At 35.5% G+C, this 288,358-nt stretch overlaps 3 protein-coding genes across 5 annotated transcripts; 1 reads left to right on the top strand and 2 right to left on the bottom strand.

Annotated features, from left to right (window-relative positions):
- Positions 1-24,994: 24,994 nt before the first annotated feature.
- On the bottom strand, positions 24,995-71,816 carry LOC149952500 (homeobox protein aristaless-like). Of its 3 annotated transcripts, none has more exons than XM_090170179.1 (3): positions 71,599-71,816; positions 54,021-54,066; positions 24,995-26,283 (listed from the first exon to the last, which is right to left on the bottom strand). In XM_090170179.1, exons 1-3 carry the CDS (start codon positions 71,757-71,759, stop codon positions 25,225-25,227), a joined length of 1,266 nt encoding a protein of 421 aa, XP_090026305.1. In that variant the 5' UTR covers positions 71,760-71,816; the 3' UTR covers positions 24,995-25,224. The 3 variants fall into 3 exon arrangements, with proteins under 3 accessions (XP_090026305.1, XP_090026306.1, XP_090026307.1); XM_090170180.1 differs by lacking the exon at positions 71,599-71,816 and adding an exon at positions 59,592-59,673; XM_090170181.1 differs by lacking the exon at positions 71,599-71,816 and adding an exon at positions 59,285-59,414.
- Positions 71,817-120,136: 48,320 nt separating this feature from the next.
- LOC149952499 (solute carrier family 22 member 1-like) lies at positions 120,137-124,967 on the top strand. The gene is made up of 13 exons (XM_090169722.1): positions 120,137-120,224; positions 120,309-120,429; positions 121,125-121,383; positions 121,460-121,639; positions 122,119-122,222; positions 122,306-122,460; positions 122,561-122,729; positions 122,792-122,921; positions 122,998-123,110; positions 123,198-123,412; positions 123,872-124,053; positions 124,516-124,697; positions 124,767-124,967. Exons 1-13 carry the CDS (start codon positions 120,137-120,139, stop codon positions 124,861-124,863), a joined length of 1,995 nt encoding a protein of 664 aa, XP_090025848.1. The 3' UTR covers positions 124,864-124,967.
- A 28,988-nt stretch (positions 124,968-153,955) lies between these two features.
- Positions 153,956-288,021, bottom strand: LOC149952498 (uncharacterized). The gene is made up of 8 exons (XM_090169721.1): positions 287,955-288,021; positions 222,632-222,837; positions 188,046-188,181; positions 182,919-183,052; positions 182,528-182,738; positions 180,804-180,931; positions 177,965-178,202; positions 153,956-154,491 (listed from the first exon to the last, which is right to left on the bottom strand). The coding sequence occupies exons 1-8, from the start codon at positions 288,019-288,021 to the stop codon at positions 154,370-154,372; spliced, it is 1,242 nt and encodes a 413-aa protein (XP_090025847.1). The 3' UTR covers positions 153,956-154,369.
- Positions 288,022-288,358: the final 337 nt, after the last annotated feature.

Genomic DNA, 288,358 nt, shown 5'->3' with positions numbered 1-288,358 from the left:
GTGATGTGTTTTTAAAAGAGTGGCGTACTTTTGCAGCCAATGAATTGGTTTGGAAATACAAATGTAGAAATTGTTAGTTACTTTATCGCCGGATAGATGTCTCTGCGAGATCAATGACGCCATTTTTGAAAATGGCTGACGTGTTATTATTGATTAGACGGTGCATTTTATTTCATTTAATTTCAGTTGATAGAAAAGGGGTTAAATGAAGACTACTTTATGTGTCAATTCATCGTTTTCAAAATGTTTATGAAAAATATAGTTTTTTTATCGTGAGATAGATGTCGCTGCGATAACATTGACACCATGTTGGCAAATGGTTGACGTTTCGTTGCTAGTCTTATAATTTGTTAGATGGCGCATTTTAACTAACTAAATTTCAGTTAATAGAACAATTTTTAATGAAGACCATTTTATGTGTATATTCATCGTCTTCAAAATGTTTAGGAACCAGATGCAAATATGAAAGGAATTATTGCTCATATTTTCGGATATGGCAGATAACTTTGGGTACAATAGTCCTTTAAATAAAAGCTAATTCCTAGCCGATTATAGAGTTTGTGCTGCTGCTACTGGACATATAACAGGTTTGTCTATGGTTTATCTTTATACTGCCAAAAATGAGAATTTTCTATTCTTGGTCTGGCAGCATTTTTTCAACAGGGGGGCAAGACAGTTAGAGAGGGGTTTATTTAAGCGCCTATTGCTCAAGAATATAACGGAAATATAGAAAATATGAATTATTTTATCACTGGATAGATTTTGAATATGACTTATGTGCTAGTTGCTTGTCTTTTTGTTTGTACAAGGGTTTAATTTTTAATTTCATTTGATAGAAAACTGTTAAATGAAATTTATCTGTAAATTCATCGACTTCAAAATGTTTATGAACAAGATGAAAATATGACCGGGAATAGTGTTTAATTTGGCGGACATGGCAGATAAGAATTGGACAAAATTATCCAGTACTAGAATTAATTCGCGTTTGAATTTCTTGGTCCGAAGCAATGTGAACGGGTCTCGAGGCTATCAAATGAATTTGCAGCCGGCGGGGTGTTCTGGCTAAAATAATTTGATCTTTCAGGTTTTCCATAATTCTTTACGTGTTTAGCAGGCTCCATTTGATTTAACGACGCTGCGCTAGTCTTTTAGGGGGGGGGGGGTAGACGGAGCACTTTCTGTTCTGACGGGGAAATGGATAATTAGGGGTTTGGGGAGAAAATTATATTAATTTGAGACAACCAAATATAGGCAGGTCGACGCGCATGTTACGATAGAACAAGAGGGATTACTACGCTCCCATCACACAGAGGGCGCTCGCTGCCTGCCCGTATCATTCCCTTCGCCGCTGTTGCAGTCTGGTGATTAGATAATTGCTCTCGCCGCTGCGTGGCGCTTCGGTTGAAAATCAGCGCACGCGCGAGATCATTTGGCTTCTAAATAAACCCAATCAGAACTGCTGGGAGCAATTCACGCCCGGGTCAGCGTGCTACGACGAAAGTGTATGGCTACTTAAAAGAAACTATCGAAACAAACGTGTACGCCTACGTCAAAACAAACGTGACGTTGCATTTGCTAAAGTTATAAAAGGGACAGATATTGAAGGGCTTTAAAAAAATGTATTCCTTGATTTTACTTTCATTGAAAGTGCTTCGAAAATCATTCTCTGATTTAATTTTTGTTTCCAATATTCATTTCATCGCGAAAGTAAAATTTCCGACAAATTTTTATTAATATTGTAGTTCTTGATGATCAAATTCTAAGGAATTTAAAATTTTAATTTACGATGACCAAATTCTTAATAATTTTAAAATGTAATTCACGATGATCAAATTCTTAATAATTTTAAAATGTAATTCACGATGATCAAATTCTTAATAATTTTAAAATGTAATTCACGATGATCAAATTCTTAATAATTTTAAAATGTAATTCACGATGATCAAATTCTTAATAATTTTAAAATGTAATTCACGATGATCAAATTCTTAATAATTTTAAAATGTAATTCACGATGATCAAATTCTTAATAATTTTAAAATGTAATTCACGATGATCAAATTCTTAATAATTTTAAAATGTAATTCACGATGATAAAATTCTTAATAATTTTAAAATGTAATTCACGATGATCAAATTCTGAATAATTTTAAAATGTAATTCACGATGATCAAATTCTTAATAATTTTAAAATGTAATTCACGATGATCAAATTCTTAATAATTTTAAAATGTAATTCACGATGATCAAATTCTTAATAATTTTAAAATGTAATTCACGATGATCAAATTCTGAATAATTTTAAAATGTAATTCACGATGATCAAATTCTGAATAATTTTAAAATGTAATTCACGATGATCAAATTCTTAATAATTTTAAAATGTAATTCACGATGATCAAATTCTTAATAATTTTAAAATGTAATTCACGATGATCAAATTCTTAATAATTTTAAAATGTAATTCACGATGATCAAATTCTGAATAATTTTAAAATGTAATTCACGATGATCAAATTCTGAATAATTTTAAAATGTAATTCACGATGATCAAATTCTTAATAATTTTAAAATGTAATTCACGATGATCAAATTCTGAATAATTTTAAAATGTAATTCACGATGATCAAATTCTTAATAATTTTAAAATGTAATTCACGATGACAAATTCTTAATAATTTTAAAATGTAATTCACGATGATCAAATTCTTAATAATTTTAAAATGTAATTCACGATGATCAAATTCTGAATAATTTTAAAATGTAATTCACGATGATCAAATTCTGAATAATTTTAAAATGTAATTCACGATGATCAAATTCTTAATAATTTTAAAATGTAATTCACGATGATCAAATTCTTATTAATTTTAAAATGTAATTCACGATAATCAAATTCTGAATAATTTTAAAATGTAATTCACGATGATCAAATTCTGAATAATTTTAAAATGTAATTCACGATGATCAAATTCTTAATAATTTTAAAATGTAATTCACGATGATCAAATTCTTAATAATTTTAAAATGTAATTCACGATGATCAAATTCTTAATAATTTTAAAATGTAATTCACGATGATCAAATTCTTAATAATTTTAAAATGTAATTCACGATGATCAAATTCTTAATAATTTTAAAATGTAATTCACGATGATCAAATTCTTAATAATTTTAAAATGTAATTCACGATGATCAAATTCTTAATAATTTTAAAATGTAATTCACGATGATCAAATTCTTAATAATTTTAAAATGTAATTCACGATGATCAAATTCTGAATAATTTTAAAATGTAATTCACGATGATCAAATTCTTAATAATTTTAAAATGTAATTCACGATGATCAAATTCTTAATAATTTTAAAATGTAATTCACGATGATCAAATTTTGACAAAATTAGCATTGCATTCATGATGATCAAATTTTGACAAAATTAGCATTGCATTCATGACGATCAAATTCCAATGAAAATAGCATCGTAATTCACGATAATCAAATTCTGACAAATTTAATATTGTAATTCATGTAATTCGGTAAAATTTAGCATTGTAAATCTTGATTATCAAATTGTGAAAAAATATTATCGTGATTAATGACGATAATTTATATTATGACAAATATAGAATTGTAACTCGATGATGATCAAATTCCTAAAAAAATATTATAACATCGTAATTCTTAATGATCAAATTCTGACTAATATAGAATGGTGAGTCGATGATGATCAAATTCTTTAAAATTTATTATAACATCGTAATTCTTAATGATCAAATTCTGACTAATTTAGAATCGTAATACTTGATGATAAAATTCTGACCAAATTAGCATCACAATTCATGACGGTCAAATTCTTAAAAATATAGCATCGCATCATTTCAGATGATCATTTCTGAAAAATTTAGTATGACAAATTATGTTGATCAAATTCTGACCAATTAAGCATTAAAATTCACGATGACGAAATGCTGACCAATTTAACATCGTAATACTTGATCAATGATAAAATTCTGACAAAATTAGCATCGCAGTTCATGACGGTCAAATTCTTAAAAAATATAGCATCGCATCATTTCAGATGATCATTTCTGAAAAATTTAGTATGACAAGTTATGTTGATCAAATTCTGACCAATTTAGTACTGGGATTCACGATGACGAAATAGGCGCTTAAATAAAACATCTTCCCAGAAATTGCCAAGAAGTAATATAACCGACAGCCAGGACTCATAAGTTATTATTTATATAGTGCTTGTTGAAATATTAGAAAGCTGGAAACTTTCTCGAACGTAACATCGGTTTTTTGCTAAGCCTTAACCTGCCAAAAAAGTAACCTGGTTAAAAGGAAACACTTGTTGCATACTGTCCTGCAAAAGTAATATGTTTAGTTCTAAAGGAATGAGTTTTCATCTTTTTCCAAAATATAATTTTATACGAAATGAATTAACTTTGCCTCCATGAGAAGCTTTAAAATTGCCCGGTATTATAAAAATATTACATTTAATTTTAATTATTTATACCATAAGAGGATGATAATAATAATAATATTATCTTCTTATACTTAGTTTTAGTAACATTATATAATTTACATTAAAATATATTATCAAAAATTAACATTAGTACGTTCCTTATACATGTGAGCCGACGCGTTTCTTATCTGACGCAAAATTTTCATGAGGGCAAAAACGCGTCTCCAATTGGCTTAAATATGACTTTTTGGTTAGCCATTCTAACCGTTTAACCGACCGACCGGAAATAGCTCCTTCCCAGATGAATTTGGAGAGGGGAGTAGAAACCGAGTATCTTTTATTGAAGCGTCCATTCTGACCAATTTAACATCGTAATACTTGATCAATGATAAAATTCTGACAAAATTAGCATCGCAATTCATGACGGTCAAATTCTTAAAAAATATAGCATCGCATCATTTCAGATGATCATTTCTGAAAAATTTAGTATGACAATTTATGTTGATAAATTTCTGACAAATTTAGTATTGGAATTCACGATGACGCAATTCTGACAATATTAGCGTCGTATTTCATGATGAGCAAAACCTAGTAATCCCAAATGTAACGTTCAATTGTATTGGAATTTATTTTCAGTCACATTTATTTCGGTAGCGGTTTTGACTTTATGAGCCCGCAAACGATTTAAAAGAGGATAATGAGTGTTTTAGTTATTTTACGGGCGTTTCGCCCGCGCCAGAGCATTTCGTAAAACGAGAATCATTCGATTACAACGGGAGCAATTATTATTATTATTTTTAATTATTTTTCTTCTTAATGATATGGAAATTCGAATCGGCTCTTTTTAAATTATCTCTTCTTTGTACTCGCACTGAATGCTTAAATACTTGTCTTCGTCCCAAAATCCATTAAAATTTGGCGAAATAGTGATTATCTCCTCCCCTTTCTGGCTTTCTTGGTCGTCGTTGCTGGCGTGTCTCGAAACGCGAAACGTTTTCCTGCGACGAATTATCCCTTTAATTAAAGTCATGCTCTTAATTACGCAGATCATTAATTATATTGCCGATACCCTAATCACCGTAAAATTGAAGGAAAACTCTGTTAATTATCTCACAGGCTGCGCGTTTTTAATCGCGTTTCTTTTATGAAACACTGATATTGAGATTTGGCTTTTATATCCTCATCGAGTACCACTTTACTCATTTCCAAAGCGCTAGAGGTTAATTGAAGGTCAATCGCCTTTTTTTCCCACAAATGTCTTTTAAGTTGTGAAATGAGTTTCGTACCTTTGTTGATGATCAAGCCTAGGTCATTATTATTATTATTATTAGAATCCATCTAGACAATTAAAATGCTCAAATTGTACTTTTTTTTTGAATTTACGATGTAAAATATAATAATTACACCGCATAGGAATATGAACTTATTTATAAAATATATTTTATCGATGATATTGTTTTGGAAACTCGCAAGGCTTGTCTAGGATAATATCAAAAGTACACTTACTATAACCGTTTACCTGTACGGGTTTTTATGGGAACGGGAAAACAGAAGAACTCGGGGGAAAATTATTTAACCAGTGGGGAGATAACTTACAAACTCAACGCGGAAGGAGTTGTTCCGAGTTTTCACCCAGTGCTAGAAGCTGGGATCAAATCAGGCTCCTTTTGCTGCGACGAGAAAGGGCTAAATGAATACTTTTTCGTAAGACCTATATTATATATACTTCTGATGGAACATAATAGTTAAATTTGCAGCATCCAGATATAATTTCCATGACTGTCTTATATCAATGAAAAGTACTAGTTTTTTCCTACTCAATGTCGAAAAATATATTTTTAAAACTTTTTTGATTTAATTCAAAAATTAAATTTCTAACTTAACTTTGAAAATATCATGAAAATGTCAAAACTATTTTTAATAAGCAAAAATACAGTGTGAACAACTTGGATATTTTTAAGCTATATGGTAGAATTGACTTTTTATTTCATTTTGTTATTATTTTTAATAAAAACGAAATTAAATGGTAAGAAAAAATGTATCGATAATATGCAATTTTTCATGTAAGGTGAGTTTAATAAACTTAATCTGGTGTCGGCTTCCCTTTTGATATTTTTTTCCTGATTTAAAGAGGAACACGCCTTTTAACCGTAGAAGGAATATAGCGATATAATTAATGAGAAAATTGGATATTAAAAGTGGGGTACATGCATTGTGGGCTTCGAGGTTTTTAATTTTATTAATGGAACCCTCCTGGCCCCCTTTCGATAGACCCCGAAATGATACGCGACCTGACAATTAACATTTTTTTAACCTTTTTTTATTTTAATATTATTATTATTCGATATTATCATTTTTTATTCACTTCTTATAATTAACGTAAGATAAGGAGTTTTTTCTGGGCTTAATGATGAATCACCAGGAAATTTAATTAAAAATTTTAGGTGGCTTAAAAAAAAACAACGACGGTTTCTGAAAGTCGAAGTTTGCAATATTTTACTGGTTGAAATTAATTGCGGAGTTCTAGATTTTATAGCTTCAATAGAAGTATTTTTGCTATAGGTGTTTGAAGTTTTTCTATTATTACAATTGAATTTAAAGGACCACCAACGGCGTTTTTTTTTCACGTACGGGCCTAATTTAGGATGTTATTGCACTCGACTTTGAAATACTACCGTATAATTATTTAGCCCAATTGTCAGAACGAAAATATCCTAACTGTTTTTTTCTCTCTAGTGACGTATAGAAAATACGTGGTAACGATTTTTAACTCTTAGGCGCTTACGACCTTTTCGATCTGTCACAATTGGATTTATTCCTTCGATAATTTATCGGAAATCAGAGTATCCTATACGCCGTATAATAGAATTTGGCTCTCGCTCTATTTAATTTATAATCTTCGTTTTTTGACGTGAGGGGAATGAAAAACATTGTTGTTTTACTTCGTGTCACTAAAGGATATAAATCTGAAACAAAAGATAAACCAATGAAAATCCTATTAGCCTATCGATGCTTTTAAAAAAGCCAAGTAACTTTCGAATCTAGCACCCCGTTATCTGTAGATTGGTTGACGGAATTGCGCTGTGTATGGTTGAGGGGGGGGGCAATTGCGTGTATCTCATTAACACCACGGACCGTGCGAAGCGATATTTATCTTTATCGATGTCTACAAGCGCTCTTTTGTTCCAACAGACACGAATTTTAAAGTTGCCAGCTCTTGCGAAAAAAAGAGCCAAAAAACCGGGCTTCTAATCTTTTCTCGACTTTACACGAATCGTTCTTTATTTTCAGTGTATCCGCCCTATCACGAAGTCAATCGGAAACTATTGGAATTGGGGAGTTCGGTGTCGTCCTTTGTTACGCCGTCGTGTCTTATCAATTCGGTTTTAGTGGCTTCGTAGGCGTCATTTATTGATGTTCGTTTGAAGGTTAACAGCAGCGTTTCAGTTTAAGTCGCACATCGAAAATTGGGATGTGGTATTTTCGTCAGAACCGAGCTGGTAATATGGTGACATTTTATTGGTCAAGTTCGATAGACATATCTCCACAATCGTAACAAATGGAGGAGTGAGTTAATGTTACCAATTTTGAGGTGCAATAATTGACGAAATTTGTTATCTTTATATTTAAAAAAATTAATCCTAAAATTTAAAAAACATTTACAAAATTTAATTTTAAGGTTTAAAAATTTAATCTTAAAAATTTAAATTTTCATCTTAAAATTTATAAACTATAAAAAAATTTTATAAACTGCATCTTAAAATCTCGTAAAATTTATGAACTATCAACAATTTTATAAACTGCTTTTAAAATTTATAAAATGATTTGAAATGAAAAAAATTATAACGTGATTTTTTGTTATCATATAATTTAAAAAAAATAATTTAATAATTTAAAAATCATTAATTTAATAATTTAAAAATCATTAATTTAATAATTTAAAAATCATTAATTTAATAATTTAAGAAAATTATTCTTATTATTTTCGAAACTTTTTAATTTTAATAATTTAAAAAAATAGCCTTACAATTTTAAAAATAATACAATGGCACGCTTAAAAGAAATTGACATTACTACATAACCGAATCGCTCATTTTTGTTTAAACTTTTAACTTTAAAAAAATTAAATACTTAACGTAAGTAAAACATGACAAACAAATATGTGATACTTTTGTGCTATTTTTGTAACAATATAAAAAAATATATAACCAACTTAACCTCTGTATAAACTTTAAAAGTGTAACCAACATCTGTTTATACCGAATAAACAAAGTGTGAATTGAATTATTATTATATCTCCCAGGCCGTTGGGGTGTATCTAAATATGTTCATTGTAAAAATGCGTCTCAAAATATGTGCATCAATGGTACTTCCTCGCTGCGCTTGTTTATCGAGATATTTCTTCGTGTTCTTCCTTTGTAATTCGTATCTCGTATCTCAGATGACAGTCGGGTAAAAGGTAGAAGGCGAGGGTACAATTTGCGCGGCTCAATGGGGGGGAAGAAGATGTTTATTGGGCCAGTTGGGATAATGCTGCAGCCGCCCGCCTGATTAGAAAATAACTCCAGGCCGTTACCGGGTGTCAGAAACGGTTGACGTTCGCCTGATGAGAGCTCGAGTTTGCTTCGAATTTTCTCTACCGTCCCCAGCAGTTATTGGGATGCGAAACCGACGTTTCACGACGAGTATACTTTCAACTTACTTTTAACAGGCAAATAATTAGAGGGTTACTTTTAGAAGTTGCCACTCCATTTTTTCTTGGTCCGAACAGGGATCTGTCTAGTCGCAACTTTTATATGTTTTAAGTTCGAACGATGTCGTGGATGTAGCTACGACATCGAAGCTCAGAGAATGCTATACAGTGTGTTTCAAAAGATTATGCAAATATTTTAAGAAGTTGTAGGGGGTGAGTTGAGAAGTATGCCTGTTTTTCCTCCATTTTACTACGATGAGTGAAAAGAGCGACAGAGAGCTTCAAAGTGTGCCCTACTAGCCCCTGGAAATAGGTTGCAACAAGCGGGAAACCAAGCAGCAGGGACTTTAAATACTGTTTAAGTTTACTTGTTTACGCTGGTTACCTCGATTTGTTTACAAAATCCTTTTTGACATATCACGCGAACCCAAACCTAAATGTTCGCGTTTCCCTGCTGCTTGGTTTTGCACTTATTGCAGCCTACTTCCAGGGGCTAGTAGGCCACACTTTGAAGCTCTCTGGCGCTCTTTTAATTCATCGTAGATAAATGGGGGAAAAAACAGGCATACTTCTCAACTCATCCCCTACAACTCCTTCAAACTTTTGCATAACCTTTTGAAACACCCTGTATAATCTTAATGGATGCTACCTGAGACCAAAGATAATATAAAAATAATAACAATCATTTAGGCTAATAGCCAAGGCACTACCCCTAGGCCCAAGTCATCTAGAGACTTTTAATGCCTTTATAATTCAAAATAACCCCTCGCGTGTAGTCAATAGCGATTACCCACTTCCTGCTGGAACTCAGAAAAAATTAGCTACAAAGTCACCATGGTAACCAACTATTAATAACGCCATACAGCAACCGATGGAGGCAGATTTTTCGGAGATCACGTGCCGAAAGTGGACAAAACCGTCAATCGGGAAGCTCTCTGAATTCGAATCTAGAGTACGGAGTTCTATATTATCTTGGCTGAGACTTATAAAGTAATTGGAATTTAACGTTAATAAATATCCATGTAATTTCATTTACTGCTCAGTAGATGGGGTGGTTTTAGATCCACTATTTTTAAATAAGAGAGCACCCACGAGGCTGCAACGATCTCACAATTTATGGACTTTGCCCTGGAGCTCGCGAAAAGAAATTACCGTTGTGATTTACTGTGAAAAATGAAGAGTTTTCGGTCCAATCGTTAGTCTACGGTGAATAATTGTATAAACACAGGTTTTATTTTTTTAAGTTATAGCGGATGTTATTAGGAATGACGATGGTTGAAAATAGTTTCATAACCGGGTTGCTTTAAATTTGAATTTTAGATACTAAAATTTTTATTATATTAATATTTTTTTAAATCCTTTTTAAATTTCAGGTCCGTTTTTGGTGTTTGACAACATATTTAGCCTAACTCTAATTTAATATTTCTTCAGGGCGATAATTATATATTAAGGACTATTATTTCGTTAACAGTAATTTCGACTACAGTTGGAGAAGTTGAAATCGTTTGACCTTCACCGAGATATGTTTTACTTTAAGGTCAATTTCAAAAGACACTCCTGTTACGACTTGAATGTAATGAAATGGCAGTGATGTATCGGCTAAGGAACACACAAATTGGTATCAAATTGAAATCGTGCACAATTACAAAATAATATTTTAGAACTTGCGAAGAAAAGATGAAATGCTTCTGATAAATATAATATCGACCTTCAAGTTTGGTTGGCAACAATATAAAAATACCCGGTTTTATGCAAATACAATAGATTGAAACAAAATTTTGAATCCGCGGAAAAAAAGGTACAATACGAAGACGTATAATTTTATCCCACGCGTTTCAAATTTTGCAAAATTGCTCTTCGTCGTACAACAATGAAACCGTTTTCATTCTGGCTTGATTGAAACACGGCTTTAACGTTGTTTAAACTAGATAAATATGACTACCTGGATGTAAATAAGGTAGATCCAAAATCGGAATTTCTTATACGCCATCCCTATAATTTCAACAAGCAAGTGGGCAAAGATGTATGCCAAATAATAGTTTCACACTATTTTATTCGAAGTGCATAGGTACATTTGGTAATTATTTATATCCCCAAAGAAGGATAGAATTAAAATTGTGAAATTTTCAAATTTTGCGCTGTTTTATTGATTTATTTTTTTGAGAAAAAATTACAATAATCCACATTCATAGAACTTGGTATTTTCCTGTCTACTGCGTGGGTGGTTTGCACTTCAATATTTCTCTACTACCACTTGGCCACCAACGTCTATTCCACCCCTGCAACCAATCTCTCTGACGGTAGGGGGTTTCCTACCATTACGCGACGTTATTGGGATTTTATATACTGTCCCTGTGAACGGCGACTGTAGCGGCGGCGACGACGGCGGCGGCTACGACAATAGCGACTACAGTAGTTTTACACGATCTATACGCTAGGCTGGTGTCAAACTAAAAACAAGCAATTTCAGTGTTTGCCTTCCGATTTCGATCTCGGGGGCTCGAGCGCTGATATTATTTATTTTGGCTTTTTTTTTCAATCGGGGCACAAAGAAAACTATTGTATTATTCTGAATATTTTCCCAAATTCCCTTCCCCAGTCAGACAATTTATAAATACCACAAAACAACGGTACTTTTAGCTCCATCTTTATTTTTATTATTATTATTATTAGGTTTTTTCCGTGAATTTGAGAATTTGGGAAAAACAATATTTAAGATTTTATTTTGCGCGTTCAATGAATAAAGGAATTTAACTTTTGCAGAATCGTGATAAATCTTTAAACTGGCTCTATACACTAACGAGTTAAATTTGCCGCCCCCCTTTGCACCCCTACGTCGCCATCTTGACAGCAAATCTTCGTGTTGAGACCCTCTATTATCTCATTTTCTAGACCCTTTCAAAAATTCCCCTCCGCAACAAAAAAAAAACAACTTTGCTTGGTACCAGTACTGATTTTTATATCTGATTTTATGAAGGTAACTTCGTAGAAGAACTTTATTGGTTATATCAACTCTAGGGTCCCATGATATTAAAATACTTCATAGTTTACAGAAAAGTGTGTTACTGAATATTTAATTTATTATACAATTAATTTTTTTATATATAATATTATGAGGAATAAAAACGACTTCGTTATATTTGCATATTTAATAAAACAATTGATGATATTTACAATGGGTCCTACTAGTTTCGTTTCGCTTAGCAAAACATCCTCATTTGTATAAAATGACGGTTAACTCGCCAGGACGGTTTTAAATGTTTTTAAATGTTTTTTAAAATAAAAAGTCTTACTTACGCAATAATATTCGTGTCTCTCTCTTTTCTTGTTTATATTATAATAGCGTAAGGTTAGAACGGTCTACCATTAATAATAGTACAAATGTACCTACAAGGGTGTACACGCAAGAGGGTGAAAAATTTCTAAAACATTAGTTATATACATACATACAAGTCGATAGGTCGACACAATGTACTAAGTTATTGTAACCGCAGTATATCCAAGCGTTTACAGTTAAAAATGTCTAATTATTCAGTATATTGGTTGCAGGTTTGTTGCATTCTTTGCATCGGGCTTAAAATCTTTGTTAAACTAAATGTAAGAGGTTTGCGACTGTTATTGCCTGGTACATGGAAATTGATAAAAGGAGTTAATTCAATTAGATGTGAAAGTCTTATCAACCGCCACACAACGATAAATTCGCGTTTTATGGTGTAAAATTTTATTGTTTCCATGCCTAAGCAGCCTAGTAAGTGCATGTAGTCGTAAGGTTGTTGGGGGAGGAATAACGTGTGCAAATATTCCACGAATTTTCTTTTGCACTCCCTCAACTCTCTGAATTAGGTAATTTATAGTATGATATAATATTATATTATAATTTATTAAATAATATTATATTATTATATATTAAATAATATTATATTACTATTTATTAAATAATATTATATTATTATTTATTAAATAATATTATATTATTATTTATTAAATAATATTATATTATTATTTATTAAATAATATTATATTATTATTTATTAAATAATATTATATTATTATTTATTAAATAATATTATATTATTATTTATTAAATAATATTATATTATTGTTTATTAAATAATAATATGTAACAAATACAGTAGTCAAATTGACATTTTTTCATGTAATTATACCTCTATTTTAAAAATTGTTTAACATTATCCCTAACTAAATGATACTGACATCTCATTTTCCACTGCAAATAACACTCGGCTGTGTATTACCATGTTGGTACAACTTGTACTGTTGTAAAGCACAATAAACACATTTTCCATTTCATTTAATTTCATATAATATTATATTATTATTTATTAAATAACATTATATTATCAAGAATGTATTTATTTATATTTAGGAAGAATGATTATGTTGCGACAATCGCCGGGCACGTTGAACGCCTTTACCCCGTCTCGCGCGGGGGGAAAGACAAAACGTCACCTTCCTCTAAAAAAACGCCAACCATCGTGGTATCTGATTGGTTCCCTAAAAGTGACGTCATCCTACGCGATTGAAACAGACGCCTGTGACGTTATACTAGCCCCTCTCTCGAACCGAAGGGTATTTCTATCTAGATGTCCGTGGAGTGATTCAACGTAATAATTATCCAAAAGAATAAATAAAAACATTGTTTTAAGGCATTTACACAATTTATTCAAACCTAGAAAGAATTTAGTCGAAATTATTCAAAGAAGATGGCGATAAAAACGTATGGAATTTGAAGAAAAAATGGCGGTTCTTATTTCCCTGACGCGAATGGTGATACGAATCGCGGGTCGCTTAAAAGATTGCGGAGGATGTTTGTCCATAATGACACACACGCTGGACCAACTCCAAATGAGCGGAGATATTCAATTCCGATTGTTTGTCGATCCGTGTAAGAACAGAGCCGTTGCGCCGTTTTGTTCTCATTTGAATAGTTGGGACCACCCACATCATCAAGGCAGCAAAATGACCTTTTAAATTTCCTATTGTTTCGCTGGCCATACAACGAGGGGGGAACTCCACAGTGCCGTTCTTATCTTTAATCTTTTTTTCTTTCTGAGAATGAAACTACCCGCGCGCATAAATTAAGCAAATTGCCCCGTTATACAACTCAATTACACGAACTCTCCAGTTTCCTCGCATCTGGCCTCTGGGGCTACAGTTTACCTGGAGATGCTCATTTACATCTATTTGTAGCTTTTAAACAAGGACGTGTACCCGGTTATTTTGAATGTTTTACCGCATTGTTGTCTTTATTGATTCGTTAGGATTATTTGGCTTTTGGTCGTAGAATATATAAAAGAGGAATGTTAGCTTTTTTTCCTACTATAGAAAATATGTAAGAGGAATGGCAACTCGTCTAAGAGAGTTTAAGTATGATTAACTTCCGGTAATGGTATGACTTAAGCCTTGTCTATATGAACCGGAAGTACTTCAAGCCAAACCCTATTTTTAGAACCTCAAAATACATTTTTGTTACAGCTATATTTATATTTTCTATTTTTTTTAAACGTCAACAAAATTGGAAGTAATATAGTAATTTAACAAATTTTCCAGTCTCAAGACGATAATATTTTTAATGATAGCTTGTTTCGCTAATGACCATATAAATCCGTACGTGGCGAAGGACTGAAAACTCTCCACCAGCTGTTACTAGTCTTTGGAAGTTACGGGTAACGTTGTCTTCAACCGTAAAAATAACCTTTACTTTAGCAAAATAATTATTGAAAATGACTATTTTAAAAAACTCAATTCTTTTCTAAAATAAGATATTGTCGAATTTAAGAGCTAAACACGTTTTAGGATGTATTTATCGCCATCACACTTCCTCTTCCGGAACTTCCGATGACGCAATCACTCCGAGACAAACTATCAGTAAACGAAATCGTTCAGTGTCATACTTACCTCTGATATGTTGCTCGCGTTATGAAGGATATTTATCGTGAAGTCATTAAATTATATTTGGAGAAAGTCTATTGCCTAATAACACTGTAAACCAGCTTTTGAATGAAAAATAAAGAATAGCTAATTTCCTAAGCCCGTTCAAATTCGACTATCTCCCAGTTCAAAGCTCAGTTTGAACTGTCAACTATTCCATTTGGCATTTAATACGAACGGCATAATGCCAGTGATTAAATAGTGATCAGGGAAACTATATTTGCCAATTAAACAACTCGACACGCAATTCGAATCATTCCCATTAATGAAAGTCGCGATGATACTTTTCGGTTCGTTTATTAATTAAACTAAATAATACGAAAATACGTATCTAAAAAGACCACACAAGGATAAAAAAATCCTTCTAATTGGCCAATTAGAGCTTGTTTTAGTTAATATCCAGTACTCTATTACACGCTGGCAAATGCTAAAGACCCTCGATATCAACCTGTCCAAAAAAGCAACCCAACATTTTTACGTTGAGTTTGATAGCTCCACACGACCAGAGCCAAATATAAGAAAATTTTCAAAGTTTTTTCATGCCCCGAAAGTTGAAGGATAACTTTTTTTCGAGCCAGAAAATTGTCCAGCTTAACTGATAGTTAAGGACAACCGGAACAGCGAAGACTTAGCCTTACGGAGGAAGTCTAAAGGTAGTGTCGGGTGAGATGGGAATCGAGGATGATGAGAGGGGTTGTTTGAGAAGATCGCGATGAAGTGAGGGTATCCTTTATGTTAGTGAGCTGTTAATCGAGTTAATGGGGAGCTCCAGAAACACGTTGCTGCTTGTACAGTTCGTCGAAAATTGACTTCGAAAAAGACGAGCGTGTTCAAAAACGTTTCGCGGTTCCGATAGAGCGAAAAAGCCGCTCTGCTTGCTCATTTTTTCGGGGGTCAAAATAGTTGGTCGAGGCATTTCGTGATTGGAGCTATAGCGCCCCTATAATAAGCGCCTTCCCAGAAAGCCCATTTTTGATGGAATTCTGTTGAAAGACGATTTGACGTTTAGCAAAAGATCGTGTTTATAACATACACGCGGTTTTATATCTATTTAAATTTTTCCTCCTCGTGATTCGGCCCAAATGTTAATTCGAAAATGCTTCTACTACACGCTGCGTGTGGACTTGTGAACTTGACTTGGATTTGGGCTAATCCTGGAGATGTTGAATTTCTTCGTTGGCCCGTAATTGTGTAGTAATGTTATTTTCTTCCGAAACATTCATGTAGTGATGTAGCAATGGTGGACCCTGCGTAGAAGATAGATGTTCTTTTGCCGGATTGTCAAAATAGGGTTCGGGTGTTGTTCTGCTTGTTAAGAATGGATTCAGGATTGTTCAAAATGTATTTAGAATTGTTCAATATGAGCTGAGGGTTGTCATCAATGGGTCAGTAGTGTTCAAAATGGGCTCAGGATTGTTCAAAATGAGCTGAAGCTTGTCAACAATAAGCTCGGGATTGTTCAAAATGGGTTTAGAGTTGTCAACAATAGGCTCAGGATTGTTTTAAAATGGATTTAGAGTTGTCAACCATAGGATTAGGATTGTTTTAAATGAGCTCATGGATGTCAACAATGGATTCAGGATAGTTCAAAATGAGCTTAGGCTTGTTAACAATGGATTCAAGATTGTTGAAAATGGGCCTAGGATTGTTCCCAACGAGCTCAGGCTTGATAACAATGGGTTCAAAATTGTTGAAAATGGACCGAGGAGTGTTCAAAATGAGTTGACGGTTGTCAAAAATGGTTCAAGATTGTTCAAAATGGATCTAGGATTGTTCAATCTACGAATAACGTTGTCGACAATGGGCTCAGGATTGTTGAAAATGAGTTGAGGTTGTCAGCGATAGGTTCAGGATTGTTGAAAAAGGTTTCAGAGTGGTCAACAGTAGGTTTCAAGATTGTTCAAAATGAGTTGAGGTTTTTAAAATATGGCTTCAGGATTTACAGAAATGGACTCCAGATGCGATTAGAATTCTAGAGAAAATTGTTCACGGCTGTCGAGAATGGTTTCAGGATTATTAAGAAATTGTTTCAGTGTATTGTTTTATCTCTAATCATTGCACCGCTATTTTCTTCTTAAGCGATTTTTGGCGACTTTCAGATAAATTCAAGGTAGATCCATGCCAATAAATTTAATTTTAGGAGAAGTAATTGTACAATACAATTTTAAAATTGGTGTCCAAGGTGAAGTTAATTTGCAAAGCACCCATATAGAAGCGTTCCTCAAACAGTCCACCTATTTAACTTTACATAATTAGCTTAATATTATGAAAATAATGACAAACAATCGGTCATTCTATACGTAATGTTAAAATAAACAGCGGTTAATGAACACTGGCAAAGTGAAAACAGATCCGTTAACTTTGCGGTATCAGATAAGAAACGTCTCTTACGAAAGTTACGCCTTATCTTACGAATTTTTCCGTTCAAGACTACCAATAATTTCAACGATAGAAAATGACTTTGGACATTTTCCGAATATTTGTTCGGAATGGTCTTCGTCTCGACTTACCCGTTGCGGCCGTTTCGGGATTCCACGACTCGCTTTCCAGCATATGGTTTGTTATCTTGTCCTTCCATATTTCCATATTGATACTCTTTAATGAGCGGTCTCGTCGCCAGGGGGAGCGGCGCGCTTTTACTCTCAAGAGATGCAATCACTTAGCGTCGCTGGCTCTCTCCCTGGTGGCCGCCACGTCGGCTCATTTTCCAGCGCCACCTATCCGTCATCTTGACGCCCCTCCTCCCGATCCATCAGAACCCCCCCCCCCCGAATTCATCTGAAAATAATTTTATTTAGGATACTTGACATTCTTCTGTGCAAAGCTACCGTCATACTAGACTGTAGCGTTCGGATAGCATTCATTTCTGTTAAATAAATATCCGAAAATAATCCGAATAAAATCTTGTTTTTTATTTATTAAACCGCATAATAGTTGTGAATAATATCGAAAGAATAAACTGCAAAGCTACTGTCACACTAGACCATACCTCGGCCTTCGGATAGGAAATTTTCCGTTCATTTCTTTTATGCGAAAATTGTCCGAATAAATACTTATTTGTTGCATATTAAATCGTATTATAATCGTGAATAATATTCATAAATAAACAGTTAATCGATTTATTTATGATTAATTGAGATTTAGGCGGTTCATTTATCCGTTTCCCGTAGCTCTACATTAGACCTTTAAGACCCAGTTTAAGTTGGTTTGAAAGACAGTTTTCATTATTATAATTTATGCCGTTGTCACGCTATCCCTAGTTACTAGTTTTAAGGTCTAGTTTATCTATTTTATTGATCAAAATTAGCATTCAAACCGACTTAAACTGCGTTTGGAGGTTTAGATTGGCCGTGGCTTAAACTATCGCTGGAAACCAGTTTTCGTGGCTAGATTCTTGAACTAGAACTCCAAACTGGCATTCAACGCGACTTAAACTGGGCGTAAACGTTTAGTATAACCGTAGTTTGAGAAAACTCGCAAAAAAACCTTTTCAAACGGTATTGTGACCGTAGAGTTAATTTTATTGGTGAAAACTGCCATAAAACTGACTTGAACTGCAGGGTTTAAGGTCTAGTTTGAGATAAATTTATATATCAAACGATATTGTGACGGTAGTTTTGATTTTATTGACCAAAACAGGCATTCAAACTGAGTAAAACTGGGAATAATAAAATCGGGTTCGAGAAATTAATATTACCTTCATTTAAAATTACGTAATATCTGATTACGATATTGAAAAACAAAGATGTGCAACTTAATGTATATTTAATTGCTTCAACTTCTGCCAAAGTTTCAATCGTATTTTATTGATAAATATTTAAAAAAAAAAGTATTTGTAGAATGCTGGAACAACGAACAACTGGGTATCTAAAATCGAAGTGAGTTTAGATTTATGTGTTACTTTGTTGTCAAAACCACTTATTAGATAAAGCAACTTAAGTGACAAATATTTATCAGGTGTTAATCAAGTCTCTAACAATTAATTTAACCGTTGAATTGTTTGATATCGCATCCATAATTAAAAAACATATAATTTTCATTAACTTAATTTCATCGCTAGAGGGCGAAGGGACAAAAAAGAATTCTTTCCAATTTTTAACTCTATAATTATCGTAAAGAACTGATTAAACTTATAATTAAATACGATCGATCATACGCTGATTAATCCAATCAATTCAGTTTTAAAGAACCTCGCATTAAATACCAATTACGAGATAATATTAATTAAATTTACACATAGCCCGGCCATATTATTAATAGGAAAATATCAATATTTACTAATTTAAGATCGCAGTCACTCGTATACTGCCGTTGGAAAGGAATTTGTTCACACTGCAAACCTTTCAAAGTGGAATATCACAAAGTAGTGTTGTGAGTCGGAAAAATTTTCCGCGGAAAATGACCAAGGCCTTTTTTCCGGAAAATTTTCAGTATTTTTCCGAAAAAAATAAAAAAAGTTTTCATTCCGTCATTAGTCTAATATTGTTTGCAAATTTAAATAAAGCGGCATTTTCGCCTCATTTTTCGAATCTAAAAGTAAAACTAAACCTCTAGACTAGCTTTAAACTGATTAACAATGTAACGCTATTAATGTTTTGTAGTATGTTTACGGTTATTAGACATTTTATATCAATAAAAAGTTAAAAAATTAAAAACCCTTAAAATGTAATTTATGTTTCGATTTTTAATTTTTCCGATTTGCGGAAAATTTTCCGGACATTTTTCCGCGTTTTATTTTTCCGGAAAATTAACAACACTATCACGAAGTATCCAAATAATATAAGAATGAAGAAGTACGAATGGAACCTTTAGCCATTGTGAAAAGGACACCAGTATTAAGAAATTTACCTTGGGGAGGGTTGAAGGCGGGGTAGAAATAGGGTTTGGTAATGGATATTCCTTTCCATGTTTTTAATTAGGAGCGCGAGAGGGCGGTACATACGTTGCGTAGTATGTTTTTTTGATGAATTGGATAATTGCATATTGGAGGCTGCTCGCTTAGGTTGGTGCGAATTAAACGCCTATTTAGCCCCGATAGGCAGCGAAACGCGAGGCGAGCTACCGGGTATAGTCTGTATACGGTATGGCGTACTCGCCTTGTCTTCACGCTGTAATATTCCTAGCTATCTCTTTCGATATTTCCTTTTATTAAATGGCATACGACTATAATTTGATATTAATGAAATTTAAAGCGAGGATAAAAATGACGAAAAAGAAGACCACCTTGGTCGAGATTTTGAGAAGATGCGAAATTAATATCAATTAAAATTGCTCGGTTTTTTTTTCGGCGTAAACGACCCCTGGATAATTATTAGGATGCTGACGTGTCATTCGCATGAGGAAACTTTGTACACTTAAATGGATTTAGACAATCGCTTTACGCGGCGTAGGAAATGACCCCCTTTGAGAATGATGTGGATATGCAAATTAAAGGGTCTTACATTGATGACGGGTGTCATTTTAACGCGTTTTCGTATTTTTTGTTATATTTTTTCGAGCCGAATTACAACCTATGATAATGTTTTTATTATGTTTTTTAGTCACAATCTAATCGCCACCATTTTGAACAACTTATGATCGCCTAAACACTGCTATTATAGAGTTTTGTAACGACGCATTACTCTGTTTGCGCCTTCATAAACAAAAAGCTTTAATCTAAAACGACAGTCAGAAATTATTTGTTTTGTATATAGCTAAGGTAACCTACGATAATAGAGTTTGTTTTAGAATATAAAAATATTATAAATGGGGTATTATGACAAATATTGATATATCGATATTTATCTGAATACAATGGTTTGTTTAAAAAAATAAACCCGTAAATGAGTAGATTTTTTAAAACTGACCAAGTCGTCACCCCATCATTTTACTAAATTACCGCCTACAATCACTGCTAATTGAGGCAGTTATTGTTCGCACTAAGAATTAAATATATAATGCAGACTTTATTGCTTCAGATATGTGTAGGAAAGTAATATTACAAGTTAGTTTTAAAAGACTTAATTTTGGGTCTAAATTTTATCCCATCAACTCTAGCTTCTACAACGCTTTGAAATCCCATAAAATAATCTGTTGAACTCTTAAATAAGCGTGCTTTACCGAGAAGCTGATTTAAGGGACCCAACAGACTGAATTTTCTTTACATTTATCGAACTAAATTATATATAACAATCGTCACGATGTCAATCAAAAAATAAACATTCCACAACTTAGTTTTCTTAATATTCTAACCTAAGGACCCTTTACCTAGAAAACGGTACAATATTTAATTATATTTCCCTGTAAATTCCAATGAAATTACCCGTCCATTTTTTGTCGAAAACATTTCCCCAAAAACGTTGTAAACAAGGTAGCGGGTAAAAAAAAACTGATGAAAAGTTGACGTAAACGAGATAGGCCTAACAATGTTGGAAACTGATATAGTTCTGCTTGAATAAATGCGAAAAACACACCAAGACGATGTTCAAAACCATTTTCTCATTGCGATTTAGAAAAAGGAGGATAAAAGGGGGGTCGGCAAATAAAAAATAGTGCCCCCACCCTCCGTAATACGCGTAAGTCGCCGCCAATGTCGCCTCGGTGGTGGTCCTGAACCTAGAAATGCTCGTTGGGCCGCGACGGAAGCGCCGTGTGCGGCAAAAAAATTAACTACTTCGCGCGCCATATTTTTTTTGGCTAGAGCAGCTACTTAAGGAAAGGTAATAAACCTCCCTCGGGTTATTCCGAAGACGGGGAAAGATATAAAAAAATTGTAATTGCAACGATCTTAGAAAAGCTACAAATTATAGTCATTTGCGAAAAAGGACTTTTTGGAAATACGTTTCGATTGAAAAATCTGGTTACGCCAATCAAGTGGCTTTTCCCAATGCTTCTAATGGGATTCGGGGTATACTTGGTGGCGTGGTTAATACCTCTTAACGGGGGTGCAGTGTGCGCGCTTCCAAACTAGGACGTATGGCTCGTTAAGTTTGACTCGAAATCCCACTTAATATGGAGAGAGAAATACTAATAATTGGTTAGGACACTCGCTCTACTCCGAGAGACTCGATTTTCTCCGTCTGTGTCCCGCTCTTTAAGACGTTAGGTGCTGATGATACTAATTTGGACGGATAATTTGTATTGGCGGGGATGAGAAAGCGAACCAGTGCGGAACTACTAGACCCTCTCCCGAATGATTAGCGAAAAATACGACGTACGCTCGCTATATTATCTAATTTGGCTAATTGGGCGTCAAAATGAAATTACAGCCGTTAATATTCTTTGATTGATACGAAGTATACGATCGCTTTATGACCTTTATGATGTATTTATCATTAGCGGCCGTTAATTGCGATAATTACGGACATTTTATACGGTAATTAGCGCCATTTAGTGTATGTACTAATGAATTTCTCTTTGCTTTAGGTACAATGTTTTGCCCTTTTTTATTTTTGGAAGTAAGTATGGTTTAGTAATTGCTATTAAATTGATGTTTGAATGAAGAGTGTATTTGTTGTTTTTGGTTCTAGTTTCAGTATCAGTACCACACTTTAATTTCGGTATTTACACTACTGTTGTTTTATGCTGATAGTAGATTTTACAATTTAAATAGACCGTTGTATAAAATCGGCTAAGAGTGTGAGTGGTGTGAAATTTGGCCGGATAGTTAAAATTATTTATCTGGCAAACCTGTGCTTGGTTTCGGATTAAAAGTGTCGAGAAATTCCTTTAAAAATTATAATATGTCCGGCCCACACAAAGACCGAAAAAAAGCTAAAGTTAGGTCGGATTTTATAGAATAGGCCATTTTAATAGAATCTAGATTCGTGTAAAACTATTATAGTCATTGCAATTTATCATTAGCTAATCACTACCAGAAGTTAATTTCCTGCCAAGATTTTCCGAGTCAAAACTTAACTGCGTAGGGTTATTTGATTATTGATAAACCATATTTTTCCTATGAAATAGTATTATAAAATCAATATGTGAAGGGCTTCAGCTCGCACTATTTTTCTTTCCAAACGTGTTTTGAAAAATGAACCGGATCATAATTCATGTTTCAAGCGAATATCATTAGCATAATAGGTAAAAGAACACTTCTCTTGTAAGGGTTATGTTATATACTTCTGACCATACTAAAAATTTCTGACACAGTTTTAAGGACTATTTTTGATTTCTATTTATAATAAATATTTATGTTTAAAAGTGACTATGTTGATAAACATTCGGCTTGAGTAAAAATTAATTTTTAATTTAAATTAATGCGTTCAACGCTTTGGCGTTTCGCTACCTTATTTGGTTTTAAGTCTTGCGAAGGGATTGAATTACTCTGTGGTTTATTTTCGCTTGTTCCAGGATTTCGGAGTAGGGTAAGAAGAGTAAGGCTATGACGTCATTTTATTCCGATTCTGTGCTGGCGAATAGGAGTTGGAGTAAAAACGTTTTTCCAAAATGGATGCCTGTGGCCTTTTCAGCATATAAATTCTGGCTAGCAGACGAAAAAATCCGATTTACTCTCTTGACACCTCGTTTTCCGAAGGAGTAAAAAGAGTAGCCTAATACTCCGGAACAAGCGAATAGTTTATGGGCCGGAGTAGTAATTATCATCCCCGGAACAGGCGAATAAAACGTTTTAAGTTAAAAAAAGAGTACACTTTTAGTCCGAGAACAGGCGAAAAGAAACCAAATATTACACGGGTAGCTCTCCCGCATTTTTAATAGTTCTAAAAATGAGAACTACCCAAACATTTTCCATCTGGAAGTATTTTTGAGTAATGATAAAATTATTTTTGACATCTAAATTTTGGCAGAATTACCCCCTTAATTATAAATGTTGTTAAATTAGCACTGCAACATATGGTCATTGATATAGTGATATAAGTATAAATAATTATGTATTTATTTCAAACTGAACTCCTTAAGTTCAAAGAAATACTTAAATGTATGCTTGGAAAATGGAAACTGCAAAAGTAGGCCAATATTACTTGAAAACAAAGGATTACATTTTTCAAAGGTTTATTCGTTAAACCTATATTACAAAATAAATATGAACACAAATACGCGAGGAACAAATTATATTTGAATGATGAATATTAGAGAACTAGGCCGAGGTCCACTCGAGCCGGCGCGTATAAATTTCCTCAACAAAATAATTTGGACGGATTTTAAGCGATTAACACCAAAAAAGATTTTATTTTGATTTTGATTCCGAGGCTTTAAGGCGTAGCGTTTAGAATTCTATTTACATCACACGTGGACGGCTAGATATTATTTGGGTAAAATATCATATTTTTTGTAATAAATGCCTAGTTTATGACGTAATATTTCTTTAATACAAATAAAGTTAGTATAAAGAGGCTTACTATTGCACCGAAATAAGTGCCCATAATTTTCCAACGTCCTTTTTTTTTAAAGTACAATTTTTTTAATTTATATCGTAAAATAGTTAAACAGTATATTATTTACAATTTTAAGTTCTGATCGTGCGTCAATTTGTGAGTGATAAATTTTCGTGTATTGATTTTCTCCCAACTAGTTGTATAGTTAGATTATGCAAATTTATCCGTAATAACCTTTAAAGCCAATATTTTAAACAGTATTAATTACTCGTAAATACAAACCTTGGTTTAAAAATTAATAAGGGTTTATTAAACATTTCAATTCCATAGAGGTGATTTGGACTATTAATTATCCATTTAAATTTGATTAAGATACCAAAGGGGAAACATGATCAATTTGTAAAATATGACCAATTTATGTCAAATAAAATTGATTTGTTATTCTTATCAAATGTTTGAACTTAAGCCGCAAATACATGATTTTGGCTTATCGCCAATAGATTCCATATTTCAACACTAGATGGAGCTTTATGTTGCATACGACGGTGTTTAATGTTTTCAAGGACGAATTTCCAATTTTATAAGAACGTAAACAATTTTACGCCTTTGCACGTACCGGTATAAAAATTTGCATAATATTCTTTATCGAAATTAATCGTTTCGTATATATAATTCAAATAGTAGTTCACTTTAATTAAGAATTAATAACATTTTGTAAATGGACGGAATGTCGATTGGGGTTTTGATTTTTTTGTCGTTTCTAACGTAAATTGTTTTTAAGAATGTTTTGATTTAACTGGACACTTCGCCGTTCGTTTTTCGAATAATTTCGATTCTCATCTCGTGTTCTCTGGCTTTCAATCTCAAGGCCGCGATGCTGGAACTTCGCCGGTCAACGTCCACACTGCCCGGAGGTAACAGGCCCGCCGAGTGTCCGCTGGCTGAAGACCCGTTCGTTGAACCGGGACTGACGCTCTTGCGGTCAGCCACCGAAATGGGAGGCGACTCTGAGGAGCACGACCTGCTCCTGGATGGTGACCCGTGGAGCACCACAACGCCAGGGGCGGCGGCGGTGGAGGTGGTGACGGGTGGTGGTGAGGTACTCGTTTGTTTACCACTTAACGCGGTTGAACTGGGTGGACTGGCTGGTTTGGTGTTGTTGTCCATTCGGGGTGGTATCGAGGGGTACCCCGGTATTAGAGCCGGTGGTGCTGGTGAGATAGAGCCTCGCGGTACTGGTGGCGGTGTCGTGTTGGGCGGCACGCGTTGTACTTCTCCTAGTTTGGGTCTGTTATGCGCCGACAAGTTGACCAGAAGGTTTTGAAACGACGTGGGAGGATAGGGCGTTTGAAAAGGTGGCGGTAGGAAGCCACCCGCCCCCGCTGGAGGATAGCCTCCCGCTCCCAAGTCTCGAAGCGCCGCGGCGTAAGGTCCAGCCGCGGCCGCCAGATGATGATGGTAACTCGAAGGAAAGAGACCGGGTGGGAGGTAATGAGAGGCGCTTCCGGGCAGTCCTCGGGCCACGGCGGCCATCGAGGACATGATGAAGGGGTCGTACTGCTTGCGCATGAACGCGGCGTGTAGAGGACTGAACGGATGATGCTGAGGGTGACTGGGCCCCAATGGTGAGCCCGCGGCGTGGGCGGCTGCCGCGGCGGCCATTGCTGCTGCGGCGGCTGCCCCCGAGATGGCGCCAGGAGGGGCGGACGGCATGACCACGGTTTGACCCGTGGCGGACATGGACACTCCGGGAGGCACGCCCGTCGAGTAGGGGTTGTATCCCTGGTGGGCCTGCGAACCAGCGGCTTTTTCTTGCTTGCGCCATTTTGCCCTTCGGTTTTGAAACCATACCTGCAAAGACAAAAAATACAAATATTTAGTTCATCTTTTGGCAGTATTTTACTTAATCAAAATATTATCCTGGTTTAAATTTAATTATAAATAATAATAATCAGCTAGGTTAATACCCTTGGCACCACGTTAGGCCTAAGTCATCAAGCGACTTGTAAAGCCATAATTCCAGTTTGACGGGTTATACTGCGTAGTAGGGTGGTGGCAAGTCTTTCATGCCACGCGAGCCAACAGCTCCCTACACTAACTATTACCGTTAACCTCTACAAGTTTTTATGGCAAGGGGAAACCTAAGAACCTAGGGCAAAAACCCCTTTAACGAGTGGGAAGAGAACTTGCAAAGTCAACGCGGAAGGAGTTGTTCCGAGTTTACACCCAGTGCCACAAGCTGGGATCGAACCCGGCTTCTCTCGCTGCAAGGCGAAAGTGCTAACCACTCCACCACCCCACCTTGAAGTCTTTTTTTCCCAAACGTAAACGCGATTGAGGTTTCGTTAATTTACATTTTGTCAAGGTATAGGGTTTTATTTCCAAAATGTAACCATTAGATCAAGAAATCCATTAGTGTTGAAATACCCCTATCGGACATTGGAACAATTAAGGTTCGAAGTACGATGTCCCTATTATTATGGAAAACATATTTTTCTATTATGATAAAAGTGAGATAAGCCTTTGAATCCACTATATGGAGAAGAAATGGAGATTAATCACCGGGTACTCGGGCCTCGGTCTCTAAATTACACAACAGCCATTGTATCGTCCACCTTCCGAAGCTGCCTATCACTCTCCTCCTTGGTAAGTGAAAATTCCGGATAAAGGCCACTTTATAAAACCGGGATAGGTCAACAATCAAGCGTCTAAGTAGGTCCTTTTCGAAGATTATTCCGCAGCGTCTGACAGCCAGTCAGAGCGCTCTTCGCTTGTCAGCGTGTGGGGGGCGCCGTGGTCCCTATCATTCACCCCGGAACCATGGTCGGGAGACGTTGACCGCTCGCGCTTCGCAACCAATTACCCGGCGTATTAAATAGAACAGCGTGTGGTATAGTTATTACCCGAAAAATGCGATGCCTCATGGCCGTTCTCGAGATCTATATTTCTAGCCCCTATTGTACTGGTAATGAGGTTTTCATTGTTGAAATATTTTTTTTCGTATCTGTATACGAGTTATTTTTTATTTCAATAAAGCCGAAATAGTTCGACTAAGAAGTGGCTGTTATAAATTTGAACCGCTTCTGCGCGTGCGCGAGGCGGCAACACCCCACCCTCGGCACGCGGATTTCTCGATTGGAAGTTTCCAACTGTCAACGCTTGAGTGAGGAATTAGAAGAGCAATTTATCATACAGTGAATTGAACGTTTTTATTTCGATATAAAAGTGTAATGGATTTTTATAACGGCGTTGCGTTTAGGCTTTTGTTGGCCAGCTTTTGTTATCTTGGTGGCCTAATATTTAAGAATCAGGTTTACCCGTGACTCATGCAAATGCAATACCAAAGAAACGATATTTTCATGAGTTGAACAACGAAGACATTAATCCTTCATTAAAATTATCATTATCACATTTTCGTCTGAAACTTCCTCTTGGTTGTAAATTTAAATAATTTGTAAAAACAATTATTTGAAAAAATAGTCGTTTCACCATTCTCAATTAAATCTCGCGATAATAAAATAAATATCATTTTTTTTTAAATAGAGCTAATACCCAAGGCACCACCTTATTCGATTAAAAATAACACAGAAGCCAAAGGAATATCAAAAAGGTATTTTATCTACTGCATTAATAGAGCTTGGTTTGCCAAAAAATATATTTAATTAGGATTATCGTTTGGTAAAATGTTGAAGAACACTGTTGTAGAACCATAAGCAAATCTTTGAAATTCTAAATTTGGCAAATTAGTCATGTATATTTATCAAGTATTCGAAATATGTTTCTGTTATTATCAATTGAAAAAAGTTCTTGGTAGATACAGTTGCGTTAACTAGATTAATGATACTAAAAATGGTGAAATTCCGACAAAACCAAGGAAATATAAGTTTCGTTGTGATCGTGATGAAAGTAATTGAACTAATATATTCAGACGTGGACAATTACTCTAACCAAACGTTTCATTAAAGGGAGTAGAACCCTACTTTTCTGGTAGGGTGCGCCATAGCTTCTCTCTTTTCCCGCTCATCGCGCTACTCTAGAACGATAATAGAAACACCCAATTCTTCTATTAGAGGAAGCGTGCCCGCCCTGAAGAGGTTTTCTCACTTGAAACCTTTATTGTTAGATAGTTAGTGTTTATTTTTAAAATGCACCCTTAATTAACATATAAACAACAATATCCGAGCTATAAATTGATTATTTTCATTATAGTTTGGATATTTATTCAAATACAATTTCCTAATAATGAGGTAGGTGGTTTTAGATTCACGAAACGAGCTCTAGAAGATATGATATTTTACAGCACTACCAAAGTGGAAATACACTCAATGGGATAATTTCTCAATAACTACTGTATTTCACTATACTCCCTTTAGAGGCCTAGTTTTTCTTCTGCGTGTCACCCTTCAAATTAACTTTCCTTCCGAACAAATACCCTGGTGGTAGGCCAACAGCAGAACACGTTGGCCAACCACAAGGGTATTTATTTAGTATATTGTAAATTTAATGGCTGACAGGCAGAAGATATTGAAATATTCTTTTGTATTATATATCCGGTTTCGAAGATCAACTGCAATACGATCAATATCTCTACGAAATTTTAACTATAAAATCCATTTTATTAATTGGTCCTAGACTACATATATAAAAATTTTTAATGATAAACAATTTAAAACTCTTTTCGAAATAATAATCCCTTTAAATCACCGTCAACATCCGGTCACGGCTATTTACAAGATACCTTGAAATACTTAGTCAAAATAAAAAATATATATATTAAACAATGAAGCCCACTTTGAATGGGGAAACCGCGCCCTGATTAGCTATTTTGATCACTTAATAAGATAGAGATATCCTATTTTTTGTAATTAGGTTATCATTTCAGAAGAAATATTCAATTATTTATAAAAAGAGCGCAATCGACTTGGTACATAACGTGTACTTACGAGGGACAATTTAAAATAAACAGGAAGTTCTTGCTATTTTTATTGTCCAACTTCGGATTAATTATCCTAATTGGTATCAATAATTGGAGTTCGAAATAACAAGTTCGTCGTGTACGGTGAATAGCGTTTCACTTTGCCCTTGACGAAAGGAAGAACAAACAAATGGAGGGGTGGAGGAGTGGTTAGCAATTTCGCCTCGCAGCTAGAGGAGCCGGGTTCGATCCCAGCTTGTGGCACTGGGTGAATACTCGGAACAACTCCTTCTGCCTTGAGTTTGCAAGTTCTCTCCCCACTGGTTTAAGGGGTTTTCCCCCGAGTTCTTCGGTTTCCCCTTCCATAAAAACTTGTCTAGGTTAACGGTAATAGTTAGTGTAGGGAGCTGTTGGCTCGATCGCGTGGCATGCAGGGCTTGCCACCACCCTCCTACGCATTGTAACCCGGCCACCTGATTTAAAAAAAGGCTTCAAAAGTCGCTTGACGACTTAGGCCTAAGGTGGTGCCTTGGGTATTAGCCTAGCCTAGCTGATAATTATGGTCTTTCGCGGGTTTTAATAGATAAAGCAAAATTAGTACTGGTAGATGGGGTATAATCGTATGAGATAAGTATTAAATTGAAACATGTACCTTCGCAAGCTCGAAATGGGTTCCAATAGGCGCGAATTTCACACAACAGTGTTCTCGACTGATTTAAATGTAAAAAATTACTTTTAAGCCTTATTTATTTCCAGAGGTCGGGGATGGTTAACTTTTATTCAATAGATAAAGCTCTCAAAATTATTCGTAAAATGTTTTGATCAAGTAATTTATATTTCTGTATTATCCGATTAAATTTTTCGATAAATTTGTAAAATTAATCGGCAAAACGACGTTTTTTTCGATAAAAAGCTCAAATTTTACGAATAATACATGTTTTTTAATCATTTTCCGAAATATTAATTGGTCAATTTCTTTGTTTACATTTTTTCCCAAAAAAAATCAATTTAAACATGGATAATGATTAACCGTCCCCAACGTCTATTTATTTCGATGTAAATAATGATATATGGTGAAGTTGCTTTTACTTCCGAAATTGTTTTTTAAAAGCTTGCCAAGGTTCATGTTTCGAGAAATAACTCTCGCTAGTATCTCCACAGAAAATTAAACACAAGGTATCAAAATCATACAAATCGCCAACTACTACTACAACAACAAAAACACTATTTCATAACCTGCCTCTAAATATAAAATAAGGCGCTATCCAAATATTCAATAACTGATTGGAGAAAAGATCATTAATATTGAATTTGTCGTCATGTCTTTAAGATTGGAGCGTCGCAGCCGGCGGGGAGCGGGTCTAGAAAGGACACGAAATTGATAATGGCACGTATCTAAGATATTGTCCTAATTATATTAAAAAATTAAAATCGATCCGAGAGAATTTCGCCAAAAAGCCCAACGGGGCTAATTACAGCTTGTAATTCGCCCAACGCAAAGACAGAGATGCTAGATCGAAAGAACCGCTTCTCGTCTGTGTGCGCGGGGCGATAATTTACAATATTTTTCCAACGCATTTTCTACAAGATTAATTTTATTAATCGTTAGACTACTCAAGGCTATATAGAAAAAATATCCCTTCATACTGGTTACGTCACTTAATATTTTAACGATATTCTAATGTTAATTTACTAATAAATATTTAATGAATTGGGGATTATGTAAAGAACGAATTTTTATATTAATAAAAAATGTACCATATTTAAAATAAATAAATATAACTATAATAAATAATTTATCAATAAACTATAAATATAGCTATATAATAGTTAATTTTAAACTAATAAAAATGTAGGTTTTGATTATAAGTTTCTGGAATTTAAACTAGCTTTTGAAGTGTTGTTTTTTTATAATTTATAAATTTATTCTGCCTTGTTATCGAATGCAATTATAATCTAAGGCGGCATTTTGGTACGAAATATTTAATGACATTTAATTACAATTAATCGTTATAGTTGGAAAGGTCACCTCGTTTTACAAATTAACACGTTGAAATATAATGTGAATTGTCGATTAAAGCCCGTTCTTTGTCGCAATAAGATTTATTTTTAATTATGTCGCAATTAACCCTATATAAATTGCCATTAAATTTTTTAAAGTTGCGAGGTAGGTTTCTTGTAAATGATAATTCGCGATAATATAGGTTTTACATTGATAAAATGTTGCAAATTGCCTCAACCCAATGAAAACCTCCTTTAATTATACCATAAGTAATATAGTTAAACGTAAGTGTGATAAAAACGATTATTGATTACTATATCAGATTTTGACAGCGACGCTGCAAAATATGATTAGCAAATAAAAATATTGAGGAATATTTAACCATTATCCTTAGAGGTCGGTAACGGTTAATCATTATCCATGTTCAAATTGATTTTTTTCGGGGAAAAAATGTCAACAAAGAAATTTACCGGTTAATATTTCGGAAAATGATTAAAAAACAGGTATTATTCGTAAAATTTGAGTTTTTATCGAAAAAAACGTCGTTCTTCCGATTAATTTTACAAATTTATCAAAAAATTAATCGGATAATACAGAAATATAAATTACTTGATCAAAACGTTTTACGAATAATTTTGAGAGTTTTATCTATTGAATAAAAGTTAACCATCCCCGACCTCTAATTATCCTGATTTGTCATTATAGAGAGGTTAAGCAAAGCACTCTAGAAGTTTTAACAACAAGGTCGGGAGCAGGGTTGGACATAAGGATATTTTTGTAAGTAGTCAGCCTGACTAGTGAGCCTCCTATCTTAATTTATTTTAGTAGTCACTGACTAGTGGGGGTGAAAATGGGGGTATAAAAACAATAAGGACAGCCAGCATTTTGCTTTACGCGTCAGAATTAAAATAGGAATTTATTATCACTTGAGTTACGTGACTTTGGCCGATCACTTTTTTTAAATAAAATGGGATTGATGAATTACTAATTTATTGTTCGCCATATTCGGCTTTATTTATGAATATTTAGGTAGTCAGAGTATTTATTTTAGTAGTCAAATGCCGTGACTAGTGCCTTATGTCCAATATTCTTTAAAATCGGTTATGTGCGCTTTCAGTTCGCCGGCTTACACAATCAAATACTTTTAAAAACGAATTTAAACAAATTGCACAGCTTTCGCTAACCCAGGGTTAGAGATCGGCGTTTGAATAAGAAATTATCCAATTATTTATTTTTATTCATAACCGACAATTATCCAAAAAATATAAAAAAACCGATTAGTTTTGCATGTTAAATCGTTGTTTAACGGACGCGAAACGGCGACGAAGCCCGTAATGCAGTTTGTCTTGTGAATAGCTCTCAGTAAAACTTTTGCATGTGAAGAATAGGAAGTGTCATATTTATATAACTATACACTTATGTGATTATCTATTGCTTGCTGGAAATGTTTTACACCTGTATGTTTAAGTCGTTTTTGCGATCTATTTAATGTTAATTCATTTACTTTATCTTAATCTAAATATTTTTGCGCATACAAAAGGTATTCAATCTATTTCTTGTTTTTTCCTACGCATTGTAACCCGGCCACCTGAATTAATGGCTTCAAAAGTCGCTTGATGACTAAGGCCTAAGGTGGTGCCTTGGGAATTAGCCTAGCTGATGAATATTATTTTTTGGCCTTAGAAAATATCTATATTTTACACAATTTAAATAATATTCTTTAATCTATTTAATTAATTACCTACAGTAAAATACTCAATCCCTTACTTACTTTTTTTGTTTGTAATATTACTAAAAAATGTCTCACACTATTTAAGTAATAATCGTTATAGAATGCTAAAACATTTTTTTTAGTCATAGAACTCTATAGATAGATTTCTATAGATACACATAAAGAAAATGAATAGTGAAATTGCCCAATCCTCTATTAAATATTTTACACAATTTAAATAATATACTTTATTTATTATCACAATTATTTAACAATATTATAGACTTATGTTCATACTAATAATTAGTTAATTTTCTTAGGCTCATACTTCAAAATAGTTCTAAATAGTTGCCAAATATTGAAACAAAAGACTACAATGTTCTACGTAAAACAATCTTCTTAAAAAAAACCCCAAAATGTTCTTCTAAAGACTTAAATAATCCAAGCTCTAACTTGCAAGTTGGATGCATAAAGATGGAGAGTAATGCGCGGCGCTCGACGGAGGCTCTCCGGGTGTCGAACGCGCCCGCTCACAAAGAAGACCGCCCACCAAAAAGCATTTGTTTTACTCTCTCTGATATTTCGTTTGAAGTTCCCCGCTGACGTTTCTCATCGTCGTATTACCGCGTTTGGCCCGTTGTATCACTCCGCGCCTGAGAGAAAAAATACTCGTAATTAAGTTAGGCTCTAATTTATGGAGACGGTCTTCGGGCGACCTCCCTCTCGTCAGCGATACTTGGCAGTTTGGTTAGTACTTTCCTAGATATTCAGCGGGGAATTCCCGAATTTGGTCAACTCTTCTTGACTAGCCCTTGATAAGTTATAGAGGAGGGATATTTTAGCTATCGACTACGGAAAAGCCGATTACGTATATAGTGTTCTTGCGTTGAATGAATTTTTAGGAAAAGTTGATTTATTTTTATTACCTTTTATTTTTATACAGGGTGTTTCAAAAGGTTGTGCAAATATTTTAAGGAGTTGTAAGGGGTGAGTTTAGAAGTATGCCTGTTTTTCCCCATTTTCCTACGATGAGCGAAAAGAGCACCAGAGAGCTTCGAAGTGGGACCTACCAGCCCCTGGAAGTAGGCTGCAATAAGTGCAAAACCAAGCAGCAGGGAAACGCGAACATTAAGGTTTGGGTTCGTGTGATAGGTCAAAAAGGACTTTGTAAACAAATCGAGGTAACCAGCGTAAAACAGTAAACTTAAACAGTATTTAAAGTCCCTGCTGATTGGTTTTGCGCTTGTTGCAGCCTACTTTCCGGGGCTAGTAGGCCACACTTTGAAGCTCTCTGGCGCTCTTTTCACTCATCGTAGGAAAATGAAAAAAAAAAACAGGCATACTTCTCAACTCACCCCCTTACAACTACTTAAAATTTTTGCATCACCGTTTGAAATACCCTGTATTTTTGGTAACTCTACGATGTAGCTATCACGGTATTGCAGTACTGTAATTTCCAAATTAAATATTATTAATTTGGAAATTACAGTTCTAAATTGGCAGATTTTCAATTCCTGGAATGTATTTTATAAGTAATATTAAATAATAATAACTGGAATTTCATAATTATATAAATACTTATTTATTTTTTTAAATCTTTTGCTTTGTTTTTCTCGAATCGCCTTGAAATAAATATTCATTATGCAAGTTTTATTTACCTCAGCATCTACAAAAAAAAACGTTTTAAATTTCTCATTAAATACGGAAAAGTTCGCCAAAAAATATACGTTTATTCAAAAACGCTTATTAAAATAAAGTCGCCTTAAAATTGAATGAAAATGGAACGAATTATTTTTTCTTGGAAAATTCGACTCACGCCACTCCTACGTGCTGTTTAATTTAAAGACATTTAATGATATTAATATAATAATACCCTTGTATTAAATTCCCACTGAATTTCCAATATAAATATTAAAGCTTTTACTAAGGCTCCCAGTAACGAATAATTAGCTTGAATATTTCTTAACACGTCTTTTTTCTATTTTTAAGAGTATTCGTTTGGAATATCAATTTTGAATTTCAAATAAATTGGCCGAGAGTAATATGAAATTACACTTAATGATATTAAATAATTATCTAATCGTGTATTTTTATTTGATAGAAAAATTATGATAACGTGTATATTTATCGCAAATATATATATAGATATAATTAAAAACTAATTATTTTCGATATTTGGTAACGTATTAGAATTTAAATACTTGGAATTTTTTGGAGTTCGTTTTATCTTGAATTTATAAATTATAGCAATTTTCTCAATCCGGGGGCGTTTCGAATTAAAATAAAAATCAAGCCTCAATTCCGAGAAACAAATATTTGTTTTATGAGGGAAACTTTGTATCGGTATAAAACTTAATTTTGATTAAATTACCGACGGTCGCAACTACGCCGTAAGTTGTCTTATTTTGTGCAATACGTCTTTAAAAATCGCCCTCGCCTTCGGCCATTTCCTTTTACGTGACAATGACTTCATTATTTGGGGAAATATAGAAACTAAATATCATATTATCTTTCTTAGGATGAAGTAAAATTATAATAGGTATTGAACAAGTGCGTCGTGTGCTGGAAATATTTTGTCACCCAACACCATTGGTGTTTTTAATTTATTACCCATTACCTAGCTTTGTCATATAGTTATCAATTACCTTTCCTTATAGCTACCCATTATCTTTTCATAGATGTCTCCATTACATTTTCATAAAGTTATCCATTACCTTTTCATATAGTTATCAATTACCATTTCATATGGTTATCCATTAATAGTTAACCATTAATCTGTCATAAAGTTATCCATTACCATTTCATATAGTTATCCATTACCTTTTCATATGGATATCCATTACCTTTTCATATGGATATCCATTACCATTTCATATAGTTATCCATTACCATTTCATATAGATATCCATTACCATTTCATATAGATATCCATTACCATTTCATATAGTTACCCATTACCATTTCATATAGTTACCCATTACCATTTCATATAGATATCCATTAAATTTTCAGAGTTATCCATTCAATTTTCATAGTTATCCATTCAATTTTCAGAGAGTTATCCATTCAATTTTCAGAGAGTTATCCATTCAATTTTCATATAGTTATCCATTAAATTAAACCTTTTCATATGGATATCCATTACCATTTCATATAGTTATCCATTACCATTTCATATAGATATCCATTACCATTTCATATAGTTACCCATTACCATTTCATATAGATATCCATTACCATTTCATAGTTACCCATTACCATTTCATATAGATATCCATTAAATTTTCAGTTATCCATTCAATTTTCATAGTTATCCATTCAATTTTCAGAGAGTTATCCATTCAATCTCCATATAGTTATCCATTAAAGCTTCATATAGTTATCCATTAAATCTTCATATAGTTATCCATTAAATCTTCATATAGTTATCCATTAAATCTTCATATAGTTATCCATTAAATCTTCATATAGTTATCCATTAAATCTTCATATAGTTATCCATTAAATCTTCATATAGTTATCCATTAAAGCTTCATATAGTTATCCATTAAAGCTTCATATAGTTATCCATTAAATCTTCATATAGTTATCCATTAAATCTTCATATAGTTATCCATTAAATCTTCATATAGTTATCCATTAAATCTTCATATAGTTATCCATTAAATCTTCATATAGTTATCCATTAAATTTTCATATAGTTATCCATTAAATTTTCATATATTTGCCCATAAGACTTAGGGTATTCACATAATTAGCTATTACCCTTATCGTGTCGATATAGATACCAATATTTTATTTTTTTATATAGTTATTATTATCCTAGACGTTTTCATACAGTTACCACTATATTTCGAGTTTTTATATAATTAGTTTTACCTATACGTTTTCAAATAGTTACCATTATACGTCGCATTTTTATTTATTTCGCTTTTCGTATAGCTAACATTAAATTTAGCTATTTAATTTCGTGTATTATATAGTTATCATTATATTTTTCGTTTTTATATAGCTACAATATTCCATCTGGTTTTTAAGTTAAGTTACCAATCTACTATAGTCAATGTATTTTCGCAGTAATCAGTGTAGTGTTACCGAAAGGTAAATCAGCAATATCTAAAACGTATTTAGTCCAACAATTAATATTAATTTTTACCTGAAGATTCCATGATTTTATTACTATTTTATTCGAAAATAAAACCGTAAAAGTTTTTACACCGTCACTTTAAATCATCACTATATTCCAACCATATAAGTCACCTTTTAAATTATTCATAGAGAATATAATGGCACTCTTTTGCCTCCAGCGAACTCTCAAGTAACCTAGCTAGAGGGAAAAGGTGGTTATTAATGGGCGTGAATTACTTTAACCGAGCCGTAATTAATTATATCTAGATCACATTTAATTGATGAGAGAACTAAACTAATTGTTGAATATTTTTCCTCCCACGTTTTATTTTCATCAAAATTTTCTTTACGAAATTCGGCGCGTTCTAAATTTTTATTACCTTTTCAAAATTATGTTATCCCCCTTTTGAATTTTTGTTTCTTGGTATTCAACCCGTAGGGTTTGTTTTATAGTTTAATAGCGTTTCCAAATGATATAATTCATAGGGGTTGTAATTTCGCTCGACCGCTTGATTTTATCCATGTTAAAGCGGTTTTAATATTTATTTTTGTATTAAAGTTTTTTTAAATTGATATCTAAGTCGAATGTAATATTTTTTAAGAAGAACTGGGTTAGTATTTAATAACGAGTTTTCTTAATGACGCTCTTGGACTGATTTTTAATTTAAAGTTGATTCTTTTTATGATTTAGTAGGTCCGTATTTAGACCATTATTTTATTTTAAAATTGATATAATATTTGAAAATTAATATTTTAAGAGATACGAATTTTTTCATATCCGAAATTTAAAATCCGGCTCGATTGACAAAAATTCCAGGCAAAAATTGTCGTTTCAACATAGTTATACTAAATAATAATAAATAATAGTAATAATAATAATAATAATAATATAACTTATTATATATTACGGAATACTCATGAGTGTATTTAAGATTTAATAAAATCAATGAAAATAATACATCATTTACAACTTAATACATTACAACAAAGTTGGACACAACGTTTCCAGTCTAACTAGACTCTTTGTCAAGTCAAATAATAATTATAAATAAATACTTTTTTGATAAAACAACAATACTTAAAACATATCCGCGTATTTATCTAAACCAATCACGTAGCTTAATATTAAATTTCAATGAAATGCAAGGCCCATATCCAAAGAAATTCCAAAACACACTTTTTAAAAGCTAACATATTTTCTATAACTTCCCCCGGGTTCGAAAATAGTATTTTTCAAAATGGCAACAAGCTTAAAACATCGCTTAATTTATTGACTGCTATTAACTTTCGCATTAAAGACCATATATCATTTTGGAGGGGAGAAATCGGGAGTGATTTGCAACCCCTCTAATACCTCCATAGCCCACGCTTGCTAAAAAATAGCTTTCAATAGTGATATTCGTCGCCCTCTAGCGCTTATTTTTGGCAAGAATTTAATTGACCCTACCCGGCGCGGCCCGCTGTAGGGTGTGACTGCCTAAAAATGTTCCGAATTTCATTTTAAAAATCCTAATCTTATTTCCGATCGGGGAACTTTCATTATAAGAACTTATAAAAAAATGCCTAACGACGGACCCTCCCTGATGCGGGCGTTTTTGCAACTAAATAGCGCTAGCTACGAAGATGCTATTTCTTAAAGTACCTTAATTTCAATGACAATTATTTAAACCCCTCTACCGGGAAAACAATATTTATCTTTAAACGTATTATTTACTCTCGAATTTTGGTGTGAATCGCTTAGGACGTGGCGGTGGGGATAAGGGTATGTAGTCAAACCATAAGTAACATAATAAAAATAAGTATGACCATTAATGAGATTTACAACCATACTGATTTTCATAGTTCTTGCTTAATCAAGATGTTTTCTCAGCACAGTGCCCTCTAGTGTCTAAAATACGCGAGACTTCCGCTAAGCCGAAATATCTGGTTTCCGATAGATAGGCGGAATATTAGGCTTAAATGATATAAATTAAAAAAGTTTTTCTCGGCGCCGCGAGCTCATGTTTTTTATCACGCGGGATTCGCACGCGGGCTTCGAAGCAAAGCCAAAGCCCCTCGCTTAAATTTTTATCATCCAAAACGGTAAGTCGCGAGTCCAAGTCACAGCTTGAAGAGAGTATCAGTGCCGAAAAAAGGTTCGGTTAGAAAATTAGCGTTAAAGCAATAGGAAGTGTTACACTTATAGTTATTATGTTACTTATGGTTAAACTTATATTAAGTCTTCTTTTTATTTAAAAGGGGGCGAGTTCCGCTTTTATAATGGTAGAAACTGGGCTTCGAATTTGGTAAATTGCTTGTCAACTATCGCGTTTATTAATGACGCTCGTATCCGACAGGTGTCTGCGTCGAACGTGAACTACTTTTGGTCTTTTCGGCGCCACAAATTTCCCCTTTGAAGTCCGTTCTCGGATCGCGTATACGTTGAAAAAGGGACAGTCGCCGTTTTAAATTGAATTTCGGTGTGTTTTCTATTGACCCGGCTGGCACGCCCACTTTAACTGGCGAACGCGGCTCGAATGTCGTCATTTTGACGGGTTACTCGAGACCTTGTTGAACGTTGGTAGACTCCCTTTTTTGGTGGAAATTTGTACGCTTTGGAAAAATGCTTTTCTTACTATTCGTTGGTTGATGGTTTTATTACCATTCGACCGAAATCAGATTCGACCAAAATCCCATTCGGCTGAAATCCCATTATATTGTAAATACATTTTTAAATAGTTTTTCTGTTTAGAGACAATATTTAGGTTAGGTTAGGTTAGGTTGGGTTAATATTGGGTTGGACAATACTCGGTATGATATGGCTAGGTAGGTACTGTCCTCTAGGTCGCTTGTATTACTCCGCTTAACGATATAAAGTGCAATCTATTTTCTTATATACGTATATTTTTGCTCTTCAATAGTTTTAAAATAGTTACTTATTCGACGTATTATTAAAAATAAGAAAAACGTAAAAATTAATATGAATTTAAACCGCACAATTGGGCTATTTTCGATCGAATGGGACTCAATGTTAATCGCTTTCGATCGAATGGGACCAAACCTTCATATTGCTTTGATTTTGACTAATTAAGGATGGTCGTTGTGTTTATATCTGGTGTAGTTTATGGAATTGACACAATCCGTGGCGCATTGTACGTGACTCCAGAAGCTACGGCGAGAGTTGACGCAAAAAAAATTGTGTTTGGCTTTAAGGAGATTTAGCCTTCACGGGGTTTTTTCTCTAGTGAAAACCACTTAGCCAGCTTTAACGGTTAATTCGTTTTCTCAGCGTACGATGGCGCCACGCTATCATTAATTTAGGTACGCAACGTGTGCATGCGTAGTAAGATGCTTAGCTAAACTACACGTTGATGTAATACTGTATTCTTCTAGCTATAAAAATTCGGAATTGTGAAATATTGCAGATCCTACCTATCCTACCAGGAGAGTATATATCTTTGCACTAGGAATGTCTAAAGCTCCATTGGCACCGTGCTGTGAATGAGCCTTGAAAAACGGGCGAATTTAAAATAATAATTGCGCTTTCAAAATCTGGTCTGTAAACCACGTCAGCTTTTATGATAATCTTTGAAACACAATATTTTTCCTTGGGTATCACAAATTTATATTTATATCATTTCCTGGTACTATGTATTTGAAAGAGGTACAGGAAATGATATAAATAACAAATTTGGGCTCCGATGAGGCTTTTTAGTGGGCATTCATTGTTCGAATTTAACGTTTTTTTCCGATAGGAGCGCTGTAGATTATATAATAATAATAATAGTAATCAGCTATTCTAATACCCAAGGCACCATCTTAGGCCTAAGTCTTCGAGCGACTTTTAAAGCCTTTAATTCAGGTGGCCGGGTTACAATTATATTCTAAGGTGAAGAGCCTTTAGGAACTTTTATTCCTACTACCTAATGCAAAATTTGGACGCGAAGATTCTGATAAGCGATATACTTGGAAAAACATCAATTCGTATAGGTTTCTCGTGGATATCACCTATTTTCGTTGCCATGGTAACGACTTATGTCAGCCACGACATTAAGAGACGTTTAAAAACGGTTTCGAAAAATCAAATTAAACATTTTCGATGTCAACTGCGTTAATAGGCATACGATAATCTCATTCGACACCAAAATTTTACAATTCCATCTTTCAAACCCGTTTTAAAACGTTTTCAAAGTGTCTAGTGTGAACGCGGTTTACTCAAGTATCTGCGTAGCTTAATCAAAGTCCAAGCGAAAGTGAAACCGTTCTTGACCCAACCCCTAACCAACTTATTATCTAAACACACACAACTTTTAAAACCCAGTTATTAGTTGGCGGGTAAGATACGAACGTCAATCACGTTGAATTGTAATTAATAGTTTTAATCTAATCAGGTGATCGTGTAAAAACCGCATCAAAGGTAACCTCTAAATATTACCCCACTTTTGGGAATATTAAAGGGAATATAACCCCAGGTATTTGGTGTGGAACACCAACGTTTGCAGCTCCGGCCGCTCTTGCCTTTGGCTTTAAAAATGTTTGGCGCCACTGTAAGGGGTAATTTGAAAAATTGAAGGGGTCTTCCATAAAGATTGCGTTGCAGGTTATATTCCCTTTAAAGGGAATATAACCTGCAACGCAATCTTTATGGAAGACGTTGGTGTTCCACACCAAATACCTGGGGTTATATTCCCTTTAAATTTTAAAAACCAACCCTAAAAGACGTCCTTCTTGAGCTCAGCGGGCTCGCAGATCAACACTTTCGGCTAAGCAGGGGTATCAAGTCAATTGGCGTCATGTAAAACGGGAGTGTGTCGAATTTACGTCGGCATATTTCGTGTGGGCTCTTCTATATTACTCGCCTTAAAGGTTTCCCGCGATACGTAGTTAAGGCGTTGTCCACCAGGATTTTTGGTTTCTTTTGAAAAAACATTTTTTGTCTATCTCTCGCCGTTGGGGGCGCTTCGACCGCGTGGTATATAAATTGACGCTCTTTTAATTAATGTTCGAACTGCAGCGCCACCTACATGACAGCGGACGCGGCCACTTAAAGATAGGCGCAGCTACTTAAAAGTTCACGGGCTTTAAATTGGAACCCAGGGGCTCGCATTTCCAATTACCCGACTCAACTGCAGTCGCTTTTAAACGAGACTTTATCGTCTTATAAATTATTAATGAGCCCATATTATAGAAAGGAGAGGGGGACCTCAACCAGATCCCCCCCCCCCGGGTTAGCTATCGATGTACGCGAGTACTAATTTCTATCCTCCAATTACTTACAATTTAATATGTAGATGACCTTTTCCATAGTTTAAAGTTGGTTCTAATTGTAGAGTAAATTAGTTATCGTTATAATTTTGCGGATTATATTTTTATTACTGTAGATTAATAATTAAGTTTTTTTAGGACGATTGAGTAAATTATGTTTTTGGCAAAGACCTCCCAGTGATATTTTATTTTTAGTAAATTTCATTTTGGAATGAAATTTTATTAAAACCATAGAAATAACTAAATTTATTTTTAAATTTAAATTAAAGTTCAAGAACATATCTATGGATTTTGTTTCATAATATAATAATGGTCAACAAGGTCAAAATCATTTAGATATTTCCTCATAATGTTTTCATGTACAATATCATATGTAACATAACTACTCATAAGTATGCTTCTGTATAATATTTCCATAGAAGAAAGTTTAATGAGACCTTGTTTCATACTAGTAATCTTGAGTCAGATGATTTCAAAAGCTGCTTCCCTAACTTCGCATCTATTAAAGTGTTTATACAATTGCTTCAAACAAATTTTAAATAAAATTATCTTTAATTGAAAACTACCAATTTCGTCATGAATATTTAAAACTTAAGACGCGCGTAATTAGTCACGCGCTCAGTAAATTTCTAATTAAGGCGGTATATCTTTATCTGTCCCTCAAATATATCGTTTTAAATGTTAAAGTGTCACGGAATTAAGATAGAGAACGACCAAACGAAAAAAATAAAAATAAATTCATATCACGGGTAAAATTTCTTCTTAAGCGTTGCCTTGGCTTGGAAATTTGGGAAAAGAGCTCATTTATCACGAAATGAAAAATGATAGCATCGTGTTCGTTCAATTATAAGTTCGAAAACATTTCAATAAAGCTATTTAATTGAATTTCGTAATTAGCCTTTAAAAGCGTATATTCCCCTACAAAACAGAGTACGGCCGTAGAGACTTATAAGACTAATTACGGAAAGTTTATTTTTTTTTAAAAAAGGTTCTATACCAGAGAGAACCGGCTAGGTAATTTTTCTTTTGAAAACGGCTCAATCTACTTTACCGGTTTTTGGGAACTGCTCATGAATTTTAAGCCCTTTTTTCTCGGCAATTTTTAAAATTTATCCTAAAGTTGTCATTGGTTTTTTCTCATACAAGTAATAAATTACCGGTGTCGGGGTTTTTAAGGGTATTTTCTAGCCCCCGCCGCTAGAGGGGGGTACGCCGAGAGAAAAACCTCTATGGCCTATGGTACGCTTTGTTTTATTATAGTGTATATATTCGCGGTCTTTAAGGTTCTTTTAAAGTTAGAATTTTTTGGCAGCCCTCCCCGCTAGTTGATTAGTTATTCAATAGATGTCGCTTCTTCGGGTTTTCAGGGGCGGTCGTATATAAGGTTTCTTACAAGAAACGAGTAGCGTTTAAAACATAATAGGACTAATTAAAAGATATTTTTCAAGTCGGCTCCGGTAATTCAAGAAAGCAATTAGACCCCGAGCGGGGGGGGGGGGGAAGTAGATTTTTTTCTTTTCACCAGCTCGAAGATTTTTCATACAAGTTTATTTTCCAACTACTTAACCGAGAACTGTGTCCAACTGGCCGTGACTACCGTAATGTCATCTTAAGTAACGTAATTAACCATAAGTATAAAAGCTTCCTTTTTCTTAATAATATCTATTCTCACTATTCACAAAACAATATACTAGCAATATTTCTTATTTTTGTACTAACGTTATTAACTTGAAATATATTTACAATGTATTGCCTTTTTTTTCTTCAATATTTTAGGAAGAAATAATTGTGACTTTTTTAAAAACGAATATTTGGATTATAAATAAGTAAAAGCGTAATTTTAAATTTTTAGAGTCGTAAGGCGTTGTATTCTCTCGTGGTTTGGTGAGTACAGATCGCCGGAACAAATAAATTAACCGGAAAAATTTCGATTAATCATAATAATTTTGGTTAACTGTTTATTTATTAACATTTTATACGAAGAAACAACGATTTAACATGCAAAAATAATGGTTTTTTCTGATATTTTTTGGATAATTGTCGGTTATGAATAAAAATAAATAATTGGATAATTTCTTATTCAAACGCCGATTTCTATTGGTGAAGAAATCGCTCCGATTATCTGCAAGGTTGTTCATAATGATTTTTTTTTCAAAATGTAAAATGCAAAATACTTTATCCCATAACTCAAAATGCAAAATACTTTCTCAATAACTCATAATGCAAAATACAAAGTAAAACATGAAAATTGTTTTTTTCTAAATGCCAAATGTAAAATATTTTTGCTAGCGTGGGAAATAAAGCGGTGGCACTGTACGAATGTTCGTCTGCTTCTGAGTAAGTGAGCAACTGAGTTATGATTACTTGGGTATAAATAGCAGACGAACTTTCTCTACAAGATCTGCGATGATGCTACCAGAACAATTGCAAATGTCTTCCAAACATATCAAACCCTCAAAACGCCAAATGGAAAATGGAAAATACTTTTTCTAAATGCATTTTGAACAACCCTGCTTATCTGTATACTTCAAATGTTATTTATTTACTTCTGGTATTATTAAATCCATAATTTGGAAGATAATTACTCTTTGGTTTTCCATTTCTTGCAAAAAGCGCCAAATATTAATTTCAACGATAAATTACTTGAATACAGTACGTATAAGTCAAAGTGTGTAATATATTTATTACCAGAAAAGTGTGTATCGAGGGAGGTTTCAATGGGCGTGCCTTTATTGCCAAACCGCTCAATATGTAGCGCGTGTCTTTAAACTTTAACCTACTAGGCTAACTACTGAGTATTTAAGCCATTGTAGTCTAAATATCGCCGTCAATTAAATAAAAATTATCATACAAGACGAAATAAAACTAAAATCATCATACATACAAGATGAAGCATTACATCTAAAATCATCATACATACAAGATGAAGCATTATATCTAAAATCATCATACATACAATATGAAGCATTACATCTAAAATCCTCATACAAGACCGAACATTATATCTAAAGTCATCATATAAGAAGGAACATTATACCCAAAATCATCATATAAGACGGAACATTATATATAAAGTCATCATACGTACAAGATGAAGCATTATATCTAAAATCATCATACAAGACGGAACATAATATCTAAAGTCATCATACAAGTCGGAACATTACATCTAAAGTCATCATATAAGAAGGAACATTATACCCAAAATCATCATATAAGACGGAACATTATATATAAAGTCATCATACGTACAAGATGAAGCATTATATCTAAAATCATCATACAAGACGGAACATTATATCTAAAGTCATCATACAAGTCGGAACATTATATCTAAAGTCATCATATAAGAAGGAACATTATACCCAAAATCATCATATAAGACGGAACATTATATCTAAAGTCATCATACGTACAAAATGAAGCATTATATCTAAAATCATCATACAAGACGGAACATTATATCTAAAGTCATCATATAAGAAGGAACATTATATCTAAAGTCATCATATAAGAAGGAACATTATACCCAAAATCATCATATAAGACGGAACATTATATATAAAGTCATCATACGTACAAGATGAAGCATTATATCTAAAATCATCATACAAGACGGAACATTATATCTAAAATCATACAAGACGGAACATTATATCTAAAGTCATCATACAAGACGGAACATTATATCTAAAGTCATCATATAAGAAGGAACATTATACTCAAAATCACCATATAAGACGGATTATTATATCTAAAATCAACTTACTAGACAAAACATATCTAAAATCACCATACAAGACGAAACATTATATCTAAAATCTTCTTACAAGACGAAAAATTAAACCTAACATATCTAAAATCAGAATACAATCAACACATCTGCAAACCGGCACTGAGATATTCCTCCGGAAACACTAACCCTATTATTATTTAATCATCTATGAAACCCATTCATAAAATGTTACGCTAACCGGTACAAAAATGGTTACATCTGTACGAAATATTTGAAAAACTGCATCTGCCCGCCAAAGACAAAGATTTCACAATGACTTTAATCACGATCGAGAAAGAGAGCTATTTCAGGTTACCAGTAAGCGGCCAACATGACTCGAAGAGCCCCACCCTCGTCATTAAGAGTTGGAAGCAATTAGCAGTCCTATTTGTTTTAATAATTAACCTATTAATTCTTGTATCAAATAGAAGACAGAGGCCCTTTCACGTAATTTGTTCTTTAGATTATTATAAAATGATTTAATGATTTTGGAAGTATTTCTGCCTCCTTAACTGCGTCTAATCTTACACATCATTAAATTTCTTTGTCCGGTTTGCGAGTAACAGAGTAGCTATTGAAAAATTCGGGTCTCCGCGTACCCCCCAAGAGTCAAGACGTGACGACTTATGTAAAATCCTGTTTCAATTCCTTTTGTCGCTACACTCTTAAGTTGACGTTTTTGGTAGGGTTAATACGACTGTTTCAAGTTACATTTGTTCAACAGTGTCTTCAGTGAATTTGGATTTCTTTAATTGTCCTTTAATAGACGTACCCGTTTGGCGATACTTAGTACGTCGCCCATTTTCGAAGCTAAGTCAAGAAAGTATTTATTTATATTTAGAGTTTCTTCCGAATCCCTTCATTTCCTCATTGGTCCTAAGTATAAATAATCCTTGGTAAAGCCCCGAAATAGTTGAAAGCAAACGTTCAAGAAGTAGCGCTGAAACCTAGACCACCCGTTTAAAAAGTGGCATGCTTAACCTCTCTATTAATTCCGTTGATGATTTTTATACACGGGCTTTTATATATGGAATACAATGTTCAAAAATTTTTACGTGCGTTTAGCTAATAATATCAAAGGTATAATTATACGTTGGAGTTCATGGGGACGACAGTGTATATTTTCCATCGAAAGTTTTGCTTTTGCTTGGTAAAGCTGGAATTATTCAATGAAATTTAGTTGCTACTCAAGCATCTATGTAAGCTAGGTAGATATATTACATAAGCTTCATTTGTTTTTTAATTTCTGAAATAATTAAAACGATTTTTGATTTAAAAATATAGTTTGAACTATAGGTATCTTTTAGTTAGAATTACCAGTCTCCAGATATTTATTAGAGAAGGATCCATCTAATAATATTTCTTAGAGAAGGATCCATCTAATAATATTTCTTAGAGAAGAATCAATCTACTGATATCTCTTAGAGAAGAATAAATCTACTGATATATCTTAGAGAAGAATCAATCTACTGATATCTCTTAGAGAAGAATCATCAATCTACTGATATCTCTTAGAGAAGAATCAATCTACTGATATATCTTAAAGATTTCATTTACTGATATATCTTAAAGATTTCATTTACTGATATATCTTAAAGATTTCATTTACTGATAGTTATTAGAGAAGGTTTCCGCTACTTATATTTATTAGAGAAGAATCAATCTACTGATATCTCTTAGAGAAGAATCAATCTACTGATATATCTTAGAGAAGAATCAATCTACTGATATCTCTTAGAGAAGAATCATCAATCTACTGATATCTCTTAGAGAAGAATCAATCTACTGATATCTCTTAGAGAAGAATCAATTTACTGATATATCTTAAAGATTTCATTTACTGATAGTTATTAGAGAAGGTTTCCGCTACTAATATTTATTAGAGAAGAATCAATCTACTGATATCTCTTAGGGAAGATTGAATTTACTGATATTTCTTAGAAAAGGTTTCAGCTACTGATATTTCTTAGAGAAGGTTTCAGCTAATGGTTCCATTTACTGATATTTAAAAGAGAAGGTTCCATCTACTGATATTCCTAATTAGAGAAGGATCCATCTACTGATATTTCTTAGAGATAAAACTAAATTTACTGATATCTCTTAGAGATTAATCTAAATCTACTGATATCCCTTAGAGATAAAAATCCATCTACCAATATTTCAGGTAAATAACTTGAAACATGACTTTTCAAATGTATAAAATAGTACTATTGCATTTTGAAATATATCAAGTACGAACTATTTTAAAACTATTGAAGAACAAAAATATAGGTAGTAAGATATAGATTGCACTAAGCGGAGTAATACAATCTCTAAATTTGGCGTGATGAGGTTGGGCGGTAAATTCTCTGTAATTATAATCAACGAAGATACGTGTTTCACATTTATGACCTAGATGGATAAGAGAAATAGTACTTCTGTTTATTGCGATAAAGTTATCCATTAAATGCAAACCTCAATACGTCATATTTAAAATAAAAATTTACATTTTCCTCCTAGTCCTTTCAAATTCATCTTATCCATATAATTTTCATAAACTTGGAAGCTTTCAAAATCGGGGAATAAAAATAAATTCGAAAGGTGTCCAAAATTAATATCCTCATTGAAAGCGACGAGAGAGTCGGCAGTTACTGAGTAAAACGTTCTTTTCCACGAAGCGGACGGTTCTTCCACGCTTTTTAGATTGATAATTGGAGAGAGAGAGAGCTCCCCTATAATGATGGTCAGAAGTCATCTGCCCGTGAATGATTTATGCTAGTCGTCACTGCGCGCTGCCTTTTTATGGACGAATTAGACCTGTTGCCGGGACTGTGCATAAAGATTGAGATACACCGAAGATAATACAGAAGTCCGTATCCTAGATTCGAATTAGTTTTGTAACGAAGCGACTACCCACTTCCGGCACGAGTACTCTGAAAAATCAACCTCCATAAGTTCGTTACCATGGTAACTATGGTTATGAAAAATATTTAATTAAATATGCAATTTAACGAAGTTTTAAGTTTTTATAATCATCAATCGCATATGGACTTATAGAAAAAAATTAACCTAAGCCATGGTAACTATGGAGTTAATGTTTTCGGAGTTTCGGCAGGAAGTGGGTAAACGTTATTTACTGAGCGCGAGGCATTTATTTCGAATTTAGGGTAAGAGGTTTATATTATCTTTGGATACACCCACTCCCAGATTTTCATATTACCAGAAGTATATAATAAAATATAATAAAAATAAAAGTGTAATAATTAATCAGCTAAGTTAATACAAAAGGCACCTCCTTAGGCCCAAGTCATCTAGCGGCTTTTATTGCCTATAATTCAGGTGGCCGGGTTACAATTCGAAGGAAGGTTGTAGCAAGCCCTTCATGCCAACAGCTCCCAACGCTAACTATAACCGTTAAGCGATACAGGTTTTTAAGGTAAGGGGAAAACAGAAGAACTCGGGGGAAACCCTTAGCCAGTAAAGACTCAAGGCATATTTCTATTCACGAATTTCTGCCAAACGTTTGGTGTATACAACATACCAAGTTGCCATATTACTTCGCCTAACTATATAAAAATGTCAAAAATATACTTTCTAAGGATATTTACGTATTTGTAAACCATATTTTATATTCTACTAGTTTTATAAATTTAGATTATGAAGTATTTCACCTCACACTATGTTTATTTAAAAAAATTAATTTTGAAAAATTAGTTTGGGTCTGCATGCATAAGTGAATAACATTATCGATATTTATACTTATCTCGTAAGAGTAATATTATTTACTTATGATATTACAAAGCATAAAACCCTTTCTAGATCCGTTTATATAGAAGAAAAAATAATAAAATTAATCAAGGTATGTTTATCGATGGTAGACTAGTTGGCACTTCTACGATTTAAAACTGTTGCATGGCTTTATTTAATTTTATTTCAAAAGAATTATGGAGCCAGCCAAAACAACCTGTCTTCCATAAGAAAGTGTTTTTTTTTCACTAATCTTAAGTACTTGTAAATTATTAAGTTCTCCGTAAATTTTAAAGAGGTTAGATAAGAGTTTGAGAAGTTGATTTCATTTTTCTTATAAATAGTTTGACAGACCGTGTACTTTTCAATCTAGATAATCGTTTTGTTATTGGGTGTTTTATTATAATGTAATTATCTTATTATATATAATTTTTAATTATTACTTTAAATATCACACATGGACAATAAAAAATATTCTAAGCAAATTAGTGCTTCAATGCGGCAACTCTTTGGGTTATTAAATCAGTTTTATTACCGCTTCTAATTTCAAATAACATCTACAGAAACCGGATGTAAGTTTTTAAAATGGCGGATCTTCCGGTTAGCAAAGTAAACGAGAGTCATAAGAAGACTAGCTTATACACTGCATCATCTAAGTTAAAAATATGAGCAAACCAGTTCTTTTATTAAATTAGTTTTATTGCCGCTTCTATTCTCAAATAACATCTAGAGAAACCGGATGTTAGTTTTTAAAATGGCGGATCTTCCGTTTAGCAAATTAAACGATAAGTATAAAAATACTCCGCATCATCAATGTTGAAAGAAATGAGCAATCCGGTTTTAATACGATTCAATTACTGGAAATATTTTATGGAATGTCCTTTCTGAAATATATTTGATCACGCGCGTCGGAACATCTCTTTCACAAATATTAAACAATTTTCATAATATCTGAAATTACAAAATTGGCCCCCTTCGGGCGCGCTTATTAAGATGGAGTAGCAGCGACTTGGAATATCATGTCTGTTATATTCGTTTGGCCCATTATACAAATCCGGAGCCGCAGCTTCTAGCAGTTCCATAAGGGCAATTATTTGGTTTAATGGGCTTGAACGTTCATTTCGTGTGTCTGTAACGTATAAGTATACTTTGTAATAATTCCCCCTTTCCTTTATAATAATCGTTGCGAAATTTACATTTTGCTATAGTAAAGTTCTTAAGCAGCCTTGTTCGGTTCCGGAGTTGGGAGTCCGTCAACTTTCGATTTTCCAGGTAATTACTTTCTGTCGCGCGCGCGCGCACGATTGAACTTTGCAACGTTTTTTTCTATGTGCAAAATTAAAATGATTTAAATCAGGTGTTGGAAATTTTCGCAGTTTCGATGTCCGGTTCGTAATACGGCTAATTGGGTTAGAGGTAATTTTTTTGTAGCATCACGGATATTCCCGATACAAAATAATGACAAGTGGTTTTCCTTTGAAAGGTAAAAATGAACGTAACACGTTTGAGAAAGCTTGAGCCACTAGAAAAAAACATATTGCATGTTTGGAGATATTAAAATAAAACTTATATTTGCAAGTATTTAAAATAGGTGTAAATTATTTTGGATTCTTACGGATGTCACCGATGCAAAATTATTAGTATAAATTATGACATATAAAAATGATAGATATATATCAAGTTGAATAAAGTTTAAATATTAGCAGTTCAATGCCCGTGTTTTGGATACATTAAAAGAAAATTGTTATATTTGATGGTATTTAATTTATACTTAAATGTTTAAATTTTCCGATTTAATGTCTTAAGGTTGGCTGTTGGCCTTCTAAAAATTTGCTTCAAATTTCGTCAAAATATTTCCTCCATTTTTTGGACCGAATACGCGTGTCAATAAAATTTTCCCACCGTAAACTTGGGCCTCTTTTATGTCGTCTGCTAAATAGTGGTTCAGCAATGAAGCTACAGTTGGCGGTACAAGGTCTTAAAAATTTACTGTAGGCAAACTATTAAATTCAAACGCTGTCAAAGGCCCCCTAATCATTCGTAAATAAGTCTCGAATATTCCTTAATTTACCTCGAAAAATAGTACGTTCCACAATGCACAGAAAGTCTTTGGGATCTAGAAGCACCCCACACAAGGAGAACGCAACCCGTCAAAAGTCGTGCATTTTCTCGCGTACATTTTTCATTGGTTAGACCTTTAGCACCTGCTGCCCTTGGAAGGGAAAAATTGGGAAATTGTCTTCCCCCTTTCCGTAAAACGTTCAGCGTAAAGGTTCGTCCAATGAAATTTGTACGCAACCGTGCGTTAGTGTCTTTAAAATCAAGCTGCATGATTCTCGATCCTAACTGGGATGACGGTATTACCAAAAACCCAATTTTGGCTCGCTTTAAAAAAAGCCGCCCAAGAAGTCAAGTGCCCAGGCCTCCGAGCAAGTACAACAGACATTCTCTCTGTGTTCCAGGTAGCGCTTCAGGTCTTTCATTACTTTTATCAGTGATATATCGGGTGATTTGACATCGACGTAATGACTACACTATCGCCCTGTTCAAGCGTCGCCTCCACCGCCAAATCTTAATTTACGTTCATTGCTTCGGACGTGTGGGGCTCCCGCTTCGTCACCAGACACCCGAACCAGCACCCAGAAGCGCGTCAACTGCACCCGTCCCATCGGTATAATACTCAACACCCTCTAACCTAGTCCGAACTAGTTGGAATCCCAACTTGATATAAAGAAATGGAAGACTGGTTGTTTAAATTCACTAAATCTACTTTTTCCAAAGCTGACTTCTCCAAAATGGTTTAGAAACTGTATACTAACTCCCCCTGGAGCTCTTTTCTCCCTCGTAATGGCTTAACCTTCGACCCTCGGAATGGCAACTATAGTTTAAAACTACGAAGCTATAAAGGATATCAGAAGTAAATAATATAACTCTGACGGGATAAGTATCCGTCATATTTATATTCGCAGGTTCACGATATTTTTTTCGTAGTAAAATTATACAGCGAATTTCTACAGTAGAAAGTTAGGTCTATAATTTAAAAAATATCCCTACGTATTACATCATCAGACGAAGTAATTTCGCCGTGATGTAGTATATGTTTTCGAGGTTTAACGTAAATTTCGACCTGGCTTCAGGCTTACAATAAACACACGTTTGATTTCTATAGTGTTATTTTTCCGGAAAAATAAAATTTACAGAAAATTTCCTGCAAATCGGAAAAATAAAAAATTGAAACATAAATTACTTTTTAAAGGTTTTTAATGTTTTTAACTTTTTATCGATATAAAATGTCTAATAACAGTAAACATACTAAAAAACCTGAAGAGTGTAACATTTTTAATCAGTTTAAACTAGTTTAGAGGTTTAGTTTTACTTTTAGATTAAAAAAAAATGAAGCGAAAATGGCGCTTTATTTAAATTTGCCAACAATATTAGACTAATCATGGAATGAAAACTTTTTATGTTTTTTCGGAAAAATACGGAAAATTTTCCGACTCACAACACTAGATTTTTATATGCAAAAAGGGGGTGATAACGGGGCAAGTGGCCCCTTTGGAAGAACTACGAATGTTCCCAATTCCTATAGAAACTTATCCGCGCGATCACCCATGCTTGTCTAAATGGCTACTTTTCTCGTTATCAACTTCTTATACACTTCTGACGACATTTAATGGCAGATTGGTTCCCCATTTTATTAAATCTTGAATTATGTTCTCCGAATAGCAGTCTTCGATAGCCAAGTCAGGCCGTAATTTTCGGTTAGCTTTATCTCTCGCCTCGGAAGAATTTGGTACAAAAACATCTAGACTAGGTTTCCTTTTAAAATAAACAGTAATATTTACGTCAAATCGATTTGACCTCTCGCATTCGCGAGATTGGGTTCAAACGAAAAACTTAATCGGATTTTGAAAAAAAAATCAGTCATATCACTATCAGTTAATTTGAATATAAATTAACGATATTCCGGCGGTGTCAATTCGTATATACTAATGAGATTGGGAAAAGGTGACTTGTTTTTCCGCCTGTCAATTATTTTGACAGTTTGGGGTTATTTTTACTAGGACGAAAGGAAACGAAAACTTACTTGGACGCGCGCTTCTGTCAGATCCACTCTCATAGCCAGTTCTTCCCTGCAAAGATAAAACAGAGAAAATTAAATTTAGGAAACCAATTTTTAACTAGTTTCTTGTATGATTTGCCAAAGTAGATTTTGGCGTGAATAGAATGACGTTAATGCGAAAGCTAAACAGACAATTAGTTTGAAATAACACTTAGATGGAGTGTATTAGCCTTTCAGGGTGATGTATTAGCCTTTTGCTGATTGTCTTTTTTGACGTCTCAATTTATACAAGTAGCGAATTTAGTCCCTTCACGTCAAGTTTGTTTGAATAGGCAAATCGGTTACAACTATAGCTTCTTTGGAATGTATTACCTTAGTTTATTTCCATTTATTATGTAGATATACGCGTGTTTAAATAATCTATCACTTTCTATACGCTTGAAAAGGAAAAATTGCCCATGTTTCGTTACTTTTTTTTGTCACTAGATGAGCAAAGGACTTCCTCAGCAACGTGCTGTATTGTTGGAGTAACGCTAAATTGTCTTTTAAACTTTGTCATTTACTTAATTCGTATCCGCTAAATAAACAAATTTAAAAATAACAGTTTTTTATTAGAAGTTTTAAAACTGTAATAATTAAAGATTATAGGTAACAATAAGTGTAGGGAGCTGTTGGTTCGAGTAGAGGTCGGCGTTCGATTAACTTTTATCCATGGATAAAATAAGTTCGGCGATATTCAAATAATATTTATTTAAATAACCAATATTTGAATAATAATTTTAAAATGTTTAAATAATCGAAAGTGGATAAGCCTATTATTTAAACAAAACAAACAATTATTTAAATAAATACCATTTTAATTCAAATAAATGCTTGGTTGCGTAAAAAACATAATTAAATAAGTTAAAAGTATATTCTTTTTACCAACGTTTGTTAAATAAATCGGAATTTTTGAGCACTAGGTTCGAGTGTCATAAAGGGCTTGCCACCACCCTCCTACGCAGTATAAACATGTCACCTTAATTAATGGCATTAAACGTCGCTAGATGAATTAGACCTTAGTTATTAGCTTAGCTGATTCTTATTATTTAATCATTTAAAATCTATAAGGCGCTATAAATCTTTAGAGCCATGGTTAAAGCCTATTTTAAATCATTTTAATTAAATAATTAAGGGTGTAAATTGGAAATTTCCTCGGAGCTGATTTTAAATTATTACCTATTGCACCAAATAAAACAAACTCATCTGTTTATCTTACGTCATTCTTACAAAAAGTATTAAAAAATTGACAAAATGTTGGGTTTTGAGTTGGTTCGGATGATAAAATTAGCGAATAAGTAGATTAGTCCATTATGAAAAGAGATAATAAAGCTAAACCCTAAACAAATTTGAAGAAATTTAAAAACTTACTAATAGCTCGTACCGATAGGTCTTCGAGCGAACAAAAAGACGAGAAACTCGGACCAAATAGATCTTCGAGTGAAAAATTAAATAAAATAGCCAGAAATTCCAACGGTAGACCGGTTCCGTCCTTTTTGGGACTCGTCAGCACCGTGCGGGAAATCTGGCTTGCGACTATAACACCGAATAGAGAAACTAAGCCTAAATATTAAAAATTTCGAAACGAGTTGCAAAGCAACGGAAAGCCGAAAAGGGGGGAGAGTGGTGGAGATTAGTATATACGCAATGTTAAGTTAAAAGGAACTACCATGCAGTCCATAGTTGGTTCCTTTTAAAAATTTGATAATACTTTTTATTGTTTTATCTCTTAGAAAATAATTATTTAAATTAAATCGATTTCATAGATGTCACTAGTTGCCTCCATATGACGTCATAGTACCAAGTACTTTCCTTCGTCAAACTGCGCGTGCACCACACAATGTGAAACTCGCTAAATATAGACTTAAAGGGAATATAACCTCCAATAATTTTTTGGAATTACCTCCGCAATAACCCACTAAACAGCGCCAAAAAATTAAACTTGCGGCCACTATTGGAACCCTTTACGGTAACTACAGCAATACACGAGGTTATATTCCCTTTAATTTAGATAAATAAAAGGTTTTTACACGCCATAGTGATATCTCTCGCAACCTTTAACATTAGAAAATAATCATAATTTCGTTTAATAAAATTTCGCTGAATGTCTGCATCAGATAACATGACAACCAAACCCGGGTAATTTTAAACATTTGTTCCTTTTTTAAAAGACGCTCATGATCTGTTTCTCTTTAATCGCGGATACAATATTTTTCTCAAAAGGGAATTACACTGTCTCTGTCTTAAAATGGAAAACGCTCCGAATCGTTTAAGTCTATATTCTTAATTATACCGGTAATAAAAATAATCTCGGCTAATTTGAGGAGTCCATCCATCATGGCTCCTAATCTGATCATCTGCCCTTCTCCGTCTGACAAATAGCCCTCTCTAATAGATCCCAAAGGCTCTAGACGCGAATTTGCAAAACATTCTTGTACCATCTCCGAGCGTCACCTGGCCCGCTCTTCAAGCGTCTACGTGCGCAGACTTGACCCTTCGTCTTTCGGTTTAACTCCCAGTGGTGGGTGGTACGCGTACAAAAACGAATATGGTGGTTTTAAATATCCCCCTTTCTCTTTCGCCACTCGAAAGGTCACTTAAGGTCATCTGCCTGTGAAATCCACCTTTTTTTTGGGCCCAGGTATAACTAGATTTTTAATGCACCATACACTAAATTTACTCCGAAAAAGGGGTTGCATCGTTGCGTCAGTTTAAAAGCCCGCATGTTTTGTGGAATGCGACTAATATGGTATAAAATTAAATTATAAGGATACTTTTGGAAAATTAGTTTTTTTAAATTTATAACTGATTAGTTACCGGCTATAACTTTGCTTACGGTAATTGATCGAGTCAAAATTAGCGTGACAGTTGATCAGTAGTAACATATGTAACATAATTACTCATAAGTATGCCTCTGTATAACATTTCCATTCAAAAAATTCAATGAGACCTTGTTTCACACGGAACATACATTAAGCGGACCCAAATATGCAAACACTCTTATAATCCTTGCGCTATATTGAAAAGGTTACCATGGAAATGAAATCATGTGATCGCGATGCACGAGCTAAACTTGACAAGGGCCAAGCCAGAAACGCGCGAGGAATTCTCACTAATATCCGTTTCCCATCAGTAAAGTTGATGACGCGTATTTCGTCACGGAGTTGTAAGTGACGTAATTTACGTCATATGCCGTGAACAAGGTTTCATTAACGAAAATGCTTTTATGGCATACTTATGAGTTATTATGTTACATATGGTAGTACCTTAATTTCCTTAAAATTACGCGCCTTTTTGGTGGTTTTGCAAACGTACTTTTTACATTCGGTTCGTCATTTTCACGCACGTCGATATAACTTCGAATCGATAAATATCTTTCTATCAAAATTTAATAATCGTAAAATTGTTTTAAATCATGTTACTCCCCTCGAGTAAATGAAAGGCTGAGCGAGGGAAGATTTTGTAAGTAGGCTTCGGTTCGTGGTCCCATCTCAAGCGGAACTATCTTCCGTCAATCGCAAAACCAGCGACCAGCGAACACGTTTGTCACCAACTACACGATCGTTTTACAAATTTTATCGTATCATGACACAACCTGACTGGTAATTGGGCTGAAACCCGCGAGACGGTACAAGCTTAAAGCGAAGCTTCTTCGGTAAACTTTCCAGTTACGGTTTTGGTGAATTACAAACCGATATGCACGAAATGATAATTCGAGATGTTTATCGTTGAATTTTGCCTAAATTTGTATAATGACGCTGTAGATGCAATATTTTTTGCGGTTGCTTTTAATTGGTATAGACATAAAATAGAGAAATTAGAAGGGGAAACTTAGTTTTAATGGCGTTACACTTCTACACGTTTTTTTAGCTACAATGTGTAAACGTATAACAATTCGTTATAAGGAACCTTATCTATGCGCCATTAATTATTTAGATTGTTATAAAGTAAACTCTATAGAATCGTATAGTAGTATCGTATAGCGCTTTAAACGGGTAATAATAATAATAATCAGCTAGGCTAATACCCAAGGCACCACCTTAGGCCCAAGTCATCTTGCGACTTTTAATGCGTTTAAACAGATGGCCGGGTTACAATGCGTAGGAGGTGCGTTGAAGGTGGTGCTGTATAGATGTTTCTGAAGACGAATTTTAAATTATAATGTGTAGAATGTTTTAGAATTCTAAAGGGTATTCTATCTCTATAGAGGCTATCTTATAGAATATCATATATTAACATAGAGGATTGGGCAATTTCTCTATTCATTTTCTATATGTGTATCTTAGGCCTAAGGTGGTGCCTTGGGCATTAGCCTAGGTTATAAAAAATATCTATTGAAATAACTGCCTTATTATCTATGGAGTCCATGACTAATTTTTATAATTGGAAGTTTTAGCATTCTATAACGATTATTACTTAAATTGTGTAAGATATTTTCGTAATATTACAAACAAAAAAATAAGTAAGGGATTGAGTATTTTTTCTATCTAGGTAATTAATTACTTAGATTGAGGTAAAGTGAAGTATTAGCATTAAATAGATAAATAAATAATATAAATTAAATTGTGTAAGATTTTTCTGAGGCAAAATAATAATATTTAAAAAACTAGAACTGGATTGAATACCTTTGGTATGTGCAAAAATTTTTAGATTTAGATAAAGTAAAAGATTTAACATTAAATCGACCACAAAAACTATTTAAATTGTTTATCAAATTTTCTAACTATATCAAAGAAATAATATTATAATTATTAATAAATAATAACATAAGTGTATAATATTGTTACATAAGGGTGACACTTCCAATTCTTCACATGCTAAAGTTTTACTGAGAGCTATTCACAAGACCGCTTAGTAAAAATATTCCCCAAAGTGACCAACGTTTGGAACAATATTATAGAGTTATGATAATAATAATAAGCTATATGTAGAATAATACCCAAGACACAACCTTAGACCCGAGTCAACTATATATATATATATATATATATAGCGATTTTTAACGTCTTTAATGTTAGGATAAACCCAAGACATCTGTTACAACTTTATTTAATCGAGCAGACTAAGTCTATTAACTCGATCAATCAAACAACGATCTAAGTAATTGCGAGCATTGAGACAATTCCCTTTGTTAGAGCCGCGGTAGTTAATTAGGGCGGGGGCATCGTAATGACTTTATCCGGTCTTTCCGTGATAGCGGTCAATGTGGTGGTCAACGATGACATCAAATGGTATCGAATATTATTTACTTTGGGAAGATTGTAAACACGGCGAGGCAATTGAAGTTGGTTTATTGCAGTGGCCGCTTCAGAGACTCGTCGCGGGATAATTATTGGCCAGGCGTTTCGTGGTAAACGAGTGGGACAGGCGATCGTGAAGAGTCGGCCCTTTCGCCAAAATCGTGCTGGGATATGCCTCCGCGTTTGAGCGCAGCTGTCCGATTGATACGAGACGGGCTTATATATCAGTTACAGACCACAATCGTAATAACACGGTTTTTGTTTGTTGCAAAACATACACACGGGGTAATGGTTAATATTTATCATTGATTTATACCTTATAGCATCCGACGTTTCGCTACTTGCTTGCCAGATTACACGGTACACTTAACTTTCGCGTCGACAGATTTTCGGATTTAAACCAAAACATTTTGATTTGTGGATTTCTGGGCCTATTTTAGCGGGTAACTCTGGTGTATTTTGGTAGGTTAAAATTGTGTACTACCCAAAAAATTCAGTCATTTTCGGTAGTAGTAACATTGGTAGAGTTGTTAATTTTCAGAAAAATAAAATGCGGGAAGTTTTCCGCAAATCGGAAAAATTAAAAATTGAAACATAAGTTACTTTTTAAGGGTTTTTAATAATTTATCGATATAAAATGTCTAATAACAATAAACATACTACAAAACAGTAATAGTGTTACGTTGTTAATCAGTTTAAAGCTAGTCTAGAGGTTTAGTTTTACTTTTAGATTCCAAAAAATGAGGCGAAAATGCAGCTTTATTTAAATTTGCAAACAATATTAGACTAATCATGGAATGAAAACTTTTATTAATTTTTTCGGAAAAAGACGGAAAATCTTAAGGAAAAAGGGCCTCGGTCATTATCCGGAAAATTTTCCGACTTACAACACTAAAATTTGGCTACGTGATTTCGGATTTTTAACAAAATCCGGAATTTTATTTTCTACGGGATTTTGACCAATGTCCGATCTCTCGTTAAATTATCAATTTTATCCTATTTTTTATTAATTTTGGGTACTGGCGGGTTTATTGTAAAAACATTTATAAGTTTATTTCCAATATTATTCTAATTGTAACGCGTGAAAGGGTCGGTAAACATCTGAAGGGTGTTGTTTAAAGGAAACTCATATTCGTGCCAAAACCTTGAATAAATGTTAATCAACTTTGATTTAATATAGATATATTTAATTGAGGTCAATAATTCTACGGGGATATATTTTCGAATAGTTAAAATGTAAAATTTACGGTTAATTATCATTTAATTGCTATCATGGAATGTTGGTCGTACCTTTTACTATCGAATATCTTGCCAAGATCTACCCGTTTTAATTATAGTTTTCGTAATTTGGTATTTTAAAAACTAACCGTTGATATATTTCAGTTCACGCAATTTCAGGGGTAAAACAACGCCAATTTTATTGAAATATAAGTATGAAGAAAATAATTGCTTTTAAAAACTAATCTACCGGGTTCATATTAAATGTAATCTACCAGTTAAAATCACGATTTCACGTCGATTATTTTTACAATTTATTTACTACGGTTAAAAGAGCGTTATATTAAAACGAGGGACGAAATCACCAAGGCTTAAAGAAATTGAAATGTCGCGTGAATTCACACGAAGCAATTTTCGTAGGCGGATTTGACGTTATAAATATTGCAATTTCAATTTTGGGGTCATTTCATTTGGCAAAAAACCTCTCTTTAATACTTTCAAATGATCAATTATTGATAGCGAAAAGGTGAATATATTGAAAAGTAATTTATTCAGCCGATTTTCTTGGTTCTTTTCTTATGATCGACCCCGATTCAATATATATTTTTCCTCCTTTACCCGAGAAAGCACGTTGTAAGGTGGGATTAGCTCTTTATAATGTTTTAAGATTCGATTTACAATCTAAGGCGTTTTTTCAATATAGGTTTTCTTTACACGCGCGTATAGATTACGATCAACGCCGCTTTTCGTAATATCTTTGTTAGAAGGTCAATTTTCAATAGATTTTTACATTTTTTTTCCTGCTCAAAATTGGTTTTTGATGGCGCGTACCATTTTGACTGAAAAGCACCGATATGAAACACACAATGATATGAAATTTATCTTTATCGACGTGATTTGCGGGGGACGCTGTTTGACGGATAATTTTGGTGTGTGGGTATTTTTATTTCTGTTATTTTTGCACGAATGATTTGCGAGTCTTTGTTTTTTTTCTAAATCAAGCGTAATTTTAATTTTGCGGAGGGTTTTTAAAAAAACGCCTTCTGTTTGACCTTAAAGAATCGCCAAAGGATGATGAGCCTACGATATCGCTTGACCGACCTGATTTTTTTAAATAATTATCTCTAGAAATAATTGGAAAGTACTGTAAATTTTCGGAGATTGTTTAATTGAAAAATTTCAAATCGGAGAATTTTAGTAAAATTGTAAAAATTTGTGAAAAATTTATGATTCTATTATTTTCTCTAAAATAATTCTATAACTTTCTCTAAATAATGCTATAATTTTCTCTAAAATAATTCCATAATTTTCTCTAAAATAATTCTATAATTTTTTCTAAAATAATTCTATAATTTTTTCTAAAATAATTCTATAATTTTCTCTAAATAATTCTATAATTTTCTCTAAAATAATTCTATAATTTTTTCTAAAATAATTCTATAATTTTCTCTAAATTTTTCTATCGAATAAATTTCACAATTATTTTAATTGAATAATTTTCGCAATTATTTTAATTGAATAATTTTTGCAAATATTTTAATTGAATAATTTTTGCAAATATTTTAATTGAATAATTTTATCTAATTTCTTCTATCTAATAATTTTATCTAATTTCTTCTATCTAATAATTTTCACCATTATTATAATCCCTTACCAAAATATTCCATGGAAATTCTATAGAATTACATTCGGAATAGTTTATATAATTTCTATAGACATTTGGGTCATTTTTCTATAGAGCTAGAATAATTACTATCCTGAAAAAACTGGTGATTTTTATAGAAAGTGAGCGGAAATACTGAGTTTTTTTACAGAAAGTACAGGGATGGTTTTATAGAAAACCTAGGATATTTTTTTTGAAAAACTAGAATTTTTTATATAGAAAACCTAGGACATTTTTATAGAAAACCTAGGATATTTTTATAGAAAACCTAGGATATTTTTATAGAAAACCTAGGATATTTTTATAGAAAACCTAGGATATTTTTATAGAAAACCTAGGATATTTTTATAGAAAACCTAGGATATATGTATAGAAAACCTAGGATATTTTTAAAGAAAACCTAGGATATTTTTATAGAAAACCTAGGATATTTTTATAGAAAACCTAGGATATTTTTCACATTTAAATATCTGTAGTACATCAAATTTTTGAGAGTTTTCACTCCCTGGTGCCAATTTATACTTCTATTTGGCAAATCGTAACCCTTCGGGTGAATTCAAACCCATATTGGGGTGTTTTTCACACTGAAATAACTATAGTACACCAAAGTGAACCACTTTTATTATTCCCCATTTAGAGTTTCCACTAACTCGTTGAAAGGACATCGCACTTCTTCTATGGGATTTGGCTTTCGACAGATTTTTTTCAAAATGAAATATGTTGCTAAGCTTGCTCAAAGGAGCAAAATTGTCTCGTGCTATTTTTCCTTAGCTCTTATAGTTTGTCTAGTATCAGCGGTCAAAAGTGGACAAAACTTAGTATAGTCTATTTGTTAAAAGGTGTCACGGCCCATCGGTTAGCGCTCTACGCTCGCGCGTCGCTGGTCCGGGCTCACTATCAATAGAGTTTTCTTGCCAATATTTTTACACCTCTACTTCATTATTTCTTTTCTCGCAACTTATTATTCGATGAATTTTCGTACGTGAAATTATTTATTAATCAATATTTTATGAGCAAAAATAAAATAAAATAAAATAAATACTACAGAAATCAGAATATATATGATTAACCGTTTCGTTGAATGCCACATTCAACACTCGCTCATAGGTAAGAAACAGTCACTCAATAACAGATCAAACACCTATTTATCGATACAGCACATACTCGGTTAAAGTCACGGTCACACGACAGTTAAGACTCAATACTTAACTATTTATCTACTGAGTTCGTTCATCGTGCGATCAGAACGTCGTACGAACAGAACGAAACCAAGTACGACGCTCGGTTTTGAGAAGCACCTGGAATTTCAGCAAGAAACCTCTATTGATAGTGAGCCCGGACTAGCGACGCGCAAACATAGAGCGCTAAGCGAAGGGCCAAGACTTCTTTTAACAAATAGACTACACTAAGCTTCGTCCACTTTTGACCGCTGCTACTGGCCAAACTATAGGAGCTAGGAAAAAATGGCAATGGACAATTTTGCTCCTTTGATCAAGCCCAACAACATGTTTAATTTGAAAAAAAATCGGTCGAAAGCCAAATCCCATAGAAGAAATGCGATGTCCTTTATAAATCAATTTTGCAAATATAAACCCTTTGGGCGAACTCAAACAACATATTTGGGGTGTTTTTCAAATTAACCATAATAATTTTGAGCTTTCACTTTGGTGCCAATTTATACTTCCATTTGGCAAATTAATCTGGAGAATTCAAATAACCAACAATTTCTATAGAAATAACTGGTATATTTTGATATAACTATTGTAGAAAACACCATAGAAATCAATCCATATAATTTCTATAGAAATAACTGGTATAATTTGATATAATAAATGTAGAAAACACCATAGAAATCAATCCATATAATTTCTATAGAAATAACTGGTATATTTTGGTATAATAATTGTAGAAAACACCATAGAAATCCATCCATATAATTTCTATAGAAATAGCTGGTATATTTTGATATAATTATTGTAGAAACAACATAGAAATCAATCCATATAATTTCTATAGAAAAAATTAGTGTATTTTCTATAGAGATATTTATAGAGCACTCTATAGGATATAGAAATCTATAGGCCCTCTATACGTTTCTATAAGATTTCATAGAAAACCTATAGAAATATTTTGTAAGGGATTGAATAATTTTAGCCATTATTTTAATTGAATAACTTTAGCCGTTATTTTAATTGACTAATTTTCATCATTATTTTAATTGAATAATTTTCGCAAATATTTTAATTGAATAATTTTCTCTAAATTTTTCAATCAAATAATTTTCGCCATAACTTTAATTGAATAATTTTCGCCATAATTTTAGTTGAATAATTTTCTCTACATTTTTCTATCGAATAAATTTCACAATTATTTTAATTGAATAATTGTTCCCATATTTTAATTGAATAATTGTTCCCAATATTTTAATTGAATAATTTTCTCAAAATATTTTAATAGTAATTTTCTCAAAATATTTTAATAGTGAAATTTTCTCAAAATATTTTAATAGTGTAATTTTCTCAAAATATTTTAATAGCGTAATTTTCTCAAAATATTTTAATAGTGTAATTTTCTCAAAATATTTTAATAGTGTAATTTTCTCAAAATATTTTAATAGTGTAATTTTCTCAAAATGTTGTAATTCGAATATTTTTTAAATCTGATACTTTGAACAATTTTTAATTGAATAATTTTCATCACTTTTGAATGTGACAAAGGCTCATCCAAATTCTTAATTTTAGATTTTGATAATTTTAACAATTTTCGAACCTGACAATTTTTCCAATTTCCTAATTGAATAATTTTCATAATTTATTGTGACAATTCGCACAATTTTTTAATCTGACGATTTAAAAAAAATTGAATCTGAAATCTTTACAAATTTTCGGATATGACCATTTCTGACGACATAGGTACCTTAGGGAAAATCAAATCTTATATTAAGGGAAAATTACTCTTAAATTTTATATAATTAATAATTCCCAGGACCTGGCAAATTGTAGACAGCATCGTGTACAATGCGAACGTGACCAAGTTACGAAACCTAATACCTTTAAAACCATTTTATTTTCGTATTTTTTAATCATTCGAGCATAATTCATATGTTTCTCTAAGTAAATGCGTTGGACTTTCCGTCCATAATAGCTCTCTAAAATTACGGTAAACACTGTTCTCTTGATTTCCCTAAACACTCGTTAGGCCACGAAATTCGTACTGATTACAAAAAAGGCATATGGATCGACAGATACGTATCTAGCCTTCGTCATTACCAAATACCGCGCCTTTGTACTTAATAGCAATGAATTCTTGTTTGAGAGTACAATTAGGTTAGCGTAGATACGAAACTCCGTCATGACTAGTAGCGTGGCCATGCCTAGATGGACAGTGGTCACGCGTGGTGCCCCGGCCCCCAAGGACAGCGTACGCGGACATCAACTAGTATCTATCATCCCACAGTTCGAATGTGACTTACACTCTTACCAAGCGTCGTTTGAAAACGAAAGTCCCCCGAGACTCGAGCCCAACTTACGCATTATATTACCTAGTTTTATGATTTTGATTAAAACTTCGCTAATGGCGATATTGCTCGTATCTTTAATCAAGTCACGAAGATATTCCCCACCATTCTGGATAGTTGTTGTTTTACGCGAAAATGGCTTTTGGGAACTGGGTATGCGGGGAAGGTGTCTCTCCCAGGGGTGATTCTTTAAATTTGAATTTTAAATGGTTGCAATTCTAATCACTTGTTTAAAGCCTAATGGGATAATTCGGAAATATCTCACAACAAACACAAGGAGAACGCGGCTAGCCTTTAAACACGCTAACGCAGTGTTGTGTACAGATTTCATTGGACGAACCTTATCGCTGCACGTTTTACGGAAAGGGGGAAGACATTTTCCGAATTTTCCCCTTCCGACGGCAGCAGGCGCTAAAATGTCTAACCAATGAAAACTGTACGCGAGAAAATGCATGACTTTTGACGGGTTGCATTCTCCTTGTGTGGGGTGCTGTGTTTGTGGCTCCTAGCTATTTCCAACGATGTTATCGACCCGTCATTTCTTTTTTTAAAGGCAATGACTATATAGAAAGTACTTCGCGAGAACGGACTGTAAAATACGGGCCTTTGTTGGCTTTCGAAATGGTTTCCTTATCAATACGATCAATGTTTCCGAAATCTATATTAAACGTTATTTAGGCCACTGAGTTCCATCGTCTGCTAGTTTGAATTATTATCGGAATCCAAAAATATTTATATTTTTACCACCATAGATAAATGTTGGCGGCGACATCCTATATCCGTTTTTGTAAACTTATAAGATAGGCCTATCTATAAAATTTAATTATTCGTTATAATTCGTAAAATATTAATACATATTCTAATTAAAGCATATTCCAAACCCGGCCACATTAATTAATGGCTTTAAAATTCGCATCAGAAGTCGCATCACTCGTTTCTCTGATGATAATTTCTCTATGGCAACGTATAATAACACTACAATTCCGTTTGGATATAGATTGTCTGAGTCTGAAGTCACAATTTTGTTAACTATATAAACTACTATAACTGGCCTAATCTAGACATTGTTTTCAAATTAAACGTATCATGTCAAATATTTTAGCCACTCATATTTTTAAGGATTCTGGAATTTTATTTTGTATAAACAATTACATCAAAGTTTTGAAGTCTCTAGTCAAATTTAGAGTCATGGTTATTCTCTAATTAACTGAAAAATCTATATTTTTATTCTCTAATTAATTGAAAAATCTTTATTTTTATTCTCTAATTAATTGAAAAATCTTTATTTTTATTCTCTAATTAATTGAAAAATCTTTATTTTTATTCTCTAATTAATTGAAAAATCTTTATTTTTATTCTCTAATTAATTGAAAAATCTTTATTTTTATTCTCTAATTAATTGAAAAATCTTTATTTTTATTCTCTAATTATTTGAAAAATCTATATTTTTGTTCTTTAATTAATTGAAAAATCTATATTTTGTTCTTTGATTAATAGAAAATTCAATATTTTTATTCTTTAATTAATTGAAAAATGAATATGGTTATTCACTAATAATTATTAAAAATTGTTATTGTCTAATTTATAATGAAAAACCCTATAAAGCTATTATCTTTTAATAGTGAAAAATTTGAATTGCTTATTATCTAATTATTCTTGAAAAATTTATATTGTTTATTCTCTAATTAATATTTAAAAATTTATATTGTTTATTCTCTAAATAATATTGGAAAATCTATATTTTTTATTCTCTAATTTTTAGCGGAAATCTATACGGTTAATCATTAATTAATAGTTGAAAATATATATTGTCTATTCATTAATTAATATGGAACAATTTCTGTTTATAGAATGAAATAGAGTGTAATATGGCAACGGGCTAGAAAAAGTTAAAACAGAGTTATTAAAACCATGCCTTTGAAATTTAGCTTAAGACACTTGGTATGTCAATATATATGTAATGTAATATTATATATTTATATATATATATATATATAAATCATACATAATATTATATATTTTATATATCATACATAATATTATATATTTTATATATCATACATAATATTATATATTTTATATATCATACATAATATTATATATTTTATATATCATACATAATATTATATATTTTATATATCATACATAATATTATATATTTTATATATCATACATAATATTATATATTTTATATATCATACATAATATTATATATTTTATATATCATACTTAAATATTAAATAATTATTTATCCATGCAATGTTGGCTTTCATTGTTATCTCCTATTATTTAACTTTGTCATTTATTTTATTTTTATACGTATTAGCATGCGTGTTGTATCAAAAATGGTGGTTTGCTAAATTGAATTACTTTACCCCATTAAGCTTAATTTAATATTCTATCTGGTAAACAATAGCGCTAATGTCGGGTGCTTTGCACCGAAACGAATGTGAAAACCTTACGACGAATTTCCAAGAGGCAAACTAATATTTTCCATTATTTAACTAGATATTTATCGCGTAATTTAATTATTTTATTCTCTGGGTAATTATCTCGTGGCCGCTTTGTTTACTTGTATAATAAAATATGAATTTAAATAATTAATAATTTAGTTTGACGTGTTTAATTAAGAATATTATTTATATTATTAATTAAATATATAGAGTGTTTCCAAACGTTATGCAAAACATTTAAGGAGTTGTAGGGGGTGAGTTGAGAAGTAACTAATGTAATTAGCCTACAACCTTTGGGTCAGTTTAATATTTGACGAATTAAATAAATTAAATGCATTATGAAGTAAGAATTAACCCAGTCGAGAAAAATTAACTTTTCCAGTAATTTGTAAAAATGTTAATTATTTCTTTTGTAGGGGGTGAGTTGAGAAGTATGCATGTTTTCCCCCATTTTTCTACGATGAATGAAAAGAGTGCCAGAGAGCTTCAAAGTGTGACCTACTAGCCCCGGGAAGTAGGCTGCAACAAGCGCAAAACCAAGCAACAGGGAAACGCGAACATTAAGGTTTGTGTTCGTATGATAGTAAAAAATTACTTTGTAAACAAATCGAGGTAACCAGCGTAAAAAAGTAAACTTAAACAGTATTTAAAGTCCCTGCTGCTTAGTTTTGCGCTTGTTGCAGCCTACTTCCCGGGGCTAGTAGGTCACACTTTGAAGCTCTCTGGCGCTATTTTCACTCATCATAGGAAAATGGGGGAAAAACAGGCATACTCCTCAACTCACCCCCTACAACTCCTTAAAATTTTTCTATAACCTTTTGAAACACTTTGTATATATTATTTCATAAATTATATGCCGTTTCGTAATATCTTTATGAAAAAAACACAAAATATTTCGTCCTTGAAAATTTACTGTGATATTTCGTATAAATTTTTACTCGGTAGATTGTAAAAACGCTGGTTTGTTTTTATATTTTTTAAAGCTGGTATAGTAACTTTCCTTACGAAAAAATTGTCGAAATTTGAAAACGTTTTAATGACATTTTAATATTAGCGATACCAATTGATAATTCTCAGGTTTTATCAACTCAGGAATCGACGTTTGAGGAATTTGTATTCGAGTATCGACGCAACAAATATCACATATTGTTAATGCACACGCAATTAGGTAATTAAACAATTATATAATTAAAGAATTATCTCAATTACGAATTGTAATTAAGCACGTGACAAGTCACGATTTGTATCTCGCCAAATGCGTCTCTACTCGATAATATCGATACAGGGAATATTATTCGATAATAATTCGTAAGTCATTATTTTATATTTTATTAAATTCGCCAGTCTGAATGTCTGACGACGCATAAAGTCAACTCAACTTGGTAATAAAATGCCGCTGTGGGCTAAGACAGTCGCCTACCTTCCTAATGCTATTCATTAAAGCTGTTACTGAATGCCCGGAAGCCGAGGGTAGTCTCCTCTGAACTCGGGAGAGTCAATCTCTTAGTCAGCGCGCATCTCGAACTACATCGTAACGAAGCAGACCGCGCCTTCACCCTGCCTTCGTTTATAGTATCTATTAAGGCTCGTTACATCTAGCACGATAATAGCTCAGTTTAGTATACGCGCCTCCTAGGTAATAGCGACATAATTTCTCTCAATTGATGAGCCTCAGGGTTTGAACCCGGGTCCCTTTCCGAGTCCCCGTTCTTTTATAAAGATATATAAATTGCCTTTTTCCTCACTAGCGCCACCTTTTGGGGCGATTATATTGTTTTTTAATATTATTATTATTGTGTTATTATATTTCTCGTTGAATGACCCTCAGTTCTTTATTTATTGCATTTAAACGCCGCAAAAGCTCGCTTCATTTTGGTTGTAATTTTCAATGCCTCGAAGCTCCGCCGCGTTACCCGTCATGAAAATAAATTAAGGAAATTAACGAAATTAATACGAGGAAAAGTTTAGGCCGCCGCGATCATGGAAAAATAAAAGAAATATTTAATTGTGTATACGAAAGGATTTTCTTTTTGATTGATTTAATAATATTTTCAACATAACCGGTTGAGGCATGACTCGGGTGTTCGGCTGTTTTTCAAACTTAATTACGGTATTTTGCCGAGCCTAATATTTCTCTAGTTGTTAATTTATCTCTAAACCTTAACGGATAACATTTTACATTTCTATAAAGAATATTTATTCGCAAAAGCACGATGAAATAAATATGCAAAGTTGGCAAAATTGAGACATTCTTGAATTTATACATAGTTCCGGGTGTAAAATGAATTTACTGGTAAATTCGTGGCGTATATTCGGTGGTATATTATCGTAGATAACTTTGAACAGCTTTCGTAAAGGAACCAGAGTCGGAAATGATAACTTAAATTTCCTTTTCCTATTTAATTTCCAAGCTTTATCGAAAACAAAATAAATAAAGGCAGGGGGGATAGCAATTATTCCTTCCTTCCAGAAAAACGCCAATTTCTATTCGAAATAAATGTTTAATTATGAAATGAGAATTCGCGAATATCTGTAATTTGAAATGAAGTGAATTCGGATTAGAAATACATTGATTTTGGCAAAATCCATTTACACCGCGAGAGTAGTTTTCCGTTTCAAAGTTAGATTACATTACGGGAGCGCTCTAAGAGCGGTAAAAGCAATTGAGCATTACATTACAAAGCGTTACAAACAGACATAAATTCTATAGCGTAAGTAGTGCTCGGAATTGTTTATTCATTATCCAAAAAATTTCCGATTTATTTAACAAAAGTTGGTAAAAAGAATATAATTGTAACTTATTTCATTATGTTTTTTACGCAACCAAGCATTTATTTGAATTAAAATGGTATTTATTTAAATAATTGTTTGTTTTGTTTAAATAATAGGCTTATCCACTTTCAATTATTTAAACATTTTACAATTATTATTCAAATATTGCTTATTTAAATAAATATTATTTAAATATCGCCGAACTTATTTTATCCATGGATAAAAGTTAATCGAACGCCGACCTCTAAGCGTAAGTGATTACCAGGATGAAGTGTGAATTTTCAGCTAGTAAAACTATCTTTAATTTCCAAGAAATAGAACATAAGTTCTTAACGAGCAAAGTATTTTGACTCAAAATCATCCAATTTTTAAGATTGTAATATAGCTTTTTACTGACCAAACATATTGTATTCATCAAAACCATAATAATAAAGAATTTTAGCGACTTACACAAATATACTTATTTTAAAAAAAGAGGAGACACCAACGAAATTTAGAAAGTGCGCGAGAGTTTTTATAGAATTTTTTTTTAACCCGACTAGTTTCGGACACGTTATCAGACCGTCATCAGGGTTGGTGTTTCCCCTTTCTTAAAATAAGCATCAAACCCTTTGAATTGTAGGTATTATGACGCGTTGCAAAGATCAAAACCATTTGAATAGTAGCACGCGTTGAAAAGAGTATATAGAGAACAAATTACCTGGTAAATACATCCGGATAATGAGTCCTGCTGAAGGCTTTTTCCAACTCTTCCAATTGGTAACTGGTGAAGGTGGTGCGATACCGGCGTTGCTTTCTTTTGGGAAAGTCTTCGTTTTCGGGTCCCGTCGGTCCGTGCTCCATTCCCGGTCCTCCGGGCATCGTCGACTGCGGCGGGCTGCCGTGGCCATCGACGCCGCCAACCGCTCCTCCATCCTGCCTCTTGCAATCCGACGACGGCGAGACGCTGCGCCGTTGATGGCTCATTATCATCCCGTCCTCGCGAACACCGTCGTCGACGCTGAAATCGTCCTCCGAACAACTATCTTCCGAGTTCATTCGCTCGCGATTCGAATGACGGTGACATTCCTCTTTGACCCCGTCGGAGCTCATCGCGGGTGGGTTCAGTTTGGAACTGTCCGCGGAGGAGAGTGTCAAACGGGGGTCCGGACTGCCCGTGGTGGCGGGACGGGGCGAAGGCCCACCCGCCTGCCTCATAAACTGTTGATGGTGCAAGGATTGCAATTGGTGATGGAAAAGCTCCAGGTGCGGATGGTGAAACGCGAGCTGGTGGTGATGGTACGCGTTGGAGAGGAGCAGTTCGCTGGCCGCGGTCAAACCCAGCGTCCGGCTGACGTCGCAATTGGGCTCCGAGATGCCCATGGCCGCTGGTAACGACTGGGTGGTCGCGGGTGGGCCGCGCGGGTCTATGGTGGCTCCGTTCCTCGCGTGGATATCCGTGGCCGGCGCGAACGGTGGCTCGTCGAACCCGCGTCGCTGCGGAACGGGAGCCGTAGTCAAGTCGAGGGCGGCGCGGGGAAACGAGACGAAGGCTGGGACGGCGCTGCTGGGGTAAGCGGAGGAACCGGCGCCGTACGACCGCTCCGAGGTGCTGGCTTCGAATGGCTGCCTTTCCCCTCTCGGCCAGTTTCGAGCGCCACTGCTTCCTATGATATCCAGCAACAGGTGAGGGGTCGTTTTCGTTGGCTGATTTGCTCGCTGGTTTTGGCTCTGCACTCCTCTCGGGCAATCTGTTTCAACGAAAGAGACTCAACTGAGAATTTGCCGTCATTGGACGCGTTCTCGCGTTTTGATCCCCTTCGAACCTACCAAATATTATTATGGGATATTATGGAAAAAAGTTCATTATCAATATTTCGTGTTTTAATTTTTAATTTTGATTTTATGGCACTTTAAGGAAATTTAAGTTTAAATTTTAAATTTTGATTTTATGGCACTTTATGGAAATTTAAGTTTTAATTTTTAATTTTGTTTTTATGGCTCTTTATGGAAATTTAAGTTTAAATTTTTTAATTTTATTTTTTGGCAATTTATGGATATTAAAGTTTTAATTTTTAAATTTTATTTTTTGGCAATTTATGGATATTAAAGTTTTAATTTTTAAATTTGATTTTATGTCACTTTATGGAAATTTAGGTTTTCAACTTTTAAGTTTTATTTTATGCCAATTTATGTAAGCTTAAGTTTGAAGTTTCATTCATGGCACTTTATGGAAATTTAAGTGGAAATTTTTAAGTTTAATTTTTTAACACTTCATTTATTTTAATAAGTTATATTTTATAGAATTTTTAAAAATTGGTATATTTTAAAATTAGGCATATATTAAGTTTTATTTTATGGTAATTTATGGAAATTTAAATTAGATTTTATGGCACTTTATGGAAATTTAAGTTTTTTTTTAAATTTGATTTTATGGCACTTTATGGAAATTTAGGTTTTCAAATTTCAATTTTTATTTCAAGGCACTTAATGGAAATTTAGGTTTTCATATTTCAAGTTTTATTTTAGGTCACTTTATGGAAATTTAAGTTGAGATTTTTAAATTTAATTTTAAAACACTTCATATATTTTATTAAGTTTTATTTTATGGAATATTTAAATTAGTATATTTTAAAATTAGGCACATATTATTTATTATTGGGATATTATATAAATCTTGATATTATCAGATTTCATATTATTCAACTACGATTGAAAGTATATTTGATGGAAATTTAAGATTTCGTTTATAAGTTTCATTTTATAGAATTTTGAAATTAGTGTATTTTATAATTCGGGCATGTAATATTTATTATAGCCAGTTTTTCAAATTTTTCAAATATGATTAAATGTACATTTTATAGAGATTTCAATAATAATAATAATAATAATTATTATTATTATTATTATTATTGGAATATTATATATATTTGAAATTATAATTTTTTAATATTTTCCAATTACGATTTAATTTATATTTTATGGAAATTTTAAGTTCTACTCTATAGAAATTTTAAATTAATTCATTTTACAATTCAGGTATAGAAGATTTAATATTCAAAACCTGAAAATATTATGATAATTAACGAAATCTTTGCCAAAATGACATTTAAATTTTACAATCCAATATAATTAACATGCAGATTTAATGATCTTAATTATCTTTTTATAACGTTCTCTCACCAGTACCATAACGACGCTTGACCCCCGCGCAGGCCATTTGACCTCATAAAATGTTCGCACGACGATTTATAAATAACTAATGTCTGCAAAAATTAATAATAATTCTAAATTCCTTCTAAAACTCCTTATAGTCGTAAATTAAAGCGATAAAAGACGGCAAATGATCCCAAAAATAAAAAGAGACTCCACTATATTAAACGTTTCTAATGAAATTGAAGTGAATAAAAAGTGAGATGTCATAGGCCGTAGGCGCTTCATGGAGAGATCAGCCGTAGGGGAACATGGTTAATTGTTTCTAATTTTCCGCGGCGTTATTAAAAGTGATTATTAAGCTATGGGGAAAATTCGAGTCTTTTGAACAGGAACCCGAGGCACGCGGTCTTCTCACGGATCTCGCGATTCTTAGCCACCTCATTTCTCTACCCTTTCGCCCAAACTAAAGAAAGGGAAAAACATTTTAGCTTGACGTCACCCTAACACATCACTTCATCCCCCTCGCGAGATACTTGAATGAAACGAGAGAATTATTGCGGTAAAAATGGCCAAGGAGACATATTATAATTATAATGTCAGAGTCGCCTTTTGTATAACTCGGGGGATCATGGGAATTTGCGCGATTGACCGAGATTCTAATCCTCTAATTGTTTAATTATATTGTTGGTGAATGTGCGGTTTTGTTTCAGGGGTTTCGCTGTGAAGCATAAATGACCCGTTTTGGTAAGACGTAAACAAAGGTTCATCCAACTTTTATCCATATGCTCCTTTAGTCATTTTGGTCAGATTTGGCAAAATATTTGTATTTTTTGCCTTTTATGTTATTATTTATTTGGGTATGTTAAAAATATTGGACATAGTGTCCTATTTTCCAGCTATAGTCTTTTATTTTACGCAAAAATGAGGTTTTTGCCATTTTGTGCAAGCTATGGCTGTTATGGTTGTTTATAGGTTGGCAGCATAGTGTATTTTCTTCTAATAACAGAAAGAATACTACCATTATATTTGATCAGAAGGTCGATAGATAAAGGTAGTACGAAGTAAATTAAAAAAACATCTACTAACACACGCTATGACTTGATTTTAACATAAGTAGAGCCAATTTTTCCTAGCTTCTATTAAACCTGGTGGCAGAAATGTGATACACCAGAAACATGAAAGTTCATTCTCCCTTTAAGGTGACCTATGCGAATTATTTTTATTTTTATTTCAATATATAAAAATATAATATTATGGAATACTATATCAATATTGAGATACAATACAAAAATTGGTTTTGAAAATTTCTAGTGTTGGAAGTCGGAAAATGACCGAGGCCTTTTTTCCAGAAAATTTTCCGTATTTTTCCGAAAAAAATAAAAAAAAAATTAATTCCATGATTAGTCTAATATTGTTTGCAAATTTAAATAAAGCGGCATTTTCGCCTCATGTTTTCGAATCTAAAAGTAAAACTAAACCTCTAGACTAGCTTTAAACTGATGAACAATGTAACACTATTCATGTTTTGTAGTATGTTTACTGTTATTACACATTTTATATCGAAAAAAAGTTAAATTTCTTTTTAAGAGTTTTTAATGTTTTCAATTTCTTATTTTTCAGAATTGCGAAAAATTTCCCGCATTCAATAACTGGCCAAACCTTCACTTCACATATTGTAAAAACATGGGATATATTTTCCCAAATGGTGGCAATGCTGGTGCCCACGTTTTGGTAAAGTCTATTTTTGCTATAGGTCATAATATATATACTTCGGTAATAAATTTCTTAGTGTTAAATCAACCTTTTTTGAATACTTTTTTAATCGTACCATGGTGACTTGAGCCATACCATATTATTGGTGTACCCACCCTTGTTTTAATTAGTATGCCTCTTTAATTCACAAAACACCTTTGAGCGTCTTTCTCCGATTCAAATCAAAATAATTTAATCCGTGTCTACATTCCTGTCACTCGTTCGTTTGGAATTATTAATTTAATTTAATGGTTTTATATTTAATTTAACCGCTACTATTCATAAAGACAAACTGTAGGGGTAATTCGAAAAACCGACAAGACGCCTCTGTGCAAACGAAATTCTTGTCAAATAAATCTTGGGAGCAAATTCATTAGGACAAGAAGGAAAAAAAACAATTATTTAAATAAATTTAGAGAAATCTTTTCGGAGGATCATTAAGGATCGATTAAAATACCTTGATGCAAGGGGTATCTTCTATCAACGCGCAATTTCGACTTCATTTTTTCGAAGTATCATTAAGTTTTCGGGAAACTTACGGGATCACCCTTGGCGAAAAACGAAAATCCTTAATCATAGACCCTACTGTATAAAGTATTTAGTCCATGGGTATCTGTATTCAAGAATGTAATCTTGTTAACGGAGAACATGTGGATGAAACTATATCGTATTTTTCATGATTCACCTCCCACGAGAAGGGATAAAGTCAGCCTGGTTTTTCTTTGGACTATCACGAGGCGAGCATTCATCATCTGTTTACTTGAATTTCATTCTTACTGAAATACCTATAAACCCGCCGTTTTGATGGAACTGTGTGGTTATTGTTCAATAAAGCTACGTAACATAATAAACCTACCTAACATAATAAACCTAAGTAACATAATAAACCTAAGTAACATAATAAACCTACCTAACATAATAAACCTAAGTAACATAATAAACCTAAGTAACATAATAAACCTACCTAACATAATAAACCTACGTAACATAATAAACCTACGTAACATAATAAACCTACGTAACATAATAAACCTACGTAACATAATAAACCTACGTAACATAATAAACCTACGTAACATAATAAACCTACGTAACATAATAAAGCTACGTAACATAATAAAGCTACGTAACATAATAAACCTACCTAACATAATAAACCTACGTAACATAATAAACCTACGTAACATAATAAACCTACGTAACATAATAAACCTACGTAACATAATAAACCTACGTAACATAATAAACCTACGTAACATAATAAACCTACCTAACATAATAAACCTACGTAACATAATAAAGCTACGTAACATAATAAACCTACGTAACATAATAAACCTACGTAACATAATAAAGCTACGTAACATAATAAAGCTACGTAACATAATAAACCTACGTAACATAATAAACCTACCTAACATAATAAACCTAAGTAACATAATAAACCTATGTAACATAATAAAGCTACGTAACATAATAAACCTACCTAACATAATAAACCTAAGTAACATAATAAACCTACGTAACATAATAAAGCTACGTAACATAATAAACCTACGTAACATAATAAACCTACCTAACATAATAAACCTAAGTAACATAATAAAGCTACGTAACATAATAAAGCTACGTAACATAATAAACCTAAGTAACATAATAAACCAACGTAACATAATAAAGCTACGTAACATAATAAACCTACCTAACATAATAAACCTACGTAACATAATAAACCTACGTAACATAATAAACCTACGTAACATAATAAACCTACGTAACATAATAAACCTACGTAACATAATAAACCTACGTAACATAATAAACCTACCTAACATAATAAACCTACGTAACATAATAAAGCTACGTAACATAATAAACCTACGTAACATAATAAACCTACGTAACATAATAAAGCTACGTAACATAATAAACCTACGTAACATAATAAAGCTACGTAACATAATAAAGCTACGTAACATAATAAACCTACGTAACATAATAAACCTACCTAACATAATAAACCTAAGTAACATAATAAACCTATGTAACATAATAAAGCTACGTAACATAATAAACCTACCTAACATAATAAACCTAAGTAACATAATAAACCTACGTAACATAATAAAGCTACGTAACATAATAAACCTACGTAACATAATAAACCTACCTAACATAATAAACCTAAGTAACATAATAAAGCTACGTAACATAATAAAGCTACGTAACATAATAAACCTACCTAACATAATAAACCTACGTAACATAATAAACCTACCTAACATAATAAACCTACGTAACAAAATAAACCTACGTAACCTAATAAACATACGTAACATAATAAACCTAAGTCACATAATAAACCTAAGTAGCATGCCTAAGCAACATAATAAACCTAAGTAGCATGCCTAAGCAACATAATAAACCTAAGTCCCATTATAAACCTATGTCACATAATAATCCTAAGTAACATAATAAACCTAAGTCACATTATAAACCTATGTCACATAATAATCCTAAGTAACATAATAAACCTAAGTAACATACCTTATTAACATATCTAAGTAACATAATAAACCTAAGTAGCATACCTAAGTAACATATCTAAGTAACATAATAAACCTAAGTAACATATCTAAGTAACATAATAAACCTAAGTAACATAATAAACCTAAGTAACATAATAAACCTAAGTAACATAATAAACCTAAGTAACATATCTAAGTAACATAATAAACCTAAGAAACATATCTAAATAATATAATAAACCTAAGAAACATACCTAAGTAATATAATAAACATAAGAAACATACCTAAGTAATATAATAAACCTAAGTAACATACCTAAGTAATATAATAAACCTAAGTAACATACCTAAGTAACATAATAAACAAATTATGACCAATTAGTAGCAGGATTAAAAAAATTATATTCCGGAAATTTAGTAGTTTTTGTGGGTTTCTTTAAAAATTCAAATTCAATCAATACTGGCTGGTAAACTCCACAATGAATACACACAAAACGTGTTTATGTCTTAAATTTGAAGAGCATTACCTTTAAAAACTAAGCTAGTGTTTTTATAATTAATTTCATGTTCACATTCAATAATTTGCAATCACTTTTTTTTCGAAAGTAAGCGATTTTTAAAGCTTTTTAATTTCACTAGGCCTTGGCGTTAAATCACAAACAAGAGATCAGAGATGACATACCCTGTAGTGAAGTTCACCAAATCGCTACCAGGTGGAGCTATTTCGTTCGTTTCTGACCTTACTGTGTAAATGGATGTAGTGAAACATTTACCCAAATGTCATACTTATGGTTATTACGTTACTTATGATGGTAAACGTGTTTATATATTCGACTCAATTTATTTTACGAATTTAATGATTTTCTCTCACAATTTCGAAAATGATATAGTTTGATATTACCAAACTTCTTAATTAAAAATTTTATCAAAGTACTTAATTTTTCTCATTACTGGCTTGGGGGAGACACCGAACGTATATTTGGAGAAATGTCATAAATTTATATTGAAGTTTTCAATCTCTCTAGTAAACAAACTATTTAATTGTATTCTGCAAATATTGTATTTTTGTCGTAATAGAAACGGTTAAGTAGAATTTCGAGTGTCATTACCGGAATATTATTTCAACCTCACGAAATTTGCATATAAATAAACTTGATGTGCTTTGTTCTAACGACAAAATGTACACCTGGTCTCGTTTAGGTTTTTTTTAATTGTCCTGATATACCATAACGCGGGGTGAAAATTATTCAAAACAAAGTTTAATATTTTTCGAGATGTCCGACATTTGTAAAAATCCGTACACTGTAGAGAAAAACTATTTTAGAAATCTTGAAAACCAATGGGAAATCCCGAAATCTGGGTGAAAATTAGTTCCAAAATCTCGAAATCAGGCTAAAAAAATAGAAATCAACACGAATATTGTGCTCTGAAATCTTATAATCATTGTCTGATTTCTGAAATAACTTTGAGATTCAAAATCCCGTGCGTCAAATTTGCAAATGTTAGACCCCTCGGATTTTTAAAGAAAGTCTGTAACTTTTTTCAGGAAAATAATATGGCGTAAAGGTTGAAATCTTAAATTTTTACTAAGAAATGAAGTTTATTTATAGACCATTGCAAAAATAAAGTCGAAAATTCAACTTTTAGTACACCGTACCCAGAATTGTGGGCATCGTAATTCCCCGATAATAAACCACGCCCCTACGGCTTTAGTACTATAATCTTTTCCTTTTTCTATCGATAAAGGGAAGACACTCCGGAAAAGCTTTAAAATAGACCTATTCGCTGTTAACCTCAATACATTCTTCGCGCCACCAACAACCGATCGCTAAAAAAACCGCCACTCGTTCATTTACTTTTGATTACGAAATTGTATTAATGTATTTGTCATATTATTATTTTTAATTCGTATTGTATTCCAATTTGTTTAATTAGTATTTAAGTTAGCTAGATCGTAGTAGTAGGGAATTTGGCCAACTAGCTTGTTAGGATTTAATCTTAAATTTAATGCCTGTATTTAACTTGTTTCTCAATATTAAATGTCGTAATTTGGTTATGAATCTCCCGCGTTCTATTTTCCTCTAATCTTTATTAATTTTATGAAAACTAATTGTAACCTTATAGAATACGCTGGTCAGAGGGTAGTCTTACCAGGAAAACGTTACATTATTGGGGGTCCGTCCGGGATATCGTTACAATATTTCCATATAGAAGGTGCGAACGTGCCTAGCAGACCAAGATAATAATCTGAATATTTAACACGGCAAACTTCTAAATAGTGTAATATGTATCGGCTCGTTGGAATGAGAAATGACTACTTAAATATTTCGTATCTACCCAGGTACAACGCGTATTAAAACGGCAATCGTCGGTAATAAACGTTGTCAAAATATACGCGTAGGCCGGTGGTTTTTCCACGAGATAAGGACGAACTCAATTCCCAAATGTGTTCGATACTTAGCGAAAAAAATAACGATGTAAAGTACAATTAAGTTAGACTGTACTAGTGTACTTGGGCCGAACTTTTGGCCGAGCGGCTTCTATATTTCCCCCCCTCGCTTTCCCCGGCATGCTATGCATTTTGCATACACCGTGCACCGTCCATTTTAGTCCCCAGGGCTCTCAACAGGCCTTCGTGTGGCGTTAATACACATTAGAATCGAGTTGCTCCAGCAAAATATTAAAACTGCTTAATATGGATCATAATTTAGCCTGTAAGAGTCAATTTAGCCCATGAGTATGTTGTACATTACTAATATTTTTCCGTTTTCTGCATTAAAAGTGCAAAACGAAGTCGAGCTATATATATATTTATATATTTATATATTTATATTTATAGCGTTTTTTTTAAGTCAAAATGAAACTAGCCGGTATATATTAATTAGGTAAAATTGCTTTTGAAATTTGTACGGTTTTTGTTCGCAATCTTGACGTTAAGGCACGTACATTGTCACTGTAATTGCGTTTTGTTATTCGTTTGATAGAGCTCTGGCTATTTCAGATCGAATTTATAGTTGGGGAAATGTAATCAACGGTTTGAGTTGTAACCATTTCCCGTTGAAATGAAGTAGTTAATTTCGAATGAAAAGCAATTTATGTGGAAAATACTTTTGCTTAAACCCTGAACGAAAGTGCTGTCTTGTAAAGCTTTGTGATTATAACGAGTTTAATTATGATTATTGTTGTTGTTTTTCGGTCTATTTCGGACCTTAATTATTGCTTTTACTGAAAATTTATAAGCCTTTATTTCCTTGACAAGTTTTTCTTTTTGAATTAAGTTTGTGAGGGTCATTTGGAGGGTTGGTAAATTTCATAAACAAACTAGACTTCTGACTTTATCCGGAAAATATTCCGATTCAAACTACACATCTTTGACGTTATTTGGAGAATATTCAGTTTCAAACTAGACCACTTTGACGTTATTTGGAGAATATTCAGTTTCAAACTAGACCACTTTGACGTTATTTGGAGAATATTCAGTTTCAAACTAGACCACTTTGACGTTATTTGGAGAATATTCAGTTTCAAACTAGACCACTTTGACGTTATTTGGAGAATATTCAGTTTCAAACTAGACCACTTTGACTATATTTGGAAACATTTTGAAATATTACGAGGTTCTTTGTCAAGTGTGAAACGTTGTGTCTTAGCCAGTATTATGGCTTAATTTTAATTGTAAAAATTATTTTAATACATTTTTCAATTCGTCATGAGTATTCCTTAATATATTAAATTACTTTATATTATTTCCTCACCATGACAAAAATTAGTTCATTTACTTACATCATAAAGCATTTAATTTATTTAATTCGTCAGTTTGAAACATTTAATTGACCCAAAGGTTTACAGCTAGTTACATTAGTTGCCAGTAATGGTTTTTAGAAGAACAACGCTTCAGTATTTCGCAAAAATTCCAATTTGACTTCCATAAAAACGTCCACAAAGCGTTATTAAAACTTAAAGGCCTTGGATTTCTTCTGCCTGTTTTCCTTTAAGTTTTCTTCCCAGCACGCAAATATCCTGGTGGTAGGCCAACCGCAGAACACGTTGGCCTACCACCAGGATATTTGTGCGGCGGGAAGTAAACTTCAAGGAAAACAGGCAGAAGAAATCCAAGGCCTTAAAGCAGGTGAAACTGAAATGGCTAAATTGAGACATACGCCTCATAACCCAAGATGGGTACCCTTTCACACACGGGGACCACGTTCGAGATGTTTTACACAGAAACGTGAATGGAATTAGTAATGAATCTTTGTCTTCCCTATGAAAATGGTTTTTATAGGATCAAAAGTGGTCGGAAATCATCAATTAGATTAGCATTTCCTTCTCATACAAAGAGGGAGATCGAATTTGGTTATTTTAAGTTATTTCCATGGACAGTGATTTCTTCCTCTTTGTATTGTACAAATCGATTGGAATGTTAAAGATATCCTTGTTTACTTAGAGAATATGTGGTTTTTTGTGGCAAATACTTTAAGGTTACGAATATTATGGTCCACCGGACTATACAGTAGGTGTATATTTTACTTTCGCACCTTTGCATTGTATCCATTTACACCATAAATTATTACGATGGTGCAAAGACATACCGTCTATTATTAATATTATCTAAATATCTTCACCAATATTGATCCTACTCGTACATCTTGTTCATCTCGTCATATGTTTATAACTACGATTGAAATAAGTGTGCATATCTCCCATGAGCTAAAAATTTTACCGAGACACAATTTGTATAATGACCACATAGGCCTAATAAATGCTCTTTTCCTTAATCGGTTCTTAAGGCTAGGCGCCCACTGGCTCTCCGTTTCGTATCCGTCCTGCCTTCCACAAGGCATTGTCTCCGTTACGAAGCAAAGGCTTGTGGAAGTAATTACTCATTACTCTTTATTCAAAACTCATAATTCATTTAATTTAATTCCAGAAATGTATTAAATAAAATATAACCTCTCTATCGACTAACAAGGAGACTACCCGAGGTGGTTATCTCCGATTTGGTTCAAACTCGGGTGGTAAGTAGACCTTCATGTAACTTAAAAATCCCTAAAATGGTGGTCAAGAATGGGCTTTCGTTTTGCCATGGCAACCAAAAATGTTTTTAACAACTTAAAAACTGATTACTCGTATCTACCCAATATAGGTATATTTTCTCATATTTACCAAAATTGACGTATATTGGTATAAATGTATCAGATTTAGCCATGACCTGAATTATGTATCTAATTGATGAACCTTTTTTAATTTTTTGAAAAAAATTGTTAGGGGGGACCCTTAAAATCTTCGATTTTCCCTAAAAGCTGGTTCCCTTTAAACGTATTTATATATAAACCGAACATTGGTTATGACAAGTGAACGTCAACGCATCGCATCCGCACCTGGAGAGTAAATTTCCGCTCTCCCTAGAATCCTCGGAAAAACCAAGATATTTGGCGAACGCGTGGTCATCCCCGAGCGCCCAGCAGGAGGTCAAAAAGGAAGGACCAAAAAGGGGTCAGGACTCATGCAGTAGAGCTTTGGATGGAGGACTGAAAAGTCGAGTTATGTTCTCGCGACCTCGTGTTTAAATTTATGCGCGAGAAAGAAAAAAATGAGTGATTGAATGATACGTGGTATCCCGCAAAAGACTAACCTCGGAACCGACTGAAATTGAACCTCTACGCCAACGAGCCGCCATTATGACTGGACCTCTACGCCACGGATCGGGAGATCATCTCTAAGAGTTCATCGTCAAACCACCGAACGATAAACGATACGGTACCGTATAAGCCTTTAATTAAGATGGGGAACCAGCTAAAGATTATTGTTTTAGTTTTAAGATTAGTTGTAAGTTAGCTTACAGTTGGTGTTAGATTAGTTTTAAGTTTTAGTATGTTTTAATATGTTTGTGTAAATAAACCTTTTATTATTTCTTAATGTCGACAGTTTCATTAACCTAAGCTATAAGGCTAATTAATTAAATATTCCCTAGACAACGCATTAAATATCTTATCCCCTTTTATAAGTAATACCAATAAAAAGCTGTCGCACACTGTTTACATTAAAAAACGCAAGGGGCATCGTACTTCCGTACTAATAACCCCTTCAAGAAAGCGGTCTCAATTGACTGAAAAATAATTCACATCTTCAGCCCGCGCAAAAATTATACAACGATTGAGGTATCACTTTTCTGCATCCACTTTGTAAACCGTATAGACGATCAAGTTATCAAATATTAATCCTCCCTGAAAAGTGTGGGGGGGAGGTTAAGAATAGAGTGTGCCTTTGGCAAATCGTCGATGCCGAACCAGGTACCTTTAAGCGAAAATTTGCGTGTAACGTATTTTTTTCACGCGGAAATTGCTACTATTTCGTTGCACCCAAGCGTGTCTAAAACCCACCCCCGCTTTTGAACCCGACAGGGGCGTCCTCCGCATGACGCATACAACTAGTACGACGTTAATTGTTACCCCCTCCTCGGTAAATAACTACCAGGGACATATCTGCACTAGCGTACTGATATTTGTATTGACCGTATAACGACCTTTTCATATAATTTCATATCGTTAATTTCTTCTTGTTTTTTTCGTTAAATAATTTCCAGCCAGAGTGGGCCATTTAATTTGAAAAGGTACCGTCAGGTGGGGTTCTAGGCCCCTGGGGCTAAAACTAGCCGCGCTCAGTTTATGGGTAGAAGCGGACACAGAGGGGTACGGTTTGCGCGGGGTTTTGGTTGAGCTGGCAAAAATAGTCTTTTAATCAGAGATTAATTTGGATTCGAGTTTCGGGCGTACAATTTAATTGGATTTTAAGTCGTAAGAAGGTCATTATGGAATTAACATAAAGCTATTAAGACGATGCCGAAATTCGACTCTGAAAGGGGGGCCCATTTTTACGTCCATTCCCCCGTTTCATAAAGGCATAGAATATAAATTTGGCAATTTTTCGAAATCTCTGTAAAGATGAATTAAATTGTTACGATGACTGAAATAGTTTGAAATCGATAATTTTTTCGGTAAATATCACCAACAAAAGACTAAAATATATCATTATATTTGTCTACAGTATTTTTCTCTTAATTTCCAGCCTGGAGCGAAATCGTTTCCAGGCCTTGATGAATATTTAACAACAGGTCTTTAATTACTCAATACTATTTTGAAAATTTTACTCGTTTTATAGCCAAGAAAGCTTGTTTCGCGTTGATCGTTTCAGTATCTACTACCATTTTCGATAAAATTTGTGAACTTCAAAAAAAGACAGTTAATTTTATTACCAAAACGTTCATTTTTTAAAATATTCAGGTAGGTCTGTAATTAAAGAATTTTGCAGACAAATTTGGCGCGGCGCGAAAGACTCTAATTCGGGTTTCCCGGCCTGCCTAATATGTAAATTAGGGGCTGGTCCCCCCCTCCCCCCCCCGCATCTACTCTTTTAGAAAGAGGAGATAATTAAGTTTAATTAAAGGTAGCTTCTTTAATGTCTACACCAAAATGGCGGCAGTAATTAGGACGCCCATTTCTTAAACACGTTCTGCCCCCAATGGGACACAGATTTGGCGGAAGGTTATGAATTCAGCTCTTCGTTGTTATGCATGTTCCCTTTTTATTAAGTTTTTTGTAGAAATTTTAAATTTGAGAACCATTTTTTTTTTGGAAAATATCTGAATTTGTCTCGCGGTCTTCTCAGACTCAATCAGCCCTTTCTTCTTTGAAAAAAAATATCTGAAAAATATCTGAATTTATTTCGGATAACATTTCTAAATTTGTTTCACAAAGACCATCCAACTTTCGGACATTTTATTCAAGCTCGCGAGCACGTGGTTTTGGTACAATTTTAATATCTCACACTGATGTTAAAACTGTTCCGAAAACTAAATATTTTCGATGCAAATTATACCAACTGATTTTTACTTACGAGCTTCATTAATAAGTCCGTAAATTGGGTGGTCTTTGTTAAACAAAACCTTCTGTTAAGTATACAATCAGAACCAGTTTTTGTAACCTGGAGGTTTACATAAATATTATCTCTACACGCTCCTTTATGCATCGAAATTGGCACTCCTCTATTTTGACGGTCATTTGAGCAACGAAATTGGCGCTCCTCTATTTTGACGCTCATTTGAGCAATGAAATTGGCGCTCCTCTATTTTGACGCTCATTTGAGCAATGAAATTGGCGCTCCTCTTTTTGACGCTCATTTGAACAATGTAATTGGCGTTTCTCTATTTTGAAGCTCATTTGAGCAATAAAATTGGCATTTCTCTACTTTGAAGCTCATTTGAGCAATGTAATTGGCATTTCTCTACTTTGGAACTCATTTGAGCAATAAAATTGGCGTTTCTCTATTTTGAAGCTCATTTGAGCAACGAAATTGGTACTCCTCTATTTTGACGCTCATTTGGGCAAGGAAATTGGCGTTTCTCTATTTTGACGCTCATTTGAGCAATGAAATTGGCGTTCTTCTATTTTGACGCTCATTTGAGCAATGAAATTGGCGTTCTTCTATTTTGACGCTCATTTGAGCAATATACTTGGCGCTCCTCTTTTAACGGGCTCATTTGAGCAATGCAATTGGCGCTCCTCTTTTTACGCGCTCATTTGAGCAAAGAAATTGGCCCTCCTCTATTTTGACGCTCATTTGAGCAATGAAATTGGCGTTCTTCTATTTTGACGCTCATTTGAGCAATATATTTGGCGCTCCTCTTTTAACGGGCTCATTTGAGCAATGCAATTGGCGCTCCTCTTTTTACGCGCTCATTTGAGCAAAGAAATTGGCCCTCCTCTATTTTGACGCTCATTTGAGCAATGAAATTGGCGTTCTTCTATTTTGACGCTCATTTGAGCAATATACTTGGCGCTCCTCTTTTAACGGGCTCATTTGAGCAATGCAATTGGCGCTCCTCTTTTTACGCGCTCATTTGAGCAAAGAAATTGGCCCTCCTCTATTTTGACGCTCATTTGAGCAATGAAATTGGCGTTCTTCTATTTTGACGCTCATTTGAGCAATATACTTGGCGCTCCTCTTTTAACGGGCTCATTTGAGCAATGCAATTGGCGCTCCTCTTTTAACGGGCTCATTTGAGCAATGCAATTGGCGCTCCTCTTTTTACGCGCTCATTTGAGCAAAGAAATTGGCCCTCCTCTATTTTGACGCTCATTTGAGCAATGAAATTGGCGTTCTTCTATTTTGACGCTCATTTGAGCAATATACTTGGCGCTCCTCTTTTAACGGGCTCATTTGAGCAAAGAAATTGGCCCTCCTCTATTTTGACGCTCATTTGAGCAATGAAATTGGCGTTCTTCTATTTTGACGCTCATTTGAGCAATATACTTGGCGCTCCTCTTTTAACGGGCTCATTTGAGCAAAGAAATTGGCCCTCCTCTATTTTGACGCTCATTTGAGCAATGAAATTGGCGTTCTTCTATTTTGACGCTCCTTTGAGCAATATACTTGGCGCTCCTCTTTTTACGCGCTCATTTGAGCAAAGAAATTGGCCCTCCTCTATTTTGACGCTCATTTGAGCAATGAAATTGGCGTTCTTCTATTTTGACGCTCATTTGAGCAATATACTTGGCGCTCGTCTTTTAACGGGCTCATTTGAGCAATGCAATTGGCGCTCCTCTTTTTACGCGCTCATTTGAGCAAAGAAATTGGCCCTCCTCTATTTTGACGCTCATTTGAGCAATGAAATTGGCGTTCTTCTATTTTGACGCTCATTTGAGCAATATTCTTGGCGCTCCTCTTTTAACGGGCTCATTTGAGCAATGCAATTGGCGCTCCTCTTTTAACGGGCTCATTTGAGCAAAGAAATTGGCCCTCCTCTATTTTGACGCTCATTTGAGCAATGAAATTGGCGTTCTTCTATTTTGACGCTCCTTTGAGCAATATACTTGGCGCTCCTCTTTTTACGCGCTCATTTGAGCAAAGAAATTGGCCCTCCTCTATTTTGACGCTCATTTGAGCAATGAAATTGGCGTTCTTCTATTTTGACGCTCATTTGAGCAATATACTTGGCGCTCGTCTTTTAACGGGCTCATTTGAGCAATGCAATTGGCGCTCCTCTTTTTACGCGCTCATTTGAGCAAAGAAATTGGCCCTCCTCTATTTTGACGCTCATTTGAGCAATGAAATTGGCGTTCTTCTATTTTGACGCTCATTTGAGCAATATTCTTGGCGCTCCTCTTTTAACGGGCTCATTTGAGCAATGCAATTGGCGCTCCTCTTTTTACGCGCTCATTTGAGCAAAGAAATTGGCCCTCCTCTATTTTGACGCTCATTTGAGCAATGAAATTGGCGTTCTTCTATTTTGACGCTCATTTGAGCAATATACTTGGCGCTCCTCTTTTAACGGGCTCATTTGAGCAATGCAATTGGCGCTCCTCTTTTTACGCGCTCATTTGAGCAAAGAAATTGGCCCTCCTCTATTTTGACGCTCATTTGAGCAATGAAATTGGCGTTCTTCTATTTTGACGCTCATTTGAGCAATATACTTGGCGCTCCTCTTTTAACGGGCTCATTTGAGCAAAGAAATTGGCCCTCCTCTATTTTGACGCTCATTTGAGCAATGAAATTGGCGTTCTTCTATTTTGACGCTCATTTGAGCAATATACTTGGCGCTCCTCTTTTTACGCGCTCATTTGAGCAAAGAAATTGGCCCTCCTCTATTTTGACGCTCATTTGAGCAATGAAATTGGCGTTCTTCTATTTTGACGCTCATTTGAGCAATATACTTGGCGCTCCTCTTTTAACGGGCTCATTTGAGCAATGCAATTGGCGCTCCTCTTTTTACGCGCTCATTTGAGCAAAGAAATTGGCCCTCCTCTATTTTGACGCTCATTTGAGCAATGAAATTGGCGCTCCTCTATTTTGACGCTCATTTGAGCAATGAAATTGGCCCTCCTCTATTTTGACGCTCATTTGAGCAACGAAATTGGCGCTCCTCTCATTACGTGCTCATTTGAGCAAAACCCTGCTCTTAACTCATTACGCACTCAATTGATCACCTAACTCGGCGCTTATCTCACTACACGCTCATTTGAAATTCTCCTCTCATTTCCATATCGCTCTGCCCCAAAACCTATCATAAAATGAGCCGAAAACGTCCACCACTGGCAATTAGAAGTAATTGCCAGCTCCCTCCCACACTGAGACCGCCATCTATCGGCTTAAATTGCTACTCACTCCTAATTCACTACTCCATGGTTCTTCACTGTGAAATTTCCATTCGGATTATGTCCATATTGTTTCTTTACTTCTTTGTCATGTCATCTTTTAATTTTGGCGCCCTAACACAGTGGCATGAGGGCGATTTTAAATCTTATTTTAGGAGGAGGGGGGCGTCCCAAACCCTGTCATTAAGGTTCTCCTTTTTAATTACGGACCGATCATAAATTTGTACCGAAGAAATGTAATTATGATATTTAATAGCGTCTACTTAACATAAAGGGGGGGACGAGAAATGGTTGTTGAAAAAATAAGCTTGATGGTTCTACTCATAGACTAAAATTAGTTCTTGTGGTATTTTTCTGTATTTTCTTGTTTTTTTCTTCGCCAGGTAGCTGTATATTAAGTTGCTGGTCTCAAGATGCTTTTAATTAGGGTATTTGTATGCGGGGTTGTAAGTTATGGTTTGTACCGACGGAATATCTTTACAATACCGGTATGTCTTTCAAATATCAACTAGATACTAATTGAGAAATGTTGAAAAAAAAATGTGAATTATCGATGTGAAATTTAATTATTAGTTGGAGGCTTTTGAACCGATTTGGCGCTACTGTTTCTATGTTAATACAGATGGCGCTGATAGTAATTAAGTAGAAATATTTAAAATACAAATTTACGTCAATTAACGTTGTAAATGTTTGGTCTGCATGCCTTAAAATTTTCAATTTAGTTAAAGTTCCCGATGCACCCGAGTTATAAGACTTTAATGATGCGTTTGACCTAATAATTTCCTTATTTGACCTTATCAGTTATTCATTTGACCCGTTAATTCCTTACTTTGACACGATAATTTAATGATTTGGTCCGATTATTTAATTACATTAACCTAATAATTTTATTATTCGACCCGATAATTCATGGCTTTGGCCCGATGATTTAATTATTTTATCCGATAATTCATTACTTTGACACGATAATTTAATTATTTGAGCCGATAAATTATTTCATTGAATAATTTACTTATTTGACCTGATAATTTTCTTAAGAGACCTGATAATGTTCAAGCTCAAATACAGTTAACAGCGTCATATTCGCGTAGAAAAGTTGTAAATTATACCAATCACAAAATACATTTTTCAGATAAGATATTTATTATTCGTATACATTTCAAGATAATAACTTAAATCCCAATTCATATGTCCGACCTAAGCTTTGGGATTCATCCGAATCTGAAATCTAAATGGCTCCAACACAAAATCATGACATATTTGCAACCAAAATTTCTAATTTTCTTTTTGAACACAACCGAGTTTAAATCTTAAATTTAACAATGATAAATTATTGTGAATTTAAAAATAATAATTTCTAACTAACATCATTTTCACATGTAATTACAAAATAATGTTTATGGCAAAAAAATAAAATGATTTCTAAATGAATAACATTTTTAGATTTTTTGTGTTCAAATCAAAAACTTGAACCATTTTTTTAAGGAGCAATTTAGATCGAGCAAAACTTTTAGGTTTAAAATTTTAATTTTTATAGTATCAAGTTTTTTCCACCCAAAAAATGTCGATAAAAAACTAATTTATAAATTTAATATCCATAAATCTAAAAATAAATATTTTCCCAAGAATCTAATTAAGAATCTTTGGGAATTTCAGTTTCTTAAAATATCATATTTAATATAAGAAATTGATGAATCGTGCGTTTAATTTCTGAGTACAAAACTCGTATTTAAAAATAAGAATGTACTAATTAAGAAAATGATATTTTTTCTTCAAATTTATTTTTTGGAGTAAGGACAAGAGGATATTCAAAGCGGAAATCCGAGAGAAAAGGTGAAATTAATTGCGCCAGTAATTAAAACAGGTTTGACTTGATTACTCCCTTACATTTATGGAAATAAAAAGTGGTACGATTGGTTTCTATTAACCACTTCATGAACGGGACAAATTCCCAAGAATGGATTCATTTATATTTAGTCAAAACGTCAGATTAAGGACACCAATGAGATAGCTGATTAATTTTATTTATATAAGATAAATTAAGGACCTTACGATTTTAGCACCGCTAAAAATCGTCTCATCGTAGTCATTGTCCCTAAGCTAAAATTAGTGTTGTAAGGCGGAAAATGACCGAGGCCTTTTTTCCGGAATATTTTACGTATTTTTCAGAAAAAAAGTTTTAATTCCATGATTAGTCTAATATATAGTTTTCAAATTTAAATAAAGCGGAATTTTCGCCTCATTTTTTCGAATCTGAAAGTAAAACTAAACCTCTAGACTAGTTTAAACTGATTAACAATGTAACACTATTCATGTTTTGTAGTATGTTTTATTTTATATCGTTAAAAAGTTAAAAACATTAAAATGCCTTAAAAAGTAATTTATGTTTAATTTTTTTATTTTTCCGATTCGCGGAAAAGTTTCTGGAAATTTTTCCGCATTTTATTTTTCCGGAAAACTAACAACACTAGCTAAAATAAATAAATGTTAGTTACAGCATTCTATTTAGGGTTAAACTCGTTACGGTTCGGACTGGCTTAAAAGACCACCAATTTGCGACTCTTAAGATATGTAAATTAAGAAAATCTTTACTTTCTTAGCGTCAAAACCACACGCAGATATCGAAATATTTCGTAATAATTAAATAAATAAATTTTACGGGCTCCGCCCACTTTTGGCAGCGACATCCGGTGACCATCGGGGTTTTTTTTGGGCAGTGTTATCTCTAGAGCTTGCCCAATTTATTTTATGAAGTAGTTAACGTTTTAAGTATAAAACGGGCGATTTTTTCTCAAAACCATAAATTTTAAACTGCACTACAGTTTCTCTAATTTAATGTTCGACGTGTTATTTTTATCTCTTCGAATTTCTCCCCAATTCGACTATTTTTTCAGATCGTTGTAACCCTAAAAATCGAATCCGATAAATCACGTAGCTCTCTACAAACATACAAATCACCGAAAAAAAAGTGTCTCTTTTTTTAAGGAAAATCGTTAATTTTGTATTAGTAAGAAATTAAAGACTATGGAATGAAATTCGTTCGTTGACGATGCGTGGAGGCTGAAGACGAAAACAACTGTGTCATGGTTCATTATCTATTGAGAGGTTAAATGGGAAGAGAGTGGACGCGTACGTCTGGATAGTTCTAAATTAATTCAATACCAATTAGAGAGGTTAAGCAGTAGACGTTTCAACGGAGAAGTTCATGAGTGCTTTGTTAAATTGGGGTGGCGGAGTGGTTAGCACTTTCCGCTCGCAGCAAGAGAAGCCGGGTTCGATCCCATCTTGTGGCACTCAGAACCACTCCTTCCGCGTTGAGTTTGCAAGTTCTATCCCCACTGGTTTAAAGGGTTTCCCCCGAGATCTTCGGTTTCCCCTCCCCATAAAAACGTGTTGAGGTTAACGGTAATAGTTAGTGTAGGGAGCTGTTGGCTCGCGTGGAACGAAGGGCTTGCCGCCACCATCCTACGCATTGTAAGCCGGCCACCTGATTTAAAGGCATTAAAAGTCGCTAGACGAATTGGGCGTAAGGTGGTGCCTTGGGTAGCTGATTATTAGCCTAGCTAGCTGATTATCTACATAAAAATAACGTAAAAGAATATCTATCCCCTTCAACATTTCAGTCAAAAAATAAATAGAACTTAAACTTGAACTTGATATAAAATTACGTCGCTTGATGACTTAGGCCTAATATGGTGCCTTTGGGTATTAGCCTATCTGATAATTATTATTATTTACTCGAAGGAACGTCAAAAAAGTGCAGTAGAAGGTGGACCGTTCCCGTTCACAAAATGCTTAACCTCTTTAATATCAGCGTCTTCAAATTAGTGTACAATAACGTATATTAATGATTTTACTCCGATCCTGCCATATCGTGAACTGTCTATCGTAGTTGTCATTGTCAATTTAGTTTTTCTCCAAATTTTAGAGGAATTTGAATAAGGCTGAGCCAACATCGCTAGTCAGTGGAGAGAAGCGAGGGTTCGCGTTGCTTCGCTAGCTTCATGTGAGGACAGGCGTTCCTGCTTTAATTAGGGAAATAATCGAAATTTTCCACGCCACGGTTAGCGCTGTCAAATTGTACGCTCTCATATTTTTTTACAATATTTGCGTATTTTTGTAGACGTTTCCTAATTAAACTAATTGCTTTTTATGGACTTTTTTCTGTAACTTTTGAATTCGTGACCCGGAACAGTGGACTGAGTGGACACGTTCATACTTACTAGGTTCTATTGATTTAGCCGATATTGGCCATTTATAAATAGATTATACAATCATGAAATACTAATTCTAGGAAATCATTTGTATTCGATTATTATCAGTAATTGATATCATAATTTACTCTCAATATTTAACATAGAATACTGCACTACTTAATGAAGAAAGTATTTAACATAGAATACTAAAGTACTTAATGGAGAAAGAATTTAACATAGAATACTAAAGTACTTAATGGAGAAAGTATTTAACATAGAACACTAAAGTACTTAATGGAGAAAGTATTTAAAATAGAGTACTAAAATACTAATTGAGAAAGTATTTAAAATATAACACTAAAATGCTTAATTAAGAAAGTATTTAAAATATAACACTAAAATGCTTAATTAAGAAAGTATTTAGAATAGAATACTAAAATTCTAATTGAAAAAGTATTTAAAATAGAATACTAAAATTCTAATGGAGAAAATATTTACAATATAATATAAAATAATAATGGAGAAAGTATTTAAAATATAATATTAAAATATTAATGAAGAAAGTATTTAAAATAGAATACTAAAATACTAATGAAGAAAGTATTTAAAATATAATACTAAAATACTAATGAAGAAAGTATTTTCAATAATATATACTAAATGAAGAAAATATTTTCCATAATATATACATACTGAAGAAAGTATTTTACATAATATATAAATAATGAAGATAGTATTTTCAATAATATATACTGAATACTATTTTAAATGAAGAAAGTAATTAAGACATAGATAATAAATATCCTTTGAGAAAAGAAATTATATAATATACTGAATTTTGAGTATTGAAAATACTAAAATACCTTTAAATGCCAACATAGTTCGTTTCAGGAATAAATTTATTCATTGGATATTTTAGCTAAATGAAACGTCTAATTTTTAATGCACAAATAAATCAAATTAAATTCATATCCAATTTGTAATTAACTAGCCCAAACATTTTTCAGACAGGGGTATCCTTGAGAATTTTCGGTACATTTGATGGTACGTAATAGTTTATAATAATAATAAATATTCCTATATACCAGTTATACCAAAATAACGATCACTAAGATAATTAAAATAATGATTTCAAATAGCAGGCTTTAATAAATTTGTAAGCGAAATTTATAGCTTTAATGTATTTTTTGGAAAAAATGCTTTTTTAATCTAAATATTTCAGGACTATCTTACTTTGAATACTTAACCGAAAATTTAAATATAAAGGCTGATCTTCTAAGGAAAATATTTTCTATTTATCAGATTTTAATAATTCGATTCTCGCAAATTTAATTTTACGTTTTATAAAAATTATTAATTCGGGTTAGGGTAATTGTGTTAATTTATATCCTTGTAAATGTTTCGAATCGTCGTAAATTCGTTTCACTTAATTACTTTTGAATTTTTTTCCTGCCACATTGAAATCGCGACCTTTATTTCTTACGCGCGGAAAACAATTATTCAAATTAACGAGATATTCCGAACGCGGCGGCGGACCCGTTTCTAACACGTCCACACGCTCACCGAATTTTAAATAGAAAATAATTTACAAATTATAGAGCTTTCGTTATTTTAATTTCTTTAAATTCCCCGATCACTAACGTTTCTGTCATTTATATTCAAGTAAAAATAAGAACGCGCTTGAGGTGAAAATAAATATTAAAATTATTTCAAATATTCTTTAATTGACAAATTAAATTTAAATCACTAATAGCCCGTTAACTTTGAAACTAGATCGTTCCGCCCTAGATTTTTATTAAATAATTAATAAGGAATTTGTCCTTCGTAACTTTATCAAACTATAATTCGTTTAGAATTTTAGAGATGACATTTTTTCCAAATTAAAAAATATTTATTTTGAATTTTTTTTTAACTTCGTCGATTTTAAGCGTATTTCGGATGTACAAGTTCGCCAAAGAGCGCTTTGAAGGGCAAAGATCGGGTACGAACTACATTATCAAGTGAGCAATTAAATTTTACACATGATCGCGCTTGTAAAAATATTTCGTTATGCAGCTATGATTACGGAGTAATTACTAATTATTCATGGTCATTAAGTTTGTCGTAAATTAAGAGATAGCGTTGCCACCTGTTGAGGCTTCTTCACCTGCTGCCAACGCGAGCGCCCCCCGACGACAAAAAACCGAAACGAAATAGGGGAAATTTTTAATAATAATTGTATGTATCCTGTATTAATTCGATAAAACCACTTTATTTTCGCGAGCAGACGACGGATGGAGGTCGTCACTATATTTGCGTTGAGTTTTGATATTTTATTACCCAAATTAATATCGTAATTTTCTTAATGGAAAAATTCGCTCCGCTGTAAGGGCCAACATCCTCTAAGTTAATGAAGGAACATTTTTTAACTTTCCCTTTTTTTAGAAATTAAGGGGTTGCTTTATTTTGTACAAGTCGCCAGTTTTGTTAGGAGGTATTAGGTTTTAAATTGTACGTCTAAAAATTGTGTTAGGATATACGTGTGTGAAACACATCTAGACGCGCAATTATACGTTTAAGAGATAGTTCACAGCCCCCCAACTAAAGTATAATTTTCTTTTAACTTTCTGTGTACGTTTATGTAATAATAAGGTTTAATCTCGCAGATGTTCTTTGACAAGGGGAAAGTCAGGGGGGGATGCTTATCCTAATTGGGCGATAATTTTGGGGCGTTATTTGGACAAACTTTAATTCGCTTGAATGACTTTGTTAAGTGCTTTAATTTCCCAAAAGGTTACGCGCGGGTTTGACCAATTTTCTACATGCTAAGCTATCACAAATGAGGTTCCAATTAAAATGGCCATTGAAGCTTATTGTCATTGACGGTCGAAGGTGGGCCCGGGCCTTGGTAACACGATAATTCCGTGGCCCTAATTACTTAAGATAGATATTCGAATTAAGTTATCTTATTGCAGTTTTTTAACATAGAAATTTTGGCAAAGACTATATTTGTAATGGTTTTTGCCTCTCATGGCATTTGCAGCGACGTTCAAGTTTCAGTTATTTGATTTATTTTCTGACTAAAATGTAGTATAAGCTTGGACGAATAATTACTGGACCCGAAACCAAATAGTGGGCTTGGTGCTTTTACGGCAGCGCCGCTTGTAGCGCCATAGTGTCAAGTATTGGAAAGATTTCTATCCTAATACTAAACACGTGCCCAATATTATCGGACGACGTTAGGCCTAGCATTCTTAGCTCGTCATTGTCAAAGCTTACACCTTTATTTCCATTTTGACTAGGCATTTTTAAATTTATAATCTATTTATAACTTCACACAAACTATATATGCAAAAACATTAAAGCGAACATCCTATTTAAATTAATTAAATCATTATATTTTATTTCCAATACAATTATTACTGAATAATCTAAGCCCTGTTAAAATTCCAAAAGCCTCACTTCTATTAAAAACAGCAGAGCAGACGACGGAATGTGGGTCATCTGACATTTTAACGCACGTGTTTTGTAGTTGGATAGAAATATTTCGCGATTTTCTCGGTACAAGTTTTCACCCAGTGCCGCAAGCTGGGATCGAACCCGGCTCCTCTTACTGCGAGGCAAAAGCGCTAACTACTTCGCCAGGTCATTAACAGTGCCTCGAATGTAAACTTCCATTCAAATCCTCTTTACACATTTCACAAAAATCTATTAATAATTTTGAAAGGCATATCCTTCGTAACAACTAACAAACTTCAATTTGAAAAAATTTATTTTCATAAAAACTTAATATTGATCTACTTCAAAACTTCGTATGAAACGAAATGTTTCAAAATAGCAATATACACATTACCAGCTATGAAGATTCGGGTACATTTGTTCGAATTTCATTCGTCCGAACGGTGGTACAAATGTCCGATTGATCATTTCATCGAATGATGGAAAACAGTATTTCATTTGCCCGAAAAATTTATCACAACTTTTGTTGGTGATTTAGTCGTTCAATTTATGTTAACTTTACTGGCGAATATCATTTGTTCGAATAATCGTTTGTCCGTTTTTTCGAACATAAGGAATTGGTTGTTTTTTTTAAATATTGTTAATATTAGAAAATAGTAACAATAACGTGAACCTAACCTAACCTAACCTAACCTAACCTAAAATAACCACAACATTCAACGCAATTCCCACTTACTATATCGGCCAAAAAAATACTAATTTAGCGACAGAATTCGCACGAATGAAACAAACAAGTTGTCCAATTCGAACAATTGAAACATGTGTTATTTCGGCGGTTCAGACGATTTAAATTCGAACAAATGTACCTACCCCGCTATGAAATGGTTTGATCCTTGCAACAATGAATGAAATCATTTCGCACAAATGCAAGCCCTATTTGGAATGACCACCATATACTTAAAAGCACGGTGTTAATCAATCAATTCGAGTTCATTTTGTAGATGGTTGCTTTACAAAGAACACGAAGCCAGCGTGTCTGAATTGTTGGAATACTCGGAGCAGAAAAGAACGAAGTGGATTATCAAGATCCCTGTTGATCTGTAGTGAACGGTACCAATATTGCAGTCTTCTAATGAAGACGCATCGGTGTTTAATGGACACGCAATTTGATATAGGGTTTCCCCTTTTGGCAATAGCATCGGCCCATTGAATTAGCCAATCTAAATACCCCCTAATGTATCGTTTCATTACGAACCTAAATGGCCAAGTATATAAATTAATGATTACGGATGAGTTTTTAAGCGAAACAGGTGCATTTTGGGATAATGTAATGAAAAGCACCATACCTTATTTATAAAAGGGGTCAACTAGGGTCGTTTAGTCTCCGGTTAACTGACGTAATTAGAATATTTGAATACTTTTAAAATTCTATCTATCATTTTTGTGACAACTTGGGAAATATTAAACGTTGCTTGACTCTAGGCTTGAGGCATTCTTGGAAATTTGTGCAATGGTTAAGAGTGGATTTATAGGAATCTTATTTTAATCGGGTACTGTTCATTTTAACTATATATTAGGCCCACTTTCATGCGCTTTTACAAAAATAATGGCTGATTTACTACCTATGATAAAAGTTTGGGTTTTAAATTAGACCATATGTGGTTTGGCCTTTTTTGTCCAAAATTGAAATAATGGTTTGAAACCACAAAAAATAGTTTAAATTAGGCTATAAATATGTATCTTGAAACCATTAAGGGTTTATTTAAAATTAGAAAAGTTTGTTTTAATCACATTTTTAAATATATCCAACTTAAAATGATTGAAAAATATACCCAAAAGGTTGCATTTAAAGACCTTCAAAAATATTATGGTTTACATTAAGTGCATTAAAAATATTATTTTTCGACTTTTTAACCTATTTTAGTTCATAAATGAACCATTACCGAAAACCGTATGTGACAAAGGGTTTAACCAAATACCTTTTTAAGTATAATTTGACACCCTTAATCGTAAATTTCTAAACCAATTCCAAAAACACGACTAACGCGAGTGCCATACCATTTCTATTAACAGTACAGTATTTGCTATTGCTAAATCTACAATCGGTGACGTTATCATTTTGGTACCGTAACTTTCTACCCCTGAAAATGCACCTTCTATTCTTTAACAATTATAATCTATAAGCTTCAAAATTTTCTTGGTTGTACGTTTCGCAACAAATAGTGCCAGGTTGAAAATACAGAATTATACCTTACATAAGTTTATAATATAATAATAATAATATTATAATTATAATAATTTCAATATCTTTTACGAAAGAACTATCCATTTAGGCCATAAATATGAAACATGAACTTTCGCCGGCTCGAAGGGGATTCTATTCGGGTGCGAATTTCCCGCCAAACCGCGATGATTACACCACACCACGGCTCAAATTTTACCACGTACTACTTTTCATAACCATGTAAAATGTTAATATTACACTTCATTGGAATATGTACTAATTAATATATTATTTTATCTCTGTTATAGTTTTTAAAATTTGCTATTTGAGTTTTTTTTAATTATTGAATCAGGAATATCTGGTTTTATAATAAAGTAAATTTGATTTTACGTAATTCGATGTACTTTTCCGCGTCTCAAAATTACGAAAATACTATATACTGCCCAATTGGATACTTATCTGGTAGCAATATTTTATATACTTTTACTATCATTTAATCCGAATTTTTAGCCACCATGGTTAAATTTATCACTATATAAAATGTAAATTTCTTCTGACTATTTCTAAATTATAATAATCAGGCTTCGTTGTAGTTTCCTACTAGATATTTTTAAATAAATACCTTTATTAAAGGTCCTTAACCGTTTATTCGTGAAAATATGTTTGACGGGCAGCTATCATTGGTTTTAAATTGGATCGGATCAATGAAGTAGTACTGTTGTTTTCTTTAGGCTATAATATTAAATAAAAATGTTTCTATACCCGAATGATTTGATGATTTTAGACAGTGAAAAAAAGCAACTTTACTCTCGTCATGGTCTATAATTATAAAATATTCCGATTTGTTGATTTTATTAATTCGATGTGCACTAAGCGTACTTGATTTTCTAAATTCTTTTCGATAACATTTATAATTGGTTTATTTACAGAATCGGAACGAAGTATAAGTCTTATGCAAATTAAGAATAAATTGGCATAAAGTGGATATTTTACGTTGATTAAGGGGATAATGACATTGAAGTTCAAGTTCAAGCATTTATTGATAACATTCGTATTTTTGGTGGGTTTTTTTAAAGTTGTTTAATTAAATAAATTTACTTCGTCACTAAATTAGATATGATTTTCTATACGACTTTCAATGCTCCGATTAAAAGGGGCTGGCTCAATTGCAAGCGTTATACTCACTAGTTTCGGTTTCAGTCTGACATTTAAAGGGCTCCCTTCCAATATGAGTTACTGCACTCTGTTGCGTCAGCACCATAACAATTCCAATTGCGAAACCGCATAAACAAATTGAAAAGATGCTTTCAAAATAGCGTCACATCCCCATCTGACATTTTTTTTATAGTTCTCGATTTCGCCGCCGCGTCTCAAACGGTGCTAGTGTCTCGAGACGCAAAAATCAAAAACTAAGGAAACTTTATATTCGCAATTCTCCGCGGATCCGGTCGACGGCTCACCGAAGAATTGAATTTTTCAGCGCCCAATTTGGAACTCGTCGTCGGCGACGGGCTGGAAATTTCGGTCAAATCGTAGCGGGAGCAGTTCTTGGGCCGAAAAGTGGAGTTCGTAAATGCGACGGCGTTCGGAGGCGCGAAAATAGCGCGCGCGCGTTCGGCCCACGCACGCGTTAGGCCAAGTCCCACCGAAATCGCCTCGCGCTTACCGCTTAGGGGGAAAGTGGGCCGGAGCGGGTGGAGTTTCGAACGGAGGGAGGCGCTTGTAGCTCCACCTTCCGGTTCGTTACCGCGTTACGTCGTTTCGCCCGCCGCCGTACTGGCGTGTTCACAACTCGTTTTCTGCTCGAAATATACGGTTTTGATTTAGAAATAATATACAAATATCAGTTGTAATATTTACCAAGTATTTGAATTGTTATTATGCAAATTAAGCACGCTCTTTTAGCGTTATTTTTAATATTATAGCGTATCAGGATTCGTAATTACTTTTCTATTAATCGTTTCTCTCGCATTTCCACCAAGTTTGTTACTACTTATTTAAAGTTAAATTAGTTTGTTCCGAGATTGAATATAGTGATATTGTGTTTTGGGTTTAAAATATTTCGACAAAACATTTTTAAATGGAACTATTTATAATTTAGCAGTTTTATAGTTCAAATATATACGAGAACTTTCTGAATGGTTATTTAGCCGAAAGATTTATTTCAATTTGAATAACGGTGTATTGCGTGTAGAACACTTTTACAGGCGTGGCTTTCGAATAACTATAGTAGGGGAAACCCTGATGGCGCACTTCTCCCTGGACACGGGAGCACTGCGCTTGGAACACATCTACAGGCGTTACAGCATCTTTTCATTAATAAAAACCAGAAAAATTTTAAATTTTCAATAAGTATTTTATAGTGTACAAACTAATTTTACCGAAAGTATTCATCACTTTTTGTTCGTAATTTTATTCGATTGTAACCAGCTGGGTTCGAATCCGGTACCTCTTACTGCGAGGTGAAAATGCTAGCCAATCCGCAACCTCAAAGTAACGTGGGTATTTTAATATTTAATGATAATTTAAATATTTAATATTTTAATGTTTTATTTTAATATTTAATGATAATTTAAATATTTTATATCTAATGTTTTATTTTAATATTTAATGATAATTTAAATATTTAATGATAATTTAAATATTTAATATTTTAATGTTTTATTTTAATATTTAATTATAATTTAAATATTTAATATTTTAATGTTCTATTTTAATATTTAATATTTTAATGTTTTTTTTAATACTTCATCATAATTTAAATATTTAATATTTTAATGTTTTAATGTTTTATTTTAATATTTAATGATAATTTAAATATTTTATATTTTAATGTTTTATTTTAATAGACATTCCAAATTTCCAACACGGCTGTATCTTGTATCATAACCCGCAAATTATCGGCACGAGCAATCGAAAAATTCCGTAGCTACACAAATTGTCTATTGTTATTTTTTGGCAAATAACATTTATTAAAATGGTTGAAAAAATGGACAATAAAAACGAGTCGAATTTTGACGACTTTGGCGTTTTAATATGATGGGTTAATATATCAACGGGATATTTGTGATCGTTTCCGTGCGAGGAACTGAACGTCACCGGGAACAAACCATTTGGAAGATTATCTTAATTGCGACGACTCTGGTCCGGAGCGAACGGCGCGAGGAAAGTGATACTAGTGCGAGATACAGCGGTTGCTGGGTTAGCTCCTTATAATGAAACTTTCGAATCAGTTGAATACTATACCTAGCCGTTTATCTTGAAAGCCGTATCATCAGAAGCATATAATATGCCTCTTACGAGAAAAGTATGCATTTGGGTCGCGGTGTGAAGTAGAACAAGTCTTAAGGGGGAAGACTACAGTGGCCATTGTCTATTTTCGCGCTATTTCAAGCTGAACTCTTTTAATTTTGTATTTTAACTTATAAAATTGTTTAGTGTTTAAAATAATTTTGACAATTTTAAATTTAAAAGTTATTAAGTTATTACGTTTTAATTCGGACCTCCGGAGCTAAACAAGTTGGGCAAGCGCCCAAACTACCCTTTAGTTAGGACCTTATATCTCGTTAACTATTAATATTAGAATTACCAAAATTATTTTAAGCACTAGAGGAAGGTTCAGCCCAATAAGAAAAATATAATTCAATTATGTAATTGTTAAAACAGAAACGTTCAGCTTGAACGAAAAAGAGACTTTTACTGTATTCTTCCCCCTTAAAGTGTGGGGAATATAATTAAATTTTTGGGACCCTTGGAAGGGTTTTGAGTTTTGACTTTTGATTTCATAAAGCTTGCAAAATATGATAATTCGTATTCAAAAGTTTGAATCTCTACGCTCAATTTTCTGTAAGACTTTAAGGTATTCAGTGGGGTGGCGGAATGGTTAGCACTTTCCCCTCGCAGCAAGAGGAACTGGGTTCGATCCCAGCTTATGGCACTGGGTGAAAACTCGGAACAACTCCATAAAAACTTGTCGAAGTTAACGGTAACAGTTAGTGTACGGAGCTGTTGGCTCGCACGGCGTGAAGGGCTACGCATTGTAACCCGGCCACCTGAATTAAGGGCTTTAAACGTCGCTTGATTACTTAGGCCTAAGGGGTTGCCTTGGGTATTAGCCTAGCTGATTATTATTATTATTAAAAGTTATTTAAAAAATTTGGGCCCCTTGGTACCATTTAGGGGGGGGGGGGCATCAAAAATTCAAGTCTGGCCATAGCATACCTTGCATACCCCCCTGTTTCCGCAACTGAGTTATTGACATTAAAAAACGCTCCATGACTGTGGACTAAGGTGGTTCCTTGGCTCATTATTATTATTAAAAATTAAACATATACCGTAGCAAATTCCAAATTTCAATTTAAAATTTTTAAAATTACACGGCATGAATATGCTGATTATTATGAATATCAGTATTATTATTAAAAATTAAACATATACCGTAGCAAAATCAAAATTTAAATTTTAAATTTCAATATTACACGGCAAATTTACTTATTTATAAAATATGTATTAAAAAAATCAGTTTATATATATTTTTTACTTTGAAACATTTTTCAAAAACGTTTCTGAAAACTGTACAAATGCATTTTTCAAAGGAATAACATTAACAGTATCGGGAAAATGACACTTAGCTAGTAAGGAATATTATTTACTTCCGATATCGCAAGACTCCGCGACTAAAACTTAAATAATATCAAGATAATAACTTGCAACGGGCGCCTAGATTTGGGCCTTTCATGACGCCAGCCATTTTATGTCGTGCATCATCTTCTCACGAGTAAATTTTAATATATTTTCCATTCTTTCCTCACCCGCTAGTATCGTTAAGCGTACGGAACGGGTACAGTTCACTATTTTACCGATATAAGGTGACTAACGACGGAGTTGCAACCCGTAAGAAATGATGTCCAATTTTATTTTAGAAACAAAAACTTGATTTCGGAGTAAGATATATTTTTAAACGACTCGATTTTCGGGGAAAACGCCAGACGTTTTTGAACGAAATTAAATTTGATAGGGGTATGAAATATGTTCGGTAATTGTTTATTTACCTAATTTCAGCCCGGGGGGGTAGGGTACCTTTTAAAGAACAGTATATCTACATATCTTATCTTCTCGGGGAAAGATATAATTGTTTCATGACGTTATTTTATATTTTATACATATTTTATATTTTGTATATTTTTTTGTATGTGGAATTTAACGTGTATGGCGCAGTTGTAAGAATGCCTTTAGAATATTATTTTAAATACGATTTTTTTAATAATTAGTATTGTAATTTTCGTTTGTTGACCCGTTCATTTGAATGTATAATTCGTAATTGGGGTAATTTCGGTAAGTACCCTTTTTTGGGGGGTACAAGATTTACCATTTGAAATGTATGGCATCTTCAAAATGAATTTATAAGATAGCTTGGGGTTATATTTTGTTAAGATGGCGGTCATTGCCCAAAGATAGGGCGTAATTTGACCTTAGGCTTTCTTTATAGAGATGGTGACGTCACGTGAAAGCGTATATAATACGTTTTCACAGCTTAATCGTTCTTAGAGTTACTTGACTTTTGCATTATCAAAGATCCATGTTAAATACGTTGAATAAAATGATAACAATTCTAACGGCATCCAAATCAAAGCACTATATAAGGCTTTACCGTAATATTTCGTTAAGATGGCGGTCATTGCTCAAAGATAACACCTATTGGGGGAATAGGCATTCCACTACAGATATTATGACGTAATATGTTTTATCTTTATATTATACTAGTTGAACCCGGCAGACGTTGTCCTGCCAGTGTATATTTGTTTTATCTATATAAATATCAAAAATTGGATGGTTCGTATGTCACCTAGAATTTATCAAGCGTTGTAGGAAATTGAGGAAAATTAAAGATAACTTATACTCAACTCATTTGTTATTAAACTTACCAATTACTAATCGCAGTTCAAATCACTATTTGTTATTATTTTTGCTATTAATATTTTTTGTAATCACAGTCACAATCACTATTTGTTGTAATAACAGTCACAATCACTATTTGTTATTATTTTTGCTATAACTATTTTTTGTAATCACAGTCACAATCACTTTTTGTTATTATTTTTGCTATTACTATTTTTTGTAATCACAGTCACAATCACTTTTTGTTATTATTTTTGCTATTACTATTTTTTGTAATCACAGTCACAATCACTTTTTGTTATTATTTTTGCTATTACTATTTTTTGTAATCACAGTCACAATCACTTTTTGTTATTATTTTTGCTATTACTATTTTTTGTAATCACAGTCACAATCACTTTTTGTTGTAATTACAGTCACAATCACTTTTTGTTGTAATAACAGTCACAATCACTATTTGTTATTATTAAACTTACCAATTACTAATCACAGTCACAATCACTATTTGTTATTATTTGTTGTAATCACAGTCACAATCACTATTTGTTATTATTTGTTGTAATCACAGTCACAATCACTATTTGTTATTATTTGTTGTAATCACAGCCACAATCACTTTGTTATTATTTGTTGTAATCACAGTCACAATCACTATTTGTTATTATTTGTTGTAATCACAGTCACAATTACTATTTCTTATTATTGATCTTACCAATTACTAATCACAGTCGCAATCACTAATTACTATTTCGTATTATTGATCTTACCAATTACTAATCACAGTCGCAATCACTATTTGTTATTGTTGGTTGCTATTACTAATGGTTGTAATCACAGTCACAATCACTATTTGTTACTATTTGTTGCTATTACTATTTGTTGTAATAAATAGTTGAGTTATAGCAAAATAGATATCGCATAAATATTATCCGAGTTCAAATATCTACGCGTAACAATTTCCATGGCGATCGGTTGAACGGTATAGAAATTGATGCGTCGCAGCGCCATCTAGCGGCGAGTTAAAGTAAAATGGATAGCATAAAAACCTTCTCAATGAAAAAACACTAAGATGTGCCAACTTTCATGGTGATCGGTCAAACGATGTTGGAGTTTATCAATATCATACATTCATACATACATACATACATACATACCAACATCAATTTTTATATATATAGATAAGATAAAGAAAATAACACGGCGCTAACGGCATCTGAAATCAGTCTCTAAGGATCATATTTATTTTAAATAAGATCGATTAGATTACATTTGTTTTGCAATTTGATAAAAAACGTATTTATACATTTTAATTATCGAAAGAAGTTTGATTTAAAACCCGCGAAGTAATTGAAGACATCGAGAAATTTGCCACAACGCGACGGCGCCAATTATCGTCGAAGCTCTTAAAATGAAGCCATTATGGCCAGCATAGAGATCACTGGAGCCTCTCTAGTTCTCGTTCCACGACGCGCAATAGTAATCTGCGAAATCTGACAGTTTCAATAACAGTCATTATCAAATGCTGCTTCGCTTTGACGAACAGATGGATATCCGTAGCCTACAGTATAATCAACGCTCTCCCAATTCTGTTATTTGCACTGGCGACGCTCGGTATACTCACGTATTTCTAAGTTAAACAGCCTAGAATAAGGTTTCGGGTAGTCCTTACTCTATTGGTATTTAAGAATAAGTGTACCATTCTAGGCGGGTCGATGCATCTTTGGTAGCTCGGCTCCAAACTGCCGAAAGGAATCGAAAGTTAAGAGGGAGGGTTGCAGGAAGTGTTTTTACCCCCCCCCCCCCCTCGTAGTACAGCCGATTGTCAGTTGATGGCCAATTTGCAGAGGTGAGAAGGCCATCGATGGTGGTCTTGGGGCTCCTCTGGCGGGAGGTGTGAGTCCACTACGGCTAATGGAATATCCACACCTTGGTAGGTGGTCACTCGTCGGATACGAGAGAATGTGTTCGTGTACTATGTTTGGTTGGACTCATTTTTACTAATTATTGATTTATTCACCGGACCCTAGATGGACAGTCGACTTAAACATCAATTCTATATAAAATTACCAACATCTTTCATGAAATGAAATTAATAATTAGGTACTCTAAAAGAAGAATAGTTAAAATTTAGTTGAGAAACCCTGATGTAAAATGTTACAGGTTTCTTAAATACAATTTAATTTAATTTAATTTGATTTAAAGTACTAAATTATACTATTACCATGGACCTTAAAGATTTTAATATTTAAGAAATATATTGTTTAAACGAAATCCAAATATTAATCTTTTTTATTTTAACACCTTTCTAAAAATTTTTTAATTTTATTTAATTTTTATTTAATTTTTAATTTCATAATTTACTGATCACTGGATCTGTGAAAACCTTCATTAAGGCTTAAAGGTCGCTTACGATTTAACCTTTTATAATAATTGCAAAATGTATAATTATTAAGTTAAGATTTGTATTGCATGCCGTTTTAATACATCCAAATTCCAGAGTACATCCTTTTATTTAAATTTAATTACTTTTACTATTACAAAATATGTATTATAATTACAAATAATCTTAATCCATTCCGAATATTATAATTACAAATAATCTTAATCCTTTCCGAATATTATTATTACAAATAATCTTAATCCTTTCCGAATATTAGAATATTATTATTACATATAATCTAAATCCATTACGAATATTATAATTACAAATAATCTTAATCCATTCCTAAAATTATTATTACAAATAATTTAATCCATTTCGAATATTAGAATATTATTATTACAAATAATCTTAATCCATTACGAATATTATTATTACAAATAATCTTAATCCTTTCCGAATATTATTATTACAAATAATCTTAATCCTTTCCGAATATTATTATTACAAATAATCTTAATCCTTTCCGAATATTATTATTACAAATAATCTTAATCCTTTCCGAATATTAGAATATTATTATTACATATAATCTAAATCCATTACGAATATTATAATTACAAATAATCTTAATCCATTCCTAATATTATTATTACAAATAATTTAATCCATTTCGAATATTAGAATATTATTATTACAAATAATCTTAATCCATTACGAATATTATTATTACAAATAATCTTAATCCTTTCCGAATATTATTATTACAAATAATCTTAATCCTTTCCGAATATTATTATTACAAATAATCTTAATCCTTTCCGAATATTAGAATATTATTATTACATATAATCTAAATCCATTACGAATATTATAATTACAAATAATCTTAATCCATTCCTAATATTATTATTACAAATAACTTAATCCATTTCGAATATTAGAATATTATTATTACAAATAATCTTAATCCATTACGAATATTATTATTACAAATAATCTTAATCCTTTCCGAATATTATTATTACAAATAATCTTAATCCTTTCCGAATATTAGAATATTATTATTACATATAATCTAAATTCATTACGAATATTATAATTACAAATAATCTTAATCCATTCCTAATATTATTATTACAAATAATTTAATCCATTTCGAATATTAGAATATTATTATTACAAATAATCTTAATCCATTCCGAATACTATTATTACAAATAATCTTAATCCATTCCGAATATTATTATTACAGATAATCTTAATCCATTCCGAAAATTGTTATTACAAATAATCTTAATCCATTCCGAATATTGTTATTACAAATAATCTTCATCCATTCCGATTGAAGAGTACATACTTTTATATAAAACTTATTACTATTAAATACAATTTCAGTCCCAATTCTAAACCAGAATAAATAAAATTTCGTAGTTCGAGGAAACAATATCGTAGAGAAGATATTCCTGGAATATTTCCCAAACAAAAGGAGAGAAAATGATGGCTCACGAGTTTAAATCGGGCACCGGAATAGGGCAATTACGTCTGCTCTCCTGGCGGATAACTTAAATAATAGACAAAGAACGGTCATCCTTCTCCTTAGCGGTTACCAGTTACCGGTGCCAAAGATTCCCCGAAAAGGCCGATGGTGGGGCCACGGGCATGCTCGGCGGCGGCGGCGTGGGGCTCCTAATTTATAGGCCGATTAGGCGCCTTCAATTTCAAATCCGTCGGAGGGCGCTTATTCCATCGAACCCGCTCATTACTCCATTTCCAGGGTAAACATAGTTCGCCGACAATGAGAGCGCATCTCTCCCATTGTATTTAACCGACGGCATTTTCTATTATAGGTTTTCTATCTTCGGCCGGGATGGGGGTATCTGATTTATTTCGGACCAATATTCACCTGACTAGGCTCTATAGCCGCGTTCACACTAGTCACTTTGGACGGTTTCAAAAGATAAAATTAAAATTGTCGATTGTCAACTATATTAAAAGGCATATGGTAAATACATTTGACAATAAAATTTTACAATTTGATCATTCGAAACTATTTGAAAACGTTTCTAAAGTGTCTAGTGTGAACGCGGCTTATCTTATGGTCCTGGTTGTATGTTTTGCCTTGTTGAGACTGTAGCACTCGCAACAGGGACTTGATTGGAGAAATGACTGTCGTGTATGTCAGTTTTGGAGAAAATAGTTATTGAAGCCTTTGCGTCAAAAAAAAACCACAATCTTGACGAAGAATTTATTTTTTTGACATTTTTATAATTTTATTTGAAAGAATCAATGCAACTCTTTTTTTAATATATTTATCTAGATAAATTAATTTATTTTCGTTTTAGTTAGGGTAATAATTTTATATTATTTCAATTTTCAAAGGGTCACAACGGTGGTTAAAAATCTGGGCTAAAATCGAGAAAACTCCTCCTATTTTTGGAATTCACGCTTTAATCTGGTAAAATTCATATACTGGTGTAGGCCTTATAAATAAATTTTTACATAACCTCTTATTTTATCATTTTAAATTTTATTTTTACCTAACTTCTTAATTTCAATATTTTAAATTTTTTTTACTTTACCTCTTAATTTTATCATTTTAAATTTTAATTTTTACTCAACCTCTTAATTTAATCATTTTAAATTTTATTTTTACATAACCTCTTAAGTTTATCATTTTAAATTTTATTTTTACTCAACCTCTTAATTTTATCATTTTAAATTTTATTTTTACTTAACCTCTTAATTTTCTCATTTTAAATTTTATTTTTACTTAACTTTTTCATTTTATCATTTTAAATTTTATTTTTACTTAACTTTTTCATTTTATCATTTTAAATTTTATTTTTACTGAACTTTTTCATTTTATCATTTTAAATTTTATTTTTATTGAACTTTTTCATTTTATCATTTTAAATTTTATTTTTACTTAACTTTTTCATTTTATCAATTTAAATTTTATTTTTACTTAACTTTTTATTTCATAATTTTAAATTTTATTTTTACTTAAATTTTTGATTTTATCATTTTAAATTTTATTTTTACTTAACTTTTTTATTTTATCATTTGAAATTTTATTTCGTGAATATATTTATTAATTCAAATTTGAGTCAGAAACTTAATTTTGTTTGAATTTCCTGTTTCCATAGCCGCAATTTTAAAACTTCAGGCGTAATTAAAATATTCCATTTCCTTCTCGTTATCAAATTCTCCATCTTAGGTGTGAGCCCATCTTTTAGTCTGTTGGCACTCCTCCCGTATCAATTATCGACTAAAAATTACTCATTGTTCCAAATAATTTGAATAATTTCGCCCTAAAGAATAAAATGGAAAAAAATATGATAATCCAGTTGAAAATCTCAGTTTCTAATTGAGCCATGAGGGGGTCCTTTGGTACGCGAGAAATTAAGTTTTCAACTTTTTCACGAGGTCTAAAGTACCTTACCCGCGACCGAGGCTTAGTGTCTGAGCCTACCCAGGGCGAAAATTCGGGATTCTTAGTGGGAGGCCGTGGGCTAATCTGACTCTTATTATCTCTTAAAACAGTTAATTGCAGCCCCATTCGTATTAGCCACGAGTATTTCGAAACATGCGGGAAGGTACACCATACCTTATTTTACAAGCACCATACAACCCGAGTTAAAACGGACATAAAGCACCCGATTTAGTACGAGGTTGCTCGTGAACGCAGGACTACCGGACCATCAATTTCGCCTTCCAGTCGAAGTACGACCCGCAGTGCTACCGGTCGACCGAATATTACATTCTCCAATTCAGTCCAAGGTATTCGAAATGACGTTGGGGATAGCGCTGTTTATCCGTAGTATTCTGTAGACGGGGTGTTTGTCTGAGCTCTATCCTGTAGCTATCTGTGTGGGCGTCCATGACGATGGAAATATAATGTAACCCTATGATTGTATTCGCCAAAAGAAAATGTTACTTTGATTTAATCAGATGTGAGGTTCGTATATGCAGGTTTTCGCCAAACTATCTTTCGTGAGAATAAAAAGTTTTTTTCTCACTCATTTTGAATACGTAATCATTGTATTATATGAGCCGAAACAATGGTTTCCATTAACGGTTACAAACAAATATACCCCAAAGATATCCCCCCAAAAAATGTATTCGAAATTGCATGAATAACAAATTAGGTTAAAATTGTATAAAATCCTAATTTTGATGAATAATAAATTTGACTAAAATTGTTCCAATTCCAAAATGGCAATTTTTGAGACAATTATAAAATTCTATTTTTTAAGATGTTTGTAATTACAAACAAAATTTCAAAGAAATATTCTGTAAGTTCATGCTTAGCAAAACAATGAAAATTACATTTACCTGAAAACTAAGGCACCATCAGATAAATCTTAAAAGTAAAATGTTCATCTACATTTTTTCTACGACATTTATCAGCTCGAAACATGCATCTTTTCAGGCGCCCTTGATTTTCTCAAAATACGTTTTGGTAAAGGAAATAGTGACTTTCAAAAACCATTTTATCTGAAACAATACAGTATATAAATAAATTAGTTTGCCTCAGCAGTGTAATTGGTATTACACAAAATTACCTTAATTTAATATCAAATATTTGTCTAAATAAGCTATATGTTATTTTAGTTAATTATTTATATATTTTTTTTAAATTATACATTTTAAAATAAGCTATAGGTAGGCAATATTTTTCAAAAATTATCTATACATTTTTCCAAAGTAAGTTATGCGTTTTTCAAAAATAAGATATACATTTTTCAAAAGTAAGATATACGTACATTTTTCAAAAATAAGATATACATTTTTCAAAAGTAAGATATACGTACATTTTTCAAAAGTAAGATATACGTACATTTTTCAAAAGTAAGATATACGTACATTTTTCAAAAATAAGATATACATTTTTCAAAAGTAAGATATACATTTTTCAAAAGTAAGATATACGTACATATTTCAAAAGTAAGATATACGTACATATTTCAAAAGTAAGATATACGTACATATTTCAAAAGTAAGATATACGTACGTATTTCAAAAGTAAGATATACATTTTTCAAAAGTGAGATATACATTTTTCAAAAACAATTATGTATTATTAAAAACCAAGATTTTCATTTCTAAAAAGCTATATATTTTTCGAACATTCGCCGGCCATTTTGTCCTGTAAATTTAATACAATGGAAATCAGCCGATCTTTGTCGGACGTACATGAAATCTCTGGTATAACGAGGCGCACGAACAATCCAGCTAGAAACAAGCTCTCTAATATATTTACATGTATATTAAAAAAGGCACGCGGTCGTTAAACATCGACTGCCCTCTAGCGGCGTATAAAAATGAAACGTAGTAGAAAATTACCTTGAAAAATAGGCACTATTAAACGCTTCCAATTATCCGCAAATTGAGTTGTTAAGGTGCAATACCCAGAAAGGACTCTGATGAAACCCGGCCAGCGCGATGTTGATCCACGACTTTCGTTTATAAAAATATATAATAAATGAACTTTAATACGTCCGTAGATAACGTCGAAGGTTAAAAAGAGAATTTTCTTGATAACATTAAATCATCGTTTTAGAAAATTAGCGAAGAGCGTTACGCTATGCCTTCCTCTATTATTAAGATCACTTATTTTGCAAAAAAGCCAAAAAAATTCGATATTTCTCTATACATAAAACTACCCGATATCGACCCCGTTTAGAAAGCAACGAAGACCGTACCCCCTTGCTCGGTTTCGGAGTAGATGTGAGGTGACGTAGGGGTGTGTATTGAGGCTAGTATCGAGGCAAATTACCTCGTGTATTTCGTTCGTTTTGAGGGGGCGTTTTTACTCGGCGCCCTAATTGGGGGCTATTACCGACCGAAGCGCCTCTCGTGGCCGCTTCTTTGACTAGAGAATTATGGATAAATGGTTGATTTTTGGGCATTTTTTCGTTCATAATCCGGGGGTGGGGAAGTTAACGTTTTTTGGCGAGCTTTCTTTACATTTTTCGCTCGTTTTTTAATCGGCTTGTTTAATCTGATGATCCTTTTCAAAGAGAAGATGAAAGGGAAAAGGTTTGCCCCTGCGCTTATAACGAATTAGGACCCACGTACACGCGTTTAAGAAAATTATTTGAAAATCTGCCTCGATTATGGGGTTATGTCAACATATTCCTCCCCCCCTCCCCGTATCCAGATATTCGTGTTGTTGTTCACACGAGCCAATCGTTTTGTATAACTTTGTTGCTAAACCCAGTTTACTATAGATTTTTGTACAACTTTGTTACTGAACGCAGTTTACTACTCAATTTTTGTACAACTTTGTTGTGAACGCAGTTTACTACTCGATTTTTGTACAACTTTGTTGTGAACGCAGTTTACTACTCGATTTTTGTACAACTTTGTTGTGAACGCAGTTTACTACTCGATTTTTGTACAACTTTGTTGTGAACGCAGTTTACTACTCGATTTTTGTTCAACTTTGTTGTGAACGCAGTTTACTACTCGATTTTTGTTCAACTTTGTTGTGAACGCAGTTTACTACTCGATTTTTGTACAACTTTGTTGTGAACGCAGTTTACTACTCGATTTTTGTACAACTTTGTTGTGAACGCAGTTTACTACTCGATTTTTGTACAACTTTGTTGTGAACGCAGTTTACTACTCGATTTTTGTACAACTTTGTTGTGAACGCAGTTTACTACTCGATTTTTGTACAACTTTGTTGTGAACGCAGTTTACTACTCGATTTTTGTACAACTTTGTTGTGAACGCAGTTTACTACTCGATTTTTGTTCAACTTTGTTGTGAACGCAGTTTACTACTCGATTTTTGTACAACTTTGTTGTGAACGCAGTTTACTACTCGATTTTTGTACAACTTTGTTGTGAACGCAGTTTACTACTCGATTTTTGTACATTTTTGTTGTGAACGCAGTTTACTACTCGATTTTTGTACAACTTTGTTGGTGAACGCAGTTTTCTACTTGATTTTTTGTACGACTTGTTGGTGAACGCAGTTTTCTACTGGTTCTTTGTACAACGCTTTGGTGAATGCAGTTTGCTACTCGATTTTTGTAGAATTATTTTGGTAAACGCAATTATTTACTCGAATTTTGTACAAATTTGTTGGTGAACGCAGTTTTCTACTCGATTTTTGAATGACTTTGTTGGTAAATGCAGTTTTCTACTCGATTTTTGTATGACTTTGTTGGTAAACGCAGTTTTCTACTCGATTTTTGTATGACTTTGTTGGTAAACGCAGTTTTCTACTCGATTTTTGTATGACTTTGTTGGTAAACGCAGTTTTCTACTCGTTCTTTGTACGACTTTGTTGGTGAACGCTGTTTGCTACTCGTTCTTTGTACGACTTTGTTAGTAAACGCAGTTTTCTACTCGAGTTTTGTACAATTATGTTGGTGAACGCAGTTTATCACTTTATTTTTGTACAATTATATCGGTGAACGCAATTTTCTACTCGAGTTAACAAAAATTCGCGAAGAAATCAGATAGGTAAAGCCCCAACTTGAGAACCTTAACGGGGAAACGTTTTGGAATTTAGACGTACAATCTACACTCCTAATTAGTAATTAGTAACCTGTCTAATTACTCTAAATTCTGAAACAATTGCCTCCAGTACTACAAAATATGTTAATTTAAATTAATTAAGGTGGGCAAGATTCATATTTTAATTTATTTTTCGATGTTAAAAGGATGTGCACGAAACATTTCTGAATGAAGTATTTCGAGCTAAGAATATTGGTCAGAAAAACCTTGTAATTCTTCAAAGTTTGGACAACAATTTAGCGTTTGCGTGGTCAACACGATGTGAAAATTTTTCTGTATTCACACGTTGCAACTCTGCTTACTACTCGTCATATCCAACAATGTTGGATCGTGTGAATAAACCTCCATTTCATGGTCCAGGTCTAAGCCCAAGGAAATCATAAGTTACATTTTCGACACATAATTACAAATTTTCAAAATAAAACTCTCCTAATATTTATATTTTCCTTTTTGATAAAATGTAAGAAATTCCACACACGCACAAGCAACATTGTAAAATTGATATTTTTGTAAGGTATCAATAAATTTTTGAAATTAAAAAGAAAATTATAAAATATTTCAATGATTTCCATTAATTACTCAAACATTTTCGTTGATTTAAATATTTTTTCCAAAGTTAATTCCTGTGATTACAAACGGTTTGCAACGGGCCCCCCAGGTAGCAAAATCTCGTTGATAAACCGTTTGTGAATCGTTGAAACTATGTTGAGAGATAAACGTTATGAAATGGTTGACGATGTCACCAAAATAGACGGTTTATAAAACGGTTGATATTAAGTCTTTTAATACTAACAGAAACCCAAGTATAAACATTATTTGATTAACGTCTATTAAACGTCAATATGAAATGTTAATAAAACTATTAAACGATGCATAATGAACCTAATATAAACGTTATAGGACTAAAGTCGATTAAACGTCGGTTTTGAACATTTCGTAAATTACTTAACTAGATATGGTACCCGATATTTCCTGGGAATACATAGCACAATAGCACAATAGCATTTTTTCACTTAAGTATATACCTTTCACCAAACAGTGCAGGTAATTACCTAATTAATAGCGGCAGTGACAAACATTGTCGCAGCCAAATCAAAAGTACAACGGAGCCTAACTCTTTCCACGCATGGCACCGTACCCCATATAACCAACTGATTTATGCAAATTTAAACAATTATACGTTGATAACACAATAATTTTCCTTTTATCATAAGGCCTAGTGTCTATAGAAGAAGGCTTTTAAAAAACATGACTATACTTTAATCGTTTTCCGTGTGTAGGGCCAAAGAATGGAGAAACTCGGTCTTTTCGCTAGGACCAAAGTGTAGTATCTTGTGTATAGCGGATATACCTAATTTTTAAATTAATCCAATTAATTAAAGATGATTTGCCGACCGTAACCGTTGAAAACCACAGTCAGGGTACCATGAGATAGTATACCAAATTTGGTCGACCTAAGTTGAAAACTGTAGATTCCTTTAGCGGACAAACAAACATATAAATACAGTTTATATTTAGTTAAATATTAACCACTTCTATAACATGTTTTAATTAGAATATTTTTATTAAAACATGTTTAAGAAGTGTTTAATATTTAACTAAATATAAACTTTTATTATTAGTTAGATTAAAAAATTAGTTGATAGCAAAAAACATAACAACGTCTCATGTTTGTCAAAAGATATATCCTTAAAAAGTTAAATAATATAACGTTATTTTAACCTTAATATCCACATTAAAAGTGACGTTTTTGAATGTGATCAATATAATGTAAATAACGTGGTTTTTTCAACCTAACTATTTTGATGAAAACATGAGTTCTAAAAGAGGTCAATATTTTACTAAATATAAACGTTTATAATTAGTGGGATAATAACCATTAAACGTTATTTTGACCAAAAACCAAATATTGACCATTATACAAACGTTATTTTGCTACCTGGGAGGCCTTATTTTTTATCCAAAAATGCATATACTTAAAAAGTAAGCAATAAAATGTATAGCTGTAAAAAGTATTACTTATAATATCTCATCCGTTAATGAATACATTGATGACAAAAGTTTAGTCGATATCTTCAGAAAAATATCTGTGTACATAGCCAGTTCGTTGAGTCTTTCATAGCCACATACTTTACAAAGTTATTCTAGGCTTCTAGCGTAACTTAAGATAATTTGGTAAAATAGGGTACACGACGCGCCGATTTTCAGTTTAGACCAATCTATCGAAATCAATTTCATGCTAGTTCATCTTAATGTTACTTGAATCTTCAATATCAAAATAACTCCCGTAAAAAGACAGAATTCGGACCAAAATAAAGGCAGTGAGATTATAAATTTTTTCCTGATTGCTATTTTTCCTCAATTTCATTTCTGCCCCAGAACCCCCACGGGATCACCCCCACTGACGATTTGTACACCTAATTACTTAAGTAACAAGGAGTAACCCATGGCATGTTTGTGATGTTGCTTTTAATTTCCATATTTATCGTATATTGAAATTGACGTTTTCTTTCTGTTAGTGTTATCTCCGAGCCGTTATCGTCGAAAAATCCGGAATTATTTGGCGTTGGAACTTTACAATTAGGCTAAGGCGGTTCGATCTGGATGAGACGAGATATTTTGGTAAAACGAAGGTGAGACATAACGCTTTTCAATACAATTTCGTAATCGCAACGCCGCGTCCGGTTTTGTTTACAACCTTACGTCGTAAATTTTTCAAGGTGAAAATATTAACCCTTAGTTTGAGTTTACTGCGAAATGGTCTAAAAATTACCATCTTTGCTGAAAGCCAATATGATTCGTTATTTCTATAAAATTGTAACAACCGATAGCACGTACCACAGTGGCGGATACATATGGGGGGCCCTCCCCCCCTTGACGCTTAAGCTCATAGCTCAAGATGTCTTTTAGCGCCTCCCTCCCTTTGAGTGGCGAAGTATTTCTAGAGTCTCTATTGGTCTCCTTCAAGGTCAAAATATAAATTTTGACCACTTGACCTTTTTCTATTAACTAACCAAATTGTTTAGGTACAAGGCTCCCATACAGTGGCTTAACCAGAAATTCGTCATGACGTGGTCAAACTATTTAAAAGTTCGGAGGTGATTCAAGTTAGGGGTGAACGTTTAGTACGGTCAAATTTACCTCCAAGTGGGTGTGAACACGTAACCTTTGCTCCTATATGTAGAAAACATAGCAAGAAGACACAGGTTCGATCCCAGCTTCTGGCACTGGGTGAAAACTCGGAACTACTCTCCCCCCTGTTTAGAAGGGTTTTCCATTAAACAATAATAATAATCGATAATAATAATCAGCTAGGCTAATACCCAAGACACCACATAGGCCTAAGTCATCAAGCGACTTTTAAAGCCATTAATTCAGGTAGTTGGGTTACAATGCGTAGGAGGGTGGTGGGAAACCCTGCAAGCCACGCGAGCCAACAGCTCCCTACACTAACTAACCTTGTAGAGGTTAACGGTTATAGATAGTGTAGGGAGCTGTTGGCATGAAGGGCTGGTCACCACCCTCCTACGCATTGTAACCCGGCCACCTGTTTGAAAGGCTTTATAAGTCGCTAGATGACTTGGGCCGAAGGTGGTGCCTTGGGTATTAGCCTAGCTGATTATTATTATTTTTTTAACATGACGTTAAACAATACACCATTAAGAATATCGTATCTTTCCTTAGCCTAATTACGATAGTTATATGTGAACTGTTTAACTGGCTGATGTTTGCGATAAAAGGTCGTATCACGCGCCTCAATATAGTTCTGGATCATTGCTCTAGTGTCGCTCGCAGGTGTCATAAAAGTGTCCGAAAAAGAAAGAATTTAAGAGAGCTCTTAAAATCGAATGAATTCTGCCAGGATTAGCGACTCTACTAAAATTTAACTACGCTGTCGACGCAATAAAAGCCAATGAGACGAGCTATCTTCTCGTAAAATCAAGATTATTCTTGAGGAGAGGACCGTTCGCACTCGAAGTGCGCGCTGAATGATAACGCGTTAAAAACGTATAGCCTAGATAATTTATTAATTGCAATACGTAAAAGTGTATAGTCTAACATTCGGATATTGTCAAGAGGTCAAATATTGGATCTATGTTCTGTTTTTAAGAAATATATTTGGTTTGAAGGATTCATTTTAGTTAAATCGCACTGGAAAGAACCTGTTTCATGGGTCTATGTCATTATCGATATCGTCCTAATATGGAATATTATTAAGGTCATTTAATTTTGTTTTTTATTAGAGATGTTTGATTCTCTGACGAATGTTTAGTCAGGTAGGCTACATTTGGAGTCTAATGGTCAAATTTTGGAGCCTAATTCCCAAAGTTGGAAAATTCTTACTCAACATTTTAAATTATATGTTATCAGATTTAAATTTCAGTAGAATTTATTTAATTTAAAAGTTAACTCCCAAATGTTTTTGCTAATTTTAAATGTTAATAATAATATTAATCAGCTAGGCTAATACCCAAGGCACCACCTTGGGCCTATAAGTTACAATGCGTAAGAATTTGGGGGTGGTGATTTTAAATTTTAAAGGTAGACCATATCATACCTCGCATAGGCCCAACGGTTCTCGCTATAACTATCGACACAAAATTTTGAATTTAATATCAAATTAAAAGAGCACCTAATAATTTTTAATTTTAGTTAATAGAATCGCTTACGTAAGCGTAAGTAGTTAACCAATACAACAACATCGTAGTAGCATAATAATAAATAATAATAATCAGCTAGGCTAATACCCAAGGCACCACCTTAGGCCAAAGTCATCAAGCGACTTTTGAAGTCATTAATTCAGGTGGCCGGGTTACAATGCGTAGGAGGGTGGTGGCAAACCATGCATGCCACGCGATCGAGCCAACAGCTCCCTACACTAACTATTACCGTTAACCTCAACAAGTTTTTATCACTCTAATGCGAACAACGTCATTTCAATTTGGAGGAGATGATTTTGACAAAGAGCGGTTTTTTTCTGTCGCAGCCGTAATCGTCTCTAATGCCGCAACCTCCTTCAGAAGACAGTGCTCGCTCTAAGCCCAGCGCGACTTTCGTCAGACCTACTTCAATCAGCTCCTCCAACGGATGTTATCAGCGCGGGAATCAGATGATCTAATTTTTACTCTCCTTCAAAATCCTCGTAAAAGGATGATAAGAAGGTGGTATATAAGGCTTCCCCGATGACCACAGACATCATTCTCGACATCACAATCCAGAAGAGAGACACACAATTAGTTTCAGCGCGAATAACTCTTTCGGTCGTTCCTTCGAACACTCTTCGCCGTCGAGACGGTAAGCATTGCTGAGAAGCGTACCTCCTTCATTTATTATTACTATTATTAGTTTATAATAAAAGTATATAAATAAATCTTACGAGATACGCTTAATAATAATAATAATAATAATAATAATCAGCTAGGCTAATACCCAAATACTCGAAGATCTATTTTGTCCGAGTGTCGGGGTTAGATTTTTCCATCGAAGACCAATTGGTTCGAGTATTTCGTAAGTTTAATAATAATCAGCTAGGCTAATACCCAAGGCACCACCTTAGGCCTAAGTCATCGAGCGACTTTTAAGGCCTTTAAGTCAGGTGGCCGGGTTTATCATTACTATAAATTTGTTCGGGTTTAGCTTTTTGCGCCCTTTTTACCATGAACTTTTCTACCATTTCGTGTAATTTAACTGCATTATAGTACATATGGAGTTTTATTGACCCAAGGCACCACCTTATGCTCCAGTCATCGAGATACTTTTAATGCGATTAATTCAGGTGGCCGGGTTAATATGCGTATGAGGGTGGTGGAAGCCCTTCATGTCACTCTAGCCAACAGCTCCCCATACTCACTATTACCTTTAACCTCTAGTGATTTGGCTAGACCTTAGAGCCTACTAAGTTAAATGTTTCAATTGAATGGAATAGAACGAGCACTTCTCTATTAAAAGATGTCTTATAAACCTCCTTTTATACGGATTGTATTTTACAGAATGGACTTCAACGCGGTGTTGAATAGAATCGGAGACTATGGCAGGTTCCAGAAACTCCTCATGTTCGTCTTCTTCAACGTGGTCAACGTGTACGGGTCCTTCAGTTACTGGGCACAAATCTTCATCCTTCTCGTGCCGGACCATACTTGCCGTACACCACCGACCAATGGTCCCAATTCGACCACCGAGGACTGGTTCGCTGGTCAGTGTTCGTGGAAACAAGGAAATATTCCAGATGAGTTGGCTGCTAACGCTATGGTAAGTAATTTTGCTATTGAAGAGTTGTTCGGATTGAAAGCAAAGATTTCTAATATTTTTATTTGTTTTTGTACAGAATAACAGCCTGACAGAGATCTTTATGCCAGTCAGAGGTTTCCCAGTATATATGGCCAGTTTCTTCGGAATGGGTGACCTTTTCGACAACTCTAATGATACCTCGCCAGCCATCGAGTCTCTAGGCTGCAACGATTGGATCTACGATTTCTCCATATTGTTTCCAACTGTTTCCAGTGACGTGAGTGTCATCGTCGTTCATTTCTGTTGTTTAATAAGTGAGTTTCAATAACCGCACCGCCATCTATCGACTTTAAACGTAACTATTCAGATGGTACTTGTCACAACAATCTGACATCATAGCTCACCGTCAATGTACCATCGGAATTGACTTTTGCGTCTAACTGCGCATCTGACAGATATATTGAAACTCGCTTGTTCGGTGCTTGCTCTTAGCGTCGCGTCGTAGGCATACGTCGTAGCTAAGCTCCGCCTTGAAACGGCAGTCATGGCATTAATTTGACGTCACAAATCACGAGGCAAAACACCACACGATCCAGCGAAATAATAACATGGGTGTCTTAATGTCATGGCCGACCTATACGCGTTACCATGGCAACCAACACAAGCCACACCCCCGAGCAAGCAACGAATTGCACGAATTGACGCATTTTCATAGTCCAAAATGGCCAATAATTAAAAAGTCCATTCCCTTTCTAGAATAATTGGGTCTGCCAAGAAAGCTGGAAGGTTTCCTTCGCCCATACATGCTATTGGATCGGCTCCACTTTAGGATATTTGACGGCTGGCTTTATCCTTGATAGGTTCGTTAATACTACTTACTTTCACTTTAAATTACTAATAGTTTATCTGCTATAATCAATTATATTGTATTACTTTAATATAGTTTGGGACGTCGTCCAAGTATCGCTTTCTTCGCGTCAACATTGGGTATCTCGCACATCGCTTCGGCTTTCGCGCCAAATTACGTCACTTTTGTTCTTTGCCGATTGTTATCGGGGATGTCCGCCTTACCACTACAAAGCTCAGCTTACACATTAGGTAATTATTAATATGATTCACCGTTCAAAATTAGTACAGATTATTTAGTCTTTATTTTTAAAACAATGATCTAAAACGTTGCAACGTACTTTTTTCGTAGTTGTCGAATTGATCGGGCCTTCGAAGAGGAAGGTAGCCGCGGTCACTAGCGTCATCTATTGGTTGGGTTTGGCAGTTATCTTTCCGTGGATGGCTTACGTAATTCGTGATTGGAAAATACTTTTAATAATCTCATCTTCACCCATCATTATTGTGCTTCCACTTATAATGTAAGTTAATTTGTTTTAATTTGTCAAATTAGAATTTCTAAAATGTTTTCTATCGCCGATAGATGGTGCGTTCCCGAATCTCCGAGCTGGCTCTTGGGACGTGGCGACATCGAGCGCGCCAAATCCGAACTAATAAAAATATCGAAAATCAACGGTACATACGAGGAATCGTTCTTTGAAACTTTAAAATTGGTTAGTTTTATTTTTAAAACACTAAATAACCAAATATGGACTTAATTTATGAAAAAAATAATTATAAACGTTTCAGTCTGAGCCAAAACAAACGCAAAATGCTAAACCAGACGGTTTTTTCAAAACTACAGTTCTTTTATTTAAAACCAGAAATATTCGAAAAAATACTTTAGTTCTTTTTGTTGCTTGGTAAGTAATTAATTTAACACAATTAATAAAATAAATAATCCAGATTAAGTTGTCACGAACGGAAATCACAATTTATTTGATTTGTAGGGTGTTTATATGCATGTCATATCACGGAGTGAATCTCAGCCAATCATCCGCCGGCCCGCACGTCTACGTCATATATAGTCTGGGATCTTTATTGGAAATTCCAGTTTCTTTTTTGCATTTAATGATTGTGGACAGAATTGGTCGACGCCTACCAATCATTCTCAGCCTGGCTCTAGTTGGTATCCTTGGACCCACTACATCTTTCTTCAACTCAGGTAATTTTAATAAATAATAATAACACAAGTAAATAAGTATTTTAAGAGATAATTATCTAGGTCTTAGAAATGAAACATGTATCTTCTCAGGCTCGAAGTTATTTTTAATGGGAACTATTTTTCCACTAAATCGCGGAAGTATACATCCCAATAAGGAATTTACCGCATTTATTACTCTGATTACCAATGTAAATTTTTTAAATTGCGCTACTTGGGTATATTTACTTATATTCAAACCGAATTGTTTATAATGAAACGGTTTTCAAAAATAATTATAATAAGAAATTACCCCCACACAATTTTTTTCTTGCTAAACGTATTTTGCAAAATAAGCAGAATCTTGAGAAGAAGCATGTGACTAACGGTCGTAAGAATAGTAATAGTTATCACTAAAACATACTTTTGATATAAGAAATATTTATCATCCCGCATTATTAAATAATTTTGTTAATTTTTCAGGTTCACTCTGGGTTTCATTCTCAGTTAGTATCATAATCAGAGGCCTGTTTAGTCTGGCGTACAACATATTCTTTCAACTTTCCGCCGAACTGTTCCCCACCCCATTGAGGGGGCGTGGCATTTGCTTGATGAGAACGCTGGGTGACATTGGCACGAGCGTGGCTCCTTTCATCATCTCGACGGTAAGACGAAATCAATTTTTTATTTATTAATGGAGGAATTTTTATTTCAAAGAAAAGAGCAGCCACCGCTTAGATGGCGCCACTAAGTAGCAGGGGAGTTCAGATATTTCCACCAATGGGAAAACGGTTGAAAGGGCATGCTTTTTCATTGCTCAATTATAGGGCAATAACCTTTCACCCGCTTTTTCATTGGTGGAAACAGCTTAACCCCGGTAGTACTTAGTGGCGCCATCTAAGCGGTGGCCTCTCTTAAAAATGTTATTCATTTATTAAGTTAAAAATGATTTGGGCATTTTACGAAGTTAAAAAATGAATTGAGCATTTTAGAAGTTAAAAAAGTAATTGTGCATTTACGAAGTTAAAACATTAATTGAGCATTTACTAGTTAAAATTTAAAAATAGAAGATTAAAATTGTTTTATTTTAATTAAGCCTTGGTCATAATTTTATTTCGTCTTTTCAGGCCGCTAAAACCGACACGTCACTTCCGGTCTTCGTGTTTAGCGCTCTAGCGATTATCGGCGGCGGATTCACATTGCTATTACCGGAAACGCTCAATCAACCACTTCCGCAGACGGTTCAGGATGCGGATGACTTTGGTTTGGACCAAGGACTTTGCTTCTGTCCAGCCTTCAATTCTTGCTCGTGAGTATTACTTTGTGTCTGTTTTTCTGGCACCAACCCTACTAATAAATACCCTATCTTGTATGGTAGGAAACCAACTAACAGCGAACAGCCTTCCAAATGCAAAGATGGTGATGGCGCTGACAATCTTGGTTTCGTCTCTTCCAAATTGGAAGAAATTGTTTAATATTTAGGGGGAAAACTCCCAAAAAATTTGTTTTGTTCTTGCATTGGTTTTACAATGTTATTATAACAATACTATTGTTATTTATTGAAATCTTTAAAATAAAGGTTGTAATTTTATTCAGATTGACCTCTTTTGTTCCAAAAAAAAAAACCCCAACGCTATGAGCTATATCTGAAGTATATAAAAAGTTTCCAACGTGAGAAGTATGCATATAAATTTTTAATATGCATCTTCGTGGACTATAGACACTTTTCAAATGAGAACTACTTTCTTATAAAACCGCGGATGTATACACGGCTCAAATTTTCGACGTGTAAGATTATAAGATTTGAAATGGCCTTTTCCGGATTTAATGAAGTATTTCACTGAAAGATATTTTTAAAAATCAATGTTTCAAGCGTATTGGGCTGACTAAATTTCCGACACGAAAAATTCCTTCTCAATTTAGAGGTTTTCCATTGGCTTAAATACATATGTTAGTAGCCAATAGTGTGACTCCCAAAATTACTAGGATGAGTAAAAAGGTTAAAATCTAACGTAGTCTACCTTTTTACTGGTTCGTGGTGAAACAAACCGTTAGTGAAGATTTTTGAATTGAATAAAGGTACAGTGGCATACTTATGAGTAATCATGTTACATATGCTAAAACTAATCATTTAACCAACAACAACGGCGCCATTTGGTCAAAATTGAACGTGAACGAAACTACGCCGGAAATCGACTTAAGCGACGCACAGTTTGTCGACAATGAACTAAAATTAACCGTGATTTTCCTATTCCCAGTATTCGCACGTGCTTTTTAACAGTGAGTCCTATTAGATTCTTGATCCTACAACCAAAAGTATATAATATACCTTTTACTAGAGAAGCTTGTATTTGAGGTAATTTGCCTCGCCCCCAAATTTGATTCATTTCAAAACGTGATTTAAACAATGAGCGGGAGCCTCCGCTGATACCTGTTTCAAGATAATAAACTTCTCGAACAAAAGTATTTATAATAATAAACTGTTTACAGTTTGCTTTTGAAAAATATATTTGTATTTTTGAATTTAGGGTTAAGGCTAAACCGAAAATTACTACAATTATTTTAAGCGAATGAGAATGGTAAGGATTTCGGTTGCTTCCAACTTCGATATTTTGTTAATAAATCATAAATTTGATAATACGCTTATGTTAAGAAATGTAAATTAAAATGATTTTTAATAATATATCTACGTAATAGCTTCTCAGATATTAGTTAAGCCATCTGATCATCGGAAATAAATTAATAATAATCAGTTTATCCACATTTACGCTCGGATATTATCAGATCGGTTGATCTGAGTCAAAATGCAAACTAGATAGTTTAAAAGCGAATCTGAATTCAACGTAAGCGGGCCAATAGAAAGTGAGCAGATATTCCTTTAAAATTTTTATTTATGTTTATTTAGGTTTTCTTTGTAAAAGATAATATATATATATATAATAAACTTAGAAGTCAGATATAACTGTTCAGTTAACTTGATGTGATTAGATCAATTCAATAATTTAATAATAATAATGGAATCAGATATAATTATTTGAAATAAGATTGCTCGGTGAGGGAAAAATAAACTTGCGACTGGAATAACTTGATCTCTTGGATATTAGTGGTAGTTATTTTAGTATACAAATGACTTGGAATCACAGATTTTTGTCAATATTAAAAGGTTAATTAATTACGGAACACTCATTAGAAATTTGTTAAAAATCCATTTAAATATACAAGTTTACGTTGGACGCCATATTTGCACCACGTTTTAATTCTTGCATATTTAAATGAATTTTTAATAAATTTCTAATTAAATCACAATCTCATTAGTGTTCCGTAATTAATTAACCTTTTAATAATAATAATAATCAGCTAGGCTAATACTCAAGGCACCACCTTAGGCCTAAGTCATCATACGACTTGTAAAGCCATTAATTCAGGTGGCCGGGTTACAATGCGTAGGAGGGTGGTGGCAAGCCCTGCATGCCACGCGAGCCAACAGCTCCCTACACTAACTATTGCCGTTAACCTCAACAAGGTTTTATGGAAGGGGAAACCGAAGAGCCCGAAGGAAAACCCCTTAAACCAGTGGGGAGATAACCCGGTTGCTCTTACTGCGAGGCGAAAGTGCTAACCACTCCGCCACCCCACTAAACGTTTGGTGATTTATAGTCGCTATTCCAAAGTATTCTTAGATCCTAATTGTCCGAAACTGTCTACCCAATGGACGATTACGAGGTAGACCTTTTTATTCCATAGTAATGTCTAAAAGTAGCATAATGGTGACAATATCGGTACTTCAGTAACACGAAAAACCAATCTTAACTGTATTCTATTGATTGGAATACTCAGAATCCTATGTTTTTTTTTTACCAAAAAAAAAAGAGTCAAGAGAGAAAACAATAAAATAGCTTTGTCCCAAATTCTCTTTTGCAAGTTTGAAGTAAAGTTGTATAAAGTGTCTGGCAATATCCACCTATTGATATTTCACACCTGACTAGGTGTTCCGTTGGGGGGTCGAATACTTTGCTTTTAAACGCGAGAGCAATTTAGCGAAATCGGAAGCCAGAAACTCAGCCGAGCTATCGGAGATCTTCCAATTCCCAAACGTCGAATTTTGATTTGAGAATGATCACCCTTCTACCGTAGTTCGTCGGCTCCGTTACCCGGTGGTTTACAATTAAGGCGCGGAATATGGTTAAGTCTACGTTATCGGAGTATCGATGACGATTCGGGGTTAGGAGCGGGATAAGGCGATAGTCCATCCGGACTGGACCAAAGGATTTGCTAGGAAATTATCGGGCAATGGGAAAGCCTTGTTCCAGCCTTGCCACTCCGGACATTAACTTCCCATCAAGAGTCTCCGCTTTTTGTCTAGCCGCTGCTTTCGCGGAACAAAAAGCTCTATTAATAACGCTTAGCCTCTAATGGAGCCAAAACTCCGTGCTGCCACTCAGAATACTTTGTCGTTCTTCGCTCCAACCCCTCCGAAAAAAAGAGACCCATCCGAAGCCATTATGAACAATTTTAACGGTTATAGTCAATTTTAATTAGGGGATCCGTCCATGTACTTTCATTTGATGGGTGGGGTTCAAACCTTTTCAAGATATTTTTATAACTTTGTAGACTTTAGTTTTTAGACGAAACTATTGGATGTTGTTTGCGTACGAACGGGAACAAACTATTTGTTTCTAGTACATTTAAATAATTTGCTTTTCGTGACTGATAATTTTTTCAAATGTTATCCTGGGAGCTAAATTTTACAAACTGTTTAAGTTTATAATTTATCCAATTTGTTTTCGTTTTGAATTTTCTTTCAAAATTTTGGTGTGTGATAATGTTAATAAATATTTTCGAGTGATAATGTTTTCAAATATTTTCGTGTGATGTAATTTTTCAAAATTTTTAAGTTTTAAGTATAATTTTTTCAATTAGGGTCAATGGAGGTAAGTGTGATCAGGGGGTAAGTGTGATCACCCCTTATTATTTTCCCAAATAATATTATAACATAATATTTGATGAATGGATATTGAAATATACTTCATTGTACACATTTTGTATATTTTCAATATTAATTTGAATTAAAATTCGTTTTTAAAAATTTTAGTTGAAAAAATGTTATACTCTTCTACTCGTGTTTAGAGATTTTATGCCCAAAAGAAAAGTTCTGTAATTTTTTTTCTAACTGACAAACCGATTTTACATTTTGGTATTTTGTAGTCTGCTTAACCTTTTACCTGCTAGGAAAATTTTGTGTTTTTTCTAATATTTTGAGGTTTTCAAAATTTAATCTGAAAAAATTCTTTCAAAATTTGCGGTGCGGGGTAAGTGTGACCACACGAAGATATTATTTTACAGCTATGAAAACAATTGAGCTTTATTGGGACACCATATTTATCCGCTGTATGCAATTTCATTGCGATTGATCACGGATTTAACAAGATCACAATTAACCAACCTTCCTATCACACTTGCCCCGCATTTTGGGGTAAGTGTGACCACACGAAGATATTATTTTAGATCTACGAAAAAATATAGCTTTATTGCGACACTATTTTTAATCTCTGTATGCAAATTTATTGCGATTGGTCAAGGATTTCAAGTGATCACAATTACCCCACACCCCCCCCCCCTATCACACTTGCCCCGCATTTTGGGGGTAAGTGTGATCAGTAACGGAGTTAAATTAAATAATAAATATTTATATCACTATTTGATTGCGTGGTTGTGTAGGATAAAGTGGCCGTATTAATTGTACCAATTCTTAAGAGGGTGCTATTTTTAGTTTAAGAGTAATTTCAGGTAAACGCCAAAAAAAAATATTTTGATCACACTTACCTCCATTGACCCTATAATTTTAAAATATTTTCGAAATTTATAATTTTTGCAAATTTTTTTGATTTATAATTTAACCAATTTTTCGTGTTTTATAATTTTGACTTTATTTCGTGTCCAATAATTTTTTAATATATTTTCATGTTTTTTGATATTTACAAAATATTTTATTTTTACGAGTAAACTTTAACAATTTAAGTAAGTGTAATACAGGATTTTCTACATTTTAAAGTTTTAAAATCATAATAATGATCATAATTATCTAAGTTAATACCCAAGGCACCACCGCAGGCCTAAGTCATCATGCGACCAATGACTGCTTTTAAATACATTACATACATACAACTTGCATATTTCTACATTTTAACTCTATAAATTAGTAATTTAATCCAATAATTATAATACTTATCCTACAATTTTAAAAATCTTATCCTATACTTATCCTATAATTTTCCAATTCTTATCCTATAATTTTCAAATCTTTATCCTATAATTTTAAAATTTTTATCCTATAATTTTTAAAATTTTATCTTAAAATTGTCCAATTTTTATCCTATAATTTTTAAAATTTTATCTTAAAATTTTCCAATTTTTATCGTATAATTTTCAAATTTTATCTTAAAATTTTCCAATTTTTATCCTATAATTTTAAATATTTTCCTATAATTTAAATTTGTTACTATAATTTTCCAATTTTTATTCTATACTTATCCCATAATTTTCAAATTCTTCTCCTGTAATTTTCAAATTATTCACCTATAATTTTCAAATTATTCTCCTATAATTTTCAAATAATTCTCCTATAATTTTCAAATTATTCTCCTATAATTTTCAAATAATTATCCTATAATTTTCAAATAATTATCCTATAATTTTCAAATTATTCCCCTATAATTTCCAAAATCTTCTCCTATAATTTTCAAATCTGTATCCTATAATTTTCAAATCATTATCCTATAATTTTCAAATCTGTATCCTATAATTTTAAAAACTTTATCCTATAATTTCAAATCTTTATCCTATAACTTTGAAATTATTATCCTATTATTTTCATATTTTACTTTACAACCGACACGTATACTTCTATCGAAAGAGTAATATAATATAATTCTGATAGAACGAAGATGTAGTAAACAAACCTCTTGATAGCATAATTTACAATCTCAATAACAAAAAGGAGGTTGAGCTTCTTTTCTTTGTACACTTAATCGATTTTAATGAGACTTTTTCGTTGTAAAAATGGCGCTTACCTTATAGGCTTGTAGAATATCACGGAAGGAACAGGCGGACGAATAAGTTGGCAAATTGCTAGGGGCTTCCGCTCGAGGATAAAGAGATAGGAGCGTCTGAAATTCTTTTTAAGGTCTTTTACTCTCTTAACTCCCGATGCTCGCGTAAAAAAGGTGGAGCACGAAAATGTTTTACCCCGACGACGTTTTCCTAATTACGCTATAGCAGTGATGAGTTTTTTTCTCGTTCTCTCCATCGCCCCCTTAATTAGTGCTGCCATCTTCAATTCTATTCCTCGCCACAAGCTCCGTTTACATCACTGACCTCGGATAAAGTAAATCGTGAAAAGATTATTATCATCTATGGTGTTAGAAAATACTATGATCTAAAAATTTGTAAATATTTGGAAAATTTAGCTGTGAAATTTCGAACCATTTTATGATCAGTTATTTTGTATTTTTAATAATTATCAAGATCGAATTAGGCTCTTCAGTATTCCTACAGCCAATGGCACTGCTACACGTTAGCTGTAGTCTATGTGGAGATTTCGAGAGTCTTCAACATAACATAAAAATTACCCTAAAGTATTCTCAAAATTACCTTAAAACATTCTGAAAATGACCTTATAATATTCTGGAAATGACCTTATAATATTCTGGAAATGACCTTATAATATTCTGGAAATGACCTTATAATATTCTGGAAATGACCTTATAATATTCTGGAAATGACCTTATAATATTCTGGAAATTACCTTATAATATTCTGGAAATGACCTTATAATATTCTGGAAATTACCTTATAATATTCTGGAAATGACCTTATAATATTCTGGAAATGACCTTATAATATTCTGGAAATGACCTTATAATATTCTGGAAATTACCTTATAATATTCTGGAAATGACCTTATAATATTCTGGAAATGACCTTATAATATTCTGGAAATGACCTTTTAATATTCTGGAAATGACCTTATAATATTCTGAAAATGACCTTATAATATTCTGGAAATGACCTTATAATATTCTGGAAATGACCTTATAATATTCTGGAAATGACCTTATAATATTCTGGAAATGACCTTATAATATTCTGGAAATGACCTTATAATATTCTGGAAATGACCTTATAATATTCTGGAAATGACCTTATAATATTCTGGAAATGACCTTTTAATATTCTGGAAATGACCTTATAATATTCTGAAAATGACCTTATAATATTCTGAAAATGACCTTATAACATTCTGGAAATGACCTTATAATATTCTGGAAATGACCTTATAATATTCTGGAAATGACCTTATAATATTCTGGAAATGACCTTATAATATTCTGGAAATGACCTTTTAATATTCTGGAAATGACCTTATAATATTCTGGAAATGACCTTTTAATATTCTGGAAATGACCTTATAATATTCTGGAAATGACCTTATAATATTCTGAAAATGACCTTATAATATTCTGGAAATGACCTTATAATATTCTGGAAATGACCTAATAATATTCTGGAAATGACCTAATAATATTCTGGAAATGACCTTATAATATTCTGGAAATGACCTTATAATATTCTGTAAATGACCTTATAATATTCTGGAAATGACCTTATAATATTCTGGAAATGACCTTATAATATTCTGGAAATGACCTTATAATATTCTGGAAATGACCTTATAATATTCTGAAAATGACCTTATAATATTCTGGAAATGACCTTATAATATTCTGGAAATGTACTTATAATATTCTGGAAATGACCTTATAATATTCTGGAAATGACCTTATAATATTCTGGAAATGACCTTTTAATATTCTGGAAATGACCTTATAATATTCTGGAAATGACCTTATAATATTCTGGAAATGACCTTATAATATTCTGGAAATGACCTTATAATATTCTGGAAATGACCTAATAATATTCTGGAAATGACCTAATAATATTCTGGAAATGACCTTATAATATTCTGGAAATGACCTTATAATATTCTGGAAATGACCTTATAATATTCTGAAAATGATCTTATAATATTCTGAAAATGACCTTATAACATTCTGGAAATGACCTTATAATATTCTGAAAATGACCTTATAATATTCTGAAAATGACCTTATAATATTCTGGAAATGACCTTATAATATTCTGGAAATGACCTTATAATATTCTGGAAATGACCTTATAATATTCTGGAAATGACCTTATAATATTCTGGAAATGACCTTATAATATTCTGGAAATGACCTTATAATATTCTGGAAATGACCTTATAATATTCTGGAAATGACCTTATAATATTCTGGAAATGACCTTATAATATTCTGAAAATGACCTTATAATATTCTGAAAATGACCTTATAACATTCTGGAAATGACCTTATAATATTCTGAAAATGACCTTATAATATTCTGGAAATGACCTTATAATATTCTGGAAATGACCTTATAATATTCTGAAAATCACCTACAAATATCTGGAAAATTGCTTTAAAGTATACCCTTTTTTAAAAAGGACCTCAAAATATCTTGAAATTGCCTCAAATTATATCCTCAAATAACCTCAAAATATCATTAAAAATGCCTCAAAATATTTTTTAAAATGCCTTACATTATATTCTAAAATAACCTCAAAATATCTTTAAAAATGCCTCAAATTATATCGTAAAATAGCCAACAAATATCTTTAAAATTGCCTCAAATCATATCGTAAAATAGCTTCCAAATATCTTTATATTTGCCTGAAAATGTACCCACAAGTTGTCTCAGAATGTACCCTTAAATTTCCTAAAATTAAACTCTTGACTTGTTTCAAATTATACTCTTAAATTTCCTCAATTATACCTTAAAATGGGCACAAAATATATCCTAAAATGCCTCAAAAGTTTTGCGTCAAAATATCCACATGTGTAGTGAAATATTCAAAAAAATTCGTCTGCTATGCAGATAATTTGTCATTTTAAAACACAAAGCACAATATTCAGCAGCTACGTGAGCCGTTAAACGGCACTATGTAAACTGAAAGGGCGAATTGAGGCACACACTCTTTACACGTTTAATTATCTCAAATAATCTCTACTATTAATGTAGAGGTGTTATGGACTCGTACGCTTAGTCTTACTTAGCAATATGAAGACGTTTAGTCAAGGTAATTTCAAATCTGGAATTCTCATCAAAGCGTTGACAAACTTTTAACGAGATTTTTAACCTCTGTGATAATTCATTGAATATACATAAAATTAGTGAACCTTCGAGTAGAATTTGATTAAATAAGTGGAGGTATTATATAGTTTCAACAGTAAGTTTAGTTTCAATAGTACACTGTTAAGAAAATTCGTTCAGAAGACGTTCAACTTAGAACAGTCTGTTCAAAAATTAGGGATAGCGTTCTAAAGGTATGTAACAGAGAACGGTGTGTTCAAGATATTATATTTCGTTCAAATAAGAACGAATGCTCTTTCGCCCTCTGGGGGAAGGCTTGTAAACTACACAATAGAATAGATTCGTTCCAATAGCTAGGAGCTCGTTCCCCTTAGAACAGGTTTTACACACAATCCTATATGGATTTCTTTGTATTGTCTTCATGTACATGTACTAACATATAAGCGTGACACTTTCAACGTATGACCAAAAGTAACACTATTTTGCGGAAAACGTCGTAAGGCCGAAAGTAACAAATAAGAGTGACACTATTTAGCGGAAAACTTCGTATGGTCAAAAGTAACAAACAAGTATAACATCCATATAGTAATAAATGAGTGGTTTATTGTGCGCTTTGTTATAGGTAGTTTTTTCGTACATTATTATATTGTTTTAAGTTATTGTACTGGTTGATTAAACTATTACTCGTAGTTATTTATTTACAGGGTGAGTAAGAACATGTTGTAATGAAGTTGTTTTTGTAGTGGTATGTACAGTGTGTTTGGAAATTTACCGAAGATTCAATTTCATTGTTGGAGCGTAGCTCCTTCACTAGCGACTCAAATGGCGTTACACTCTTAAAAATATTGGGTTGTTTTTGACCCAAATTGGGTTGTTTTTTTACCCATTGTTGGGTCAGTATTTAACCAAACAAAATAAGGGGTTGTTTTAGTTTTCACCCAAAACGGGTTATTTTCATAACGCTATTTTGGGTTAAATTTATAAGTTACCCAAATATGGGTTGAACATTCGCCCAAAATATGGTTAATATATGACTAAATTTTGGGTTATAATTTAACAATTAATTGGGTTGTTTTTTTACCCATTGTTGTGTCAGTATTTAACCAAATAAAATATTGGGTGGTTTTTGTTTTCACCCAAAATGGGTTATTTTAATAATGATATTTTGGGTTACATTTATAAGTTACCCAAAATATGGTTAATATATGACTCAATTTTGGGTTATAAATTAACAATTAATTTGGTTTATAAATTTGATCACACTGGAAAGAATATAGTAGGGCCTTGGCAATTTGCAATAAATTTAAACAAAGGAGCTCATTACGTTCTTCCGCTGAAATATCAACACAACATAAAAAAATAAATTTAAAATATCGGAAAAATTTCAATTATAAATAGTAAATTAAATGAAAAATATTCTATACCTTTAGAATCAAAAATTAAGAATCCTTTCATGAAAACGATGCAAGAATGGCGCAAATTTTTTAATTTGCAGTCTTCCAAGTTCGATGGACACATTTCCGATGCTCATATCGTCTTTGGCACGTGGGAACTTTAAATTTGATAGTATGACCCAATTTTGGGTTGCTATTATATTATCTTAAAAACAACCTTATTTTGTTTAACCCAAATTTTGCGTTTCAAGATTTTCAACTACATTTGGGTTATGTTTTACTCAAAAAGTAGTTAAAAATGAAATAACCAAAATCATTTAACCCAACGTTTTTAAGAGTGTAGGTCTGTAACGCTGTTTCTCAGAAACTACCAGACCTATTGAAAAGAAACTTCACACAAATAACAATATAAATAACCTCCGTGTCCTACACTGTTAAAAAATAAGGTGCATTTTGGTACCGACTAAGGTATTTTATGTTGCATCCCCAGACGAACCTTTAAAGGTATCAAATAATGCCTCTTTAAGGAGGTGCTATAAGGTACGTCTTGATGAAGGTATTTATTAAAACCTCCTAAATCCTAAAGGTACTGTACCATACTTAAATGGGTATTTGATTATACCAAGAATGGTTCCCATTGCTACTTATAATTTTGTGTAGGTACTAAATAGAACCTAAATGGGTGTTTGATTATACCAAGAATGGTTCCCATTTGTACTTATAATTTTATGAAGGTACTTAAAAGTACCTTAATGGGTGTTAGATTATACCAAGAATTCATTGTGGTAACAAAGAATTTTGGATACGAAAATATTTTCAACATGAATTATATTAATTAGCTTTGAAATATAACTAATGATATATTTCAAACAGTATGAAATGAAGTAAATAATTTAAAATTATATAGTTATTTCAGACCCCCGAATAGGCGAAACTATAAAGTAAATTTGGCCATAACCAACTTGTTAAAATGGGAAAACGAAATCACGTGACAACCATATCACAGCCAACATGCATTCGGTAACTGTTGTTCATAGTTGGCCGTGCGACGGAAAATAAAAATATATTCCTTTCAGATACTGCAGACAGCAAATTAATTTTAACCTTTCTATTAAGATGGTTTAAATAATAATAAAATACTTTAAATTAGATAATTTAGATTATATTAATCAAAATTTAAACCACCATTAGCAAAATAAAATGAATAGTGGTTCGTATTTCTTAGGGTAGATGGCGCTTCAGTTCTCCACAAAAAGTCACGTGACTACCATCTTTTCAGCCCCCCTAGACTTTATAGTTTCGCCCATTGTTGCATTTAATTTAAAAAAGGCGAAATATTTTCACCTAGAAAACAAAGCGAAATGGTGCTGCCATCTGAAATACAGATGTCAAAAAAATGATAAGATAGTATCACTGTCGCCATCTCTTAGTAAATATACAAAATTGATAGATAAGAAAAATTATGTGCAACACTGAGTTACGACTAATTATTGTGAAAGAAACTTTTTGGTTACCAAAACAATTTATATATTTATAAAATTGATGGTTTCGTACCACCTCCGGCGATAAAACTCAAAAAGGATTCGTTAAATGCCATAAATGTACAACATCAAGAGTTCAAACCCAAAACGTTTTCCGTAAATACCTTTAATGGTAAGAAATACCTTTCCCGTATCTCTTAATTCCTGTGCCGATTAAACAACGCAAGAGTACCTTTCAAGGTACTATTCAATACCACGATATAGTTGTAAATACCTTTCCGGTATCACTTAATACCTGCGCGGATAATAAAACACAGGAGTACCTTTCAAGGTACTATTAAATACCACGATATAGTTGTAAATACCTTACCGGTATCACTTAATACCTGCGCCGATAATAAAACGAAGGAGTACCTTTCAAGGTACTATTAAATACCATGGGGTCTTTTTAGGTACCTTAACAATACCTTTATTTTTACAGTGTAACGAAGTGGAAAACGAAAAAGGGTTGTGAAAGGTCCGAATTTATAGGACACGCACCGTTTTTTTAAGTATATTTTTATTTGATTGGCAAGGTAGACGAAATTCGTTCGGAAATGTAATTGCCCAAGTTTCAGAATTAAAATTTACAGAAAATATTTCGTAATATACTGCAATTTGGTTTGACGTTTTCAGCATAGAAGTAAATTCTAACATCGTCAGTTACCAGTTTTCGACCTTTAGGCTGAGAATAGAAAGTAATATCTTTTGCGCTATGAAAAAGGTTATATTTATTTTACGCATATCACTTACGTGGTAGATATTTTAATCTTAATAAGATGGTTGTAGTTGAGGGAACTTGAGGTTGGAACTAAATTCAAATAATTTAGTTATAGGCCTGGTTTTCCTATTCGGTGGGCAATGGGTTAGGTTATTTTTATTAATTCAGCATGATGAACTGCCGGCAGGAGACACGAGCTAGAATTTAGAAAGCAATAACGATAAAGAATTCCAAGTCGAACGAGAAAATGATCTACGGCGAACGACAAAGCGTTCCGCGGCGAACGAGAAAATGATCCACGGCGAACGACAAAGTGTTCCACCACGAACGACAAAACGTTCTAATTTGAACAAAGAAGGTTTGTTCAATATAGAACATCTAAGTTCAATATTGAACCATCAACCATCGTTCTGTTACAGGGACAACCTTCTGAACGGAGATTTGTTCAAATTAGAACAATTTTTTTTAACAGTGTAAAATAGGGATAGTATAGTTTAACTAGTAACATAAAGGTAGTATGGTCTCACTAGTAAAGTAGGGGTAGTATAATTTCACTAGTAAAGTAGGGGTAGTATAATTTCACTAGTAATATAAAGGTAGTATAGTTTCACTAGTAAAGTAGGGGTAGTATAATTTCACTAGAAAAGTAGAAAAGTATAGTTTCACTAGTAAAGTAGAAGAGAATAGTTTCACTAGTAAAGTAGAAAGGTGTAGTTTCACTAGTAAAGTAGAAGAGTGTAGTTTCACTAGTAAAGTAGAATAGTGTAGTTTCACTAGTAAAGTAGAATAGTGTAGTTTCACTAGTAAAGTAGAAGATTGTAGTTTCACTTGTAAAGTAGAATAGTGTAGTTTCACTAGTAAAGTAGAATAGTGTCGTTTCACTAGTAAAGTAGAATAGGGTAGTTTCATTAGAAAAGTAGAATAGTGTAGTTTCACTTGTAAAGTAGAATAGTGTAGTTTCACTAGTAAAGTAGAATAGGGTTGTTTCATTAGTAAAGTAGAATAGTGTAGTTTCACTAGTAAAGTAGAATAGGGTTGTTTCATTAGTAAAGTAGAATAGTGTAGTTTCACTAGTAAAGTAAAATAGTGTAGTTTCACTACTAAAGTAGGGGCAATATAGTTTTACTTGTTAGTATAGAAGGGGCAGTGTAGTTTAACTAGTAAAGTAGCACTGGGTAACATAGTATCACTAGTAAAGTAGCACTGGGTAACATAGTATCACTAGTAAAGTAGCAGTACTATAGTTTAACTAGTAAAGTTAATTAGTGTTGTTTGACTAGTAAAGTAGGAGTACGATAGTTTAACTAGTTAATTAGGAGAAATATAGTTTCACTAATAAAGTAGGGTAGTATAGACTCACTATTAATGGAGGGGTATTATAGTTTCACTAGTAAAATAGGGGTAGTATAGTTTCACTAGTAGAGTAGGGGTCGTATGGTTTCACTAGTAAAATAGGGGTAGTAAGGTTTCACTAGTAAAGTAGGGGTGGTATGGTTTCACTAGTAAAATAGGGGTAGTATGGTTTCACTAGTAAAGTAGGGGTAGTATGGTTTCACTAGTAAAGTAGGGGTAGTATAGTTTCACTAGTAGAGTAGGGGTCGTATGGTTTCACTAGTAAAATAGGGGTAGTAAGGTTTCACTAGTAAAGTAGGGGTAGTATGGTTTCACTAGTAAAGTAGGGGTAGTATGGTTTCACTAGTAAAGTAGGGGTAGTTTAGTTCCACTAGTAAAGTAGGGGTAGTATGGTTTCACTAGTAAAGTAGGGGTAGTATAGTTTCACTAGTAAAGTAGGGGTAGTATAGTTTCACTAGTAAAGTAGGGGTAGTATAGTTTCATTAGTAAAGTAGGGGTAGTATGATTTCACTAGTAAAGTAGGGTAGTATAGTTTCACTAGTAAAGTAGGGGTAGTATAGTTTCACTAGTAAAGTAGGGGTAGTATAGTTTCATTAGTAAAGTAGGGGTAGTATGATTTCACTAGTAAAGTAGGGTAGTATAGTTTCACTAGTAAAGTAGGGGTAGTATAGTTTCACTAGTAAAGTAGGGGTAGTATAGTTTCACTAGTAAAGTAGGGGTAGTATGGTTTCACTAGTAAAGTAGGGGTAGTATAGTTTCACTAGTAAAGTAAGGGTAGTATGGTTTCACTAGTAAAGTAGGGGTAGTATGGTTTCACTAGTAAAGTAGGGGTAGTATAGTTTCACTAGTAAAGTAGGGGTAGTATAGTTTCATTAGTAAAGTAGGGGTAGTATGATTTCACTAGTAAAGTAGGGTAGTATAGTTTCACTAGTAAAGTAGGGGTAGTATGGTTTCACTAGTAAAGTAGAAGATTGTAGTTTCACTTGTAAAGTAGAATAGTGTAGTTTCACTAGTAAAGTAGAATAGTGTCGTTTCACTAGTAAAGTAGAATAGGGTAGTTTCATTAGAAAAGTAGAATAGTGTAGTTTCACTAGTAAAGCAGAATAGTGTAGTTTCACTAGTAAAGTAGAATAGGGTTGTTTCATTAGTAAAGTAGAATAGTGTAGTTTCACTAGTAAAGTAGAATAGTGTAGTTTCACTACTAAAGTAGGGGCAATATAGTTTTACTTGTTAGTATAGAAGGGGCAGTGTAGTTTAACTAGTAAAGTAGCACTGGGTAGCATAGTATCACTAGTAAAGTAGCAGTACTATAGTTTAACTAGTAAAGTTAATTAGTGTTGTTTGACTAGTAAAGTAGGAGTACGATAGTTTAACTAGTTAATTAGGAGAAATATAGTTTCACTAATAAAGTAGGGTAGTATAGACTCACTATTAATGGAGGGGTATTATAGTTTCACTAGTAAAATAGGGGTAGTATAGTTTCACTAGTAGAGTAGGGGTCGTATGGTTTCACTAGTAAAATAGGGGTAGTATGGTTTCACTAGTAAAGTAGGGGAAGTATAGTTTCACTAGTAAAGTAGGGGTAGTATGGTTTCACTTGTAAAGTAGGGGTAGTATGGTTTCACTAGTAAAGTAAGGGTAGTATGGTTTCACTAGTAAAGTAGGGGTAGTATGGTTTCACTAGTAAAGTAGGGGTAGTATGGTTTCACTAGTAAAGTAGGGGTAGTATGGTTTCACTAGTAAAGTAGGGGTAGTAAGGTTTCACTAGTAAAGTAGGGGTAGTATAGTTTCACTAGTAAAGTAGGGGTAGTATAGTTTCACTAGTAAAGTAGGGGTAGTATGGTTTCACTAGTAAAGTAGGGGTAGTATAGTTTCACTAGTAAAGCAGGGGTAGTATGGTTTCACTAGTAAAGTAGGGGTAGTATGGTTTCACTAGTAAAGTAGGGGTAGTATGGTTTCACTAGTAAAGTAGGGGTAGTATGGTTTCACTAGTAAAGTAGGGGTAGTATAGTTTAACTAGTAAAGTTAATTAGTGTTGTTTGACTAGTAAAGTAGGAGTACGATAGTTTAACTAGTTAATTAGGAGAAATATAGTTTCACTAATAAAGTAGGGTAGTATAGACTCACTATTAATGGAGGGGTATTATAGTTTCACTAGTAAAGTAGGGGTAGTATGGTTTCACTAGTAAAGTAGGGGTAGTATGGTTTCACTAGTAAAATAGGGGTAGTATAGTTTCACTAGTAAAGTAAGGGTAGTATGGTTTCACTAGTAAAGTAGGGGTAGTATAGTTTCACTAGTAAAGTAGGGGTAGTATAGTTTCACTAGTAAAGTAGGGGTAGTATAGTTTCACTAGTAAAGTAGGGGTAGTATAGTTTCACTAGTAAAGTAGGGGTAGTATAGTTTCACTAGTAAAGTAGGGGTAGTATGGTTTCACTAGTAAAGTAGGGGTAGTATGGTTTCACTAGTAAAGTAGGGGTAGTATGGTTTCACTAGTAAAGTAGGGGTAGTATAGTTTCATTAGTAAAGTAGGGGTAGTATGATTTCACTAGTAAAGTAGGGTAGTATAGTTTCACTAGTAAAGTAGGGGTAGTATGGTTTCACTAGTAAAGTAGGGGTAGTATAGTTTCACTAGTAAAGTAAGGGTAGTATGGTTTCACTAGTAAAGTAGGGGTAGTATAGTTTCACTAGTAAAGTAGGGGTAGTATAGTTTCACTAGTAAAGTAGGGGTAGTATGGTTTCACTAGTAAAGTAGGGGTAGTAAGGTTTCACTAGTAAAGTAGGGGTATTATGGTTTCACTAGTAAAGTAGGGGTAGTATGGTTTCACTAGTAAAGTAGGGGTAGTATAGTTTCACTAGTAAAGTAGGGTAGTATGGTTTCACTAGTAAAGTAGGGGTAGTATGGTTTCACTAGTAAAGTAGGGGTAGTATAGTTTCACTAGTAAAGTAGGGGTAGTATAGTTTCATTAGTAAAGTAGGGGTAGTATGATTTCACTAGTAAAGTAGGGTAGTATAGTTTCACTAGTAAAGTAGGGGTAGTATAGTTTCACTAGTAAAGTAGGGGTAGTATAGTTTCACTAGTAAAGTAGGGGTAGTATGGTTTCACTAGTAAAGTAGGGGTAGTATAGTTTCACTAGTAAAGTAGGGGTAGTATAGTTTCACTAGTAAAGTAGGGGTAGTAAGGTTTCACTAGTAAAGTAGGGGTATTATGGTTTCACTAGTAAAGTAGGGGTAGTATGGTTTCACTAGTAAAGTAGGGGTAGTATAGTTTCACTAGTAAAGTAGGGTAGTATGGTTTCACTAGTAAAGTAGGGGTAGTATGGTTTCACTAGTAAAGTAGGGGTAGTATGGTTTCACTAGTAAAGTAGGGGTATTATGGTTTCACTAGTAAAGTAGGGGTAGTATGGTTTCACTAGTAAAGTAGGGGTAGTATAGTTTCACTAGTAAAGTAGGGGTAGTATAGTTTCACTAGTAAAGTAGGGGTAGTATAGTTTCACTAGTAAAGTAGGGGTAGTATGGTTTCACTAGTAAAGTAGGGGTAGTATGGTTTCACTAGTAAAGTAGGGGTAGTATGGTTTCACTAGTAAAGTAGGGGTAGTATAGTTTCATTAGTAAAGTAGGGGTAGTATGATTTCACTAGTAAAGTAGGGTAGTATAGTTTCACTAGTAAAGTAGGGGTAGTATGGTTTCACTAGTAAAGTAGGGGTAGTATAGTTTCACTAGTAAAGTAAGGGTTGTATGGTTTCACTAGTAAAGTAGGGGTAGTATAGTTTCACTAGTAAAGTAGGGGTAGTATAGTTTCACTAGTAAAGTAGGGGTAGTATGGTTTCACTAGTAAAGTAGGGGTAGTATGGTTTCACTAGTAAAGTAGGGGTATTATGGTTTCACTAGTAAAGTAGGGGTAGTATGGTTTCACTAGTAAAGTAGGGGTAGTATAGTTTCACTAGTAAAGTAGGGTAGTATGGTTTCACTAGTAAAGTAGGGGTAGTATGGTTTCACTAGTAAAGTAGGGGTAGTATAGTTTCACTAGTAAAGTAAGGGTAGTATAGTTTCACTAGAAAAGTGGGGGTAGTATGGTTTCACTAGTAAAGTAAGGGTAGTATAGTTTCACTAGTAAAGTAGGGGTAGTATGGTTTCACTAGTAAACTAGGGGTAGTATGGTTTCACTAGTAAAGTAGGGGTAGTATAGTTTCACTAGTAATCTAGTGGTGATGTAGTTTCACTAGTAATGTTGTGGTAGTGTAGTTTTACTACTTAAGTAAGGGTAGAGTATATTTCGACTACTTACCTCTTCCTAAAGAATAACGTCTACAAATAAACTCTTCAAAATAAATTTATTCTATAAAAATAACTGCCAAAAAATCAACGGAACGTGATAGGTGCTCAGGGAGAAGCGACCCACCAGGCGACCCCTGAAAAGAAGTAACGTTTGGCTCCAGATTGCAGCTTCCATTTCCTTTGAGATTTGCGGTTTTGAGATCTGTTGTGGTGATCTCATTCTTCTATCCGAACGCAACTTGGTAGCGTTCCTTCGAGAGGCAAGCTTATATGGCGTTGTAAGTGGGAAATCGTGAAAAAGTAAGAATCCAAAACAAAACCCAAGTTAATGATGAAAGACGTTTTGAATGGGATTCCTCTTTCTCTTTTACTTTGCCTCTCGAATCGAGAATGTCAGCTTTGCTTTTTTCGCCGCCACTTTCCTCATTAAAGATTTCTTTTTTAATTTACCTCGCTTTAACTATCTAAATATCAATTAGCTTTCTAAATTATCAACGCCGGATTTTTTGGGCCTTTTTCTTCGTTGAGATGGAGAGGTTTTTGGATTGATCCTGATTAAAAATTTATTGTTTAATCCAATGGTTTTTTTTTCATTTCGTTTTCTCTTTTTGTGGGTGTCAAGTCTCTGCGGATAATTTAAATTTGCTTGTGAAGGGTGTGAATAGCACTTTTTGGTTTCACTCGGGGGCTTACATACGCTTCGTTGGGTTTTGGAATTTCAGAGGTTGGATTTTGAAATGTCTATTACGATTGTTAATTATGCGAAGTTTTAATTTGGAATAAAGAGGACTGAATTTTACAATAGCGATTTCTGGATTTTGAATTATCGATGCTGGATTTGGAAGTATAGTGCCTGGATTTTGAATCATCGATGTTGGATATCAATGACTTCTGGATTTGAAATTATCGACCTCTGAATTTTAAATCATCGATTGCAGGTTTTTGAATCGTCGTTATCTGTAATTTGAAATATCGACTGTTTGATTCTCAATTAGCAATTACTGAATTCTGAATTATCGAGGGCTGAATTTTGAAATATCGACGGCTGAATTTGGTATTATCGATTGCTGGATTTTGAATTATTGAGGGATGAATTTTTAAAAATCTACTACTGAGTTTTGAATCACCGAGGGCTGTATTTTAAATCGCCGAGGGCTAAATATTGAAATATCGACTGTTGGATTTTAAAAATTCGAAATAGAGTTTTGGATTCTCAATCATCGAAATTTTGGATTATCAATCATCGATTGCTCGATTTTGAATCATCAATCATCGATGGCTGGATTTTGAATCATAGCTTGCTTGTTTTTGAATCATTTTGGGCTCCATTTTGAAATATCAACTATTGGGGTTTGAATCATCGAGGGCTGGATTTTAAATTATAGAATTTTGGATTTTGAACTTTAGAATTTTGGATTCTCAACCATCGACTGCTGAATTTTTTATCATCGATTGCTCGATTTTCAATCACCGAGATGGAAATTTTGAATCATCAACTGCTGGATTTTGAATGATCGAGGGCCGGAATTTTGAAATATCGACTACTGGTTTTTGAATAATCAAGGGTTGGATTTTGAATTTTGGACTCTCAATCATCGAAATTTTGGTTTATCAATCATCGATTGCTGGATTTTGAATCATCGTGGGCTGAATTTTGGAATCGTCGAGTGCTAAATTTTTAAATATCGATTATTGGGTTTTAAATCTTCGATGTAGAATTTTGAATAATCGATTTTTAAAAATTCGGGGACTGAATTTTGAAATATATAGGGCTCGAATTTTGAAAAAGTTACGCAAAATTTGCAGGTGGATTTTAAATTTTTAGAACCAGATTTGTAACTATCTAGAGCTTAGTGTTGAAAATATTTAGAAATTATCTAGACGGCTGGATTTGGAAATATCAGTATCTTGATCTGAAATTGAAGAGGCGAATTTTTGATGGCTACAATCGTCCGTTTTAAGGTTCGGAATGTTGACTCTGAAATTCGGAATTGATTATCGGCGGAGCAACTTTGATGGCGATTGAATTTGGAAATCTTTCTCTGCCTCCGAAACGAAAATGACCAAATTTAATATGAAAAACAAAACGCATTATTTGGATCCCTTTCATCGAAAAGAAAACAATCAGAGAGGTATTACCAAAATTGAAAATGACAAATATGGCTATTTCTTTAAAAGAACGCTCGTATAAAAAGTTATTTTTCTCGATACTTTATCGACGCTCATTGCGAAACTATTGGATTTTTGAAAACCATTATATCTCGGCCATTCATAAAAGATTTTTTTATATAAAATAATTTTTTGCCTTTTTATATAACTTATGACCTCAAAATGTCAGAGGGTCTCTGGGGAAATGCGCTGCCACTTAGAAGCTTAAGAAAAGCGGATTTTTTTCTATCTCTATAGCTTTTCAGCGTGAACGGATAGAAGCGTCAAAATGAAGGAGCTGTCTTGATTATTTCCCTGTTTATGTAATTGCCGAGTTAATGAACGATTTTTTCTCTCTTAAGCCTTGGTTCGAAAAATTGCCTCTAGTCATTCGTTAGCCGACAAGCTGATTTTTTCCACACTTTTTTATCCCGCAATAGTCTGCTTTCGCGCTATGTTAACTAGGTTCCCTTTAGGTCTATTTTTCTTCCGCGCTTTTGTAGTTTGGGGGCTTAAAATTGCGCTGAGTAGGCGCGTTCGCTAAGCCTCGGTTGGATATCGAGTCTATTTTTGCTTAAGTACACAATATGAAGTGTTTTCGACTAATTTTCGAGAACAAGCGCTAATTAAACAAAAATAACTGGACGTTGATTAAATATACTAGATCACTTAACGAAATTCAGCATCAGTAACTAACATGGTCTAACCTAGGAGCAACAAACACAAGGAGAACGCAGCTAGCCTTCAAGCACGCTAACGCAGTATTGTGTACAAATTTCATTGGACGAGCCTTTACGCCGAACGTTTTACGGGTGGGAGGAAGACAATTTCCGAATTTTCCCCTTCCGACGACAGCAGGCGCTAAAGCGTCTAACCAATGAAAAATGTACGCGAGTAAATCCACGACCTTTGACGGGTTGCGTTCTCCTTGTGTGGGCAGTGCTGTGTTTGTTGCACCTAGGTCTAACTTTCCTTTAAAAGCGGTAAGAAAATATTTAAGGCCGTGCTACTAAAACCAAGAATCAGGCCCGATAAGAGAGGGGAAGCTGGTTCCAATTGCCGGGGCCCATGCAGCCTAGGGGCTAGGGTTGAATCAACGAGTTATATATATTGCCTTAGCCCACTCTCGTCAGGTCTGCGATCCATTAATTAAATAAATAAATTAAAATAACTTTAAAACATTAATAATACATTTAACGTGACACTTAAACAATTAATTTCGGTGGACCAGAATCGGCGCCCTCAGTTGTCAAAAATAACGTGAGCTGTTACAGAAAGCACACTTATCACAGAAGCACTAGAACAAAAATCACCATGTTAATTTACATATAGTGGCGTAGCCATGGGGGGGGGAGTGAGCCATCCTCCTGAAACTTTTGTGGGATGTACATTTTTTCTTCAATTGCGTGCCCCGCCGGTCCAAACTTCTGGCTTCATATTGCTGAGAAATAATTTGTCAATTTACATTTTTCAAACTACAAAAACCGAAATCTCTTGATTATTTAAAGTAAATTTACAAAGATTTTTTTCTTAACTAGCTTCAGTGAACAGTCCATAATTTCCGTTATCTTTGTAATAAATAAATAATTTCTAAAGTCTGAACCAATTTCTTCAGTTGTCAATATTGACCTAATAGTGAAACTGTGTCTTAAAAAACCACGAATTCTTTCAAAAATACGCCGCAAAAATTAAAAAGAAAATGTCAGAAAATCTTAGAAAGAAACTTGATACGAAACTTTTGGACTGGTTTACGCGTAATTTAACCTCAGTTTCGCTACCGAAACACCCCGGGCGTAGTTTTATATCAGAAATGGAAGAATTGTATATATTTTGTAGTTGCAACAAGGCACGAAGTCAGCTCGTAACTCTACATTACGGACGTAAGCCTTTCCGAAAGCTGAGAGTTCAAGCTGGCGTTATGAGCCGATCTTTATCTAGCCTCAAATGCCGAAAACGTGGTTTGCTGGAACTGGGATTTGTAGTTTTTGCGCTCTGGACAGTCGCTTAGTTGTATTTTGTTCACCCAACTTGTTCGTTCCTTTTTCCGAGCGATAAATTCTCTCTTCACGGAGCTATGAACTTGTCAAATTTTCATTTTAATTCTTTATTTTTCCTCGAACCATGCTTTTTACCCTACTTTTTGGTATAGTTTTGAGGAAAGACTGAGATACATTTCTCTAGAATAAATAAAATATGAGGTCTATTCTTCTGTTCATGGAGTTGATGTAATTTCTGTCAAAATAATTAAATCAGTTTTATTATGAATTTGTTTAAACCATGAATATTCAACTACAACATTTAGCTTTTGGAAGTATCTTTAAAAGCGAGGTAGCATCTTTTAAAGCAGGGTAGAATCTTTAAAGCAAGTTATCATCTTTAAAAGCGGGGTATCATCTTTAAAATCGAGGTAGCATCTTTAAAGCAAGGTATCATCTTTAAAAGCGAAGTAACAACTTTAAAAGCCTGGTAGATTCTTTAAAGTGGGGTATTATCTTTAAAGCGAAGTAGCATCTTTAAAAGCGAAGTAGCATCTTTAAAAGCGAGGTAGCATCTTTAAAAGCGAAGTAGCATCTTTAAAAGCGAAGTAGCATCTTTAAAAGCGAAGTAGCATCTTTAAAATCGATGTAGCATATTTAAAAGCGATGTAGCATCTTTATAGCAAGGTATCATCTTTAAAAGCGAAGTAGCAACTTTAAAAGCCTGGTAGATTCTTAAAGTGGGGGTATTATCTTTAAAGCGAAGTAGCATCTTTAAAAGCGAAGTAGCATCTTTAAAAGCGAGGTAGCATCTTTAAAAGCGAAGTAGCATCTTTAAAAGCGAAGTAGCATCTTTAAAAGCGAAGTAGCATCTTTAAAAGCGAAGTAGCATCTTTAAAATCGATGTAGCATATTTAAAAGCGATGTAGCATCTTTATAGCAAGGTATCATCTTTAAAAGCGAAGTAGCAACTTTAAAAGCCTGGTAGATTCTTAAAGTGGGGGTATTATCTTTAAAGCGAAGTAGCATCTTTAAAAGCGAGGTAGCATCTTTAAAAGCGAACCACACGAGTTACGTGTTTGAGATTGGTGGAGCAGAGTGTTGTGGTCGACAGGTCATGGCGCCCCTAATAGCTTTAAACCTTGTCTCGAGTGAAGAGGTTATATGTCTCCGTAGTTTTTTCTTCTAAATAGGCTAATTAATGATTAACTAGACACAAATTTGTTTAAAAAATTTTAAATTATCAACAGTTAGAAAAAATCTGGGTTTTTATATTCCTTTTCAGTTTTTACCTTTTTGGTCTAGTTTATGGTGTCCATATTTTCCTCAGGCAAGAATAAGCCTATCAAAAGATTAAGATTCGATGTTACAGAATTTGAATCGGCTCAGCCTATCGCATTGGGAAATACAACCTCCAATATCTATCCGTTAATATTCAGTGATTAAATACATTCATTGTTTATTCATTTAAAATTAATTAACCTAGGCTTTTTAAATGGAAATTTATTTTAAAACGGATCTATCCTTATCACATACATACACTCTCAAGATTTATTTACCCCCGTACCGTAAGTAAATACATACCGGGGCCTACAATTTCCTATTTAAACATTCAATCCATAGTACCATAAGCCAATAATAGTTCTTGATACGCTTATAAATAATGCTCGGCGTTCGGATAGGAAAATGTCCGTTCATTTCTTTTACATCCATATCCGAAAATTATCCGAATAAAAACTTATTTGTAGCGTATTAAATCGTATAATAGTCGCGAATAATATCCATAAATAAACAGTTAATCGATTTTTTTATGATTAATTGAGATTTGGCGGTTAAGTTATCCGTTTACCTGAGCTCTACTTATGAAGAATCCGCCAGTGTGAACAGTCAATCTCGCGTGAACATTTTTATTTCGTAACTCGGAAGCGACATTATCGCCATCTATCGTAATAATTTCAAACTATAGCTATTAATCGGCCATTAATAAATAACCTCTGGTCACGATCCTCGGCTTGGGCTGAGATATTTGTTAAGTGACGCTTTCGTTGATGGATAGTGACTGCCAATATCGGGCCATTAGAAGTACCTCGATAGGGCCCGATCCGGGCACGGATAGCTTTCCTTTGATCCGCCGCGGAGAATAATCGTCACCGGTAACGCGGGCAGCCAAGTTGATGGACGATGGCCAGAGACAAGTTGGGACTCGGCTGACCATAGATCACCGGAAGCGGAAGTGGAAGACTTACCCCGGGGCCGCAAAAATTATATCGGCGTTGGGAGTCCGGTGTAAGGAAATTTGTAACTTGGTCAGGGAAGGCTGACCAAATGCGAGATGATAGAATGTATGGCGTCGTTTTTTTCGGGGGTCGATGCGGTTCTCTGTCTCCCCCGCTAGAATATACTCATATTGATTGTTGCGGCTCGTTTCTTGTAGGAATGTGTGTTTACGAAGGATGTTGCGCCAAGGAAAATTTGGAGCATCAATGGACGGATGACGGATGACGTGGTCACGCGTCTGTGCTGCAGTCGCTGAGTTTGGACATTTCACGCACTCGCATTCTTTGTTGCTGCTAGTTTTTGGGGTTGGTCGTTTTAGAGGTGATTTGCACCGTAATTTCTCATTTAGAGTCTTAATAGTTAAAAGATTGGTGGTAAAATAAATCAGCTAAGCTAATACCTAAGTAACCACACTGGCAATGGCGCAGTGGTGTAAACAGAAATCCTCCAAGGGAGGGGTTCAAACTATCTAAAATACCTGAGAGGAATCGGGAAAGGGGGGTGAAATTTTAGACAAAGTTACACGAACGGGGGGGGGTGGACACGGAAACCCTCCCCTTGTCTACACCACTGCAGTGGCGTAGCTTAGACACCCTAGGCCTCCCCACGAAACTCTTTTCGGGTTTTTAGACGGTATAAAGCACATTATTTGATAGGAATTTAGAGGCCCCTGAAGCCCTGTGGCCCTCCTGCATTGCGGGGGCCTTAATTACGCCACTGCACACAGGCCTAAGTTAACTAGGGACTTCTGAAGTAAATTACCGGTGGCAAGGTTAAATTGCGTATGAGGATGGTGGCTAGCCCTTCAAGCCACGCGAGTCAACAGCTCCCTACACTTTACTATTACCGTTAAACTCAGCAAGTTTTTATTGAAAGGGGAATGCGGTGTAGACATCCGCCATTTTCTCCCAACCTCAAACCCGCGAAGATAAATTTTCCATTTTTAATGGCTTCGATATTTCATCTAGCTTCCTTCTCTTTTTTGGCATTTTATTTACTATATTTCCGGGAAGTACCGCGGGAGACTAGTTAAATTTGAATGATTTTGTGTCTCTTTAAGAAATATATTATCAGTTTCAGATTATAAACAAACATCCACTTGGATTTTAATAGTGTTGTTAATTTTCAGGAAAAATAAAATGCGGAAAATTTTCCGTAAATCGGAAAAATAAAAAATTGAAACATAAATTACTATTTAAGTGTTTTTATTGTTTTTAACTTTTTATCGATATAAAATAGTAAACAGTAAACATATAAAACATTAATAGTGTTACATTGTTAATCAGTTTAAAGCTAGTTTAGGGTTTAGTTTTACTTTTAGATTCTAAAAAAATGAGGCAAAAATGCCGCTTTATTTAAATATTCAAACAATATATTAGACTAATCATGAAATGAAAACTCACTTTTTTTTCGGAAAAATACGGAAAATTTTCCGACTTACAACACTAATATTTTCTGAAAGTTCACCAGAGTCGAATTGTTGAAAATAAATTTATTTATTTCAGTTTCTAGTACGATATTATTTATAAGATTCAAATCCATAAATGCAAAAAGCGTATTTTAAAATTATTTATGGAGAAAGTTTCGAAAATTATATTTAACAAGACCCTTGCAAAGTTCACCCTGTCCCTAGGCGGGTCTTCACGGTCCAATATAGCCGGATTCCCCTTATACCTTAAATCAAGGTGACACTGTAAAACAATTGAAGTCAAATAGGGATTTGTCGAGCTTTAAACAAACTGATTTAAATTATTGACAAGGAGGCAATTACAACGTTGACTGACACTCCCAATAAATGGCAGGCTTAAGGGTAAAGTCCACGTTTCCCGATAGCGACTGGAATGAAAACTGTTTTTAATTTTTTCGGAAAAATACGGAAAATTTACCGGAAAAAAGACTTTGGTCATTTTCCAACTTACAACACTAGATTTTATCAATAATACAACTCAATACTTTTATACGAAGTAATTAAAAAACCTAAGCATGTATTTATTACTTAGGGATAATTATTCTTAGCATCGCTGCCAATAATTTCACACTCTAACAAGAAGTTCCTTCCATCAAAATAAATCAAATCAGCCCGATATTTCATTGGTTCTCTAAACTGACATCTTCGTTCCGGGGGAAAATTCGACCATAACGTCCACGAATAATCTCAAGATACACATTCTCCTTAAGTAGAATTCTTGGTACATATTTTTCTACCCCTCTCAACTCTGACGATACAAAAAAAATCAATGAAATAAATACAGAGACGTTAGAGCTGTAAACAAAAAGAGAAAACCATTCAGTTTCTCTTTCCATTACGTAAATAAAACGATTCCAATTTCTGGCCATTTCATATCCGCCAAAAGAGAGAAAAAAATTATCGAGAAGACGTTTAAATTTCTTTAATCACGCGATGACACAAAGTTTTGCTCCCCTCCAACAAGACCGACAAGAAAATTCCCTTCTTCACGGACCGTTTTATACTTGTCAAACAGTTTGAGTTTTGTCTAGCGAAGAAGAGTTGGCGGCGACCCATTTTATGGTTTGCGAGGGACGGAGAACCGTGCAAAGAACAAGTACAATATTCTTTTTTATAGTAGCGTCAGCGTATGTTGGAAAACTAGTTGTCGCTAAAAGCGTAGGGTGTCCCTGCTGTATGACTCAATTGACGTCGGAATCTCCACCCTCCGATAACGTCGCGTGTGACCACTGTCGTTGATATCGGAAGATATATATAAGGCAAAGTAGAAATCGTCTTCGCCTAGTCTTCGTTCTTGGCGAGGGGGGGCTTATAACAACTCGCTGGGGTGTGGGACCCCCGTGTCTAGGAGCGTGTTTGCCCCTTTATGTCTCTCTCCCGGGAATACCCCGAGATCACGCACTCCCCCTGCTGCATCCCATTTCAAACTACTTATTACCCCTTGCCAAAATAAGACCCGTACTGACGAAGCTTCTTCTGCCCTGGCTACAAACCCCACCACTATTGGCGCCCTTTTTGCTAGATATGTTTCTTATCCCTAGCCTATAAACGAAAAAAATATATTTCATCCTTTGATATTGGGTGAAAAGACCTATTTTTAGTAACTCGTACGTTGTTGTCTCCGAAATCTCCCTTTAACGCAGTTAGGACACAGATTCGCGATACCATATTCCCCTTTCTAATAGACTTTTAAAGAAGTAGAATCCTGAATTCTGGCCGGTTTATTCGATGTCCGAATAGCTTGTCAAAATGAGGACTACGTGTAATGCAGTTAGGAAATCATGATGGAAAATAATTTATTTTTGGCGTCAGTTTATCTACCTAGCTTGAGTTAGAAAAGCGTAAAACTACGCGATTGTAGTGCCACTTTATACTAGTAGCATTTCTACGCACTAACGCATTATTGCAGGTTATTGTGGTTCTTATATCGATCAATAGATGTCACTCTACGTGGCGGAATTTCAATGGAAGTGGAAATTACATATATAAGGAAATTATGTTTCTAAATATCACAACACCTTATTCCAAAAACAGTTTTATTTAATTAAAATTACAGATTACATTTACATAATTATTTTATATTTATATATATTCTAATAATAGCTAATAGCATGAAATTCGTCAATCAATTTTTGGTACGGTATGTAACACATGCATGATTTATTAGTTTTTTATTACTTTTTATATTGAGCTAAATAATTTATCGCGTTTCTTTTCTTTTATTAGTTCAATGTAATTAACAATATACATTTATTGAATTTCGGGTCAAAGAATTTAAGCTATCTCATTTGGTCTCTTAAATTATTATTATAATACATAATTTTATATTTACATATTTTGTCACAAACCTCTTTACTTTAGTAAGGCATAGTTCGTGCGATTGTTTTGAGTACATTTTTTTTTTTCAAAGCGAAAAATATCGTGGTTGAGTTTTTACTATGGTTCAATATAGGGACCAAGGCTTAGATCTAAGCCTTGGTGTTTTTTTTTAGTCTAGCTTTTTTCCTATTTGTTTTCTCAATGCTGCTGTACCTAATATTCTTTGCGGGCTTAGGCAGATTTACATTCATATTCATAAGTGTAGGAGTATTTTTTTATCTAGCGTTGGTCGATAGTTGTTGAAAATATGAAGGCACTATTTTAGAGATAGCATTTCGTAAAATATTCCCATCCAAATTAATCTGGAGAATCGCCTACCTTATCTTTATATCGATTTGATTAATATACGGGACAATAAACTTAAACGGAATTAACTTTTTATTTGGTGGTTGAGTCATAGAAGTATATTGCGAAATGTAAAATTCAATAAAATGTAGTAAATATTGGATGGTAGCGTTAGTAGACGAAGATTAGGCCAGACGCCTGTAGAAGTGTTCCACCAGCAGCACACCCGTGTTCAGGGAGAAGGCAGCTTCCAGTGAAAATACGTCCTAGCCATTCGGTTGCGTATAGTACAATACGAAGCACACTTTACCCCCTACTATATCTCTGACTCAACTATGAGATAACACTTATTCTTAAACTCTATTAAATTTCTTAGATTTTTCCAAAGAAACCCAAAATTAATTTCGATAAATCGCTCAATTTTACGGCGACCAATTTAGAATAAAATACGAACTAAATTTAAAATCATGAATAAATACTCTTTTAGCAGCAACTAAATTCGGTTTCCGGGATGAAAAGAAAAAAACAGCAAAGCATTCTGCTAAATTCCCATTTTATACATTCTGAATAAACACACTTTAAAACTGAACCTCTCTTTTCGGGGCTGAGACGACTGTGCCAAGGAAAGGCCTCGCTAGAATATATATTCCTAAAGCAAATAGTAGTTTAACATTTTATCTGTATCATGCTCTTTTACGATGCAATGTCTTTCGCGGAGTCTTTTTCAACCTTTCTAATATTTTTTTTACATCTTATATATAGAGTTCAGTATTGGTTCATAGATTACCAGTTTTTTTGGGGGGTAACTGTTATTTTTCCTTCTCTTTTGGTTCTTGTCCTCGGCGTAGCACGTGTGGTTCCGCCTCCGCGTTACGTCCCAACTTGGAAAATAAACGAGTTTTGGGAGGAACCGTTTCGCGAATGTAGAAAAGAGTTTCGTTTATCCGGCGCGAGATGGCGCTGGCGTCTTCAACTGATGAGATCTTTCCGCGAGCAAGGGGCGATCGCAGCTCCCCTCACTGCAAACCACAGAGCAAACACTAGAATCAGTCCGCTTGTCGAGCTCAACATTGTCCACAGGCTACTGGGCACTTTAACGATTTACGGGAACAGAGAAAGAGAAAAGTATATAAGAATTGGTTAGTAAAAACGACGCTGGAAGTCGCTATACGCCTCTCCGTGATGTTTGTTCACCAACAAAAGATACGATACTTGGGAGTTCCATTTGCCCTCTACTAAGCCTTCGTACACTGTTTAACTTTCTTTTCTTATGTTAATTGGTATTAAATGATGGTAACCTGGTTAAGTTCGGTTTCCAATATTATCGTGTACTTCAATTTGTCAAAGCGGACGAAATGATAGACTTAATTTTAAATAATATCAGAAGTATATATAAATCTTAAGATATAAGTATCTATCAAGCTAGACCCAGATAACCTTTGATTTACTATTCGATTTCAATATTTTTACACAAATTTAATTAAGGCTGGGCGAATAGCCGAATTAACCGAGTAATTCGGTCGAATATCGAGACGAATAACCGTCTCGATATTCGACCGAATTACTCCGTTAATTCGGCTATTCGCCCAGCCTTAATTAAATGGGTTTCAAACCTCTTTTGGTGTTTAATCGAATATCGAATAACTTTTCTATTATTCGATCTTTATTATTCGGTAAATATTCCTCGAATATTCTGAAAATAAAGACTCTTATTTCCGCCTCACCAATCGGAGGGTGATGCCTAGCTGTTTTCGGGTTTCTTGACGTTTCTATAATCTCCAGGGAAATTCTATATAAAAGAAGGTACGCCATTCAGTTGGCTCTCAGCCGACACTTTTTTATGTGTACAGATAGTTTTCGTTTTTTAATTACGTCATATGTCACCTATGACGTCATTACATAACATAAAATATTTACTATTAAACCTGTTATTCAACTAATATTTGGGCCTATATTCGACGAATATTTGGTAAGGTAGTGTTCGCATTTACTACTGCGAAGATAAAAAATTGATCTAGAAAACATTTGGAACGCCGTTTTACTCGTATGAATCAAGCTGTTTCGAAGACATTCAATAATTGCGCATGCCACTTGAAATGAAGATTTGTTAATGTTGAATGTTAAGACCCAAAACTAAATCGTTTTAAGTGTAGGTTCGTTAAATTTAATGATATAAACGTATAATTTAGACAACTTGCAAATCCTTCCAAAATATGAGGATTAAAAACTATAATTTTTATTAAAAAACCAATCTTTATTACACCTCATAAGTCATAACGTCAAAATACTATTTATAAACAGCATTTGAACCATAGTATCGAACAATCCCAGACGGGAAACGGGTTCGATGGTTCGATTGGGTTTGATCGAGTCATTCGATTCGATCTGGGATTCTAAGCTATTTCCAATTCGATATTCGAGTCGACGCGCGCCAAGTTCAATCCTAGAGCATTCAATTAATATTCGATTATTTCAAATTGTTTAATATCCGAATTTCTCAAATAAGGATGATTCGCGAGGCCCTACAAATGAAACAGGATCGAAACACTTTGCAAAGGTATCGAATGTCTTTTTATGACGCGGAAACATCGCATCGTGGTTCTATTTTTACGTAAAATGTAAAAATTGCAAATATACAATAAGCCATATTCTAAAGATCTAATAGTTTAATTGAGTTAGGATATATTTAATTTCCACCTCAGGGTTGGCAAGAACCAGCCAGACTGGTTTAAACCACTCTGGTTTAATGTGGTTTTAACCAACGATAAAATCCTTGGTTAAACATACTTTTTTTATTAAAAAAATATTAAGAAATGAATTAGAAATATTGAAAATTTTAAATACTATTTATTTCGAATAAAAAATGCATCATATAATATTCAGCATTTTTTTTTATTCCAAAACGAAACTAAAACTTAACCTTCACTTTTTGTCGTCTGCTACGTCGTCTCACGAAGTAATGAGGGCTAGATATAAGCAATTTGAGCATTTTTATTAGTGGTTTTAAACGGTTGAAACCAACGGTTACATCCGGTTTTAACCATACTGGAATTTTTTGATTTTTTAAAAAGCCGGTTTTTTTCCAAGTTCCCTGATGATTATGATATCGATACAATGGAAAAGCAATTAAAAGTTAGAAAAATCAATGCTTTGTTGTGAATTTGCAATCGAGACTGTGCAGTCCTTGTCACTAAATTGTGGTGCGCTGTGTGGTACCAGTGGCATCGGTAAAGTGTTTTGGGGTGTTCGGAACATAAAATATCCTAAGAACCTCTCCTGTAGATTTAACAGAAAATCAAACATTCGCCGTGTTTCCCAATATTTGGAAATAACCTAAGGATATTATTAAAAATTTTGAATGCAGGTATACCATGGTGAAATGACTTATGTCTTAGGCTCACCAAACTTAAAACCATGGTGACGCCTCTGCGTGACCCAATAGCTACGTAAGCAGCCAACGTCCTGTAAAAATTACAGAGTAAACCAAACAAATACGTAATCGACGTTTAAGTTCGTTACCAATAACGTATTATTTTGATACAAACACAAAATATTTAAATAATTATCACCTTAGGCCGAAGTCATCGAGCGAATTTTAAAGCCATTAGTTCAGGTGGCCGGGTTACAATGCGTAGGAGGGTGGTGGCAAGCCCTTCATGCCACGTGAGCCAACAGCTCCCTACACTAACTATTACCGTTAACCCTAAGTATTTATGGAAAGGGTAAACCGAAGAGCTCCGTTGGAAAACCCTTTAAACCAGTGCGGAGAGAACTTGCAAACTCAACGCAGAAGGAGTTGTTCAAATATTTTTTACCTTTTGCCACAAGCTGGGATCGAACCCGGTTACTCTTGCTGCGAGGTAAAAGTGCTAACCACTCCGCTACCTAACCAGGCGAAACCGTTTTTGACTTATTAATAGCGAAATATCTTTAACTATTACAATACGGACTCTAAATATAAAAGTAATACGTATAAGACGGCTAAGGTATTTTTAAAAATAGAAGGTTTAACTATGGAGTTAAAAATTTTCAACAAAAAATATAGTTTTAATTCATGTTTAAAAACAGTAGCTTTCGAGCTCGTGGCTCTTGGTCAACTGTACTCTGTCTAGAGTGAGATCATCCGTTAGCGCGTGAAATAGATTTGATGTCCCTTTCGAAAACGGTCAAGCCGATAATGTAATAATGTACGCGTGGATATCTTCCCCAATGGCCAATCTCATCCCGCAAGAACATGGTTCCTTTCAAGCTCTTATATTCGGTGAGATTGTAAAAGCTAGTTCAAATCTTGATATTGGTCCGGGGGGGGGGGGGTCGGGGGGGTCGGGATCGGTTTCCGTGAGAAGCTCGCGCGTGGGGTTTGGCTTTTAAAAGAGGGATGATATCGACGCTAGAGATAGATACTTTTTATTGTATCAAACTTGGAGATTAGGCGCCGATAGCGCCCTCTCGCTTTTCCTTTCCGAGTAACAGGCTGCCTAAACCGATTTGCTTCCCCTCTTGTTTCCCCGGGTTATAAGCCCCTCGTTCAAATTCCAACCCCTCACTTAACAAACTCGCCCCGTTCGCACCAACGAAGCCTTTTCTCTACAAGCAATCAATTGGAATTAGAGACATCTAACGTTGAAAATTGTAAGTTTTTCAGGTTTTAAGCGTGCGTGATTTTTATTGGTCACACCATAGGTCTATTATAATGTTTGGTATTTGTATGAATTTACACCAAATATTTTACCGATAACAAATCGCTCATCAGCAGGCCCGTACATGGGGGGGGCGCCAGGGGATGCTCAGCGCCCCCAAATGAGTACTTGAGCATCCCCAATTTACTAATTTCAAAGAAGGGGAGATAAAAATGACTCAAGGCATTGGCACCCCCAAAAAGAATTTGAGCGCCCCCGAGTTTTGGCGGCTGTGTACGGGCCTGCTCATCAGACAAGAAATTATCATTCTAGAGTGGGGTTGTTAAAGTCTTAGTGAGATGCGGTGAGCAAAATGGTGTTAAGTGTTAATGTTGCGACTGGCTATATACTTATGTGAAATATTATTGATTTATGCTAGCGTTGCTTTGTAAAACTGAATTTAAATTTTTTATCCAACATTTAGTAGTTTTTTTAGATAAAATTATATATTATCGAATTTGTTCGGAGAAATTTTTTGATTAACCTTTCAGTTATTTATATAAAAATATACCGCTTAGCGAATTCACTCAAACCTGTTAATTTTGACAATTTTTATGAGAATGGCTTAAGATTAATGTTAAATAAGTAATAATTTAAAATCTATTGAGATAACATATCAAATTTAAACCTTTAATTTAACTTAATAAATATTTAAAATAGTCGTTTTAATTCAAAGTTTTAAACACTTAACTATATTTTTAAATCTATAGTCGAAGCTTACGGTGTCGTTTTTGCAATAGTGAACCCTAGTCTTACCTCACTCAATGCAACGTGACCCCGAGTGGGTCCTTACCCCATCTAGTGGCAGAAAACGTTGCTAAACATTCATAAGGCTAGGCTAAAGCCCTCTATTGAAGGTTGGAGCTCAGGGTTTTTTATTTGAGTATAATATTTCCAAATTTGTATTAGACGATATGGCGAAAAAATTTAAACTAAGATAAATTATAAATCTCTTTTGTCTAGCCCTGCTTAATAAAGATTCTAGAGACTAGACATCGTCTGCTAGATAGACTGCTTCTCTTCTTACCTTGTACGAACGTTAAAAATGCTTTCGCCAGAAAACGCTCCAGAATGTAAAAGCTAAAAGGTTATGCGCATTCATTGTGAGGATTTGTATCACATTTCAATTCAGTTTAAGATTAAATTGGTCATTTCATAATGAACAAGTTGGTTTTTCTTTTAAAATCTAAGATTTGAAAGTGGGTTTTTTCCGAGGTGGCCTTTAAAGTGGTTGGGTTTTTCGAGTCAGATTTTTGGTTTTCGAGGTCCAATCCGAACAGTCCGTTTTTAGCGAATTACTTTGTCATTGTTTCGGAAGAGAGAGGGCGCTGTTTGAGTGACGGTTTTCGGGCTCTCTTGTTTTTGGCCGGAAACCCCGTTTGATTTCCTCCCCCCTCATTTTGTAGGATAAGTTGATATTACTCCTATTCGTCCTCGCTTTGGGGGAACTGCCATTGATAGGCGATGGTCCGACTATAACGAAAACAGCGACTGTCCACCGTTTTCAATCTATTTCAATGGAAGTCACCCACTAATCCCGGCTATTTCTGGCTCGCCTTCTCGAATATCAACTCGATGCAAAGTTAAAGTGATAAACGGATAGAAGCCTGCCAGGTTTCCACCCATTCAAGTCGGGGACAATTTCGAGGAAATGGTCTTTCGGGCAAAGCACGTAAAAGAGTAAAAAAGGGACCCAAAAAAAAGCACTTTTCAAGATTACCATGCAGTACAATGAAACATGCTAAGCCTCGGACGAATTTTTTTTATACTATTTATTTATAAAAAAAAATGTTTTCTTTTTTGTCCATGGTTCCAGTAAGATATAAACGAGCTGGTACCCCTATTGTTTCGCTTGTTTAAAGGGGGGTATTCAAAGGATGGGGAGGTCAGTCGGTATAAATATAAATGTTCGATGTATTTGCTTTTTTCGACATTAAAGAGACGCCAGACCTTGAAGAGAGGAGATGTCAAGATGTTGTTTTTTTTTGGGGTGGGTCTTAGTTTAAATAATGGATCTTTCTCGTTCGAGGTTCCGGTTGGAGTTTTTTTGGGTTCTTGTTGAATGCTTAATTTCGTCGAGTGACAAATGAAAATGGGCCTCGTTTTTTCCGGAGACAGTAAAACCCTTTTTGGTTTTGCACGACTAGCTCAGCTTTATTTCTTTGCACTATATTTCGACTAGACCTACTTTGTTATATATGTACAGGGTGCTACTTCTTCCATAACGCCCGCGCATTGGTGGCGCCAGGATGTTTTGGTCAGTTTGGCCAAGTACGTGGAGCTACTATTTTTTATTTTTTTTTGGACCCTTTTGAAGGTTCTGGGAGCCATCAGTAGAATTTTGTGGAAACGTTTTCGCTTATTTTAAATTTGTGGGCCCATATTTTTATATATTTTGAACTACGTTAGAAAAATATCGTGCTTATTTTAAATTTGTCGGCCCACTGTCGTAGATTCTCTGAGACCCTATTTTTATTTATTTTGAACTACTTATTTTGGGACCGTTTTACATTTCCTAAAGCTAGAAAAATATCGTGCTTATTTGAAATTTGTGGGCCCACTGTCGTAGGATATTTGGGCCCATATTTCTATTTATTTTGTGACCTTTTTTAATTTCCTAAAGCTAAAAATTTCAGTAGAGTTTTAAGGAATTTAAAATTTAATTTATCTCCCAAACCTTTTGGCTTATTTTCAATATTTGCGCACCACCCATGTCGTGGGATCTTGCAGTCATGTTTTTTATTTGGGTTCTTTTTGAAGGATTTTGGGACAAATATGGTATTTCATTCTCAAAATGTCAATAATATCAAAAGATTATAAGATATCTCTTACGAGATAAGTAGGAATTTAAAATGAAACTAGTAATTTCGTTTAAAGGTGTAACAAGTAAACATTACACTGCGTAGGGATATTTCGCTATGGATAAACCGTATTTTTTAAATGAAATTGTATTAGAAAATCAATATACTAACAAACTAAGCTAATACCCAAAGAAACCCCACAGGCCTAAGTCATCTAATGACTTGTGAAGCCTAGTAATTCCATTAATTCAGGTGACCGAGTTAAATTGCAGTAGCATGATGGTTTCATGCCAAACGACCAAACAGCTCCCTCCACTTACAATTACCGTTAACCTCAGCAGGTTTTTATGAAAAGGGAAACCGAAGACCCAGAGGGGAAAATCCTCTAGCCATGCAGCGGGGAGATTACTTACAAACTCAACGTGGAAGGAGGTTTCCCCACGTGCCAGGAGCTGGGATCGAGCCCGGCTCCTCTTGCTGTGACACGAGAGTGCTAACCACTTCGCCACCTTCCCAAACCTGTTTTTGATAAATCCACTCGAGTAATCACTTATGTTAAATATTTGTGAGGTTTATAATTTAAAACAAATTTTGAATTTGGATTAAAATTTCAACCCGTACAAGTTAAGATTTAACCATCCTGTTTAAAAAGTCGCGTTACACCGTGGATGCATTTTTATGATGAAATAATTAAACGCAACAGATATGCAAATCGGGAGGGTCCGATTAATCAATCGAAATATCACCAACAAGAAAACGTACTTAATTAATGAAGACCTCTTAAACCCAAATTAGTGAACCCAGTGTGGCCCTCAGCAGCCCAACGTCCCTTCGGACCCTGAGACCGAAGGCGAAAGGGCGCGCGAGGAGGACAGTTGGGGGCGGACGCGAAGAAAGTAAAGTCATTTTTCTAGAAAGACCTTCTCCTAATTAAGCTGAAGAGGTATGAACTCTCTCTCTCTCTCACGGCCTCTTCAGAATGCTTAATAACTCGGCAATGGCAGAATTACCCCGGGAGACTTCCAACTCGGAGTTGATTTATCACTCTCGTACTCCGCCTATTTTTAATTCTTCGAGCACTTCTTTACAATAATATTCCCGATAAAATTTATTTCACTGTTTCTCGAGTGGCGGCCCAAAGTTTCCCCTGTTTTTGTTTATAAGAGGCTCCCCTTCAAAAATTCTATTTACTTAAATTGGCGAGCTCTCGTCTTGGGCCAACGAGCACTCGCGGGCGAAGGTTGATGGGCGCCTTCCACTCGTCTTAGAGCGGAAGGAGTGGTTGGAATTAGAATGAGATGGTAAGTTCAAATAGTTGGGAGGATAAGAGAGTAGCCGCCTCTATAATTAGCTATTAATGAAGAAGGTGATCGATAATCAGAAGAGTGGAGCAGTTACTTTTACTCTTAAATTCTCGGCAAACTGAGACGGGGTTTGTTTGATGAAAAAAAGTACGTTTTTACGTTGATATTTCACAATTTTATATTGTTTTGGAAATTCTACTAATTATTTAGTTGAGAAAATTACTTTAAGTTTTCATTATTTTTACAGAACTGTATTTAAATTTATATGAGCCGTTAGATGAAGCGAGTGGAGTTCTGCATTTTTTACGAATTGAACATTGGCTGTAATAAATTCGATTTGGAGCGACGTTATCTGAGCCACTCTTGAGATGAGCCTGAGCAGCTTGTGAGCTGAGATTGGATTTTGGAAAATGCCCAACACTCGGTGGCTGTAGATCTATAAGCGACTAGCCAATTTTTTCGATTCCAGAATTTGTAAATAAAAAAAAGTCGTTTTAAAATTATGTATGGCGCGATAAAAAAAAATTCTTGGGGATTAATTTATGGGCTGACCTGGTTTATAAATAAAATGAACTTATATTTATTGCTTCTATAGAAATTTTTTTACCTTTTTTGCATAGGATCAGGGTTAACTGAATTAAATTCATATATGCATTTCGATGAAGTAATAGGAATCAAAACAAATTGTTTTCTGTTGGAACTTAAGTAAGAATAAATTAAATTTCATTACGATTATTTTTAATTATAATAATAATCATAATTAGCTAGGCTAATACCCAAGAGACCACCTTATCTAATTACTTTTAAAGCCATTAATTCAGTTGGCAGGGTTACAATTCGTAGGAGGGTGGTTACAAGCCCTTCATGCCACGCGAGCCAACAGCTCCATACACTAATTATTACCGTTAACATCGACAAGTTTTTTTTGAGTGGAAATAATCCATTAATTAAATAAAGAAAAACGTCCCTAATTCCCTACAACTTTAAAAATTTAAATAGAAAATCGATTGATTTAAATTCGTTTGAAAAATGTAATTATTTATCAGTAAGATATTTATTTTATTATTTCGACTGTTCAGTAATTAACCATTTTACAATTAAACTAAGAGTTCCGATCTAAGAGTAATTTATCGTTACGTCATCTGCTAACACTAATTTCAATTTTATAATGAGGGCGTTAATTAAATATTTTTCTAAAATCCCCTGGTGGGTAACTCATCTTTGAACACCATCACCAACGAATTCTGTGGCGTTGGGGACAATTAAGAATTTAAACTTTTTCTAGTTAGTGCCAAATTAAAAAATGTATTTCCTCTTGCAAATGCATTCATAATTGAGTTGTACATATTGTAAATAACTTAATTATTAGTCGTATCCATCCTTTTGTTTAATTTTTCTAAATTTCTACAGATTTTTTTTGCCAAACTTATTCTATCGAAATTATTGTATATAATATGTTTTTGACGATGGCAAATATATTTTAAACCCTGTAACTTGTGAACCCATATTTACCGTTTCCTCCCTATTATAAAAGAGATTTGTTCTTTAACAAAGAGTAAATAAATATTAATTCATTTATTCGTAAATCTCCCTCGGAATTAATTATCAATTCTATTGACGATTAGAGATGGGAATTTATTTTATTTTTCATTTTTTTGTAAATATTGTAAAGACGTTTTTTTAACAGTTAAAGCAGATAAACTGCTCATCGCCCCTTGAGAAGGTAAATTGTGTTCAGTAAAATAGTAAATAAACATTCATTATACCCTTTTGTTTTTGACGTTTATTATTTAATAAGTTAACACCGTTAAAAATGTATTATTATTATTATTATTATTATTTAATTTTTTTGTTGCAGATTATCGCATCAAAAAAAATAAAATAATAATAATAATAAATTTTAAAATTTTAAATGTTAGATGTGTAAGGTAGAAAAATTAATATAAATATGGATACCTTTGTGGACCAAAAAGTGACAAAAAATATTGTGTTAAAAATTGGAGTAGCAGTGGACTGTGATTTGAAATACTGAATGACGTCATTTTGTTGTTCACATAAATATATTTTAATACTTTTAAAATGAAGTTGACCGATTAATCAACAATAAACATAATATATGTCACTTTAAGGTCGCCCCTATAACGAGCTATAAACTGTTTTGGTTATAATTCTTGTTTCCTTAGTTTTAACGTACTTAGGCCTATTTGCGGCCTATAGTACTATAACGATTTCCAGTACCCTTTTCTAATTACTACTGAACGAGTAAATTCGATATTTAATCCATTTAGGTCTAGTCTAAACTGAAAACGAACTTTTAACTTTAGTGCCGTCCTGATACTCTGAGGAAAATATCAGTATTGCCTTTACAAATTACATCCTTAACTCGTCTGGACTCGATATCCGGTAATTTGGAGAATGGGGGGGGGGGAGGACCACGAAGCCATTTACTGAAATTATCTCTCTTCGTTTAGTTCCGAAATGAATTTCCGTTTCAAGTTAAGAAAAGGAGAGGGAGGTTTATCCTAAAATTACGCCACCCAAGCGGCCCCCCTTTCGGGATGAAAGCGCTTTTTAGACACCGAATCCGGTAAACAATGGTTAGCTGAAATTTCGAATCGCAGTTCGTCCTTTCGGCGTTGTAGCTGGAGCGAGCCTTTGATTCCGAAAGGGGACGGCGCTGGGGCTCTAGGGCCACCTTAAGACTAGGGCTTTCGCCTTTTGCCGATTAATTCTTTTTGTCGTTTGCTGCCGTTTGGCGTCTGTCGGTGGCGCGCGGTGGTGCCGCTCTTATACCCCGATGACTCTCTAACCTTTAACAGTAGAGGCTGCACCTCCGACGGAATACGCTCTCATAGACTTGCCCTTTTTATCCTGGCCTTTCGGGTGACTGGTGTCGGATGAAAGTTATGTTGTCGTGTCGTTGTTGTATTCGGATAATATTTTGTCGAGGCCAGTATTGTCAATTAACCTGGTTAGATGTAGTACCCTGGATTTGAATTCAGAGAGCTTTCAAAAGGTTATGCTAAATATTAAAAGGAGTTGTAGGGGGTGAGTTGAGAAGTTAAAAAGTCAGGGGCAATAACTTAAAATAATCAGGGAAAACAAGGAGTTTTATTCTGAGAATATTGTGGCAACCCTGCTAGAGTGCGATAGGGTTATTCAATAGGCACTTAAATAAAACATCTTCCCAGAAATTGCCAAGAAGTAATATTTCCGACAGCCACTACTAATAAGTTATTATTTATATAGTGCTTGTTGAAATATTAGAAAGCTGGAAACTTTCTCGAACGTAACATCGGTTTTTGCTAAGCCTTCACATGCCAAAAAGGTTACCTGGTTAAATGGAAACACTTGTTGCATACCGTACTGCCAAAGTAATATGTTTACTTCTAAAGGAATAAGTTTTCATCTTTTTCCAAAAGATAATTTTATACGAAATGAATTAACCATAGAAATCTCATAGGTAACTAGAAACCTGCCGTGTAACTGGCAAATGGACCAAACGCCGTGGCAGACGATAGCCAGATCTCAGCCAATCAGAGTTCAAAGAGTGGTTCTGCCAAGAATTTAATGTCACCAGAGAGAATGACCTCACCTAGCTCCCGCTATAGTTAAGCGGAACCAAGGAGGATTATTATCCTCCTTGGCGGAACCACTCTACAGCCTCTCATTGGCTGAAGGTTCAAAACGAACTGGCGACCAGCTCGGCCGTAGGCGGCAGCATTCTAGTTAACTATGAGATTTCTATGGAATTAACTCTGCCTCCATGGGAAGCTTTAAAATTGCCCGGTATTATAAAAATATTACATATAATTTTAATTATTTATACCATAAGAGGATGATAATAATAATAATATTATCTTCTTGTACTTAGTTTTAGTAACATTATATATTTTACTTTAAAATATCTTATCGAAAATTAACATTAGTATGTTCCTTATACACGTGAGCCGACGCGTTTCTTATCTGACGCAAAATAATCATGAGGGCAAAAACGCGTCTCCAATTGGCTTAAATATGACTTTTTGGCTAGCCATTCTAACCGTTTAACCGACCGACCGGAAATAGCTCCTTCCCAGATGAATTTGGAGAGGGGAGTAAAAACCGAGTATCTTTTATTGAAACGTCCATTTTGAAAAAATATTGGACAACGCTTAAAATTAAAAAAAAATGTTAATAAGGAGGTGCATAATTACAATTTCCATTATTTTAACAAGCACTATGTAAACAGCTAGGCGCAAGAAACACAGCACCCCACTCAAGGAGAACGCAGCCCGTCAAGAGTCGTCTTGTGTACAATTTTCATTGGTTAGACGCTTTAGCGCCTGTGGCCGTCGGAAGGGGAAAATTTGGAAATTGTTTCCCCCCCCCCCTTCCGTAAAACGTTCAGCGTAAAGGTTCGTCCAATGAAATTAGTACACAACACTGCGTTTGCATGTTTAAGGCTAGCTGCGTTCTCTTTGTGTTTGTTACTCGTAGCTGCCGTAAAGGTGAGAAATTTCCATTATTTTACCAAGCACTTTATAAACTGTGACTTGCAGGTCCTGACTCTCGGAAATAATACTTCTTGGCGATTTCCTGGGAGGATGATTTATTGAAAGGTCTATTCCCTGACGTTTCCCCTGACTTTTTAGGTCTATTTTTAAATTACCTGGCTTTTTCCTGACGTGTGGCAACCCTGTCTTGTTTGCAATAAACGTGAAAGGCTCCTAGGCGCCACACCAATTAAGCCCGTGGCGAGCTTGTTTTTATTTCGGTATCGGAGGATGGTAGCCTATCTCGTGTAGGCGCTGTACTAGGATATTTATTTCGCCGGTTAAATGGGCAACACTTTTGAGCGTCACCTTCCAGCTCCTTAACCTCTTGTCGACCTCCCCTCCGCACCATTCCGGGGGGTTGGAACGAAAGGAGGACCCCCTGCGCTTGGGAAAGCAAAGAGAAGAAGATAGTGTTCGATTATCTCATCCCTTCCACTCCCGCTCACTCTTTTCTCCTTTACTTATTGAGTTGGCACTCTCTCTGGGAGGTTTCTATCTCTAAGCGGAAACTGTCACCATTTAGAAAACGGAATCGGGAGGAAGTGGGCGTGGGAGGGGGGGCGCGTTCGCTCGAGCAACTTCGGACGCGCGCGGTTTAAAATTCTTTTTGTCGTCGTCTCCTTGAAATTAAGCGCGCCGTGCTGACTAGCCTCTTCCGTTCATTTCAACGTGTTTCTTTGTAATAAAAAAAACGTCTTCGTAATTACGACGTGCGCCGCTTGACCTAATTATACGCGATCTTTCCAAAACTACTCTTCAACCTTTTCGGTTGCCTAATTTAGAGTTGATATTATAATGAGAGGTTCACGATTCGATGGTTTAGCCTAGAGGAATTTCAGCAGGGTACGAGACAATGGGTTCAGCTTTACTTACGAGGAGACTACCCGAGGTGATAATCACCGATTTGTTGAAACTAGGTGGGTATGTAGACCTTATGGTAACAAGAAATTTCACCAAGGGAAAAGTTGCAATGGGCATTAGTTTTGCCATGGCAACCGAAAATGTTTTTGACAACACAGTCTGTATATTGTCCCATTGAAAATAACAATTGATCAATTTTTACATATTTTGAACAAATTGACTAAAATTATTCAAAATATCATAAAATTCATTTCATTTGTCAATTTTGATCAATTTTTTTTTGGTTTTGAAATTTGAAATGTTTTTCAAAATTTTCACAGGGGGGACCCTTAGAATTGCTCAGATTCCCATGTTATTTTCAATGATAAAATATACATACTGTGTTGTCAAAAACATTTTCGGTTGCCATGGCAAAACTAATGCCCATTGCAATTTTTCCCTTGGTGAAATTTCATTTTACGATAAGGTCTACATGCCCACCTAGTTTCAACAAAATCGGTGATTATCACCTCGGGTAGTCTCCTCGTTAGTTCGGAAAAGCAACGTAACGTAAACCGATATATCAAATATTTTAAATAATTCCATTCACCGTCTTAAAATACAAATTTTACAAATATTGAAATAATTTTAAAAATATGGAAATCTAATGTGAAATCTGCCCAAAACTTTAGAAATGCGATTATGGTAAATAATCCCATACACTGTCTTAAATAGCAAATTTACAAAAATTACAATGATTTTAAAAATATGGAAATTTGATGTGAAATTTGTTCATAAGTTTATAAATCAGAGTGAGAACCTGTTTAGATCGCTAGAGGGAAAAATATGCTAAAAATTCTAGAAATCAGAGTGAAAAATCTGGTCAAAACTATAGAAATCAGAGAAAAAATCCTTTAAAAACTCTAGAAATTGGAGTGAAAAATCTTAAGCTATAAATGTGAAAACTTTGAACCATGAATACCTATTATTATTATTCATGGCTTAAAATCCGATCTGAAATCTGCTCAAAACTAGTGAGAGTAAAACTAGAGTAAAAATCCCAAACTCCGCTCTGAAATATGCTCAAAACTAGTGAGAGTAAAAATCCCAAAATCCGCTCTGAAATCTGCTCAAACCTAGTGAGATTAAAACTAGAGTAAAAATCCCAAAATCCGATCTGAAATCTGCTCAAAACTAATGAGAGTAAAAATCCCAAAATCCGATCTGAAATCTGCTCAAAACTAGTGAGAGTAAAAATCCCAAAATCCGCTCTGAAATCTGCTCAAAACTAGTGAGATTAAAACTAGAGTAAAAATCCCAAAATCTGCTCTGAAATCTGCTCAAAACTAGTGAGAGTAAAACTAGAGTAAAAATCCCAAAATCCGCTCTGAAATCTGCTCAAAACTAGTGAGATTAAAACTAGAGTAAAAATCCCAAAATCCGCTCTGAAATCTGCTCAAAACTAGTGAGAGTAAAACTAGAGTAAAAATCCCAAAATCCGCTCTGAAATCTGCTCAAAACTAGTGAGATTAAAACTAGAGTAAAAATCCCAAAATCCGATCTGAAATCTGCTCAAAACTAGTGAGTAAATCTAGAGTAAAAATCCCAAAATCCGCTCTGAAATCTGCTCAAAACTAGTGAGATTAAAACTAGAGTAAAAATCCCAAAATCCTCTCTGAAATCTGTTCAAAACTAGTGAGAGTAAAACTAGAGTAAAAATCCCAAAATCCGATCTGAAATCTGCTCAAAACTAGTGAGAGTAAAAATCCCAAATTCCGCTCTGAAATCTGCTCAAAACTAGTGAGAGTAAAACTAGAGTAAAAATCTCAAAATCCGATCTGAAATCTGCTCAAAACTAGTGAGAGTAAAACTAGAGTAAAAATCCCGAAATCAGCTCTGAAATCTGTTCAAAACTAGTGAGAGTAAAACTAGAGTAAAAATCCCAAAATCCAATCTGAAATCTGCTCAAAACTAGTGAGAGTAAAAATCCCGAAATCAGCTCTGAAATCTGTTCAAAACTAGTGAGAGTAAAACTAGAGTAAAAATCCCAAAATCCAATCTGAAATCTGCTCAAAACTAGTGAGAGTAAAAATCCCAAAATCCACTCTGAAATCTGCTCAAAACTAGTGAGAGTAAAACTAGAGTAAAAATCCCAAAAACCGATCTGAAATCTGCTCAAAACTAGTGAAAGTAAAAAATCCCAAAATCCGATCTGAAATCTGCTCAAAACTAGTCAGAGTAAAACTAGAGTAAAAATCCCGAAATCCGCTCTGAAATCTGCTCAAAACTAGTGAGAGTAAAACTAGAGTAAAAATCCCAAAATCCGATCTGAAATCTGCTCAAAACTAGTGAGAGTAAAAATCCCAAAATCCGATCTGAAATCTGCTCAAAACTAGTGAGAGTAAAAATCCCGAAATCCGCTCTGAAATCTGCTCAAAACTAGTGAGAGTAAAACTAGAGTAAAAATCCCGAAATCCGCTCTGAAATCTGCTCAAAACTAGTGAGAGTAAAACTAGAGTAAAAATCCCAAAATCCGATCTGAAATCTGCTCAAAACTAGTGAGAGTAAAAATCCCAAAATCCAATCTGAAATCTGCTCAAAACTAGTGAGAGTAAAAATACCAAAATCCAATCTGAAATCTGCTCAAAACTAGTGAGAGTAAAAATCCCAAAATCCAATCTGAAATCTGCTCAAAACTAGTGAGAGTAAAAATCCCAAAATCCAATCTGAAATCTGCTCAAAACTAGTGAGAGTAAAAATCCCAAAATCCAATCTGAAATCTGCTCAAAACTAGTGAGAGTAAAAATCCCAAAATCCAATCTGAAATCTGCTCAAAACTAGTGAGAGTAAAAATCCCAAAATCCAATCTGAAATCTGCTCAAAACTAGTGAGAGTAAAAATCCCAAAATCCAATCTGAAATCTGCTCAAAACTAGTGAGAGTAAAAATCCCAAAATCCAATCTGAAATCTGCTCAAAACTAGTGAGAGTAAAAATCCCAAAATCCAATCTGAAATCTGCTCAAAACTAGTGAGAGTAAAAATCCCAAAATCCAATCTGAAATCTGCTCAAAACTAGTGAGAGTAAAAATCCCAAAATCCAATCTGAAATCTGCTCAAAACTAGTGAGAGTAAAAATCCCAAAATCCAATCTGAAATCTGCTCAATACTAGTGAGAGTAAAAATCCCGAAATCCGCTCTGAAATCTGCTCAAAACTAGTGAGAGTAAAACTAGAGTAAAAATCCCGAAATCCGCTCTGAAATCTGCTCAAAACTAGTGAGAGTAAAACTAGAGTAAAAATCCCAAAATCAGGAACTCATCTCATAAAACCTTTTACACACCGAAACATTTCAACGAGCCAATTGGCCAAAATTTAAATAATGGTCAAATTTCATTAATGTTTACGTGTTGAAGCTTCTACGGTCCTTTCAGTGAGGTTACTTTTCCTTTAGCAACACACGGTTTTATTTAGATAGCCCTTAAAGATGTTGATCAAGAGAAAATTGCACTCATAAGTAATAATAATTATAATAATAAACGGCTAGGCTAATACCCAAATCACCACCTTAGGCCTGTGTCAACAAGCGACTTTTGAAGCCTTTAATTCAGGTGGCCGGGTTACAATGCGTTGGAGGGTTAATTCGAACACATTTTAGAACTAGTTTTGGGGTTGAAAAATCCAATCTTCAGCTGCGCAAACCGGGCCTCTATACTTTTTTTTCTGAGTATAAATTATAGCAGGAATCCATAACGCTACTTGGAATGAATAACGGCTTCGATTCCCCGCCGTTGTGGCGGAACATAGTAGGCGGAGCTTATAAGCCTTTGTTTGTCACTGAATTTGACGTCATTTAAGGCGGTATAAGCGTTCTAGCCCCTCCCACAATGTTCCGCCATAAAATACCACAGGGGATATGGGGAGATACTCATTCCAAGTAGCGTTATGGATTCCTGATTATAGTAGTAAGACGTTAACTTTAATAGAAATTTTGTTAAAATACTACCAACAATTTTAATCTGTTACTACATCATATACAGGGTCTTTTTTTTTGCTCGGAAAAGTGTTTTTTTTCAAAAACTATTTATAGTACCGATTTCAAATTTGGAAGGTCAATTCTCTATACCGGGGGACATCAGTTTGAGAAATTTGAGCGTTTTCGGTAATGTTTTTCACCAATTCTGAAAAATTATTTTTCGACCACTAGGTGCGAGATAAAACATTTCTATTATAAAGTTGTAGGCCGTCATCGAAAACCCTTAAAAATTGTTCACTCGACGAAAAACAACTTATTTATCAGTGAAAATTCGAGCTTGAAAAATTTACAAGTTGGTGAAGCCAAATTACGATTGTTTGAAACGATAATTGAAAAGGGAACAAGTCTAATACAAACGTAGTAGAGTTTTCACACTTGAAAAAATGTACACGTTTGGTTTTTAAATGCAGATATTTTATTCACATACATTTTTACAAAACATTTTCAATAATATCACCATTGGCTGCAACACAGGTTTGTGCGCGGACAATTAAGTTCTCAAACGCTTTCTCTACCATTTCTGGTGTGACGTCTCGGCAAGCACTGATTATTCGTCTAATGAGTTCCTCCCTAGTTTCAATGGGCGTGGCGTATACCTTTGCTTTAACGAATCCCCAGAGAAAATAATCCAGCGGTGTTAGGTCAGGTGACCTTGCTGGCCAATGCACTGAACCATTTCTCCCTATCCACCTTTCAGGAAACTCGTTGTTGAGGTGCTCAGTTACTTGCCGGGAAAAATGCGGAGGGGCGCCATCTTGCTGAAACCACAACTGACGTCTTTCAGCCAATGGAAGGTCGTCGATTGCGTCACTCAGTTCGTTCTGTAGAAAATGTAAATACCTTTGGCCGTTGAGGTTCGTCGGCAGGAAAAAGGGACCAATCAAACGGTTTCCAACAAGTCCAACCCAAACATTGACCCGTTCAAATTGAACCTGGTGATGATATTCAAAACCCCAATGTGGGTTGATGTCAGACCAAAGATGGCTGTTTTGATGATTAAAGGGCCCATCTCTAGAAAATGACGCTTCGTCGGAGAACAAAACATGGCGCAAAAATTGTCTATCTTCTTGGACAGCATTTAGTAACCAGTTGCTAAATTCATAACGTCTTTGATGGTCTCCGTCAATTAGTCCTTGGTGGAGCGTAGCTCTGTATGGGTGATAGCGATTCTTACGAAGAATTTTCCACACACGATTTGCAGAACAACCCAAATCAGCAGCGGCGTTAGCGCAACTGTGACGAGGATATGCCACAAAGTACGCGAGTACATTGTTCCCGAAGTCTAAATCCGGTTGACCCAATCCGCGAAACCTTGGTTGCAAGTTACCAAATTGATTGAAATCGTGAATTGCTCGTCTTACTGTATTTACAGATGGTGCTCCATTTGGATGTCTTTCTGCGAAGATTTCAGTCACTCTTCTAAGGTTTTGCGCTGCTTCTCCATAGTAAATGGCAACTATCTCGGTACGCTCAGCTACTGAATAACGAGGCATTGTTCGAAATATTATCAAACACTGATAATAATCTCCCAAAGTTTTCCTTTAAATACCCAATGCATGTTTAGGATTGACCTATAGCCTCGTGTTATTTAAATCCGGTCGTTTTTTTAACCAAAGTTTCAACTGGATTAGGTAATTCGGTTTCAATTATCGTTTCAAACAATCGTAATTTGGCTTCACCAACTTGTAAATTTTTCAAGCTCGAATTTTCACTGATAAATAAATTGTTTTTCGTCGAGTGAACAATTTTTAAGGGTTTTCGATGAAGGCCTACAACTTTATAATAGAAAATTTTTATCTCGCACCTAGTGGTCGAAAAATAATTTTTCAAAATTGGTGAAAAACATTACCGAAAACGCTCAAATTTCTCAAACTGATGTCCCCCGGTATAGAGAATTGACCTTCCAAATTTGAAATCGGTACTATAAATAGTTTTTGAAAAAAAAAACACTTTTCCGAGCAAAAAAAAAGACCCTGTATAAAAATAATTTAAATATTTAACATTTTTAAACTTTAAAATTACTTTAATTTCATTCTAACTTTGGTTTCAACAAATTGCCAATTATATTTTAATGATTTATGGACGGAAGGACGGACAATATTTGTTGGGAAATTATCCTTATTTACATCTCTTTCGTTTACAGCTCATTAATGAAATAGCTGCGCCCGTTATCGATTTTAAGATAATAATGGGTAAATTAATTTAAAAAGAATGTTAGTTCTTGACCATTTGTTTAGATTAAAGCATTTTCTGTACTCAGTTTAAATATACGCTGCTTATTTGGGCATACATAACTGAAAATAAACTTAACACTCGAAACCGGGCCCTAGGAAATTGCCTATGTTGCCTAAACCAAAAGACGGCACTGCTTGAGCATGTTGACTCTTACAGAAATTGAAAACTTTTGGCCAATAAACCACTAAATTCTAAATCCTATTGCTAAGAAGCAACAATTCTAAAGATGAAATATTAATTATACACTTTTGATGTAGTTAAGAAATAAGTTGAATTATCACTTTATAATGTATTATTAGCTTTAATTTAAATTTAGCAGTAGCTTATATTTATATATTTATTGGAATGTTTAAAATTAACGTTTTAAAATGTCTCGATGTCCACTTGTATCTTTTGGAATAAATATGATGTCATGTTTTTGAACCCAGTAGCTAATTATAAATGGTGTATGAAGTAATTTATTATTGATATGTTTTTCCAAGATATCAGTTTCTTTGAGCTAATTATGGTAAAAATTATTTGAATCTGACCAATATATAATTTTTAATAAAAAAATTACTTTTTCAAAAAATTAAATATAAAGGAAAATAATATTATAAATTCTAAAATCGCTAAGCCCTTTTTAATATATCTAGATCAAACTCAGTTCCTTAAAATTATTTATCACTACAGCCCTACGTTCAGAAACGCATTATCGACCATTTTTGACTTTTTGAGTTTGGATGCTTCTTATATTAATTTTAGGGCGCTGATTCCAAATTTGAAGTCCGTTATTTTCTATCTGTTCTAGTTTCCGAGGTGTGCAAATGCAAAAACCCATTAAAATCGAAAAGTTTCGAAAATACTTCGCAGAAACACATTATGTGGTTATTAACCAATAAGAGTCTTCATTTCGTATAATTTCGTCTGCTCTAATTTCTTCAGCTTCATTCCCAGGGTAACGGTCACAATGGTTGTTACTTATTATTAATATACCACATAATGCGTTTCTGCCAAGAATTTTGGCCAAATATAAACGTACAAATCGCATTTTGTCAAATTATTCTGAGATTTACTTCATTTTGGCGATAGTCGTTGTCACATTTAGATTGGGGACTAAAGAAACCCCCAACATTTAGTTTTCAGTTACATAAATACTGTAGTTTTGTTATTTTTCATAAGAATTACAATAGTCGATTTATCTCAAAATGCCATTTTTGGAGATAATGCGTTTACGGTTAGATCGTGAGAAAATTGCGAACAACACTATGTATAAAAAAAATCTTTGTAACATTTGGATAAATGGTTTACAGCACCTTTCCGTCAAACTGACATTAATAAATATGAAATTCCGGAAATTAAATTGTCAACTTTTTCGATTTAGTGATCAAGGCTTAGTGAAAAATTAAAAGCTTTCAAAATTAAGAGCAACGTTTATTTTGGTAAAATATTAATGAATTATTGAATTGAATCATAAAATTCTTAGCATTTCAACTGTAAGACGTTTTGCGTTAACTTTATCAACCTACAATTTTCGATTATTTCAGATTTGAATTTGGCTGACCAATAGGAAAAAACTAAACCCCTAAAGACTATTAAATTCCCACATTATGGATTTGCTAATCCATTTTCTAATTTATTTTTGGAGTATAAAAGGATGTAGTAAGAAAATAATACATTTCCAAGGATTAAGTGTCATACTTATCGGTTTTATGTTATGGGTTGCCACAGTTGTTTCACAATCAAATTCCCTGACCATCTCCGGAGGTTTTCCCTGACTTACTTTGTGCCAATATTTTGTATTTTTTTACTTTTATTTTAGTAAAGGTTTCCTATTTGCAACTGAAATTAATTTCCCTGACATTTCCCTGATTTATAGACTAATTTTTAAAATTCCCTGAATTTTCCCTGATTTTTAGACCCATATTCGAATTCCCGGACTTTTCCCTGATTTTTATACCCATATTGAAATTCCCGGACTTTTCCCTGATTTTTATACCCATATTCAAATTCCCTGACTTTTCCAGGAATTTCAGGTTTTCCAGGTACCGTGGCAACCCTGTAGGTTACTTATGTAGAGAAATAAATCAGTTTTTTCTCAAATGTAAACGCTAAATCTGGCAAGATATTTTAATTTTTTTCCCTTGCACCGAATCTTCTTTAATTTGGATTCGCTTTCCCCTGATTCTAGGGCCTAACAACGAAATGGGACACCCAAAAAGTTCCTCTTCTTTGAACAGGCTTAATGAAGTTTTAATTTAGTTTGCCGTGAATAAAACAGGATAGAAGTTTCTGCGCGCCAAACAATCCTTTTTCTTATCGCGAAATAAACCACGAGATGCTCTTTTATCCTTTGAACTTTAACTCGATTTTAAAGATTTTCCAATTCGGAAAATTCATGATGTTAATTGAAAATAAGATGTTGGTTTTCCTACAGTTGGGTTGCTCGTTTTTTTAAGTTTCTAGTAATGCTTTGATTGCTTTCAGCCGATTCTCAGATTGCGTTATCTGAACCGAGGAAAAAAATTACGATTGATCAGCTTTCAATAATTATAATAATCAGCTAGGCTAATACCCAAGTCGTCGAGCGACTTCTAATGCCTTTAAAAAGGTGGCCGGGTTGCAATGCGTAGGAGGGTGGTGGCAAGCCTTTCATGCTAGCGAGCCAACAGCTCCCCTACACTTACTATTAGCTTTAACCTCAACAAGTTTTTATGGAAAGGGAAACCAAATAACTCGGGAGTAAACCCCTTTAGCCAGTGGGGAAAGAACTTGCAAACTCAACGCGGAAGGAGTGGTTCCGAGTTTCCACCCAGTTCCACAAGCTGGGATCAAACCCGGCTTCTCTTGCTGCGAGGCGAAAGTGCTACCCACTCCGCCACCCCATATCTAAGCTAAGATATTAGCAGATCGGTTGATTTGAGTGAAAATTTGAACCAGATAGTTTAAAACCAAATCTAAGCTGAATTCATTGTAATATTTCAAATATCCCCAGAATAAAATATTTTTAAATTTTAAATTTTTATTAGCTGTTCATATGATTATATATATACTGAACGTAGAAGTCAGCTAACTTTTCAATTAATTAAATCTGATAAGTTCAGACCGAAGGGCTACCCACTCTGCGTAATCAAAGTACACACGCTTCTTGTAAACTAGGAGCAACAAACACAAGGAGAACGCAGCTAGCCTTTAAACACGGTAACGGCGTGCTGTATACAAATTTAATTGGACGAGCCTTTACGCTGAACGTTTTACGGGCAGGGGGGGGGAGACAATTTCAGAATTTTCCCCTTCCGACGGCAGCAGGTGCTAAAGCGCCTAGCCAATGAAAAAGGTACGCGAAAAAATGCACGACATTTGACGGATTGCGTTCTCCTTCTGTTAGGTGATGTGCTTGTTGCTTCTAGCTGTAAAGAGTACGTAATCTGAGTACTTCCCGTAAGCTTACTTCGCCTAATCTCAACGTATTCCGCTCGGCTCAGCCCAGTTACCTGAGATATTGAATAAAATACAGTTTGTAATCAAATTGCTGGCTGAGAGGCATATAAAATATTAACGTGATCTAACTAACTAATCTGACTTCATATATCTGAATAGCCAGATCAGTTGGCAATTGAAAACGATAGTTTCTAGCGTGGAAAAACTAAACTATTTCGACCTTATACTAATTTATACTTGTTTAACTGCAACTTTGTATTATTAACTAATTAATAAATGGAAATTACACCAAAAGTGAATAATATACTCACAATTCAGTGTCAAAATACTTTTCTGAAGAAAAAACAAATGCATTATATAGTGACTTACATCAGCTATTACATCAGGAAAATATTAGTTAAAAATAAGTAAATATATTTCGAGCCGGGACTGCAAAGGTACACGTTTCATTTTAAGAGCTTAGACAACAATTAAAACAAAAATTACTCCTTTGAAACCCTTATTTTTGATATAAATCTACACCGTATTTCACTCCTAAATTTAATTAGACTAATTAATCTGGGACGATTTGAACACAGTCGAAATGCGAGCCCAAAAGTTGTTGGCAAATTTCAAACAACTATAGTCTAGAAAGCGAAACAACGTCGAGACAGCATTGGGTTTAAGAGGGTGACGATTAACGGGCGTCAGAGATAGGAAGCCAGTGGACTCTTACCATAAACGGAGGCGGCGTTGTCCAAGACGTGTAGTCCGGAGCTCTGCCTGCTGGCTCCCAGCACCGTCTCTTCGCTGCTCATGCGGATGACTTTGGACAAGGCAGCGGTGCATTTTAGTCGCATCTCGGCGTTCTTCAAGTGAGTCTTCTGAACGCGGAACTTCAGGCCCAGGACGGAGTACTCCAGGCCTTCGCTGTCCCTGGTGACCGGGTAGAGCACCGTTATGTCCGACTTTATCTTGGCGTTGAGAAACGGACACGGGCGGAGAGAGAGAGCGTGAATACAAAAGGAACGAATTAATTATTCCGTTTTCACTCCTTTCAAGCCCCCCTTTGACTCATTAATTTGACTTTTGCAAATCTGCTAGCGTATACGAATTTCCACCAAAGCCGAATTCGTTTGATTTTGATAGGCTCTAGTCGCTATCGGCGAACGTGGACTTTACCCTTAAGCCTGCCTTTTAATGGAAGTGTCAGTCGACGTTGTAATTGCCTCCTTGTCAATAATTTAAATCAGTTTGTTTAAAGCTCGACAAATCCCTATTTGACTTCAATTGTTTTACAGTGTCACCTTGATTTAAGGTATAAGGGGAATCCGGCTACATTGGACCGTGTAGATCCGCCTAGGGACAGGGCGAACTTTGCGAGGGTCTTGTTAAATATAATTTTCGAAACTTTCTCTATAAATAATTTTAAAATGACGCTTTTTGCATTTACGGATTTGAATCTTATAAATAATATCGTACTAGAAACTGAAATAAATAAATTAATTTTCAACAATTCGACTTTGGTGAACTTTCAGAAAATATAAGTGTTGTAAGTCGGAAAATTTTCCGTATTTTTCCGAAACAAAATAAGTTTTCATTCCATGATTAGTCTAATATAATGTTTGCAAATTTAAATAAAGCGGCATTTTCACCTAATTTTTTCGAATCTAAAAGTAAAACCAAGAATGTATTTATTTATATTTAGGAAGAATGATTATGTTGCGACAATCGCCGGGCACGTTGAACGCCTTTCCCCCGTCTCGCGCGGGGGTTTGATTACCATCGCGTTAGGTGACGTAAATTTTAAGCAGCCAATGAAATACCGGGACTATTCGTTTTATTTGAAGCGGAGGAGCGTAATGGGGGGACCAACTGGTGGATTGAGAGAAAGGCTAAAAACCGTCTCCCTAGGTATAAATAAATACATTCTTGGTAAAACTAAAACTCTGGACTAGTTTAAACTGATTAACAATGTAACACTATTAATGTTTTGTAGTATGTTTACTGATATTAGACATTTCATATCGATAAAAAGTTAAAAATATTAAAAACCCTTAAAAAATAATTTAAGTTTCAATTTTTTTTCCGGTTTGCGGAAATTTTTATGGAAATTTTTCCGCATTTTATTTTTCCGGAAAATTAACAACACTAGAAAATATCGTAAGTTTCATATCCTTCCATATGAAATCCTTTCAATAATACCCACTAGCTGTGGCTAATATTAACCCAACATACTTTAAAATCAACCTATAAGTAATATCATAAGTGTATAATATTATTATATAAGTGTGACACTTCCTATTCTTCACACGCAAAGGTTTTACAAGACAGACTGCATTACGGGCTTCGTCGCAGTTTTGCGTCCGCTTGCTAACGCGTCACAGGTAGCCTTTGACAGCGCCTCGCTAGGGAAAGATTTTCTTCTTGTGATGACTAGCTCTCAGTAAAATATTCCCCAAAGCGACAAACTTATGGAACAATATTATAGACTAATGGTAGTATGAACTATTAATTTTTACTAGAAAGTGTGTTCTTTCAACTGACGTCGAAGCTCTCTGATTCCAGATGATCTTGGCAACAACTCAAAACTCATTAATCGCCAAAAGTAATTTTTTTGGTGCCACTAATCTGACACATCTCCCATCCATTGAAAGCGACACACGTAATTAATGCGACCAAATTTATCATACAAGCTAACACCTCTACATCCATACCAGGGATACCAAATTATGTCGTGAATTTATGGATAATTTGGTATTTTTCTCCAGCCAAAAAAAAACCTCGACTTTTTGGGAGAAACTTGAGTAAAAAAGTAACGGAAGATTTTTATTAGGGTAATCTGAGCACAGTCCCCCGCCTAAAACTCCTAATGTCTTACACGTTATTAAGCAAAAGGCGTTTTTTCCCCATAGTGTCTACCCTTTCCAAATGCGCTAGACTACTGGTAAGTAAGCGAGATGGGGGGCGGGTTAAAAAATAACAATGCATCCTTTTGAACCATAAAACTTGGCCCACTCTCCACCCCTTCCTCTTCTTCAGCGTGCGCGTAACGCGGCAAAGCTTTCTTTACGGGTTTTTCAGTCATAAAGAGTACGGACTAGTGCATAAAGCAAAAGCCCGCAGGAGTCGAAAAGACGCCTTCTATATTTTACTTTCTGGTGTCGGCCCCTTTGCGGTTTTTGGCCCCGAAAATACTCGGGTTTTTTTGCGGGGTCCTGTCGGGTGGGGGCGCTGTACACGACTGCGCGGGTTCGTCCGCGTTACGTCCTTGTTCTTTATGGTCGTAATGAATGGAGAGATAAATCTGAATAATAAAAATTTCGAAGATTAAATGGAGAAACTCGGGGTTATTGCGGAGTACGTTTATTCCGAAGTGTTTGGGGAACCCGTTATATTACTCTCGAAATGAAAAGACTTTGGGGCCTTATAAGTATAGTTAGCGGGAAAGGGGGGTATGGTTAATGGAAGACCCCTTTTTGAAGGCTTCCGGGATTGCGAGCGAGGCGTTGTTAATGGCGCGCCACCGAATCGAACGCGGTTAATCTGGCCTGGAAGGCTTATAACAAGCTTACTTCTTGGTCGTTTATGAACCACTTGAGCTCGGCGGCGTTTGAGCTCTTCGGTGACGTGCAGTTGACGTCGACCACGTCACCCACGTTGTACCACATTGAACCTCCAGTTATGATTGGACCTTCTTCCCCTGGCGGCAGAAAATAGAAGCGTCAAATATCCTTCTTAAATTCTTCAATTTTACGTAGTATCAGAAGTATCCCAGCAAACACAAATAGGTTTGATATTCAGTGGACATCCATTACATGTCCAGATGTCATAGCAACGGAGATCCAGTAGATGTCGAAACACAGAATTGTCAATATCCTGTGTTTTGATATCTACTGGATCTCCATTGCTATGACATCTGGATATGTAATGGATATCTACTGAATATCAAAACTATTTGTGTTTGCTGGGATATAACATAGCTTAGAGAGAATCGCGCATTTCCCGATAACCTAATTTGCGGGCTTCCACTGCTTTTTAAAATAAGTTTAAATACTCAAAATACAATATATTGATTTCCTAAAACCATTTAGCACAACGATATAAAGTTGTCGTATATTTTACCTATTTATTCCAATTAGTGTGGATACAGGGTTCTTACAAAATTTCGAGGTTTTCCCTGACCAAATTGCCCAATTTTCCCTGAACATTTTTGTAGAGTAAATGAATTGTTTGAGGTAAAATCTTGAAAAATATTTGTTATGTACATCTTTCAAAATTTATTTGCCTGATTTTTTTGGGGGGTCATTTTAAAATTCCCTTACTATTTTGGACCATTTTCAAATTCCCGGACTTTTCCAGGTTTTCCAGGTCGTGTACGAACCTTGGGATAATTGATAATCAAATAATCGTTCTATTGATTTCCTAAAACTAATAGGTTTCGTGCGTAGTTCAAATTTTGCCCATAAGTATCGCCGCCTACCGACCGATTTTTAAATTGAATACATCAAAGCTGTCTGCTCGTTCAACAGTTGAAATTTTCAAACTAAAAACATGGAAATTGAAAAGCTGTCTGTAATTTTTCATATAATTAGTTGAGTGATATTGAGGCAGATGGCGCTATATTTCCTATGCCTATTATTTAAATATAACCGTTGTAATTTTTACACTTTACGTCAGGCGCGTAGGAACGTTTTGGATTAAGGGGGGTACAGCTTGGATGCTAAATTTGGCGCCCCCTCATCAGCATCCTTTTTGCGCTCCTTCTAAAACAATTTGGCGCCCTTTTCATACCACTTTGGCACCCCTTTCCAATTTCAAGGGGGGTACATTGTACCCCTGTACCCCCCCCCGTTCCTACGCCACTGCTTTACGTCGTTAGGCAATAAATTGTGAGCGTTTTTTAGAACCTGTCATTTTAAGAGCCAAAACGAATACCTCGTAAGTTATTTATTATAAGCTTCTGGTAGCACGGATCTCGGAAAAATCAGTGGAAGTCGGTTATTATTATTATGAGGGCCCTTTAAAACATTTAATCGTATTTTGAGTAAATAAAAATACACTCTACGGAAGTGCCTATAATCTATTTTTTCCATAACTATAAAATTGGAAAATAGACCCTAAATTTTTCGAAAAGAAATCTAACCAATCGTAGATCTGATTTAAGAGCTTTCGTTTCCTAGACCAATTTTACTCGCTTCGATAGTTTCTCCCCTGCTTTTTCGACAATAATTCATATTTTCTATCGAGATCTGTTTATTTTGTAGTTCAGACGTCTACGAAAACTAAAATAATTTACCGGAATTGACAGTAACTGGCGAAGTTCCACCGATAACTAACTCATCGCTGGTTTTGGAGTAGACTTGAGAAATGGCCGCTAAACATTGAACTTTGAGAGTTCCCGCCCATAAATATGAAGGTTCCACCAAAAGTTGCAGGCCTATTTTTGACGTCAGCAATCCGTTGGAGTGTCTGATTGGATGATGTTGATCTTGATAGATTTTAGGAGCCTGTATAGAGAGAAAAACAACCTATTTAATAAAAAAATCAATTTTGGTGATTGGGTTTTTGTAAAATTTATTGGAATTCAGGGAAAGAGGATGGATGGAAAAGCGTTGATTTGATATCAAAGAGAGAGAATGAAATTAAATAAAATATTTTTGTAGCTGTTGTTTTAGAGTAGAACCCACCTCCCTACCATTAATATACCATCTCAGAGATGGCGCTGGTTTAGCGGGACCGGAAATACACGTCAAATTCAATTCGTCCCCGATTTCGTATTGCCTGCTGATGCCTTGGATTTTAGGCTCTTCGGATGGGATCACTGCAACACACAAAATGAACACGCGTCAAAAACTATCAACAGAGTTCATACAGCTATTGGTAACCCAATTTCCCTGATATATCCTGGTTTTCCCACGAACATTTCCCTGATTTTTCAAGGTGCAAGATAAAATAAAACTAAGATTTACAGAGTAACTCATTTCATTATTGTCATTGAAGTTAAATTGGTTCAATATTGTAATATATAAAAGAAGAAATTAAGTCAAATCTTTAATAAGAAAAGCTTATTGATGTAAATTGGTATTCAGCAAAATTTCTGAACCCTCATAAATTTCCCTGATTTTTACAAAAAAATGGGAATTTCCCTGATATTTCCCTAACTTCTCTGTCGACAATCGAATTCCCTGATATTTCCAGGTTTTCAAGGTTTTCCAGGTCTGTATGAACCCTGATCAAATGTATAATTAAAAAGTAAAACGACACGTAGATTGTACGTAATGAAGCTACTTCAAGTTTTCAATTTTACGTTTTCAAATAAATTAATTGTCAAAATTTATTCTCTGAAATTTTGAATTGTCATTTTCAGTTTAAAACGTATAATAACGTGAAATAATAATTTTAAAAATTTCCGTTATTTTTTATCGGTACAGACCGATTCATAAGTGACTCAGAGGAAAACAAACATTTACAGCTAAGCCATTAGAGGTTCCATTTTAATGCTTTTATTTATACTAGATGGCGCCAATATAGACCTTTTGGAAGGAAGTAATTTGTTTTATGTAAAATTTTCAAAAAATAAAGAGATAAACACAGAAAAAATTCGGTACGAAAAAGAGAAACACGAAAAAGTAAAACAATTTCATAATTATTATTAAAATTGAACAATAACATATATTTATTGAATTTCGGAAATTAGGTTTGAAAAACTCGTTAGATCTACTATCACGTAGCTAAAAGAAATTCGAGCCCAATTTTTCAAATGGTGCTGCGGCCCTTTAAGCAGGGTTCGAAAACAAAAACCCCGACCCGAAAGACCCTGTGTGTTTTTTTGGACCCACCCACTTAAAATAACCCACTTAAAAGCCCGACTCGGAAAAAACCCACTTTCAAATCATAGATTTTAAATGAAAAACCAACTTGTTCATTATGAAATGACCAATTTCATCTTAAACTGAATTGAAATGTGATACAAATCCTCACAATGAATGCGCACAACCTTTTAGTTCTTACTTCATTCCATTCTGGGGCGAGTTTTCTGGCGAAAGGCATTTTTAACGTTCGCACAAACTCCTAACTGATAAAGTAAGAAGAGAAGCAGTCTATCTAGCAGACGATGTCTAGTCTCTAGAATCTTTATTTAGGAGGGCTAGACAAAAGATATTTCTAATTTCTCTTAGTTTAAAGTTTTTTGCCATATCGTCTAATACAAATTTTAAAATAGTATACTCAAATAAAAAAAACACCCAAATGAAAAACCCCACTGGGTTGGAAACCTACCCAAATAAAAAAAACATTAAAAACCCACCCATGCGAGAGAAAAAAACATTAAAAACCCACCCATACAAAACCACCCATACGAAAAAACCCATTAATAAACCCATCCAAATGAAAAACCCACTAAAACCCACTGGGTTGGAAAACCCATCCAAATTAAAAACCCACTAAAGCCCACTGGGTTGGAAAACCCATCCAAATGAAAAAACCCACTAAAACCCACTGGGTTGGAAAACCCATCCAAATGAAAAAACCCACTAAAACCCACTGGGTTGGAAAACCCATCCAAATGAAAAAACCCACTAAAACCCACTGGGTTGGAAAACCCATCCAAATGAAAAACCCACTTAAACCCACTGGGTTGGAAAACCCATCCAAATGAAAAACCCACTTAAACCCACTGGGTTGGAAAACCCATCCAAATGAAAAACCCACTTAAACCCACTGGGTTGGAAAACCCATCCAAATGAAAAAACCCACTAAAACCCACTGGGTTGGAAAACCCATCCAAATGAAAAAACCCACTTTAACCCACTGGGTTGGAAAACCCATTAAAAACCCACTAAAAAACCCGTGTTTTTTCGAACCCTGCCACAAATAGGCAGCCAATACGTTCTTTCGCCATGTACCCCGTCCTATCATTCCTAATTTCGATATTATTGGGGAGTCCCTCCCATCAAAGAATATCTGTCGCGTGTCCTTCCTACACGAACGTTAAAATAAAAGAAACTATCTTTTCAGATGGTTGGAAAATCGCTTCCCGTCTTTATTCGAATGTATATAAAGTGCTTTTTATATCCGCAATCCACGCGACAAGTGAATGCTTCGATCGTGAGTGAAATACCCCCGTCTTAAATATCTCGCTGGATATAGCGGCAAAATGTCGTCTATAAGGATGGAGAAAAAAACCTTCACAATACTTTGTCAGTGGAGAATTCGGGGTAACGGAAAAAGAATAGACAGACTTTACCCCACTCCGCGATTGGTCCCCAATTGTCAGCTAGCAACGGAGCCCTAACTACCAGACGACAAAGAAGCACTTTTTTCCGTTCCGAATTCTTCCTCTATGGCGCAGCAAACAATATCAAATCCTCTTACTTTTTCCCGCTATCTCTATTGGGAACTAAAGGTGGCGCTGCAGTTGGAACAGGGCTGAAATTTAAATTTTAAATGGTTTCTTTTCGGTGTCGTTAATCGTTTCTCGCTCGCGTACCAATGGTCGAAAATATTTGCTGACTTTGTATAAAGTTGACTATTTATTTGGATATATTTATTATTCTTAATACACGTCTTTGTTGTGCTAATTTAGGAAGTATTTTGGAATTCGGTTTAAGGAAAAAAATATTTGAATTTTCGTATTGTTGAATAAAACAATTTTAAATTTTGGAGAACTTTTTGTAAAGGTTTAGTTAGAATATAGAGGGATCAGTTTAAATTTCAGACACTATAACAAACTATAATTTAATGGAATAAATGATTTTTAACCAGGCTATTTCGAGGCTTGCGTACCAAATCACACAGTGAAAAATAAAAACACCTAGGGCTGGAATCGTTATTTGATCTGCGATAGAAAAATACTCCTTATCATATTTAATTTAATGGTTTTGGAATCGATTTTTTCGCAGACATTTTATTGTTCATATTCGTTTAAGTGTTAGGGTACCAAAATATATGGCAATACATAGATTCTGCACATAAAATAATGAATTGAATTTAAATAATTTATTTACGTGGTAAATATTAATTTTAGTTAATTGGAAATATTTTTCAGAAAAAGGTTATTTCACCGTAGAGTCTAACAGAACTAGCGCTTACAACAGCCAACTGTTACGGTTATTCAGGTCGAAATATTCAGATATCTGAATCAGATCAAGGTTTATATTTTATGGTTACAGCACTCGGCAATAGATTCTCAAATTGTATCTGATTCATTATCACAAGTAGCCGATCTGATCTCACCAGATTCAGTTATCTGTATTATACCTTTAGTAGATAGGGCCTATACACTGTATAATATTTTGGAAAAAAATTAAAATAAACACTAATTAAAATTTTTAAATTAATTTAATCGGTGGTTATGTAAAACCAATAACAGTGAGGCATCTGAAATGTTCTAACCTTAATTCAGATTAGTTTGGGTTTAAACTATCTATTTTACCCATATCATCAGATCTGATTACATGTGAGTTAAAATCTGCGAATCGGTTGCAAGCGCAATTCTGAACGCAGCCAATATATTCTTAGGTACCTGAATCTATTCTTGCAGGAATCCATACCTCTACTTGGAATGCATATCGAGGCAGATTTTCGTTTCGATGTGGCTGACGGTTATTTTTGACGTCACTTTGTTAACTTAACAAACAACAACGTGAGAGGGGATTTTTTATCTCATAGGCGGGGCCAAAGCCGTCAGAGTGATCTTACCATACGCGATACGCCAGGATAAGCATTCCAAGTAGAGGTATGGATTCCTGACGCTGAATATTAGAAATTGCGTTTTTAATAAACGCATCAAATTATAAATTGATTTTTAATGAACGCTTTAAACTATAAATTGCTTTTTTAATAAATGCTTTAAACTATAAAATGAATTTTTAATAAGCGCTTTAAACTATAAATTGCTTTTTTTAATAAACGCTTTAAACTAAAAATTGCTTTTTTAATAAATGCTTTAAACTATAAATTGTTTTTTTTAATAAATGCTTTAAACTCTAAATTGCTTTTTAATAAATGCTTTAAACTAAAAATTGCTTTTTTAATAAATGCTTTAAACTATAAATTGCTTTTTTTAATAAATGCTTTAAACTATAAATTGCTTTTTTTAATAAATGCTTTAAACTATAAAATGCATTTTCAATAAGCGCTTTAAACTATAAATTGCTTTTTTAATAAATGCTTTAAACTATAAATTGCTTTTTTTAATAAATGCTTTAAACTATAAAATGCATTTTCAATAAGCGCTTTAAACTATAAATTGCTTTTTTAATAAATGCTTTGAACTATAAATTGCTTTTTTAATAAATGCTTTGAACTATAAATTGCTTTTTTTAATAAATGCTTTAAACTATAAAATGCATTTTCAATAAGCGCTTTAAACTATAAATTGCTTTTTTAATAAATGCTTTGAACTATAAATTGCTTTTTTAATAAATGCTTTGAACTATAAATTGCTTTTTTTAATAAGCGCCTTAATTTATTATAAATTGCTTTTTTAATAAATGCTTTAAACTATAAATTGCTTTTTTAATAAATGCTTTGAACTATAAATTGCTTTTTTAATAAATGCTTTGAACTATAAATTGCTTTTTTTAATAAGCGCCTTAATTTATTATAAATTGAGTTTTTAATAACCGTTTAAAATTATAAATTGCCGAGGGGATTTTTCCTCTCGTAGGGGGGCCAAAGTCATCAGAGTGATCTTACCATACGCGATACGGCAAGATAAGCATTCCAAGTAGAGGTATGGATTCCTGATTCTTGGTATGAATTTCTAAGTCACTCTAAAGTAAAACGTACTGCATGTGGTGTAGTGAGCTTACCGTACACCCGGAGATCTTTTTCCGATTTGAACGTTCTGAAAGAAGGGGCGTCAGCAGAGACTTCGCAGGCGTAGGTGCCTTCCGTGTTCAAGTCGGTCGTCGTCAGGAACACGTGCGTCAGGTTTGACATTAGCAACTGACAAAAAAAGAGAAAGAGAAAATACAATACAACGAGGTGTCATCGGAATGATTTGTTAATAACGAAATTCTGACTACAGCCGTTGATTCTTCTCCGGGAGACGAGTTCACAAATTATACATACCGAGAAACTTACAAAAAGGGGCAACAGTCATACGAGGTACAGGGTAATGAAAAAATTGTAATCTAGATGGAGCCACGGTATAACTACAAAAAAATAATATTCAAAGAAATAATTTATTTTATAATTTTTATAATTATACTTTATCATTAATTTTATAAGCAATTATAAATTACCGTAACAGATGGCCCTATGATCGTATTTTAGAGTATCCAATCGGAGAGCTTCGATTTGATTATTACAAAAACTGTTGAAAGTCGCGTGTAAATGAAGTAACTCTTATGTTTCAATAATTTACATTATGGATGAATCAAAGACGTACGGAATTTCAAATTGTGACGACAGAAAGCCAACAAAGCGCCATCATTCTGTTGTCAAAGATAATTCCACGCTGCTGTACCTCGTATGAGTTTTATCCCTTTGAAGTCATCTTTGAAAACATCAAATTGTGAATCGGTCAATAGTGCGAGCAAGGAGCAACAAACACAAGGAGAACGCAACCCGTCAAAAGTCGTGGATTTTCTTGCGAACAGATTTCATTGGTTAGACGCTTTGCGTTGCCAGATTTTTCTGACCGAATTATTGTACAAAGGCTAAAACATTATAGTACAACAATATAAATTATGGTACCAATATAAAATATTATTAATTACTTTTAATTTAAAGTGTTTGTTGCATAACATGCAGATAACTGTTCTCGATCGTGACATTTCTTTATCTGGAGTGGATGTAGTCAGTATCGACCATAGAAATCGGAATAACTCACTAGAAAGATTTCTGAAATTTTGCCGCGCGCGCCGATTATAAATTCTGATTTCTATAATATCGACTATCGAGTGATCTGGCAACACTTGAAGGTGAGCTTAATAATTTTGTCGCCTGAAAACAAAAACTACGTAAATTTAACTATACTTTTAATTAATATAAAGTTACGTGGTTTTTGCTTTCAAGCGACGATTTTATGTATAGTTAATAAGAAATTCTTATTATTTTAGTAGTAGAAATAATAAAAATATAAAAATAGTACCATTATAGTACAATAGGTTGGAAATATGGTACATTTTGGTACTATTTAGTACGCTCTCAAAATAATAGTACCATCAAAAGTAGCATAAGACCCAAAAGTGTGTCAGAACGGTATAGTAGCTAATGAGAGTTTGTCGCAAAGTAAAACATTGAAACGAAGGGGGGTCGGTAAATACGTCATCAAAATCGAGGTACTCCAGCGCCGCCGAGTGAGGCGTTTTAGAACGAATGTCTACGTTTGAGTAAATCGAAGAGAAAAAATCACGCCAGACCATAGACTAAATATAAATGCTAGTACTATTCCAACTAGTAGGTTATGTAGTCTATAGTGTGACTAGGTCTCAATAGAAAATTTAATAGGCGCGAAGGTACAGCTTATGCTACTTTTGGTACCATTTATAATACGATGCAAAATTATGTTATTTGTAGCATAATTATAGTACGTATGGCAACGCTGCCCGTAAAGGTTCGTCCAATGAAATTTGTACGCAACACTGCCTTGGCGCGTTTAAAGGCTAGCTGTGTTCTGTTGTTTGTTGCTCCTATAGGTGCGAGTAAGAATGAACCCAGACTTTTCCCACTAGAGTAAGCGGTAAAAGAAACGAGGTTTTTCGTTCGTGTCGGTCTACTCCGAAACCCGTTTGTTCGATGTTCCCAATTGCTGGTAACCAGTCTTAGGAGACCGTTCGATCATAGCCGAGGGAGCTAGGTAAAGGCTTCGTACTTCGTGGTAGAATTGGAATTGGGGAGAAGACTGAGCGTTGGAATGCTCGTATTATTTTCCTTGGTAATTCCCCTGGCTGTCGCGCTATAAAAAATGGCCTTTAAGAACACTCTGGCTGCGGGCTAAGAAAGGAAACTCGAATGTTTTTCCTTTCCGCCTTTTCGCTTCTGTCGTCTCAGATTTTGGGGGAAACTTTTGAATTGTTTACGAGATATCGTCTGCAACAATTTTGTTTCTACCATACCATCTCTCTTTCGATCCAACTTCATTTTGGTATATAGACTATTTTTTGGGGGATCTCGAATACTCAGGGTTGGCGTGGAACCAGCCATACCGGTTATAATCCCCTGGTTAAAATCGGTTATAGCCACTTGAAAAAATCCAGCGTGTGGCACTGGGTGAAAACTCGGAACAGCTCCTTCCACGTTGAGTTTGCAAGTTCTCTCCCTACTGGTTCAAACAGTTTCCCCTTCCATAAAAACTTGTTGAGGTTAACGGTAATAGTGAGTTTAGGGAGCTGTTGACTCACGTGGCTTACCACCACCCTCCTACGCATTGTAACCCGACCACAATAATTAATGGCTTCAAAAGTCGCTTGATGACTTAAGCCTAAGGTAGTGCCTTGGGTATTAGCCTAGCTGATAATTATTATTATCCATATTTTTTGGCTTTTTTTTAAATAAAAAACTTTACAATATTTTAGTAAAATAATAGCTTTTATTTATTTTATCTTTTGTTTTATATTTAAACTAATTGGGGTGAGTTCAAATTATCCTCTAATTGAGGGGGACAGGGGTAGGTTTAAAGTTCAAAAGTTCGCTGGCTCGCTTCGGTGACGCGGTCGGCGCGTCATTAACAAAAACTAAGGGGAAATCAAAATAATTTAATTATTTAATATCTTATTAAAACCACTGGTCTGGCTTTTTTGCAAACCTGATCTCGATGCTGTTCGTTGAGTGGCTGCGACCATAGAAATAGAAATGAGACTAGAAGCACGATTAGATTGTGGTGAGATGTACGAGTTAGAAGGCTGCCCATAAGAGTGGAATCGCCAGTATTCTTTGTGGGAGCACGCCATCTATTTTTTAAAATGTAAAGTTTAATTTTTTTTAATAATTGGCGCACTCCTGGATGGATTAGTAGTGATTCCACTCACATGGCAGTCTTGTAGCTGAACCGTTTTACTAAAGATTACCGGATAGCGCAGTGGTTCTAGTCTCATTTCTATTTCAATACCTGCGACAGCGAAACTGTTTAAAAGTGCGCTGGTAATCCATGTTCCGATTTTTAAAATAAGTTAAAAACTTTTCCTGCAATATTAACAATGTTGACACGGCAATTGTCCTTATTTTAAAGTAAGTTACGGTTCTATAACAAAAAAGGTTTGAAATAGTAAGAAAATGGTTTTAGGTCGAAGCTCTAAGCGACTAATCAGAACTCCGTTGGCCATCTATTGGTGACAATGTAGTGCCAAAAATAGGCCTAATATAACTTTCTTTAATTTGAAATATACAAACAAATATGGTAGGCCTACAGGGTTGAAAAAAACCCCAAAAAACCGGTTTATTTGGTTTAATCCAGGTTTTTTTTAAAACTGCTTTTTTTACTTTAAATATATTTTTCGCTTTTGTTTAATCGTGCATTCATATCACCAATCAACTAAAATTAATATGAGTATTATTACAAGTCCCACATGACCAGAACCAAGTTTTAGTTTTAGTTTCATTTTGGATTTTGTATAAATGCAGGGTGAACAGGAAAACGTCTCGAAAAGTTTATAGAAAACATGGGAAATTTTCAAGCGAATTATAGGGAAAATAAGAATTCTTATCGGAGAACAGTAGATAAAATAAAGTGAAATATATGATGAAGAAGGGTACATGACGACGGAATGTTTTCGGGTTATACTACACGAGAAAACCAAAGGAATTTATAGGAAGGTATTGAAAATATAGGAAATGTGATCACCTTGTAAATGTTTTAGAAATGTAATCATTTCGGTAAAAAAATGTTCAAAAATGTGGAATAATTTTTAGTTTATTGCAAAAAACAAATTATTGAAAAAACCGTCAGAGTGCGGTCGTAAGGTCAACCGCAGGTGTGCATAAAATGCCACCTTTATCAGCGCCCATCCATCAGTCGGAAAATCAAGAATTGGTCACCCGCGCAATAATCGAACTGGTCAAAGGACTAATATGTTGTAAATATAAAGTGAATAATAAGTCCCATTAACTGCATTTTATATATATTGCATGATTAATAGTGTATTTAAGTCCCGAAGGGAAGTACTTCCAATTATTAGAAGTTTCATTTAATATAATAATATATTAATTCCTCCGTAATATTAAAAATAAATTATCAATACTTCCAATTATGTTTGTTTGGGTAACGTTCAATTTTAATTCTACTTTTTATTTATATTATTAAATCTTTTGGTACTCTCATAGTCTCGTTTTCAGTTTAGTATTAGTGTACAATATTCACACGTATGATAAAATTAGCGAATAAGTAGATTAGTCCATTATGGAAAGGGATAATAAAGCTAAACCCTAAACAAATTTGAAGAAATTTAAAAACTTACTACTAGCTCGTACCGATAGGTCTTCGAGCAAACAAAAAGACGCGAAACTCGGAAAAAATAGATCTTCGAGTGAAAAATTAAAAAAAAAACTTAAAATATTAACAACCTAGACAACAACTGACCCATGTTTAAGCATACTTCGCTAACTCCCATAGCAGTGGTAGTTACTCGAATGGAAACCCGGATAACCCCCGTATGTTTGTTTGGTTGGGACACTCTCGCAGGTTTTAGGTTTGGAGTCGGGATTAAAATCGTCAAAACAATGCGCAATAAAAATACAAGGAAAATTATTTATCAGTCAGAACTTCGCATTGCATCCCAAATCAGCGTAGTTGAACTGAGTTTACAACAATTAAAATATTTACAAGAGACGAGATACATTACTACAATTTTAATTAAATGTCGAAATTAAAATAGAATTTTAATCGTGAAGTATCTCGTCTCTTTTAAATCTTTCAATTGATATTTATAACACTACTTTTAAATCGTTTAATCACACGAAGACACAAATTGATACACAACTAGTTACTTAAAGAGGAATTGTCACCACCCTACAATTGGTTAAAATCCATTTAAATGGATAAAGGACGTCCAAAAATTGTTATACAAAATATTTCATGTTAATATATTTCGTATTTGATATATTATTAGCAACCAAATTTGGTGTTTTATCAACCCCCCCCCCCCCCCCCGACTCGAGAATCTCAGAACGGCTTTGTTGAACCTACCTGCAGCGCCATCTCGTGCACGAAATATTTTTTCCCCCGGATTTATCGTTTTTCGGTCGGAACTGTCGTCTGCTACGTCATTCTCCTTGGCTTTTTTACCGTGTTGTTAAAATGCCTTACACGCCGCCCTTTCTAAAATTTTTGCCGCTTCATTCTTTCGGCGTTGCACGTAGGTTCAACCGCGATTTCTGAAATTTTGGGAGCCGTTTGATGTAGGTTGCGGAAAAAGTAGCGTAACTTTTTAAATACTTTTCCAATAACTGTAGAATTTCAGGGACATGATCATTAATATATTTTCTATCATTCTGTAAAAAAAAGCTCGTAAATTTAGATTTTGGCGACAATTGCCCTTTAGGAAGTTTAACTGTCCTGAAATCTAGAATTTGGTGCACTTTAATCAAGGTCAAAACTTACCATAATTTATACCAAGACGAAATTTCGAAAAATCCAATCAGCAAAAAGAGCGACTCTATAGTTCGACCAACTTGTTTCCAAAGCTTTTATAATGACCCGGATGGAACCGAAACTAGGTTTCGCACCCGGGCTAAATGTTTGGAAATCAGAGTGACCTTTGGCGCGACAATTTATCCGAAGCTTTTGCAAACACGGTCACCGTGTCGAAAGAGCCAGAAATCCCTGTGTTATTTTTAAGACTCCTGTCTCCGCGTTGAGCCGAGGCACTGTTTTAATTTCTGTGAACGGACCGGGTCCCACCTATTAACAAACTGGGAAGTTCCCGAGCAAAAGCCAGTCCAGAAACAAGTCTTTAATCCAATTAACGGACACTTTTGTTCCGTTCCCCAAGTTTTCGCCCCCAAAAACAAACCCCCACCATTGCACCCCCGGCTTTGTAGTTATAAAAGGGGTGAAGGGGACCTAACCTAGTCCTAGAAATAAATTTTTGTACGGGGCGAAACGCGAAACAATCATTTATCACGACTATACTCGACTGTACTCTTCTATAATTGGGCCACCAGTTTCCATTGCCCAGGAACCCGGTTTAGATCTTATTATAAATAACCAGCGCTGCTGTTTGGCCATACTTATAATACTATGGTTTCTCCAAAGCCTATATGATATAGTCACCATTTGGGTTAGTGAACGTATTCAGCGATATACAGTCCGTACCTGCCACCGACTCTTCGTCTCCACTGACAAATAAGACTGTAGGAGTATCTTGGACACGTACGACACGACAGAGGATAAAACTCTTAAAAGAGCTCCGAAATTTGCGATAAAAGCTACTGAATGCATAATCTTTCTCTCTAACTGCTTCTGTTCTTCAAGTTCTCGGGCTCTTTTTCCCCGCTATACGCCTATAAAACTTGTTGGGTCCTTTGGCGAGTTTAGTCTTTGTTTTCCACCTCTGTCTGCCATAATCAACCGTCAGTGAAGATAGAGGTGTTGACGATGGTAAAGTGAGCACGTGGTAAGGGGCTGTCGGCTCTAGTTACAGTTTCGTAACCGTACGCTCGGGTTGTTTTGGCACCCGGAATAGATTCAGGTATAGTGACTATATGTAGTCTTACTTGAATTTTGTATTAGTCCCTTTCATTCTACCACTCGCTTTGTTTTGGGCAAACTTTCCCTTATTAAACGCGCTAGCCTATGCATTACTTATTAAGACCATGACAAAAGGTGGTGTGTGTTATAGCTAGGAGCAACAAACACAACGAGAACGCAGCTAGCCTTTAAACACGCTAACGCAGTGTTGTGTACAAATTTCATTGGACGTACCTTTACGCTGAACGTTTTACGGAAAGGGGGAAGACAATTTCCGAATTTTCCCCTTCCGACGGCAGCAGGCTCTAAAGCGTCTAACTAATGAAAACTGTACGACTTTTGACGGGTTGCGTTCTCCTTGTGTGGGCAGTGCTGCGTTTGTTGCTCCTAGGTTATAGGATCAGCGAGTGTCTTAAAAGGGACTAAATTTATTTACAGGTCCCTTCTAATAATAAGCAGCAATTGTTTGAAATACCGAGTAGTAAGGCATAAAGTTAGATCCTATGAACACATTAGTTCTATGGGAGTGGAAAATATTATTTTGGTATGATACATTTATGGGGGAAAATTTACAATGAGAGTGGAGTCTACATGGTCATATTCCAAGTTTATCTCTAAAATAATGGCTCTCGTGGGGTATAAAATTTACCTGGGCCCTAACTTTAATTAGTAAGTGTTGTTGCGGGCGTGCGTTATTTAAAAACTTTTCTACCTTTTGGAATTTTCTGTTAGATATTTGAAACTCCTGTTAAGAAAAGTGTAAAATATTGCGCTATCTTACGCCTAACTAAAAGAATGGTGATTGGCTTCTGCCTGAACCCGATCTTTCGCTGATGTCACTTGAGACGGGATGAGAGTGGCTAAAAGATTTCGCCACAGATCCGTGTAAGAGACACCAAATACGAGAGTGGGTAGATTGGACGTCACGGGCCATGAGAGCATGAACTATTCTTATCTCATTTATACTCAGACGATCTAATTAGAATGAAATTCAATTTTCTTCAGCCAGCAAAACAAAAAGTATCCCTCTAAGCCATAGATATGAAACGTGCTCAGGTTCCAAAGGTATTGAACTTCCAGTTGGCAACACTTCGCCCAAGAATGTATTGGTTTTACGTCAATGTAAAGCCTAGTTCCCACTTAGCGAAAAAAACAATTTTCGCGCTGAAAATTGACGCTCGCGAATAAAATTTGCGATTTTTTTCAAATTCGCCGCTAAAGTCGCGTCTCCGCGGTATCTAGCGAATGTTTTATTTTTTGACGTCCACACCTTGGCGATAAAAAGCTTCAGCCAATCAGAAAACGCGTTCCCTCGATCTATTCCGCTCCCGTCCGTCACTTATTAAGCCTAGGTCTTTAGAAAAGCGGCTCAGCCAACTTGACCAAGATACTGAACTAAAGGTAATTACCTCACGAATAGAATCGTTTATTTATTGAAATTAGGCCTAAAACATTAGTAAAAACCCGCACGAGTTGTTTTCAGCGTTTTTAAATTTTCGCGCTAAAGTGAGAACCGCTTCGCCAGCGACCGAAAAAACGCGTATTTTTTCATTGCGCGAAAATTTTATTCGTCTCGAAAATTCGCCAAGTGGGAACTAGCCTTTAAGAAACTAATTTAATTTAATTTAATTTAATTTTTAGGGGTAAGGAACTTACTTTTCGAGCACGAAGGGGATTGGGATCAACATAATCATCTTTCCTAAATTTAATTAAATACATTCATGATATTAATCGTACCGTGACTACGGACTTACAACTCTCAACGAGCCAACTAGTCTATGGAACTCCTAGGTAAATAATGACCGTTATGATATTTTTATAGAAGAGTGCAGTAGGACAAAGTGAAACCCGGCTAACCGAATTTAAGACAATAAACGTCGCAAGATGACTTGGGACTAGGGTGGTTCCCTTGGGTATTATCAAAAGTAAATGAACCAAAGTTATCAGACTGCTATACTCCTCATGTTGGAGGCGTTTTCCTTATGAAGTTACATTTTTACCTCGAATTTGAAATTTTGCGCGCACATAGGTCGAAAAAAAGTTTTTGTTTTTATGAGACCATTTTTTATACATAGAAATAGCTATACCCACAATTCCCAAGTGCAATTTATCATTTCAAAAGACGGGGATATAAATTAGCTTCTATTTGACTCGATTTTCTCATCATTTTCACAAGGAAAACGCCCACCGATTTTGAGCGCTATTTCGATAACTTCGGTTCATTTAGTTCTGGTATTATCCTAGCTGATTATTATTATTATTATTATTATATTATTATTAAAGGAAGAGAGAGTGCTGTGTTTGTTGCTCCTAGGTGCGAGAGGACATGGTGCATGCGCCAGATAGAATTGAGCGAAATGAGTTTTCTTTAGGTCCACTAGCTCGATCAACACTTCACTTTTGCGATTTAAAATTGTAAAAAGAATTTGCACTTTTAGGGTAAAATATAGCCGCTCTTAGTACATAGTGTATTAGCTCTACTTTCCTTTATTCTACTCTTTAAAAGCGCCTTGTAATGGAATTTTGCGCAAACCAAATATCGCCTATACTTTGTTGGTTGCGATAAGATCTCGAGATTAATATTTGATATTATTTTATGAAATACATTCGGTTTAAAGTGGCTTATTTCTGATCAGTCTGGAACAATTTTTGTTTTACTTCTTGCCTCGATAGAAGACTTTTAGATAATTTTCCTTTTACTTTTTACGGTTGAACTTCATTCGCTCTGTTGAGAACTTCAGATTGACGTAAGTTTAGACATTCACTGCTATCGTTATAGGGTAAAGTGTAGCCCAAATGTGCCGTTGCAAATAGTGCTCGGCATTCGATTAATTTTTATCCATGAATAAAATAAGCTCGGCGATATTTAAATAATATTTATTTAAATAACCAATAGTTGAATTAAACTTGTAAAATGTTTAAATAATAAGCCTATTATTTAAATAAAACAAACAATTATTTAAATAAAACAAACAATTATTTAAATAAATACCACTTTTATTCAAATAAATGCTTGGTTGCGTAAAAAACATAATTAAATAAGTTAAAATGATATTCGTTTTACCAACGTTTTTTAAATAAATCGTAAAATTTGTGGATAATGAATAAACAATTCCGAACACTAGTTGCAAATACGCCAAATTTCAAATCAATCGCATCGTAATACGCAGGAATCCATACCTCTACTTGGAATGCTTATCGCGGCAGATTTTCGTCTCGATATGGCCAAAGCCGTCAGATTGATCTTAAAATACGCGATATGGCAGGATACGCATTCTAAGTAGAGTATTACTTAGGACGTATTACTAGTCAGGCAGGTACTCCAGCGAAGCTCTAAAACGAAGCTTACGAATTTGTACAAGACATTACCCTGTATATTTATAGTTTAATTTCGATCAGCGGGTATCTAATTAGAACGAAATTCTTGGCGTCCAAAACATTAAGCGGTACCAGAAGTATATAACATATTTCTTAAGAAGGAAGTATGCCTCTAGGTCGTATATATGAATCGGGTACAGCAGGGTTCACTGATTTAAATCAAGTGATTTTTAAAAATCTTTGATTTAAATCGTGATTAAAATCAAGACTTAAATCAAGTTATTTATAAAAAAATTGTTGATTTAAATCACACAATGTATTTCAATCTGGGAATAAAAATTGGCAAAAAATAGGTTCTTAAAAAAATAAACTACATGGAAAATCTGTGCAAACTAAAATATTAATTAGTAATTAAATTTACTTAATTCCAGATTACCTAACTGATACAAGTAAAATATCCATTAATTATACAATTAAAGAGCAATGAATTTAATAAAATAAAATAAAAAAACCGATTTAAATGGAGAAAAATAGATTGCTAACATGACTTGTTTTGAATGTAACTAGCGCCAATAATAAACGTGGTGACAGAAATGTGTATAGACATGGAAGTTCATACTTTCTATAAGGATAAAAAAAAACTAAAAATTATATTTCCTTTCTGTAATCGCCATATTTATTAAACATATTTTTATTACGAAATACTTTAAAAAAAAGACAATAATAAGGAATTTCTCTAGCCGTATTTATTGTCACGAAATGTATTTTGAAAGAACGGACGAATAACATTAGTAGTATAGGAAGGGAAATACTTATCTCTAAGAAATATACTTTATACTTCTGCAATATTGATCTTATTTCATTACTTTTTATCAGATGTTTTACCATGGGTTTTTTGAGTCGTAAATACAAATTTTCAGGGTTTACGTACAGTGTAGGGAGGTTTTCCCTCGCGTGGCATGAAGGGCTTGCCACCACCCTCCTACGCATTGTAACCCCGCCACCTGAATTAATGGCTTTAAAAGTCGCTAGATGACTTAGGCATAAGGTGGTGCCTTGGGTATTAGCCTAGCTGATTTTTAAATAAATGATTATTAAATATTATAATTTCTAATTTTCAGAAAATTCTAAAAAGGTTATCATGTTTTTTCAAATTTTTTTTCACCGGTAGGTAATAGACGAAAACCTTCAATAAGAAAGTTGTAGAGCATTCTTGAAAACGTACAAATAAAGTTGGTTCGGTAAAAAAAAAGATTTTCTAAAATAATCCTGAAAATTTAAAAACTCTACCTATTATAGATTTTGAGAAAAATGCGATGACGGTTTTAGGACATATGTTTAAAGGGAATATAACCTCAGGTTTTTTTGGTTCATTTCCAGCTCCCTCCTATGGTTTCAGATATTTTCGGCGCTGGTTAGTGATTTCCCGCCAAAAATGTTAACATAAAAAACTTAAAAAAACCTTAAAAAGACTTGAGGTTATATTCCCTTTATAGGTTTCAAATTAGAATAATTTGCATCTTTAAAATAAAATATTTTTTATAAAACAAATTGTGATGTTTCAATCCATCAGAAAGTATAACTCGTTTGTTCAAACACGGGTCCTTAGGCTGCAAGGGCCCCGGTAATTTGTAACGGGTATTGTCGGGCCTGCTAATTTGTAGAGATAATTAGAAATATTTTGTAACAAATTCCAATAGCTTTGTAATGGCGATAGACTAAGTTTGGATTCATAAAGAAAATGCTAGACTTACAATTGTTAGTTACTAACAACAAAGCCAAATAATACCGTAGGGGCAAACTCGTTAGCGACCAGCTCGAGTTCACTAAATTTCATCAATTGCCTATTAAGAGAACTGCACCTTACCTCCGCGAAACTAAAACTAAAGAAGTCGACTTTTGACTGTAATAAGAAGAGAGATTCTCCTCGTTTGGAAAGGCGAGTAAGTGTACTTATCCCTAATGGTGCCTCATGAAAATTGAACAGGGCGTTGAAATGAAAGCGCACCAAGAATTTAATCAGTTCAACCCCAGTGCCACGAGCTGGAATGTCCCCCCCCTCAAATCTCTTGACCTTTCCGAAACTAACCTCGCATTAAGTAATAAGCTAAGGAGGCCGGGTATAGTCGGCAGTACCCATTCTTCGACCAATTTCTTCGCACTGACAATAGTTTCGGGAATCGCCGTCGAGGGAAAGAGCGGCGCTGTAATCGGCGTAGACTCGAACACGTAGGCAATAATACTTTATTTTTTCGAGCTCGGAACTCCGCTTAGAAAAATCAGAAGATAACCCGTTTGTAAAAACGCCAGGAATTCCCGGCCTAATTTTTACTTAAACTACTTTATTTTCCCGCCATAAGTGACACCAAGTATAAGGGGCGAGTACCCTGTTCACCCCGAGATTTCCTGGAGATAAACCACGCCCCTCCACCATAAAACCGGGGACTACAGTCGCGGCTGTTAATTCTCTGTTAACTTCACTATATTCTTGGTGACACTTGTGGGGCACTATTTTTATTGAGTGTCTCTTCGCGTGGCAAAATGACCGTCAATTTAGAAGTTTTTTTTCGCGCTGTTGGGCTTGTTTTTTTTGTAAGGGAGTGATTAGAGTTGAAGTGGTTGCAACCATTGTTAGAGAACCTTTCGCATTCGTAACCCTCCGCGCGAATTGCGGCCTATGCCCCGATAGATGAGAGTTTAGTTAGAACGTTGCTCAGCGTAACTGTCAATATCTTGATTGTCTCGGGCTGATTCGGTTTGTTGGGGTCTTATAACTCCCGTAAGAGGTCGCTGTTGTTGTTTGTCCCTTATTTGTATGCGGCGTGTTTATGGGAGCTAATGTTGGAATTGAGTAAGGGCGCCCTCTATTGAGAGGCGGAACCCGTTCGAAGGCCCATTTGCGAAAATTGAGAATCACGATGGACTTTTTTTGTTCGCCACTTAAGATATCATTTCACCAATTGCAACTAGTGCAGGGGTCAGATTTTTCTTATCAAGAGTGTAAGCACGTTCTATAAAACGCTTATGGAAAACGCGTGTATTTCAATATACGAGATTGACTGTTGTTAATTTTCCGGAAAAATAAAATGCGGAAAAATTTCCAGAAATAAATAGGGAAAATAAAAAATTGAAACATAAATTCCTTTTTAAGGGTTTTAACTTTTTATCGATATGAAATGTCTAATAACAGTAAACATACTACAAACATTATTAGTGTTACATTATTAATCAGTTTAAACTAGTCTAGAGGTTTAGTTTTACTTTCAAATTCGAAAAAATGAGGCGAAAATGCCGCTTTATTTAAATTTGCAAACAATATTAGACTAATCATGGAATTAAAACTTTTTTATTTTTTTCGGAAAAATACGGAAAACTTTCCGGGAAAAAAGGCCTCGGTCATTTTACGGAAATTTTTCCGTTTTACAACACTAATCAGAAGTATTTAAATAAGTAACCATATTTCTATTCGGTTAATGTTATTAACTTGAAAGGAGTTGCTATCTTCTCTGAAGAAAAATTACGAGTTAAAATGAATTTTATAAAATGTTTATATGAAATTATATCTTATCCCTACGAAGTACAATTTTTACGTTCTGCATCGTCAGGTGTAATTGTACACTCTAGTGTTGTAAGTCAGAAAATTATCCGGAAAATGACCAAGGCCTTTTTTCCGGAAAATTTTATCCGTATTTTTCCGAAAAAAAATAAAAAAAGTTTTAATTCCATGATTAGTCTAAAATTTTTTTCAAATTTAAATAAAGCAGAATTTTCACTTAATTTTTTCGAATCTAAGAGTAAAACTAAACCTCTAGACTAGTTTAAACTGATTAACAACGTAACACTATTAATGTTTTGTAGTATGTTTACTGATATTAGACATTTTATATCGATACAAAGTTAAAAAAATTAAAAACCCTTAAAAAGTAATTTATGTTTGAATGTTTTATTTTTCCGATTTGTGGAAAATGTTTCCGGAAATTTTTCCGCATTTTATTTTTCCGGAAAATTAACTACACTAGTATACTTTCTACATATTTTTCCCATTGAAAACTGCCTAGAACATGCGAAGGTGCAAATTTCATTTTTACAACCTAGGTGGATTCTCTCGTAATATTCTTCTATTAATTAATTAATATTCTTCTATTAATTAATTAATATTCTTCTATTAATTAATTAATATTCTTCTATTAATTAATTAATATTCTTCTATTAATTAATTAATATTCTTCTATTAATTAATTAATATTCTTCTATTAATTAATTAATATTCTTCTATTAATTAATTAATATTCTTCTATTAATTAATTAATATTCTTCTATTAATACGCATCGTGACTTCTAAACGTTTCAATGATCAATCTTAATATATAAATAAATGGGGTTTGTATATTAAATATTTCAAAATTATAGACACCAATACCTGAATTTAATTAAAACTAGACCACTTCCCAAAATTTAATTAAAACTATCGCGAATACAAAAGATATTATTTCGTTTCAAACCTCTCTAATTAAACCGAAAATGATTTCGTCATGCCCGGATAACTATCCTGGCGTCGTCATAGCAACACTCGGTATCAAATCCTTAGAGATGGCAATTATAGATTCAATTAATATCGACAAAGATCCATCGAAACGGGCTAGACAAATATATAAATCTATTTATATTCAGTCAATTTTTCAATCTATTCTATAGGCATTATAGTATAGTGAGGCTGGGGCATTTATCATTTAGAATAAACAAACAGTTTCGAGAAATCGCGCTGAGAGGAGAAAAGCTTATTAGCCAAAGCTCCGGGCTATTAAAACTCAAAAGCCTTTTTCCTCCCTCGGAACAGAAGCGGAGGAAAAAAAGCCCTCCCCAGAGAGGGCGCCACAGAGAAAATAGAAAAAGGTAACGCTTAGAAAACAAAACGTGGCCATTTTAGGCCTTCTCCAAATAATTTCCAAAGACGGCCGGTTGGGGGAGCCACCGAGAGAAAGAGAAAAGGGGGAAGGAAAAGGGGGCGGAGGGATACTGGAAGGAGATAGAACTCTGGCCACTTTCGCTTTGACGATACCCGGTTGGATCTTCTTATAGTCGCGGATGCATTAAGGCAAAGGCTTAAATCGAATGGCTGAGACGTGAGCCCCGACTTTCACGTCCTTCGATTAGAGCGTCCGTATTCCATACCAGGTTCCCTCGCCCTCTGGGGGGAATTGAGCGAAGCTATTCTTCTGGGAATAGCAAAAACTACCTAACCTATCCGGACTAGCAAATGCGTCTCGGCGTGGAGGAGGGAGAGCGTTTAAGTTCTTAGTTAAAATTCTGGGCTCGCGCAACGATCTCCCTCTGTTACGCTCGGAGCGGCCTGCCTCGAGATTAACGGGGGTATTTTAGCCCCTCTGCCCCTTAGATGAAAGATTAAACAATTGACTAATCAAGACGATGGTTTTGAAAGGAGAAGGGGCTCCGAATTAGATTTAGCTTTTGTTGCGCCCCTTTGTGTTTTCTTCCTTCGGGTTCAGGGGATCATCCTCTCCCCCATTTATTGCCCCCGCCCCTTGGCACTTGACTAACGAGGCATTTCCTCCTTATTTCCGGGGGGGGGGCACTACTCGCCTTTTGCCCCCCCCCTCCCCTACTTGGATTTTAATTAGGCTCTGTTCCGATATTATGGCAATCTGTTGGAATTGTGGATATGGAATCTGTATGATAGACTGTTGATTCTCGCGAACCAAACGAAAGATGGCGCCATTGTGCCTGTCAAAGCTCTTTTGTTCTCTGTTCGAGAGGTTGAAGACGAAGCAAAACTATAACAATATTAATTCCTATAGCGGTGTCATTTTCGTGGCGCAATTTCATAAACTAAGGTTTCATATTTGACAGACGGGAGCCAAAGCTTCACTATCACCGCCTGGTGGCTTTGTTTCCTTTAGATGGCCGCGACGTGAATACCCACAATCCTCTAGTGCAATTAAAGGGTTCTATCAGCCTCGTAAGGGGATGACAGGGGGGGTGAAATAGCACTGTTTTGTTAACGTGGAAGGAGACAAATTTTTGGTAATACGAAACTTTACAAAACACGTGGTCTAGTTTTCTTTTATTGGAATTTAATTAGAACTAATATGGAAAGTTGTTCTTGATCAACTTTTGACCGATCTCTTTTCAATTGATGTTCTTTTCGTTTATCACGTTTTTCATTATTACCATTAATTTCATAGCTCGACATTGTTAAAACCGAAAATTTTAAAACAGACTGGTGAACTCGCGGAGGAATACTATGCGGTCATCGTACATTCGTTTAGCGCGACACGCACCCTCTAGTGGCGGTAATCGAAATCAAAATCCAAACTTTTAAAGACCAATTGGTTTGGCCACCAAATTTGTCCAACGAATTGGAAGTGTGAATATAAAACGTTGGCTCAGTTTTTGGGGATCCAACACGCAAGTTTATTTGGTTTGGTGATCGATTTTTGGGTGTACAATTAGGGATGCACCGATATCGGTACAGCCGATATATCGGCGGTAATATCTGCCGATATTAACAAAGTTAGCTATCATTCTAAAAGACGGTTCAGTACACTGTCATACCATTTTATTCTAATTTTTAATGAAAATAAGTTTGCAAGAGCATATCCGAATATGTTTCTTTTCATACATGTTTTCTATCGCAAATCTAATATCGTTGTTTTTTATCTGTTTACACTCGTAACCCCCTGTCTAAAAAAGGTATACTCTACCTTATGAAGTCTGGCGTGCGTGACGCGGCCAATCAAATAAAATATTATCATTAGTTTGTTAATCGAGAATTTTCTTATTTTTAAAATTTTTTCTGCAAATATTTTCCTAATACCGATATATCGGTGCATCTCTATGTATAATTTGTTTGACATATACAACTATTTGATATTCAACCAATGAAATTAAGCTATTCCATAACTTCACTGACAACTTTGAATCCTTTGACATAAATAATTAAAACTGGCTAAACCTACTTTCTAAATTTAATACAGAAAACATTATAGCAGACGACAATAGAAAATACAAATAATCCCATTGGAGGAAGCCAAATAGTTGAATATAAAGCCTAAATTGCCAACAATAAAATTGCCTAGTCTGAACTGTACCATACGGTACCACCTATATTGTACAAACCTAAAATCGCATAGTCTGAACTGTACTATAATAATCAACTAGGCTAATACCCAAGCACCACCTTAGGCCTAAGTCATCGAGCGACTTTTAAAGCCTTTAATTCAGGTGGCCGGGTTACAATGCGTAGGAGGGTGGTGGCAAACTCTGCAAGCCACGCGAGCCAACAGCTCCCTACACTCACTATTACCGTTAGGTTTACCTATTAAAATAATTTATGCTAATTAGACAAAACCAAAAGACGTTACCTGCTAGCTCAATAAAATTAATATTAATATTAAATACTAAACAGAGGACGGGTCAAAGTTCACACGTCAGTTACCTAACGGAATACCTCAAATTCATAGGTTGAATTTAAAACAGTCGGATATCTGAAAAATGTATACACTGAAAAAAAAGTTGGTGCCCCAAAATGAATATCACCATTTTCAATTGATACTGCTTATTCCGAATAGTTTTCCTTTAAAGGGTGTACATTCTGAACGCCCCATAGATTATTAATAATTCATATATTGATAAACCTAGAAACATAAGACTAGAGCATAGCGCCGAACTAATTTTCAACGGCGGCGGCGGGAACGATAATTAGAAAATAATCGGCGGCGTTGAAAAAAATCGGCGGCGGCGGCGCCTAAGGGGAAAAACTGCCCCCCCCCCTCAGAAATTGCGCCAGCCTTTTAATAGACCGCTAGAACTTAAATTGTTAAACACATTTAAAAAAATACATGTTTAATAGAATGTATTTTATTAAAATAGGAACCACTTGTTTCCAAAACAAAGAAGAGGTAACTTTGGTTATATACTATCAGATGTAACCAGTTTTACGCGACGCTAGTTCTGTATTTTCTTTGGTGGCTGTCAAAGACTATATAAAGTTACGCGTAGCTTTATATAGTCTTTGGTGGCTGTGAAACAAGGTCTCATTTAAATTTTTAATACAGATATGTTAAACAGAGGCACACTTATGAGTAACTATGTCACATATGATACTATTAAACTAAAACATTTACGCTAGTAATAACAATACTGTACTAATTTACTACCATTTCACTAGTATTATTATCTATACACTCTTTTTAGAAACTTTTGCTGGGCGCCGCCATTATCGTACAGACAACCAACGAGCCAGCCCTCTACCGCATAAATTTCATCCCCCCAAATCCGGTTTTCCCCCGCGCATTTAAGTCTATTATTACAAATTATTTTATCTTTGTATCAAAGGAATTTTTAAAATGTAAGAGAATAATTAATGCTGAATGCAGCCAATGCAGCTGATACTTTTCTGTACTTATTACAAAAAAAAGGCGAGGCAACTACAAAGCCGTTTTCATTTCTCTCTCTCCTATCCCAGCTATCTGCTGCAGAAAATCTTGGTGCGCGCGGTGCAGTGGTGCCAGATCTTTTGGAAATTATTAATTATTTTTAATTTTATAACGCTAGTACGGTGCACCCAACAGCCTAGGAATCGTAGCACTACCAAAAGAAAAATCTATATAGTTTAGATCCCAAAACGTAATTATTATACTTTAATAATGGAAATTAATTCAGCGGCGAAATTAAAATGTTTCAGCGGCGGCGTTTCGGCGTTATCTAAATAATCGGCGGCGGCGGCGTTTGATCGGCGGCGCTATCCTCTACATAAGACCATATATCTATAATATACAGCTACTGAAAGTGTGGAGCCAATCTTAAAATGCGAGCTTCAATAATAAGAATTAAAAACAAGATAAAAAATTATTAAACTTTTTCAAAAAATAACTCCACAAATTTTTCTTGACAATAAAAGATTTCTTAATATATTAAAAGCATTTTTTTCCCGATCCTTCTAAGAAAGCACGTGTGGGAATCAAGTCACCTTTATTCTAGCTTTCGCGGCCTTATCAAATCCATCTAAAAACTCAATTACGATAAAAAAGAATTAAAAGAAAGTCGAAAGAGAAAAAAAATATGATATTGGCTAATGGATTTGACGATAGGAGGACTAAAGGGGCATACAAAATGGTCGGGAAACGTTAAAATCTGTCCAATTCACTTGGCCCGCCGGAAAGGGGAAAAAAACGGCATAGAAATTCGAACAAAGGCTTAACTGGGATCCAATGTGGCGCATCTCTCGCATTTACCTAATGAAATTATCGGCGGGAAGTGAGTAGAAGGAACTTTATTCGGGGTCGGGGTTCCACTTTTTTTGGGGAGAAACGACGGGGTCTCACTGCCGCGATTTTAATCCCCTTCTAATAGTTTCGGACGTCATTAAAAGACGCACCTCGGCTGATTGTGGACAAGTTAATGCGTCTTGCTAATTCGCCGAGCGAAGGCGCGTAAAATTAGTGGCGCGCTCCCCCTTTCGCGAAACAAGATCTTTAAGGTAATTAAGTTGGCCGTCGCGTGTTTGGGGCCGCCCACCCCCGCTATCTCCCTTCAGTCGGCCCCGTTATCGCCTCTACGAATTACGGCCAACTTTGTCCGCTCAAAGTTTAAGACGAGATACACCGTCGTTCGCCCTCTTATTCGGAACTTAATCAAAAATTGCCTTCCATCTACCGATTTTAACTTTATCGAGAACGGGCTGGTGAAATTTTAGGTCATGTTCAAACTGTATAGATTTCACATTTTCACGAAGAAACTCGAAATAGTTCCAGCTAAAAAGTAAACTATTTAAACAGGGTTGCCACAGTTTTTTCTCAGTCAAATTCCCTGACCATCTGAGGAGATTTTCCCTGACTTATTTTTTGGCAAGATTTTGTATTTTTTCAACCTATATTTTAGAAAAATATTCCTATTTGCGAACCGAAAATAAATTCAATGACATTTCCCTGATTTTTGGATTAATTTTTAAAATTCCCTGACTTTTCCCTGATTTTTGGATTAATTTTTAAAATTCCCTGACTTTTCCTTGATTTTTGGATTAATTTTTAAAATTCCCTGACTTTTCCCTGATTTTTGGATTAATTTTTAAAAATCCCTGACTTTTCCCTGATTTTTGGATTAATTTTTAAAAATCCCTGACTTTTCCCTGATTTTTGGATTAATTTTTAAAAATCCCTGACTTTTCCCTGATTTTTGGATTAATTTTTAAAAATCCCTGACTTTTCCCTGATTTTTGGATTAATTTTTAAAATTCCCTGACTTTTCCCTGATTTTTGGATTAATTTTTAAAATTCCCTGACTTTTCCCCGATTTTTGGATTAATTTTTAAAATTCCCTGACTTTTCCCCGATTTTTGGATTAATTTTTAAAATTCCCTGACTTTTCCCTGATTTTTGGATTAATTTTTAAAAATCCCTGACTTTTCCCTGATTTTTGGATTAATTTTTAAAATTCCCTGACTTTTCCCCGATTTTTGGATTAATTTTTAAAATTCCCTGACTTTTCCCTGATTTTTGGATTAATTTTTAAAATTCCCTGACTTTTCCCCGATTTCTGGATTAATTTTTAAAATTCCCTGACTTTTCCCTGATTTTTGGATTAATTTTTAAAAATCCCTGACTTTTCCCTGATTTTTGGATTAATTTTTAAAAATCCCTGACTTTTCCCTGATTTTTGGATTAATTTTTAAAATTCCCTGACTTTTCCCCGATTTCTGGATTAATTTTTAAAATTCCCTGACTTTTCCCTGATTTTTGGATTAATTTTTAAAAATCCCTGACTTTTCCCTGATTTTTGGATTAATTTTTAAAAATCCCTGACTTTTCCCTGATTTTTGGATTAATTTTTAAAAATCCCTGACTTTTCCCTGATTTTTGGATTTATTTTTAAAAATCCCTGACTTTTCCCTGATTTTTGGATTAATTTTTAAAATTCCCTGACTTTTCCCTGATTTTTGGATTAATTTTTAAAATTCCCTGACTTTTCCCCGATTTTTGGATTAATTTTTAAAATTCCCTGACTTTTCCCCGATTTTTGGATTAATTTTTAAAATTCCCTGACTTTTCCCTGATTTTTGGATTAATTTTTAAAAATCCCTGACTTTTCCCTGATTTTTGGATTAATTTTTAAAATTCCCTGACTTTTCCCCGATTTTTGGATTAATTTTTAAAATTCCCTGACTTTTCCCTGATTTTTGGATTAATTTTTAAAATTCCCTGACTTTTCCCCGATTTTTGGATTAATTTTTAAAATTCCCTGACTTTTCCCCGATTTTTGGATTAATTTTTAAAATTCCCTGACTTTTCCCTGATTTTTGGATTAATTTTTAAAAATCCCTGACTTTTCCCTGATTTTTGGATTAATTTTTAAAATTCCCTGACTTTTCCCCGATTTTTGGATTAATTTTTAAAATTCCCTGACTTTTCCCCGATTTTTGGATTAATTTTTAAAATTCCCTGACTTTTCCCCGATTTTTGGATTAATTTTTAAAATTCCCTGACTTTTCCCTGATTTTTGGATTAATTTTTAAAATTCCCTGACTTTTCCCCGATTTTTGGATTAATTTTTAAAATTCCCTGACTTTTCCCTGATTTTTGGATTAATTTTTAAAATTCCCTGACTTTTCCCTGATTTTTGGATTAATTTTTAAAATTCCCTGACTTTTCCCCGATTTTTGGATTAATTTTTAAAATTCCCTGACTTTTCCCCGATTTTTGGATTAATTTTTAAAATTCCCTGACTTTTCCCTGATTTTTGGATTAATTTTTAAAATTCCCTGACTTTTCCCCGATTTTTGGATTAATTTTTAAAATTCCCTGACTTTTCCCCGATTTTTGGATTAATTTTTAAAAATCCCTGACTTTTCCCTGATTTTTGGATTAATTTTTAAAATTCCCTGACTTTTCCCCGATTTTTGGATTAATTTTTAAAATTCCCTGACTTTTCCCTGATTTTTGGATTAATTTTTAAAAATCCCTGACTTTTCCCTGATTTTTGGATTAATTTTTAAAATTCCCTGACTTTTCCCCGATTTTTGGATTAATTTTTAAAATTCCCTGACTTTTCCCCGATTTTTGGATTAATTTTTAAAATTCCCTGACTTTTCCCAGATTTTTGGATTAATTTTTAAAATTCCCTGACTTTTCCCTGATTTTTGGATTAATTTTTAAAATTCCCTGACTTTTCCCTGATTTTTGGATTAATTTTTAAAATTCCCTGACTTTTCCCTGATTTTTGGATTAATTTTTAAAATTCCCTGACTTTTCCCCGATTTCTGGATTAATTTTTAAAATTCCCTGACTTTTCCCCGATTTTTGGATTAATTTTTAAAATTCCCTGACTTTTCCCCGATTTTTGGATTAATTTTTAAAATTCCCTGACTTTTCCCTGATTTTTGGATTAATTTTTAAAATTCCCTGACTTTTCCCTGATTTTTGGATTAATTTTTAAAATTCCCTGACTTTTCCCCGATTTCTGGATTAATTTTTAAAATTCCCTGACTTTTCCCTGATTTTTGGATTAATTTTTAAAATTCCCTGACTTTTCCCTGATTTTTGGATTAATTTTTAAAATTCCCTGACTTTTCCCTGATTTCTGGATTAATTTTTAAAATTCCCTGACTTTTCCCCGATTTCTGGATTAATTTTTAAAATTCCCTGACTTTTCCTTGATTTTTGGATTAATTTTTAAAATTCCCTGACTTTTCCCTGATTTCTGGATTAATTTTTAAAATTCCCTGACTTTTCCCCGATTTCTGGATTAATTTTTAAAATTCCCTGACTTTTCCCTGATTTTTGGATTAATTTTTAAAATTCCCTGACTTTTCCCCGATTTCTGGATTAATTTTTAAAATTCCCTGACTTTTCCCTGATTTTTGGATTAATTTTTAAAATTCCCTGACTTTTCCCTGATTTTTGGATTAATTTTTAAAATTCCCTGACTTTTCCCTGATTTTTGGCTTAATTTTTAAAATTCCCTGGCTTTTCCCTGATTTTTATACCAATATTCAAATTCCCTGGCTTTTCCCTGATTTTTATACCCATATTCAAAGTCCCTGACTTTTCCAGGAATTCCCGGTTTTCCAGGCAACCATGTATTAACAAAGGTTTAAGAAATATCTCCCAAGACAGAAGTCATCAATCAATAACGTTGCAATGAAACAAGTACCTTCTTAAGCATGGGCGTTGTTGACAAGAGTATCTTTATGGCGGACGAAATTAACTTTTAACCAACTCGAACTTTCAACCTTTTGAGCAGGGTAGGCATGGAACCAGCCATACCAGCTATAACCACCTACTTAAAACCGGTTATAGCCACTTGAAAAAATCCAGATTTTTTGGCTTTTAAAAAAAAATTCAATATTTTACTAAAATAATAGCTTTTGTTTCATATTTAATTCCAATTCTCGTCTAATTGAGGGGGACAGGGGTAGGTTTATAGTTCAAAGGTTCGTTGCCTCGCTTGGGTGACTCAGTCGGCGCGTCATAAACAAAAACTAGCGGGAAACAAGGCCGAATTATCCATAAGGCAGACTAGGCAAAGTGCCTAGGGCCTACAAATATTTTAGGAGACATTAGGGCCATCGATTCCATATAATAGGGCCTACGAAGGTCCGAAAAGGCGGTAAATGAGAAATTTTTTACTAAGGCCTACGGAAAGTTAAAACTGCCCTGGGGGGAAATCAAAAGAATTTAATTTAATTAATTATTTAATATAGTTATTTTGCTAACTTTGTTTAGTTTCTAATTATCAACAATAACAGCAGACAATTTCATACATAGAAAGTAAGTGACATATTTTAGCCGGCTTTAGCGAAAAAACCCGGTTATAACCAATAGGTGGTTCTACAAAAGATTTTTGCTATAGAGGCTCATGGGAATTCAGTATGTTTGAGCAAGGCATCGTCTGCTAAGATCCGGCTGCTGATACTAAGGCCCGCGTATAGACAATTTTAGTTTTAAATATTAACAGCGTTACAAATAGATAAATAGATAAGGCTAGGGTTGTATTAAAAATATCTTTTTATGTGTTATGTATATTATAAGGGAGTCTGGTTTTAGTTATTTTTTATTTACTAACCTTGAAAGATATAAAATTATCAGCAAAAATAAATAATCTTCTATAGCAGTTAGAACTTTCACTTTACTGTTAAACTAAACGACGGGTAAGCCTTGTCTTAAATAGCGGACGACACTAAATTATCGGCCAACTTCGAGATTTCATTTGACCGTAGCGACGCAAACTTACTGAAAACACGTGACCACCCATCTTTTGTAAAAACACCTATTGAAACTCATGACTGCAAAAACTGGTTAAAATTTTAAATTGTTGGGGGATAGCTAGACCCTCATCCCTAGTTCTGGATCATGGATTTATGTCGAGGTAGGCAATGGGGCCACTAACCCCACGCAATTTTTAAAAACGCCTTATTAGTAGTTAATTACGTATAAGTTGTAATCTACCCAGCCTACCAACTAGATCCACCACTGACCCAGCATGACTTAGCACCTGGGTCTAGGCTCAACGCATAATCCAATGGTTACAAGTTTCTTTCCAAATATTGGATCCAAATGCACCGAGTAAAGGGTAAAAATTAGGCCCCATTGGGTTATTTTTTATTTACGTAATTCCAGTATTGAAAATATTGTCGCTCGATGACTTGGGCCTAAGGTGGTGCCTTGGGTATTAACCTAGCTGATTTTTATTATTATTATATTCACAGACATCAAAAGTAACATAATAAAAATAAGTATGCCATTTCCTATTGTTTCAAAGCTAATTTCCTGACCGAACTTTTCTTTGACATTCTAATAAACCTTCAGAGTTCCCTGACATTCTAGCCAAGCTCCGACTTGGACTTGTTATCGTACTTGGTAGTATACAGGGTGTTTCAAAAGGTTACGCAAAAATTTGAAGGAATTGTAGGGGGTGAGTTGAGAAGTATGCCTGTTTTTCCCCATTTTCCTACGATGAGTGAAAAGAGCGCCAGAGAGCTTCATAGTGTGGCCTACTAGCCCCTGGAAGTAGGTTGCAACTAGCACAAAACCAAGCAGCAGGGAAATGCGAGCATTAAGGTTTGGGTTCGCGTGATAGCTGATAGGTAAAAAAGGACTTTTTTTTTTTGCTCGTTATGAGCCATTGTGACGGGTGGGACAATACAGTCCGCTCGTCCACTTGATTAATCAGGTGCGAGATATGTGTTACGGCCACGCCAACGGGGGGATACGTGGGGACAGGGATGGGGACACCCGTGGCGGAAGTATTCCGACCACCCGTTGGGAGATTTTTGGTCGTCCTCACACGGCCATCCACAATCTCTGCCTCCCAGACGCCCAGGATTACAGGAGTACGCCACTACTCCCGGCCTAAAAAAGGACTTTGTAAACAAATCGAGGTAACCAGCGTAAAAAAGTAAACTTAAACAGTATTTAAAGTCCCTGCTGATTGGTTTTTCGCTTGTTGCAGCCTACTTCCAAGGGCTAGTAGGCCACACTTTGAAGCTCTCTGGCGCTCTTTTCACTCATCGTAGGAAAATGGGAAAAAAACAGGCATACTTCTCAACTCACTCCCTACAACTCCTTCTAATTTTTACATAACCATTTGAAACACCCTGTATTTTGCACTTGAGCATATTTAGACACTAGGGGGCTCTGTGCTGAAAACTAAGCCTCGATTGCGCCACTGCTCTGAAATCAGTTCGGTGATAATTTTTCCTAATTGACATACTTATTGTTATTACGTTACTTATGCAGATATCTATTTTTATGGTCCTCGAACTGTTGGGGGAAAAAACTTTTGTTTGTCGTATCAAGAATTTATTCTTGGTTGTATACGAAGAATAGATTATTGATAACTTGCTCAATAGGCGACGACACTTGCGGTTAAAATTTAAACCACACACGTAGGCTATGCTATAGCCATTATTCGAAATATTTATTTATTCATTTTATGCTGTTATTCTGGGAGCGTTGTGTGGTGTTCTGCAGACCTGTTTCATATCGAGACGAGTTGTGATTTTTATAGTTAGTTCGTCCTGCATCGCGCAGGTTTGGCTTGTTTAAACCACAATTGTTATAACCATGGTTTAAACCTAGTGATTTGTTTTAAAAACCAATGTTTTTTTAATAATTTGGTTTTTTAATTAACTAAAAATTGTTCCAAAATGTTTGTACATTTTATTACCGAAATGATTACATTTCTAAAATATTTACACAAGGTGACCACATTTCATATATTTTCATTACCTTCCTTAAGTTTTCTCATGTAGTATAACCCGAAAACATTCCGCCGTCGTGTACCCGTCTTCATCCTATGTTTCACTTTATTTTAGCTACTGTTTTCCGATAAGAATCCTTTTTTCTTATGGTTTTTCCTATATTTTCCTTTAATTCACTTAAACATTTCTTATTTTTTCTATGAAATTTTAGAGGCATTTTCCTGCTCATCCTACATTTATACAAAACCAAAAATTAAACCAAAACTAAAACTTGGTTCTGGTCATGTGCGACTTGTAATAATACTCATATTAATTTTTAGTCGATTGGTAATATGTATGCACGGTTATTAAACAAAAGCGAAAAATAGATTTAAAGTTAAATAAAGCAGTGTTTAAAAAAATCTTAGTTAAACAAAAAACCGGTTTTTTGGGTTTTTTTACAACCCTGACATCCCGGAAACGCCAAACGTTGTCTAGAACAAATCATGAACGTTCTATCCCAAAGCACGAAAAACTGAACATCACCGAGTACTCGGCCTTTTGAGTACTCGACCTCGAATAAGTAATTGGAGAATACTCATCGATTACAGAGTACCTAAAAATTGCATATTCGGGTACCCGATTACTCGAATAAGCTGCTCTCTAAACTCGTCGAGTATTTTTTTTTTCTATTCTCATTACTTCAAAGTTCAAAGAGGGGTTTTTACAACTTTTTGGGGGGCAATAAACGGTACCTACAAAGTTGTGGATACTGTGGTTCATTTAAATTAAAGGAATATTTTTCAGCATTGAAAGTTACTTTATAATCCTTTTAAATTTAATTTCATAATTACTTGAATAAAGAACTCGATAACCCGACTCGTTAAAATATTACTCGAGGTTTTTTTTAGTTACTCGACTCGAATAAGGGAAAGTGTCCCCTTAATCAATTACTCGAATACTCGACTCGACTTCAATATTACTCGACTCGAATACTCGATAAAAAAAATTTGGTACTCGATACCCGACTCGATTGCCTAAACCCACTACTCACTCGCACAGCCCTAAACTTTTAATGCCTTTAATTCGGGTAGGTGGGTTATAACGCGTAGGAGGGTGGTGGCAAGCCCTTCATGCCACACGAGCCAGCACTAACTATTACCGTTAACCTCTAAAAGTTTGAAATGAAAAGGGGAAACCCAAGAGCCTAGGGCAAAAACCCCTTTAACCAGTGGGGACCGAGATAACTTGCAAACTCTACTCAGAAGGAGTTGTTCCGAGTTATCAAGATAATAGAAGTTCTTTAATCCTACAAATTCCCTGTATACTACTAAAAAAGTTACTATGTTTAAAATATTTTAATGCATGAAGCAATTAAATTTTACGTAATCAGATTAAGTAAAAATTTCAAATTCATTATGCTCATTTTAGGATTTGTAGACTTTCCCTGAATAATTTAAGCTTTTAAAAGAGCTTAAAGGAAAGTTCCAGCTACTATTTTTATTTTTATTTAAAAGATCCAAGATGCTTTTAAAATAAAAAAACAAGAATTTAAAAACCATAATTAATTATGGAATTAAAATAATTCGCATTTTAGTACAATTTATGGGCGCAGCCATATACCTGAAATATGCTTCACGGCAGAGCCCGAAGGCACAAACATCTGATTGGCTCTGACCATCGACGGAAAACAAATACCGTAAGTCGTCTATTTATGGCAAGAAATTTAAGTTCGTATGATTTGGACCCTGTTTTTAATGAGGGGGAACTAAAAAGAATACAAAATGAAGCGGAAATTCAAGGAAGACCAAATGTAATCGAGTTAGAAAATATTTTAAATATCGACGAAGTGAGGAACAGCTGTGAATGTGGTCACTGGCATTTTGATTACTTTGCCACCTAGGCCTAACTCGAAGACACCGAAGTTTGAAATAAAAAATGTATCACGTGATCTAGACACAGTCTACTATTGGTTAGTTTTAGAACCAATGCGGTCGCTGTGCCTCCGTGTTATGCGGAGAAGCATGAAATACAAAAACATGGCTGCTAGCACTTTCAATGATTAAAAATTAAATTAGGTAAATTTGAAATTATTATTTTTTTATTTATTGGCATTTTTGGTATTTTTAAAACACGTAAAATGTTTTAAGCATAAAATAAAAACAACCTGAACCTTTCCTTTAAATCCTTCTTGAAATTAATAATACACAAATTAAGCATTAAATAAGCAAACCTTTTATACACAACTAGAAAACCATTAAAATTATATTTTTGAAATGACCCAGAAAACTATGTTTCAACGGGAACAAGCCTTACACTGAAACATTAAGGTAAAAGGAAGTCTAAAGAGTTATCCGACTCCTGGTTGCTTCACTACCAACTCGGGTCCTTTCGTTACAACTTTATTTTTAATAAGAGTCGAAAGTGTATTTTTGGTTCGTTCAATTAGCACAGGGATCTTGAAGGTCAAGATGACTATTTTGAAGGTCAAGATGCAGGATGGCAAGAACCAGCCAGACTGGTTTAAACCACTTTTTTTATTAGAAAAATATTGAGAAATGGATATTATTTATTTCAAATAAAAAATGCCGAATATAATATTCGGCATTTTTATTCCAAAACGAAACTAAAACTTAACCTTCACTTTTTGTCGTCTGCTACGTCGTCTCACGAAGTAATTTTTCACGGATAAATATGCCGCCATATTAGGGTATAAAAGCGGGTAAATAAGCCTGTTATACCTCAAATGTAAAGGTTATTTTGAAATCGGTCAATTTGATCATTTTCGAAGTAACGAGGGCTAGATATAAGCAATTTGAGCATTTTTTTATTAGTGGCATTAATCATACTGGATTTTTTAATTTAAAAAAACCTGTTTTTTCCAACACTATTTTTAAGATCGAAATAATTCTGTTTATAGTACTCATCTACCAAATATCACCCATTTGCGCACCCCTGAATTAACAAGTTTCGTAATTCAGTGGTAAAAATGATAATTTGTATTTTTCTATTCAAGGTTATAGTTGTTAACACGAAAAACAAAATTTTTCAAATAAATCCTTTGTAAAAATTTTGAATCTCACGGTAGTGAAAGGTGTTCAAAATTCCATTGAAATCCTTTCAAGGGTATCATGTCCACATATGAGTTGGAGAAACTGCTTATTTTGTACGCCTTGTATTTGACAACTGTCCGCGAATTGTTACAAAGATGATTAATATCCTAGGTGCACTGGTATATAAAAACTTGTAGAGGTTAACGGTAATAGTAAGTGTAGGGATCTGTTGGCTCGCGTGGCTTGAAGTGCTTTCCACCACCATCCTAAGCATTGTAACCCGGCCACCTGAATAAATGGCTTTAAAAGTCGCTTGATGACTTAGGCCTAAGGTGGTGCCTTGGGTATTAGCATAGTTGATTATTATTATTATTATAAATTCTGACCCCATGCAGGGTTGCCACAGTTTCTTCACAATCAAATTCCCAGACTTTTACCGGTTTTTCGTGACCATCTCCGGAGATTTTCCCTGACTTATTTTGTGCCAAGATTTTGTATTTTTTAAACTATTTAAGTAATAGTTTCCTATTTGCAACCGAAATTATATTCCCTGACATTTCCCTGATTGGTAGACTATTTTTTTAAATTCCCGGATTTTTATACCCATATTCAAATTCCTGACTTTTCCAGAATTCCAGGTTTTACAGGTACCGGTGTGCCCCAAACGGTCGGGAAACAGGACAACTGCGCCTCATAAGGAGACCCACCGCCCCACAGCAGGCTACCCAATCCTCCGAGGTGGCCAATTTGCCCGGTAAGATATCTATGATAAACATCTGGGATAGCCCAACCTCGAATATTACGCTGGGTATAAATTTTCAAGTTATCCTCCATAAAAAGTGCCTTTTAATACGCCGACACTTGCTTGAGCGCTGGGCGGGGGAGCCAAGAATGGTAAGGAAGACGCTTCCGCAACACCTTTAAATTTTGAAGCCACGCCACGCGTACATTGGACCCTCTCTCGACTTTGTTTGAACTTCCTTATACGCTAAGCCTTGCCCGTAAATTACCTGGCGTTTCACCCTACCATCTCACTCTCTATTCTCCTTGATTCTACGAATCCCGCAATTATAAATTTAAAAGGATTAACTTCTTGAGAGCTCTCGGGCCTTGGCCAAATGTATATATTTTGAGGGGAACCGACTCGTTTTGCACTATTAGTTGAATAATGAATGTGATATGAAGCTTCGCGAATTTTAAACCCGCGTTTTTCGAGTCCCCAATTTTAAAGCCGCTTAAAGTATTCCCTCTGATCGTAATCTACGCATTCCACTAACTTTGGGCCTTGGTCTAATTAATACAGGGACGTTTCGGCTCCCCTAAAACCTACAAACTCTTATTCCCATCCCTTTATCCGCGAGAAATGCTTAACTGGCTCCGCGCATGCGCGAAGGAATCACGTGAAAGGGTCCTGTTCACTAGCGTCTCCTGTTGGCATTAATACGCGATACCTTACTTTTTGCGTCACTTTTATTTGAAATCCAATAAGCGAGTTTTAATTACCGTATCGCCACCATCTTTCGTCTTAAAAAATAACTATTAGGCTGGTACTTTTCACAATATAAAGGTTAAACTGAGGTCATAGTTCGATCAAATATGCGAATAAGTAGAAAAGTCCATAATGAAAAGGGATAAAAAAAGCTAAACCCTAAACAAATTTGAAGAAATTAAAATTAAAAAAAAACTTACAAATAACTCGTACCAATAGGTCTTCGCGAATCTCGGACCAAATAAAACTTCGAGTAAAAAAGTAAATAAAAAAATTGGGATTTATAAGTAGGTGGTTTCTTTTCGCTTGTTCCGGGATTTCGGAGAAGGGTAAGAAGAGTAAGGCTATGACGTCATTTTAATCAGATTCAGTGGTGGAAGAAGTAAATGAACGAAGTTATCGAAATAGCGCTCAGAATCGGAGGGCATTTTCCTGATGAAAATTATGAGAAAATAGAGTCAAATAAAAGCTAATTTCCATCCCCGTATTTTGACGCGATAATAGGCTCTCGGGAATTGTGGGTATAGCTATTTCTATGTATAAAAAATAGTTTCATAAAAACCAAAACGTTTTTTTCGGCCTAGGAGCGCGCAAAATTTCAAATTCGAGGTCAAAATGTATCTTCATACGGAAAACGACTCCAACATGGGGAGTATAGCAGTCTGATAACTTCGGTTCATTTACTTCTGGTGGACGTGGTGGTGGAGAATAGTTTGAGTCGGAGTAAAAACGTTTTTCCAAAATGGCTGCCTGTGGCCTTTTTAGCGGATAAATTCTAGCTAGCAGACGACAAAATCCGATTTACTCCTTTACACCTCCTTTACAGAAGGACTAAAAAGAGTGGTCCTAGGTTGCGTTCAGTAACTCTAAAAAAGCTCAGCGCTGATCAACGGTCAGCGGTTTTTTTCCGAACCGGTTTTTTGACGTCACGTTGCCCGTCCGTTGAGCAACGAAGTCATCGTTTTTGAGCAGGTTTTTGTTCACGGAGAAAGTCTAGCTCAAAGACTAGATAGCTACGCTTACATAGACTGGAAAGACCTATGGAGCATTCGGGATCAGTGCGACACTACACCCCCTGGTTGTAAGTTAGTTGTACCAAAAGTGTGTCAATCGGACCTATTTATTAATGAATGTTACGAGCGAAATACAAGTTGGGAGGGGAGAAGGGGAAGTATGCCTTGGGGAGGGAAGGAAGTTAAAACCAACAAATAACGCCTCGTAGTGAGGAACGGAGGAGCTAAGTAGCACTGGTCAAAGTTAGTGTGACTCTTCATCGTTCTGTGGAGATGCTATCGCCATCTACCTACGATATAATATCATAGACTAAAAAAAGATCCAGAAAGACGACAATAAATGGTCTTTTATGTGGTCGATCTCGAGTTGAGCATTCATTAAACCTTTAGCATACGAAAGTACAGGGATTGTCCCACTTTTGGTAATTATGTCACTTTTGGTTGTACTAAAAAGGATTTTTTTAATTCTCGTTTTTTTTTCTTTTGTTCAGAGCTCAGTAAGAATCTGAATTCGTGGTTTGTTTGAAGGACCCGAACATGGACCGTCTATCCCTGTTTTAGTTCTTTGAGAATTACTGATAAATTATGCGAAAATGAATACCCAGCATTGTTTAGTAGCAACTTGCAAAAAAGCTAGGGGAAAAACCCAGATACCAGCTTTTTTAGACTCCCAAAAAAGAAACTAACTTATACGTAGATGTCGCCACTAAAATCAAGAAGTAATCGCAGTTTTTTGCTACCCTTTCTTTATATAGTCTTTGGTCTAGCTGCAGACGCCGCAACAGACGATATTTGAAAAAATTTACAACCAGTGTAAAAAGCGATCAATGGTCTCAATTAAAATAATTTTTCAGATACTTCGTTGAGAGTTACTGACCGCAGCCCTAATACTCCGGAACAAGCGAATAGTTTCTGGGGCGGAGTAATTATCATCCCCGGAACCGGCGAATAAAACGTTTTAGGGTAAAAAGAGTACACTTTTAGTCCGAGAACAGGCGAAAATAAACCAAATATTACCGTGCGGGAAATCTGGCTTGCGAGTCGACTATTGACGGCTTTTAAAATTCATTTTGCGCGTGAAAATACCTCTACATGTTGTGGTCAAAAAAGCACGCAAAGAAGGCTGTGTGCCCAAGACATGTACTTGTAGTGTCACGAGCTAAAACGTCAATTAAAAATTCGACTATTACACCATGGACCAAGAATCTAAGGAGACTCACTTTCCCTGATATTTTGTCACGGTAGGCGTGGCCTAAATCGGAAGGCTTACTGAGGTACATCAGCCGCTTTCAACTATCACTATGAGAATCTTAGTCGGGGCTTAGTCGACCGTACGTAAGAGAAAGTTAGGTTAGGCTTAGTTCATTAATTAACTTTCTTAAGTTTAGAAATAAAATGGATTCCAGTTAATTTGATTAAAAAACCTTAGCCATATGCGGCTTACTGCTAATTTTTACTTAACACAATGGTTAAATACAATTACTGAAACTTTTAAAGAACCAATTTCAAAAATAAAAGTTCTAAAACTTACTAAGCCTAATCATTTAACCGACGACAATGGCGCCATTTTGTCGTGAACGCTCCAGCTTCTCTACGAAATTACGTCGAAAATCGACTTCAGCGACACCAAGTTTGTCCACATGGAACTAAAATTACCCGTGATTTTTCTATATTGCCAGTATTAACGCGTGCTTTTTACAGCCTTAATAGTCGGTCCCCTTAGATTCTTGGTCCTTGATTACACCGAAAAAATAAACTAAGCCTAAATATTGAAAATTTCAAAACGCGTTACATAGCAACGGAAAGTTGAATAGGGGGTCATAATTCGTCGAGGTGACAGGTCACGCTTAGGCATGACGTCAAAGTACCATCTTTGTCTGTTGTTCGCATGCGTCGAATATTATTGAAACTTGTTTATTAATAATATCGTTAAGATGGACCAATTAACACATGGGGAGCTCCAAAAGACCCTTGTTAAATGCTCTTCCTCTTTTTAACCCCCCCCCCCCCGAACCGAATTTTACTCGGGTCAAAACGTCACAAAAAGGAAACGGCTGCCGCCATTTAGTAGTTTTCAATATCACTTCTGAATTTTGAAAAAAATAGCAGACGGTGATTCAAGACACAGCAGTATACAGCATATTTGTGAAGTATTTTTTTTACAAGTCCCCAAACCCTAAATCATTATAATCATCTACAAAATAAAATAAATATTACAATAGAGATATTGTGAAATTGATATCTGTTTATTAAGCCTTGGTAAACACTTACCAGAAACAAAATCGACATCAAATTCTTTTTCCCCTTTTTTAAGTGGAGAAATGAACATCGTTTCATAAGTTAATGAAGAAAAAATCATTTTCTATTTACTTCAAATTAAGAAGGACAATTCTAGCTAATTTAAATACGAAAAACAAAATTTTACGCGCCACAACATGGTAGCCACACGGACTAGCTTTATGTTCATTCCCCCCTTTTCTCATACCCGTTTAACCCTAGTTTTCCGTTAATTCTTAACTATACAGCCAGAGCGCACATTTAACAATCGCCCGAAAGAGGTGTCCCTGTGTTAATTGGTTAGCTTTTAGGCCTATTTTTCCTCGATAAGGGGATGGGAAATTCCAAATAAATTGGTTCAAAATCGAACTGCCGGCTTCCGTTTCCGGGTTAGAAATATAAAATGGTTGGGCAACTTACGTCCACATATACACCTAGAAGGTCATATTTTTGACCTGGTGGTTGGTCTCTTGGCAAATACCGGTAGAATTCTTCGTTGTTTTTGTACCACTTGACCGAATAGAGGTTGTCTGATTCTTGGTCGAATTCGCAGCCCAAGAACAGAGCTTCGCCGCTGAAAATGGCTCCCGGGACATCCAGACGGAAGAATTGTAACGGCGACACTCCTGCAAATTCAAAAAACACAAGTACTTCATTTTAATTATTATTTTAATTATTAATTATAATCTAGATTGTGCTTGGTTGATTCTTTTGAATTATACCAAATAATTCCAATTTTTCTTTCAGAATTTTTTTGGGGAAAGGTCAATGCATTCTCAGTTTTTGAGAAACTCCTTGGTCGTTTTCAAGACAAAAAACCTTACTGTGCTGTAATGTGCCACCTATCTACAAATTATTTTACGGTAACAATTTCATTATTATGTCTTCTTAATTATGGGTAATAATATCCTAATATTTAAAGACAAATTATATAAAATATAATTTAGATTTAAGATTAAATAGATGGCGCATTGTAATGTACAGCTTTTATATAATTTACTGTAACTTCCACGGTAAAAATATAATAGTTCCACTAGCGATCATTAGATGGAGCGACGAGACAATGTTATTTTCCCATCTGTACTCCCTAGAGGAATGCACCGGATTGTGGACGCTGGCGTAAGGCCTTTGAATTAGACCACAGGTTTAGTAGGCGTTATGAGCTTTATGCTCTGCTTGGAGCACCGGTATGTATAAATTTTCTGACCACATGTTATACGGCAGCAGTAGGCCAGTACACTGACCTCTCCATAAAAAGATCTTGTTTTTTCATTAAAAACGCAACAACAAAGTTGGTAATTACATTAGAAAAACTAGTATGTCGAGTCTCGATAGCATAAATGTCAAAATAGGCTTTAAATCGGAATTTATCTTAGCGCTTTTGGCCTGGTCAAGGCTTTTAGTGCTTCTACCCCTTACAAGGAGACATCCCGAAGTGTAACTCACCGATTATGTTCAAACTCGGGGGATTGGTAGACCTTCATGAATCATGAAAAATCCTAAAGGGAATTTATTCAATGGGCAACCGTTTTGCCATGGCAACGAAAAATGTTTATCACAACACAAAATATTTTCCCATTGAAAATAACATGGGATTTTGACCTCAAATTGATCAAGAGTTGATCAATTTTGATGGTTTTTTTTGTCAATTTTTATCTATTTTTTCTATTTTTGGAATTTTCAAAATTTTTAAATTTGTTCAAATTTTTCACAGGGGGGATCCTAGGAATTGGTCAGAATCCCATGTTATTTTCAATGGAAAAATTTCCTCCATTTGTTGTTGTCAAAAACATTTTTCGTTGCCATGGCAAAACCGTTGCCCATTGAATAAATTCCCTTTAGGATTTTTCAAGTTACAAGAAGGTCTACCAATCCCCCGAGTTTGAACAAAATCGGTGGGTTACACTTCGGGATGTCTCCTTGTTAGTGCTAGGAAAATGGCGAATAGGGAAGCTTATAGTAGAAGCTATCTTGAGAAACTTCTAAGTTTACTTTGCCTCACTATTAGAGCCTCGTAAATTAGAATTTTCGTGGAGGCGGAAGACCATACTCAAAATATCCTCCAATCAAAAACCCCCCTTACCACCACGTGGTGCGTAATCTAATATATTTGAATGCGAAAAGCACTACCCTAAGCACCGACCAAGAAGGAGCATCTTAGGTGTAATAACAAGCTTCTGTCCCGCCGTCCACACACCCACGAAAGATACCTGTTTTCTAATAATAAATTTTACATAATGGCCACGATATATTAAAAATATTCGTTATTTAAAGCCCTGCCTATATTTCGAAGACAAGCCTTTTCATAGGCCTCGGTAATAACAAAAGAAACTGAAATAAGATAACAGCGATATCACTGTCGGGGATGGGGTACATTCTACGTAGCGAACGCGGTCAACTCCGGCCGTTCGCTAAACGCAAATTTAACTGTACGTAAACTGTACCCTATTCCGAGCTTAAAGTATAGTGTCAACTAAAATTATATACACCCTAACTGTTCCTTAACAATCTTCGGCTTCCTCGGAGAAAGCTTTAAATTTTTCAGACAAAAATCCCCGAAACACTCTCCGACGGAAAAAGTTTTCAAACATTTTTTTTTACTCTGGCAACTTTTTTTTCACTCGAATGAATTTAGTATAAGACGCTTGTTTAATTTTTTTCCCCATTTTTGTTTGAGCAATTTTTTTATGAATAAATGATTTTGAACAATTTGAATTGGCACGCGGCGAGGCTGACTTAGCCCGCCACACTGGTTTCTTTCGCCTCCCAAAAAAGTGCCAAAGATAGGACGCCCCTCTTGGCTGACTACTTGAAATTTGATAAGATTATCTCTAATATAAGGGAGAATATTTAGACGAGATATTTTTTAACTTTTTCATAAGCTTACTGCTGTGTTTTTTTTAAGTACCACTCTTTTAGTGTGCATTTTTTAAACGCGTTAATGTAAAGATTTTACGAACCACTATGTTCCCTAATTAAGTCTAAGATTATAATTTAGGAAACGCTTAGCATATTTACGTTCATTCAGTTTAATTATTCTAATACGCAATGTTTTAAATTGGCAAAATGTTAAAGTTAATGTTTTTAACCCTAGGACGGGTTATACAACCACCGTGTCTGTCTGTGGGTCTGTGGGTCTGTCAGGCCTGCGAACGCGTTCGCATTTTCGGTCCAAAGTGTAATCACTGCGTTCGCAGTTTCTCGAAGGGTTGGCAAAACTACCGTGTGACGGTGAGCGTTAGCGGATGCATTTGCGTTATAATCAGAGATATATATTTTTAAATAAAATACTATAATAACCAAAAGTAGATATTTTTAAATAAAATACTATGATAATCAGAAATAGATATTTTTAAATCAAATATTGTTATAATCAAAAATATTCATTTTTAAATAAAATATTGTTATAATCAGAAATATTCATTTTTTAAATCAAATATTGTTATAATCAGAAATATTCATTTTTAAATCAAATATTGTTATAATCAGAAATATTTATTTTTAAATAAAATACTATGATAAACCGAAGTAATGTTTTTAAATCAAATATTATTATATTCAGAAATAGATGTTTTTAAATCAAATATTGTTATAATCAGAAATATTCATTTTTAAATCAAATATTGTTATAATCAGAAATATTTATTTTTAAATAAAATACTATGATAAACCGAAGTAGATGTTTTTAAATCAAATATTATTATAATCAGAAATAGATGTTTTTAAATCAAATATTGTTATAATCAGAAATATACATTTTTAAATAAAATTTTGTAATAACCAGAATTAGACATTTTTAAATAAAATACTATGATAAACAGAAGTAGATGTTTTTAAATCAAATATTATTATAATCAGAAATATACATTTTTAAATCAAATATTATTATAATCAGAATTGAAGATTTTTTAAATTAAAGAAACCACCCCAAATAATCTCATTCAATTCTCGACTTTCAAATGGAAGCCTACGAGGCCAGGCCAGAAAATCTATTTTATAGTTTGAAAAATAGTGAGGTTTTTTTTTGATAATGTATTTCTGTCAATTTTGGAACGGGCGAGCGAGAAGATAGCTTTCCAATGTTTTATTATCCGGCCACCATAATAGATCAAAAAGTTTTCTCTCATTTTTTTCTTTCTCTTCCGTTACGTTTCACTTTTTTCTTTATTTTTATTATATTTTCCTTTCCTTCAATCTCGTAATTTCTTCGTATTCTTCTTAGGCCTGATACTTTTTTTCTGGCGGATAGCGAATGTGTATCCTTTTGGTTTGTCATTGTAAAAACCTTTTTCTTGTTTTTCGAGAAAACTTAGTTTATATTTTTCGGGGGTTCGAGTTAGTTGGTCCAAAAATTTGGTACATCAGAAAGCATTTCGTTGCTTTCCACGAATTTACTTTTATCTCACCCAAAAATACCCTGATTGGAAGAAATGAGCCGACAGGTGGTTAGCGTTGTCAAAGGCAGGGTGTGATGCTCTTTGATGTTAATGGAATGATGGGTTGTTATCTTAGAACTGACAAGAAAGGTATCCTTTAGTTTTATTTTGTAGTACTCTATTTATTATTTTATTATTTATCTAGAAATTGAAGAAATTTTCATATTATTATTATTATTAACATTTAAAGTTTACTTTAAAAATTGGTAGAGGCATGTGTTATTTATTTTACTTTATTTGTCTATGTGTAATTTATGTTCAAATATAATATAAATTAAAAAACTTCTTAAATTAATTTGTGATGTAAGCAAAGGTTTATCAATAAAATATAAAACGTTATTAAAATATAGTCTTTTTAAACCTCAAAAAATGATCAATTTTTATATTTAAATAAAAATTAACTAACCATAGAAATGAAATTCAAGATCGTAAATAATTTACACTACAACCAAATGTTTAAAAAACAATTAACTATAAAAAAAATTCACAAACAAATAATTTTTATATTTAAATAAAAAATCAACAACCATAGATATGAAATTCAAGAACTAATTTAATTAATTGACACTTCAACCAAATGTTTAAAAATCAATAAAATATAAAATACTATTAAAATATAAAAAATAAAAGAATATTAAAATAAAAAACTAAGATAATATTAAAATAAAAAACTAAGATAATATTAAAATAAAAAACTAAGATAATATTAAAATAAAACTAAAAGAATATTAAAATAAAACTAAAAGAATATTAAAATATGAAAAATAAAACTAGAAGAATATTAAAATATGAAAAATAAAACTAAAAGAATATTAAAATATGAAAAATAAAACTAAAAGAATATTAAAATGTGAAAAATAAAACTAAAAGAATATTAAAATGTGAAAAATAAAACTATAAGAATATTAAAATATGAAAAATAAAACTAAAAGAATATTAAAATATAAAGTCAAATATAAATACAAATCAACAGTCGCGAGGAATATAGCTTTTTCTAGAGCGCGTGCAAATAGCTCGTGCGAAGAATATTCTAATAAAGCTGGGTCTTGTGACGTAAGAGCAACATTTTGACAAGTTGGGCAAGACCACTTTTTATTTTATAAAATCAACCATTGACACTACGACCAAATGTTTAAAAATCAATAAAATATGAAATATTAAAATATAAAAACTAAAAGAATATTTAAATATAAAAAAAACTAAAAGAATATTAAAATATAAAAAAACTAAAAGAATATTGAAATATAAAAAATAAAACTTAAAGAATATTGAAATATAAAAAACTAAAAGAATATTGAAATATAAAAAACTAAAAGAATATGAAATATAAAAAACTAAAAGAATATTGAAATATAAAAAAATCAAACTAAAAGAATATTGAAATATAAAAAACTAAAAGAATATTTAAATATAAAAAATTAAACTAAAAGAATATTGAAATATATAAAAAAACTAAAAGAATATTGAAATATAAAAAAACTAAAAGAATATTAAAATATATATAAAAATATAAAACTAAAAGAATATTAAAATATATATAAAAATATAAAACTAAAAGAATATTAAAATATAAAAAGTCTTATTTAAAATAAATTATGTTACTATTTAAATAAGAAATTATCAGCCTGGCTCTGTGATATGAATTGTAAATTCAAGAAATGTAAAATGTTCGTCTCATGGCGTTCGTAACACACTCTTCTAAAATTTTGTTGAAACTGCTCCGTGAAATAATAACGTTTGAATTTCGGCGTATAAACTGGCACACGCTGTCAAATAATTCAAATTAAATCCATACATGCGAACACGTCCGAAATTTTCAAGTATCTTTTTTTATCCGCTTTCCGTTCGCTATTCTTAGAGACGAAAGAGGACTCTCCAGAAGAAGGGGTACTAGAAATCCGAGTCAGCTAAGACTACAGCTCCATTAAAGAAGTTAGGACCATCAAGCTTCGATAACGGCGTTAGGTGAGTCCAATCGGTAGCATTTTTTGGTCACTTCTTCCCATTTTTCAAAGGCGCTAGAAATTCCCGCGGGCATATCGATGATTGCCAGGATAATACCGATAAAAAAGTGCTTTAGAATGATCCCATAAAAAGGGGTCGATTTCTTTCGAAGCCTATATCGTCAGCGCCATCTCTTAGGGGCTTTAGGAAATTTATATTTATACCGGACGTCTCCCGCCTTGGCGCGTGCTGTTCGCCGAGATTCTCTTTAAGGCATGGACGCGATAGTGAATGTATGAAAGAGTGCTTGAAAGGTGACCTTTCATTCTCTCAAAGGATCTCTCTACGCCGCGCCGCTAAAAAATATGCCGATAGATCTTGGCTGTAGCCTTTAGCAGCCGTTCTTTCATTCAATTTATGAAAACTCTTAATTCCGCGATCCGCCCACAGCGCCCTGGGAGATCCCTGGCCTTTTCGTATTAAACCGCCCTTCGTGGAAAATATTTGTGTTGACGCTTTACTGATGTATTCATTCGAATTTATAGTAACAACACGATCCCTTTAGTGACCATTGAAGCCGCCTGATGGCGCTTTCAAAGTTGGGGAGGAGGTGGCAGTATGAAAAGTTCGACAACTACTTTCAACTAGGATTAGTTGGAGTTATCAATGCTTAAGATTATTAATGGCGTTTTTAGTAAACGCTTAAGATTATAAATGGCGTTTTTAGTAAACGCTTAAGATTATAAATGGCGTTTTTAGTAAACGTTTAAGATTATAAATGGCATTTTTGATAAATGATTTAAACTATAAATGGCATTTTAAATAAATGATTTAAATTATAATTGTCGTTTTTGATAAATGATTTAAATTATAATTGGCGTTTTTAATAAATGATTTAAACTATAAATGGCGTTTTAAATAAATGATTTACGTTATAATTGGCGTTTTTAATAAATGATTTAAATTAAAATTGTCGTTTTAAATAAACGCTTTAAAATTTAAATTGCATTTTTAATAAATGCTTTAGACTACAAATTGCGTTTTTAATAAATGCTTTAAACTACAAATTGCGTTTTTAATAAACGCTTAAAATTATAAATAGCGTTTTTAATAAATTATTTAAATTATAATTGGGGTTTTAAATAAACGCTTTAAACTATAAATTGCATTTTTAATAAACGCTTTAAACTATAAATTGCATTTTTAATAAATGCTTTAAACTACAAATTGCGTTTTTAATAAACGCTTAAAATTATAAATAGCGTTTTTAATAAACACCTAAAATTATAAATTGCGCTTTCAATAAAACGTTCAAAATTATAAATTTGGTTTTTAATAAACGCTAAATATTATAAATTGCAATTTTATTAAACATTTAAAATTGTAAATTTCGATTTTAATAAACGCTTGAACTTAAATTGTGTTTTATTAAAGCCTTGAAATTTTAATTGCGTTTTAATAAACGCTTTAAATTGAAAATTGCGTTTTTAGCACAAATTCCGGGCTGTGTTCTTTGGTTTAAAATGAATAAAAAAATGATCAAAACATCACAGGCATGAATTCACAAATTTGAATTTGGTCGAATACACATTTATTATTCATTTATTTTATTTTTTGAGGGTCATATCTGCAAAACAGATCACTTTAGAGCTCATGTTTTAAACAAAAGAACACGTGCCTAAATTCGTGACAAATGTTCTCAGAAACGCAAATGTAGATTTAGAGGGTCCATCCCGTCGCTTGTAGTTGGAGTCGAATTACATTTGTTATGTAATTGATATGAAAGACTTCAAGATGAAATTCCAAAAAATATCCATGATCATTTTGCTGCAAGTTACTTTAAGTTAAAAAGTCGCTTAGATACCCTTATCAACGAAAATTTGAAACCCTTTTTAGAGTATAATAATAATAATAATAATCAGCTAAACTAATACTCAAGGCGGGGTAGGTACATTTGTTCGAATTTCAATCGTCCGAACGGTGGAACAAATGTTCGAATTTCATTCGTCCGAACCGACGAAATAACAAAATGTTTCAATTGTTCGAATTGGACAACTTGTTTGTTTCATTCGTCCGAATCGGTAGCATCACTTGTCCGAATTAGTATTTCTAATGTTGTGGATATTTTTGGTTGTGATACATTTTTCGGCAAATGAAATACGTTTAATAATAATCAGCTAGGATAATACCCAAGGCACCACCTTAGGCCTAAGTCAGCAAGCGACTTTTATAGCCTTTAATTCGGGTGGCCGGGTTACAATGCGTAGGAGGGTGGTCTTGCATGCCACTACCCTCCTACTAAATCACCAACAAAAGTTGTGATAAATTTTTCGGGCAAATTAAATACGTTTTCGGACGTACGATCCTGTTTTCCAGCATTCGAACAAATGTACCCAAATCCTCAGGTGGTTGCAAGACCTTAATGCCACGCGAGCTAACAGCGGAAGAACTCGGGGATAGACCCCTTTGACCAGTGGGGAAATAACTCTTAAACTAAACGCGGAGATGACCCGAGGTCATTTTCACCGATTTTGGTTAAATTTGGGGGATAAGTAGACCTTCATGTTACTTGAAATTTTCCAAAAGGAAAGTTTCGACAGGCTTTAGTTTTGCCATGGCAACAAAAATGTTTTGGGAAAAAATAAGCAAATTGGGTTAATACAAGTAAATTGACTAAATTTTGATTATGGAAGTGAAATTGGTAAATGCCAAATATTTTAACTTTTTTTAAAGGGGGGACCCTTAAATTCTGCGTTTTCTCCATGTTAATTTCCATATCGAAAAGATTGAAGTTATCAAAACATTTTTGGTTGCCATGGCAAAACTAAAGCCTGTCGAAACTTTTCCTTTTGGAAAATTTCCTTGTCAGTGCCACCTAGGAGCAACAAACACAAGGAGAACGCAGCTAGCCTTTAAGCACGCTAACGCAGTGTTGTGTACAAATTTCATTGGACGAGCTCGGACGAGCCTTTACGCTGAGCGTTTTATGGAACGGGGTAAAACAATTTCCGAATTTTCCCCTTCCGACGGCAGCAGGCGCTAAAGTCAATGAAAACTGTACACTAGAAAATCCACGACTTTTGACGGGTTGCGTTCTCCTTGTGTGGGCTGCTGTGTTTGTTGCTCATAGCTGCCACAAATTATGCTCGAACTCCGCACCGAGGGGGTAGCCACTTGGAAAAAAATTGTAACCAGATTTCTGATTTCCAAATATTTCCGATATTTCTTAAATTTCCGATATTTCTCGAATATTTCCAGTATTTCTCAAATATTTCCGATATTTCTCAAAAAAATTCCAGTATTTCTAAAATATTTCCGCTATTTCTCAAATATTTCCGATATTTCTCAAATATTTCCGATATTTATAAAATATTTCCGATATTTCGCAATTATTTCCGGTATTTCTCAAATATTTCTGATATTTTTCAAATATTTCCAGTATTTCTCAAATATTTCCGATATTTCCAATAATTTTAATATTTCTGATATTTCTCAAATATATCCAGTATTTCTCAAATATTTCCGATATTTCCGATAATTTTAATATTTCCGATATTTCTCAAATATTTCCAGTATTTCTCAATTATTTCCGGTATTTCTCAAATATTTCCAATAATTTTAATATTTCCGATATTTCTCAAATATTTCCAGTATTTCTCAATTATTTCCAGTATTTCTCAATTATTTCCGGTATTTCTCAAATATTTCCAGTATTTCTCAATTATTTCCGGTATTTCTCAAATATTTCCAATAATTTTAATATTTCCGATATTTCTCAAATATTTCTTGTATTTCTCAAATGTTTCCGATATTTCTCAAATATTTCCTGTATTTCTCAAATGTTTCCGATATTTCCGGTATTTCTCAAATATTTCCAGTATTTCTCAATTATTTCCGGTATTTCTCAAATATTTCCAATAATCTTAATATTTCCGATATTTCTCAAATATTTCCAGTATTTCTCAAATATTTCCGATATTTCCGATATTTCTCAAATATTTCCAGTATTTCTCAAATATTTCCGATATTTCCGATATTTCTCAAATATTTCCAGTATTTCTCAAATATTTCCGATATTTCCAATAATTTTAATATTTCCGATATTTCTCAAATATTTCCGATATTTCTCAAATATTTCCAGTATTTCTCAAATATTTCCGGTATTTCTCAAATATTTCCGGTATTTATCAAATATTTCCAATAATTTTAATATTTCCGATATTTCTCAAATATTTCTTGTATTTCTCAAATGTTTCCGATATTTCTCAAATATTTCCTGTATTTCTCAAATGTTTCCGATATTTCCGGTATTTCTCAAATATTTCCGATATTTCTCAAATATTTCCGATATTTCTCAAATATTTCCGATATTTCTCAAATATTTCCAGTATTTCTCAAATATTTCCGATAATTTTAATATTTCCGATATTCCTCAAATATTTCTAATATTTCTTGTGGATTTCTAGATTTCCAGAAATAATTATTTGGATTTCTCACTATTAATAATAATAATACTAATAATCAGCTAGGCTAATACCCAAGGCACCACCTTAGGCCTGCGTCATCAAGCGACACCATATTTCTTAAGTGGCTAGCCCCTCGCTCGGCACCTCTTCTTTTACGGCTCTATATAATCTAAATCAAGTAAATTTTATTTGATACGGGGGATAACAACTCAAATTAAAACTTCTCGAAAACCATTGAGTATCAAACGTTCGCAACCCTCTAAATAATATCTAAATATTCTGCAAACTTCCCCACAAATATAAAATGGACAAGATTAATTCGTTTCCATCGGACCTGCTTTGGCCATTTACGCAATTCATTTTTCCCATTCTCAATCGAAAATATAAAAATAAAACTGTCGCTGTTTTAAAACCATTTTTGAATCCTATCAGCTCGCTGTAATGAATTCCATTCAAATCTTATTAAAGACGGGCGAAGCTACGGCATCGCTTTCGCCCCCTTTGTCGCACTTCCCCGCGTCACTCGCCCCTTGATTGCGATGTTCTAATTGGAATCCGCGAAATCGAAATATATCTGTATATATATCATAGACCCCTTTTCGAAGCTCTCCTTTTCATAAACCCGCTTATAATAGCCACTCTGGAGGTTTGATAAAATGTCCATTTTCAAAATTTCAACTCTCTCTCTCTCCGTACGATATAGTTATAATAAATCCTATTAGAGTTTCACAATACTAAATTCTTGAAGCGAGCGAGCATTTCCACAAATATTATATAGACCGCACGCGCTGGCTGTGGAGCAGGGGGGTGGGAAATTGAGAGTAAATGCCCCCCCCCCCGGGCGCTGCGTTATCTCCTTTTCAATAGACCAGTTGTGTACTTTTACGGTTCGTTTGACTTAGTCGAGACCAAGGCTTAACCAGGGTTCAGTTTGAATTGTCGTAGAGAGCGCGAGCCGGGTTTATACCCTTTTCCCTTTAATGAACCGACAAATGGTCAGTGGGCCAACTCGACGGCTATGTTAATGAGATAGCGCTCGTCCCCCCCCCCTTGCTAGCAGTCGTGTAATTGTTATTTTGGGCTATTTTAAATTAGATAATGGGATTTGCCTAGTAGAATCGGGGCCTCTTTGTGTGGCCCAAACGGGCCCAAGCTGGTCCTTTTCCCATTGAGGTCCCCTCGCCTCTCTTTATAGAAAGGTTATCTCGGTAATTAATGGTAGTTTTCTAATTGGTTTTTCCCACGATTTTAATTTTTAGTTTGATATTATAGGGAAATATCCGCGTTGTTTCGACGATTCAACACTTTAATAGGTCTGTTGAATAAATGACATTTTTACTCGATTTCACTCTATTTTGAGATAATATTTCACGTACCGAAATGGATTGAGTTATATCAACACCGTATTATGGCTCCCATTGTTTTAAACGTGCTCGCGAGGACACGTGACTCAAACAGCCAATGGAATCGTCGCAAAATCGCACCTCTTTCTAGAGTCTTCTGGCATAGCCACCTTGATAGTAGAAAGCCTGTGCTAATAAGTTTGCATACTTCGTATTTCCCCCCAAAACTGGCATTTAAAGGACGCCAAGAGTGGCCGCTTGACACGGTTGGGACGAACCAGCCAGACTGGTTTAAACCACCCTGGTTTAAATTGGAAAAAATCCATGGTTAAAACCACTTTTTTTTATTAAAATAAATTTGAGAAATGAATTAGAAATATTGAAAAACTAAAACTTAACCTTCACTTTTTGTCGTAAGTAATGAGAGCTAGATAAAAGCAATTAGGGGATCTTAAAATTCATTTTGCGCGTGAAAATACGCCGCCATGTTAGGGTATAAAAGCGGGTAAATAAGTCTACTATACCTCACGCGCAAAAACGTAATTTTTAAATGAAGCAAATTGAGCATTGTAGATATAAGCAATTTGAGCATTTTTTATTAATATTCTAACTTGCTTAAACCACCGGTTACACCGGATTTAACTTTACTGGATTTTTAAATAAAAAAAAAGCCGTTTTTTTTGCCAACCCTGCCGCTTGAGAGTATTTTATGAACAATAAGTGATGACGTATACCCATGCGCAGATGATCAGCGCAGTAGAATCGGAAGCTGTTGAACTCAATGAACTGTTGCACCTAATTTTTAGCCTAAAATGATGGCTTCAAAAGTCGCTTGTTGACTTAGGCCTAAGGTCGTGCCTTGGGTATTAGCCTAGCTGATTATTATTTAAACAGGCAAGAATTGTTTTTAAATAAATAACATTGTTTTCTGTGTCCATTTAAGTACAATTTTTAAAGCTCAACCGCTTCTTTCAAGCGTATAAAAACTAATATATTATTTCAGTAGGCTTTTGTTAATTTTTGTCTTAAGCCTCGCCAGTAATTTTATGCAATTTGTTTATTTTTCAGTATTTCACAGCTAAAATCAGGGTTTGAATTGGAGGCCAATTTGATAATTCCAAATAAGCAATTATTGTTCTTTGATTACTTTTAATTGATATATTGGTTTTTCCTATATTTTCCTATAATTTGCTAAAAAAATTCGATACATTTTCCTGGTCACCGTGCATTTAAACAAAATCAAAAATGTAAAAAACGAAACTAAAACTTTGTTCTGGTCCCGTGAGACTTGTAATAACGTCTCTCGAATGAAAGCAAAAAGAAAAGAGCGCCGATTCCGTCTCTCGAATGAAAGCGAAAGGAAAGGAGCGCCGATTCCGTCTCTCAAATGAAAGCGAAAGGAAAGGAGCGCCGATCCCGTCTCTCGAATGAAAGCGAAAGGAAAGGAGCGCCGATTCCGTCTCTCGAATGAAAGCGAAAGGAAAGGAGCGCCGATTCCGTCTCTCGAATGAAAGCGAAAGGAAAGGAGCGCCGATCCCGTCTCTCGAATGAAAGCGAAAGGAAAGGAGCGCCGATTCCGTCTCTCGAATGAAAGCGAAAGGAAAGGAGCGCCGATTCCGTCTCTCAAATGAAAGCGAAAGGAAAGGAGCGCCGATCCCGTCTCTCGAATGAAAGCGAAAGGAAAGGAGCGCCGATTCCGTCTCTCGAATGAAAGCGAAAGGAAAGGAGCGCCGATTCCGTCTCTCGAATGAAAGCGAAAGGAAAGGAGCGCCGATTCCGTCTCTCGAATGAAAGCGAAAGGAAAGGAGCGCCGATCCCGTCTCTCGAATGAAAGCGAAAGGAAAGGAGCGCCGATCCCGTCTCTCGAATGAAAGCGAAAGGAAAGGAGCGCCGATTCCGTCTCTCGAATGAAAGCGAAAGGAAAGGAGCGCCGATTCCGTCTCTCGAATGAAAGCGAAAGGAAAGGAGCGCCGATCCCGTCTCTCGAATGAAAGCGAAAGGAAAGGAGCGCCGATCCCGTCTCTCGAATGAAAGCGAAAGGAAAGGAGCGCCGATTCCGTCTCTCGAATGAAAGCGAAAGGAAAGGAGCGCCGATTCCGTCTCTCGAATGAAAGCGAAAGGAAAGGAGCGCCGATTCCGTCTCTCGAATGAAAGCGAAAGGAAAGGAGCGCCGATCCCGTCTCTCGAATGAAAGCGAAAGGAAAGGAGCGCCGATTCCGTCTCTCGAATGAAAGCGAAAGGAAAGGAGCGCCGATTCCGTCTCTCAAATGAAAGCGAAAGGAAAGGAGCGCCGATCCCGTCTCTCGAATGAAAGCGAAAGGAAAGGAGCGCCGATTCCGTCTCTCGAATGAAAGCGAAAGGAAAGGAGCGCCGATTCCGTCTCTCGAATGAAAGCGAAAGGAAAGGAGCGCCGATTCCGTCTCTCGAATGAAAGCGAAAGGAAAGGAGCGCCGATCCCGTCTCTCGAATGAAAGCGAAAGGAAAGGAGCGCCGATCCCGTCTCTCGAATGAAAGCGAAAGGAAAGGAGCGCCGATTCCGTCTCTCAAATGAAAATGAAAGGAAAGGAGCGCCGATCCCGTCTCTCGAATGAAAGCGAAAGGAAAGGAGCGCCGATTCCGTCTCTCGAATGAAAGCGAAAGGAAAGGAGCGCCGATTCCGTCTCTCGAATGAAAGCGAAAGGAAAGGAGCGCCGATCCCGTCTCTCGAATGAAAGCGAAAGGAAAGGAGCGCCGATTCCGTCTCTCAAATGAAAGCGAAAGGAAAGGAGCGCCGATCCCGTCTCTCGAATGAAAGCGAAAGGAAAGGAGCGCCGATTCCGTCTCTCGAATGAAAGCGAAAGGAAAGGAGCGCCGATTCCGTCTCTCGAATGAAAGCGAAAGGAAAGGAGCGCCGATTCCGTCTCTCGAATGAAAGCGAAAGGAAAGGAGCGCCGATCCCGTCTCTCGAATGAAAGCGAAAGGAAAGGAGCGCCGATTCCGTCTCTCGAATGAAAGCGAAAGGAAAGGAGCGCCGATCCCGTCTCTCGAATGAAAGCGAAAGGAAAGGAGCGCCGATTCCGTCTCTCAAATGAAAATGAAAGGAAAGGAGCGCCGATCCCGTCTCTCGAATGAAAGCGAAAGGAAAGGAGCGCCGATTCCGTCTCTCGAATGAAAGCGAAAGGAAAGGAGCGCCGATTCCGTCTCTCGAATGAAAGCGAAAGGAAAGGAGCGCCGATCCCGTCTCTCGAATGAAAGCGAAAGGAAAGGAGCGCCGATTCCGTCTCTCAAATGAAAGCGAAAGGAAAGGAGCGCCGATCCCGTCTCTCGAATGAAAGCGAAAGGAAAGGAGCGCCGATTCCGTCTCTCGAATGAAAGCGAAAGGAAAGGAGCGCCGATTCCGTCTCTCGAATGAAAGCGAAAGGAAAGGAGCGCCGATTCCGTCTCTCGAATGAAAGCGAAAGGAAAGGAGCGCCGATCCCGTCTCTCGAATGAAAGCGAAAGGAAAGGAGCGCCGATTCCGTCTCTCGAATGAAAGCGAAAGGAAAGGAGCGCCGATCCCGTCTCTCGAATGAAAGCGAAAGGAAAGGAGCGCCGATTCCGTCTCTCAAATGAAAATGAAAGGAAAGGAGCGCCGATCCCGTCTCTCGAATGAAAGCGAAAGGAAAGGAGCGCCGATTCCGTCTCTCAAATGAAAATGAAAGGAAAGGAGCGCCGATCCCGTCTCTCGAATGAAAGCGAAAGGAAAGGAGCGCCGATTCCGTCTCTCGAATGAAAGCGAAAGGAAAGGAGCGCCGATTCCGTCTCTCGAATGAAAGCGAAAGGAAAGGAGCGCCGATTCCGTCTCTCGAATGAAAGCGAAAGGAAAGGAGCGCCGATCCCGTCTCTCGAATGAAAGCGAAAGGAAAGGAGCGCCGATTCCGTCTCTCAAATGAAAATGAAAGGAAAGGAGCGCCGATCCCGTCTCTCGAATGAAAGCGAAAGGAAAGGAGCGCCGATCCCGTCTCTCGAATGAAAGCGAAAGGAAAGGAGCGCCGATTCCGTCTCTCGAATGAAAGCGAAAGGAAAGGAGCGCCGATTCCGTCTCTCGAATGAAAGCGAAAGGAAAGGAGCGCCGATTCCGTCTCTCGAATGAAAGCGAAAGGAAAGGAGCGCCGATCCCGTCTCTCGAATGAAAGCGAAAGGAAAGGAGCGCCGATTCCGTCTCTCAAATGAAAGCGAAAGGAAAGGAGCGCCGATCCCGTCTCTCGAATGAAAGCGAAAGGAAAGGAGCGCCGATTCCGTCTCTCGAATGAAAGCGAAAGGAAAGGAGCGCCGATTCCGTCTCTCGAATGAAAGCGAAAGGAAAGGAGCGCCGATTCCGTCTCTCGAATGAAAGCGAAAGGAAAGGAGCGCCGATCCCGTCTCTCGAATGAAAGCGAAAGGAAAGGAGCGCCGATTCCGTCTCTCGAATGAAAGCGAAAGGAAAGGAGCGCCGATCCCGTCTCTCGAATGAAAGCGAAAGGAAAGGAGCGCCGATTCCGTCTCTCAAATGAAAATGAAAGGAAAGGAGCGCCGATCCCGTCTCTCGAATGAAAGCGAAAGGAAAGGAGCGCCGATTCCGTCTCTCAAATGAAAATGAAAGGAAAGGAGCGCCGATCCCGTCTCTCGAATGAAAGCGAAAGGAAAGGAGCGCCGATTCCGTCTCTCGAATGAAAGCGAAAGGAAAGGAGCGCCGATTCCGTCTCTCGAATGAAAGCGAAAGGAAAGGAGCGCCGATTCCGTCTCTCGAATGAAAGCGAAAGGAAAGGAGCGCCGATCCCGTCTCTCGAATGAAAGCGAAAGGAAAGGAGCGCCGATTCCGTCTCTCAAATGAAAATGAAAGGAAAGGAGCGCCGATCCCGTCTCTCGAATGAAAGCGAAAGGAAAGGAGCGCCGATTCCGTCTCTCAAATGAAAATGAAAGGAAAGGAGCGCCGATCCCGTCTCTCGAATGAAAGCGAAAGGAAAGGAGCGCCGATTCCGTCTCTCAAATGAAAATGAAAGGAAAGGAGCGCCGATCCCGTCTCTCGAATGAAAGCGAAAGGAAAGGAGCGCCGATTCCGTCTCTCGAATGAAAGCGAAAGGAAAGGAGCGCCGATTCCGTCTCTCGAATGAAAGCGAAAGGAAAGGAGCGCCGATCCCGTCTCTCGAATGAAAGCGAAAGGAAAGGAGCGCCGATTCCGTCTCTCGAATGAAAGCGAAAGGAAAGGAGCGCCGATTCCGTCTCTCGAATGAAAGCGAAAGGAAAGGAGCGCCGATTCCGTCTCTCGAATGAAAGCGAAAGGAAAGGAGCGCCGATTCCGTCTCTCGAATGAAAGCGAAAGGAAAGGAGCGCCGATTCCGTCTCTCGAATGAAAGCGAAAGGAAAGGAGCGCCGATTCCGTCTCTCAAATGAAAGCGAAAGGAAAGGAGCGCCGATCCCGTCTCTCGAATGAAAGCGAAAGGAAAGGAGCGCCGATTCCGTCTCTCGAATGAAAGCGAAAGGAAAGGAGCGCCGATTCCGTCTCTCGAATGAAAGCGAAAGGAAAGGAGCGCCGATTCCGTCTCTCGAATGAAAGCGAAAGGAAAGGAGCGCCGATCCCGTCTCTCGAATGAAAGCGAAAGGAAAGGAGCGCCGATTCCGTCTCTCGAATGAAAGCGAAAGGAAAGGAGCGCCGATCCCGTCTCTCGAATGAAAGCGAAAGGAAAGGAGCGCCGATTCCGTCTCTCGAATGAAAGCGAAAGGAAAGGAGCGCCGATTCCGTCTCTCGAATGAAAGCGAAAGGAAAGGAGCGCCGATTCCGTCTCTCGAATGAAAGCGAAAGGAAAGGAGCGCCGATTCCGTCTCTCGAATGAAAGCGAAAGGAAAGGAGCGCCGATTCCGTCTCTCGAATGAAAGCGAAAGGAAAGGAGCGCCGATTCCGTCTCTCGAATGAAAGCGAAAGGAAAGGAGCGCCGATTCCGTCTCTCGAATGAAAGCGAAAGGAAAGGAGCGCCGATTCCGTCTCTCAAATGAAAGCGAAAGGAAAGGAGCGCCGATCCCGTCTCTCGAATGAAAGCGAAAGGAAAGGAGCGCCGATTCCGTCTCTCGAATGAAAGCGAAAGGAAAGGAGCGCCGATTCCGTCTCTCGAATGAAAGCGAAAGGAAAGGAGCGCCGATTCCGTCTCTCGAATGAAAGCGAAAGGAAAGGAGCGCCGATCCCGTCTCTCGAATGAAAGCGAAAGGAAAGGAGCGCCGATTCCGTCTCTCAAATGAAAATGAAAGGAAAGGAGCGCCGATCCCGTCTCTCGAATGAAAGCGAAAGGAAAGGAGCGCCGATTCCGTCTCTCAAATGAAAATGAAAGGAAAGGAGCGCCGATCCCGTCTCTCGAATGAAAGCGAAAGGAAAGGAGCGCCGATTCCGTCTCTCAAATGAAAATGAAAGGAAAGGAGCGCCGATCCCGTCTCTCGAATGAAAGCGAAAGGAAAGGAGCGCCGATTCCGTCTCTCGAATGAAAGCGAAAGGAAAGGAGCGCCGATTCCGTCTCTCGAATGAAAGCGAAAGGAAAGGAGCGCCGATCCCGTCTCTCGAATGAAAGCGAAAGGAAAGGAGCGCCGATTCCGTCTCTCGAATGAAAGCGAAAGGAAAGGAGCGCCGATTCCGTCTCTCGAATGAAAGCGAAAGGAAAGGAGCGCCGATCCCGTCTCTCGAATGAAAGCGAAAGGAAAGGAGCGCCGATTCCGTCTCTCGAATGAAAGCGAAAGGAAAGGAGCGCCGATTCCGTCTCTCGAATGAAAGCGAAAGGAAAGGAGCGCCGATTCCGTCTCTCAAATGAAAGGGAAAGGAAAGGAGCGCCGAATCCATCTCTCAAATGAAAGCGAAAGGAAAGGAGCGCCGATTCCGTCTCTCAAATGAAAGGGAAAGGAAAGGAGCGCCGAATCCATCTCTCAAATGAAAGCGAAAGGAAAGGAGCGCCGATTCCGTCTCTCAAATGAAAGGGAAAGGAAAGGAGCGCCGAATCCATCTCTCAAATGAAAGCGAAAGGAAAGGAGCGCCGATTCCGTCTCTCAAATGAAAATGAAAGGAAAGGAGCGCCGATCCCGTCTCTCGAATGAAAGCGAAAGGAAAGGAGCGCCGATTCCGTCTCTCAAATGAAAATGAAAGGAAAGGAGCGCCGATCCCGTCTCTCGAATGAAAGCGAAAGGAAAGGAGCGCCGATTCCGTCTCTCAAATGAAAATGAAAGGAAAGGAGCGCCGATCCCGTCTCTCGAATGAAAGCGAAAGGAAAGGAGCGCCGATTCCGTCTCTCGAATGAAAGCGAAAGGAAAGGAGCGCCGATTCCGTCTCTCGAATGAAAGCGAAAGGAAAGGAGCGCCGATCCCGTCTCTCGAATGAAAGCGAAAGGAAAGGAGCGCCGATTCCGTCTCTCGAATGAAAGCGAAAGGAAAGGAGCGCCGATTCCGTCTCTCGAATGAAAGCGAAAGGAAAGGAGCGCCGATTCCGTCTCTCAAATGAAAGGGAAAGGAAAGGAGCGCCGATCCCGTCTCTCAAATGAAAGGGAAAGGAAAGGAGCGCCGATTCCGTCTCTCGAATGAAAGCGAAAGGAAAGGAGCGCCGATTCCGTCTCTCGAATGAAAGCGAAAGGAAAGGAGCGCCGATTCCGTCTCTCGAATGAAAGCGAAAGGAAAGGAGCGCCGATCCCGTCTCTCGAATGAAAGCGAAAGGAAAGGAGCGCCGATTCCGTCTCTCAAATGAAAATGAAAGGAAAGGAGCGCCGATCCCGTCTCTCGAATGAAAGCGAAAGGAAAGGAGCGCCGATTCCGTCTCTCGAATGAAAGCGAAAGGAAAGGAGCGCCGATTCCGTCTCTCGAATGAAAGCGAAAGGAAAGGAGCGCCGATCCCGTCTCTCGAATGAAAGCGAAAGGAAAGGAGCGCCGATTCCGTCTCTCGAATGAAAGCGAAAGGAAAGGAGCGCCGATTCCGTCTCTCGAATGAAAGCGAAAGGAAAGGAGCGCCGATTCCGTCTCTCAAATGAAAGGGAAAGGAAAGGAGCGCCGATCCCGTCTCTCAAATGAAAGGGAAAGGAAAGGAGCGCCGATTCCGTCTCTCGAATGAAAGCGAAAGGAAAGGAGCGCCGATTCCGTCTCTCGAATGAAAGCGAAAGGAAAGGAGCGCCGATTCCGTCTCTCGAATGAAAGCGAAAGGAAAGGAGCGCCGATTCCGTCTCTCAAATGAAAGCGAAAGGAAAGGAGCGCCGATTCCGTCTCTCAAATGAAAATGAAAGGAAAGGAGCGCCGATCCCGTCTCTCAAATGAAAGCGAAAGGAAAGGAGCGCCGATTCCGTCTCTCAAATGAAAGCGAAAGGAAAGGAGAGTCGATTCCGTCTCTCAAATGAAAGCGAAAGGAAAGGAGCGCCGATTCCGTCTCTCAAATGAAAGCGAAAGGAAAGGAGCGCCGATTCCGTCTCTCAAATGAAAATGAAAGGAAAGGAGCGCCGATCCCGTCTCTCAAATGAAAGCGAAAGGAAAGGAGCGCCGATTCCGTCTCTCAAATGAAAGCGAAAGGAAAGGAGAGTCGATTCCGTCTCTCAAATGAAAGCGAAAGGAAAGGAGCGCCGATTCCGTCTCTCGAATGAAAGCGAAAGGAAAGGAGCGCCGATTCCGTCTCTCGAATGAAAGCGAAAGGAAAGGAGCGCCGATTCCGTCTCTCAAATGAAAATGAAAGGAAAGGAGCGCCGATCCCGTCTCTCGAATGAAAGCGAAAGGAAAGGAGCGCCGATTCCGTCTCTCGAATGAAAGCGAAAGGAAAGGAGCGCCGATTCCGTCTCTCGAATGAAAGCGAAAGGAAAGGAGCGCCGATTCCGTCTCTCGAATGAAAGCGAAAGGAAAGGAGCGCCGATTCCGTCTCTCGAATGAAAGCGAAAGGAAAGGAGCGCCGATTCCGTCTCTCGAATGAAAGCGAAAGGAAAGGAGCGCCGATTCCGTCTCTCGAATGAAAGCGAAAGGAAAGGAGCGCCGATTCCGTCTCTCGAATGAAAGCGAAAGGAAAGGAGCGCCGATTCCGTCTCTCAAATGAAAGCGAAAGGAAAGGAGCGCCGATTCCGTCTCTCAAATGAAAATGAAAGGAAAGGAGCGCCGATCCCGTCTCTCAAATGAAAGCGAAAGGAAAGGAGCGCCGATTCCGTCTCTCAAATGAAAGCGAAAGGAAAGGAGAGTCGATTCCGTCTCTCAAATGAAAGCGAAAGGAAAGGAGCGCCGATTCCGTCTCTCAAATGAAAGCGAAAGGAAAGGAGCGCCGATTCCGTCTCTCAAATGAAAATGAAAGGAAAGGAGCGCCGATCCCGTCTCTCAAATGAAAGCGAAAGGAAAGGAGCGCCGATTCCGTCTCTCAAATGAAAGCGAAAGGAAAGGAGAGTCGATTCCGTCTCTCAAATGAAAGCGAAAGGAAAGGAGCGCCGATTCCGTCTCTCGAATGAAAGCGAAAGGAAAGGAGCGCCGATTCCGTCTCTCGAATGAAAGCGAAAGGAAAGGAGCGCCGATTCCGTCTCTCGAATGAAAGCGAAAGGAAAGGAGCGCCGATTCCGTCTCTCGAATGAAAGCGAAAGGAAAGGAGCGCCGATTCCGTCTCTCGAATGAAAGCGAAAGGAAAGGAGCGCCGATTCCGTCTCTCGAATGAAAGCGAAAGGAAAGGAGCGCCGATTCCGTCTCTCGAATGAAAGCGAAAGGAAAGGAGCGCCGATTCCGTCTCTCGAATGAAAGCGAAAGGAAAGGAGCGCCGATTCCGTCTCTCAAATGAAAGCGAAAGGAAAGGAGCGCCGATTCCGTCTCTCAAATGAAAATGAAAGGAAAGGAGCGCCGATCCCGTCTCTCAAATGAAAGCGAAAGGAAAGGAGCGCCGATTCCGTCTCTCAAATGAAAGCGAAAGGAAAGGAGAGTCGATTCCGTCTCTCAAATGAAAGCGAAAGGAAAGGAGCGCCGATTCCGTCTCTCAAATGAAAGCGAAAGGAAAGGAGCGCCGATTCCGTCTCTCAAATGAAAATGAAAGGAAAGGAGCGCCGATCCCGTCTCTCAAATGAAAGCGAAAGGAAAGGAGCGCCGATTCCGTCTCTCAAATGAAAGCGAAAGGAAAGGAGAGTCGATTCCGTCTCTCAAATGAAAGCGAAAGGAAAGGAGCGCCGATTCCGTCTCTCAAATGAAAGCGAAAGGAAAGGAGCGCCGATTCCGTCTCTCAAATGAAAATGAAAGGAAAGGAGCGCCGATCCCGTCTCTCAAATGAAAGCGAAAGGAAAGGAGCGCCGATTCCGTCTCTCAAATGAAAGGGAAAGGAAAGGAGCGCAGATTCCGTCTCTCAAATGAAAGCGAAAGGAAAGGAGCGCCGATTCCGTCTCTCAAATGAAAATGAAAGGAAAGGAGCGCCGATCCCGTCTCTCAAATGAAAGCGAAAGGAAAGGAGCGCCGATTCCGTCTCTCAAATGAAAGCGAAAGGAAAGGAGAGTCGATTCCGTCTCTCAAATGAAAGCGAAAGGAAAGGAGCGCCGATTCCGTCTCTCAAATGAAAGCGAAAGGAAAGGAGCGCCGATTCCGTCTCTCAAATGAAAATGAAAGGAAAGGAGCGCCGATCCCGTCTCTCGAATGAAAGCGAAAGGAAAGGAGCGCCGATTCCGTCTCTCGAATGAAAGCGAAAGGAAAGGAGCGCCGATTCCGTCTCTCGAATGAAAGCGAAAGGAAAGGAGTGCCGATTCCGTCTCTCGAATGAAAGCGAAAGGAAAGGAGCGCCGATCCCGTCTCTCGAATGAAAGCGAAAGGAAAGGAGCGCCGATTCCGTCTCTCAAATGAAAGGGAAAGGAAAGGAGCGCCGATTCCGTCTCTCGAATGAAAGCGAAAGGAAAGGAGCGCCGATTCCGTCTCTCAAATGAAAATGAAAGGAAAGGAGCGCCGATCCCGTCTCTCGAATGAAAGCGAAAGGAAAGGAGCGCCGATTCCGTCTCTCGAATGAAAGCGAAAGGAAAGGAGCGCCGATTCCGTCTCTCGAATGAAAGCGAAAGGAAAGGAGCGCCGATTCCGTCTCTCGAATGAAAGCGAAAGGAAAGGAGCGCCGATTCCGTCTCTCGAATGAAAGCGAAAGGAAAGGAGCGCCGATTCCGTCTCTCGAATGAAAGCGAAAGGAAAGGAGCGCCGATTCCGTCTCTCGAATGAAAGCGAAAGGAAAGGAGCGCCGATTCCGTCTCTCGAATGAAAGCGAAAGGAAAGGAGCGCCGATTCCGTCTCTCAAATGAAAGCGAAAGGAAAGGAGCGCCGATTCCGTCTCTCAAATGAAAATGAAAGGAAAGGAGCGCCGATCCCGTCTCTCAAATGAAAGCGAAAGGAAAGGAGCGCCGATTCCGTCTCTCAAATGAAAGCGAAAGGAAAGGAGAGTCGATTCCGTCTCTCAAATGAAAGCGAAAGGAAAGGAGCGCCGATTCCGTCTCTCAAATGAAAGCGAAAGGAAAGGAGCGCCGATTCCGTCTCTCGAATGAAAGCGAAAGGAAAGGAGCGCCGATTCCGTCTCTCGAATGAAAGCGAAAGGAAAGGAGCGCCGATTCCGTCTCTCGAATGAAAGCGAAAGGAAAGGAGCGCCGATTCCGTCTCTCGAATGAAAGCGAAAGGAAAGGAGCGCCGATTCCGTCTCTCGAATGAAAGCGAAAGGAAAGGAGCGCCGATTCCGTCTCTCGAATGAAAGCGAAAGGAAAGGAGTGCCGATTCCGTCTCTCGAATGAAAGCGAAAGGAAAGGAGCGCCGATTCCGTCTCTCGAATGAAAGCGAAAGGAAAGGAGCGCCGATTCCGTCTCTCGAATGAAAGCGAAAGGAAAGGAGCGCCGATTCCGTCTCTCGAATGAAAGCGAAAGGAAAGGAGCGCCGATTCCGTCTCTCGAATGAAAGCGAAAGGAAAGGAGCGCCGATTCCGTCTCTCAAATGAAAGCGAAAGGAAAGGAGCGCCGATTCCGTCTCTCAAATGAAAATGAAAGGAAAGGAGCGCCGATCCCGTCTCTCAAATGAAAGCGAAAGGAAAGGAGCGCCGATTCCGTCTCTCAAATGAAAGCGAAAGGAAAGGAGAGTCGATTCCGTCTCTCAAATGAAAGCGAAAGGAAAGGAGCGCCGATTCCGTCTCTCAAATGAAAGCGAAAGGAAAGGAGCGCCGATTCCGTCTCTCAAATGAAAATGAAAGGAAAGGAGCGCCGATCCCGTCTCTCAAATGAAAGCGAAAGGAAAGGAGCGCCGATTCCGTCTCTCAAATGAAAGCGAAAGGAAAGGAGCGCCGATCCCGTCTCTCAAATGAAAGCGAAAGGAAAGGAGAGTCGATTCCGTCTCTCAAATGAAAGCGAAAGGAAAGGAGCGCCGATTCCGTCTCTCAAATGAAAGCGAAAGGAAAGGAGCGCCGATTCCGTCTCTCAAATGAAAATGAAAGGAAAGGAGCGCCGATCCCGTCTCTCAAATGAAAGCGAAAGGAAAGGAGCGCCGATTCCGTCTCTCAAATGAAAGGGAAAGGAAAGGAGCGCAGATTCCGTCTCTCAAATGAAAGGGAAAGAAAAGGAGCGCCGATTCCGTCTCTCAAATGAAAATGAAAGGAAAGGAGCGCCGATCCCGTCTCTCAAATGAAAGCGAAAGGAAAGGAGCGCCGATTCCGTCTCTCAAATGAAAGCGAAAGGAAAGGAGCGCCGATTCCGTCTCTCAAATGAAAATGAAAGGAAAGGAGCGCCGATCCCGTCTCTCAAATGAAAGCGAAAGGAAAGGAGCGCCGATTCCGTCTCTCAAATGAAAGGGAAAGGAAAGGAGCGCAGATTCCGTCTCTCAAATGAAAGGGAAAGAAAAGGAGCGCCGATTCCGTCTCTCAAATGAAAATGAAAGGAAAGGAGCGCCGATCCCGTCTCTCAAATGAAAGCGAAAGGAAAGGAGCGCCGATTCCGTCTCTCAAATGAAAATGAAAGGAAAGGAGCGCCGATCCCGTCTCTCAAATGAAAGCGAAAGGAAAGGAGCGCCGATTCCGTCTCTCAAATGAAAATGAAAGGAAAGGAGCGCCGATCCCGTCTCTCAAATGAAAGCGAAAGGAAAGGAGCGCCGATTCCGTCTCTCAAATGAAAGGGAAAGGAAAGGAGCGCAGATTCCGTCTCTCAAATGAAAGCGAAAGGAAAGGAGCGCCGATTCCGTCTCTCAAATGAAAATGAAAGGAAAGGAGCGCCGATCCCGTCTCTCAAATGAAAGCGAAAGGAAAGGAGCGCCGATTCCGTCTCTCAAATGAAAGGGAAAGGAAAGGAGCGCAGATTCCGTCTCTCAAATGAAAGCGAAAGGAAAGGAGCGCCGATTCCGTCTCTCAAATGAAAATGAAAGGAAAGGAGCGCCGATCCCGTCTCTCAAATGAAAATGAAAGGAAAGGAGCGCCGATTCCGTCTCTCAAATGAAAGGGAAAGGAAAGGAGCGCAGATTCCGTCTCTCAAATGAAAATGAAAGGAAAGGAGCGCCGATTCCGTCTCTCAAATGAAAGCGAAAGGAAAGGAGCGCCGATTCCGTCTCTCAAATGAAAGCGAAAGGAAAGGAGAGTCGATTCCGTCTCTCAAATGAAAGCGAAAGGAAAGGAGCGCCGATTCCGTCTCTCAAATGAAAGCGAAAGGAAAGGAGAGTCGATTCCGTCTCTCAAATGAAAGCGAAAGGAAAGGAGCGCCGATTCCGTCTCTCAAATGAAAGCGAAAGGAAAGGAGAGTCGATTCCGTCTCTCAAATGAAAGCGAAAGGAAAGGAGCGCCGATTCCGTCTCTCGAATGAAAGCGAAAGGAAAGGAGCGCCGATTCCGTCTCTCAAATGAAAATGAAAGGAAAGGAGCGCCGATCCCGTCTCTCGAATGAAAGCGAAAGGAAAGGAGCGCCGATTCCGTCTCTCGAATGAAAGCGAAAGGAAAGGAGCGCCGATTCCGTCTCTCGAATGAAAGCGAAAGGAAAGGAGCGCCGATTCCGTCTCTCGAATGAAAGCGAAAGGAAAGGAGCGCCGATTCCGTCTCTCGAATGAAAGCGAAAGGAAAGGAGCGCCGATTCCGTCTCTCAAATGAAAGCGAAAGGAAAGGAGCGCCGATTCCGTCTCTCAAATGAAAGCGAAAGGAAAGGAGCGCCGATTCCGTCTCTCAAATGAAAGGGAAAGGAAAGGAGCGCAGATTCCGTCTCTCAAATGAAAGCGAAAGGAAAGGAGCGCCGATTCCGTCTCTCAAATGAAAATGAAAGGAAAGGAGCGCCGATTCCGTCTCTCAAATGAAAGCGAAAGGAAAGGAGCGCAGATTCCGTCTCTCGAATGAAAGCGAAAGGAAAGGAGCGCCGATTCCGTCTCTCAAATGAAAATGAAAGGAAAGGAGCGCCGATTCCGTCTCTCAAATGAAAGCGAAAGGAAAGGAGCGCCGATTCCGTCTCTCGAATGAAAGCGAAAGGAAAGGAGCGCCGATTCCGTCTCTCAAATGAAAGCGAAAGGAAAGGAGAGTCGATTCCGTCTCTCAAATGAAAGCGAAAGGAAAGGAGAGTCGATTCCGTCTCTCAAATGAAAGCGAAAGGAAAGGAGCGCCGATTCCGTCTCTCAAATGAAAATGAAAGGAAAGGAGCGCCGATTCCGTCTCTCAAATGAAAGCGAAAGGAAAGGAGCGCCGATTCCGTCTCTCGAATGAAAGCGAAAGGAAAGGAGCGCCGATTCCGTCTCTCAAATGAAAGCGAAAGGAAAGGAGAGTCGATTCCGTCTCTCAAATGAAAGCGAAAGGAAAGGAGCGCCGATTCCGTCTCTCAAATGAAAGCGAAAGGAAAGGAGAGTCGATTCCGTCTCTCAAATGAAAGCGAAAGGAAAGGAGCGCCGATTCCGTCTCTCAAATGAAAGCGAAAGGAAAGGAGAGTCGATTCCGTCTCTCAAATGAAAGCGAAAGGAAAGGAGCGCCGATTCCGTCTCTCGAATGAAAGCGAAAGGAAAGGAGCGCCGATTCCGTCTCTCGAATGAAAGCGAAAGGAAAGGAGCGCCGATTCCGTCTCTCGAATGAAAGCGAAAGGAAAGGAGCGCCGATTCCGTCTCTCAAATGAAAATGAAAGGAAAGGAGCGCCGATTCCGTCTCTCAAATGAAAGCGAAAGGAAAGGAGCGCCGATTCCGTCTCTCGAATGAAAGCGAAAGGAAAGGAGCGCCGATTCCGTCTCTCAAATGAAAGCGAAAGGAAAGGAGAGTCGATTCCGTCTCTCAAATGAAAGCGAAAGGAAAGGAGCGCCGATTCCGTCTCTCAAATGAAAGCGAAAGGAAAGGAGCGCCGATTCCGTCTCTCAAATGAAAGCGAAAGGAAAGGAGAGTCGATTCCGTCTCTCAAATGAAAGCGAAAGGAAAGGAGCGCCGATTCCGTCTCTCAAATGAAAGCGAAAGGAAAGGAGAGTCGATTCCGTCTCTCAAATGAAAGCGAAAGGAAAGGAGCGCCGATTCCGTCTCTCAAATGAAAGCGAAAGGAAAGGAGAGTCGATTCCGTCTCTCAAATGAAAGCGAAAGGAAAGGAGCGCCGATTCCGTCTCTCGAATGAAAGCGAAAGGAAAGGAGCGCCGATTCCGTCTCTCAAATGAAAATGAAAGGAAAGGAGCGCCGATCCCGTCTCTCGAATGAAAGCGAAAGGAAAGGAGCGCCGATTCCGTCTCTCGAATGAAAGCGAAAGGAAAGGAGCGCCGATTCCGTCTCTCGAATGAAAGCGAAAGGAAAGGAGCGCCGATTCCGTCTCTCGAATGAAAGCGAAAGGAAAGGAGCGCCGATTCCGTCTCTCGAATGAAAGCGAAAGGAAAGGAGCGCCGATTCCGTCTCTCAAATGAAAGCGAAAGGAAAGGAGCGCCGATTCCGTCTCTCAAATGAAAGCGAAAGGAAAGGAGCGCCGATTCCGTCTCTCAAATGAAAGGGAAAGGAAAGGAGCGCAGATTCCGTCTCTCAAATGAAAGCGAAAGGAAAGGAGCGCCGATTCCGTCTCTCAAATGAAAATGAAAGGAAAGGAGCGCCGATTCCGTCTCTCAAATGAAAGCGAAAGGAAAGGAGCGCAGATTCCGTCTCTCGAATGAAAGCGAAAGGAAAGGAGCGCCGATTCCGTCTCTCAAATGAAAATGAAAGGAAAGGAGCGCCGATTCCGTCTCTCAAATGAAAGCGAAAGGAAAGGAGCGCCGATTCCGTCTCTCGAATGAAAGCGAAAGGAAAGGAGCGCCGATTCCGTCTCTCAAATGAAAGCGAAAGGAAAGGAGAGTCGATTCCGTCTCTCAAATGAAAGCGAAAGGAAAGGAGCGCCGATTCCGTCTCTCAAATGAAAGCGAAAGGAAAGGAGCGCCGATTCCGTCTCTCAAATGAAAGCGAAAGGAAAGGAGAGTCGATTCCGTCTCTCAAATGAAAGCGAAAGGAAAGGAGCGCCGATTCCGTCTCTCAAATGAAAGCGAAAGGAAAGGAGAGTCGATTCCGTCTCTCAAATGAAAGCGAAAGGAAAGGAGCGCCGATTCCGTCTCTCAAATGAAAGCGAAAGGAAAGGAGAGTCGATTCCGTCTCTCAAATGAAAGCGAAAGGAAAGGAGCGCCGATTCCGTCTCTCGAATGAAAGCGAAAGGAAAGGAGCGCCGATTCCGTCTCTCAAATGAAAATGAAAGGAAAGGAGCGCCGATCCCGTCTCTCAAATGAAAGCGAAAGGAAAGGAGTGCCGATTCCGTCTCTCGAATGAAAGCGAAAGGAAAGGAGCGCCGATTCCGTCTCTCAAATGAAAATGAAAGGAAAGGAGCGCCGATCCCGTCTCTCAAATGAAAGCGAAAGGAAAGGAGCGCCGATTCCGTCTCTCAAATGAAAATGAAAGGAAAGGAGCGCCGATCCCGTCTCTCAAATGAAAGCGAAAGGAAAGGAGCGCCGATTCCGTCTCTCAAATGAAAATGAAAGGAAAGGAGCGCCGATCCCGTCTCTCAAATGAAAGCGAAAGGAAAGGAGCGCCGATTCCGTCTCTCAAATGAAAGGGAAAGGAAAGGAGCGCAGATTCCGTCTCTCAAATGAAAATGAAAGGAAAGGAGCGCCGATCCCGTCTCTCAAATGAAAGCGAAAGGAAAGGAGCGCCGATTCCGTCTCTCAAATGAAAGGGAAAGGAAAGGAGCGCAGATTCCGTCTCTCAAATGAAAGGGAAAGGAAAGGAGCGCCGATCCCGTCTCTCAAATGAAAGGGAAAGGAAAGGAGCGCCGATCCCGTCTCTCAAATGAAAGGGAAAGGAAAGGAGCGCAGATTCCGTCTCTCAAATGAAAGGGAAAGGAAAGGAGCGCCGAATCCATCTCTCAAATGAAAGCGAAAGGAAAGGAGCGCCGATCCCGTCTCTCAAATGAAAGCGAAAGGAAAGGAGCGCCGATTCCGTCTCTCAAATGAAAATGAAAGGAAAGGAGCGCCGATCCCGTCTCTCAAATGAAAATGAAAGGAAAGGAGCGCCGATTCCGTCTCTCAAATGAAAGGGAAAGGAAAGGAGCGCAGATTCCGTCTCTCAAATGAAAATGAAAGGAAAGGAGCGCCGATTCCGTCTCTCAAATGAAAATGAAAGGAAAGGAGCGCCGATCCCGTCTCTCAAATGAAAGCGAAAGGAAAGGAGCGCCGATCCCGTCTCTCAAATGAAAGCGAAAGGAAAGGAGCGCCGATTCCGTCTCTCAAATGAAAATGAAAGGAAAGGAGCGCCGATCCCGTCTCTCAAATGAAAGCGAAAGGAAAGGAGCGCCGATTCCGTCTCTCAAATGAAAATGAAAGGAAAGGAGCGCCGATCCCGTCTCTCAAATGAAAGCGAAAGGAAAGGAGCGCCGATTCCGTCTCTCAAATGAAAGGGAAAGGAAAGGAGCGCAGATTCCGTCTCTCAAATGAAAGGGAAAGGAAAGGAGCGCCGATCCCGTCTCTCAAATGAAAGGGAAAGGAAAGGAGCGCCGATCCCGTCTCTCAAATGAAAGGGAAAGGAAAGGAGCGCAGATTCCGTCTCTCAAATGAAAGGGAAAGGAAAGGAGCGCCGAATCCATCTCTCAAATGAAAGCGAAAGGAAAGGAGCGCCGATCCCGTCTCTCAAATGAAAGCGAAAGGAAAGGAGCGCCGATTCCGTCTCTCAAATGAAAATGAAAGGAAAGGAGCGCCGATCCCGTCTCTCAAATGAAAATGAAAGGAAAGGAGCGCCGATTCCGTCTCTCAAATGAAAGGGAAAGGAAAGGAGCGCAGATTCCGTCTCTCAAATGAAAATGAAAGGAAAGGAGCGCCGATTCCGTCTCTCAAATGAAAATGAAAGGAAAGGAGCGCCGATCCCGTCTCTCAAATGAAAGCGAAAGGAAAGGAGCGCCGATTCCGTCTCTCAAATGAAAGGGAAAGGAAAGGAGCGCAGATTCCGTCTCTCAAATGAAAGCGAAAGGAAAGGAGCGCCGATCCCGTCTCTCAAATGAAAGCGAAAGGAAAGGAGCGCCGATTCCGTCTCTCGAATGAAAGCGAAAGGAAAGGAGCGCCGATTCCGTCTCTCGAATGAAAGCGAAAGGAAAGGAGCGCCGATTCCGTCTCTCAAATGAAAGCGAAAGGAAAGGAGCGCCGATTCCGTCTCTCAAATGAAAGGGAAAGGAAAGGAGCGCCGATTCCGTCTCTCAAATGAAAATGAAAGGAAAGGAGCGCCGATCCCGTCTCTCAAATGAAAGCGAAAGGAAAGGAGCGCCGATTCCGTCTCTCAAATGAAAGCGAAAGGAAAGGAGCGCCGATTCCGTCTCTCAAATGAAAGGGAAAGGAAAGGAGCGCAGATTCCGTCTCTCAAATGAAAGGGAAAGGAAAGGAGCGCCGAATCCATCTCTCAAATGAAAGCGAAAGGAAAGGAGCGCCGATCCCGTCTCTCAAATGAAAGCGAAAGGAAAGGAGCGCCGATTCCGTCTCTCAAATGAAAGCGAAAGGAAAGGAGAGTCGATTCCGTCTCTCAAATGAAAGCGAAAGGAAAGGAGCACCGATTCCGTCTCTCAAATGAAAGCGAAAGGAAAGGAGAGTCGATTCCGTCTCTCAAATGAAAGCGAAAGGAAAGGAGCGCCGATTCCGTCTCTCAAATGAAAGCGAAAGGAAAGGAGCTCAGATTCCGTCTCTCTAATGAAAGCGAAAGGAAAGGAGCGCCGATTCCGTCTCTCAAATGAAAGCGAAAGGAAAGGAGTGCCGATTCCGTCTCTCAAATGAAAATGAAAGGAAAGGAGCGCCGATTCCGTCTCTCAAATGAGCGCGAGCGTGAGTGGTTGTCAAACTATCAAGCGTGAGCTGAGCGCGTCTTTAAGCAAAATGCCTATCGCTGTTTCGGAGTAAAAATGCTATAAACTTAAATTGGCTTTCTTTCAAATTGTTTCTAGCTCTTTTACCGTAATCTCGGCTATATATGCCGCGGCTTATAGTTATCGTCCGAAGCGAACAATTTGTGGAAATGTTTCGTGAGGCAAAACACACGTGTTAATAATGCGTACGGTCTAGTAATGGAACGTATAATGGGGGCTCCAAACTATTTTCGGGAGTGACGTATATGACCAAAGATGACGTAAATTTATAATTTAAACATAAAATGTAAGTTTTCCTATTCTCCCGACGTTGATATTCGGTTTTGCCAATGACCATAAATGACAGAACGTGTCTAAGGACTAGTCTTTGGAAATGACTAGTTGGATCAGTCAACGCTTAATTTAACTAAGGTGGGGTGGCGGAGTGGTTCGCACTTTCGCCTCGCAGCTAGAGGAAACGGGTTTGATCCCAACTGGATGAAAACTCGGAACAGCTTCTGCGTAGAGTGCCGTGAGAATTACAAATGATTTTAAACTTTTTATGGAAGTAAAGACTTGACATCTTAAAATTACACCGTATTTACTAAATATCAATGGCGTCTAACCTATAGTTTGCAAGTTCACTCCTCACTGGTTGAAGGGTTTTACACTGAGTTCTTCGGTTTCCCCTTTTCATTAAAACTTGTGGAGGTTAATGGTAATAGTGAGTGTAGGGAGATTTGCCTCGCGTGGCATGAAGAGCTTGACACAACCCTCCTACGCATTGTAGCCCGGCCACCTGTTTAAAGGCATTATAAATCGCTAGATGACTTGGGCCTAAGGTGGTGCCTTGGGTATTAGCCTAGCTGATTATTATTTTGAAAGGCTTTAAACAGTAAAAATAACAATTATTTTAGGCAAACTCAAAATCGTTCAGTGTAATACTTATAACTATTACGTTACTTATACTGATACATTGGATACAAAAATATACAGGGTGTTTCAAAAGGTAAGTATGCCAATTTTTCCCCATATTCCTACGATGAGTTAAAAGAGCGCCAGAGAGCTTCAAAGTGTGGCCTACTAGCCCCGGAAAGTAGGCTGCAACAAGCGCAAAACCAAGCAGCAGGGATTTTAAATACTGTTTAAGTTTACTTTTTTACGCTGGTTACCTCGATTTGTTTTTAAAGTCCTTTTTTACCTATCACATGAACCCAAACCTTAATGTTCGCGTTTCCCTGCTGCTTGGTTTGGCGTTTGTTGCAGCCTACTTCCAGGGGCTAGTAGGCCACACTTTGAAGCTCTCTGGCGCTCTTTTAACTCATTGTAGGATAATGGGGGAAAAACAGGCATACTTCTCAACTCACCCCCTACAACTCCTGAAAAATGTTGCATGACCTTTTGAAACACCCGGTTTATAACAATCGTGTTAGAGTAAAGCCATTTTTGCAATATACCGAAATCACGATGACCTTTTCTCTTTCCTCCAACGACCTCACCTAGGTGGCGACAAAAAACGTTGATGTATCATTGTATGCTAATGTAATTAACTAAGTTATGAACCAAATTTGAGACCAAAATTGAATGAAATTACTCCTCATGTACCGAAAAGCATTTTTAATTTCCCATTATAAGCTATTGACAACTGAAACAGTGTATAATTGAAATTATCTTATACCCGAAGGCTCGAAATAAACTCCACCTTATGATAATTTATTTAAATTCGTGTATAAAAATATTCCGAAAATAGTCGAGTACTTTTGACTTTGTTAAATAATTTAAATCTGAAGAGGGGGTGGAATTAGCTTTGCTAATCGAGTTAAGGCTAAAAATTCTAAAAACGCGATGAAGTCGCTACTAATTTAATTATTCATTTATGAGGAAGATAATGCACTGGCATTGTTATAAGTAGGATAATCGGTCCTCGAACTAACAACGAGTGTGTAGCGGGTTTCCCCGCGACTGTCAATTTAACTTTGTCATCCCCTTCGAAACGAGTTAGATTAGACGTTTGAGCTTGGCATTGGTACTTAGGCCATTAAACGGGCTTAACCCTTACTCTCGACAGGATTAGCCCGTAGCAGGGCGCTGCTATATTACGAAATGGTGTTTCCTTGTTTATAACGCTGAGGGCCTCGGCGCGTCGCTAGCGTCACGGTGCGGTGGCTCCGTGAAATAGTGGCCGACTGTAATAAAGATTAAAGCCACGGACCAGAAGACCTGGTCGGTGATTGAAAGGGGGGCTTCGCTGTCTGTCCTTTTCAATGTTTCCACGCTATATTCGGTCCCCTACTAAAAAAGGACACGGCCATCTATTTTTTTCTAACATGTCGTGGTGGGATTATTTACCGGATAGCGTTGTTAAACCCTACGTGGTCATCTCATTCCCTTAGCCGTACTATTAGTTGATTTTTTTAGCGGGGGGGTATCTTTGGGGACCCGTTGAAAGGTCTCCAACCCCCCCCCCGTAATACGTCACTAGTAAGACGGATGAAACGTTTTTACAGGGGTAGACGTTTTACATTTGAATGAAATATTATGTATGTTTTCTTTTTGCGAAACCCTCGGTTTTATTTTTATTTTATGGGGTTTTCTCTTTTACGAGTTTTATTTTGCCTTTAAATGTAAACACTAGGAATGTATCACGTGTCAGCGCCCCGTTAAAGCCGTTATTTCTTCCTTTTCGGTGTTTTCCAGGGTCTACAAATTGCGCTGTCAGATTGAGGCTTTTTAAAACGGATTTTTGTGATTGAAAGATGCAAATTATGGAAAACGGATTGAAATCGCCGGCAGCTAGAAGTAACCGTTTTTAGGTTGCGCGTCAGGCTCAGAGTTGCTTAAATGCTGAAAATGGATTTTGAGTTGGATGTCAGATTTTATGACAGTCAACCTGACGGCTTATTATGACAAATAAATTAAATCGATGTTGTCATGCTGTAGAATTTATTATTTTGCTTAGAATTGGCGTAGTGTTTTTCACTATTCTTGCAAAGATCATTTTCCGTAAAGCTGAGTCAGCTAGGTCTAAGTCATCGAGCGACTTTTAATACCTTTCAGTTCCGGTATCCAGGTTACAATGCGTAAGATGGTGGTGGCAAACCAACAGCTACCTATACTAACTATTACCGTTAACCTCAACAAGGTTTTACAGAAAGGAGCTTGGGTAAACCAGTGGGAAGATAATTTCCAAAACTCAACGCGAGATTTCACCCAGTGCCGCATGTTGGGATCGAACCCGGCTCCTCTTGCTGCGAGGCAAAAGTGCTAACCACCCCACGCCAAAGAGTTAACTTTTAAGTCGAATATATATTTCAATAGATGAGGCCATATTCAGAACATGATTGTGATTGGAAGCTAATACTAATAGTAAAAGTACCCCAAGACGTTAAATCGTCCAAATTAATATTTGCTTTTCCAAATCGCTCGATAGTGATTCTAGCAATCTAAGGAATTATTCATTCATTTCAATACATTGAAATTAATTAATTTATTTAAACAAAAATTTTAGAATATATATACAATTTAAAATAATAATCAGCTATAGGTTAATAACCAAGGCACCACATTAGGCCCAAGTCATCGAGCAACTTATAAGGCTTTTTAATTCAGGTGCCTGGGTTGTACCGTGAAGGATGGTGGTGGAAAGACCTTCATGCCACGCTTGTCCTTGCTTGGCTTAACATCCGAAGAACGCAATTTAGATCAACCCAAATTCCAAACAGTAGCGTATCCATGAAATTGTCTACTCCCATGGGAAAACAATTCACTGATTACACTTAACATTAACCTCCCTTAGTAATTACTCGTATTTAACTTGACATATTGATCGATTTCAAGCTCTAATTTCTAATGTACTTTATACTAAATGTATTCAATTATATTTTATTTAAATGTTTAACGTACTATATCCTTATTTGTTTGGGCAAACTCAAAACAGTAATTATTATATAATATATCATTAATTATACAATAGTTGTTCTATGAAAGCGTAAAGGACTATTTACATTTCCGTTTCTTGTATGGAACTCGAGGAGATAAATCGTCCATAAAACAAATCGCGCGATTAAATAATTAATTTAAAGATGTTTTATTATATTATTCTCGTCACGTACGCCTTCTTTGCTCGGTTCTTCACAGCGTTCCACTTCAAAGACGGTATTTCGGTAACAATGACAATTTCGTAAATACAACAGAGTCAATAATATAATTTAGAGAACTGTTTTCCTATACCTTAATGATCCCGTAATTAAAGGGATAACCTTTGTACATATAAGCCTTGGCGGGTAGTTATTTTCGAGATATTCCTCGCTTTAAATCATTTCTAAAACCTACGGAAATCAGTAAGAGTGGACGTAAACTTTACCCTTCCTTCAATTAGGTTAAAGAATGAAGTAAACTTTAAATAGAACGGCTTTTCGTAAATAAATAAAGTTGAAGCAACGTTGGAAGCATCCCGCCTTAAAAGGGGTCGGGGCAGATTCTCGCACGGTGTCTGATTTGTGAATTATTCCCTCGCTGTTACACGTACTCGAACTAATTTGTCAACATGACCATTTAAGGCGTGGTGGACCCCGCAGGTTATACGCATCCTCTAGTATATTAAATTTTCTTTAAAAGGGGTAAAGCCGGCGAGGGGGGTAATAAATGGGGGAAGGGGGACTCATTATTATCCCCCACCAGAGTTCTTTGGCCTGGCCCGTCTGTAAAGTGTAGCGCTGCCTTTAAAATCCCCAAATGCTTTCGCACCCCAACTTTGTATATTTTTAATCACGTTGGCGTTCTTCTCGACGGGGGTCGGGGGTCGGGGGTCATGGTAATTACGTCATTTTGGGGGACACGGGTTGCTTCACTCTCCTTTTGTTTGACGCGTAACTTTGTAAGTTTCGAAGGGACCTTTGTGCCGCCGTTACGGCTAATTTACATTTTTACCGTATATATTAGTTTCTACGACGAATTTTCCGCTACGTCGTAGGTCAAAAACCCTTGCTAGTAACCTTCGCCAGGTTGGCGGACATATTAGGAGGTAAATCTCGGTTTCCTCTCCGCAGTTCATCAGTCGAAGATACGGGTCATATCTTAGTGGAATGTCTCAAGTTTGAAAATGTCCGGAAATATTATGTTTACGCGGCTGAACTGCATGGCTAATTTAAGCGATTGCTTGACATATATTTTGGACTTGGGATAGGGGTCCGCGGAGTGGGTGATATGGTGGTAACAAAACGAATATAGTCTCGTTGGGAAAATTTGAGAATTAATAAATTCTAAATTTCATAAAGTTGATTTTATGTATTATACCATAACTAATAAAATAAAAATAAGTATGACACTTTCTTTTGCTTTAAGGCTAATTTTCTAACCGAACCTTTTTTCGGCACTGATACTCTCTTCAAGCTGTGACTTGGACTCGCGACTTACCGTTTCGGATGTTAAAAATTTAAGCCTAATATCGAAGAGCACGTTCTGGAGTCGCGAGGGGCTTTGGCTTTGCTTCGAAGCCCGCGTGCGAATCACGCGTGATAAAAAAAAACATGAGCTCGTGGCGCCGAGAAAAACTTTTTTAATTTTTATCATTTTAGCCTAATATTCCGCCTATCTATCGGAAACCAGATATTTAGGCTTAGCGGAAGTCTCTCACTAGAGGGCTCTGTGCTGAGAAAACATCTTGATTACGCTATAACTATGAAAATCAGTTTGGTTGTAAATCTCGTTAATTGTCATACTTATTGTGATTATGTTACTTATGATTATATGTATACATTGTAAATAGCCAATTCTTTTAATATTAATATTTGTTTTTTGTTCTAAAATTTGCCAAATTTGCCTTTAAAATAGTTAGAAAATATATTTCCGTAAATGTTATTTTTTTTAACAGGGTTCGAAAACCAAAAACCCGACCCAAAAAATAAACCCAGTATCCTAATTTTGGACCCACCCACCTCAGACTAAACCCACTTTCAAATCTCAGATTTTAAATGAAAAACTAACTAGTTCAATGTGCAATGACCACTTTAATATATATCTTAAGACTGAATTGTAATGTGATACAAACTTTACCAAGTTAACAGGCTTGATAACTTATAACTTGGTACTTATACCAGTCCTTTGGTTCCGCATACTTTTATAAGCTTTTCTGCTTTTTCTGATCCAAGTCGGTTTCTTAGTTTTGGCCAAAAGTTCCGGAACTGTGAAAATATTATTTATTTAGCATTTCTAATTTATCTTAGTTTAAATTTTTTCGCCATATCGTCTAATACCATATGGAAATAGTATACTAAAGTAAATTAAAAACCCACCCAAATGAAAAAACTCATTGGGTTGCGATATTTGGGAAAAAACCGGGGTTTTTTCGAACCCTGTTTTCTAAATGTTATATAGCATACTCGTGGAACCAATAGTCTTAAACGATAGCTACGCCGCAAAATTGGTGTTGGTCCATTTGATCGAAAAATATGTGATCGACAGTCGATCATTATACGTTGCAATTGATCGAAATTCCATTTGATCAAATCCCATTTGTCATTTGTTTCGTAAGATCGAACCTTCAAATGATCGAATACTATTTGATCGAATTCAAAAGTATTTATAGTACCAGTTGGTATGTTTTTATTTTATGTCAATATGAAGTGCAGAAGGAATAATGATGGAATAATTCATTGCTTTAACTGTATTAAGCCACAAAGATGAAGAGATTTTTACTTTATACACTATATGATGGAATTTTTTATGACATCGACGATAACGGCCCGTTGTTTTTGATATATATAAATAGGGTCAGGTTAGGTTAGGTTAGGTTGATGTACGCGCGCCGTAGGCGCGTATGCACCGTTGCCTTTTCGATTTACTCCCAAAAACTAGTAGTTTTACCCTACAGTATAGCTTTCGATCAAATTTCGTTCGATCAAATGCCATTCGATCAAATGCAATTCGATCAAATGCAATTCGATCAAATGCAATTCGATCAAATGGAAATTCGATCAAATGGGACCCGTTCGATCATTTGGGAATCGATCAAATAGACTCAAACCGCAAAATTTTGGTTTTGAAAACGAAAACATTTGAGAGAGTTGGCCGTTTTCGGTCTATCGAAATCTGGCAGCCTTGCCTGCCTTCCGGCCTGTATCTACATACCGAAAATGGCCGACGATTACGCCGCCGAAAATATTTTACTGAACTGATCGGCGGCGTTTTTGACCGTTATTTTGAATTATCGACTAAGACTATTAACTGTTTCCGCCCTGTTTTAAAAGGGATTTCTAAATTTACAACGAGCGAATAAATATTCATTCATCCATTCAGCGTGAGTAAAATTTATACCGGCGTTAGTAGGCCAAATTTAAAGGGAATATAACCGGCAAAGCAATCTTTATAGAAGACCCCTTTAATTTATCAAATTAGCCTGTACAGTGGCGCCAAATATTTCTAAAGCCAAAGGCTAGAGTGGCCAGATCTGCAAACGTTGGTGTTCCACACTAAATACCCGAGGTTATATTCCCTTTAAACGAGAGATCAAACTTAGAGTTGTCACAAACACGAAATATGATGTAATATCAGCCTCAAGGGGTAAAAATATAGAAATAAAATACATAGAATTTTCGTAAAGTGGTTTTATAATCGAATATTCTTCTGTGAAATCGTACTTTAAAAGTCTCAAACCAAATACATTTTAATACTTCATAAATTCTTAAAATCTTTTCAGGATTCAAAATCCTCACAAAGAATATGGGGAAATGCGCGGGAGTTTCCGGGAATTTAATATTAAATTGCAAATTAGATTGCGTTTTACAATACGGCTAAAGTTATTTTATCGTGGATTCAAACAGATTTTTATAAAATAAGTTACGGTAGAAAAATAGAGCTGACGAAATTAACTATATAAATTCACTTTATATGGGATCATTTAACTTCGTGAGGTGAAGTAAACAGTGGTTAATGAAGATTAAATTAAATCCTTGAAAATTAGGCTGTGTGATACACGCGGTACACTTTACGGCTGATGTATGCTTCCGCGGTTGATATTACCGTTCAAGTTTACTTTTTTACGCTGGTTACCTCGTTTGGTTTACAAAGTCCTTTTTACACACAATCCTAAGGATTTGTGTGTATTAGTCTCACGTACAGTGTAGCCGTTGCCGTCGATGCCGCCGTGTCACGCATACCTCTTCAACGGTTATAACTAGAATGGTCAATAATATCTCGTTCGAATGTACATACATTGCCATTGATAGCCTTTCATAAAGTTTTCAAATCGGAGCCCAAGAAGTTGGGCATTTGCCCAATTTACTATTTTCGGTGATTTCGCTATATGTGGTAGATATTTTCATTAAAATTAAGTCCGATAACGTTAAAAAACATTTATTGGATAGGTTAGGATTCAGCGGACCTACAACTTTGGTTATATCAGTAAATATTAAATTTAAGTATAGTTTTCAGGGTAATTTATGGGACCCCAATTTTCGTGTTTTTATATTTTCGCCTAAAAATCTACATACAGTTCCTTAATTTAAGTCCGATTTTCATGAAAGTTATATTTTTGAATAGCTGTGGTTTACATATAACCTAGAATTGCAAAAACGTTCCTTAAATTTAATTCTAAGTAAGGTTTTTTGGGCAGCGTATACGGACCCCCGCAATTTCCAACATTGTAAATCCGCGTGTTTATAGAGGTCTACGCGCCCGTTTCCATCTGGCGTTTTTCAAGGCCGTTCAGAGTGGGCCGCGCTTTCAACGTATGACCAGAAGTAACAATTAAGTAGGACACTGATCTACCTAGTCTTCGGCGTATGACCAGAAGTAATAAGTTTGACACTCAACGTAACAAATAAGTATGATCAGAAGTAACAAATAAGTGTGATCAGAAGTAACAAATAAGTGTGATCAGAAGTAACAAATAAGTGTGATCCGAAGTAACAAATAAGTGTGTTCAGAACTAACAAATAAGTGTGATCCGAAGTAACAAATAAGTATGAAACTGATCGAACTAGTCTTAGTCGTATAACCAGAAGAATAAATAAATAAATAAATGTGACACTCAACGGCTGACTAGTAGTAACAAATAAGTGTGATCAGAATTAAAAAATAAGAGTGACACTGATCCAAGGAATCTCCGATGCTTTCAAAGTATGACTAGAAGTAACAAATAAGTGTAAATTTTTATATATGTGTGACCGTGGATATATTTTGGTTGTGATACCAGCGTTGCAGGTTGCTGTGAATAGCTCAAACAAACTTAACACATTAGAAGGATTGTGTGTACGTCTTGTTTACCTCTCACGAGAACCAAATCCTTAATGTTCGCGTTTCCCTGCTGCTTGGGAATGAGCTTGTTGCGGCCTACTTCCAGGGGCTAGTTGGCCACGCTTTGAAGCTCTCTAGCGCTCTTTTCACTCATCGTAGGAAAATGGGGGAAAACAGGCAAACTTCTCAACTCACCCCCTACAACCAATGGAGGTACTGATTCTTGTCATGGTGGAATAATAGTTATAATAAATGACTAATATTACGGAAAACTCTTGACTTTATTTTGAATATACAAAATGATAAAAAGCACGCGCTGTAATAAAACAACAGACCACGGCGACACAACAATATCCTTTGTCAAGTGTAAAGGTAATCAATTCATACAAGCTTGTTTATAACATTTTAAGGTCAAAAACAAAAATCAAAAAGATAGCATAATGACGTCACGTTTCAAAAAATATACTTTTATCATTTTTAATTTGGCGACATCTATGTCTGCGAAAAAATTTCAACGTTTTCCAAATTGGCTAAAGTTCACCTTCTTTATCTAAATTTAATTTACCAATTTTGTGTATAATTATTTTTTCCGCTATTTTACGTTTAAAGGTATGTTTTTAAAAAGGGGAATTTTTTTATTATTTAAGTTAATATTATGTCGAGATTTTTAACGACGCGTTCATGTTCTTTAATTCGAGTAAGAACCGGACGTATTGTTTCGCTGACAACAGTACTCCTTAAACCTTTTGCGTAACTTTTGAGACACCCTGTATCTATAAATAATTTTAAAAATTTAAATTAATACTTCAATTTTAATAAATTTTTTCCACGAAAGCTTTAAACCGATCGATAAGCGACACCTCCTTCTAAACTATCGAGTAAATTAAACTTTAGATTTGAGAAGGGACCCTCTTTGAAAACAAATCGCCGGAGTGCGAGGCTCTCCCCTCAAACCACGTGGCGCACGCTTGATTTATAAAACCACCCCTCCAAAGCCGGCATCCCAGGCTAACTGCCCGCAGCGCCAGCGGATCTAAACGCTTTAAGTTTAAAAGCCATTGCGTTTCATTCCACAGATTCCTCTGTATCTTCGGAGGATGCGAGGAGTGAGGGGAGACGATATATTTCAGAGTCTGAGCACGTAATGGGTAGCGTTCGAAATAGTAATCTCTTCGGTTTGGAGCCTCTGTGTGTGTGTGTGTGGCCGGCTCTCGAAATAATACGGATGATATTCCGAGGTCACTTTTCAACGTGGCCTAATAGGCGAATCGTGGCTCACTTTACGCTCAGTCTCGAAGGCCATTTAGAACAGGGCGCATTACGCGTTTAGGGACAAGACACCAAAGCGTAATTTCTTCTCTCTGGTGGCACTCGGTTTTTTCGCGTTCCCCGCCTTCAATAATGAACTAGTTTTTGGGGTAAAAGCGCCAGTGATTAATCTGTAGGTTCGGCATCTTTTTTTTTGTTTCGGTGGCGCCGCCTCTTACCAATCACCGTGAAGGAACTCGGGGGGAGGATGAATTAGCGCCGCTAATGGTTTTGTAATAAAAAGTCTCTAGCCAGCACGCTTCAAACAGCCGCTAATGTTTTTAATTTCGCGATACGCGAGTGACTGTTCATATTGCTTATTTTTTAAAGGAAAGATGTGCCGGTTTCAAGGCGTGCTTTAAAACGCTATAGACAATTTCAAATTTCATTTCACGTACGTTTGTGGTTTGTGGTCGCTAGATGGTGCCTTGGTTATTAGCTTAGCTAATTATTATTATTATTACACTGGACTACTAATTCCATACATTTAAATTGACATTTGACTATTTACTCCCAAGTATGTAAACTAATACCACCACTACGTGGCTCTTTTGGTCGTAGCCGCCATTTTCGGGGAAATTGTATATCGAACATTCGTCTAGTAGATAATTTTGGTTTGAGTCTATTTGCTCGATTCCCAAATGATCGAACGGGTGCCATTTGATCGAATTTCCATTTGATCGAATTGCATTTGATCGAATGGCATTTGATCGAATGGCATTTGATCGAATTGCATTTGATCGAATGGCATTTGATCGAATGGCATTTGATCGAACGAAATTTGATCGAAAGCTACTGTAGGGTAAAACTACTAGTTTTTGGGAGTAAATCGAAAAGGCAACGGTGCATACGCGCCTACGGCGCGCGTACATCAACCTAACCTAACCTAACCTAACCTGACCCTATTTATATATATCAAAAACAACGGGCCGTTATCGTCGATGTCATAAAAAATTCCATCATATAGTGTATTAAGTAAAAACCTCTTCATCTTTGTGGCTTAATACAGTTAAAGCAATTAATTATTCCATCATTATTCCTTCTGCACTTCATATTGACATTCGGTAAAATAAAAACATACCAACTGGTACTATAAATACTTTTGAATTCGATCAAATAGTATTCGATCATTTGAAGGTTCGATCTTATGAAACAAATGGGATTCGATCAAATGGAATTTCGATCAATTGCAACGTATAATGATCGACTGTCGATCACATATTTTTCGATCAAATGGACCAACACCATAATTTTAAGTTGAGAATTTAATGACGTAATATGGAAAATGATTTATTAATTAATACATATTCCAATGAAGTGTAATATTAACATTTTATTCGCACCCAATGGTATCCGAGTCCAGCTGCAAAATTCCATGTTTCAGACACTACAGGTAAAAACTCGGAACAACTCCTTCCGCGTTGAGTTTGAAAGTTCACTCCCCACTGTTTAAGGGGTTTTCCTCCGAGCTCTTCAGTTTCCCCTTCCATAAAAACTTGTAGAGGTTAACGGTAATAGTTAGTGTAGGGAGCTGTTGGATCGTGTGCGTGTGGCATCAAGGGCTTGCCACCACCCTCCTATTAATTTTAACCCGGACACCTGAATTAATGGCTTTAAAAGTCGCTGGATTACTTAGGTGGTGCCTTGGGTATTAGCCTAGCTGATTATTATTATCTATGTCGAACTAAACCTTGATTACTTTCAGGTGAATTATTTTGAAAATTAGTTCCGGTAATAATATTATTAATTGTCCTACTTATATTAATATATTACTGATAGGCATTCACCGATATATCGGCCTATTTGTATCGGCCGATATCAGTATTAGAAAAATATTTTCAAAAACAAATTTAAAAATAAGAAAATTCTCGATTAACTAACTAATGATAATATTTTATTTGATTGGCCGCGCCACGTACGCCAGACTTTAGAAGCTAGCTATTTTAGACCGGGGGTTACGAGTGTAAACAGATAAATAACAACGATATTCGATTTGTGATAGAAAATATGTGCCAAGTAAAATGAAAAGAAACATATTAGGATATGCTCTTCAAACCTATTTTCATGAAAAATTAGAATAAAATGGTATGACAGTGTACTGAACCATCTTTTACAACGATCATACAGGGTGTTTCAAAAGGTGATGCAAAAATTTGTTGTAGGGGGTGTGTTGAGAAATATGCCGGTTTTTTTTTTATTTTCCTACGATGAGTGAAAAGAGCGCCAGAGAGCTTCAAAGTGTGGCCTACTAGCCCCTGGAAGTAGGCTGCAACAAGCGCAAAACCAAGCAGCAGGGAAATGTGAACATTAAGGTTTGGGTTCGTGTGATAGGTAAAAAAGGACTTTGTAAACTTAAACGGTATTTAAAGTCCCTGCTGCTTGGTTTTGCGCGTGTTGCAGCCTACTTCCAAGGGCTCGTAGGCCACACTATGAAGCTCTCTGGCGCTCTTTTCACTCATCGTAGGAAAATGGTGAAAAACAGGCATACTTCTCAACTCACCCCCTACAACTCCTTCAAATTTTTGCATAACGTTTTAAAACACCCTGTATACACTACTGTTATTATACAGTGGCGGCGCCAGGAATTTTCGCGACGGTAGGCAAACCAAATAAATGGGCCCCCGACTCGGGACCCCCCTTTTCTCAACGAAATACTTCAATAAAATAAAGTAGTGATGTACATGACGAACAAAAAAGTTCTAACAACAGTAAAACGAGTCCAAATATAACAGAACTGGTTTTATTTACTAGGAGATACCTAAAATATTTCTAAATACATTATCGACATTGGTTTCATTGTTATTTATAAATAATTTTATCCCTTGGGACAATTTTGAGACCCTTTCTAGATCAATTTGGGGCCCCTTGTAGGGTGATTTTGGGGCCCCTCAAAAGTTTAAGGTAGGCAGTGGCCTACCTGGCCTACCCCCTAGCGCCGCCACTGTTATTATAGATAACTTTGTTAATATCTGCCAATATTACCGGCGATATATCAGTCCCGAATAGACATATTGGTGCATCCCTAGTTACTTACGTTCCAACCATAAGCTGATATCAACTTTTATTCGCCACAAGCCAAATAGAGTTGGTCCGAGGATAGTTTTATTTTCGAAGCTTTTCCCGACAGGTTACTTAGGAAAGCGCGTTAACATAGGTTCGGATTTGTAAAACAATAAAAGGACATTAGAGGTCATTTTTGCGCCGAAAACGTCAATTTCCCGCGTCAGGGGGCGCTACCAGCGTCGACTCCTTTTTCCGCTTGATAGCCATTACGTATGCATTAAAGGTTCGCGAGACGGTAACGTTATCAGCCAAGCGTCGCGTAATAACCCGGAGAGAAGCTAGACCGAGGCTCTCCGGACGGGATCGTTTTCTTGGCGACCCCACCCGACATTCGCCGCGACGATGGAGATCGACCGACTTTACCCCTCCTCCGAGCCTCGCGAACAGTGTCCGCTTGGAGTTCGGAAATTCGTATTTTTTTCGCGTAGTTGGTTTTTGGTGTTTCACTGTCATTCCGCCAGGGGGAGACAACGATGATGATTTTTAGTCTCTGGATAAGGAAGCTAGGGATGTAAAGGGGTGGGGTTAGATAAAGAGGGGGAAATCGTTGACGCAAAAACAGGCTTCTTCATTTTTTGTTTTATTATTTTATGACGGTAAAGTGAGATGGCGATGTTGTCAAAATTTGGGGAGAAAATTACCCCGTTTTGTTTCGCCTTCAAAATGTTGCTGGTCTCAGAGAATGGCACTCACCGTTGAAACGATTTTACAGTTATGAGGTTCAGCATTTCCCCGTTTCAAACCTCTACGTTTTGGCGCTGCTTTTCAGACGTCTGCACTGACGTATTATTGTAAAGGAATTTGCTTAATCTCTCAACTAATTTCGTCAGGTCGTATCAAAAATTATGCACCAAATAATTCGGTCAAATTACAAATCACGTATTCGAATTGTAGAATCGAATATTTGAATCGTCGAATAGTCAAATCGAATAGTCGAATTGTCAAATCGAATAGTCGAATTGTCAAATCGAATATTCCAAATATCGAATCAAACACTCGAAATATCGAATCAAACACTCTAAATATCGAATCAAACACTCGAAATATCGAATCAAACACTCGGAATATCGAATCGAATATTCGAAATATCGAATCAAATATTGAAATCATCGAATCAAATATTCAAATCATCGAATCGAATATTCAAATTGACGATCCGTCAATTCGAATATTCGAATAAAAAATTTCACATTTTCTATTGTTTAAATGTCGAATCAAATATTCGAATTGTCGAATCGAATATTCGATTTGTCAAATCGAATATTTGAATTGTCGAATCGAATATTTGAATTGTCGAATCGAATATTCGATTTGTCAAATCGAATATTTGAATTGTCGAATCGAATATTTGAATTGACGAATCGAATATTCGAATAAAAAATGTAACATTTTCTATTGTTTAAATGCTATTTTTCTTACTAAACGTTTTTTCAACACTAACGCTCTCGCCTAGTTTCAACTTGGACTTGCAAACCGAAGTGAGTAGCATATTATCGTGCTTGGTAAAGGTATACTTCGCTTTGGGCATATTTAGACACTAGGGGGCTCTGTGCTGAACATTACCTTGACTGCACAATAACTCCGAAAATCAGTTTTTTGTCATACTAATTGTAATTACTTTACTTATGGTAATATCAGACATTTTGTAGACATTTGAGAAAATTAAATTATACACTATGCATTTCTCTTTTCTGATAGCAGATGGCGCTACAGTATTATTAGCCCTCGAATATTTAACTAAGCGGGAGACTGATATTTTCGCAGACGTTTGTTAATCGTCAACAGTACACTAATAGTTTTATGTCTTGCCTAGTTTAAAGTGATAATACCTCATTAGTTCTTTCATTAAATATAAATACGTTCATTAATGATTAACTAGGCAACATTTGTGTACAAAATTTTAAATTATCAAGCAGCTTCAATAAGGAGGATTTTCGACCAGTCTATGGTGTCTATTTTCCTCCAGGATAGAGACAGCTAATCAAAAGCTAGAGAATAGATCGTGACAAATTTTTACGTTACCAAAAGGTTCCGCCTATCGCCTTGGGAGAGGCAACCTGATGTTTTTCCCTTGAATATTCATGGCTTAAATAAATTCATCCTATTACCAAGAATGCGTATGGTCGAATTTTTCACCTTCACCAAGTTTTAGTGATGTAAGTCGAAATATTTCCCGGGAAATGACTAAGGCTTTTTTTCCGGATAAATGAAAAAAGTTTTCATTGCATGATTAGTCTAATATTGTTTGCAAATTTAAATAAAGCGGCATTTTCGCCTCATTTTTTCGAATCGAAAAGTAAAACGAAACCTCTAGACTAGTTTAAACTGATTAACAATGTAACACTATTAATGTTTTGTAGTATGTTTACTGTTATAAGACATTTTATATCGATAAAAAGTTAAAACATTAAAAACCCATGAAAAGTAATTTACGTTTAATTTTTTTATTTTTTTATTTGCGGAAATTAGCACTCAGAATCGGAGGTCGTTTTCCTTATGAAAGTGATGAGAAAATCGAGTCAAATAAAAGCTAATTTCCATCCCCGTCTTTTGACGCGATAAATTGCACTTGGGAATTGCGGGTATAGTTATTTCTACGTATAAAAAAGGTTTCGTAAAAATAAAAACTTTTTTTTCGGCCTAGGAGCGCGCAGAATTTCATATTTGAGGTCAAAATGCAACTTCATAAGGAAAACGCCTCCAACATGGGGATTATAGCAGTCTGATAAATTTGATTATATGTTTAATCAAGAATGTATTTATTGATATTTAGGAAGAATGATTATGTAGCGACAATCGCCGGGCACGTTGAACGCCTTTCCCCAGTCTCGCGCGGGGGGAAAGACAAAACGTCACCGGCGTTTGATTTCCATTGCGTTAGGTGACGTAAATTTTGCTTTAGTCCCATTCGACCGAAATCCCATTCGACCGAAGGCGGTTTTTGAGGTGTCCCATTCGACCGAATTCCGCCGAAACGTGCGGTTTTTATGTGTCCCATTCGACCGAACGCTTTTATGTGTCCCATTCGACCGAACGCTGCTATATAAATTGGCTTTTGGAATGAGCATGAATTATATTTTTATCTTCACCTAGTCAAGAAAAGTAACTGAACCAAAACTTAAATAGTAAACTTAACCAACTCTAACCTAACCTAACCTAACCTAACCTAAACATGGATCTTCGATAGTACATACTTTATAAATAAAATACCAAATCACCCCGCCTATTGGGCTACATTTTAAAATTCTTTCGGTCGAATGGGATTTCGGTCGAATGGGAATAAACGTAAATTTTAAGCAGCCAATGAAATACCGGGACTATTCGTTTTATTTTAAGCGGAGGAGCGTACTGGGGGGACCAACGGGTGGATTGAGTGAAATGCTATAACCGTCTCGACATAGACATTCTCCCTAGGTATAAATAAATACATTCTTGGTTAAATTATTTACCATTATTCAATTTTAAGATCGGTTTAATAAAGAAGACCTTCCGATGTCGACGCGCCATCTTACTGCGGAGTTAAAAATTAAGTACTTTTTTTAAACTACGATAAAACCTTTGTACAAAAGGGATATGGAAGGCTTTGTAGGTAATCGGCGACCCATTCGTTAAGCTCCCTTGAAAACAATTACTTCGTTATTATTTTAGCCTCTTCGCAGTCCCTCCTAATTACCTTCCGCGTCCGCAATAATCCCCGAAGACGCTCCATTTTTGCGCCAAAATCGGACGCCAGGCGGCGCCGCGCTTTTTCTTTATCCGAAATTGGCAACGCGTGAAGCCGTATTACGGCGCGCGGGTCCGGCTAGACGCCAGACTGACCGTTCTTATTCGATCATGGCCATCGGCTAGCGGCCGTTTTCACCAGCCTGAGGCCAAGGCCCGACCGAGGCTTAAGAACGAGTCTGACGGACGGAAACCTTTAAAACGCGGCGCTACGAATTCATATAGCGTCGCTGGCACGCGCTTTTTATTCGACTTTTCGCGATGGAACCTTTTTCGCGTCTTTTAAGAAGGTGGCCCCGTTGATATCCATCGCGAGCCCGACTCACCGGACAGTCCCGTCAAAGGCGATCGAGAGGGTGAAGTCTGTCCGCGTCGTTAGATCTCCTTCGTAGGAGACTTTGGGATGTAGAGTGAGCGCGTGCTCCCCGGAAAAGAAATGGTCTACTTATAACCGCGCTTTCCTTTTTGCTTCGCTGTTACGCTCCGTTCGCTTTTTACCGCCATCTATCGGTAAAGGAAGTGTGGGTCCTTTTTGGTTTTTGGTGGTGCAATGGGGGGGCGTGCGGGGAAAACACTATAGGTATGCCGCTGAGTGCGAAGTCCCAGGAAGCTTTGTTTTAGAGAATGGCTTTTATTGTACGTCGAGGCTTACGACGTCTGGGGCCTCGAAATACGGGCTGACCGTGTTCGAATTTAGCGTTCCATTTCGGGATATCGTTGCTCAAAGCTCAAACTGTTTGGATTAGGTGCCAATAATTTAGAGGGCAAAGTAAATTTGATGGAATACTTTGACGAGGGGCTGTGTTGGTTGTCAATAACTGGCCAACAAAAAACTTTAAAGCCGAAGGCGTTATTTTCCTTAGGAATGAAGAATACTTTTATGTTCTTACGTTAATTTAACTAAATTAGTCCGGGTCTAGTCTTAGCCAGGGGCGATTAGTAATGATAATAATAACAATAAGATAGGGTAATACATAAGGCACCACTATAGACTTCTAATGCCTTTATTGACTAAAATGGTTATTTTAAACTTCCAATTGATGACCTCGACCTTTCAAATGATGATCTAGACATGACCTCGACCTTCAAAATCATGATCGCGACCTTCAACATGATGACCTCGACCTTCAACATGATGATCTCATGATGATCTCGACTTTCAAAATGATGATCTCGACTTTCAAAATGATGATCTCGACTTTCAAAATGATGATCTCGACTTTCAAAATGATGATCTTAAACTCCAAAATGATGATCTCGACTTTCAAAATGATAATCTCGACTTTCAAAATGATGATCTTAAACTCCAAAATGATGATCTCGACTTTCAAAATTATAATCTCGACTTTCAAAATGATAATCTCGACTTTCAAAATGATAATCTCGACTTTCAAAATGATAATCTCGACTTTCAAAATGATAATCTCGACTTTCAAAATGATAATCTCGACTTTCAAAATGATAATCTCGACTTTCAAAATGATAATCTCGACTTTCAAAATGATAATCTCGACTTTCAAAATGATAATCTCGACTTTCAAAATGATGATCTCGACTTTCAAAATGATAATCTCGACTTTCAAAATGATAATCTCGACTTTCAAAATGATAATCTCGACTTTCAAAATGATAATCTCGACTTTCAAAATGATAATCTCGACTTTCAAAATGATAATCTCGACTTTCAAAATGATGATCTCGACTTTCAAAATGATGATCTCGACTTTCAAAATGATGATCTTAAACTCCAAAATGATGATCTCGACTTTCAAAATGATGATCTCGACTTTCAAAATGATGATCTTGATTTTCAAAATGATGATCTTAAACTCCAAAATGATGATCTCGACTTTCAAAATGATGATCTCGACTTTCAAAATGATGATCTCGACTTTCAAAATGATGATCTCGACTTTCAAAATGATGATCTCGACTTTCAAAATGATGATCTTAAACTCCAAAATGATGATCTCGACTTTCAAAATGATGATCTCGACTTTCAAAATGATGATCTTGATTTTCAAAATGATGATCTTAAACTCCAAAATGATGATCTCGACTTTCAAAATGATAATCTCGACTTTCAAAATGATGATCTTAAACTCCAAAATGATGATCTCGACTTTCAAAATTATAATCTCGACTTTCAAAATGATAATCTCGACTTTCAAAATGATAATCTCGACTTTCAAAATGATAATCTCGACTTTCAAAATGATAATCTCGACTTTCAAAATGATAATCTCGACTTTCAAAATGATAATCTCGACTTTCAAAATGATAATCTCGACTTTCAAAATGATAATCTCGACTTTCAAAATGATAATCTCGACTTTCAAAATGATGATCTCGACTTTCAAAATGATAATCTCGACTTTCAAAATGATAATCTCGACTTTCAAAATGATAATCTCGACTTTCAAAATGATAATCTCGACTTTCAAAATGATAATCTCGACTTTCAAAATGATAATCTCGACTTTCAAAATGATGATCTCGACTTTCAAAATGATGATCTCGACTTTCAAAATGATGATCTTAAACTCCAAAATGATGATCTCGACTTTCAAAATGATGATCTCGACTTTCAAAATGATGATCTTGATTTTCAAAATGATGATCTTAAACTCCAAAATGATGATCTCGACTTTCAAAATGATGATCTCGACTTTCAAAATGATGATCTCGACTTTCAAAATGATGATCTCGACTTTCAAAATGATGATCTCGACTTTCAAAATGATGATCTCGACTTTCAAAATGATGATCTCGACTTTCAAAATGATGATCTTAAACTCCAAAATGATGATCTCGACTTTCAAAATGATGATCTCGACTTTCAAAATGATGATCTTGATTTTCAAAATGATGATCTTAAACTCCAAAATGATGATCTCGACTTTCAAAATGATAATCTCGACTTTCAAAATGATGATCTCGACTTTCAAAATGATGATCTCGACTTTCAAAATGATGATCTTAAACTCCAAAATGATGATCTCGACTTTCAAAATGATGATCTCGACTTTCAAAATGATGATCTTGATTTTCAAAATGATGATCTTAAACTCCAAAATGATGATCTCGACTTTCAAAATGATGATCTCGACTTTCAAAATGATGATCTCGACTTTCAAAATGATGATCTCGACTTTCAAAATGATGATCTCGACTTTCAAAATGATGATCTTAAACTCCAAAATGATGATCTCGACTTTCAAAATGATGATCTCGACTTTCAAAATGATGATCTTGATTTTCAAAATGATGATCTTAAACTCCAAAATGATGATCTCGACTTTCAAAATGATAATCTCGACTTTCAAAATGATGATCTCGACTTTCAAAATGATGATCTCGACTTTCAAAATGATGATCTTAAACTCCAAAATGATGATCTCGACTTTCAAAATGATGATCTCGACTTTCAAAATGATGATCTTGATTTTCAAAATGATGATCTTAAACTCCAAAATGATGATCTCGACTTTCAAAATGATAATCTCGACTTTCAAAATGATGATCTTAAACTCCAAAATGATGATCTCGACTTTCAAAATGATGATCTCGACTTTCAAAATGATAATCTCGACTTTCAAAATGATGATCTTAAACTCCAAAATGATGATCTCGACTTTCAAAATTATAATCTCGACTTTCAAAATGATAATCTCGACTTTCAAAATGATAATCTCGACTTTCAAAATGATAATCTCGACTTTCAAAATGATAATCTCGACTTTCAAAATTATAATCTCGACTTTCAAAATGATAATCTCGACTTTCAAAATGATAATCTCGACTTTCAAAATGATAATCTCGACTTTCAAAATGATAATCTCGACTTTCAAAATGATGATCTCGACCTTCAAACTGATGATCTCGACCTTCAAACTGATAATATCGACCTCCAAATGATAATCTGGACAATAGTGATAATTATCAGCTAGGCTAATACCCAAGGCACCACCCAAGTCATCTAGCGACTTTAATGGCCATTAATTCAGGAAATATTGAGCGAGATAGAACATTAAAAATAAAGTTCTTAGTGTGAACGAGACCTTGATGGCAAAAGCAAAGCGCAGTGCACTTCGCTCCAATCCATATCTCAAAGGGTTTGTGACTGAGTTATGCTAAAAAGTTTTTCAATTCTTTGAGAAACTTGCTCGTTTTTTCCGCACGAAGACGAGAGGGGGAGTTAGAAGAAGAGTTTGGGGGGGGGGCAGCGTTTTCTTCAAGACGTCGATCATGTGTACGCCCAGCCAAGAAAAGGCGAGAAAAAATCTTTTCTTTGGGAGAATCTCACTTTAGGTCCACTCGAGATTTTGCCATCCAACTCTTTTTTATGTATTTTGGCCGAGAGCTAAAAACATAGCGCTTTATTGATATCGTCCATGACGACAATCTCACTTGACATTCCCGGTTACCTTCGCGCTCTATCGCACCTAAGGCGTTCCCCCTGTTTCTCTCGCTGTCAAGTATCCATGGACCAAATTGGTTCTCTCTATATCGCTCTTTTCAGTCGGTCGTGCCCCAAAGTCCAAATATTAGTTTTTGTTGGCTGGCTCCGATATTGTTTAATTTTGCGTGTAATTATATTCCGTTTTCTCAAGGGGTCATAGATATACGCGCTCAAATAGCCCGGATAAATTAAGCTTCTCTAATCTAGTATTTTTCCGATTGTTCGTTTACCCTTTACTACGAAAAGTAAATATGGCTTGCTATATCTCCAGCACGGTCGAGTACGGAATTGGCAATGAGGTAAGCTTGGATATACGCGATAACAGAATATATCTTTACAGTGAAGTATTCTCCGTTATCGTTTTGAAATATTTTAAAGGTGGTTTTCAAAATATATTAGTAAGGGGAAAATTTATAGTAAATTAATTTTAATAGTAAATTAATATTAATAGTAAATTAATATTAGTAGTATATTGATATTAACAATAAATTAATATTAACAGTAAATTAATATTAACAATAAATTAATATTAACAGTAAAGTAATATTAATAGTATATTAATATTAAAGGGAATATAACCTCAGGTATTTGGTGTGGAACACCAACGCTTGCAGCTCTGGCCGCTCTTGCCTTTGGCTTTAAAAATGTTTGGCGCCACTGTACAGGGACATTTGAAAAATTGAAGGGGTCTTCCGTAAAGATTGCTTTGCAGGTTATATTCCCTTTAACAATAAATTAATATTAAGAGTAAATTAATATTTAAGGCCTAGGTATTCTTCTGCCTGTCACTCTTTAAATTTACTTTCCTTCCAAACAAATACCCTGGTGGTAGGCCACCGTGTTCTGTGGTTGGCCTACCACCAGGGTATTTGTTTGGCGGGAAGTAACTTAAAGGGTGACAGACAGAAGATAAACTAGGCCTTTAACAGTATATTATTATTAACAATAAATTATTATTAACAATAAATTATTATTAACAATAAATTATTATTAACAATAAATTATTATTAACAATAAATTATTATTAACAATAAATTATTATTAACAATAAATTATTATTAACAATAAATTATTATTAACAATAAATTATTATTAACAATAAATTATTATTAACAATAAATTATTATTAACAATAAATTATTATTAACAATAAATTATTATTAACAATAAATTATTATTAACAATAAATTATTATTAACAATAAATTATTATTAACAATAAATTAATATTAACAATAAATTAATATTAACAGAAAATTAATATTAACAGAAAATTAATTTTAATAGTAAATTAATATTAACAGAAAATTCGCATTAATAGTACATTAATATTAATAGTGCATTAAAATTAATAGTAAATTAGTATTAATAATACATTAAAATTAATAGTAAAGTAATCTACATTAATATTTACATATTATATTGGAAGGTAGAGTTATATACGCTGTAAATTTGTAACTGTAAGTCGGTGTATTCTGAAGTAATTCGGCTAGAAAATAACACCAACTAGAACCCGAGAAGATACATGTTTAACTTGTATGGGTTAAATCAGGGGGGCCCAAATATAAAATGCCATATTGTATGGTCAGGATTGCCACAAAATTTTCAGATTAAAATTCCCTGTTTTCCCTGACCATTTTAAGAGATTTTCCCTGACTTATTAAGGCCAAAATTTTTCTTTTATATTTTACTTTTATCAGAAGTTAATAAGTTCAAATGGACTTATATTTCAGTAAAAAGGTTTTTGCAATGTTGAAAAAATTAGCCAAACATCCAAGGAAATAAATGATAATCGTGGAATTTGTCATACATCTAGAGTTAAATAACCTTCAAAAAGTGCCCAGATAAAATTGAATTCCCTGACCAATTCTTAAAATTCCCTGACATTTCCCTGAATTTTTAGGCCCATTTTTAAATTCCCTGACTTTTCCCTGATTTCCCTGTTTTCACTGACGTGTGGCAACCCTGATGGTAAATTAATATCGTTCCGGGCAGTCTCAAACTAAGCGCCTGTTACGGTGCAGGTATAGCTTCGTTGCGCTTTTAGATTCCGTTGCCAAATCCAATTTCGCCCAGTCGTACCATTAAGAATCCTCGGATTTAATTAGGCGAAAACAAAGGTTATAAATGACAACACCCATTCGCGTCTATAGACCCTTTCCATCGAGTTACCTCACGTACGCCGCCATGGCAATCCCTCGTGAGCGTGCAAGCACGCTATTCCGAATAAGTCATGCTATTTAAACACGTAAATTGAAACCACGCGAAAACGCGTTCAAAGTGAGCCGACGAATGCTACGCCACCAAACGGGGAAAACCGGCAAAATGACAGTTGGTGTATTTGCCTGAATTATTTCCCGTTAAATCCTGCACGCCATCTTTCAATTAAGTCTCTTCGCCGCGTCTTAAGGACAGTCGCTTAAAGAACCATCTGTCCCCGTAAGCCTTGCCCGAATGACACGAAAAAATTTGTTGTTACCCGGAGCGAAGACCTAATGGTTCGAGTCCCCGAGATCAAAGGAGTCTCTATCTATTCTCGGCGTTTTTCTGTTTGTCTAGGTTCAATTAAAGACGATTTCTTCGACCAGTTTACGGAGCTTCCGCCCAATTTCCTTGAATTATTAATAACGTTTTGTCTTAGCCAGGTCTTCTAGTTAGTTTTCTGTTAGTCTGATTGCTTTCATCTTCCTGTTATTTCGCGTTTACAGGCACTGATTTCAGACCCAACTTCTCTAGCTATAATTAACTACTTAATCATTACCGATGTCATAAGCTTCGACTGTATCTTAATTAGTAATTGATAGTTTAATCTAGCTCCTCTTAAATCTGATGATACATGCTTTTATATAACTTCCCATTATGTGCCTTGTCAATTAAAAGGCTAATCGAGGTTGCCACATATTTTTCACAATCAAATTCCCTGACTTTCCCAGGTTTTCCTTGACTTATTTTGTGCTAAGATTTTGTAATTTTTCATCTATATTTTAGTAAAAGTTTCCTATTTGCAACCACAATTAAATACCCTGACTTTTCCCTGATTTTAAGACTAATTTTTAAAATTCCCTGACTTTTGCCTGATTTTTAGACCCATATTCAAATTCCCTGACTTTTTCAGGAATTCCAGGTTTTCCAGGTACCATGGCAACCCAGCTAATACCGTTAGGTTACTAGACGAAATGGACTGAATATTATGTTCTAGATATTCTATTATACGCATATCAAGGCCACCTAAGTGGGAATCGGGCATAAGAAACATGTATTTAGCACTAGACAGCCTAGACAGGCGCGGGATAAATCAAAACTAGGATCTACGCTACCTGGCGGAGAAAAAGAGCAAATCCTCATATATCGGCCTCACCCCTACCACCTACACTACCTCTTGCCCTCTATGCATTGGGGGATTTGTTCATAAGTTTCGGTTTTTCACCACCAGGTGGAGTCATGTAGCCAATTTGGCCAGTCATTAGCCTAACATTAAACTCCCATTCGTTTCTCGACCTTCAAAATTTAAATCTCGACTTTCAAAATTTAAATCTCGACCTTCAAAATTTAAATCTCGACCTTCAAAATTTAAATCTCGACCTTCAAAATGATAATCTCGACTTTCAAAATGATAATCTCGACCTTCGAAATTTAAATCTCGACCTTCGAAATTATAATCTCGACCTTCGAAATGATAATCTCGACCTTCAAAATGATAATCTCGACCTTCGAAATTTAAATCTCGACCTTCGAAATTATAATCTCGACCTTCGAAATGATAATCTCGACCTTCGAAATTTAAATCTCGACCTTCGAAATTATAATCTCGACCTTCGAAATGATAATCTCGACCTTCGAAATGATAATCTCGACCTTCAAAATGATAATCTCGACCTTCGAAATTTAAATCTCGACCTTCGAAATTATAATCTCGACCTTCGAAATGATAATCTCGACCTTCGAAATGATAATCTCGACCTTCAAAATGATAATCTCGACCTTCGAAATTTAAATCTCGACCTTCAAAATTTAAATCTCGACCTTCAAAATGATAATCTCGACCTTCGAAATTTAAATCTCGACCTTCAAAATTTAAATCCCGACCTTCGAAATTTAAATCTCGAAATTCAAAATGATAATCTCGACTTTCGAAATGATGATCTTAAACTCCAAAATGATGATCTCGACCTCCAAAATGATGATAATCTACGCTACCTGGCGGATAAAAAGCGCAAATACTCCCAATCCACCTTACCCCTACCACCTATAAGAAGCAGTTTCCGGTAGCATGCCTTGGGGGATTGGTTCATAAGTTTCGGTTTTACACCACCAGGTGGATTCATGTAGCCAATTTGGCCAGTCATTAGCCTATTGTTAAACTCCCGTTCGTTTCAAACTTAGGGAGGCCTTGATAGTCTTATGGTTCTATATTTATGAATTATCACGAGTTAATTCTATTGTTTGGTATTTGTTAATTTATCGATTAAAAATTATATTTTATCATCGCTGTTAATGCAGTTCTGTCTTTATTTGTTGTCGATTCCAAACCCATCAATTTTATCGGCCTTTCTAAGTTATTGTCTAATTTGGGCAAACAATGTAATGGTGAGTTTCCGTGCAATCATGACGACCTCGATTACACCGTGTTTTCTATTTCTTTTAACCACTTTAAAAAGCACCCCGGAAAATATAATTAAAACTAATGCATAATTAAAGCGAGTAATATTCAAATATTTTATGAAGCGGCGATCATTTTATCAATAGTTAGAGACATCGCGAACAATTCTATCTTTTATTCGGATAATGGCAGATCGGAAGTTCAACCTAAAAAAAGCATTTCAGATTGATTTTTCATTTCGGTCGTAACACGTTTAAAACCACTTCGTTTTCCTTTTCTGCCTCACGAGGGCCATAAAAATGTACACGAATTAATCCTTAACTCTTTTCGTTTCAAAAGAATCGGAAAACATCAGATTAAGCGGTTGCTTAAAACGCCACCAATAAATACGAATATATTGTGTTTTCTATTGATTAAATGGGGCTCTTACTAACCTAATAATAATAATCAGCTAGGCTAATACCTTAGGACTAAGTCATCAAGCGACTTTTGAAGCCATTAATTCAGGTGGCCGGGTTACAATGCGTAGGAGGGTGGTGGCAAGCCCTCCATGTCAAGCGAGCCAACAGCTCCCTACACTTACTATTACCGATAACAAAATGATCATCTCGACCTCCAAAATTATGTTTTCGTCTTTTAAAATGATGATCTGTACCTTCAAAATGATTATCTCGACCGCTCTCTACACTAACTATTACCGTTAATCACAACAAGTTTTTATAGAAGGGGAAACCGAAGAGATCGGGGAAAACCCCTTACCAAGTGCCACAACTGGGATCGAACCCAGCTGCTCTTGCTGCGAGGCGAAAGTGCTGACCACTCCGCCACCCCACCTATATGAATACGAAAACCTTTACAAAGTATTTCAGTGGCTCTATGTACACTGAGAAATGCTTATTAATAGAGCAATTTCACTTAGTAGCTTTTGGCTATGGCCGCCATTTTGTAAGTATTTTTTTCTCTATGCGAAAAAGCGTTGATGACGTCGTGTCACGTGAGACTGAAATAGCTGAATATACTAACATACCCGGCTACAAAAACTAAATGATCTGCTACGATATAAAGATATTGCACGATCCAGTTGTAAAGCATCCAAGACGTTTCTAAGCCTCTTAAAAAATCGGGCAAAACCTTTCCGTTCTAAGCCACTTCTTACCGCCGAACGGCTACATTTCTGATACAGAATTGTTCACGTGCGTTGAATTCAAGTTAGGGAGTTGCGTCATCGGTCAGTTTTCTTTCTCGTTCGATTAATCTAATATCATCCAGTGAAAATACACCGTTTCGGGGGAGTCACGTACGCTTGCAAAAAAATCCCATCTGAAAAAGTATTTTCCTCGTTTAACCAAGATTTAAAGCTTTCCTTCCGTTTGAGCGGGGTATTTCACCCCGAGTCTGTCACTGGCCCAATACGCCCAAGCGTACGTGCTAGTATTAATAATTGAAGGTTTACTACTAAATATTTATAGAACCAATTAAGTACCTTAATATTAAATAGTTTAATGCGAATAATAAAATTTTAAATAGTAAATTAAAAAAACCAAAAATTAACTCAGTTTTCTGTAACGTAAAATCTATAATCGTTTAAAATTATTAATAAAATTGATAATAATTAGCTAGGCTAATACCCAAGGCACCACCCTAGGCCTAGGTCAAAGGTCATCTAGCGACTTTTATTGCCATTAATTCAGATGGCACGGTTACAATGCGTAGGAGGGTGGTGGCAAGCCCTTCATGCCACGCGAGCCAACAGCTCCCTACTCCAGGGACGGAAAATAACTCATTTTATAAAAGTATTTGGTGCTTCACCTAACGGTTTTGAATTAATTACTCGAAAAGTATCTAAAATAATGTTACGATATTAAGTCATGATAGAGTTGTTAATTTTCCGAGAAAATGAAATGCGGAAATTTTTCCAGAAAATTAAAACATAAATTACTTTTTAAGGGTTTTTAATGTTTTTATCGTTTTATCGCTATAAAATGTCTAATAACAGTAAACATACTACAAAACATTAATAGCGTTACATTCTTAATCAGTTTAACTTAGTCTAGAGATTTACTTTTACTTTTAGATTCGAAAAAATGAGGCGAAAATGCCGCTTTATTTAAAATTGCAAACAATATATTAGACTAATCATGCAAAGAAAATATTTTATTTTCGGAAAAATACGGAAAGTATTCCGGAAAAAAGGCCTTGGTCAATTTCCGGAAAATTTTCTGACTTACAACACTACATCATGAACTACATATTAACGTAGTGGATAGAATTACACTACTCTTAATAAAATCGGTCGAGGAGAATGCGAGATAGTAGGGACCTCGTAATATTTTAGGGACATAAATTCAAATTTAAATTTATTAAATAAAGCAAATAAGCATATCAACCATAATATATAAAATGGAAGATTAAAGTTCAAATAATGTTTTAAAAGAAACTAGAGTCAGAAAGTATCAGTAGTTTTCAAAATATCACGGATTGAATAAACCCTTTTTTGAACCGCAACCTCTAAGCAGGGTTGGCAAAAAACCGGCTTTTATAAGAATTAAAAATCCAGTATGGTTTAAACCGGTTAAAATTCTTAATAAAAAAATTCTCAAATTGCTTATATCTAGCCCTCATTACTTCGAAAATGCTAAAATTGTCCGATTTCAAAATTACGTTTTTGCGCGTGACAGTACCTTTACATTGTGAGGTATAGCAGACCTATTTACCTGCTTTTATACCCTAACAGGGCGGCGTATTTTGACGCGCAAAATGAATTTTAAGATCCCCTAATTGCTTATATCTAGCTCTCATTACTTGTGACAAAAAGTGAAGGTTAAGTTTTAGTTTTTCAATATTTCTAATTCATTTCTCAAATTTATTTTAATAAAAAAAGTAGATTTAACGATAGATTTTTTAAGTGGCTAAATCTGGTTTACCAACCCTGCCTCTAAGTTTTTATGTAAAGGGGAATCCCCTTTAAGCAGTGGGGAGAGAGCTTGCAAACTCAACGGGGAAGTGCCCCTTTAAAAAAAGGTAGATTTATAACGTAGGTTTATAGGCTAGGCTGTCGTCATAAGGCTTATAGCCTATTTATCCCATTTAATATTTTTAGTGGCCTATATTTTAACTCGCAAATTGTAAGAGGGTATTGTCCATAGGCCGTATTTATGGGGCATTCCTCCTCCCCCTTTACTACCCCCTTTCCTTTTTACGCTCACACGGGGCGCCATCTATCGAAAGATAAATGACCCCGATAATCCCGAGACCCAGTCTATCGAGTTCGCTATCCGGTCGCAACACGTGAGAATTTCTCCGCGCCTCAGCGTTCATTTGTAAAGCTTTACGGGCTAGATTTTCCGCTTTTTATTTTGTACCTCAGCCTACTCCTCTAGCGTCCGCGGCGTGAGGTGGGCGGCGTGAGGTGGCTCCCAAGCCTCTTTCGCCGCACGACACGTGATTTGTTTTATGCCGGCGCTCTTTTGAACCACGAGTCCATATGTTCTTAAATTCCTCTTGTCGCTATCCCACTTCCCTGCTACCCTTTCCCACTTCCCTGCTACCCTTCCCCCCTGTAAAAGTATCTTCTGGGTACCGCAATGACAGGTCTTCCACTTCTCTCTCTGGACTCTGGGCGACCCAGATGCGTCTGCTTGGCCTGGATAGCCCTTAATTGTCACCTCGCAAAGCACTGAAGAGGAGACCGGGGTGCGACTAGGCGACGATGCTGTGTTGCAAAGAGGGGGACAATTTGGGGGAAGATTTCGGTGTCGCAACTGCGAATGACGGCCCACTGACCCAACCTCGCGGAATTATACTCGGCGTCCATACCATATTGTAGGTATATACTGATGAGGTTTGGGACGCTTCCAAAGCAGACATGCCAAGTAGCCAATATATACCTCGCTATGGGTTAACTTATCCCTGACCACTTTTACTGCGCTTGGTTTGGGTCAAGTCGAAGCAGCCAGCGCCAAATAGAAGGTCGCTAATTTCACCATTATGTTTCTACGGGATTTTAAACGACAAAATCTGAAAATTTTAGGATTTTCCAATCAATTATTAGAGATATTAGAGCGTACTTTCGCGATGTATTTTTCTTAAAGATTTTTAGTTATTAATTCCAGATTTTGGGTGCTGAAAGATTTTTAAAACTGAGATTTTAAGATTTTGAATGTTTTTTTACGGGCGATTTCGTTAATTTTTTCAGATTGTTTTCTTTTATTTGCAGATTTTGGGTGCTGAAGATTTTAAAAAATTCTAAAGGCGATTTCGTGTACTTTTCAGATTTGTATCTTTTATTTCCAAATATTTTTGAGCGCGATTTCGCTGTAGAATTTGGAACATTTTATAAATTTTTAAACCTTATTTCTAAATTTCTAGTCCAGATTAATTTATAGATTTTATTTTTTCGCATTTAAAATTTCAATAAATTTTTTTGTATGTTCTACATAAAACGATTCGTTAAGTTTTGCAGAATTTCACCTATTTTTATCGAAGGATTTTCGTGTTGGAGTTTTCCTGTTATTAATTGGCAGTTTTTACAGCTGGTCAGTTTCCCAAAATTTTCAACCATCATTTGCGTTACATAATTAACATTAATTAATTAATGGGCGCTGTTAAAAGGACGGGTCATTTTCAATATACCTAAAAGCGTTTTTAAATGTAAATATTCCTCAGCTGCTTACCACTCTGCCATTAACCCTTCCGACGTGCAACCAGAAGTAAATAAAATATATCTCTTTCGGGAGAAGTACAAACTACGAAAGTATACATCGTAACGTCAAATGTAAGTTCTTTAACTTTTTACAAGCCGTAGTTTTCTAATGTAGTAGCTTTAGAACAAGGATGTCAAAATGTGCAATTTATATTAAATGACCTTGAAAATGATGGTCTCGACCTTGAATATGTTATATATAAATGTATTAAAATCGTATAATTAAAATTAACTACTGTAAACCGTGTGTTCGAAAAATGACGATTCTTAAGATCGCAAACTTAGTCATCCCTAAGATATATAATATACTTCTGGAAAGACGTACTAAATATGCAAATGCAATATTGTATTGTAATTTCCAAAAAAGTGTTTAATTTTATGTTTCGAAAATATAATTTAATAACATTCAAAATGGCGATCATTAAAATTGGAAATTTGGACACCACCATAGAAAGTATTTCGATTTGCATTATGTTTTGAATAAAAAATAAAGGTTTATAAAACGACTAAATTTGGACTATTAATTAAAAGGGTCTAATAATTTATTTTAGATCCATTTTACTATTTAATGTTTAATACAATATCTTTTGGGTATTGAAAGTCAAGAAGCCCTTGTGGTAATGGCATAAAAAATTTATTGCCCTAGGCGGAAACCAAGCTTATTCTGGCCATGTTAATGGTTAATATATTGAGACGTATTGAATAATTTAAAAAAAATTGCAAATAAATAAGTGCTTATGAAGGACTGAAAATAGAGTTTGAAAGGTCTAACTTGTTACGGTTTGTGAAAGAAAATTGGATGAAAAAGTGTAAAAAAGTACTTAAACACTCCACAAAAGGACGAAATTTGGAGAGCAGAAGGTTAAAATATGTTCTGTGGCAAAATTCTGAATGGTCTTAAATATCGGCAAATGTTTTCACCACTTTCGAGGGAATAACATTAAGGGGGAAGACTACAGTGGCCATTGTCGACTTTCGCGTTATTTCAAGCTGAACTCTTTTAATTTTGTATTTTAACTTATAAAATTAGCATTTAAGTGTAGTTTAGTGACTAAAATAATTTTCACAATTTTAAATTTAAAAGTAATTAAGTTATTACGTTTTAATTCGGACCCCGGAGCTAAACAAATTGGGCAAGCGCCCAAACTACCCTGTAGTTAGGACCTTATATCTCGTTAACTATTAATATTATAATTATCAAAATTATTTTAAGCACTAGAGGAAGGTTCAGCCTAATCAGAAAAATATAATTCAATGATGTAATTGTTAAAACAGGAACGTTCAGCTTGAACGAAAAAGAGGCTTTTACTGTATTCTTCCCCCTTAACACACACTAACATTAACGGGGATTGTGGTCTTTTGAACTACGTACCGTTAAAAATGGATTTTCCGGGATATTTTCCCCCGAGTTATCTCGTTTATGCATTATTTCAATATTTCTACCTTTATCGAACACTGTGACTGGAAGATATACCGTTTCGCGGAAAATCCGTTTACTATTAAAGAAAATATTTCCCAAAGTCTTAGTTTTTGTTGCCCTGTTTTGTTTAATATTTCGGGCTTTATATCCCCGAAATAATCCCCCTTTTTGAATATTTAATGGTAATATTTCATAACGAAGATTCGTCGCCACCGCATTATTCATAAGCTTTCCCTGTTTTTGTATTTCTGTCGGAAACCTTTAAATATAAAAATATATTTTTTGAAGTGCATTCTTCGATTTTTATCAAAAGCCATACGCAGTTAAAAACATTCGATTAAATATTAAATAGGAAATAAAACGTGTTTACCAAGTATCTTTAATATCGTTAAAAGGGCTAATTATCTTAAAAGGGCAATCGCAATGTCATTGCGCATTTAATTAATTAGTAATTAATAATTAGAAATAAATTCAAAAGGGTCACAAACCCGGTCCCCTTCTCAAAAATCAGCTCTTCGAAAATGTAAAAAGTAAACCAAAATTCGCCGGTTTATCCTTTGTACAAACGAAAAACTGAAATCATTACTAAATTAGTCTTTCGCCACCCCCTCCTTGCCACCCCCCTCCTCGACTCCCAACAGACGTTGCCTGAAATGACCGAAACAAATTTGGCAAATTAAAATTTCCTCGCTTAGAAAGCGTAGCTCGAATACCGAGTTTCGGCCCTTCAACGCGACATAGCTTAAATCTTCCACAAAAAAAAGTAAATGAAAATTAAAATGAAAGGAGGGAGGACCAAAAATTACCAAAATAAAACAAAATAAAAAAAAATAAATGAAAAATTGCGGAGGGAAGAATAGAACAAGCTAATTTATTTTTTTGGAACACTTCTGATTAAAAGGGGGGGGGGAATTGGGGCCGAAAATGAAAATGATATAATGCCGTTTGTTTGAAAAGAATGGATTTTTAGGGTTCAATTATTAGCGTTATTAATGATCAATTTTATTTTTTACGAAATTGATTTATAGTTTCAAATTTATTAGAATATTAATTTCTGATAACGATACGATATTTAACATCGTGGTTTATTATTTAATTTTAAATTTATATCGTTATTATTTGATATTTATTGCTTGTTTTTTAAGATTTATAAATTGGAGAAAACTGTATTGTCTATACTTATAAAATATTAAACATTTAGAAACATTTCTTTAATTATTTTTATTATAATTCATTTTATTATTTATATATTTATCGTTTTTAAGTTTTATTAATTTCAGAAAACATTATTTATTATACTAATTAAATATTAAAATAGCGAAAAGATAATTAACACAATCAGTATGATTATTTGATATTTATTTATAGTTTTTGAGTTTAATAAATTGGCGAAATTCTCTTTACTCTTCTCTTTAATTATTAAAATTTTGGAAACAAATATTCTATGGAATAAAATTAGGAGAAACAGCTTTAATTACGTTATAAAATTTAATTTAAAACATGTTAAAATGTTTGTCAAACAACGCATCATCTAATTTAATTCCACATAAAACAAATTCTACATTCGTAGTAATTAAATTAAATACATGTGAATACATTTAAAGGCCTAGGATTTCTTCTGCCAGTTTTCCTTTAAGTTTTCTTCCCGCCGCGCAAATATCCTGGTGGTAGGCCAACCGCAGAACACGTTGGCCTACCACCAGGATATTTGCGCAGCGGGAAGAAAACTTAAAGGAAAACTGGCAGAAGAAATCCTAGGCTTTTAAATTAAAATGTATTTTAAAATTTACGGGGTTTAAAATATAAAAAATTGTTTAAACTCACCAGCAATCGCGACTCCCATGAGAGCTGTAGCGACCCACAGAAAAGCTTCCAAAACGGAAGTGGTCATCGTCGACGACGACAGAGAACAATAACGTTCGATTTTGAAGGTGTATTTAGTTTAATTGGGACTGGTGTATCGTCGCAAATACTAATTTGAGAGTCGCGAAACACTTAGGCTCGGCGGAAGAGTCGAGCTCTCGAAGGAAGCATACCAGTCTGGAGGCAGGCGAGGGCCGTTCTGTCACGCGTCGGACCAAAGTTTGGCGCCCAAATACCAAACTCCGCCCACTTTTTTCTCTTTTGTTGCCCCCCCCTTACTTCCCCCTCCCGCGAGTGTTCGGGCTATCGGTATCTCTATCAAGCTCTCTTCCCGAATACTTCTTGCGACTCGAAAGCTTCGTTGC

Source organism: Leiobunum rupestre, chromosome 3 (assembly GCF_980474605.1).
Source record: "Leiobunum rupestre chromosome 3, qqLeiRupe1.1.hap1, whole genome shotgun sequence".
NCBI lineage: Eukaryota > Metazoa > Arthropoda > Arachnida > Opiliones > Sclerosomatidae > Leiobunum > Leiobunum rupestre.
The sequence above is the reverse complement of the archived record's forward strand: the minus strand, read 5'-3'. Positions and strand labels throughout refer to the sequence as shown.

Excerpts from the sequence above, each read along its gene's own strand:
- LOC149952500 (XM_090170179.1), bottom strand. The coding sequence starts at position 71,759 with ATGCCCGGAGGACCGGGAATGGAGCACGGACCGACGGGACCCGAAAAC. Across the intron at positions 54,067-71,598 it reads TATCCGGATGTATTTACCAG|GGAAGAACTGGCTATGAGAG; the intron begins GTAATTTGTTCT and ends TTATCTTTGCAG. Across the intron at positions 26,284-54,020 it reads TGACAGAAGCGCGCGTCCAA|GTATGGTTTCAAAACCGAAG; the intron begins GTAAGTTTTCGT and ends TTGTCTTTGCAG.
- LOC149952499 (XM_090169722.1), top strand. The coding sequence starts at position 120,137 with ATGCCGCAACCTCCTTCAGAAGACAGTGCTCGCTCTAAGCCCAGCGCG. Across the intron at positions 120,430-121,124 it reads CACTCTTCGCCGTCGAGACG|AATGGACTTCAACGCGGTGT; the intron begins GTAAGCATTGCT and ends TGTATTTTACAG. Across the intron at positions 121,384-121,459 it reads AGTTGGCTGCTAACGCTATG|AATAACAGCCTGACAGAGAT; the intron begins GTAAGTAATTTT and ends GTTTTTGTACAG.
- LOC149952498 (XM_090169721.1), bottom strand. The coding sequence starts at position 288,021 with ATGACCACTTCCGTTTTGGAAGCTTTTCTGTGGGTCGCTACAGCTCTC. Across the intron at positions 222,838-287,954 it reads CATGGGAGTCGCGATTGCTG|GAGTGTCGCCGTTACAATTC; the intron begins GTGAGTTTAAAC and ends TTGAATTTGCAG. Across the intron at positions 188,182-222,631 it reads TTCTAGGTGTATATGTGGAC|TTGCTAATGTCAAACCTGAC; the intron begins GTAAGTTGCCCA and ends TTTTTTTGTCAG.